Source organism: Episyrphus balteatus, chromosome 2 (genome assembly GCF_945859705.1).
Source record: "Episyrphus balteatus chromosome 2, idEpiBalt1.1, whole genome shotgun sequence".
NCBI classification, from domain to species: domain Eukaryota; kingdom Metazoa; phylum Arthropoda; class Insecta; order Diptera; family Syrphidae; genus Episyrphus; species Episyrphus balteatus.
This window is the reverse complement of record NC_079135.1, coordinates 33,605,490-33,826,910: the sequence shown is the minus strand read 5'-3', so window position 1 is coordinate 33,826,910 and position 221,421 is coordinate 33,605,490. Positions and strand designations below refer to the sequence as shown.

The 221,421-nt window shown below is 30.1% G+C and overlaps 4 protein-coding genes across 10 annotated transcripts; 2 read left to right on the top strand and 2 right to left on the bottom strand.

The window, feature by feature from the left end:
• Nucleotides 1-2,621: 2,621 nt before the first annotated feature.
• Nucleotides 2,622-3,896, top strand: LOC129911479 (mitochondrial 2-oxoglutarate/malate carrier protein-like). The gene has a single exon (XM_055989293.1). It carries the CDS (start codon nucleotides 2,673-2,675, stop codon nucleotides 3,615-3,617), a length of 945 nt encoding a protein of 314 aa, XP_055845268.1. The 5' UTR covers nucleotides 2,622-2,672; the 3' UTR covers nucleotides 3,618-3,896.
• A 4,830-nt stretch (nucleotides 3,897-8,726) lies between these two features.
• LOC129911606 (lariat debranching enzyme) lies at nucleotides 8,727-10,637 on the top strand. The gene is made up of 3 exons (XM_055989456.1): nucleotides 8,727-8,837; nucleotides 8,908-9,126; nucleotides 9,192-10,637. Exons 2-3 carry the CDS (start codon nucleotides 8,930-8,932, stop codon nucleotides 10,519-10,521), a joined length of 1,527 nt encoding a protein of 508 aa, XP_055845431.1. The 5' UTR covers nucleotides 8,727-8,837; nucleotides 8,908-8,929; the 3' UTR covers nucleotides 10,522-10,637.
• A 1,839-nt stretch (nucleotides 10,638-12,476) lies between these two features.
• On the bottom strand, nucleotides 12,477-13,619 carry LOC129909970 (2-aminoethanethiol dioxygenase). The gene has a single exon (XM_055987159.1). It carries the CDS (start codon nucleotides 13,464-13,466, stop codon nucleotides 12,717-12,719), a length of 750 nt encoding a protein of 249 aa, XP_055843134.1. The 5' UTR covers nucleotides 13,467-13,619; the 3' UTR covers nucleotides 12,477-12,716.
• A 28,332-nt stretch (nucleotides 13,620-41,951) lies between these two features.
• Nucleotides 41,952-216,065, bottom strand: LOC129909194 (protein sidekick-like). Of its 7 annotated transcripts, none has more exons than XM_055986221.1 (9): nucleotides 214,375-216,065; nucleotides 175,167-175,257; nucleotides 174,758-175,107; nucleotides 106,957-107,156; nucleotides 93,615-93,825; nucleotides 88,657-88,784; nucleotides 88,504-88,593; nucleotides 75,991-76,159; nucleotides 41,952-43,506 (listed from the first exon to the last, which is right to left on the bottom strand). In XM_055986221.1, the coding sequence occupies exons 3-9, from the start codon at nucleotides 174,819-174,821 to the stop codon at nucleotides 43,220-43,222; spliced, it is 1,149 nt and encodes a 382-aa protein (XP_055842196.1). In that variant the 5' UTR covers nucleotides 174,822-175,107; nucleotides 175,167-175,257; nucleotides 214,375-216,065; the 3' UTR covers nucleotides 41,952-43,219. The 7 variants fall into 7 exon arrangements, with proteins under 7 accessions (XP_055842196.1, XP_055842195.1, XP_055842194.1 ...); XM_055986220.1 differs by having other exon boundaries at nucleotides 214,379-216,065; XM_055986219.1 differs by lacking the exon at nucleotides 214,375-216,065 and adding an exon at nucleotides 186,724-186,825.
• Between the last annotated feature and the right edge of the window lie 5,356 nt (nucleotides 216,066-221,421).

Genomic DNA, 221,421 nt, shown 5'->3' with positions numbered 1-221,421 from the left:
TGAAAAAAGAAACATTTTTGCACCTCTTTGACTTTATGAACACGACTAACACAGGCCTAAGTTAGGCAGACGTTTATGAAAACACCCTATTTTTCAGATTTTCGTTTTAAGGGGTTTCTGACACTCAAACACAGGGTGTTTTCATAAAGGTCGGAACTCTGCGTTAGGACAATCGTTTTTGTGTTTTGTTAACCGCTTTACGTTAGGGTGGCAAACAAAAAATACTTTGTTCTACTTTTAATAGTAGAACCGTGGTTCACATTTGAAACAAATATAAATAATATTTAATTGTTGTGTGTTCAAAAAAAAATTATTTTTTTTTTCCTTTTTGAAAAAAAAGGAAAAGTTATAGGTAAGTTTTCAATTCATTCAAAACGATATTTTTGAACCACCCCATTGGCAAATATTTTTTTTCGATAATTTGGTTAAAACAATATCCAAGTTGTTTTTTTTTTTTAATTTCACAAGCAATTGTAGAAGATAATATTTTTTTGACCACCCTAATACGAAAAATTTTAATTCAATTAGTTGAAAATTGAAAAAAGAAACATTTTTCGCACCACCCTTATTAACATTTTTGTTTTCCAAGTTTTGAAAGTTTTTTTTTAAGAATACATTCATATTTATTAATAATAAAAACATCGAACCAAGAGCCAAATTATTTTCTTCGTGGGTTCTGCAGCCATCAAATTTTGGCTGCGCAAACTGCTCGACGATGACGACATAAATGTTGTTTTTTTTTTAACACCAGGTACTGCAGTTGGACTAACGATCCTTTTTAAAACTCTTTTTTGAGACGGATATAGGTACCTACACAGATTTTCACTACAATTTTGACGAACGCAAAACGTCAAGTCAAACTAAAATTTTGTAAAGAAGTGAAGACCTAGAGTCATTTTTTGTTTATTTGTGAAATATAGGCCCTTATTGCGAGTGTAGTTTCGATATCGATAGACGACTTTTGTCGATCATCGAAAATGGCTTTTGGTATTGTAAATCTCTATCGATTGTCGAAAATCGATCATCGAAAATGAATTTTGGTGTATGAAATTCAGTTGTGAACGAAATTTTTCTTTTTATCGTTGGATCTTTTTCGTTTAAAATTTTGCTATAGACTCAAATCAAGTTCATAGTTCACAATAGCAAATATTTATGTTGAAAGAGATACACAATACCAAAATAGATATTTATCGATTCGATCGACTTTTATCGCATCGAAATTTGAAAGACACTCGCAATAAGAGCCATAAATCATTTTGAGTGAACAAAACAAAAAAACAAATTTTACGTTGTTTTGTTCCTACTGTGAACCCAAAAAGTATCGACTTTAGTAGCGATTTTAGTAGCAACTGCAAATGGTTAAAAGGAATTCGACATAAGTTAGTACAATCGCGAATTTTACTTTATGAACGCAGGCCTAAGTTAGCCAGACGTTTATGAAAACACCCATAATTATACACATTTTTAACCTTAAAGTATTCGGCCTTTGGTAAATTCCATTGGCATAGAATATAGAATCATAGAATCCGTTCGTAATGGAAAATTTTATACGAATTGACATTACGATCGGAATTTCCGATTAATTCAAATTTTACCCTTTATATAACCTTATTTAACTACTGTTTTCCTTTTTTTCTGCCAGAAAATGACGCTATTGTACTAAATAAAACTAATTAATAATTAATGTTGCAGAAAGTAACTTATGTTTAAGCCGTGTCTTTTCTCATACTCAGCAGTTATTCATTTTTAATGGCTGTGTTTCGTTGGGCTCAGCAAAGTACTTTTTAGTACTTCTGAATCCATTCAAAGACATTTTTTCTATAGAAAAAATGGAGTTGAATACAACCAGAAGTACTTAGCAGTAGATACTTTAGGCCAAAGGAACACAGCTAATTTAAGACGCAAAACAAAAATAAATACATAATAGCCCTGTTCCATCGGGATGTGGCAAAGTACTACTAGTAGTTTACTAGCGATTTTCAATGGAACGCACTTTCAACGAATTCAATACAAATCGTATCTACTCGGGAAGAAGAGCATGAGTAGATGACCAAAACATCTACTAGTAGTAAACTACCACCTCCAATGGAATAGGGCTAATTATGAGTATTTAATTTTTTTGTTTTGCGTCATGCAGCACACTATAAATTCTTTTTACGAACGCACTATGCGAAAGCTTTAAATTTCTCAAACCCGAAACGCACCACTCTACAAAAAAGCTTCCCTTGCCTAAACTTTCTCCGTCTTATTTTTTTGACATAACTGAAACCTGTTGGCAATCAAATCAAGAAAAGCAGCGCAGCAACATCATCACCACACTCTGCACTCTAGCCTACACACAATCCAGTCGTTTACTAGAGACTACTATCTATCTAGAATGACCAAGTCAAATTAAAGATCAAATACTCTAGAGAAATAAATTAACAAGTAGTCAAATCATAATTTGTAACATAAATTCAAATACAAATAACAACAACATATCGTGGGTTTATTAACAACTGACAACTATCTAATTGTGTTGAATTGATTTCATATTTATCCAGTGAGTATTAATAATCAGGGTCGCCCCAAATACATCTCGTAATTCTGTGTGAAAGTCATTCAAGTCAATCGAATAATAGTCTATATAATCTTGTCTAGTTGCAATCGTCTCGAGAGAACAAAAAACAAAAATGTCAAACAAAGTTGAGACTGTCGCTGCCAAACAAATCCCCAGTGGAATGAAATTCGTTCTAGGTGGATTAGCTGGAATGGGGGCAACTTGCATAGTTCAACCTCTTGACCTTGTCAAGACGAGAATGCAAATCTCGGGTGTTGGTGGCGCTGCCAAAGAATACAAAAATTCATTTCATTGTCTGACAACGGTCATTAGCAAGGAAGGTCCTTTGGCCATTTACAGAGGCATTGGAGCTGCTCTCTTGAGACAAGCTACCTACACAACCGGCCGACTCGGTGTGTACACCTATTTGAATGATTTACACAAGCAAAAGTTCCCTGGAGAACCTTCTCTCCTATCTCGAATGGCTATGGGAGTGATTGCTGGCGCCTGTGGTGCCTTCATCGGCACACCAGCCGAAGTGGCATTAATCCGTATGACAGCCGATGGTCGATTGCCATTGGAACAACGTCGAAACTATACAAACGTTGCCAATGCTTTGACAAGAATTATCCGTGAAGAAGGAGTGGCAACTCTATGGCGCGGATGTGTGCCAACTATTGGCAGAGCTATGGTCGTTAATATGGCTCAGTTAGCTTCATATTCCCAGGCTAAGAGTATCTTTATTAAGAACTTTGAAATGAAGGAAGGCCTTCAGTTGCATTTCGTGGCAGCAATGCTTTCAGGATTGATTACCACAATAGCATCGATGCCTGTGGACATTGCAAAGACTAGAATTCAAAATATGAAATATATCGATGGAAAACCTGAATACAAAGGAGCAGTTGATGTTTTGGGAAAAATAGCCCGCCAAGAAGGTATTCTTGCCTTGTGGAAGGGTTTCACACCATATTACTGTCGTTTGGGACCACACACAGTTTTGACATTTATATTTTTGGAAAATCTAAATCAAGCTTATTTCAAATATGTTCTTGGAACAAGTGGAGGATCGGGGCTGTAATTGGGATAACGTGCAATTTAAAAAAAACAACCTAGTTAGGTTAGTCGCACAGAAGCGGAGACGACAATAATATTGCATTTAGCTGATTGAGTATAATTCCAAATAAGACGAATAAGAGAGTCATAGAGTAGAATAAAAAATATATAAAAAACACAACCTCGTTTTGTTTCCCGGCCGAATTTTATTGAGATTTTCTAGAAGAAACAAAATCATAAAAAAAGTGTCTTCGTGAATTTTATCGAAATATATATACGAACTTGTTATGTTATTTTAAATAAATTGTTTTTATTTTTAATATTTTTGATTTCCAGAAGACGACGACTAATCTCTGACGTCGGATAGAAACAGTCAAATATGATAAGAACGGGTAGTCTTATCTATCTCATGATTACAAACGTAGTGGAAATTGTAATCACATTGAACTCTTCGGTTTGTATACAAAATTTATTTTAAATTGGCAAAGAAACTTTGTTTACAATAATTATTATGCGTTGCGTCCGTCGCCAAGCGGGCTATATTTAGACCAACGAGAGACAACAAAGAGCAAGCATTATAATATACAAACAGAAAACACTAGTAGCTTTTAATTAATGTTTCAATTAACTTTGCATTGTGGTAGTGGATCACACTGATCAACATTCATTGTTTTTGCATAAAAATGCATGTCTGAAGAGGCAGCCAAGAAGGAATATTATTTTCCTGTAAATTGTATTTGTCACGCTTTTGTGCGTAACCTTGAATTTTCATCGAATTTCTAGTTTTTCTTGGATGCAGATGAGATATTTTTGGGTGACTTCCGAGTTTTTGCATTTTTTTTTTTTTTTTCTATAATTAAAATTATTATGCCATCTATATTTGATTGAAATAAGCCCAAGAGAATTAAGAGAGAGAACAAGAGAATTGATTCTATTTTTGACCGTGTGTCGATTGAATTATTGGATAGGCAAAGGAATCTTGGTGGAAAGTGGGTGTTGGCAGCAGGAAACAGATTGGTAAATTTATCAATTAATTGAAAATATAACAAAGATAAGAGTGAATGCGTGGGATTAATAATTTGATTATTTTTTTCATTCGTAGATAGCCCAGTTATTATATAATTAAGGAAATGTGTACCTTCGCACTTTTGATTTTAATAAAAAAATAATTCATTTGAATAGTAGTAAGTATAGTTAAGATTTTTTGTATTCGTCAAACCGTAGATTGCATGTAACAATAATTTTTAAATAATTATTGAATGAAATACCTATCTTTATCTATCTATGAAACTATTTGAATTTATTACGAATTCCATTCACATCGGAAATTTTCTACGAATCTCGGAAAAAAATCAGTTCGTCCGAAAATTTCCATTACGAACGAATTCTTTGATTGTTTTTTCTAGGCTTTAAGCAAATTTCCGATGCGAATGAAATGGAAAATGAGAATTCTTACAAGTAATTTAAAGAAAAAACAATAATGCTTCCATAAAGATATTAAAACATCTTCTTAAATGACTATAAGCTTTAAAGGTGATTCGCCTTTCCCTTTAAACCTGAATTTAGAATTATGTTTTTATTGTCGTCATAAAAAACAAATGGCTTTTCATATTAACATTTTCAAAAAACATCAAAATAAAGGATTTGTATAATTTATAGTCCTATTCTGTAACTCGAATGACATGAATTTTTTGATAGGCCGGGAAAACGTTATTTCTGTTTGTCGCTGCTTTCTTATTAGAAAATCTATTTGTTGAAACGAATTCTAACGTGGCGTTAATTTTGAATCGTGAATCGGATAGCAGAATAGGGCTGTATATTTTTAAGGAATTAATAACAAAATCCGTTAAAAAAGAAGTAAAACTTATTTCAAGGCTATCGCGCAACAAATCGTTGTTTTGCTGCACAATTTCCTTCAAACTAAAATATTTCCCTAGTTTTCTAAAACCTTGACTTTGGTTGGAGCGATTGAATAATTATTACCTATAGGTAGAGGTACCTTTTTTTTACTTTGTTTTAAAATAAAGCTGTTTTAAAGAAATTTTTTTTTTACAAAATTATTCAAAATTACTCAAAATGTTTATTAGTCGAGTCAAATTAGACATAAAATTTGTAAAATCTCGGAATCCAGGGAAAGTCGATGCATCTGAAAAATGAGTATAGGACTGCATTATAAAAGGGTCAAATAAGAAAGTTAAAACAAAAAATTTCACCGCTCTCGATTACAACAGTTTTTATGGACCGTTTACTGTCATTCCGTATGCAAGCGTCAATCGGAATTGCTGTCTCATTTTAGATTTTGCTCAAACTTTGTAGGGATGTTCTCTAGGACTGTAAGGAAGCAAATCCATGATGATTTAATTTTAAGTTGCGTGGTTTCCCCGCTACCCGCATTCGAACTTTTTCAGAAGGTCATTTTTATGTTATTATAACTTTGCGTCTACTAAAGATATCTTTTTGTTTGAAACGCCATTTTAAAGCTTAAGAATAGTAATTTTTGAATATATATTAAAAAATTACGTAATAATTATCCCTGAATTAAAAATAATTTTTGAAAAACTGGTAATTTTGCTGATTTCTCATGGTTTTTGACTGGCTCCAGAACCTTGGCTATTATATGAAGGAAGCTTATACTTACCAAATATTAAATATAGATATTTTTCAACAAAATAAATTTAAAATGAACTCGATGGCTGTACTCCTTATGCAAAAATTTTAAGTTCAAAGTATTGAGTATTTTAAAAAAGCTAATTTTTATACTGTCATTTTCCACGATTTGACTAAACGAAGAAATGTGAAACTTACAGTGTGTTAAGTTAAGAGTACGAACTAAATATACTATTAATTGCATGCTTCTATCTTATGTCAAACATAGTGCAATCATAGCCTTAAGTAGGGGTTATTTTGGCTTTTTAGCATTTTTGCGAATTTTCAAACAAGCGGTACACTAAGAAGATATGAAAATAACACAATTTTATTTAGAGGACTTAAAGTTAAAAGTTTCAACTTAACACACTGTTAGTTTCATGTTTCTATCTTTAGTCAAATCGTAAAAAATCATAGTATAAAAAAATATTTTTTCAAAAAACTCAAAACTTTGAACTTAAAATTTTTGCATAAGGAGTACAGCCATCATCATTCATTTTAGATGTAATTTGTTGAAAAATATCTTTATTTAATATTTGGTAAGTATAAGCTTCCTACATATAATTGCCAAGGTTCTGGAGCCAGTCAAAAACCATGAGAAATCAGCAAAATTACCAGTTTTTCAAAAATTATTTTTAATTCAGGGATAATTATTACGTAATTTTTTAATATATATTCAAAAATTACTATTCTTAAGCTTTAAAATGGCGTTTCAAACAAAAAGATATCTTTAGTAGACGCAAAGTTATAATAACATAAAAATGACCTTCTGAAAAAGTTCGAATGCGGGTAGCGGGGAAACCACGCAACTTAAAATTAAATCATCATGGATTTGCTTCCTTACAGTCCTAGAGAACATCCCTACAAAGTTTGAGCAAAATCTAAAATGAGACAGCAATTCCGATTGACGCTTGCATACGGAATGACAGTAAACGGTCCATAAAAACTGTTGTAATCGAGAGCGGTGAAATTTTTGTTTTTAACTTTCTTATTTGACCCTTTTATAATGCAGTCCTATACTCATTTTTCAGATGCATCGACTTTCCCTGGATTCCGAGGTATAAAGCTAATTTGACTCCACTATATGTAATTAATTTGTTTTCAAAATTAAAAGTGCTGTTAATAGTTTTTAAGTCGTTTTTTTTTTTCAGAAAATGAGAAAAAACCAAAACTACGTTTGTACAAACGTGGTTCAGCCTCGGATCAGGAATTTAACTCGCTGATTTCGGCGGATTAGCAGTGGATCAACTTTGGTTCAAGGATGGATTTATCTATTTCAACCTATATGGACTTAGAACCAGTGCTAAAAATCAATTTTACCACTGAATTCAGAAGATAAAAGTTGCTGATCCACGGATCAAATATTTGTACAATTGGCCCTAAGAAAATCCTTTATTTTTTGTTTAATTTCATTACCGTATCAAAAATTTTCATCAAACAAATTTCTGGTTCAAAATGTTTTGTAGGTAGGGTAGTGTTTTCATTTCAAAAAAAGTTGTGATGCAAAAGCAGTGAAGCGTTTTTTTTTCGAGAATCAAGTTTCTTAGTGGAAAAACTGTTTTTAAATAATAAAAAAAAAAAATCCTCCAATATGTTCAGATTTTTATTTAGGCACTAGATGGCGCGCCCCAAAGGGCTTAAGTTTTTTTATCATTTAAAATAGGTACCAATGCGTTGACTTATGATGCCATTTTTTTTAGATATAGACTTAATCAATATTTTTTGATGAGGTTCTTGTCTACATTAAAGAAAGTTTTCAAAAAGATATAAACTATTTTTCTAGGACCAGGGGTAAAGTTTTTTAGGTTTATTAAAGCAAGCATGTTTTATTAAAACAAGCATTATGAAATAGCATTAAAAAATAAAATACAAAAAAAAAAAAAAAAACATGCATGTCCTGACTAAACTCCTGGTCCTAGAAAAATGGTTTATACCTTTTTGAAAACGTTGTTTAATGTAGACAATAACCTCACCAAAAAATATTGATTATTGATTGAAGTCTATATCTAAAAAAATGGCCTCATAAGCCAACACATACCTATTTCAAATAATAAAAATCTTTAACGCTCTTGGGGTGCCATCTAGTGTCTGAAAAAATAGAGGATTTTTTTTTATTATTTAGAAACAGTTTTTTCACTTAAGAACTTGATTCTCGAAAAAACCTTAATAACGAACGCCCTAGTGTACACCATGTAAACACGATTAAAGTTACACTTCTCATTAAAAAAAAATCACTTAGGTTCATTTCATAACAAAACTATTTTACAATAATTATGAGCAATAGATGAAGCTATTTGCTAATCCCTTTGAATTTCTTTTCCAAAAATAAATTTTTCATAAAGAAGTATGATTTAAAAAATCATAAAAGTACTTTTGTCTGCTTCCAAAATAATTTGTCTACAAATTAATTTGTAATTAAGTGAACTGCATTACCTACTTAAAAAAAAGAAATTTGGCATCACTTATTTTCAATCAATAAAAAATTTGCATAATTCTCCATTCTCCCTTATTCGTTGTCTGTCAAACGAAAATTTGTTTTTTATACCCTTGCCATCCACGCTCTTCAACTCATTTCACAAACTCCCATCAAATAAAAAACGTATTTCTTTTGTTTTTAGTTAAAATTTAAATAAATATTTATAGTCAATTTATTAAATATAATATTGCAGAAAACAATAATAAGAAAAAAAAATGAAAATCGCTGTCGAAGGTTGTGCCCATGGCGAGTTAGAAAAAATCTACGAAACTATAGAAAACATACAAAAGGCGGAAAAAATTAAAATCGATTTGTTGTTGTGTTGTGGTGATTTTCAATCCACTAGAAATCTAGAGGATCTACAAACTATGGCAGTTCCAAAAAAATACATGGACATTTGTACTTTTTATAAGTAAGTTCAAATAAATACAAATTTCATTGAGAAATTCCTTAAAATTTCCATTTTTTCTTTACTAGGTATTATAGTGGCGAAAAAATCGCGCCAATTTTAACTATATTCATCGGTGGCAATCACGAAGCCTCTAATTATCTCCAAGAACTACCCTACGGTGGTTGGGTGGCTCCAAATATCTACTATTTGGGTTATGCTGGAGTTGTCAAAGTCAATGGCATCCGAATTGCTGGTCTTTCGGGAATTTACAAAAGCCACGACTTCTTTCGGGGACGTCATGAGTTCTCACCGTACACGGAAGGAACGAAAAAGAGTGTCTACCATGTGCGACAGTTGGATGTCTTTAGACTGAAACAGTTGTCAGGGAAAATAGACATTTGCATGTCCCACGATTGGCCAAAAGGTATTTACAACTTTGGTAATAAAGCCCAATTAGTTAGGTTCAAACCGCATTTCAAGGATGAAATCGATCAAGAACGTTTAGGAAGTCGTCCATGTGAAGATCTCCTGAATAAACTGCAGCCATCTCTTTGGTTTTCTGCTCATTTGCATTGCAAATTTGCTGCACTGGTTTCACACGAGGACACTGGTCGTGTGACAAAGTTCTTGGCATTGGACAAATGTCTACCGAAGCGACGGTTTCTTCAAGTCTTGGATATCGACTCTGTCGAGCACATCGATGATGAGGAACTTAAATTGGAATACGATCTTGAATGGTTGACTATTCTCTTTCTTACCAACCATCTAATCTCTGTGAAGAGTTCACAGCATTTTATGCCAGGTCCAAATGGCTCTGAGCGTTATAACTTCACACCCACCGACGATGAAAAGGATCATGTCCACAAAAAGTTTGGCTATGATTTAAAGATTCCTCGAAATTTCTGCCGTACAGTAGAAGCATATAATCCCAATGATATCAACACAAATCCCCAGCAACCGAAATCTCAAATCAATCCACAGAGTTTACAGTTTTGTGATAATTTGGGAATCGATGATCCCTTATCCATGGCTATGATTGTTGGCGGTCATGAATTGAGTCATTCGAGTACACTCGATGGAAGTGATTTAAATGATTCGGGTTTATTCGATCAGTCAAATGCTGAATTGAATTCTTCATGTGACACAATTAGTCCGTTGAAGCGAAAAAGTGGTTTGTGTTTGCCAAAACCGATTGGTATAACAAGTCCGAGTAGTCAAGATGAGATTTCAATTGAAGCCAGTGAACGAGATAGTGAAGAAATGATGCCAGATTTGAGTCCACCACTTGAGATGAAGGAAGAAACCACTCTGCCGACGATAGAAGAGATTCCGAATTTAAATGCAAAACCACCAATGAAAAAATTCAAACGAAGAAATGAGGAAATTTACAAGACAGAAGAGGATGAAGAATTGTGAAGAAGGAGTATGTTGTTTTGTGTACATAAAAGCGACATGAATGTACGAAGTTTAATTTGTAATACAAGTTGGAAGTATTTTATTAGACTTTCAATTAAATTGAGTTTTTTTTTACGAAAAAAAAAATGTTGTTTTTTTTATTGAACCTTCTTTTAAGAATTGTTTAGTTTTTTATCACTTCGCTGGTCCCCAATATTTCTACCTTCTCGTGTTTCTTCTATAAATTCAAATACTAAGTTAAACAAAAATTATATTGCTCGTAGAAAGTGTAAAATTAAGCATAATGTGACTGCTCTAAGTCATAGGCTTTGCTTTCATGCCAGAGTGTGCGTTTTCAAAAATGTCTTCTAAAGATTTTTGACTCAATGTTCCTGTAGCTTACGTATGTATGTATTTCTCGGCATCTTACTAGTTTTATTAAAGGAAAACTGTAGTTTGAGACATTTCATTTATTATTAGTTTTATTTCTTCCAATTTTAATTATGCTTAAGCTTTTGATGCCAGTCTAAGATTTGCGGGGTTACAGTTGATTCTAGTATTTAGCCTGATCCTGATGGCTTTTTCTTCTGAAATTGCTGTTGAAGCTTGTAAATCCCAGAGCAAGTTAAAAACTCCAGCAAAAACTATTAAATAGCACCTGAAACTCTGATAAATTGGAAATGAAACTGAAAATTTGTAGTCAAAACTGGTAAATCTCAGCAGAAAATTGTAAAAAGCAGCCAACGCCAATAAATTATTTAGCAGTACAGGTACCTTTTTACATCGTAGTCAAGCCGGTAAATTGTAGTGAAATTTCTTAAACTGAGACTGGTAAATGGTAGGCTAAAATTTCCTATTTCTTATGAGGAACGATCATTTCCATTAAGGCAGTAGCTATAAACTATAAAAAGACAACATTTATTCAAAGGACCAACGAATAAAGTGTCTTTGTTATCTAAGCTGTAATGAAAGTCACAAATTACTTCCTATTCCATTTTTATGTTCTTCAATAGTATCAAATTATCTAAATTTAATAGTGTTCGTCAGCTGTCAATCTTTTTCCACACTTCTTGGAATCACTCGTAGGTTTCGAGTCGTAGTATTTACATAATCCGATCTGATTTGTATGAAATCTTCCATTACGAACGGATTTTGTGGCTTTTTTTTATATACGAATAGAATTCGTGATAAGGCCGACTTTCAAGGGCTTTTGTAGGAATACCAACGCTCTACCACCTTCTTATTCTTCAGTTAATTGGAAAATGATGCGTGTTTGGCAATTTTTTACATCAGACAGGACATTAGCCCTCGCCTGCGTATATCTGTGTGAGCACTCCATTTAAAAACCGAAGACAAAAGCTCCATCCACCTTCTAATCAGGTTTTCATTATATAATTTTTTTTTGTCTTTTTTTGAAAGAGCTGCCATACAAGCTTTGAGTTATTCTCTTGTGACCATCATCCATCACTACTTCTGTTTCTTCGAAAAATAAAACACTCTTACAGTACTGGATATGAAAAGTTTACAGAGAACATTAATGGCATTTGATAAAATGGGTACTTAAGCTGATAATTGCTTACAGTTCTTGAGAATGGTTCTCCCGAATTGTTGCCCGTTGAGGTAGTCTTTAGGTATTAAGACACGTTTTGCAATGAAACATGTTACCTATAATTTCAAGACGATTAGCCTTGCATAACCATATGAAGCTTTATCTATTGTTGTTGCAAGTGCCATCGCCATTATTTCCTATGAGATGCCTGAGCCTTTTGATATTATTGCCAACTTTGAATGGGATAAAAACCTAGCAGTAGAAAATATTAAAAGATTTGTATAGACTTTTCCATAGTTTCGAATAAAGCTTCAAAATCGCTCTGAAAACTGCCTCTGGCTGGGAGCTGTCTCAGATTCAATTATTTGTTGGCCAATCCTCGGGATTTAAACGTAGCATAATAATTCAAACAAAAGAATAAATCATATTTACAGACGAAAATAACTTTATTCAAACTTAATACGAGTTTATTGCTACAATTATAGGAATCTTCTTCTCTAAGGTTTCTTCGCTTTTGTTAAAATAAATATTTTTAAATTATTTTTTAAAAAATACTCTCATCTAATCTTATTATTTATCAATTTTTCATCTTTTTTTTTCTCATTTTATATATAACACATCAAAAACATATACATTAAATAGCTTTTAAACTAGAATTGAATTCAATTTATAAAGGACTACTGCTACAATTACCAGTATGACCATACATTTCTAAATATGTATTTTGGCTAAGAGCAACAGCTTCCGGAGCCTCGGCTGTATCACAATAATAATCCAATGGTTCTGGAATCATTCTCAACAGAACCAATCGATGGTCGTCTATGCTAACACGATGATAGAAATGACATTTTCTTCGGCCATAAATTGGAATATCTGCACCATAGGGAGGACTTAAGATATCAAAGAATGCTGCTACACCACCGACAGCAGTGATTTCATGGAAATTTCTTTCGCTCGGCGTTAGTATAGCACATTCAGACTCTGGGTTAACTTGTCTGGGTTCATCTTCAGTGACTTCGATTTCTGTGGCAAGTTTGTCATACAAAAGGTTACTTCTCTTCCCACTGTCTGAATTGTTTTTCTTTGCCGAATAACTTTTAATCAATAAATTACCATAAATGCCTTTCAAGATGCCATTCATCATTGGATGATCATGAAGTGGCATTGTGTAGTTGGCCTTTAAAATGAAGACACTCATTGAGACTTCGGCACTTTCGAAGACATGAATATAAGTACATGGGGCCTTGTCAGCACTATTGGCTTGGATAAATACTTCGGGATTTATGTTGATATCGCGATAAGTTAATTGTTCTGTGAGCTGATAAAGAATTTTAAGATTAGTACTTAACGAGGCAGTGTTTGATTTGTCAAAGGTTTTAAATGCTTGTCGCAGTATTTTGGTAAAGAGCGATGTCATTTTTCATGTGTAATTTATTTTTGTTTGTGCTAAACAATTGAGACGAAATGAATTATTACAAAATAGAGATTTGTTTACAATTTTGTTTTTCTTTTTCGGTTGTGGGATTTTTATTACCGAATCAGAGAAATACTTCTTCTTTGGACTTTGTAGTTTGCTGTGATTTGTGATTTTTGACAGGAGTTAAGAAATGTCAAAAATAGTATAGGGTAGGTTATGATTAGTTAGACAGTAAAAAAACTCGTCGGTAATGTAGTTTAGAAACCAAATATAGCCTAAACTTTATCGGCCAAGAAAGTGAAAAAAGTACAGTACCCAGTACACATGAATAAACACATGATACTCAAGGAGATACTAATGTGTAGTACAGTACCGCACTTGTAGTGATATATCTCGACTGAAAAGTATTTTAAGTCGACTTAAGATGTTTCGCGTTTTTTTGTTGAACCTCAGTGCCATCCTAAAGGCCTACAGTTCAGTCTTATCGGCATCTTTCTATCTCACTCCTTTGCTTTTTTATGCACAAGAACAATTGCATCTTTGGTCAAAAGACACATATTCAAAACCTTAAGTAGATTTAAGATTATATTGGGTTAAGGCTTTTTTTTATTGATGTGAAATCTTATGTCGTTTTCTTTCACTCTATTAAGGAGTACTCTAAATTTTTACTCCTTTTTCTGGAGTAAAAGAACATAATGAGAGTAATTTTTTTTTATGTAATTGTGTGTGTGACAAGGCGAAAATGGATAATTCCCTTGAAAAAAATAGTGATAACAGGCCTAAGGAAAACATTTTATGAATTGAAAAGAAAAATTAATATTAATAACATTATGAAGCATAATACACGAAGACGGAAGGCGCAGAAATCATCTCCCAATTTCCTTTTGATTTTCGTTTCGGTGCGTCACGCGCTTCTACACGTATTATTTTTTTGAAGACGCCAATTTGACAGTTACTTTCTTTGGTTTTATTTTGTTCTTGTTTTCGTATGACGACTTCTACATTAAGATGTAGACGCACGAGATGCACATAAAAACAAGAGAGAGAAAGATCGATTTCTCCTTTGCTCTTCTGTGCGTCTTGTGCGTCTACGTCTTCGTGTAGAAGCAGACTATACATTTTAATTCCAAAAAAAAAACCAAAATATACAAAAAAAAACAACTCCCGTGCGGGGTCTATGTGCAACGAAAACTTTTGAATAAATTAAAAACGTTACTATACACGCAAAGAATACACAACCGACAAAGCAGATTCCGCAACCGACGAAATAAAATAAAGCAGAACAGCAAAAAAAAGAACAAGATCAAAGAGAAACGTCAAAAAGAATAAAAAAATTTTTTACCCGAGACTCACGGTAGAAAATCTTCCTTCCCTTTTTTTCAAACTTTATTTCTCCTTTGCTCTTATGTGCGTCTCGCGCTTTGCGTCTTCGTGTATAAGCGGAATTAGTTTTACTTTCGGTATATTTTTCATTATGCTTCTGATCCGTTTTTTCTGACTAATTGACACACACCCTTAGTTTGATTTTATAATTGTAAAATAAAAATATCCCATCAACGCAGAAAAAAAATGGGATTTTTTTGTTATATGGCACAGGATTTTTTTTTATTGATGAAGAACACTGGCGGAAATTTTTTTTTATTGAGTTTTCAATTTCATTTTGAAAAAAGTGAAGAATTAACGCAAAAATGGAAGAAATATATCTGGTGGAATATAATACAGTAGAAAATATATTCATAATGGTTGTTTTCTGTTAATAACAACTTTTCGCATTTTTCAATTTTCAAACAAAATTTTAAAATGTCAAACTTCAAATTCATAAGTGTGTGTGCAAATCGGTGTAAATCTGACTAAAAATGTGGAGTAAATCCGGGGTACTCCGTAGTACTAAAATTACTCCGGAGTAATTTTTTTTTTACACTTTTGTGGCGTCAAAGAACACAAAACCTTCAAAAGTGCAAAAATAAGTACTAAAAGGGTACTCTCATTGGAGTGAAAGAAAACGACATTAAATTATCTTATGTTAATGCGTGCAAGCAGAAACAAAAAGTCATATCCTTAAATTGACATAAGATAAAATGTGTTTTTAAAAATTCCGAAAGAGTGTGAAAAGGCAAATCATCTTATTTCAACTTAAGATTTTGGAAATTAATATAAAAAACAAATTATAGAAAAGCCAGTCATATTTTTCCTTATAACTGGTTGAACAGAATGAAAATTCGCTTGTAGCAAAGAAAAACGTCGTGGTACAAGATGTCAAATAAATTCGCTCAAAATGTAGAAAAGATGAACAGAATTATGTGGCGTACAAAAATGTCAATTGCCTTGAAAAAAAATAATTTTAACTGAGTAACCACATTAGAAACGTCAAAAGTCATTCCGCTTGTAGCTTGAAGTAAAAGTCGACTCGACTTGTACCACAGCGAATTTCCTTGCCACAGCCACAGCTACGTATTCTGGCACCAATATACTAATTTCATACTTTTTAACTTTGACAGCGACACAAGACACAAGCCACAGACACACATTCTGGTCTACCAGTAATGGGAAAAATATTAAAAATATCTTTTTAAAACAAATTTAAAGGCTTGGCCACACCGGTACATGCGGTAGCGGTCCGGGTAATTGAATGAAAAAAAATTCCACATCTGAACGTTGATGTGTCAGTTTGGAATTTTTTTCATACAAGTACCCGTACCGCTACCGCATTGTACCCTTCGGTGTGGCCAAGCCTTAATAAACAAGATCATAAAATTTTACATAGGCCCATTTGCTGAAACGGAACTTAAATCTTTATGTGAAGCATAAACCCTTAAACTCTACATAGTCGTTTGCACGAACTTCAAATTGTGTCAAAAATTTCTCTAAGTTTAACATAACTTAGGGGCAAGAAATAGTAGAAAATAAGGGTTTTATGTTCTATATACGAAATTTTAATTGAGCAAAAAGGCATAAAATCCCTTAAAAAATGATGTTGTCTATAAAATTAACATCTGTTATTAATTTAAGAATGGTAAACTCACTTTTAAACATTTTAACCATGGTAAAATTGGCTGCATAAATGTTTATAGAAGTGTTTATCAATTATCTGTCTCTTATTGTGACACACAAACACATTTACAAAAAAAAATCCTTCACATGAATAATTTTTGTTTAAAAACCAGACACTCATTTTTTGCAACTTTCACTATTATTTAACTATTTTCTTCAATAAAAACCACAAAATACCAAAATTGTTTAAAAATTTCAGCTTAATTGCTCAAAAAAAAAATTAAAATTTACTGACGTTTGTATCGATTTGAAGTTTAAAGGCTTGGCCACACCGGAGGGTATGCGGTAGAGGTACGGGTAGCGGTAACGATATTTGTACTAAAAAAATTCCACACCTGAACGTTGATGTGTCAGTTTGGAATTTTTTTCATACAAGTACCCGTACCGCTACCGCATTGTACCCTTCGGTGTGGCCAAGCCTTAATAAACAAGATCATAAAATTTTACATAGGCCCATTTGCTGAAACGGAACTTAAATCTTTATGTGAAGCATAAACCCTTAAACTCTACATAGTCGTTTGCACGAACTTCAAATTGTGTCAAAAATTTCTCTAAGTTTAACATAACTTAGGGGCAAGAAATAGTAGAAAATAAGGGTTTTATGTTCTATATACGAAATTTTAATTGAGCAAAAAGGCATAAAATCCCTTAAAAAATGATGTTGTCTATAAAATTAACATCTGTTATTAATTTAAGAATGGTAAACTCACTTTTAAACATTTTAACCATGGTAAAATTGGCTGCATAAATGTTTATAGAAGTGTTTATCAATTATCTGTCTCTTATTGTGACACACAAACACATTTACAAAAAAAAATCCTTCACATGAATAATTTTTGTTTAAAAACCAGACACTCATTTTTTGCAACTTTCACTATTATTTAACTATTTTCTTCAATAAAAACCACAAAATACCAAAATTGTTTAAAAATTTCAGCTTAATTGCTCAAAAAAAAAATTAAAATTTACTGACGTTTGTATCGATTTGAAGTTTAAAGGCTTGGCCACACCGGAGGGTATGCGGTAGAGGTACGGGTAGCGGTAACGATATTTGTACTAAAAAAATTCCACACCTGAACGTTGATGTGTCAGTTTGGAATTTTTTTCATACAAGTACCCTCACCGCTACCCGTACCGCTACCGCATACCCTCCTGTGTGGCCAAGCCTTAAATTTGAAGTTCTCAGCGATTTCTCGCATGAAAGTAAAACATTGCTAGGTTGAACATATATATTTCTTAGAAACTTAGAATAAACTAAGAAAAACATAAAGGCTATGTTCGTCCTAGCTATGATTCAAATTTATGATCAGTATGAGCAAATGGGCCTAAATGTTTTATACAAATAAATCTAAACTTTGAAGAATTTTTGGGAGGCAGCTTTGAAGTTTGTTTTTGCTCTCCTGAAAAATCATCAAAATTGACATAAGATACTTTACATTGCTTTTTTTAAAAAGTGGTCGAAATGTTGTTAAAATTTTGAATTTAACTGTGGATCAATTTTGGTTCAAGCATGACTTAAGCTATTTTAACATAAATGGACCTTGAACCAGTGCCAAACTGCACCTTTAACATCGATTTCAGAAGATAAAAGTTGTTGAACCACTGATTAAATGTTTATACAATTGGCCCTAAGGACCAACCAATTTTACACTACTTCAATCTTTTAACTCGATGATCACAGCAGTGTTTCTAGAATATTTTAGTGGCAAGGAGCCGATTTTGAAAAATCTTGCTTTCAAAAATGGTCCAAACAAATAATTTCATACCCATTGACTGGAGTTAAATTAAATTTGTAATATACATAAAAATGAAAAATATATGCAAATTGCTTGTCTCTGTTCCTTCCTGTCCACATCTCTGGAAGATTTTTTTTTTTTTTTTTTTTCAAAATAAAAAGATAAGTCAGAAATCAAAATTTAAAGGAGCGTGTGAAAAGTTCAAGGTAACTACTAGATCTAGATCACAGAGGTTTATAGTGCTCCTTTTGAATTCGGGTCGTTCTTTAGAAACTATCAAATTACCTACTTATATTTCTTTCATTTGTAGAATCGAAACTTATTTTTTTTTTCAGTTCAGTCTTTGATGTGCCTAGCTTAGATTAGAACAAGCTGTTCACGGTGGTCTTGAAAACGCGGCAGGTTTTATAAAAATGGATCCCAAAAGTAATGATGCAGATTTGTTCGAAATGATCTCAGGATTCCAAATTTGTAAGTTTCAAAATCGTACCTGATCCCTTTTTTGAGTTACAGGCATTATACATATATATACATTTGACTTGCAATGGAAAAAAAATATTAAACAAAAAACAAAAGCACATTATAATGTCCTATACCTTTTTGGAAAGCTAAAATATACTCCTTGAATTTGATGTTTATTTGAAGTTGATTGAGTAAATAGTTTTTGAGAAATTTATGTCGTTTTCGATTGGCCGTCCGGAAGCGTTCGGAAGCATTCAGAAGCCTTCTGAAAGCTTTTTATTCACAAAAACATGACAGCTAGAACGCTTCTCAGAAGAAAAATTCTCTTCTCGATTTCAAATCAGAATCGACTCAAAATTACTTATACATAGAAAATAAATGTCAAACAAAATTTTCTCGTACAAAATTAAAACTATTTTTTTTGATTATTCACTAACACCGATAAAAACTTTCAGAATTGAGTGTAAGCAATTCAAACTGTTTTATTGGATTTCAGAATGAGTGAATCCTTGAGTGAAACCAATCGAAAACGACATTAATTTCAAAGTCAAAATTAAAAAAAAAATAATAATTTTTGTATTTATGTTAATTTTTTTTACCTTTGAATTACAAGGTACAAGTTTTTTTTTTTCAAAATTGAATGTTCTATTTAGTTCTTAGTCAAATCCTTAAAAATAGATGCAAAAAACTATTCTAGTTTTTCAAAAATGGAAAGAAAAGGTAGGCACTTTTATTTTTGGTTCATTTGTTCCTAAAGCCTGGTACGCAGCTCGCGCTAAATTTTAGCTCCAATACAAATTATCGAAAAAATTTATCCTAGCTAAAACGTATCCCATACAAATTATCGATAACTTGTATGGGAATTTTATCTCGGCTAAAATTTAGCGCGAACAGCGTACCAGGCTTAAGGAAAAATATGTATAATGGTTATTTAAACAACAGATTTGTTCTAATCACACTAAGGGCCGGTTTGTTGACGGTTTGTTGTAGGTAACATGTTACCTACAATCAAAGACTCACCATAGGTGCATATGTTTGTGGTTAGTAAACAAAATACATAATACAACCTCTCCCACAGGCACAAACAAAATATTACATTTAAGGTACATAGCTAGTTGCTTGTATACAAAAATAAAATATTTTTTGATGTTCTTCTTACCGTTACTTATTTTTAGAATCAATTTTAAACGTGTTGCACCTGCCATAATTCGAAGTTGCTCCCGCGATACCTTCGAATTTACATAAATGCCTATTTGCATGTTTTTGTTTTCTTATTTATTTTATATGTTTAAATTATACACTGGTCAACAAGGTTTTTGCCACAAGAACCAAAATATACTTTTCTATATGTTTTTGATGTGCTGAACTCGAATCTGAAGTCAGATTTATTGGCCTCCGTTTTTGAAATATTACCGTTAGAAAATGCAGAAAAACGTCATTTTGTCTGTTTTCGAGGTTATGTTTTTATGTGGGGTAATTCACTGTGAAAAAAATTATAACGGTGTCTATAAAAACTGGTTTTATTCTTCCAAAAAATGTTTAAATCTTTCCGATATCTCTTTTACTGGCCGAGATATTAAAAATTTAAGTACCGGTCTTTGACTCAGAAACCGCACTGGCCAATCAAATTAAACTTTTTTTGTCACAAGAACCAAAATATACTTTTCTTAAGGTTTTTGGGTCGCTAAACTCGAATCCGGAGTCAAATAAATTCTATTGGCCTCCGTTTTTGAAATATTACCGTTATAAAATGCAAAAAAGGTTTTTTTTTTTATAATGGTTATATTTCAAGAATGGAAGCCAATCAAATTTTTCTGGTTGTGGATTCGAGTTAAGCGACTTAAAAACCTCTAGAAAAGTATATTTTGGTTCTTGTGGCAAAAATTTTATGACCAGGGACTTAAACTTTAGCTTAAATTTAGTTTCTCTTTGACTTACAAACTGAAACTAAAGATATCCCGAGCAATAAAAGAGATATCGGGAAAATTAAAACAGTTTTTGAAAGAAGAATATCTTTTCTTATAATCACCGGTACAAATTTGTTTATAATGAATTACCCCACATAAAAACAGAAGCTCGAAAACAGCCAAAATTACGTTTTTTAGCATTTTATAACGGTAATATGTATCTCAAAAACGGTGGCCAATCACTTCAGATTCGAGTTCAGCACATCAAAAACCTCTAGAAAAGTATATCTTGGTTCTTGTGGCAAAAAAAAGTTCATTTTTGTTGACCAGTGTTATTGATTCAACGTCATTTCGATATTTATGAGGCATTCAAAATTATAATGATTCAAGCCCACTTCTCTATAGGTTGGATGATTTAAGGTCTTAACAATTAAGGGTTTTGTTTTATATAAAAAAAAAATGAAAGAAAGAAATCCTGGAGATATAGAGCTATTGATTTGTGAATATGAACATTTATGTATTTCAAAAGTTAATTCTTCTCAAAGTTCAAAATAATGCACAAATTTTAAATAAATTTGACCCATTATTATTCTGAACGACTCATATGTTGGTAAGTAAAAAGTGTTTGAAAATTAACAGACTTTTTTTTTTATTGTTGAGCTAAATCTAAAATAAACAGGATTGAATGTGTATTTTTTTATATTTTTCTATAATGGAATTACCCTTTACTTGTATTACGTCATAAAAAGTTGTTTGCGTTTTCGCCAGGAAATTTGGAATATTTTTGAGTGTTTATTAGGTATGCATTACTGCACCTTAATCGATTTTAGAAGTCATATTGCCGTTTGCATGGAAAAATGTAAGCTTACAAGACTAATGTCGTTTTCGATTGGAATCACTCAAGGATTCACTCATTCTGAAATCCAATAAAACAGTTTGAATTGCTTCCACTCAATTCTATTTTTTTTGTGTTTGTGTTTGTTTTTCTGTGAAATTTAAAATGTCAAATATGGCATAAGACTTGAAAAATAATTAATATTTGAAGAAAATAGTACCTAATATTCAACAAATTAATCGGGAATTCGTTTTGCAAAATATTTTAAAAGCTTAATTTATCTGTTTGAAAATAAATAAACAAATTAATTTCAGAAAACGAAAAAAATTTAAATGAAAAATAATAATAAAAAATGATTGAGTGTATCTTTGACATGTGAGTATTCATGTATTAGTGCTTCTTGATTTGATTCTGATTTGAAATCAAGAAAAGAATTTCTCTTCTGAGAAGCGTTCTGGCTGTCATTTTCATGCCAATAAAACGGTTTCAGAAGTCTTCTGAATGATTCCGGACGCTTCCGGAGAGCCAATCGAAAACGACATAAAAGTCTTAATATAGAATAATGAAAAAAAAAAAAAAAAAAAATACAAAAACTCGAATTTCTTGAAGAATACTTTTCGATAGGTAGCTTAAGATACACATGAGTTGTCAAAAAGTATCTTTCAAATACATTTAATAACCTCATTTGATTCAGATTTAAATCACAATATTGTTTTCGCGTTATGAATAAATTTAATGAAAATATGTAATACATTCTACCTAATTGATTTTTTTGATTAATCACCAGATTATTACTACCACTTGATTCAAATAAGCTTGTTTTTAACTTTGAAGCCATATTATATCATGCCAATTTATTTATTGAACCTTTAAAACACCCAAAATAATTATTTAAATATATATATGTAATATATGTAATTTAAAAATCCTTTAAGCCAATGATCTGATGAGTATTGTCATAAAGTTATCTCTTAAAGGCTTGGTGTTTAAAGTCGTTAAATTGGAAGAGTATTTCAATAAGCTTTATTGATTAAAATACCTATATATAATATTACTACAACGCATTTACGTAAAGTAACCTTACTTTATAACTATACGAAGAGGAATATACGTTATTGCGATTATGCATATGTTACCAATATGTTCCAAAGTTACATTTACATCCATTATATGATAAATTGCTGTTTCTCTCTGGAACGTGTAATGCATGTATATCATCTAGTAGGTATAGATAGAGGAACTGGCTGAGGCAATTTGCTGATGGTGGGCTTTGGATCGGAATGCAGGCATGAATTTTCGTCCACCTAGGTATGTAGCCTTCGCCATTGCCATCGTCATTCATCTGCATGTTCTGTAACAATTTTTTTTTTGTTGTGTTTTTAATATAAAATCGAAGGAAGAGAGCATGACGTGGCATTATTCTGGGGTATCCTGGCATCCTGGCATACACTACACATATACGTATACACCATCTGTGGCGAATTCATGTAAACAATCAATTTGAAATTTACATTATGATCAATATAATATGCTGCTTCAATAGATAAATGTAATTTTTAACACTTCTTGTCGAATATGGGTGTATTGAGTTCCGTATCCGACAACTGAATGACGTGTTAAGGTAGATTACACTTTACACTTAGAGAAATTGATTGTTTTGTTACTTCGAATTGAATAAAATTAATAATAAAATCTGATTTTTAAGCATGTGTGACAACGGAGGCTTGAATAAAAAATTGTATTAATACTTTTGTATCTATTCAAGAGCTTTTTGCTGCTCAATAGCGATTTTTCTATTACAAATTTTACTACAAACTGTTTAGATTGCTTTTCCGGGATCTTTTATAGAAAAAATAACCCGGCAGAAATTGTGTGTACCTGCTCTTTTCTGTCATATTTTTTCCCTCCGTGGCTTTAAAAACAAACAGAACTAAAAATTTAAATAAATTAATAGTCCTCATAACTTATTTTTAAAGAATAAATAAAAGATTTGCATTGGGCGCCATTATATTCAATAATAAACAATACAACAAACTGTCAACAAAACAAATTTAGTTAAGTGTACAGTCTTTTATTTACTTAAAACAAATAAATAAATCTTCCTGAGCTAATATACACATTCCGTCAACAGATTGAGATAGCATTTGCCTTAAAGTTGCACTTGAATTTTTAAATCTTAATCTTAGAAGGATCTTTCGAAAACGGTGTTCATCTGTTCATTTTAGGAATATTTTTCAAAAGGACCTAGAAAACTTTCTTTTCGATGTAAAACGACAAAATCAAGTGACATAGAGTGTAACAAGGTAACGGAAGCGGAATGCTTCACGGGTAGTAGTAAAATTAATTACATAAAATAATTTCAGATTTTACTTTTAAATAAAATTAATAAAAATAAGTAAACAATAAACAATAATACATAAATACATACTCGTTTATTTATGTGTATATATAAAGGACACAACGCTCTTTTGTATGTGGTGCTTATTATATAGCTACATTTTTGTATATGTATTTATGAAAGTCTATTTCCGACCGGAAATACCGATACATATTTCATATTTAAGCCGTGTGTAAATTCTGTAAACAATGTAAGCACGAACGACCATTATAGCTAAAGCAAACTATACCTTTAACGGTAATGAGTAGAATTAAGTTGATCGGCTTCTGTGCTGTACTCTGGTTCTGTTCTGATGAACAAGTTAACAAAAGGATAATCAGCTTGAGTAATTATAGAGAAATGTTAAGCTTGATTGATTAACATTATTAATTTAGAGGTTTATTTTCGGTTGTTTGTGTGATTTATGCATCACAAATATAATGTGGCATCTTGCTAATGGTGTAAATGTTTTATTGCAACACATGATGCATTTGTCTTAGTATTTTGTTGTATATGGATTATTATAAGACATGAATTCAAACGTATCTAACAGTATTTTAGGTATATTGTTTTAACTTGTAAGACCAGTCCACCTGGATAATTTTAATTAGAATATATTTCAAAGAAATGTAGCCATTCGCATTGGTTTAAAATACAAAAAAATACAATAAATATAAAAAGGTTCTGAAAAGCTAGTATTTCTGAACGAAAAAAAAAAAATATAGGTATCTTAAGTTATATCTAGAGGTTAAAACATTTAGATGAGAATAACACTGTGTTGCAAAATAAAAATCATGTCAATTACTTTGGAAATGACCTAGCAGAGGTTGTAGGTATTACTGAGTACATCATATTTCGGCACTCGAAATTTTTCGTAGACCCTCAAAATTTCAAGTTATCGTCAAAAAACCGTTTTTCAATGTTTTCAGATTTCAACGATTTTTTACTCAGCCATTTTTCGGTCGATTTCAGAATTTTTCAAAAAAGCTTACTCATTAAAAATAATTAGAATTTGTGGAAGTTATGGTTTTTTTACTCGAGAAAGAAATTTCATTTTTTTGGGACAATGAAAGAAATGAAAAATTAATTCCTCTGTCCATAATAATGTTAGAAAATTTTTTATTGTCTTAATTTTTAGAAAAAATGTTATTCTTTGTAACTACGTTTAAAAATTTGATATCGATTTTGGTTGCTCAGATATATATTTTAAATACTGTTCATTTTTTTTTTGAAAATTGGGGTTTTTTACAATAAATTGAAATTTCTTTCTCGAGTAAAAAAAACATAACTTGCACAAATTCTAACTATTTTTAATGAGTAAGCTTTTTTGATTCAGCATAAATAGAACAATAAAACTGTTTATAAAAAAAATTTCCAAAACACAAAATGAAGCTTAAAACTGTCTCTGAACTCTAAAAAACTGTGAAAAAATGTTGTACTTTTAGATTCAGCCCATAAAATCTACACCCAATTAGGTGCTTGAGCATAATAAAACAATATTTTCAAAAAGAACAAGAAGTCTGTTCACTGACGCTGTGCTGGACTGTTCTAGGCAGAAAAGTACAGCTTTTTGCTGTTCATTGAGATTTTTTCTGTGCTGAACTGTTCTAGTTTGCTGTTCATTGACAAAACTAGAACAGTTTAGAACAGGATTTTCTGTTCTTGCTTTTGAGTCAGATCAGGTTAGAACAGATTCGTGAGAAGTGTCAAAAGCAAAGCTGTCATTTTTTGTTTTTGTTTTGATTTAATTTTGCGATATATTGCGAATATTTCTCGAGTGCTCGTGGTTTTTATAGCTAAAAACAATTATATTTTTCGCAGTAAAAATACAAAAAAATAGAAAAATAAACGAGAAACGATAAACAAAAAATTCGTATAATTCGTTTTTTTTTTTCATTTTGACAACTGACCTTTAAATGACTGTTCTAACTTGTTCTGACGTTTCTCACGAAACTGTGCTGTCCTGTCCTGTTCTGATCTAGAAAAATCCTCGTTGAACATACTTAAGTACTCCTCTATTTAGAACTGTAAAAAAATCTGAGTAAAAAATCGTTGAAATCTGAAAATATTGAAAAACAGTTTTTTAGACAATAACTTGAAAATTGAGGGTCTACGAAAAATTTAAAGTGCCGAAATATGATGAACTCAGTAATACCTATAAACTCTGCTAGCTCATTTCCAAAGTAATTGACATGATTTTTATTTTGTAACACAGTGTAATTGGAAGTAGGCTAAAATTGATTTGGCGCGTTTTGACCCTCCAATGCCCCTTCCCAGGGTCCGGACAGCTAAAATATTGTGTATATAAGTATATAGCCTACTTCCAATTATCGTATCGAAATGAAACTTTGCACTTATATGTATCGTAGATCACTACACAATATTTTAGCTATCCGGACCCTGGGGAGGGGCATTGGAGGGTCAAAACACTCCAAATCAATCAAGTGAAGAAAATCGAATCTCTTAAGAATAGGTTGAATAAATGCTATTTCCCATCCACGCAGAAAATAATAAAAGCTAACGCATTGGTTTTACAAATTGGGTGCACCTGGAATGCACACCAGGCTAGAAAATTAAGTTTATGCCAATATCTTTCAAGACTCTTGCCAAGTAAGACTGTACAAGTCTTCTCCCTTACAGTCTTTGTCAATGAATAATTTGGCTATGTTTAATTAGATTTTCGTGAAACTTCCAGGACATTAACTTTAAAATGAGCCTTAAAGACTCACCCAGCTTCAAGAAAATAAATTGCCTCTTATCCGTTATTTTGGAAAGGACGCACTGCAAGGGTTCTTGTACTCAAATCTAAAATAATTTAAAAAAATCGCAGCAGACATCGCGTACTGCTTTAAATGCTAACTCTAAACTATGACCTGCTTCCACTGCTTAAAAAATGCACAGGTGAAAAAAACTTAACCAAAATAAATTAGTGCCAAATAATATTCAAAACTTAAAAGACGTTATCTTATGATATTGTGATTATTATTTAAAAAAATTATTATTCTGGTTCTGTGGAAAGTTTGATGAATAAACTTTCCAGAATTCAAACAATATAAAAGTGATAAATTTACCATTTCATTTTATCATAGAACCAGAAAAGGTAAGTTCTCAGGATCAATTTTCTTTTCAAACATTATTAAAGAATTGTATGATAAAACAATATATCCGGTCATGCCCTGGGAAACATTGTAACCCTTTTCGAAGGTTATGTAATGAATTTGCAGAATTTATCATATATGTGTTGATTTCGCAGTACCTACATCCCTTTGATTTATAAAGGTTTTTATAAATGTCCTAGGGTCATGCAGGAGGATACAAATTTTAGCTTTTTCAATTAAAAAGAGTAAATAAAATTAAATAAAAGATAAAGAATTTTCTTATACTCATATATTATATGTTGTTTATTTAACAAACGTTTTCGGGAATTCTTCCCATCTTCAGGTTCAAGCAAATAATAAATATTTTAAATATTTTAAATTTAAATTTACATAAAAAATCAATTTCTCAAATCTCTTAAATTTAAAAAATTAAAGTAATTTTTAAAAAATATCAAATAAGAATGTATGAATTTTAATTTGGTTTTAATATAAAATAAGATAAATGAATAAATGCGTTTTAGAATTTTGTCTCAAATATGTCTTTAGTTGTAAAGGGTTTCAAAAATGCATGTAAGGAAGATCGTTCAAATAATTTGTTTTTATTCATATTATTTGTACGATGAATACATATATATTTCTTCGTATGCATTTAATAATTTTGGGTTATTTATTTGTTTTAATAACCGAAAACCTGCTAGGTTATGATTATTGCTAATCATGTGATCAGCTGGTGTTGATTGGTCAACTATTTTAGAGTGGATAGATTTGTAATGTTCTGACCATCTTATTTTAGCCGTTCTTCTCGTTTGACCAATGTAAACTTCATTACAATCTTGACAAATAACGGAATAAATTCCAGATTTGTCAAGAGTGTCAGTCTTGTCTTTTACAGTGCCAATCAAAGTTTTTACTTTATTACCAGTACTGTTCGGTGATAATTTAATTGAATAATTATTAAGCACTTTTATCAAAGAATATGTCAACCCTTCTACAAACGTACCACCCATGTAAGTGATAGCTTTTTCTTTTTTAGATACTAAAGTTGTTAAGTCTCTCAACTCCTTTTTTCTCATATGTTTTTTCAATAAAGAATTGACAATTTGTATGCTATAACCATTTATTGTAGCTATTCTATGAATAGCTAAAATAAGATGGTCAGAACATTACAAATCTATCCACTCTAAAATAGTTGACCAATCAACACCAGCTGATCACATGATTAGCAATAATCATAACCTAGCAGGTTTTCGGTTATTAAAACAAATAAATAACCCAAAATTATTAAATGCATACGAAGAAATATATATTCATCGTACAAATAATATGAATAAAAACAAATTATTTGAACGATCTTCCTTACATGCATTTTTGAAACCCTTTACAACTAAAGACATATTTGAGACAAAATTCTAAAACGCATTTATTCATTTATCTTATTTTATATTAAAACCAAATTAAAATTCATACATTCTTATTTGATATTTTTTAAAAATTACTTTAATTTTTTAAATTTAAGAGATTTGAGAAATTGATTTTTTATGTAAATTTAAATTTAAAATATTTAAAATATTTATTATTTGCTTGAACCTGAAGATGGGAAGAATTCCCGAAAACGTTTGTTAAATAAACAACATATAATATATGAGTATAAGAAAATTCTTTATCTTTTATTTAATTTAAAGACTCATATAGTTTCCAAAAAAAGTAATTTTTTACTTATTCAAATTTAAAAAGAGTAAAATGAAATTCAGATATATTTTCATTAAGGGTCATGAAGATTTTACAGGACATTATTGTTAACGTTACAATAGATCACATTTGTTGATTTTCAGCGGAATTTCAATAACAGGTTATTATAGGTAGGATCAATTTGATAAGTGAGTTCTGGGAAATTCATAGCCTAATAAATCGTGTAGATTTCTTAAGTTTCAAGTATTGATATGAAATATTTAGCAGTTTTAATTGAATAGTAATTTCATGTTTCTTATTTCTGATAAAAACTTAAGCACAAGCATTTCGTTTGAAAAATAACAGCATGATAATTGGTTGACTTAAAAGGATTTTTTTCTGGGTTGGATGTGAACTATTCATGTTTGACTTTTTTAAAAGTTGTAAGTATGTAACTATTGGATATACATCTGCAACTACTTTTATAATGTTGACATTTGAGGTTAATAAAATTGATAAAATTTGATCTAAGTAATGGCCGACAAACCTGCTATCAAATTGCGCATTTCATATATGTATGTACATTGCACAATGTTACTGTAATACTTATTCCTACTTCAATTTGTGTCTAAACTAAAATGTACTTACCAAATTCAAAATGTTATTAGCATGATAGACAAAAAAATAATTTGTGGTTATATTATTTTACTTTCTTAATTTTTATTCAGTTTTTCTTTTCTTTCTTAAATGCATTAAACATCGGTAATCTAATATTTTTGTATTTTTGTTTACTTAATATACAATTATTTTTTTTTTTTATTTTAATTTAACTTTTAATTTTTAATTATAATTTATATATTTTTACAATTCGACTTTGTCGTTAATAATAATAATTTATTTCACATTAAAAACTAATAAATACAAAAAGTCTCTTTTTTATAAATCCTATTTTATTTTTTTAATTAATAACAAACTTTATAATTAATTATATTTTATTTTTTTTAAAATTTATTTAACTACATATATGAATTTTTGTGTTAAATTGTGTTTATATGTACTATATACTTATTTATTAATAATATTTCGATTAATTCCTTTTGTTTGTGAGTGTGTGTGTGTGTATTGTGTGTATAGGTTTTTTATAACAAACAACAATTTATTATGCACATTTTGGAAAATTTACTTATTTTAATTACTTTGGTAGGTATATATTATTATTTTTTTTTTATTATTTCCATCAAAACTCAAACATGAATTTTAACTTAATATATAAATTATAATTATATTATTTACTATTTTCATTTAATTTGGTGTGTTTTCTGTTTTTTTTTTTTTTTTTTTTGTAATTACTTAATTCAATTATTCTGATTGCTTTTAAAAATTCCAGTGTCTCCTAAACGTATACTTTTAATGATTTTATTTTTATATGTCTGTCACCAGAGAGGACATGTTTGCAATTAACAAATTTCACATTCAATGTGGTTTAGCCACGGGATTTAATGTGATCAAAAGTTAATATAGTAAGATATGGTTTTAAAAAATATATTACTTTATAATATTTTGTTTTTTTTTTTTTTTTGGTCGGACAAAAATAAAATTGCAAAAACTTTATAGAATATGAATTTTCCATTTATATTTTGATCATCCTTACAATAAAATTTATCTCGTGGCTTGGCTATAAATTATTTTGGTCTTTATATGGTTTCAAGTGAAAAAAAAAACAGTTGTAGGTATGAGTTAATAATAAATTTTAACTTGCTGACCTACTGCGATCATTTTGATGTTATTTTAAAGCCATAAAAGAGTTTTTGAAGTTAGATTCCACATAAAAAGAAATAATTAGAATATAGCAGTTGGAGTGGGTGAACACATTCATAACAATTTATAATCTGGAACAGAAAAATAATTTAAACAATTGAAAAGTTTTAAACCAAAAATATTCTATATCCTCAAGGTTAACCTTTTTTAATATACAGGGTGTCCGGAAGCAAAGTAAGGAAAATTTAAGGGATGATTCTTTAGGTATATGTATATTTTAATAATAAAAACATAACATAAAAACATAACATCACCTCTTAAATTTTCCCTATTTTACTACGGGACACCCTGTATATCTACAGCGTATAGGCAATTTGTTGAAAAAAGTATGTACTGAAATATTGAAAAAAAAACAAAGGCATTTTGGGTGTGGTTTGATTTGATGATAAGAGAGGAAGAAGATTAAGTTTGTTTGTTTGTTTTTTTTTTTTTAATTTTATTTCCCAGTATTCAACCAATTTTGTTTGTTTACACATTTTTTAAGCTTCCACAGGGCCGTCTTTAACTATCCTGGGGCCCTTGGGCAAACAAGAATTTGGGGCCCTTTTGGAAAGTAAAATAAATACAATGGTTGGCTTAAATAATTGTACTTTTTAGACTGCCAATAATTATACCCTGTATCCGTTATAAGTTTAAGTTTGAAGTATTGGAAAAAAAGAGCTCAAACGGATTGATAGATTTGCTAAAAACTCGGAACAGACGATTTGTACGTAATTTCCAAGAGCGGTTTTTTTATTTTTTTGTCTTTTCATTTTCACGTCTCCTTTTCAACGGATATCTCCAATATAAAGTTTTTGAGATATTGCAATTTTCTTAAAAACGGATAACGATTTTGATAAGAAAAAAAAACATGTAGGGGAAAGGTGCGAACAGTGAGACACCCTTTTTTTAAATTGGTATATCTTAGAATGTTTTCAAGATAGCTTAACCAAACTTTGAGTCAGTTAAAGACATATTTTATCTTAATGTTGCAAAAAAAGTTGTAGTTAAAGAATGAATGAAAGCATCACATTGGACTTAAACGTAGAAAAAGTCAAAACATCTCACTGTTTAAAAGGGGTGCGATCAGTGAGACAGTCTTATATGAAACAAATTAACGAAACCGTCAAATAATTAGGTAATTGACTTGTATATAATTAATTAATTTATGTTACTTTAACCCATTTTTTTCAAAAAAAAAAAAAATACAAAAAGCCACGCTACGAAATCATATTGAAATCATGTTAAAATAATTTTTTTAAATCTACATATGTCTCACTGTTTGCTTTTCAAAAATCTATGTCTCACTGTTTGCTTTTTAATAATGTCTCACTGTTTACTTTTTGTCATTTTTTCGGAAAAATATAAAATTACAAAAAAACGAGAAGGAATTCTAAGTACATGATATTTTTTTATGAAAGAACATACCTATAAATATAATACACACATATGTAAAAAAAAGTTCTGCCCATTAACCTGGTTTTTTTATGTTATACACTCTTTTCATAACACTCCAAAAACTACTTCTACCTGATTTTGTGTGATATTTTTCGGTGTAGGAAAATGGACAACTTTAATTTAATCGGAACAAAATTAAAACACGCAGAATTAGTCCAGTAATTTTAGGTTTTATCTGCGGAAAAATTCCTACTGGGCTGAATTTTGGTATACAGCTTAATGACGGCTTTGTTATGAAGATGTGAAAAATCGACATTGATATCGTGTCCGCGTTAAGAGTTATAGGGGTCAAAATGTCACAAAAACTGGTTTTTCACGATTTTCAGCAAAACGGTAAGTCTTATCAAAAAATTTTCAATGCAAGAATTGTAGACCAGATTATTATATATAAAAAGTGTCATGACACTTTTTTTCCTAAGACCCACCGTTTCTTAGGTATAACGATTCAAAAAGTTGAAGTTTAGTTGTAATCGTCATAATCCTATTCCTGAAAAAAAAACTCCTAACTGAAAAGTTCCTGAAATTTCATTATTTTTTTAGCTTGAATTTCGTTCCTCAACTGTTAAGAATATGGGGCCCTTCTCCCGAAACCATTTCCCTGGGAATTTTTGTTTAGAATATGTCTGAAAATATACAGGGTGTGCAATAGAGAATGGACAACCCTAAAACGGCTTATAGCTACACTTATGATTGTTCTAAAAACAGATAGAAAAAAGTTCTATCGCAACCAGTTCATAAAATATGGACTTTTTTTCGTTCAGTGTATTTTAAATTTGATCATATTATGTTTTCGTTCACTACAACCACGAATGAATGAATTTTATTAATTTCTTTTTTTTATAATTTTCTACAATAATTGGATGAGTACATAAACACTTTAAAAATTTTACAGCTATTGCACATTTTCGTAAAAAAAAATTTGAAATCTGTTTTTTGATGCAAAATGTAAAAAAAGTATTTTATGAAAAATTTTAAACACCTGTGGTATAAAATAAATCTATAGAAACCTAGGTGGCCATCTTTCTTAAAAATATTCTCCTTATACCAGAATATTTTTAAGAAAGATGGCCACCTAGGTTTCTATAGATTTATTTTATACCACAGGTGTTTAAAATTTTTCATAAAATACTTTTTTTACATTTTGCATCAAAAAACAGATTTCAAAATTTTTTTAATGTGCAATAGCTGTAAAATTTTTAAAGTGTTTATGTACTCATCCAATTATTGTAGAAAATTATAAAAAAAAAGAAATAAATAAAATTCATTCATTCGTGGTTGTAGTGAACGAAAACATAATATGATAAAATATAAAATACACTGAACGAAAAAAAGTCCATATTTTATGAACTGGTTGCGATAGAACTTTTTTCTATCTGTTTTTAGAACAATCATAAGTGTAGCTATAAGCCGTTTTAGGGTTGTCCATTCTCTATTGCACACCCTGTATATTTTCAGACATATTCTAAACAAAAATTCCCAGGGAAATGGTTTCGGGAGAAGGGCCCCAATCGGAAAAATAGCGAAAATTTCCATTTTTTTTGGTTTCCCCATATTCTTAACAGTTGAGGAACGAAATTCAAGCTAAAAAAATAATGAAATTTCAGGAACTTTTCAGTTAGGAGTTTTTTTTCAGGAATAGGATTATGACGATTACAACTAAACTTCAACTTTTTGAATCGTTATACCTAAGAAACGGTGGGTCTTAGGAAAAAAAGTGTCATGACACTTTTTATATATAATAATCTGGTCTACAATTCTTGCATTGAAAATTTTTTGATAAGACTTACCGTTTTGCTGAAAATCGTGAAAAACCAGTTTTTGTGACCTTTTGACCCCTATAACTCTTAACGCGGACACGATATCAATGTCGATTTTTCACATCTTCATAACAAAGCCGTCATTAAGCTGTATACCAAAATTCAGTCTAGTAGGAATTTTTCCGCAGATTGGGCTTAAAATGACTAAAATGACTGGGCTAAATGTGAAATAAACGTTTTGACCCAAACAAGCGTTACTGTACTTGTTTTCAGAAAAGAGAAAAATGGAATGTCTCACTGTTTGCACTGTCTCACTGTTCCCCAAATACTGCAAATAAGGCTGCATTTTTGAAAGAAGAAAAATATTTTTTTGGACCGTTATTAACGGAACCTACTTGCCATAGAAACGATTTCTTAATGTAAACGACACAACCGATTTTAATGAAAATTTTGACATAAAAAAGGTTTATACTGATTTTAAAATTAAGAAAACTTTTAAAAAAAATAATTTTTGGATTTAAAAAAAAAATTATTTTTTTTTTTGAAAAACAATTCTTTTTAAAGTTATTTAATGAATTTTATGTGCCAGACTTTAAATACGAGAGCAATTCGCAATAAAAATTAAAAAATGGTGCCAACCATTGTACCATGGCGTTTTCCATTTAACCAAAACATTGATGTACCCTCGACGAGCCGGCAAAAGTTTTTTCTTAAAAATTTTCCAACGGAAAAAGTATTGATGTTTTTTGCCGACGAATTGATTCTTTTTTCGTCTTTTAATGCAAATCTACACATATTTTTACACTGATTTTAACACGCACTACAAATTTGACAGTTTTACAAACTTCAAACGAAATTATTATTTAAGGAAAAAGATAATGGAAGAGAATTCTTTGTTTTTATTAATAAATAATAAATAATCTTACCTACAGTGGAAAAAAATAGATATTTTTCTTGTTTTTTGAAAATATTATTGTCTTATTTTTTTTTGAAAATTGAATTTGGGTTTGGTCGTTAGGATTTAAAATTTTGTCCGCAGACAACGCCACATAATTTGTTTTCTTTTGAAAACAATTATTTTCCGTATAGGTGTAGAAAAAACTTAATTTGATTGTTTGGTTGCCATAAAAAAACTAAAATTTTTTGGTATATGGTCTGCCCGACAAAAATGCTTTGAGAATAAAAGCGTGAGAGAAATTTGCGAACCTTCGGGGCCCCCCTGAGAATGGGGGCCCTGGGCACGGGCCCCGTGTGCCCTTATGGTAAAGACGGCATTGAGCTTCCACATAAGTCAAAGATAAAGAAGAACTTCCAACGCAAGTACAGAAAATAATTTGTATATTTAATCGCTTTTTGATATATAAACTATGGAGGTTTTATGTAGGAAACTAGAAGATTTAAATAAAAAATGTAAATCAATTCACACATCATTCACATCTTTTGTCCCACCCGTGACAGTATAATGTATATGATTTTCTTTTTAAAAAGTAATCAAGTAAATTTTTCTTTGTTCAGTTTAATTATTTTATATATTTACATATACAATTATGAGTAGAAATTAAGAGGGATTCAATTGACTCATTGTAAAAGTGTCCCACCCGTGACAATTGAATGCTTACATTCATAAATTTGATCATTAAAATTTTTCAAGTAAGGTAGTCTATTTAAGTTATATAAAACATTAATGATATAAAGTAGTTGCGGTTCTCTCACTTCAACGAATTTTAACACTAATATGCATTTGATCTGAGAACTAAGGCAAGTTTCACAGGTCAGCACCTATGTATATACGTTTTGCATACTTTTATGTAGGAAATACCAGTAAAGTTACCAATATTGGCTACTAAAGTTTCACTAACTCGACATCAGAAATAGTAATAATTCTGAAATATTTTACGCTATATAGATACCATAAGCCCATGTAATTGGTCTATCTAGTGGGATTGAATTTTTCTCTTTTTTAATTAAATACTGAACTGAGAACAACTTTGTAAATATTACAGATTATTATCAGTTTCATTGCAAATGCACACATCGCTTTCTCCACAACAAATAAATTAATCAGCTTTGTTGTGAATATATTCACAATCACCTTAACTCAATCAAATAATATTTATACAAAAAAAAAACAACAACAACAAAAAACATAATAATTCCACTTAAATTTGTTTGCATAACTTGATATCCTTGTGTACATATTGTCCAATCAATTTACATATGCAATCAGTACATACTTCAAATTCCATTAAATAATACAACATATCAACGATATAAACTAAATTAGGTATTTATAATATTTGTGGCGCCTTTGCCAATAGAAATTCTATTACTGTAAATCACGCAACAGCCACAAAACAATTACATGACATTTTGGTGGACATCATTCAGGACACATGCTATGTTAATTACAATATTCATCATCGTATGTTATTATTGAAATATTTTCGGATATAAGAGGATATCTTTTTTTTAATGTTGTTGTTGTTGTTGTTTGAGAAGAGTGGCACAAATTGCAAAACATGTTGTGAAAATTGTGAAGGATATCAATCATAACAAAAAAAAAAAAAAAAAACAACCAAATGGAATGGAATAATTTCAAACTAAATTGAATTTGCTGATAATACTTTGTTAGGGAATTTGTGTGTGAACATGGACAAGGGACACCAACCACATTATCCCCGAAACGGAGTTCCATTTCCTATATAATTGTATTCGTTGTATAATCCTTGATCAGGACATCATGGTAAAAAAAAGGAACTGCATTACATATCGAATAGAATGAATCAATTCCATTGATTAGAGAGAGCTACTCTGTACGTGACCAGAATAGTTAGGTGTGTTTTTAAAGTACATATACTATTTTCAAAGGATTTGGTTGGGATTACATTTTTTTGCTTCTTTATGGATCTCAATATACACTGTAAGAAATATGTGTTTTGTTGATCAACGAGTATGAGTGATATAGATATACTTCAAGGAGTAGTCTACCAATTAATCAACTAAAACTAGGTCAACAGCTATTTCAAATAAAATGGTTCTTTATTAATTTTAAGTTAATTAAACAATCAGTTAAGGGCAAACATTTTGCTTGGAAATGGTTTCTATCTATGAAACTGAGCTCTTAGATCTCCAAGTAACATGAAAAGTAAATCAAAATCGTTTTGGAGATATTAGAAAAACATAGTCATTTTTTAAGTTAAGGACCAGTGCTGCCGATCAAATCAGCTACATATAAAATTTCGTAACGAAAAAAAAAATTATATAAACTACATCAAATACATTTCATAAAGCTTTTTTTAAATAAATTAATTATAAAAAAAATCCATATCTAAGGATTTAAACAATATTTTTTTAGAATATTCTTTTGATATTAATACACTAATTTGGACTTTGGTATCCAGTTTTCAACATCTGTTCTATTTAATTGAGGGCTGACATCATGGAATTGCAAGTGTTTACATTCAAAGCTGAAGCACTGCCATGGCCCATGACCTTGAGGCATGATAAAAATGTTTGTTGGAAAACTTATACATATAAGTTTTCAAACAAGTTCTTCCAAACTATTTATACATACATACTCCGATAGCATTCCAAAATTCTTCTACATCCTAATCTAACCTCAAGTAGTTTATATTCCTCAATAGCTTAAACTTTTCACTGTGAACTGTGAAACTGGTCTTAAGTCTTAGATGAATTTCATGTTTCTGTTAAAAATCTCTGAAGCGCTCTAAATTGTGTTCGACTTAAAAAGAAAAATGTCAGTGTTTTATACTAAATTTTATAAATGGGACATTCAAACGTCACGGGTGGGACACTTCTACAATAAATTTACTGACTCCTTTCAAATCCTACTTTTTACTGTACAAATTTGTTAACTAATTTAATTGAACAGAGTAAAATGCACCAACTTGATTATATCTAAATTTCGTGGGTGGGAAAATGAAGTGATTTTATAAATTTGGGAATTTATTTCAAACTTTTATTTGAATCTTCTAGTGTCTATAGTGATATAAAGCCTTTGTAGCCTCTATAACTGAAATCGAATTCATATACAGGGTGTCCCAAAAGTAATGGATCAAACGAAATATGCTGATAGGGGATCTTAAAGGCTCTCAGAATTTGGTAACTTGTTCATCCTAAATCCTGCGCCCATTATTGATTTTTGTTTTTTTTTTTTTTTTTTAATTCTTTTACTAAAACATTGCCAAATAATTAGGAACAATTAATTAATCAAAATATTTTTTATTTCATATGCCATTTCAATATCAATTTCCAACTTTTATTTGAGAGCAACACCGCAAAAAAAAATTATACGGTGTGAGAATGGTTTATTATTTTAAAAAGTTGCCCTGTTATTGTAGTTTTCAAAAAAGTATAAAAATTTCCAAAGTTGCTGTTAGATCGCAAAATATTACAATTTGAATTCAACAAAACAGGGTTTTTCAGATATGATTAGGCTTCCAATTAAGCATCTAAAAATGCTTATTAACCCTTTCGAACCCAAGCTATGAAAATCAATATTAAAAAATGTTTTTTTCGGTATTATCGGGTCAAAAACATGACAACTAAGAAATATGAATAGCAAAAAGTTATTTTCCAAAATAATAAATAGCAAAACTAATGTGTTTTTCCCATGTTACATTGTAAGCAACATGCACTGCCTATGACCACCAAAAAAAGTCGGAGAACTGAGATAATCACTTTTTATGAAACTATAATGTATGCTACTTCTTCTAAGCAAAAAAACAAAACACTTTCTGCATTAACATTTTTTATATCTTTTTTTCAAACTTATGACCATATATAAAAAAAAATTTTTTGCAAAAAAAAAAAAAATGTGAATTTTAGTCCCTTTCTCGATAAAAAAAAATTAAAGGTATGATATTTGACTAACTTTTTGTAATAATCCAGTAACTAGGCATTATTATCTTTCAATAAAGCCATCGTAACCTAAAAAATTGTTTAATTTAATATTTTTTACGAATTTTTAAAAAAATGTTACATGAGAGTAACGCTGGGTCCGAAAGGGTTAATTCAAGTTAACAAAACATGATAATAGTTGAAAAAGTTTTGAATTAGGAACCAAAAACACAAAAAATTATTATGAAAAATTTATGTTTAATTGGTTTTAATGTGATATTTAAGATGTTTTTTTCAGTGTATATATGGTTTTATAATTTATTAAAATAAGTATTTATATTCTTGTTAATTAAGTTTAAAACGTTGTTGTTTTGAAATTCATTAAAACTGAATTACGTAATCAAATTGATAGTAACGAAAATAGAATATAGAGAAAAGAATGGTGGGTGTTTGTTGATGAATATGTAATTAAATGAATATACGTAAAAAGTAATGTAATCAAGGATAGCTTAGTACACAAAAACTCGAATGCATTACATAAACTTGCATTGTAAGTTTCATATTTGTATAAAATTGACGTAACTTTTAATAGAAAACACAAAATTTCCTCTTCGACTAAAAATTGACACAAAATTGAAGGATTAAAAAATATTCCAATATTTTAAAATGAAAGAATTAGGTGTAATGTTTTTATTTCAGTTTCATACGAATTCACTTTTTTTTTTTGTAAACAAAAATAATCTTTTTTATCAAAAAACAAAACCGAATTCCATGGATCAAAACTGGGTTTTATGGTTTTGAAATTGGACCACATTACAGCCACCATCTTTCCAATACAAAAAGAATTATCAAAATTGGTTCACTCAGTCCAAAGTTATGAGGTAACAAACAATAAAAAAAAAAAAAAAAAAAAAAATACAGGCGAATTGAATACCTCCTCCTTTTTGGAAGTCGGTAAAAATAGCTTATAAATATATTAGATTTAGTTTCAATACCCAATTAAGATGCGTTACGAACGTTACCACACTTGCATAAATTACTGACTGGCTTGCTTAAGTCCACATAAAGATCACTTTTGAGGAAACAAACTAGGTCGTTACCATACAAAGTCATCATTTTGTTGTTTCATTGTGTACCTTAGGTCGTATGTCAATAATTGCGTTAAAATTTGGAGAACAATTTTCACATTGGTTGATATTTGTTCCGTAACTAAATATTTCTATGAGCTTAGATTTTTTCATTAAACTACCGCAAAACCACCGCAAAATAGCCGCAACAATCGACAATACCTACCTATAGGTATTCAATTTTGACTAAATTATCAAGTGTTGCGGTGGTGTTGCAGCGGTGCTTGTAATATTTCTCAAAATTGTTTTACTACAATGCGGTTCGGTTGTGGCGGTATTCCGGCGCATTTTTTTTATATTTGCTAAATATCAAGATATAATTATGTAAGTAATTTTTTATTTCACAGGGTGTTTTACATTTTTGTTTTGGTGATTGAAGTTAAAAAAATGTGTTTTTTTTTCGATTTTTGTACCTTTGTTAGAGCAAAACTTTAGTTATTCCGCGTTATTCCGCTTAGAGACAATATTCAATGCAAAGCTTGATTTATTATCTATCAAGAATCACTAAAATTTGACACCCCAATTTTGTTATGATATATATTTTTTTTTTTTTTCTAAATGACCATCAAAAAAAAATATGATGGCATACCGTAAAAATCGAATAACTTTTTGGTATTTTGTTAGAAGAAGAATGTTATAGAATTAGAAACTTTTTTTATTTCACAGGGTGTTCAAAAAATTTGTGAATTTGATTTTAAAATAGTTCCAATAAAAATACAGGGTGTTCAAATTCAAAGTTAACAGTAAGAAAAAAAAAAAGAAAAAAGTTAAAAATTAAAAACGAAAACTATCAATTAATAAAAAAAAAGTATTACATCTGATAAAGGGTGTTCCAATTATAATAATAAAAATAAATTAATTAAAAAAAAACAATTGTTTATTTTTCGAGCAATAGTGCCTTTAACGCGTATTTTTCACAAAATTTGATATTTGATACTTTGAAAATCGGTATTAAAATTAATTTTACTTTTTATAAGTGCTGTGTTTTGTTATTGTGTGTATATGACTGTGGAGTATTAATTTTCGTCTTTTTATAATGTGGTATGTTATTTGAATAATTAGCAAACTATCCTTTTAAATTACAAAATATTTCGGTATTATATAATTTAAAGAATGTCTTTCCAAATAACAAAGAAGGAAATATTTGATGTTTGGGTCTCAAAAATAAAAATTAAGCGCTTTGAGGCAGTTATTTCATTTGTTTTAAGTGTTTTTGGTAACATAACGTTTTCTGAAGAAGCAGTTAAATCATTAAAGGCGTCTGTGAGGACAACTTGTTTTAAGTTAGATCAGTTATGGTCAAAAAACAGGAACCGTGAAAGCTTTGAATGCAAAAATGCTTCCTGGCTCAGTGGCTATTTAGTAATACCACAGCAAATATTTTACGACCTAGAAAATCATTTAATGAGTGCTGTGAAAAAATGAAGGAGAAGAAAGTACAAGGCCTCTTAGACTCATTTAGCTTTGAAGAAATTTCAACTGCATATGAAATTAGTTTGCGAAAAAGTGGAAAAAGGAATTAGTAAGGGTGAAATTGTTTACATTAAAAACAAAACATATACCTAGTAAAAACAATTAAATAAATTCAAATTGGCTGTTTATTTTACAAAAATAACACGATTGGTAAAAACAAATTGTCTATTCCAGTTAAACTGATTTTTTTTCGACAGGAACTTTAAGGTTCTTTTAATTTTTGGTATCCTTGATGATGTATGGCAGAAAAATTTCGTGACAGAACACTTACCAATTTAAAAAAAAACATTGATTGTGCATAAATAAAGCTACATAATTTAAAACATCCTTTGAAATAGTATCTTGTACGTTTTAGTAGCCTTTTAGAGAATAGTTTCTTTAGTTCATAAACAACGTCATTGACATATCGGTTTGCAAAAAACCTAGTCAATTCTGACAATAATTAACTTTTTTCTTTATTTTATTCATATTTGTCATAAAATTAAACAATAAATCATTCCTCAAAAGTTTTTTTTTTGTAAATTATGATTTTCAAAAAAAAGTACTTTTTGGTGAAAATAACCTGTCACTTCAAAGCTCATTTTACAAAAACTTAAATAAAATATCACCAAAATGTGAATTACACATATTCAATGAACTAATCACAAAAAAAACCACAACAAAATTTAAAATGCAAGCGTTATTAATTTTATTCCGCTAAATTCGCGAATTCCCACACTGTGCGGCGGCGGCGGTTTAAATTGTGTTTTATAACTACTAACACTTTTATTGCGGCGCGGCGGGGGCGGTGCAAAACCCGTGCCGTGGTGTTGTGGTGAAATGCATTTTTCACGGCTTGCGCATGTTTTTCTTCGACTGGTATACGCTCTGTCTTCTAGTGTGGGCGAGTTTCAATGCTTTGCTTGGCTTGCGATGTGATTGTTGCCCTTTCGAAGCTTTTTTACTTCAATATTGATTTCCAGCCCAATGATTTCTTCTTCTCTTTTTACCCTCGATTTGATTGAAATCTATGATCCTTACTCCAGGCGAAATTTTTGTAATCTAGATGTTTTTAATTAGATATCAGAGTGACTGCCAGGAGGACGGATTGACTAAAAAATTACACTTGTATTAGTAGTACGAGTATTTTGAACTCTCATTTCCAATTCATAAAAGTACCTTCAAAAACACATTCGTGCAAGGTTGTTGGGGACTCATAACTTCTAGCAGGGTGGAAGCAGAACTTTTACCGGGTGCACACACATGCCTTATTTTTTTTTTACTTTAAAATAGAACAACTAGGTACAATTCCTTGTATGAACCTGTGTGCCATCACAAACTGAAATTAAATTATTACTCCTACAGCTATAGTGTGGTGCCAGTTTGTTGGAACTTAATTTAACGAACTTTTCTTATTAATACCCTTAAGCCAAATAAAGAACAGATAGAATACGAACCACACAAAAGAGTCCTTATTACAAATATATAATCAAATATATTTATTTGTGTACTCCTAAACCACATTTATTGCAAACCTCACTTTTAACTTTCGAATTAATGTATTTACAAAATTAAATAACAGTTTTATCGTATTAAATTAAAACTTAAAATAAAAATTGAATTTACACACACATACAAATACATTGCCTCCTCTCCTGGTGTTATTAAATTAATTTCAATTACCTACTGTCCCTTTGCTAGCAACTCGTTTGCTGCTTTCCCTTACAACATGCACTGGAAACTTTATTTGCATTTTTATTAAATTTAATTCTATATTTATTTTATATCAATAAAAAATATTTTTTTTTTTGTTTGTTTTCAAATAAATAAATCTACACATACATATATTATACGTAACGTACACATAAGTACATTCTGCTAGCTCTTAATTGATTAATTCTATAATAGTAATATTATTACTGTACACTTGAAAAATACTTTTTTTTTGTCGGTTGTTGTTTTAAGGACATAATTTTTATATCTACTATAATTTGTGTAGGTGTGTTTGTTTGTGTCTGTGTGTGTTTGTTTGATTTAAGAGAGTGTTTGTTTAATGCATAGTATAAATTGGATTTGGATGACTGTTACCATTTTCACCAACACCATCATTTATTACCACTCGTTGTTGTTGTTGTTGTCAATAATGGTGTTTCTTCATTGTCCATATATCATCTGACATCGATTTTAGCTGAAGTGGTACTATCCTGGTTGTAGTAGACTTTTCTACTGCCGCCATTGCAACTGGAACTATTGCTGTTATTGCTTCTACTGATACTATGGCTGCGATTGCATCGATTCAAGTGCGATGTTGATGACAGGTAATTTAATTTTAGGATCTGTTTGTTGCAATAGAAAAGGATGCATAGCAGGAGGCAGATATGCAGCCAACTGTATTGACAGCCTGATGTGCCTGTTTGCATAGCCTCGGGATGTTCACCTGAAATAATGGCCCGGACTGATTTCATTAGTTTTGTTATGGAATAAATAAATGATAATAATAATAAAATAATTTGATTTTGAAATTGGGTAAAAAGTTATTAGGTACCTATATTTTATTTTGTTTTTATTATATCAAGCAGACCATAAGTAACGTTGTTTTGACAGTCAATTTAATTTATTAGTACAGGTAAAATAGTACAAAAAATCAATAAAGAAAAAAGAATTGTTATTTTTATCAATATTTGGCCAAATGTTTTCTTTTGGAATAAGAATCCAGGTCCTTATTTTTGGTCAAACGTTTTTTTTTCTGAGGGGTTGAATTATGTGTGGGAAAGGCTTCATAACAGTTTACAAAAAAAAGTACCCAAATAGGTATGAAATAAGTCCCTAGTTTCAAGTTTGGTAAAATTTGGGATAGAAAGCAAGCATAATCAGGCTTTATAAGATAATTTTGGGTGAAAGGGTGTAGGAGAGAGTAAAGTCTTTAATAAGTCCGAGAAAGTTTTGAAAAACTAAAATTTCTAGAAAAGAAAAAAAAAAGAAACTTTTTTGAACATTTTGAACATTACTTTATGGGATTTTAGTGGAATCTTGAATACCAAAAATAAAATTATTTAAGTGAGATACCAAAAGAAAGGTCTCGTTGAACAGTATCCATAACTCTAAACATTTCTTGGACGTCTGGTTGCTGAGCTATTTGCATCCAAACTTTTTTTTTTCTTAAATTGCGAGGTAGATATCCGCGGACCAAAGTCTCGAAACAAGTTTTGGCATACAGATATGAGTTCACAGTGAACAGGCCTATCAAATTAGCTAAAATAATTGCAAATTTATTTTTTTCAGATTTTCGAAAACAATCCAAGGGGTACCCCTTGCCGAAAAAAAACACATTTTCAAAAATTTCTTCCAAATTTATCAAACAAGATATCAAACAAAGGTTCTTTTTTAGCTCTTTTGATAACTGCAAACCAGAAGTTTCTGGGAGGTCTGGTTACTGAGTTAATGCATCCAAACTTTTGAATAAATGGCGATAAATTTCATAAATTTTATTACAGAAGACTTTATTTACTTATTTCAATTCTTTTTATAACCAGAATATACAGCTGTTATGAAAAAAAGTTAAATAAATATATAAATCTTCACATTGTTTTCACTAAATATGCCAAAGGAGAGATAGAAGAAACTATAGGAAGCTGATTTTTTCAGAAAGCTTATGGATACAGTTCCGATAAAAGCGATTTTTACTCGTGCGAATGAGGTGGTATAGGTGAACATCTATTCTGCCCATAATTTCGTAAAGGCCCTATCTACAAAATTTTCGATTTTGATTTTTTTTGCATATTTGGAGTTAGGGCATTGTCTCTGATTTATCCTCATTTATTTTTTTAGCCTAGGTCTGCAAATACGTCAGAAAATTGAAAATGAACTTTTGATTTTTTTCATTTTTATATGAAATTTCCGATATTACATTTACTATTTCCCCCTATAACTCAGAACTAAGAAAAGTGTAGTTAGGGCCTTTACGAGATTATGGGCAGTATTAATCGCTAGATGAATTTGATTTGTAAATATAAAATATAAAAAAAAAAAAATAGAATAAGCGATCTTTACCTCGATGGGAGCTTTGTGAGCTGCAGCTTTGTCCAGTGGCGTACGTTGAGTCGCCGGGGCCTCGGGGTAAGACTAAATTTTGGGGCCCCTTAGTTACAAAAAAAAATTACGTATACGCCATACGTTTTTTTTTTTTGAATGGCTTATTTATTTTTAGGTTTATTTTAATGTTTTAATATGTTCGTAATGTACTTTGCTATACTTACTTAAAATGTCTCTCATAAAAGTAGTAAACACTTGTACTAGGCCCTACTAACAATGTTGCTTCTATAATGCTTTACAGAAGCAACCATTGCATCTATAGAGCTTTATAGAACCAAAATTGTTTGTCGGGGGGGCCCCCAAAATTAAATATTTAGAGACCCCTAAAATAAAATTTTTTTAGCTAAGAATTGATAGTTCTTGGGGCCTCTGTTCTGAAGTAATAAATACATATTTTATTTTCCATCATCGCACATATTTTTTTTTATTTTGGGGCCTCTGAAAAATTATTTTTAGAGCCTCAAAATTAAGTGCTTAGAGGCCCCTAAAATATAATATAATTTTTTTGGAGCCAAGAATTAATAGGTATTGGGGCCTTTGTTCTGAAGTAATATTCGGAATGCCACCAATAACGTAATGTTTTTATTTTGGGCCCTGATGTATTTATGTTGGGGCCCCTGAATTTATATTTAATTTCCCATTTGATTGTTTTGAACCACTTTTGAGGATCCTCAAATAATATTTTTGTATTATTTGTGGTGGCAAAGATTTTTCAAGTAATATTTTTTGGGGCCCTAAGATAAAATTATAATTTTTCTTTTAAATAAGCAGTTTATTTTTTTGGGGCCCCTGGGGTAAACTTAAATCAATATACATATACATATATTGTGGCTACCAATGCATTATACATTACACTGAATGACATAATTTGTCTCCCTGGTTACTTCGTAACTCAATTTATGCTAACAGTTTCCTTCTCCGCATTGTCTCCAGTGGGGGCTCTGGGGTCGGTCGGGGCCCCCGGGGCAACGCCCCGCTTGCCCCAAGGGAGTGTTAGCCCCTGGCTTTGTCAGTAAAAAATTCTTTTAAATTTATAACTTGATACCAAATATATAGTTACTAACTATTTGACATTTCATGTCAAACTATTCGATTTTCATATTCATAGCTCTAACTACAAATTGGAAATAATCAATTTTCTTACAAGATAAAAATATTTAGAAAAAAAACTTTTATTGCATAATTATTACCCATCCGTTTTTAAATCCTAAAAATAAATTTGACATTTTAAGCTACCTATTCCGTGCTACAATAAAATTATAATGTAGCATTATGCAAGTACTTATATATTATACGCCCACTTCTGTGATTAAATTTCCTGTAGCCATTTTTAGAACTTAGTACCTATATATTTTAACCATTAAAGTGCACGAAAGAGTCCTTTCGTGTTTTTAAGCAATTTTCCATCATACATAGAGGTTCTTATATTTTCCACATCCTTGAAAATTCAATTACTTCCAAACATGGTCAATGTTTCAATTTATCCAATGCACTGGTCAAGCAGCGATGTCATAAAATAACAATTACCGGCCACCTCATTCATCTTCAAGTCCCAAAGTATGTGTACTCTTGCATCTGGCCATTCTCACAACCTATTTTATTACAGCTATAACAGAACTTACACAATAGACACACATGTACAAACACATGCATACTCAACTCATATGCTGTTGTATAGTGCAATGGTCCACATGTGAATTATATATAAACTCAATGCACTGTAGCATGTATGAGAGTAATACCTCATTACATTACATTGCATCCAACAGACTTTAGGGTGACCAACTGTTATCGGTTTTCCCTTTTTTTTTTAGTTTTATTTATTTCTATTTGTCAAAGTAATTTCTTGTTCACCTGTAATTTTGTAAATGTGCTTGAGGTTGGGACTATACGAACTATAGTTTGCAATCGTTTTGAAACTAATATGCAATCTTCACTTGTGCGCAACTAGTTTCAAATTAATTTGCAACTCTTTTATGAAATTTCCTTTAAAATCTGAACTGGTTGAAAAATAACCAAGCAACCATGAGCACAATAAAACGAAGAACCAAAAAGATTTACCTCTGGCAACTTGTTGCCTAATGGAAACCCTAAAAACGTTTTTGTACCATTGAAATAAATTCATTAGAAAAAAAAGTATTTCCTGTATCCATTATATGGTCACCGTGTAATTACACTTTTGCAAAAGTATATCCGATAAATTTTCGCAAAACACGAAAAAAGAACACCTCAGCGCCACAAAACCGCAGCTTTTTTTTTGTCGATTACCTTACCACCAACAACGCCCGCTGAACAAAAGGAAGACTTTGAAAGTGGTAAATTCCATCCAGTACGTTACACCATCATCGCTTGCCACATTCAATGTAACTTTATAAAATTCCCTAAAGAAAACTACAAACACACATACACACATTCAGCCAGATAGGTACACACAATGAAAGTGTCCTCCAGAGGCAGAGTGTTATCCTTCTAAGGTTACACCACTATCTGGTGCAGGTTTTTCGAGTTTATAGTGTTTCCCCCACATTAAATCTTTTTTGATTAATATTCTCATTATAAATTTTACAAAACACACCCACTAGTGGAGAGAGTTGAAAAGGTTTCTTTTTCTTTATGGTGGAATTTCTTAGCACATAAAGATAAGCTTATTTCGATGGCATCCACAGGAATGTGCTTGTGCTCCTTTTTTTTTCTTTTTATTTTCTTATGGGACATTTAGGTATCGATGAGTTTTGTGCAGTAGAGTATAGTGGGTTTTCAGGTTGCAAAGAAAAGGATCATTGTTGCCAAGCAGTTTGATTCTATGCAATTTTGAAATTTACAAGAAACCTTTTAAACTTTTTTTTTTAAACGAAAAGCTGTGACCTCAATATGCATTTTTTTTTTAACTTGAGAAGCACTATAGTAAAAGTTAAGAGCTCGTAAGAAAAACCGAACTCGATAACAATCAGACATGACATCGAACAAGTTTAACAGCATAATCAAATAGAAAAAAATAACAATTTTTTTCACTAGCTTGGAAAAATATCAAAGCAGCATTGCCAGATCCAAGAGAGATTTAGTTTAAAAACGCCAGTGACTAACATTCGTTTTAGAATAAAACAATTATTTAGAATTCCGTTTATTTGAATAAATTAATATACAATTAAGCCGCTTAATTTAAAGAAGGTGACTTATCAGCTTTTGAAATGGGAGCGGGTCATAATTCTGCTTGTCAAAATTCTGTACGACAAAATTCTGTGGGGTCAAAATACTGTAATACCATAATTCTGTACGTCATTATACTGTAAATACAAAATTCTGTACGTCAAAATACTGTATAAACAAAATACTGACATGCTAAATTCTGTTTTGTAAAATTCTGTACGGCAAAATACTGTAAAAATGCTGTAAAAAAATATCATTTTGATAATGTAAAAAAGTGCGCGCGCAGTTATATATCAAAATTCTGTAAAAATGCTGTAAAAAAATATCATTTTGATAATGTAAAAAAGTGCGCGCGCAGTTTTTTACATTATCAAAACGATATTTTTTTACAGCATTTTTACAGAATTTTGATATACAGTACTTTGATGTACAGAATTTTGAAATACAGTATTTTGACCAACCAGAATTTTGCTATACAGAATTTTGACTTTCAGAATTTTGTTCCTACAGCATTTTGCACATACAGAATTTTGACATACAGTATTTTGGCATACAGTATTTTGAATACAGAATTTTGCAACATACAGAATTTCGACCCCAACCCGTCTTCAACCACAAACACTCACTGGACCTCTCGAGTAGACCTAATGCTATTTCCTTTTTAACTTGCTTATCCCGTAGTAGGAAATCTTCGGCCGTTCATACTTCTAGAGTTTGAACACTTTATTTTACTAGTCTCTGTGTTCGTAATCCTTATTAGTGCGACCCTAATAGAGGTACTGCCTGGTTGGAAGATGATCATAAAAAGTCAATAGGATAAATTGATATAAAAAATATATTAATTGCGTAAGATTTACCTTAGAACACAAATATTGCGCATACACCACCATGACTCACTTTTAATTTAAAATATGTAGTAATGTAGTCAACAATTCTCAATCGGTATATAGTCCTGAATTCAGTATTTCAAAAGGGTTGGGGTCGAAATTCTGTATGTTGCAAAATTCTGTATTCAAAATACTGTATGCCAAAATACTGTATGTCAAAATTCTGCATGTGCAAAATGCTGTAGGAACAAAATTCTGAAAGTAAAAATTCTGTATAGCAAAATTCTGGTTGGTCAAAATACTGTATTTCAAAATTCTGTACGTCAAAATACTGTATATCAAAATTCTGTAAAAATGCTGTAAAAAAATATCATTTTGATAATGTAAAAAACTGCGCGCGCACTTTTTTACATTATCAAAATGATATTTTTTTACAGCATTTTTACAGAATTTTGATATACAGTATTTTGCCGTACAGAATTTTACAAAACAGAATTTTGCATGTCAGTATTTTGTTCATACAGTATTTTGACGTACAGAATTTTGTATTTACAGTATAATGACGTACAGAATTATGGTATTACAGTATTTTGACCCCACAGAATTTTGTCGTACAGAATTTTGACAAGCAGAATTATGACCCGCTCCCGTTGAAGACTTAAGAGGTTACATCGGAAAGTGTACCAAGAATTATGAGGACAAGTCACAGTTGTGATAATGAGGAAAAAACTTCTTTCAAAATGCTTGGTCAAAATGCTTTTTGACGATATAGGTTAGCGGACAGCAAATGAAGTAAGAAAGAATCATAGAAGAAGTATGCCCAGCACTAACCAGAGAGGACAAAAAGCACAAATAACGAGTTGGAAGTAGTGCAATGAAAAGCGCGATGAACACATGAACAAAGGTGTAGTGATATTCAAAACTGCGACTCAAAGAAAAAATGATTAAAAAATTCTCTTACACACATTTATTTACAATGCTCAAGCCCAACTAGTTTTGGGTTTATTTCGGGTAAATCAATTTTAGATGCACAAATTCAATCCCAGACTTTCTGTCTTAAGGTACAATATTTAGAAATTTTTTAAAATTACATATCTGTACAGAATATCAATAAAATCCATAGATGGCCATCGCGATTTTTGTTTTTAATACGTGCATTTGCCAACATTTGCCCTAAAGCTAGTTAAAATTGATGATAATAGACACCTATCTTAATTATAACCAGTATTGGTGTAAGTATGGGTCACTGTGGTGTATACGTAACTTTTTTTTCATAGGAATTAAACAATCATGATACTTCTATAATTTGCTAAGCTAGCAACAAATGCTATCAAAATGGATCTTCCAACAAGGCAATGACTCAAAACATTCAAGTCGGCTGCCCTTACAATGGCTTTGGGTCAATGTATTGAGGTTATGTTAAAATTTGATAAATGTGAATAAAAAAAAAATTAAATCATAAAATTCGTTCTTCAAAGAACAAAAACAACTTCTTTGGTTAATTTGACATTAAATAAAAGTACACAAAAAAATTTTTGGAAAAAAGAACACAAATTTAAAATTGCTGGAGTTCTTGTTGACGCAAAAAAAAAAATATAAAAATTGGATCCCAGGAATCACTTTTTTAAATACAAAAGACAAGAAATTTCATAGAAAATAAATATTTTATTTTTGTAAAAAAGGAGGAGTTAAACTGTTTTTAGATTTAAGTATCAAAATTTTATGTTTGTTGTTAAAATCTAAAAACCCTTTTTTTCCAAAATGAAGTTAGGAAAGTAAACCGATATTAATTTTTTGGCATAATTTCCATTTTATGACTTTTTTTCCATAGCTCTCTGACATAATTTCCAACACTTATGTTTTATTTTCCAAAATTTTTTCTGGTGATTTTCAATTTCTATGCGAAAAAATGGCATCATCATCTTCTGGTGTAATTTCCGTGAGCCGAAGAAAATATTTGTCAACAACTGAAACCAAATTTTCAAAAACAAAACAATGTTTTCAGAAAATCCCTTCCAAACGAAATAGAATTTTATATAAACCATGTGTACCAAATTTGAAGAAAGTACGACCACTCATTTAGGTAGAGGAAAAATGTATAGTTGAGCTCACAGACGTACAGATCGATGGATGATATGGTGAACATCACTTTTTTCGAGCGCGGAATATGCACGTTAAACTTTATAAAAGTTAAGTGTAATACGGACCATTTTTATTTTCAGAAAAGCTTCAAAGAAACGCGAATATTAAACACATTTACGCGACCTGGTAACATAATGCAAATGCGCAACTTTTATTAAAAACCACCGATTTATTGTAGTTTAACTTAACTTCAAATTTCTTACAAGAAATTATAAATTCATTTGTTGCTGCGATATCTGACCTAATTGTGGTTCATGTTCATGAACTTTGATGAATGTCATAGTCATACCCTTCCTTCATGTTATACTAGTACAGAAACTGAACTTCTTTGAGTGTTTTTTTCACAAGTGACATATTCCATAGAAACAATGTTGAAATAGAATTTCCAAAATATGCCTCGAGTCTTGACCTACTTGGAATTCCAAGTTTAAACAAAAATGTAACCTCAGACGTTTAATCTCTGTTATCGTATGTATGTATCCCAGCCACAAATAGTAACTGTGAAGTTTAAAGTAAAGAAATTACCCTTAAGTTGGCAACATTTTGTGCAGAAAACCCTGCAGCTTCTTGCAGGATGATGGAGACGGTGTTAACTTGGAAAGGATCTACTTGAATGCAACTCTGATTTTGTTTTAGAAAACGTGGCCAGTCAACACACAAAGAAGATAGTTTATTATTTGCCCTTAAGCCTTGTTGTTTTTTTTTTTTTGTTCTTTTTTCGTCTAAGTGTTGATGTATTTTTTGACAAACTTTTAGGGTAAAAGAAGGTTTACTTACCTTGTTTTTACTTCTATAAGTATATACCATATATTTTATTTGTATTTTGGCACCCAAACAAAGACATACCTAACTGTGCTTATATATGTACGACTTTGAACATAAAAATTATAAATTTTGTCTATCTGTCTTTGCCTTGTCATTGAACACCTTATTCGAAAATTGATGTTAGGCCATTTGGGCATTAATAGCTTAGATTTCTGTTCGTATTGCAGCACTTTAATGTGTGTACACAATAAAACTGGGAGAGAAAGAGGATATTTATCGGTATCCATTTAAATCGTTTTCCCCTTTATCCTGTTCGTGCTACAGCTCCATTATAGTTGTTGTCATCGTTGTGTTGTCGTCGTCAGTTATCCTCGTTTTGCTTGTGTATATAATTTGATAAGAACTCTCTTGTTTCCGAGTGATCAAAGGCGGATGGCAGATAGATGGAAAGATAAGAGTGGGTTGTTCATTTGTTTTTTTTTTTTTTATTTATTTATTTAAAGAGTCCTGTAGAAGTCCATTGAGCCAGTTAAGACATTTATGCTGTAGAGAGCTAGGAGAGATGAAGTCCTGATAGAAACTTTGTCTTGACATACATATGTATATCTGAATTAAACATATTGATATATGTAGGTGAATGTGAGATATAAGGATCCGAAACACACGTGTTATCCTGGCACAAATTGTTCTTCTCTCACATCGATTTATTTAATTGTGTGCCTAATGAAACTGAAAGACTGCAATACTTCCTATTTTGTGCTGGTCTATCTTCTTTGTTGGTAAGAAAATATGATAGAGTAAAAGAGAAAGAAAGTGGGGGGTTGCCAGTAGCAGTAAAAGGCACAAAACATTGGCTGGAAATTGTGTTGTGGGTTTGGTGATCTGATTTTACGTCAACACCTTTGTCAGTGATTTATTTAAGTTTTCCCCATTTTGTGTGTGTCTTTTGTTGCTGGTTTGCGATAAGGAGAGGATTTTAATGAGTTTTCCTCTGTGTGTTTCATTGGACTTTAGTGATTGCGGTGATGAATAATGTACGATCGAATTAAGCAAAAGGGTTTTGTAGCTTTAATTTATTTGACTTATGTTGAAGGTGTATAATATGTAAAATTATGTTAATAGAAAACTTATTTGAGTAGTATTACCACACCTTTTTAAATAAAGGAAAACAAATACACTTTGGTTGCTTGCTTGTTTGTATAGTTTTGCACAGAATTTCGATGGACAGATGAGATGGGCAAATATAAGACTTCCTGTTCATAATTTACTATTTGAATTGAAAAAGGTAGAACGTTTTGAAAGGTACAAATAATTTTTGTTGGAATACAAATGTATTCGCAATATCAGGCTTCAAAAATAGTTAAAATAAGGTGTGAATAGATTTGATTTATAGATCAACAACGACATTTGTATGTTTGCGTCTCGACGGGCTGTGGAAGACCTTGTCTTTAGAAAAGTAAAAAAAATCGTTTAGCTAGATAGATTTTCTGAGACTTGAATGAACTGACTTGCTGGTTTGTAAATTGAAAAAAAAAAAAAAAAAAAAATATATACATATAAGAAATAAGCATGCTTCCGACTTCATTTTTGACCTGAAATTTCTTAAAGAATGGCAACTTTTGGACAAGGCGATTTAAGTTCTTCCTTCTTTTTAACATAACATAGTCGAATTTATTTAGGATTGGACAGAATCAAAATTATAAGATATCTTGTGAACAGTTTAATACAATTATATGCATTTTTGAGAGAAAACGATGAAATAATATTTGTTATTTTGCGAAAGTATAAAAAAGTACGTATACACCACAGTGTACTTTAAAATAATGTTCTAAACTTGACTATGAATTTTTAAGATGTTCATAACTTGAAGAAATAGCTTACATACATTTAAAATAATTCATAATGTAACCAAAAACATTTGTGTTTAAACTATATTTGTTGATAAGATGAATGTAAAAGCAACTGGTGCTTTGGTTAAATAACTAATAAATCAAGGCTTAACCTTTATTTGAGGCCCTAAAGTTATAAAAATGCTCGTCTCACAATCAAATACCCTCCTTGAAGGAGTGCAGTGCTTATTTTTTAAGCAGTATGAGCTGTTCAAAAAACTATAATTATATAAACCTAAAATTTTATTTATTTTTCGACAATACATGAAAAAAAAAACTTACTTAAATTTAGTGCAATTACGAAAAATTTTAAAATTCGGCTTGATTTGCAAATAAATAAAATCTAAAAGGCACAAAAAAAGTGGAAATTGGTTATCTTTAAAAAAAATGCTAATACCTTTATACTTTAGAAACAGATTTATAAGAAAAGTATAATTTTTTCGTAGTGAACAATCAAACTATAAGTGCAAAATTATAGACATTGAGAATTCAAAAAGATTTTGAATTTTTCTTTGAGTAAGAATTTTTTTTGTTAAAAATTGCCAAAAAAACAATTTTTTGAAAATAATATGACTCTGTATGAAAACTTCTGATATGATCCAGAAAAGTAGATTTAGTGTTTATTTATTAAGAATTCAGGTGGTGGTCTTTCTGTTCAGTTAGACATTTATTTTACTCAACATACATAATAAACATTTTTTATTTTATCTATACGAAAAGTATGACGGCAAATTGTGTCCAAAAAGTTTTCAAAATATTTGTAAACTAGTATTATCAATAAAAAGAAAACAACCAATGGACTTAATTTTCATTACTTAACGTATTTTTTTATACAAAAAGTACGTATACACCACAGTGTACCTTAATATAATCAATTTGGCTGAAAAATGCACGGTTATGTGAGAGGTTAATGCGTATGATCGTGAAGCTTACAAAAAATTAATGTTATCAATATACAATTTCTCCAAATGAAATCGTTGAACTTTTAAATAAAACTATTAAACACTTTGGATAAGTTATCAGAAGAAAAATAAAACGAAAATTGAGAGTTAAATATATATTTTTTTTAAATAATTTTTTCCAAAACAATTTTTGAAAAAAATCAGAAATAACCGAATTTTTAAGTCTCTGATGATTAATTAATTAGTTATTTTATAAAATAAATTCCTTTGATTTGGACTAATGTTTTCCAAGATATTGTTTTTCAATTTTTGTCACTTTCGACGAAATCCATTGATTTTTCCAATACTATATATTAAGTACAAGTTATCCGGTAAGTGGTTAGTTTTGCATTTTCAAGGGGTTATTTCTTTCAAATTTTTGTTTTGATATTAATTCTAATTAAAATGCAATCGAGAGAGAGAGCTACATCCACCATTTTAAATAAAAGTTGCAAAAAAGTGCATTTCATAAATAAATCGTACCAGTACCTACATTAAAAAATAATGTTTGGGAGTAAAATAAAGCTTTTGCGTTGTGTCCAAAAAAATCCGAAAATACCGGATTTGACATACTACGATCTGATTTTTACTGTAAATTGTCTTTATACGAGTATCATAGAATATACACCACGGTAGATAAAAGTGATTTATATTAATAATATCATTTATTTATTAGATACTGGATCTTTCTCTTCATGGTCTTTTATTGTAATTTTTCTTTTAAAAAATTGAATTTATTTGAGTACACTATGGTGTATACGTACTTTTTTATTCATACTTTAAATCAAATTTATTTTCTTGATCTTGTCTCAGCTTTTCCTTCACATTAAATTCAAGCTTACATAATTACAAATTTCAAATAAATTATGGTTCTTCTACATTGATTTTCTCTCCGTTTTTCCAACATTTTTTTTGTATTTGTTTATATTTGAGTGTGTCCATAAATGTCTTTCCATTTAGTGGTCTCGTCCTATTTCCAATTCACTGACTATGTCTCTTAAAATAAATTACTGAATTCATATAATCATACATCATCCTTTCCATCCCATTTATGTCCAAGACAGTTGCTCAGCTGAATGTTGCCCCATTAATCTCGTACTTTTCCTCCGCAAAAAAAAGCAAAACCAAAATACTAAAAACTCCAACAAAATATAAATGGAAAAAAATATTCTTTCCAATTTCCCATAATCACAGAGAGAGCTAGCAGCTAGCAGCCAGCAACAAGGACGACAGTTGAACATTTAAAAACCCAACAAAAAACTGTACTAGAGCAAGCTCCTAGTGAAAACCATCAAAGACCATCACAAAAAAAAAAAAGAAACGTCACAAAACAAAAATTAAATCAGCAGTGAAGGTGAAACTTAAACCAGGAGTAATGACTGCCATAAATAAGTTTCGCTTCTCACAACCACGCTCTTCAGCCTCTCCGATATACTCTCGTTGTACATCTGGAACTGAGATACATTCAACTTAATCTCAAGCCACAACTCATGTAGCCTGCAGCCATTATATTCAATTTTTCTTCCTCCGGTTTTCCTATAATTTAACTCCTATAATTCAGGTATAGTATGTAGCTCTGTTGAACGCAGAGAGAGCAAAAAATCAAAAAGAAACCCCAGCCTCTCCTTCAATTTCCGATTTCCAATTTATTACAATATCAATCACAATTTATAAATTGAGGGATAAATAATTTGCCAGAGGTGGCAGCACCGTCGTCATCGTCGTTGTAGCCGTCGTCGTCGTCCTTGCTGCAGCCACTTCCTTTTCATCGATCCTAAGAAACAGGGTTGGCGTTAATCGATTTCTGTAGTTTTTTTTTTTTTGCTTTGGTTCGTCCTTGTTCGTTGAAAGATTTTGCCTGGCGAAAAACGTGAAGCCAAGTGAAAAATTATCCCATCGTATCCTGTACCGCGCTCTTTACCGTTAAACTTGCAGCGACAAATAATGCAATATGTCTGAGGTGCAAGGATGTGGAATTATTTTGTAATGAGGGTGGCATAAGCAGAATCCTTCCTATTGCCGGTTTCAACATAGTGACAAGCAAGGACCACACAACTACAACTACACCAAGACTACGACAACGGCACCGATGACGACGAAATAGAAGAAGAAATCGCCGGAATACAATTTGGCTGTGGCAAATCTTGTGCCATTGCCCATTATTATTATGTTGTCACTTGCAGATGCATGAACCAAGAGCATTTAGAGGAATAACAAAGAATAAAAATATATATATACTATATACAGATATTTTAATCGAGAAAAGGAGCAAATAACAGAAAAAATAAACTGAAAAAAAAAAAAAAATAGAGAATTAAACAAGAAATAGACCGCACCGACGACGAAATGGAAAAAAAGGACTTTTTTGTGACAGGATTCAAAAGGGGAACCAAATGAATTTGACACTTGAGAGATTTGTGGCGTTTCCGTAGAGAGGACAAAGATTTCTCACTCACACAAAATAGAAAAAAGGTTTATTATATATTTCAATTCAATCAATCTTTGGGAGGAAAGAAAAGAGTTTTCGATTGATAAAAAAAAACTTTGTGACCTTCGGAAAAGTTTGGATTTTTTTTGACGAAAAGTTTTTTTTTCTCTGTTTGCAATCAATTTGGTAACAAATGCAGACTAGAAAATGTTTTTGAAAGGAAAGCAATTTAAATAATTTAGAAAAAGTATATTCAAAAATATTCTCTAAATTTCTCAGAATTTTTTTAAAAAGTTATTTCATAAAAGCTTTTGAAATACTTTTTTTTTCAAAGTAAAATAATTCTACTTGATTTTTTTCAATTACAATCCATTACTGAGGAACTGTCAATAGGATTCAAGCAATTTCATTATCTGTTGCCATTGGACACTCTTTGATAAATTGTATACTCTTCCTAACAAACAATTTTGCTTCTTTAAAGCTTTATAGAATCAACACAAACATCTGTAAATTTTTATAGAAGCCAAATTATATTACTTTTGCTTGTATAAGACCTTACAGAATCTTTATAGAAGCAAAATGGTATTACTTTTGCTTCCATTAAGCTTTACAGAAGCCACAAAAACATCTGTTGATCTTTATAGAAGCAAAATGGTATTACTTTTGCTTCCATTAAGCTTTACAGAAGCCACAAAAACATCAAAATTATTGTGAATTCGATTTTCCATAAATCAGAAGATTTCACTGGATAAAAAAATTAAATGCTTTTAGTCGCTTTTTTTTTTTTGTGAAATTATAATTCACAGTTAGGTTCGACAGAAATATTTATTAAACTGGATGAAAGTTCGATTGATTGATCAATATGCAACTACCAAGAAGGATAAAAACGTGAACATTTTGCATTTTCGTACCTAGCAACTTATTCTGTCTGACCCCATTCAAAATTGAAAAGCATGGATTTGGCTTTTTACACATTTATATGGACCTTGAACCAGTGCAAAACCTCAGCGTTACCATCGATATCGGAAGATAAAAGTTGCTGAACCACGAATTAAATACACATTTGTACAACTGGCCCTGAGTTTTTATTAAGTGAAAAGTATATGATCATCCTGTGATGTAGTCACTTCTTCCACCTCCACTTCCAGGAAATGGAGGCTAAGTAACAGTTTACAACTTTAAAGATGAAATAATTTCAATATGGACAGAGTTTTTAATTCTTCCCTATAAAAATAATTACGACGTCAATTACTGTTTATTGATTTAATCTTAAATAAGCATTTCAATGAAATGAAAATTTTCTTGAAATAATAAAGGAATACAACTCACAACTTATACGCCCAACAGGTAATCATGTAATGAGGTGTTTCGTATGCGAATTCTTTACACACACACACACAAACATTACTTACTGAATCAATTAAATTCTGTATACGGCCGGTGTATAATTAATTTTCAGATCGGAATTCCTTTTCTGGATTTCATTTCATTCATTCATTCATTCAATTTATATATATTTTTCGTTTATATAAAGAAGAGAAATTAATTAAAAATACAATATTTCAGATTCAATAACTTTTCGATTGAATTTTAATACCTACATTAGTTTTTTTTTAAAATAACTTTTAATTCAAATGAAATCAGTTTCTATTTTAAGTTTGAATTATTTTGTCGTATGGCTTCATAGTTCATACATATTATATTTCATTCATAACTAACTAAGTAAGAAAATAATATGATTCAATAAACCTAAACGAACTTTAACCTTGTTTTGTTTTTCAACTGAAGAAGTGGACAAAATGCTGTAATAATTTATTATAATGATTCCTGCAAAATCAGATGAAAATTCATGGAAATTATGTGGTACAGTAGGTTAGATCCTAGGGACTATTTTAGAGATGATGTAAATTAAAAAGTTGTTTCGTGGCAAATTTAAAGTAAAGCAATATACCCACAAATATAAATAGAATATTTTTTTAATCATATTTATTCTAAATTCTGAATTTCTGAATCAGTTTTTTCCAAATATAGTTTTGTAATACAGTTTGGATTTTTTCAATCAATATTTAATATTTTGGAACGGTCCCTTATTTCGCATTCCGAAATTCTTAACGAAAAAAAAAAACTTAAAACGTTTTCTTGGGTTACCACCTCCAATATAATCCACCTTGGGTGTATCTGTATAAAGTTTAACCAAAATAATTAGAGCCGTTTTCGAGAAAATAACCCGAAAATGATATAGGTATGGGAGCATTGGAGGTACCTTTTAAGGGGTTAAGAGGGGCAATCAGATATACAAAACTAATTCATTCATTCTAAACAATAATAATTGTTGATACAAAAATTTACTATAGAGGAAAAGATAATATCTATAAGTATATTATCTAAATTATTAAAAAAAAAATTGGTCAAAAATATTATCAGTTAAATCCCGAAGAGGAAAAGATAATATACGTATATTATCTTTTCCTCTTTGGGATTCAACTGATTATATTTTTGACCAATTTTTTTTTTTAAATAAATTCATATTTTACCACGAAAAAGTTTGAAAAAAAGCCATTTAAAATTTTTTAATAACGTTTTTTTTTCTTCAAAATATTGAGTAAAGGACCATTCTTTCAAAATCTCTTTATTGAGTTTAGTGGATTTAAATTGTACAGATAGAAATGAGATTCTGGTTTTTTAAAAACGTGTATGCAAATATTGTAGGTGTTGCCGTTGTTTTCAAAATATTTTTTTTTGTGTTTGAAGTCAATTTGTGAGATATTGCATTTATCGCCTAAACGATGGAAGATTGTCCTACACTCTCATATAGTTGTTTTCTTTTAATTGCCTAGACAATCTTTTGGCATTAATAAATGTATGAAATTTAAGCAAAATTATTAGAAACTTTTTTTTGTTCACAAAAATCTTTATTTAAATTTAATAGCGTTTTTGGGTTCGTCTGTCGGGTGTTTGGGCGCGGTTAAAACGTCTGTCATGGGTGTTTTTGCAATCAGGGAGGCAAAGAAAACAGGACGGGACTAATTTCAAGTGGTTACCCCAAGTCCTTACTTTTTTATTTCGCGAAAAAGATCGCGATTTAGGACTCGTCTGGTGGGGGTTTGGGCGCATGTAAAACGTCTGTCATGGGTATTTTTGCAATCAGGGAGTCAAGGACAACAGGATGAGACTAATTTCAAGTGGTTACCTTAAATCCTTGCTTTTTTATTTCGCGAAAAAGATCGCGATTTCGGACTCGTCTTGTGGGTGTTTGGGCGCAGCTAAAACGTCTGTCATGGGTATTTTTTTAATCAGAGAGTCAAGAGCAACATAATAAGACTAATTTCAAGTGGTTACCCCAAGCCCTTGCGTTCGCGTAAAAGATCGCGTTTTTGGGTTCGTCTGTCGGGTGTTTTGGGCGCGGTTAAAACGTCTGTCATGGGTGTTTTTGTAATCAGGAAGATGAGAGCGTCAGGATCCAATTATTCCCAGTTGGTTAACCTCACTAAATCACTTTTCAGAAAAAATGTACTTTTGATGCACTTTTTCTCAGCAAAGGCGCAGACACATGCTGGCAGACGTTCGTTTTCGTCATCACCATGACTGGGACTTATTCTAATATTAATATGAATCGGTTAACTCTCACGCAAAAAATCTGCTCCCAGCTCTCGGTCTATTTGTCTTATGCAAAATAATGCGGATGATGATTCAGTGATAATAATTGAATTCAATTTATTAAAGTATGTAATTTTTCATCATTAAGTTATCACATAAAATTATCGTCCGTTAACCGAATTTTACGACAAAAAATATATCGGTCTCAAATAACTCAGTTACAAGACCTCATAGGACCTTTTGTAGTAGGGGAGCCCCGGAAGGGATTTCGCGCGTTACTCGAGCGCGTCAGAAAATCATATGGGGAGAAAGCTTGTACTCAGTAATGTACTCCTACCAAATATAAAAGCTTGATACAGTGGTCTGCGTTGTGGGCAGCCCGTCAGATTAGTAAAAAAAAATCGATCCTCGGAAATACTCGAGCGCGTCAGATTAAGAAACGGTAGGTTAAGTACATCTAGAAAAGTGTATATTTCAATAATCTGACAATTTGAGCGTGGCATAAGAAAATGGGAGAGGCACAAAGTTGTAAAAAAAAAACGTCACCTCGAAATACTCGAGCGCGATTAACTTTTTTTTTATTCTGAAGGGAATTTTATCAGGAACACGAAAAACATATAATCTGACGGTTTTCATGGGGCAATATAGCCAAAATTATCGATAAAGCATGAACGTACAGTAAAAAAAAAATACAATTTTTTGGTTCGTGTTGCTGAGTTTTTAACGTTTTTGTCGAAATATCTTAATTTTTTTTGTCTTATTTACTTACACTTATTATGTGGATACGGATTGACTTAAAAAAATCTAAAGAATTCATTAAATTGGATAAAAAATAACGTGTCAAAGCCCCAAAAGACGTTTTATATTTTTAATAATATAATATCATACGAAAGAAAGATTATCAAGTAAGTATCATAACCATTTTTGCTTACAGAAACACGAGATGACGACAAAGTTGAACAAGTGGAAACCAACCTGGAAGACGAATCCAGTTATTATGAATATTAAATTATTATTGATTGACCTTTGTATATAATATGTATATAATGTAAATTTTGTATTACATCCAGAAGAAACGAAAAATATTGTTTTATTCAAAAACTGTCTAATTTTTTTTTAAATTGTCAGATTAGCAATACACCTTAACATAATTGTCAGATTATCATTTAGGGTGACTCCAACATCGAGCTGAACCTACAGTAGAAAAATCTGACACGCTCGAGTAACTTAAGTTAACAATATTTTTTTACATTTTCAAAAATGATTTATAAGTGTAGGCCACGTCCAAATCGTCAGTTATTCAAATTGAACACTATTAGGAGTTCACTGAACGTACCCTCTCAAAATCTGACACGCTCGAATAACTTTTTTTTTTTAATTTTTTCTACTGCTTTTTGTAGCCACCCACCACTGTCTTATCGTCAGATTAATATTTATCGGTTATCACAAAGTCAATGCGAGTATACCCTATTAATATCTGACGCGCTCGAGTATTTCAATGTGGCAGTTTTTTTTTACATTTTCTTAACGTGTTTATAAGCTCTTATCCCCACTTAAATGAAAAACTTCCATATACTTTTTTTCGTTTTAGAACCTAATCTTCGCAATCCAATAGGTCCCCATGGCGCTCGAGTAACTGCAAATTTAGCATCTCGGGCTCCCCTACTATTGGTTTTCATTCATTTATACAGATATAGAAGAAGCCTTTCTTTTGGTGTGTCTCGATGGATTTCAATGTCTTTCCCTTGGCAAGTAGCGGTAGCGGTACTTTATTCAAAATTCGAAGTCGTCCCAACAAAAATATTTTGGTGTAGAATCCAAGCTAAAACTTCATACAATAAAATGTTAACAAAGAAAAAAAAAAAAATAATAAAATTGTACTTGCCGTTCTACAGCGTCTTGAACATCAGCTTAAATTTAGCAAAAACTATTAAAATCCAGTTGAATTTTTCGGGTGAATCTGTTGCGTATTTCGTTATCTGAAGAGGTTGGCTGACAATTAAATTTTTGTATTATTTTATGGTATTCTATCAAAGTGCAAGGATAAAAAAATCGGTTTGTTTTAAGACCCTAGGGCCTAGGCCCATTATTCCATTTGTGTTTTTTTCACTTTGAGAAGCGTTATAAAAATGTATCCATCGTCCATCGTGTTTTTGAGCATAAGATCTCCGTTGGTATATTCTTTGGCTACTGCCAATTCTAGGAACAAGTGTATCTCTTTTTAGTGGTTTTTACTCGAATTTTTGCAAATTATTTCATGATTGAGAGTTATAAGTCACTTGAACTTCGATCAATCGAACAATCAAGGAACTTTACAATGATTACAAATATTTTGGAGGCTTAGGGCCAGTTGTACAAATATTTAATCCGTGGATCAGCAACTTTTATCTTGTGAAATCTGTAGTAAAGATGAGTTTTAACACTGGTTCAAGGTCCATATATGTAAAAATAGCCACATTCATGCTTGAACCGAAGTTGACCCGCAGCTAATCCGCCGAAATCGGCGGGTTAAATTCCTGAACCAAGGCTGACCCACGTTTGTACAACTGGCACTTATTGATTCAAATTTTTGGGCGATTTTGACAAACACTTAACCAGTCATTCCAGGATCCTCGTATTTCACTTTTCAAAATGTCTTTTAGAACTGATTTTTTTTTTTATAAACGTCAATTTTGTCATTTTCACATCCAACCAATTACTTATAAGAAGTTTGTCATCAAAATTCACATAATAAGAGCAATCTCTCACAACAAAATAAGAGACTCACGTGTTTACTTAGAATAAATAAACGTTTCCCCAACTGCATCTAATAATTCAAATCGTTTTTTTCCGCAATCCTGAATTCTCAAAACTATTTCTTCAAGTACTTTCACACAAACTAGTGACTAAAGTACCTCCATATAAGAGGACTTAACAGTAATACAGTAATAGCAAGTAGCTGGAAAATGTCTTAACAAAACTTCTAGTAGGTAGATACTATTGTGCGTATATACCACCTGAATGAGAATATTTTTCAATCTATTTTTAGTCATCCGTTTTTCCAACTTATATGAAGTAAGTATCTATCCAAGGTGTGTGCTGTTATAGTTATGGAGAAAATGTGGGACACTGTCAAGAAGTGTGCATCTTCTGGCATTTCTAGTGTATAGTTTATGGTAAGAGACACAACAGTAGGTGGTATGGTAGTGGTGATGGTGATAAGTTTAAAAGCTTACTCAACTTGTAAAAGCAGCAATTTGTCGTATAAGACAATGGATGGGTTTTCCATCTGGTGATGGAGGAATTAAATCCGCAAACAAAGGAAGCGAATAATTGGTTTCCCATGCAATCTGGCAACAATGCATTTATACTATGGAAGCTATATTCCTTTACCATAATAGAATGTGTGTTTATTTGTGTGTGTGTGTTTGTGTGAGTGATAGCAAATGTATTGCTTGGAATTTTGTGATGTAGGTAGGACTCGTGCGTTGGTTCTCCTGTCCTGAATGTGTTGTATCGTTTCTACGAGTAAATCTTTTGTTCTATACGCTCCGTTGATGTTTTATAGCTAACGGGACTATTTTGGGCATCGATAAATAGTTTTCCAGATGCAGATTTACGCAATCGGATACAAAACACACTGGGCTTCTAGGTGGTGGACGTTTTGAAAATTTGAGTTTCTGTTCCGTTCTGTTTATGAAGAAAGTGTTGTTTTAACACAAAAGATCTTTTGTTTTCGAGTCCACTAGCTACACTTGCAAAATTGTTAATATTTTGAAATTATTGAAATTGCACGTAAAACAATTACAATACTAGATGAAGGGGATGTGAGGAGAAGAAGAAAATACTCAACAAAATTAATCTAAATCAAATTGAAATTGTTGACTTTATAATTGAAAAACAATGTGTTGTTAGGGTTCAATGTTTAAAAATTATGCAAATAATAAAGTTTAATTTCCATTTTTATCCGGGAAATAACATAAAGTTATATATCAGTTCATTGTACTGAAATTTCCATGGAATGCAAATCTTGCTCTTTGTACTGATAATAATAAAATTAAAATTAATGTGTAGATCGATTTTACGGTTAAATTTATATGCCAAACAAAATCCGTCTCAATAAATATAAAAAACATTAATTTTAACAGCATGTCATGTGCTGATTCAATAATGCATAACTTATTTATCAAACCCAAATTATATTAAACTGAGTACTTGTACTTGTACCGTACACAATGGTTGCAAAAAATTTACATTATGAACTTTTAAGGTCAAGTAAGTTGTGAATATGTGCGAATTTACAGACTCAATTCAAGCTAATTTAATGGATAGGTACACACTGAGGCTAAAAGCTGTGTAGTCAATACAATATTTTATACTTGGGAAAGTTTTTTAATGTAATATGTACTGCGTGAGTTAAAATGTAATTGTTGAACTTTAATTAATGTACCGAATGACGCTGTATTTATATACAGAACATAGAACAGAGACAGTAATTAATTAATCACAGCTAGTTACTTCATAAATACGAGCAATGTGTTTAATGAAGATAGAATGTACTGAATATAACATCTTCGGTATGAGCTATTTTTGTTACAAACTTATTGATTCTTACTACAAGATTTAATCCGTTTGTACTAAGTACATAAATGTCTGTAATCGTTTTTTACTCTGTACATAAATCTGAGTTAAAAATGTAAAATTCGTAGAAAAAAAAATCAATATTCAGAATTCAGTACATAAGTAGGGGAAGTAGGGGCAAGACCGTCTATGGGGACAAGACCGTTTTTGTATTATGTTGTATAAAAAAAGTAAAATTGGAAACACTTGCAATGGCTTTTTGGTATGATCGAACACATCTGTAAGTTTTAGCAAGTTCAGTTGAGACGCCAAAAAGTTACGGTACATTTTGTGATTTTTCATCAAATTGTTATCGTTCATGTGAAAAAATTTAAATTTTTAACTTTTCCTTTTTTTATAATAGAAAGCAATATTCAAAAGTATTTTCTGCGAAAGAAGGAGTCATATAGATTAATTAAAAAAAAAAAAAAAATCCAGAACATCAGATATGATATGACTGGGACAACCCAACACACAATATCCCTTCTATAAAGCTTTACAGGAGCTATGTACATTACCACCTGTTAAGCTTTATAGAAGCAAATTTGCTACTCGGGAAGACCGCCCATCAGCGAAATTGGAAGCTCTGGTTGCTTAAAAAAAATGAAAAAAGAAGTTCACCGTTAAATCTTCTAAAAAGTTAACCGACAAGCGCCAAATAATACCGTTAGTGATGATTTTGAGGATGAGAACTTTGCAGACTGTATTTTTATTTTTATATCCAAATGAAAAATAATGCTGGATTAAGTGCAAAATGTGTATCAAATGGTACCACAAAGCTTGTGCTGGAGTAAGAACCAATGAAAATATAGCATAATTGTGTTATTATTGCAAATAGCCTGCATTTAAAACAAAAGAAACAGTCTTTGAAAAATGGATTGAAAAAAAATTTCTTTAAATAATTCGAATGAGACATCAAAAGAAAGGTACTTTCTATACTCAAAAGTTCCTTTGAGGTCTGGTTGCTGAGTTATTTGAAATCGAACTATTTTTTTCGAATATTCGAAAATAGATAACCTTCAGATTTAATTCTCGAAACAAGTTTTGCTCAAGTCTGTTCTAGGTACAAAACTAAAACTTTATTTTTTACAGATTTTCGAAAAAAAAAAAAAAATGGATTTGAAAATATTTATTCAAAATAATTCAAAGGAGACATCAAAGGAAAGGCATTTTTACGCTCTAAAACTTCGTTTGAAGTCTAGTTGCTAAGTTATTTGCAGTCGAATAATTTTTTTTCGAATATTCGAAGGAAGATATTTTTGGACTTTAGTGTCAAAACAAGTTTTTGTTTAAAGACACGAGTTCATAGTGAACAAGTCTGTTCTAGGTACAAAAATTAAAACTTTTTTTTTTAGATTTTCAAAAAAAATTACAAGGGGTAGGTACAGGTACCCCTTGTAAAAAAAAAATCATTTGAAAAAAATTTCCTCCAAATAATTCGAATGATACATCAAAAGAAAGGTATTTTTGAATTTAATTGATGAATGAAAACCAAAAGATTCTTTGAGATTTGTTTGCTGAGTTATTTGCAATCGAAATATTTTTTTTTTTTCGAATATTCGAAAGGAAGTCTCGAAATAAGTTTTAGTTGAAGGACATGGACAGTGAAAAAGTCTACCTGTTAAAGAAATGGTAATTGATCAATAAAGAAGTTCAAACAATACAAGTTGTTGGTCAAAACCACATTCTTTTCATTTGACACAATTAACAAGGTCTTATAAATAGAGACAATACCTTGAAAATTTATTAGACTGACGTTTATGTTGTTACATTTCTTTTTGCTATGTATGTTCCTGATTTTACCTATTTATACGAAGAATTCTACATTGCAGGACAATAATATAGATGCACAGACTAATTTAATTTCTTTATGTTGAAAGAGTTGAACAAAGGAACTCACTATGTTCCTTTGTTCAACTCTTTCACTCATGCACACACGGAGTTTAATTTTTCCATTATGAATAGAATCGCTAGGCGCAAACATGCGATTTTAGTCGCGCGATTATTCAGTCGCAAAAATGGATCACAAGGATTTCAATGCCTGTGAACACACATGCTTGCCGCGATTAAAAATTTGAAAATTGTGTCTACAGTCATTGAAATTCTTGTCATCTAATTTGCGACTGAATAATCGCGCGATCAAAATCGCATGTGTGCGCCTAGCCTTAATCAGTAATAATGGTCGAGTGGCTTAGTTGCAAAAACTTTTTTAACAAAAAACATAAAAAGAATCTTTTCATTTGTCCTTGGACCTAAAAGAAACATAAACATACTCGTATGCCCAACAAGTAATTAAAAAAAAAGTCAAACTTGGATCTTTTTAAATGACTGTGACTGTGTATCTTAGAAAAAAATCATCTTAACATAGTGAGAACACAGTCTCTATAAAAGTAGAAAAAACGGAATTGTGATAAGTTGAGCGTATTATTCGACTATGTAGTGTACTAGGGTACACAGCAGCATCCAGAAACAACCAAGCATAAAGTAAGTACGCGCAATGTTCTAGAAAATACACCTATTGTGTACATATATATTTTTTTGTGTGCCTTTTTTTTCTATTTTTATACACTTAACTTGAGCTCAGGAACAGAAAAGCCCTTTATATGTTTTCTCAACTTTGAATGACAGTGGAGTAGGATGTAGCTAAACTACTCTTAAGTTTTGTTATGTTGTGTGTTAGAAGATATACCTATCATGAGTGAAGTAATGATACGATTAACTGTCTCTTGGTAGATATAGAATAAAGCTCTTAGAGTGAAACTAACATGGTATCAAAAAAAAATAGGCAAAAAAAAAATTTATTATTCCTAGGGAATGGAAAGCCTAGTAATATTTTCGACATAAAATGAAATCCCTTCCCATTTTACCATCGTATATGTGAATGGATGATAAACATCATGGCGCGACGACGAAAATATTAAAACGTTCGCAAATGAGAAAATTCTAATTACACACAAGCAGGCTTACAACTACAGAGCTCGCATCATACAACATCAGTCGAAGTGGAGAAGGCATTATTCTGAAACATCCTTTTTAGCCTGAAAGGATTCCACCGCAATTGAATTAATATTCGCCTTAAACGCCCCACGCCGCCGCCGCTCCGCCGCCACCACCGCACCGCCTACGTCTCCATTAACACCACCAACAAACCAACCAACGCCAACGCAATCATCGAACCGAATTGCGATTCGTGATGTACCAAAGATGAGAGAGTTTGCTTGATGACAGCAGCACTAACGCGAATTCGCGAATGTTGTGAATGGGAAAAAGCCACTCTTACCAAAATCCAAAAATAATAATTAAGTATCTTCTGGGTAACGAGCTGGCTACAGCAGAAGGCTTAAGAGAAAAATGCAATTCCTATTAACTTTTTTTGTTGATGGAAAAAATGTTAAGGGCGTGATTAATGAACAGTGGGGTCCGGGTTAAGTTATCAATGGTATTTATTTGCCCTTAAAGTCGAAGGTCATCAGAAGTTTTCTACGAACGACAAAAACGAGGGGATCAGTCAAATCCCTCTATAGGCTATTGATTATGTAGTTTAGAAAGGAACTAAGACGTTCACGGGTTTTTATTGCAGGAATCGTTCAATGGGTTATAAAAGAAGATAAAACCGCGGAGTGCTATTAAATGAGAGGGTGGAAACTGAAGATAGGGGTGCAAAAGCCCCCTTTTTGGTTTTTTCAATATACCTCGTAAACCAAGCAAAATATTGATATATTTCACATAAAACTTTTTGTAGAGAATTAAATTTCCTATTGGAATAATGTTTTTTAAAAATTGAAAAAAAAAAATTTCCATACCAAAATAGTCGAAACAATCATAAAAAAAATATCAAAAAAATCGATTTTTTGAGTTTTTTTGCTTTTTTAGTTGTACATTTTTTTTGGGTTGAGATAGACATAAACATTGCTCCAAAGAAAAAAAGAAGATTAAATTTCCTTCAAACTGCTGTGCTCACTAAATTTTTTCATTGAAAATTAACCGAAGTATGGCCATTTTAATCTATCTTTTTTTTCGCATTTTTAGTTTTACTCAAGTAAAACAGAAACATTTGAGGGGAAAGTACGATAACTTAAGCACCAAGAACTGATAATAAGATTTTGTAGAGGGGTAAAATACAATCATTGTTTACTATGGGAGAGGGGGTCAATGTCCCCCCGTTTTGGCGGGAGGGGCAATTTTCTAAAAAAAATACTTAAAATAAAAAAAAATTATTAAAAAACAACGGCAACACTTACAGTTTTGATTGATACTTTTTTCAAAAGCTAGAACTATAAACTTAATATTAATTTTAAAATGAAGTTATTTTAATCAATTGTTTTTGAAATATCCGATTTCAAAGCCAAAACTTGTGAAAAAAAAGTTTAAAAAGCACATTGAGTACAATTTTCACAGAGACTGCGGACTTCAATACAAAATTGCTCGACAAAGTAAACTGCCTTAATTGATTTGTTATCAAATCATGAAAATCATAATGTTCCTATGCCTTCTACTTTTTGAGAAAATTGAAAAATAGACAAAATACTTTCTTTATCGGAATCACTCGTTTATTTCAAAAAGAATTGATTAAAATAACTTCATTTTAAAATAAATATTAAGTTTATAATTCTAGCATTTGAAAAAAAGTATTAATCAAAACTGTAAGTGTTGCCGTTGTTTTTTAATAATTTTTTTTTATTTTAAGTATTTTTTTTAGAAAATTGCCCCTCCCGCCAAAACGGGGGGACATTGACCCCCTCTCCCATAGTAAACAATGATTGTATTTTACCCCTCTACAAAATCTTATTATCAGTTCTTGGTGCTTAAGTTATCGTACTTTCCCCTCAAATGTTTCTGTTTTACTTGAGTAAAACTAAAAATGCGAAAAAAAGATAGATTAAAATGGCCATACTTCGGTTAATTTTCAATGAAAAAATTTAGTGAGCACAGCAGTTTGAAGGAAATTTAATCTTCTTTTTTTCTTTGGAGCAATGTTTATGTCTATCTCAACCCAAAAAAAATGTACAACTAAAAAAGCAAAAAAACTCAAAAAATCGATTTTTTTGATATTTTTTTTATGATTGTTTCGACTATTTTGGTATGGAAATTTTTTTTTTCAATTTTTAAAAAACATTATTCCAATAGGAAATTTAATTCTCTACAAAAAGTTTTATGTGAAATATATCAATATTTTGCTTGGTTTACGAGGTATATTGAAAAAACCAAAAAGGGGGCTTTTGCACCCCTATCTTCAGTTTCCACCCTCTCATTTAATAGCACTCCGCGGTTTTATCTTCTTTTATAACCCATTGAACGATTCCTGCAATAAAAACCCGTGAACGTCTTAGTTCCTTATTACCCTGTTTTTTTCGACATAATCAATAGCCTACTATTTGAATGTTGACAAACAAGATTCTTTTTAATTTAAATTATATTAGTTATAACATTTTGTATAAGGCAAAGGCAGTGTTTCGAAGCGTTTTCGACTCCAACCCAGAATGATGCAGTAGAGAAAGAGCTCGCTTAAGCTGGAACACTCAGGTGAAAAAAAAAACTTAAACAACTTGGTTTGCGAACTTGGAAGCAGCTGAGTTGGATATATCTTGCGCAGTAGCTTGTTGGTTGAGGTCGTAATTCAATGGATTGCAGCGAAGCCTTAAGGCACTGGTAACTCTAAGTAAGAAAGTCCAAGGGCGTCTTAGTCTCCAATCTTTTTCTTATCCCTTTTTGAAGAACCCACAACAAGTTTTGGATATGTAAGATCCAAAAGTTGACGACCCATGGAACCTGGACCTTAAACATACCACGTATAGCCGAAAAATTAGTGGATACCCGGGTATCCAGGCCTGGATAAGTATAAAGCTGACATCATTCTGAAGAGACCTAAAATTTTCCGATAAAGCTAAGCAGAGTTACACTTTTCAAGACAATGATACTCCTTCGAAGCTTTGTCAATTTATCAGAAAAAAAAATTAAAACAATTTATTTTAGGTGGTATGGAGGTTGGCAACGGAATCAGGCAATCAACTTTGCAGTGCAGCGCAGTGCAGCGGGGTGTGATGTCATCATCTCGAGCACTCGATTCCCCCACCTTAATATACAGAAAGCGACAAAGTGCTCTCCAGATCATCAAAATATCACCCGAATTGATCACTTCGCGATTTACACCAGGAATTCCTCCAACATCCAACACAAACTTAAAATGGGCCTTGTAGGAAGATTTGACGTTAAAAACTTCAGGCGCAGGATACCGCTAGAATTTTTGCTGACCGCTTCCCTATTAATATTTTAGAGGACCCACCACCAGACTATTAAGAGATACGGCAAGGTTAACATTAGAAAATTCAATCAGAGTGTAAAGAAATCTTTACAAGAATATGATTCAAAATAGAAAGCTCCCGTGATTAAAACGGGAATTAAGTAGGAGACAAACAGACTGTCCTGAAAATTTGTAAATACCATTTTTCCAAACTGCTAAACGGCGAAGATGCCAACAGTTCTACTTCAACTTTTAGGACAGAACAATCCATTATTCTTGGACGATGAATATATCCGTCCACCCAACTCAAGAGATGTGAAAACAGCGATCTCAAGACAAAGAATAAAGGGAGCAAAGATTTTAGAAAACCAAATCGATACACTTACACATCATTTCTTTTGTGTCTCAGCTTCCCTGCAAACTCGTTCGCTTGTTTAGGATGTATTTCTCTGTTCCGTTAAAGTCAGAACAACACCGATTTCTTTGATTTCGAGAAAGGTTTACGACAAGTCGATGCACTGTCATGTAACCTCTTGTACATCGTGCTGGAATCAATTGTAAGTGCAATGTTTCCTTATTTTTGATATAAATAAAATACGTCCGTATTCTTTTGAAAATTAAAAGTAATTTTTTATTTTTATTTTTCGTAACTTACATTAAAATATTTTAGATTTCTACTGTTGCTTATTGTTATCAATTGTATTTTTTGTTCAGTTACTACAGTACCCAACTCAAAAGTCATACTCATGTAATGGCACAATTTTTCACTTTAGTTCATTTAACTTTTGGTGTACTTATGTGGATGATATTGACATTATCGAAGAAACGAAGTGAGCTTTCAGTGGTGCGTTTGCTGATATTGAGACGAAGGAAGCTAAAAAGGCTCTGGCTGTGACGAAAACGAAGTACTTACCTATATAACAACAAGGTTTTGGATGAATAAACTATACAAAACTTTTCGAATGGTTTTTGGTGTGCTGAACTCGAATCTTGAGTCAGAAATATTCTATCAGCTCTAGTTTTTTAAATATTGCCATTAGAAAATGCAGAAACACGTTTTTTGGCTGATAGCTCTGGTCAACAAAATTTGACTTTTTTTATTATAAATAAACCAAACTATACTTTTCCAATAGTTTTTGGGGTGCTTAACTCGAATATGAAGCCAGAAATATTCTATCAGTCTTAGTTCTTTAAAAATTGCCGTTAGAATTTGCGAAAAAAAAACGTGTTTTGGCTGTTTTTGAGGTTATGCTTTATTGTGAGGTACTTTATTTTATCATAGATTTTAACGGTTTCTATAAGAACTGTTTTTTTTTCTTTGAAAATCTGTATAAATCTTTTCGATATCTGTTTTATTGTCTGAGATATCTTAAGTTTAAGTACGTGTGTTTTTGCTTATTTTATCAATAACGTTATTTTCAAACTGCAGTAACTTCAAATTAAAATATCTCGGATTATAAAAAAGATATCGCAAAGATAAAAACAGATTTTTAAAGAAGAAAGGCAATTATTATACAAACCTTCACAAAAAGTGTTGCAAAAAATTCCCACACATTGCAACACAACTTCAGAAACAGGTGTTTTTGCATTTTCAAACGGTAATATTTAAAAAACGGGAGCTGATTGAATATTTCTGAATTCGGATTCGAGTTCAGCACACCAAAAACCTTTGGAAAAGTATTGTTTGGTTAATTCATCATACAAAAAGGTTAATTTTGTTGTGCAGTGTTATCAAAGTTATTAAAAATATTGATTTTTGCTACAAAAATTACTAATTTTGTCCACTGTGCTGTGAATGTAATATAAAATTGTTTTGATTAATTTTCCATTATTCGTCCCTGATCCAGAATGGAGTTCCGAGAATTGAAAATTTTCATGTTAAAAGCAAAACAAGAACCAATTTGAACACATTTGACATACGCTACGCATACTGACAAAATAAGAGAAATGATATTGTACTTTGACTTCGATAACAAGTTAATTAGACAATTTGCTGAATTGGCTTTTCAAACAGATCTAATGCAAAAGGCTGATGCTTTGCATGCTACTATTGCGAATCTGATTCGCATTATTTGATGTCCGAGTAATCACGCTCCAAAAGAATAAACAAAAACTAAACTACGTCTTCTGGCAAAATTGACAAAAAAAAAAACAACAGTTTATTCGTTTATGTTTTCCTGTTCGACACCACTGACAGAAACACAACTGTGCTGTTAGTCCAGTCAAGTTATACTTTTGCTGAGAAATAATTCGCAACTGCAATTTGTACTCAAAATATGAAAGTACACTAGTACAGAAACTAAACCCCCCATTTTCCGAACAAATGTCTGGACGACTTTGGCCGCCATTTTGTTTTGAACAGTTTTGCGACTATCGCTTGTAGTTCGGCTAGTTTTGGTCTTAGAGAAAAATGTTATGAGACAAAGTTGTAGCAAATTTTATTTCCCACAAAAAATGTTGAGTAAGTTTTTATTCTAAAACCTACCATTTAGGAGTTATAATGAATTTCGTAAAATGCTATGCTCACTTATTTTTTATATTTACCATAACTTTTTTTTCAAACTTTTATTAAAAAATTGTTGTTATAAAAGTTAAAGAGCTACTAATTATCTATGTTTGTCTCATACTAAGTTTTTTTGTCCGAGTTGCCGTTTCCTCACTAAAACAAAAATTCAATAAAAAAATTAGCAAAAACAGGGTGAGGGGAGAGTACGATAATTGTGGTGCCGAGATTTTATAACAGTTTTTTGAAGAAGGGTTCAATACAAGTATTTTTTACTATCGGAAGGGGGGTCTATCTCCCCCCGTTTATGCGGGAGGGGCAGTTTTCTAAAAAAAAAACAGCCTAAAATAAAAAAAAATATTAAAAAACAACGGCAACACTTACAGTTATGAATGATACATTTTTCAAAAGCCACTATTATATGCATTATTGTAGTTTTTAAATGGAGCTATTAAAATTTATAGTTTTTGAAATAATCGATCTCAAAGTTAAATTTAGGAAAAAAAATTTTTTTTTAATCGATTATTTCAAAAACTATAAATTTTAATAGCTCCATTTAAAAACTACAATAATGCATATAATTGTGGCTTTTGAAAAATGTATCATTCATAACTGTAAGTGTTGCCGTTGTTTTTTAATATTTTTTTTTATTTTAGGCTGTTTTTTTTTAGAAAACTGCTCCTCCCGCATAAACGGGGGGAGATAGACCCCCCTTCCCATAGTAAAAAATACTTGTATTGAACCCTTCTTCAAAAAACTGTTATAAAATCTCGGCACCACAATTATCGTACTCTCCCCTCACCCTGTTTTTGCTAATTTTTTTATTGAATTTTTGTTTTAGTGAGGAAACGGCAACTCGGACAAAAAAACTTAGTATGAGACAAACATAGATAATTAGTAGCTCTTCAACTCTTATAACGACAATTTTTTAATAAAAGTTTGAAAAAAAAAGTTATGGTGAATATAAAAAATAAGTGAGCATAGCATTTTACGAAATTCATTATAACTCCTAAATGGTAGGTTTTAGAATAAAAACTTACTTAACATTTTTTGTGGGAAATAAAATTTGCTACAACTTTGTCTCATAACATTTTTCTCTAAGACCAAAACTAGCCGAACTACAAGCGATAGTCGCAAAACTGTTCAAAACAAAATGGCGGCCAAAGTCGTCCAGACATTTGTTCGGAAAATGGGGGGTTTAGTTCCTGTACTAGTGTACTTTCATATTTTTAGTCCGAATTGCAGTTGCGAATTATTTCTCAGACCTCCATACAACCAAATCTAAAATGACTGGACTATGTGTGCTACATTGCATTTTATTACCAAACAACTTTGTCCCCCTTTTTCATTCGTTCGCGTAATTTTGAGTGGGCTTCACTTTATTTTCGCACTTATTATCCCTTAAGCCAACATCCTCTACTATACCCGTTTTCACTTTCCCCTAAACTCCATGCTTTTTGCACATACATACATATAATAGCGACCATCATACACCATTCCTCTACAACTTCACCGGTATACTTTCGGCAATTATGTTTTTATACCAAAGTGGAACTGGATTATATGTTTCACAAGGTACAAGCATGTACCCACTGTGTGATGCACAGGAACAGGCACAAAATAACTAGGATAGAGGCTCATTATATCATTAGTAAAAGCGTTCTCGAGAATTTCACACTCAAACTAACACACACATATACATTCAAATATTTATCCACTCTATACTATAGTATATATCTACTTTTATGCTACATGTTTATACACTTACCATTTAGTACATGCACCCGAACACTTGCGACATCTGCATTCGATGGCGCACAAGAGTACTTCCCAGAGTCAGGCAGATCTGCATTTTGTATCAGTAGAAAGGATGTTGTGACATCGCCCTTTTCGGTAATTACCGAAACGCCACCTCTCGATGAATCATAATTAATTACCTGGAAAATGTGTAGAAGTAGACAAACATAGATAAATATATACATTAAACACAGCGCCAGATACATATTTAAATTATAAATTGTTGTTGTTTTTGTTCGTTGTTGTTATTTTTGTGTGTCGTCTATTTAACTAATGATTAGATACAAAAAAAAAAAAGGATACATGGCGAGGATGCTTAGTTGTTGGCAGATGAGGATGAAATATTTTTGCTCGGCTGCGTGAGATGTTTTTAGAAGTTGTAGGTACATTGATTTTCAAAAAATAAAATATAATGCAAATGGGTCTTTTTTCAAAGCTGCTGGTGGAAAACCATAATGATGGTGGAAGCATTTTAGAAGAGGGCATAACACACAATGTGTGGAAGGCGTTGCCGTTGTAGAAGTATTAAAATTTTTTTCTATGAGAAGTACCAATTACATATTTACAACTCAGTATTTTAATTTTTAAAGGAGGATTTTCCTACTAAAATACCGATTTTTCGAAAATTTAAAACTAAAGAAAAAAATAAACTAAAAATTCCAAATTTTTTAACCCCGTCTTTTGCGTTTGTCACAGAAAAATACCATTCCTGTAAAATGGCAACACTAAAGAGGACTTTGTGGTTGTAAAAAGCGGTTTTCAAAGTAATCTCGTTATCGATGTTTTAATGTCTGGTGTAATAAAATTAAAGAGCCTTTCCAGAGAACCAGGGAATTGAAACAAAGCAGATGAGTATTAAGGTTAGAAACTTTTTTTTTTTTTTGTGGCTGGGACCACTTTTTTTGTTTTCCTTTTTAGCTTTTGTATTTTATTGTTGTGAGCTGTAAAATAACGGTTTTCTGGTCGCCAACATCGCAAAGTGGAGAGGATTAAAATATATTGCAAAACAAGGCAGTATAAGGCCATTCTAGATATAGCTATAGTATACGAAGCGATGCGGTATGGCGTATCCATGAAAGAACTAGGTAAAATTAAATTTCATTGTTTGAGATTATTTTATTTGTTAGGCAATATAAATTGAAGATCAAAGTGGAGATGGGTTTTTGTTGATGCTATATACCTAGATATTTTTTTTTATTTATTTGTTTAAAGTTAAAAGAGAAAGTGAGCACTTAACTCAAACTGTAAAATAGAATCCAATTTATAGGCACATATAAAAAAAGTAACTAAGTTTGGACCATGAACAGTTTTTTTTTTATCAAAAAAAAAAAGGTATCACTTCCTGACTTTCTTTTATTATACTGAAAAAATAAAAGAGTGTTGATAGAAGAAAGTAGTAAAATCTTACAAGGACTTTTTTTTAATTTCATCCCTGTTTTTGAAGTATGTATGTACCTGTCTGTACCTACTCATTTTTTAGGCGAATGTTCAGAATTTTTTTCAAGTAATGGAAGTTTTTTTTTTATTGTGTGCAGAGTTTTGTTAAACAGAATTCTGAAACAGTGATAACAGGAACGCATTTTTAGAGCAAAGCTGCAAATAGGGATAACTGATCCCAGAGCCAAACAAAAATAAAATGCAAGACTGGGTCGCACCAACTTGCTCTTAGAGTTAAAGTTGCTTAAATTTTTAAGACTTTATATAGAAATTTGGAAAAAAAAAATAAAATTCGTTTTTTAAAAAAATAAAATAAAATCTAAAATTGAATTGCCCTCCAAAACAAGTATGCAGTTTTGATTGATATATTAACATGCATTTTTAGAAAAAAAAATTTTCAAAATCGTTAGAGCCGTTTTTAAAAAAAATAATTTTTTATAAATAATTTTTTGGAAAAAAAGTTTTAAAATAAAATTGGTATGCCATTTTGTAGAAATCACTAATCAACATCTAAAAACAAAATTTCAAAAAAATTCAATGTCCCGTTTTCGAAAATTTGATTTTTCAAAAAAAAAATTTTCAAATTTTTTTTAAAAAATTATTTTTTTGGAAATTTTATTTTTGGTTTATACTTAAATTATATAAATGCTTCTTCACAAAAAGTTTCGTTGAAATCGAATAATCAGTTTCGGAGATAATCGGATTTGAAAAAAACCGTTCTATGGCAGGTACCGTTAATAATGATTTTCAAAAAACATTGGAAGATAAACTTTAGCTTAAAACTAAAACTAACATTTGAATTTTTTAAACAAAATCGTTGGAGCCGTTTTCGAGATATTTCAATTTTTCTTAAATCGGTATATGACATGTACCGTTATTTTTGGTCCAAAAAAATTAATTCCAAAAACCCCTCTGGAGAGTCGCCAAATAACGCTACATACCAAGTTTGACATTAATCGGTCCATCCGTTTAGGCTGTAGCTCCTTATACAGACAGACAGACAGACAGACGGACTTCCGGGACCCACTTTTTTGGCATTGTCTACCATCGTAATGTCATGGAAAAATGTTATCTCAACTTTTTTTTTTTTGTACGAATGCATAACTTGATATATAGTACCTATATCGCAAGTAAAAATGTTTGGATGCAAATACCTCAGCAACCAGACATCCAAAAAAATTTGGTTTTTGGCTATGATTAGATCTTGAAGAGTCCTTTCTTTTGATGTCTCACTCAATGAATTTCGAGTAAATTTTTGAAAATGTATTTTTTTCTGGCAAGGGGTACCCCTTGGTATTTTTTCGAAAATTCAAAAAAAAAAAAAAAAAAAATATTGTAATTTTTTTACCTGAATGCATAGGCTTGTTGATTATGAACTCATACCCCTAATTCTTAATATGTTTCGAGACTTTGGTCAAAAGATATCGACTTTGGAATGTAAGCAAAAGAAAGAAAAAAAGTTTGATTGAAAATATCTCAGGAACCAAACCTTCAAGAATCTTTTAGTTTTCAGTAATGAATAGAGCTTAAAGAAACCGTTCTTTTAGTGTCCCAATTTTTACCCCTGCAGCTCAACGTACGCTTCTAAATAGAGAACTTGTGGCGGTTTGCCTTTTCTTTTTTACCCGACACTTAAAGATGGCCGACAAATTTTCAATCCGTTATTCTAAGTCACGATTATTGTTTATAGCAAACCATTGTTTTACAAGCTTTTAAGAATTTTCTGGATCTTAGCTCACTGAAGGACCGAAATCAAAGGCATTTCATTTTCCCCATATTGACCCTAAAAGTTCTCTATATTGGAAATTATCTATGATTCTATTGATTAAGTGTAATTGGCAACGAACTGCAGTTGAAATAAAGTCTCAAAGCATTAATTTTATATTAACGTGCTTCACGGTAGGGAGCATATCTTTATATTATACAAATCCTTTTTGAGCGTCTGGGCTATTACTTCACAACCGGAATATTACAAATTTAATTTGCTTACCTTAAAATTGAGAATGGGGATTCTTGATTTTGAAAAACTAGTTTTTAAACTCAAATTTTCCTAAAAAAAATATTATTAAATTATGCTTGAATATGGGACGGTCACCCTATAACGTTTTATTCATATCAACTATATTTTTCCAACAACAAAATTTTGACTTGGTACTCGAGAAGAGATTCTTGTATAGAGTATTCTAAGAACACTCTATAAAGAATCCCTCCCTAGAATTTATAAAAGTCAACAAGGACTTATTGAAAGAAAAAAGCGACAGACTCTAATTTAATGGTATTTTATTATTAGTTTGTAAAAAGAATACAAAAATGATAAAAAAAAAGTGATGCTATTTGCCTTTAATAGAGATAACCAAAGATTTACAATACGAAGAAATATTGATTTAATTTTGCATCACCGTAAAATAAGCTTCTTAACTAACAGTTCAAAATTGAAAGCAATTCAGAAAACAAATTATTTATTTTTCGATTATGAAGAATCACTTCTACGTTTCAATAAATCAAAAAAGGATAACTTTTAACTAATTTGCTTGCCAACGGAAACGATTCCTAGTAAATTAATTTTTTTAATAACTTTTTTTCTTTTATATTTAAATATTTTGTATTAAACCTACTATAAAAACCATGTAATATATGTAACTTCAAACTACTTTTAAACTAGAACTCTTTAATTTTATTTTGTTTTATTTATTACATTCATGTCGTCCTGACTACTGTCACCATTTTTTATTTTCAGTATTTGAAAAAATCAGGTTTCAGGAAAAATGATGAAAATTATTCGAAGGAGTTTTTTTATTGCTTTTCATACGACTTACAGTGATTATGCAAGTACATGCACCCAAAAAAAGGCACGTAATTTTTTACTTCCAGTATAATTCTCTTAAGGTTAAATTTAATTTTTAAGTAATTTTTCAATACAAATTAAATTCCTTAAATATAAGGCTTATCCACGTTAAATACATCCATCAACCTTAATACGACAACCAGCCGACACGACGACAACAACGCTATGACGACCGACCGACGACGTGACGTATCTACAATAAAACAATAGGCATTCTCTGTTTTCATTGAATTCATTTATAAACTCCCACTGAACTTAAATTGTACAGAAGAATGAAATATTGAGGCTATTATACTCACGTAACTTTTTCATTTAAGGACAAAATTCAACAGAATTTAATTTAAGAACCCTCGATTTTTTTAATTTAATATTTCAATTGAAAATAAAAAAAACAAACAGGTATTCAGAGGAAAATAAATGCACATCCTTTTTTTGTCTCGTACTCAGATTAATTTGTTTTAATAACAAGATTTCATTAGCTGCAGAGTTCTTGGTGACATTTAAAAAAATTCGTTCCACAGCATGTTGCGTGTATTCGCTCGTATTGTATTTTGTTTTAATTTCCCTAGAATATTGTAACATTTTATTAAAAAGTTTAGCTGAGTACTTTTTTCACTTAGTCGTGCATTTTATTTTATTTAGAAAAAACATAAAGACAATTAAAAGAAATTTCATTTGAATCCGTTCCACCGTTTAATAAAAATTCAAAAAAAAAAGTTTTTCTATTGCAATGTTTTTTGTTACTAAAACATTAATGCTCACAACTAACTCTACATTTATTTATAGAAATATTAGAACCGAATTTTGAGAAAATTTTTTTTTCAAATTTGAATATGGCTGGGTACCATTGTAAAATTTGGTAAGTAAAGTACACAAGTAAAAATACGTACGTTTTTAAAAATAAATTGTAACAAAAAGAAAAACAAAATACGTTTACAATTAATCAGAGAAATGTAATTCTCGTTCTTTTGTTTTTTTGTCTGTAACAAATGACAAACACACTCCATGCCACTGTAGTTGGCCAAATGGTTTTTTGTTATTTGAGATGATTGAATAAGTTTCGTAGAATTAATATGCAGGACATTAAAAAAAAACTTTTTTTTAAACTTATTGTATTTAACCATCTATTTGTTTTTATTAATTTTTTTGAAAAAAATAACTTTTGGATTTTTAAAAAAATTTTGAACTTTTTTTTTTTGAAAAATCAAAGATTCGAAAACGGGACATTGATTTTTTTTGAAATTTCGGTTTTAGATGTGATATAGTGTTATTAAGTGATTTCTAAAAAATGGCATACCTACCAATTTTATTTTAAATTTTTTTTCTAAAAAATTATTTATAAAAAATTAGTTTTTACTTGCTCTATAGGGGAAGTATTGGTTTCGTGTAGAAAAAAAAATTGAGGTTTTAATCAAAACCAACATTACGATGATGGAGAAGATAAAAAAAGTGGTTTTCGTCATGCCGTCGTCCGTCGGTCTGTGCGTGTGTGCGTGTGTGCGTCCATCTGTACATCGAGCTAGGGCCTAAACGGATCGATGGATTTGCTTGAAACTTGTAGTCCAAGATCCCAGGGCCGCCAGACATTACTTATTTTCTCAAGCAAAAAATGTATGGAATTACGTAGTGCTAGGACATACTATTAGTGAATGGATACTGGCTATCTTGTGCCGACGGCCATTTTACCACTAACAGGTGCTAAAGGTACGAAAAATACGTAGTTAGATTTCTTATTTTCTCAAGGCTGATTTTTATATATGATACTCAGGGAACTAATACATTAATTTTTGTAAGCTGCCAGACCCGTCGGATGGGCCTAACACCTTGCCAGACACGCATAATAGGAATCAGGAAAGTTAGATTTTATTATATGGGGGTCTGGGAAAAAATTTATAAAATATTTTGACTTCAGGACTCGAAAGAGTATCAAGACACGCGTCGAAAACCACATTTTGCACAATCGCATCCAGAGTCATTTGGCCGCCATTTTGTTTTTTTAATAAAAATTGCAATTTTTCACATAACTCACGTATTTTTGAATCTACAGAAAAAAAATGTATTGCAAACTTGAAGATAATTTAATTTACTACAATATATGTTAAATTACTTTTTTCGATTATACCTTCGGTTTAAGAGTTAGGGTGGTTTTTTTTTGAAACCATATTTTCGTCATATCTCATTTATTTGAGCTTTTTTGAAAATTAACTGGAAGTAAAAGTTGTAGATCATTTTATTACCTTCAATTATTACATTAACGGTTTTTCGATTTGACAGTCCGTTTTTGATCTGCAGGAAAAAAACTTCAAAAAGGTTCCAATTTTTTAATATAGGAAAAATGTTCTAGTACAGGGTAATTTGCATTATATATAACAACAACCTAGGCGTGTAGGTTGCACTCAGACAAGAAAAAATCGTATAACTAACACTGCCAGACCCATTCCGACAGCCATTTTTTTTGCCAGACACCTTAAAGCTTTGAAAAAAATAGTTTAACTTTACTTATTTTCTCAAGCTTCATTTTTATACATGATACTCAGGGAACTAATTCAATAAAATTATTTTGTTAGCTGCCGGACCATCGGATAGGCCTGACACCTTACCAGACACGCACAAATGCTCGCTAGATTTGTTATTAATAAAATCTAATGGGTCTTCCGTAGTATTGAAGTAAAATGTTTACGCTTAATAATACCAATAATTACTACATTATTAAAAATATATACCTACCTTTAAACTCATAACGAATTAGTTCCATGGGTATCATGTATAAAAATGAAGCTTGAGAAAATAAGTAAAGTAAAAAATTTTTTTTTTTAAAGCTTTAAGGTGTCTGGCAAAAAAAATGGCTGTCGGAATGGGTCTGGCAGTGTTAGTTATACGATTTTTTCTTGTCTGAGTGCAACCTACACGCCTAGGTTGTTGTTATATCTAATGCAAATTACCCTGTACTAGAACATTTTTCCTATATTAAAAAATTGGAACCTTTTTGAAGTTTTTTTCCTGCAGATCAAAAACGGACTGTCAAATCGAAAAACCGTTAATGTAATAATTGAAGGTAATAAAAAGATCTACAACTTTTACTTCCAGTTAATTTTCAAAAAAGCTCAAATAAATGAGATATGACGAAAATATGGTTTCAAAAAAAAAACCACCCTAACTCTTAAACCGAAGGTATAATCGAAAAAAGTAATTTAACATATATTGTAGTAAATTAAATTATCTTCAAGTTTGCAATACATTTTTTTTCTGTAGATTCAAAAATACGTGAGTTATGTGAAAAATTGCAATTTTTATTAAAAAAACAAAATGGCGGCCAAATGACTCTGGATGCGATTGTGCAAAATGTGGTTTTCGACGCGTGTCTTGATACTCTTTCGAGTCCTGAAGTCAAAATATTTTATAAATTTTTTCCCAGACCCCCATATAATAAAATCTAACTTTCCTGATTCCTATTATGCGTGTCTGGCAAGGTGTTAGGCCCATCCGACGGGTCTGGCAGCTTACAAAAATTAATGTATTAGTTCCCTGAGTATCATATATAAAAATCAGCCTTGAGAAAATAAAAAATCTAACTACGTATTTTTCGTACCTTTAGCACCTGTTAGTGGTAAAATGGCCGTCGGCACAAGATAGCCAGTATCCATTCACTAATAGTATGTCCTAGCACTACGTAATTCCATACATTTTTTTCTTGAGAAAATAAGTAATGTCTGGCGGCCCTGGGATCTTGCTCTATTGGTACAGATGATTTTTACGTAATTCCATAGACCCGATTTTTTTATTGAAGTGAAAACTTCTTTAGTATCGTAGTGATTTGAAACAAGATGAAACGAAAACGCGACACGACTTCAACTTGTTATAACTTTTTTGTTTTAATAGATAGATTAATGAAATTTGTACTGTAGATAGGTAATTAAATAAATTATAATTGTACAAAATTTCAGTTAATTTCATATTCAAAATTTTGAGATAACGGTAAAAAAATGTTCTTTTCCAACACACGTTATATCTTTTGATCTAGTGCACATACAAATTTGATTTAACTTTAATACGCATGCTGATAACATAACCTTTTATTTGATATATCACACATAACGGTACGTGCTCTACAAGTTACACAATCTTAAATTGAAAAAATTGAAAAATACCTCAAAACACCTGTGGAGATCTGTTGGCGATGACCAGCTACCAGTGTAGGAAGTACCGTAATCTCAGTCTGGAAATTCGACATGGTTGACTTTAAAAAATTCTAACTTCTCTTGTAGACATCTTTGAAATAAGGTTTATACATTATTATACAAAGTGAAACAATAAGCTTTCACATGGTATAAAATTTTTTATAGGTTGTCAAACAAAAAAATTGATTTAATAGCATGAGAACATAAAAATAAATGTTTTTTTTGCTTTTTGGATGAAATTTCATCGAGTTTAAAAAATTCTAGCTCTTTTTGTAGATGTCTCATACACCTGATCAATATATATATTTTGAGCTAAGACAATAAGCTTTCAGATGGTGTAAAAATTTGTGTAGGTTGTTAGGAAATAAAATGGATTTAATAGTGTGAGAAGATAAAAATACGTGTTTTTTCGCTTTTTTTGATGGAAATTGATCGAGTTCAAAAAATTTTAGCTCTTTATGTAGATGTCTCATACACCTGATCGATATATATATTTTGAGCTAAGACAATAAGCTTTTAGATGATATAAAATTTATCTAGGTTGTCATATAAAAAACATGGATTTGAAGGTGATAGAATAAAAATAGGTAGATTTTTTCTATTTTTTTTTTTTTGCAAGAAAAATGATTTTTTAAGGTTTCACTTCTACCACGTGTGAATTGCACACATGATTTTTTTATTTTTTTAATGTCTCCATTTTAACGCATACCTCCCATATAACGTTTTCGAGGTTTTGCAATTTTCTCGAAAACGGCTCTAACGATTTTGATTAAATTTGGTATACGTAATAGACTTATTGATTCTCAAAAAATGCCGAGAACGGAAATATGGCGTAGCCGTTTTTAAAAATTGACATATTTTTTAAGTTCATATATTTCATCAAAGCATAAGTCAATTTTATTAAAAATTTACAGACATCATTTTGAAGTATAAAATTTAAAAAAAAAAATATTTTTAAAAACATTTTTGAAAAAAAAAAAAATGTTAAAAACTTTCGTTTTTTTTTTTGATTTTTTTTTCTCTACACTAAACAAAGTCTTAAATTTCCAATAGATATTTTAAATATAGATACTGCGAACAACAAGAGCAAGTACGTGCGACCCAGTCGTGCATTTTATTTTTTTTAAACGGCTAAAGATTTTGAATTTTTTTTTTTCAAAAATGCCGCCGTGTACAAAGGGGTTAAGCGGCGAAACAATTCTTATGGTAAACCTTGACGAAAAAAACGCATTTAAAAAAAATGTTCTCCAAATTCATCGAGTAAAACATGAAGATAGGCGTCTATAAGTTCTATTCATAACTGAAAACTCAAAGTTTCTTGGAGGTCTAGTTGCTGTTTTATTTGTGTCTCAACATTTCTTTTTCTTCCTTCCTCTTATTACCGAAGCCGATATCTTTGAACCTAGTCTCGAACCAGATTTTGAACTATAGATATGAGTTCATAAAAAGAATAATAATCTATTGACTATATGGATTTCAGGCAACATCATTCAGATTAAGTACACAATTTGGTTAAGTTCCCTTTCCATTAACCTGACTTGCAGTCTTCCTTTATTGTGATGACGTAACCCAACGCACGTCACGTTTTACAAATAAGAATAATTCTTTTCCTTAGCGAAGGTATCTTTTTTAAAGTTCCTAGCTATCTCAAAGTTATAGATGTAAAGTGCTGATAGTGTCCTATTTCACCTAGGTTGAAGGACCATAAATGTTGGCTTTCATTTCGCCAGAAGTACCTACTTAAAAAAAATGAGTGACAAAAATCAACTGACCTGGAGTGTAAACATCACCATGTTGTTTAATTAAATTAAAAAAATTGCCGTACGTAGACTTCAATATTTTTCTGTCTGTGCCATATGACCGAATGTTTCATGTCAGAGAAAAATAATAACTTCTACCAATTTAAGTAATTATCCTACCCCACTCAACCCACTCCTGATGCCCTATCCAGCCAACCCGACCGCCAATTTCCGCCACAAAACTTCGTCAGTGCAAATTTGTTTTCCTTAATTATGGATGAGCAGGTGAATGCCAAACGGTTTGGCCATCAAAGTTTCATCGCTCGCAACTTTGGCAGCAACGGATGTTGTATAAATGTGGACGTGGCAGCCATCCTGAAATTGATACACACAACACATACCCTACCCAGCCAAGCTCAGAATTTCAGCTGCCTAACATATTTTTTCATGTAATTTGGGTAATTGATGGCAATTACTGTGCACACCCCAACACTTTTCTCTGACCACAGGCTTTTGTAAAGAAACACAAAAAAATCACATTTTTTACTTTTATATATTTTCATACATTATTCAAAAAAAGGCAAAACACACAAAAAATGAATTAAAAAGGTGAAAGTTTTTTTTTTCAAAAAAAAAAAAAAAACTTTCACACAATTTGTCGAAGGGCGATAGAAATAAGCTCGCTGGCATATTAAACCAAAAAACTTGAAATTTAAATATGTACATATATATATGTATTTTGTTTGATAAATGAGACCATTTCCAGATTAATCCCTTGTATCTTTAGAAAAAGAACAAAAAAAAAAAGTCTAAAGAAGAATTAATTCAAAAAATTAACTTTAGGAAATTTTGTGAATATTTTGCCTTAGGTATGTTGATGGAGAAGAATTTAGTTTCTTTTTATGAGTTTTCTAGCTGAAGGCATATCAGCAGCAGTAACAGCGGAAGGGAAATCTCAAGGAAGTAGAAAAGCAATTAACGAGATAAATGACTGAATAAAGTGTGAAGAAGTTTTGAAATATTTTAATGGCAAAACATTTTTTTGCATTTTTTTTTCAATTTTTGAATTTGAAAAGATTTAAAACCAAGGTTTTTAAAAGAAACTTTTTGAACATGAATTTTGATTAACTGCGAAGTAATATGCATAATGACTCTTAAGGGAGAAAATTGTTTACTTTTGTTGTATTTTTAAGTGGGAAATCTTTATGAAAGTTATGGGAATTATGCTAGAAGTGAAGTGATTTGTTCCCTTGCTCTATGTAATAATTTTTATTCGTTTAGCGTCAAAAAACAATTTTGAGATCGTTGTATGTTTTATGTTTTATGTTTTATGTTTTATGTTTTATGTTTTATGTTTTATGTTTTATGTTTTATGTTTTATGTTTTATGTTTTATGTTTTATGTTTTATGTTTTATGTTTTATGTTTTATGTTTTATGTTTTATGTTTTATGTTTTATGTTTTATGTTTCGTTTTTTTTTTTTTTACTTAAACCACTTTACCAAGAAATTTTAGCCCAAATAATTTGTGTTCAAACGGACATGTAAATTCGATTAAAAAAGTTTGTACAAAATACAAAAAAAATGGTTTGTGTGACGATATGTCTGGGAAATTTTAAAATAGAACATACTCACTGAGTAAGCAAAATGTTAAATCAAATTTACAATAATAGCCTCAGTTAATTTCGTTTCATTTAAAACCACTTTTGGGTGCAATTTGCTCTTACAACTTGAAAATTCGTTGGAAATTTAAATTTATTTTCAATTTTAACGTGAAAGGAAAAATTGAATTTTTTTATTCCAAACATTCTCCTTGGGAAAATTTACACCGAAATAAACAATAAAGTACAACGGAATGACGTAGTTCAGAATTTGGTATTTAACATTTGAGAGCAATACCCACAATAAAACAAGAAAAAAACAAAAAAACACACTTAAAAGGTCACCAAGAACAGTAACACCGATAATAAAGAAAAACCTTCATTCTTATCTCTGATGCCCGCTCACAAAGTCCAAACTTAATATCATTTAATATCCTTTTTCATTTCCTACTGAAAGTCACACCAAACAACAGCAGGAAATACAAAACCGAGAGAAAAGTCTAAAAAAACATTTCATGTTAAACAAAAGCAGCAAAAAATATTTATATTCAAAAAAATTCACACAGCAGGACTCATTTTTCATGACCCTAACCTCCAACGGGCTCATTAAAAAATTAAAAACACCTCACGCACATCCAAGTTTATATTTTTTTGTTTTTTATTTTTTTTTTTTTTTTAATTCTCACCTTTACGCCTACTGTATCCCCTCTTTTTTGGTCATGTCCTTTATTTTCAGCAGTTTTCTGAACAAAGTCAACCATTTTTTGCCTCGAGTCCTATGTTGGTTGTTGTTGTTTTAAGTCAACTACAAAATAAAAAGGATAAACAGGAAAACTTACCTCTTCGTGGTGGTACCAGAAAATGTACGCAGGTGGTTCCGGGCTATATTTAACTGTACACGTTAAATTTATTGTACTGCCTTTGTCTACATGAAGGTCGGGTCCTCCAAGTATTGTGGCTGTTGGCACTGAAAATGAAGAAGAAAAAGAAGGAAGAAACAATTTCACACATTGCATTGAAAAAATGTTTTCGTATGGTAAAACACAAAATTCCGTAAGGCAACACTTTATTTGGGACAAAAAAGAAGGCCCCCGAAAAAAAAACATTATCCTTGACACAGGATCGTGTGGACAAAAATGTATATAAAAAAAAAAACTATCTTAACAAGTTTTATGTAGGTACGTGTCTAGTGTGTACATGAAAAGAGGGTTAAGACTATAGCGATGGGCTTTAGATGAATTTATTAGGCTTGCAGCAGTCAATGTCAATTTTGAAGGATGCAGAATTAATTCATTAAGTTTGAACACGCTTGATGGAAAGACAGCCCGATGGAAACTGTCATATCCTTGGGGCGCAATTAATTATATAGAATTGCTGAATTGACACATTGATTAAAAATACATTTCCCTAATTGATAATACCACATAAGACGTTGAATTGTAAGAAATATTTTCGGTTTAAAAGACCAAAATAACACGATCTTAAAAGTTGGACAACATTTTTAAATTGGATTAAATTCAGAAAAATTCCGTAGCGAAAATTATTTAGTTTTAGTTTTTTTAGGTTCGTTTAAATTTCACTGTGGAAATTCATTTATTATTTTAAATTTAATCCTCAAGTTTAAAATTTATTAAGTACCTACTTAAGCAAAACAAAGCTCTCTTGGTCTTAGTGATTTCTTGGAAATCAGTTTGTTATGAAAAGTCTTTGCTGCATTCTCATTTTAATGGGATTTTTTCTAGATAACAAATATCCTTAAAAAAAAAATATGTTAGTTTTTTTTTTATATTCAAATTTCTTTTTGAAATATTGATTCTACTATCCTCGAGAATATTTTTTTTACTCTAAACTCTAATTGCTATTTCTGAGAATAATTTAATTTAATTATGTTAGTATAATTCAAACTGAAATACATGATTCTATTCTGAGAAATAATGGTTTTCACTTTGTTTCTTAGAAATTAGCAAACCAAAGCAAATTTCTAAGGTATTCCCTATTACCATAAAACGTTTTTTGTTATTTGATTTAATTTTTTTCCGAAGAAGGTGATAATTTTGGTGGACCAGACAAAAAGTGAAAGCAAACGTAATATGCACATACTTGCTGTTGTAGTTTAAAAAACTTTCAATCGAGGTTTTTATTTAAAATTTAAGATTTGATTAAAAAAAAAGAAGTTTCAATATTTTTTAAAATCCATAAATTATTTTTTTTTTTCAAAATTTTATTTTTTGATTTATATGTATTTAAATTAAGTATAATAGTTCTTTTGTATAAATAATTTCGTTAAATTTGAATAAGTTGTTTGGGAGAAATACATAAATTACAAACTTATGGCAGGTACCGTTATTAACGATTTTCGAAAAAAATCACTAAGAAATAGACATTCTTTAAAAATTTACACTTACATTTTTTCTAACAAAATTGAAGGAGTCATATTAAAGAAAAAAAAAAAAACAATTACAAAAAAACAAATAAAAACAATATTGCCGTTTTCCAAGTTTTCAAAAAATTTAATTTTTCAAAAAAAAAAAAAAAAAAAAAAATTAATGATATTTTAATAAGTCTAAAAATAGGGTTCTTCAAATTTGTAGGTCAGGTTAAAATAGTAGGTACTGTTACTAAAATGCTTATGTATAAAAATTTTTGTCGAAATCAGTTAAGCTATTTATGATAAAGTCAGAAATCAAGAAAACCGTTGTATGGCAGGTACCGTTTATAATGGTTGAAGAAAGGTTGTTTATTTTGAAAGTTCATAAGTTGGACCTTATTTGCCAAAACAAGCAAAATTGTTAGAGCTGTCATCGAGAAAAATAACCGGATCCATATTGGTATACGGCAGGTAACGGTTATTTAAAACAAATACTAAATATTTAAAAAAAAAATTTTTTGTACAAAAGTTAAAAAATATTTTTTTTTGAAAAATAAACGGGCTGATAAGTTTTTCTGAAGTTTTGTTTTTGTCGAGGAAAAATTTATCCTATCAATTTTTTTTTGAAAAATGTTTGAAAATTTAGCTAAAAAAATTTGTTTGTAACTTTGTTCATGAGTGATTTTCAAGGATTCCCTGTCGATATAAAAAAAATTAATACAAAATTTAAACTCTATCAAGTACATTGAGCATCAATATACATAAATTATTTTATACATAAATAACATAATATTTTCTGGATAAGTTTTTCAGGAAACGTGTTTAGTATCGATGTATTTTTATATGTAAAAAGTTAGTTTCTAAAAAAAAATAGTGCTCCTTCTCCGTTAGTTTTTAAAGTTAAGAAATGACTTTCTGCAGGATTAAAGATTACTTTATTCCAATAACTTCTGCATTAATAGCTCAAAATTCGTGATTTTTGAGTTACCTATGACAATATTAAAGTAAATAAGTGATATTTGCTTGCATTTGATGTTTGAAAGATCGAATGTAATTTTAAACTATGTATGAGTACATGTTTTTAAATTCCAATTTTTATAGGCTGTTTTGGCCCCATTAACTCCACACAGTTGTTCACTATGGTGTATACGTAACTTTTGTATATTAAAAAAAAACTTAAATTGGCCACTTAAAAGAAATTTTGCTATTGTTTCGTTTTGTTTATTTTTGAAAATGAGCATAATATGCTTATTTTAGCTCATTAGCAAGCTGTCAAGTTCGTTAATATATTATTAACGACCTTGTCAGCTTGCTAAAGTTTTTAAAGATTAGGTTTTTTATAGTTGCTTTTAAAAAAAAAATCTTGCAAATGGATTATTTTTAATTGAAGAATATTTAACTTCATTGGAATTTAAAAAAAAAATATATATTTATGTATCTTGATAGTGATAGTAGATATGTACTGTACCTACATTATTTGCTTTCAAAATTATTGCAAAAATAATGTTTAAATTCATATTAGTAAAATATTCGGAAGCTTAATTCCCTAACTTGAATCATCCCCGAACTCTATCCTTAAACCTCCCAAATAGCTTATTATCCATCCCTATTCTGTAATAAAATTGAACTCACAACAGAATACAAATGTTTGTACGCTAGTGTGTGTTTGTGTATACACCGAAAAAACAATTTGATAATAACAGCTATCAAATTAGCATTTTTGAGTGACAAAAGTCGTCCAACAATTAAAATATCAATTTTGATATTTTATCATATCATTTTTACATTTTTTAATATTAGGTGGATAGTGAAAATTTCACTTTGACAATTAAAATATCATTTTAACATTTTTTTAAGTTTAAGTGAAAAGTGAAAATTTCACTTTGACAGTTAAAATATCAATGTTGACTAGATTTTACGTTTTAGTTTATTATAATGAAACCTATTTCTTTCTTTTTCTTTTTTATTATTTTAAGTATTTTCTTTCTTTTTTCAAAATATTACTGAAAGTGAATATTCTTTACAAAAGATGGGTAATATTATTTTTTCTATTATAGGTGATATAGCTAATTATATGTGAAGTAAAATCTTATTGCCGATCAAATTTTCTCAGTAAATCATAAATTGTACTTCGAAAAAACACAAAGCGCCTTTAAATAAGTAAACATTAAGAATTTTTTATTTAATATTTTTCAAAAATTTGGAATGAGAAATTGATATGAAATAAAATGCACGACTGGGTCGCACGAACTTGCTCTTGGAGTTAAAGTTGCTTACATTTTTAAGACTTTTTATATAGAAATTTGGAAAAAAAAAATAAAATTCGTTAAAAAAAAAAAAAAATAAAATCTGAAATTAAATTGCCCTCCAAAACAAGTAAGCAGTTTTGATTGATATATTAACGTGCATTTTTAGAAAAAAAATTTTCAAAATCGTTAGAGCCGTTTTTTAAAAAAACAATTTTGTATAAATAATTTTTTGGAAAAAAAGTTTTAAAATAAAATTGTAATGCCATTTTGTAGAAATCACTAATCAACGTCTAAAAACAAAATTTCAAAAAAATTCGATGTCCCGTTTTCGAAAATTTGATTTTTCAAACAAAATTTTCAAAATTTTTTTAAAAATCCGAAAATTATTTTTTGGAAATTTAATTTTTGGTTTATATTTAAATTATATAAATGCTACTTTACAAAAAGTTTCGTTGAAATCGAATAAGAGGTTTCGGAGATATTCGAATTTGAAAAAAACGGTTCTATGGCAGGTACCGTTAATAATTATTTTCAAAAAAAAAATTTTTCATTGAAATATAGACCTCAGCTTAAAACTAACATTTGAATTTTTTAAACAAAATCGTTGGAGCCGTTTTCGAGATATTTCAATTTTACTAAAATCGGTATATGACAAGTACCGTTATTTTTGGTCCAAAAAAATTAATTCAAAAAACCCCTCTGGAGAGTCGCCAAATAACGGTACATACCAAGTATGGCATCAATCGGTTTATCCGTTTAGGCTGTAGCTCCTTATACAGACAGACTGACAGACAGACAGACAGACAGACAGACAGACAGACAGACAGACAGACAGACAGACAGACAGACAGACAGACAGACAGACAGACAGACAGACAGACGGACTTCCGGGACCCACTTTTTTTGGCATTGTCTACCATCGTAATGTCATGGAAAAATGTTATCTCAACTTTTTTTTTTGTACGAATGCATAACTTGATATATAGTACCTATATCGCAAGTAAAAATGATAATAAAATATCAAAAAAAAATTCCAAAATGTGACTTTTAAATATCATCTTGATAATAAAAATATTGTTTTAATATTTAAAATATCATAAAACATATTTTATAGATATAAAATGTTAAATTGATATTTGTTTTTTTTTTTTTCGGTGTAGTTTGTAGATAGGACACTCACCGACAACATTTAGGCGAACAAAATAGCTCCGCACAGGTTGGGTGGAAATTTGGCACTCGTACATTCCGCCGTCACGTTTTTGGGCCCATTTAATTTGTAATGTCCAGTCTTCTGTCTCCTTGTGATAAGTGGCTTGAAATCGCTGGTCTGATGTGTATGTGTATGCTCCAACTGTAAGGATGTGTATATCCCTATGTCGTATCCAGGATACCTGTGAAAAATAAATGCAAAAAAAAAAAAAAAAAAAAAAAATTAGAGATAGAAAACGTTACGATAAAACAATATTAAAGGGACGAGTACAGTTAATGGCTTAGAAAAAGTTACTTTCTAGAGAGAAAAAAGGACTATACTCTTTTGGGTAGATGATGTGAATGAAAATGAGAGGATGAGACAAGGCGTAGGTATAGCTGAAACGGAAATAGGTATATGTGTCTAATTAATATTATACCTACTGCACCTTATACCTTATACCTGCTGCTGTAGAGAGCAGTTGGGGCTTCTCATTTTGAATTCAGTGTAAGTAGACACAGTCGTGTTGTAACTCTACGTAGGTATGAGATGATTCTAGATAATTTTCTGCGGGAGCTTTTGAAGTTTTAGTTTTTGTTCCAATTAGAGACATTTTGTATCAACTATGCCTTCTCTACACACACCCTCTGTCTCCCTGACCATAAAGAAAATTCACACAATTCGCAATGAGCAAAAAGCATCCAGAGTCACATAATACACCCGGCAGGCAAAAGTAGGTAGATACGTCGTAGTTCTAAACAGCAAAAGGCAGAGAGGATCGACTTCGACCTCGACATGTTATAGAAGTCAACGTTTTTGTTTCACAAGAGTTCACACACTAACACACAAACACACACACACACACATACATACAAATACTCTGTGACGTCATCAGGGTGGTAAATGTGTGGTTACAGTGTTCAAATTGAAACACGAGAATTGATTTTGGGGTTCTTTTGGTTTGGGTCTCGGTTTGGCTGTAATCAAGGAATGTGTTATATCTACATATATGTATATATACACAGAGAGACATACACTTTTATGCCTCTGCCTGCAGCTGAAGCTTTTCCAAATACACTCGTATATATTTGATTTATTTGCTTTGCAGTTAGAAGCACAACGAAAAAACCAAAGTTCATTTGACAGCCAGTGTATTAGCTTGGAGCAAACGATAGAGTAATTGTCAATACAAAGCTCTTGGCACCGAATGAAGCTAAAAAATTGGTTGATGTTGCAAACAGGTTTAGATAGGGTATTATGGGGTAATACGGGTCAGTTTTAATTCAAACAAAAATCGTACAGTTTAGCATATAATTTGAATGATATTTGCAGTTTTATGTCTGTTTGTTGCAGCATAAAGTCTACAATATTTATTTGATTTTAATGTATTTTGGTAGGAATATGAAATTCTGACCAAACGAAAACATATATTTTTCCAAAATTTAGGCTTCAAAATGAAAAAAAACCCTATTTTGTGATTTCTTTGCCTTTAAAGTCGCCAAACAGACACCAATAAAAATAAATGTTACAAAAAAGTAAAACAACTATATCCGCTTTTATCTAGTTTCACTCTAACTTTGAAGATTTTAAGTGGAATTGTTTGTTCAAATGGGATTCTTTCTTTTTCCTTGTGTTTTTAATCATCATAATTTTGAATTGGTTATGTTCCAAGAATTTTACTTTTACTTACGAGCAATATATAAGTAAATTCCATTGAAATCACTTTGTCTTAATGAACATACAGTAGGGTGGTCCTTATTTTTAAAAGTTGAGCAATTTTACTGAGCACCCTATTTTTTCGTTCCTTTACATCTTAAAACACTATCCTGTTTTTTTTTTTTTAGGACAATGTTAACACGTGCCGCTCTGACCTTAAAGTTAACGCTCTTGGGAGAGTACTTTCACAGTATGAAATTTTTGATGAATTTAATGAAAATGTTTTTTTGTTGTCCCTAAGCAAATGTAGGTGTCATTTAAAGTGCAGTTGATTGCTTCTGGCTATAAAATATTGCAAAAGCTTTTGTTTAGTTGTAATTTGTAATAATATAATTAAGTTAAATGAAGATGCCTCGTGAAAATTTATTTTTAGTCGGTTTTAATGAAAAAAATATTCTTGTCTCGAAACTGTCGTCAAAACGAGATGCATTAAGCTTTTTTTTTTAGCAAGGAATTGAAGATCAAAGTAAAAATAAATACATATCGCTCGTTTACTTGAATACTGTCATAACTCAAAAATCACGAGTTTTGAGTTATTAATGCAGAAGTTATTTTTGAAAAAAGTAATCTTTAATCCTGCAAAAAGTCATTTCTTTGAAAATTGACGGTGAAACAGCACTAGTTTTATTTAAGAAACTTACTTTTTACATACAAAAATAGATTGATACTCGTTTTCTGAAAAACCAGTTTTTTTGAGTTATGAAAGTGTTCAAGTAATTGAGCAATATTTAAATGAAAAAATTTGTTTTCGTAGTAGAAGAAGAGGTTGAAGTTGAAAATCAAAGTTCTGAATCTCCAGTGCCAGAACCTTTTGGCTCGAAAAGAGCAGGAGTAGATATTTTTAATCCTAGGCTACACCGAAAAAATAATTTGATAATAACAGCTATCAAATTAACATTTTTCAGTGACAAAAGTCGTCCAACAATTAAAATATCAATTTTGATATTTTATCATATCATTTTGACATTTTTTAATTTCAAGTGGGATAGTGAAAATTTCACTTTGACAATTAAAATATCATTTTGACATTTTTTTAAGTTTAAGTGGATAGTGAAAATTTCACTTTGACAATTAAAATATCAATGTTGACTAGATTTTACGTTTTAGTTTATTATAATGAAACCTATTTCTTTCCTTTTCATTTTTATTATTTTTATTATTTTAAGAATTTTCTTTCCTTTTTCAAAACATTACTGAAAGGGAATATTCTTTATTATTTTTTCTATTATAGCATAGGTGATATAATTGTTTTGTTATTTTCTCCCAAACTATGTGAAGTAAAATCTTAGTGCCGATCAAATTTTCTCAGTAAATCATACATTTTACTTCGAAAAAACACAAAGCGCCTTTAAATTAGTACACATTAAGAATTTTTTATTTAATATTTTTCAATAATTTGGAATGAGAAATTGATATGAAAAAATGATAATAAAATATCAAAAAAAATTTCCAGAATGTGACATTTAAATATCATCCTGATAATAAAAATGTTGTTTTGACATTTTAAATATCATAAAACACATTTTATAGAGCATTTTTGGCTGATATTTAAAAAATGTTAATTTGATATTTAAAAAATGTTAAATTGATATTGGTTTTTTTTTTCGGTGTATTTTCTCGACCTGACATTGCTTTGTTTAAAAGATTTAAAAAACAGTGAAAAACAATTGATAAGATTGATTTTTTTACAATAAATGAGGCCAACAATTACTTAAAACTTATATTTTACTACACAAATAATTGAAAAAACACAAATTAAATTTTTTTTATTATTATTTTTTTTTTTTTTCAAAAATCTTGTCCTTTGCTCCCATATAAATTTGTTCTTCAAATAATTTTTATATTGTCATTATTCTGGTAGTAAATAACGTTTGAGTTAAAAGCAAAAATATAAACATTATTTTTGGAAGAAAAATGAATTTAAATAGGGCAAAATGCTTAAAATTATTGAAAGAACTTCGGAAAAAAATGTGTTTGAAGTCGTTCCGATAAATCGAAAAACTGATGATTCCTATCGGTTTCTCAGGTCCGAAATAGGGGGAAACAGTCAATGGTGCAGACGTCTTAAATATTTTTTTGAAAAAAACTTGCAAAGTGTAATTTGTATTCAACATTTTCGGACTGTGAGAAATTATCGCCAAAAATACCCAGGATGTAGTCTTGAAAGTCGCGAAACTCGTTACGAAGGTTAATTTAATGTCATTAATTTATGGAAATATAATCCAAAAATTTATTTATTTAAAATAATATTTGTTTTTCTAACACTATTTATGAAAATATGACTTCAATAATGAAAAATTAGACATTGCTTGGATTCTTATTTACTAACCCTTATAGAAGAGAATTCTTAAAGCTTCAAAACTCAAAGCGGCACGTGTTAATATTGTCCGATTTTCTTGAAATTTTTTTTGTACACATTTTAATTGCATAGGAACAATAAAATCGGGTGCTCAGTAAAAAAAAAAATAATAAATTTTTTCTCCCGTACAAATAAGGACCACCCTAACATACAGTGCAAATTTTGTGGGTATGAGGATTCAAAAAAGTCATATTCCAGAGACACAATTAATTACATTTCATGACAATACGAGAAAACTCATAAGATTATTTTACTTCTAGGAAAATTTTTGATGTGAATTTTCAGAATTGAAATTTAAGTTGAAATTTCCAAGAAAGCTGTATTTGAATACAATACAATGTTCAGTGAATTCAATCACGTGAGATTAGGTGGCTTTGATGAAATAATCACTGTAAATTGGAGTGATTGACATAATGATAGCTTTTAATCTCCTTCTGATCTTATAATGATTGAGTTTATTGAAAAGAATTCCAAGAAATTTTCTTGTGTCCGAATTTTGTCCCGCAGTGTACATATATAATGAAATCACAGACTGCACGAGTAGATCCAATTAGTTGAAGGAATTTGCGAATTTTGTTCATTGAAAAAATAGACATTTTTGAATGTGTTAATTTTCTCAAAAATAGCTTCTATAAGTTGGAAAAAAAACTTATTTTTTTTTACAAAATGTCTAAGTTGTTTATAAAATAATTATAGTCAACGATTTCGTAGTTAAAATTATTTTTTTGTTATTTATGTATTCATGATTTTTTTCCTTAACATGCTTAACCACTCCACGAAATATTTATTTTGCAGAACCGTTTAAAGAATTTTAAAGTAAAAAGTAAACATTTTTATTTATTTTTATTTTATTTAAACAAATCACAATACCTAGAAATCACTGTACCGTTCTTAATGAGACCTATTAAACAAAAAAATACCCGACTAGCTTGATGTTAGAATTTTTGGTTATTTTTTAGATTGGAAATTGAAATTTTCCAAATTTTCTGGCCCAAAATTAACGGTACCTAACGTTATGACCAAAATGATTTTGATTAAAAAAAACACATTTTATGGGGAAAATAACGTCGTACTTTTGAAATAAAAAAAAATATTATTTGGACCGTATGAGCTTTATTGAAACTTTGTAATCAGGTGTGGATGAATGTTTTTTTTTGGCATACCAATTTTTTTTTAATTAAAAAAAAGACACTTAAATATTTTTTGTCATTCAAGAAATTAAATGGTCATTTAAAGAAATATATTATATTATATTAGATTATATTATTTTTTAATTGTACTATATTTTTTCTGTTCTTCAAAAAATTCTTTTATAATTTTTTAAAAAGCTTTAATATTCCAAGTAACTTTTAACTATTATTTTTAACAAATTCGATGAAGTTGTTTTTGAGAAAATTATAATTTTCTTAAACAAGTATGTGCCAGGTACCGTTATTTCTCGTCCTAAAAAGTAAATTCCAAAAACCCTTCTGTACAATCTTCAAAAACTTCTCAATACCTAGTTTAAAGAAAGTATAAGCCAATCGGTTAAGGCTGTAGCTCGCAGACAGACAGATTGTGGATTATTCTTGAAGTATAAAAAATGTACCCTTAAGAAGGTGTCAAGAAGTTATAAGCTGGTTATAAAGTAGAAAAATATAATGACTTAAGATCTTATAAATATACCTACTTAAGATGGAATAAAGATTAAATAAAGAAGTCAAAAACAACATACCAACTAATTTAAGACAAAGTAAATTATGAACTAAGAAGTTTACTTGCCATTATTGGTATTTACGTTAAAATATTTACCTTAGCTATGGCACATTTTAAAAATCAGAACAACTATTGAAAACGAAATTAAAACCCTTCCTTATCCTTGAATTCAGAATTATTCTTCTCCAGAAAACAACAAAGGAATCAAATATTCAAAAATGGCAAGTAGACACAAAAAAAAAAAAAAAATCCCTTTCACTTTTATTTTATCACACTTAAACGAAATAAAACTTTGTAAGGAAACCAATAAAGCCACTTCTATGGAAACACGCAATAACCACAGCAGGTACTGAAAATATTTTTTGTAGGTATTTCTTGGAACAGAAATGCGTTATGAAATTCTTGAAATTAGTATACAATTCTAGACAAAGTCTAACCGAGAGGTGAACAAGAACATGCATTGTCAATGACAATATGCATTACAAAGAAAGCATTTGGCACTGACATGAAAATTGGAATTTTTTTTTTATATCTTTTCAAGTTCATTGAATTTTGAATATGACTTCATGGTGAGACTCTGTAATTTGCACTTGGTGAATTAGATTTCACATGATAAATTGAACTAGATTTCACATGATAAATTGAACGTTTTGCATACAGGAACTTTTTTTCTTTTTGAGCCTTTTTAAGGTAGAAGCTTAATTCCAATTCCAAATAAAATAATCGGTAAAAATGGAATTTTCGTAACTGATTTTTACCAAATTCATTATACATAATTAAGTTAAAGCAAAAAAAAAAAACAAAAAATAAAGAAGTATTTTAATATTTAATTATTTTTTACAATATGAATATTTTTTTCTGCATAACAGTCACCCTGTTGTAGCTTATACAAAAAAAAAAAAGTATAAACATAAATCGATGCTAGAGTCAAAAAAGAAAACTTCTGATTTTGTGAAAGGAATAAATATAAAAGTTTGGCAAATAGACTTTCTTGCCCATGTCAGTGGCAGAATATATTTAAAATATTAACAACATGATAAATTACCAACATTAGCCGCCACATATTCTAGAACTCAAATGCAGAGAATATTAATTAGGAGCTTTTCCTTCTCAATTTTGTGTATGATTAATCTATTTTTATTTTTTTTGTTTAGTATTTAATGAGTATTTAATTTGTTCGAAAAATATATTTTCAATTTGAATATGAAGGGAAGTTGATAATTTAAAATAGAAAAAAATAATGCATGAATAAATTTCCTTAATGTCACACAAAAGTTATAATAAGGTTGATAAATGCACCTTGAAGTGATTTTTAATTATTAAAAATTAAACAAAGGAAAACAAAATAAATGTATAATGTTTTTTTCTGAAATTTTGTTAGTTATGATTTAAGAAAATCAATTCTAATACAATAAATAAGAACAAATTTCATGTGATTAACCCTTTTCTTGAACTTGTTTTCTTTTACTTCGATTTTTACTTGCGATATATAGGTACTATAGATTCGAGATAACAATTTTACATGACATTACGATGATAGAGAATGCCAAAAAAGTTGGTCCGGCAATTCTGTCTGTCTGTCTGTCTGTCTGTCTGTGTGTCTGTCTCTATCTGGAGCTGCAGCCTAAACGCGTGAAGTGATTTTCTTCAAACTTGGTAGTTAGCAGTTTTTGGTGATTCCCTAGAGGGGAAATTGAAATTTTTTTTTTTATGACCAAAACTAACGGTACCTGCCATATAACGGAAATAGAAAAGTTAATTTTTTTCAAAAACGGCTCTAACGATTTTGATTAAAATTTTTGTGTGTAGTACTACACATAAGAGCCAACTTTTTAAATAAAAAAAATATTTTTTGTACCGTTATTAACGGTACCTGTCATAGAACGGTTTTTTTCGTTTCTGAATATCTCGTACAACATTTACCCGATTTAAATGAAAATTTTTATACAAAAGTGTGTAAGTAAAGATAATATTAAAATTTTAGAAAATTTTCAAAAAACGCATTTTTGGTTTTTTAAAAAATATTTCAAAATTTTTTTTTGAAAAATCAATTTTTTGAAAACGGATCAATGAAAAATTTTGAAATTTAGTTTTTATGTGTAAATTAATTATTTCTTCAAAATGGCATACCAACTTGTTTTTTGAAAAATGTTAAAACATTTTTATATATAAAAAATTATTTTTTTAAAAAACGGCTCCTACAATTTTCGAAAATTTTTTTCTAAAAATACCTTTTTATACAAGAAATAAAATGGCATATTTGTTTTTTTTTTTTAAGATAATGTATGACGGAGTTTAATTAATTATAAAAACCGATTTCATTTTTTTATACTACTTATGAAATTTCTTCAAAATATCAAATTTTAAATTTCTTGAATAAAAAGCTTTAACATTATAGTTACTTTAAGCATAAGAGCAAGTACGTGCGACCCCAGTCGTGCAATTTATTTGATTTAACAATGTCAAAATAAGTCACAGAAAATTAAAATCAAAACTTTTTAATTCTGAAACAGTCAAAATCAAGAAAATTTTAATTCCCGAGAGTTTAAAGAAGTCACATCGTTCCAAACCATTCAACCACAAACAACCCCAACTGAAAATTTCACATTTAAAATAAATAAAAAACAAAAATCTTCATAAATAATGTTGTTGGGACAATATACCTCAGGGATTACTACTATCCTAACAAATATTTCCCACCTTCAACTATATATATGTATTTGGGTATTTATTCGATGTTAAAATTGTTAAAATTAATTGTTTTGGCTTTTATTAATGCCGAAATGACACAAAACATTTTGATGACAATTAATCGATGTGATCTGCCCCAGGAGCGTCATCATCCATTGAACGATGTTATTTTAATAGACCCGGATGATTGGGTCACATATTCCACATTCCAGAATTAACAAGAATTTCAGAATGTTGATACAATGAAAATATTTATTTTTCTCACTTTTTGATAGTTATTTTTGGAGAAATATTTTTCCCAGGTTTCATTCATTACGGGGAAGAGTTGTGATGTTTTATGAGAAAAAAAAAAAAACGATTTGTTTGTACCATTTGTTAATTAAAGGGATTTGTATTCAACATGCTGAATACCCCACCGTAAAGAACTGTGAAATTATATTTGATATACACAAAAAAGCGTTCCCGGAACACTTCCAAAAACTCAAATACTGATTTTTTGGTACTAGTAGGTATTTCTCTTCTTAACACCACTTAAACATATTATTCTTTATAAATTTGTTTTAGGATAGATTTAGATTAAAATTTTATTTGTTGGTGATAATATGATCAACAATCGAGGCTGCTACAATATAATCTCAATAAAATTACTGTGAGATAAAATAAAAATAGCAATTTATGGTCAAAATTACACTTCCGCGAACGCTTTAGGACTCCCAACAAATAATGTAGTTTTACCGACATATTTCTACCTATATTTAACCCGACTTCCAAAAAGAAAGATGTTCTCAGTTTGTCTGTATTTTTTTTTTGTGAGCTTAAGACCAAGTTCACGTGTTCCAGTCATCCATTTTATTCACAACTTTGAAGGGATTATTACTGCTGGGGTTAATAAATATAAAGGGGAACATTGCTTTTACCGAAAAATGGACTTGTATATACTAAAAATATTATGATTTATAATCAGAACTACATAGAATGTTCTAAAACTTTTTTTTTTTTTTTTTAATTGTTTAATACATACATTTTAGATTTAGTAGTTTACTTTTAAAATTTATTTGCAAAAGGGTTCTAAAATTATGATTTTTTAACTAGAATATTTAGCATGTTCGATATTTCATTACATTTACTGAACAAATGAACCCAATTTATTGAGCTTTTAACAACAAACAAATTTAAAAAAAAATTAGTCTTCGAAAACAAAGTCTTATTCAAAGTTGGTGGTCTTTGGTGGTTGCCTAATAAAGAAATTTTTATATTATAAAATAAAACCTTAAAAAAACGGCTCAAACTGGGTTTAACATTTTTTTCCTAAGAAAAATCCTTTCTATGCAACGAACCAAATCGTCGCTTTCAAGGCAAAGTGGCATAAGTCGAAAATTGTCATTTTTGAGTTTAGAGCACAAAACTAATTAAAAAAAACGCAATTTTTCTGTGTAATCAGCGCACAGTGGTTCCCTGATGGAAAAAAACCCAAAAAAGTGAAACAATTTTCTCAATTTTTTTGACAATATACATATTTAAATACAGAATGCAATCAATTTTAATTTTTTGCATAGCCTGGGTCCCGAGTATACTTAGCTCAAACTAGATTCTTTAAAATTTTCGAAATTTCGTCCTTTTTTTTGCAACTTTTGACGTATTTTTTTTTTTTAAATAGAGCTTTAAAAAAAAAATATGTAGTGTTGTTAATGGTATATTTATCATTAAGTTTGTTGAATTTGCTTTTGAATCAGAAAAACCAGAATATTATATGAAGACACCTCTAGAGCGAGTAGTTTTTACTCTTTGTCGGCCTATTAAAAAAAAGCTCCACGATGCTCCACTTTCATTTTAGTATTAATTTAAAGCTTATGATAAGTACAATTTATGGTGTTAAAACAAATGACCCATTTTGACCCATTCTCCCGTAAGAGCTTCTTGAGTGTAGCAATGCGTGTCACTCAAACAGCACTTGAAATCGGCTTCTGGTATTACCGTTTCTAATTTAACGGATTTTTTGATAAAACAAAGTCTTTTACATTATAAGAGGTCTATTTAGTCATCACTGATAAGCCAAAAAATAAAGAAAAATCAACAACTTAAAAAAAAAGGAAAAATATCCAAAAACGATATGAATTTTTTTTTTCCAAATTTAACTTTTTTTTGAAAAATTTTAATTTTCTTTGGTTTATCTGAAATTTAAACGGTATTTAATAATAAAATGTTCAAATAAACTCAAAAGAATTTGATTTTGCTTATAATCACCCATAGTTATAAAACAGCGGCACATTTTCTAAAAAAAAACCGTGAAAAGGCCTATTTTAATTGCTTTTCTAAAATGATCTCAAATGCAAGAAAACATTTTTCTAACAAATTAAACTTAATTTATTTGTAGAGAATTAAATGAAATTTTTAAATGTATCCTTAAATTCTCTTTAAAAAGATCCGTTGTTGAGATATTGATAGTCAAAGTCAAAAGTATGGTTTTTGGTTTGATGACTGATATTGCAATCTAAAAAAATCGTAGTAGTTTGCAACAAAAAGAATCTTAAAGCCAAATATTTCTAAAAATAAAAATCATTTTTTCGCAAAAAATTTTCGAACTTTTTTTAGAGAAAAGTAAAAACAAAAAAAATTGGAAAATTTTGGTATTTGAATAATTCCAAAGATTTAGCTATTTTACCATTAGAAATAAAATATTTAGTTTAAAAATAGAGGAATGTATGCTTTTTGTTTTGTCATGATACGATTATTTTTATACTATCTATCGAAAATCACTAAAAAAATCACAATTTGTTTTGTTCCCTTAATTTTTTGGGCTTGTGTAGTAAGTATAAATTTAAGGTGTTATAATACTTATGAAACTTTTTAATTATTTGCTTTTTCAAAGCCTTCTTTGTATTCAGTTTTAATTAAGCCTCAAAGTATAAGAGAAATTAACATCACTAAAAACAAGAAAAGGAAACAAAAAGAGTGAATATATTAATCACTGCAACTTTTGAAAAAAAATAGTAATTTTAAAGTACGACACACAATTTGTCACGATGAGAACTCATTTTATTTAATGTAAATACGAATTTTCAATCAAATCGGTCCACCCGTTCAGTTTTTATAGGTTTTTTCCACTTCCCCCATATAAGGGAACCACTCTGCAGCGCTTTTCTACTTCTTCTAGTTCCCACGTTATGAAAAAGTACCCCTGTAAATTTTCACAAATATCCCTGTCATTTTGTATGCATTAATGGCATTTCTTTAGTTATGCCGTTATCGTAGATAGGATTAGTTTTGTGTTTTCGAAGAAAACGGCACAACTAAGAAAATGCCCCATTAAAAAAAGAGCAACCCAGTAAGATTTTTACATCATTTCGGCTTTTTTGTCGTTTTATACTGTTCGTTAGTCCGGTTCTGCAACTGAGTTAAAAAGATGAATTTAAATAAGTTTTTGTTTATGTTTTTCGTAAATATGTTTAATAAATAAAATTGACTTAAAATAATATAATATTTTTAGTTTTGTCTTTTAATAACTTTTTCCATAGAGGCAGAAAAAACCAATTTCGAAAATAGTTCTATTTTTTTCCAAAAACGTCATTTTTTTTTTAAATATTGCGTTTTCTATAAAACTTAGTATAGCAAAAGCAAAAAAAAAATGCAATTTTTCAGTTTTGTTTTGAGTTTTGTTTTTTATTGACAACCAAAACCATTTTTTAATGATTCAAAAAACTTTAAATGTCTCACTTGAAAATTAGAAAATTCCGACTTATGCCTTGAAAGCGACAAAATGTTTTAAAAATGTTAGTATGATTCCATAGTTGCAGTTAGGCTGTTATATTCAGTTGTTAATTCTACTATTGTAATTTTTGAACAGTAACAATATTCCTTAAAAGTAATCTAATGTTGACCAAAAATACTAAATTAAAAACAAGTAATAATAAAATTTTAAATTTTACTTAATTGTCAGTTCCTCAACTGAAAGTTCTTTTTAACAAGACGATTTTCTTCTAAAATTGTTTAATTTTTTTATTTTAACTAAACATTAATTTTATTTCGTATCTTTTCCTTGTAAAATGATTTACTTTTCACCCAACCTTGCTAAATTTAAACAGCCTCCATGTAATAATTAAATTATTTTCAACCCTGAATGCGGTGTTTATTAAGAAATTTTACCCATAAATTAATAAGGTATGGTTCAAAGGAAAAACTTTGTATATGTAATTACTCATGGTGTTAAGGAACAATTTTTTTTTTGGGAGGGCTTAGTCCTTATCAAAAAGATAAAAATAGACAATTTAACTTTTCTAATTGCCTCTTATTTTTTTGTGTTAGCACTTTCTCAATGAAATTTAATAGATAAAAGAAGACCTTAGGGCTCATATTGTATTTTTTTAGAACTAGAAAGTAAATTTGTATTAATTAAAAAAAATAAGTGTTTTGTTTTTATTTGGTCAAACCTTAAAAAAAAATGTTTTCATTAAAAAGGTATTTAAGTTATGACTCGCTTTGTAGTTAACATTTTTCGCTGGAACTCTTTACTCTTTTATTAAAATATCATATTTGTATATTTATTAATACCTTGTCTTTTGCAGACATGATTTTCGATTTCAATGAAACTGATTGGCATACAAAAAAAAAAAAAATATTTCCGGTAAAAATAAATTTTACGTAGTGTTAAGAAAGGGCTACTTTTATTAACAACGACGTGGTTTTTATTTTTTTTTTGTATTTATTTTTTGTAGAGATGTTTAATTAAAATTGTTACATTGCCATAATGACCACATGAACAAATTTGAATTCTAAGAAAAAAATTCCCTGCAGAGAACATGTTGAGGGAAATTCATCGTATATAAAAATTTAATGGATAAAAACTTAATAAATATCAAATTCTTTCAGACTTACTGTTTTGTTGCCGAGATTCCGAACTCGACAGCTTAAATATGCAGATTTTCCAACCAAAGCGGTAACGTTTTTTAATGTTGCTGCATCAAAATATGGTTCGACCCATTTTGGATTTGTATAGCTGACTGGTTGAGGTGTTGTTAGTTCAGCTAATGAATTGTAGCCATCAATTGGACCTTGGACACCACCATTTGTCATATCTAAAAAGAAAAAAAGAAAAATTAAGTTAAATTGAAGCTATAGAAAAATATGAATATAATTTGTTAAAATAAATATAAAAAATGTCAACTTAAATGCAATTAAAATTTTTATAATTTCAGCTTTTTCTATAGGCTTGTTGGATTCCAAGATTTTTCTGATCAAGAATTCAAATTGATCATGGAAATTTCTACTAAAGTAGGTACAAGTAGCAATTTAATTTTTTTCCTTTTTTGGAATGGTTTCGAGATGAATATCTGCCTACGAATGTACACAAATATGTTTGGATGCAAATGACCCAGCAACTAGACCTCCAAGAAACTTTTGGTTTATAGTTATGAAAAGAGCTTAAAAATACCTTTTTTTTGATATATCATTTGATGAATTTGGGGAAAATTGTTTAAAATTAATTTTTTTTAAATTTTTTCAAAAATCTGAAAAAAAATTACCTAAATAGGTCTGTTCATTTGGAACTCATATCTCTAATCCAAGACTTGTTTCGAGACTTCATCTGCAGATTTCTGACTTCAAATGTCAAAAAAAAAAAAATGTTTGGATGCAAATAAATCAGCAACCAAGTTTCTAAGAAACTTTTGCTTTTCGGTTATGAATAGAGCTTAAAAAGATGTTTCTTTTGATATACGCTTCTGCTTAGTTGATACTGAAAAAGTAAATACAAATATTCAAGTGCAAACAAAAATTACAACAACAAATAATCGTTTTGTCCTAGATGTTGGCTTAAGTACGAGCAAGTTGTCGAAAAACCGTTCCTCAAATTTCAATTTTAAGTTAAAAAATGCAAAATATTGAAAAAATCACCTTTTTGAAAATTTTTTTTGTGGTTTTTTTCAAAACAAAATTTTTATTGCGAACCCTAACTTTGAAGTGCAAACGTTTTTTTTTTCTAATATTCATGTTTTGTTTAAAAAAGTTAATTCATAAAATGAGCTACTTATAAAAATATAAAAAAATACTAAGTTAAAAAAAAAAACAAAAATTCAAACATTTTATTTTGGTTTTGAAAGCTCAAAGTTGAACTAACTTTTTAAGGGGTTATATCTAGTTGTAAGTGCAAAAAAAACCTTCTTTTTTATGGATTTTTTGTGAAGAGGCATTTAATTATATAAATATAAAGAATACATATCCATATAACAAATTTAATGCATTAAAAGAATTCGCTGTGTATTTAAAAAAATATTGGGTTCCGTTATTTTTGTAGTAGATCTTCTAGACGACCTCCAAAAAAAAGGTGTCTGGCGGTGAGCAAGATATCTCTAATCCAAGTCACTTAAAATTAAAAAAACCAAAAGATTCGTTTTCAGGATAGATGAATGCAGGTAATGAACGAAGGAATAGTCAAAATGGCGACTTTCCAAAGAAAAAAGTCGTTGTTTTTCACGAAAATTTACACTTTAAAGTGGCTTAAAAAATCGAATTATCGCCAAAAACCTTTTTCCTTCGTTCATTACCTGACAAAAGTATCTAAGAAAATTCTGTAAAAATTTCAAGTCGATTACTCCAGCCGTTTCTGAGAAATTTTGCTTACCGCCAGACACCTTTTTTTTGGAGGTCGTCTAGAAGATCTACTACAAAAATAACGGAACCCAATATTTTTTTAAACACACAGCGAATTCTTTTAATACATTAAATTTGCTATATTGATAATGTTTTCTTTATGTTTATATAATTAAATGCCTCTTCACAATAAATCCACAAAAAAAGAAGTTTTTTTTGCAATTACAACTAGATATAACCCATTAAAAGCGTTCGAATTACAAACCTGGGTTTTCAAAATTTCTCTCTTTTTTCTCTCCGCTTCTTAAGAATGTTCAATTCTTGTTTTCATTATTTAAAAAATCTTATCAAAAACTTGTCTTCAACTTAATCGCGGTTGAAATGTTTAAATAACTTCCAAGAATTAAGCAAAATTAATTACTATTTCAAAAATTAATTAATTTTTTACCAGTGAATCTCTCTCCCTCAAAGAAAATCACAAGCAATGCAATTAATAGAAAAGAAATATCCACGTGTAAGGATAAAGTAGCTAAACTATTTGTAGAAAAATATTACCACTAACTTTTTGAAGAAGAGAAAAGAAGAATATTTTAAAAAGGTTTTAACAGAAATTGTTATTTCTTTGAAGGACTGGAACTTTACTCTATTTCATAGTTGCATAATGGACTTCCTGAATTCTTACAAAAACTCATAATCCTTGATAGAAATTCATTTGAAAATGAGAAATTTCACAATAAAATCCCTTCTGATTGAAGCTTGAAAATAATAAGAATTAATTCAACATCGTCTTCTGCTTTATAAAATACCCAAGAATTAATCTTTACACAATAACTCATCTTAGGATTGATTCTTATACAATGTCCCTCCATCTATCTTATCCTTAATACGACTCAGGTGTGTCCGTATAAATTTTGAATAAACATATTTCTTCATTAAAATCTTTCAAAGCATTATACAAAAAGGCTGTGTAATTATGACTTATTTCCATATAAATGTGAGCTCAGGACTCTAATTATTATCTCTCTCCCAGACCTTATGTTAAAATCTTTCCCTGAATTCAAGCTTGTTGTATTATATAGCCTTAATGGCCTTTTCACAAAATATAATATATTAAGGTACCCAAATTTCTGCCGAATCCCAAAATACCAATGTTAATGACTTTTGGTTTTTCACCTTAAAAAACACGTCCATCATCACACACAAGAGTCTCTCCAACAGAAAGTGTCTTCGTTAAATTGAAATTGACTTTTACACAAAAGTCAATACTTTATACCAACCAGCACTTCAATTCAAGATCCCAGATTATGGCAAAAGGTAATATAGAAAATCGAAAAATGAAAAATTGGAAAGCAATTTGATGAAAATTCCATTTCTTGGGATTAAATTTATAAAATCTAATACGCATATGAAAGGCTATATACCCTCAAAACTCATTCGCAAGAAGGTAAATCTATCCACTGATGATGATTATGATTAAAATGATGGAATGGTAGCCGGTCCAAGTGCATTCCACTGTGAAATCTTATTAAAATTTCAACAAGGAGACCTACATGTACCTTCTATGTCCATTGAGACCAAGTCTTAGGCTAAACAGGACGACGACGACGACACCAATAACACCATAACGAATGTGAGACGCTGAGGTGGGAAAATGTGGATTCATTCGCTGAGTGTAAAATTGAAAATTGAAAGATTACACTGAATCCCTTGGGTTTGTCTCATCTTCCATTATATACCAAAATTCATATAGTTCTGTTGCCGACGGCGGCGGCGGTGGTGACGACGACGACGGCTTTGGTGGAACCAAAGTACCTACCATAGCTTTGGTCCTGAGCTTCTTCTATACCATCATCATCATCATCGCATATATGAATGAATATGAGGAGGGTTGACACCATCATAATGAATGCTGTATTCCATTTCGTCTTTCTTCGCTAAGTTGAGCGAATACGTATTTCATCCATTTCTGACTGGAAGATGAAGTATGCACACAAACACCTTAGCAAGAAAATGAAAAGACCCATAACCAAAAACAAAACAACAACAAAAAAAAAGCAGAAAATTCAGAGAAACAATTTTAATGAATATTCAGCACCTAGGGATTTGACGACGACGACGACACACACAGCTGCACAGCACAGCACTCACAGAGTTATAGCTTAAAACTATACCCCAAGTGGAAGGGCCAAAGACGAAGTCGGGGGTGAAAATTTCATCTAGCATATTCTCTACTATATACACCTTAGCCGCACTCAACCGGATGCTCTGTTCGCGAGATATATCCACATATCCGACAAAATTCATTTTTTTAGTAGAAAATATGAAATAGGGGAGAGTTGGGTATGTTAAGGGTTTGATTTTGTTGAGAGTTTCAAGAAATTGAAAAAAAAAACTAAGCCTACTGAAGTAAAAATTCAATAATTCACCGCAAAAATCACTTAAATTTTAAATGGGGATAATTTCTTGTTTTATACTTTTAAGAGCTTGATTTTGGAGTAGTTATGTTAGTTTTAGACTTTTTAGTTACAAAGTAAACGTAGGTATTTATATTTGTTTTGTGTTAAATTTGTATTCTTAATTTTTTGTTTATGTCATATTTGCACATTGTTTGCATCCACTGTGGCGTATACGTGTTCTTTTTATGAATAAATTTATTGGATTTTTTTTTTTTAAACTGCATGTGACAGTTGATCAGGCTAGAAAGAGTTTATACAAATATTCAAGATGAAAGGGTGTTTTTTGAACAGAAATGAAAAATTTTATTTAATTATACTTAGATTTTATTGTGGAGTAATAGAATTATGTTGTGTATAATTTAGGGGAAGTTCCTAGAGCTGAGAATTAAACAATTCCTTTTTATTTTGAAAGTGCAGATTTTTTTGATTCAGGATGTAAAACACACTTATATCATGTACTTTACATTATACTTCTATCGCTCCGAAATTAATTTTAAGTTATAAAGTCGAACTTTTCTGCACCAAAGAACAAAAGAATTTAGAACCAAACCACTTGATTTATCCAAGTGGTTTGGTTCTCAATTCTCCCACTACCAAAATGTTCACACAAATTTCAAAGAACAAACATTCTTATCAAATTGAACAAAATTTAATAATCTCTTTGCTTTAACGAGTTAGAGAGAAATTCGACTTAAGACTCCTCAAAATCGAATTTCTCTGACTAACGTTGTGAAGAATCCCAAAAGTTATTTTTTTTTTAAATTTGTATCTTTAATAAAAATAGTTCAAAGGAGATGGCACATTTTTCTATGGAGCTTGGGCCCAGTGTGTTCACTAACGAAATTGGTATCAAATGAAAGGTGACGGTAAGCACATTACGTGGGTAAAATATTTTCAAATTCGTTAGTGGGGTTTTGGAGATATTTGAGTTTGAAGTTTCGGATTTCACAATCAAGATTTCAGCTAATTTTTCGAACAATTAATCGTAGAATGCGTAATAATGGGTGTACAGAAATAATATTGGTATAAATTAAAAGGTATTTCTCTTGTCTATAAATCTGTATCAAAAGTTTTTTTCTTTGTTAAAAAAAAATAATACATATTAGGTATTTACTTCTCAAAAGGTGATTTTTTTAAGCGAGGCATTTGGCACATCGAAATATCAAAATATTCAGTGGTGACATGCACTTTTTTTTGTAATTTTTCGATAGCTTAATGTGTTACCTTTAATTCTATATATAAAATAGTTCTATAAAACATACAAAAACCTTATAATAAGCAAAATACACAAAAACGCGCTGAAATATGCCTATTAAAAATAATAAGAATAGAAACTATAGTTCAGTCAATGGGGAAAAATCTGGAAAAAGCTATGACTTGAGCTAAGTTTGAATGCAGTATTGAAGAGGGGTTTATCCCAAGTACAAATCTCAGATTGCGTATTGTTTGGTCTTGTGGGGCGACCGCCATTTTGAAAAACGCATTTGTCTCAATATCTCGAGAACGACTGGTCGGACAGAATACTAGAGACGACTTTTTAGATTGGAAATTAGTTAATCTTTCTTTTTCTAGTACATCATTTTTCTCTAGGAGTTATAATTTCAGAGTTACACTACCGAAAATTGTGTGTTTTTTGATATTTTAAATATTTTAAACAACCCTTAGAGTTAAGTGCGGAATTACTGAGAATGAGATACTTTGCGGTTCTGTTACTCTGAAAGTATAACTCCTAGAGAAAAATGATGTACTAGAAAAAGAAAGATTAACTAGTTTTCAATCTAAAAAGTCCTTTCTACGCATTCTACGATTAATTGATCGCAAAAATAGCTGAAAACTTGATTTTGAAATCCGAAACTTCAAACTCAAATATCTCCAAAACCCCACTAACGAATTTGAAAATATTTTACCCACGTAATGTGCTTACCGTCACCTTTCATTTGATACCCATTTCGTAAGTGAACACACTGGGCCCAAAAATGTGCCATTGTGGAAATTTTTGTTTTTTTATGGTTTTTCATGTTTTAATTTAGATTGAATTTTGTTAAAAGCAAAAGATTTTTTTTTCGATCAAGGATTTCGTTTTTTTTTTTAAAATGACCAATAAAATAGTTGATGAAAATAGATTTTTATTAAGAAAATTTTGATAGGCAATTTTTAATTTAAACTCTAACTTCAAGATTCCTTAAAAAACATTTCACTTTAACTGTTATTTTAAATACTACTAAAAACGGAAACTACTAGAAAAAATCATGTGTGTAATTCAAACGTGGTAGGTCATTTGAACGCGACACAACTCGAAGTGTCTTGCACTCCAATTATAAAAAATTATCACGCAAAAGCACATAACCTCAAAAACTGTTAAAAAAGGGTATTTTTGATTTTCTAACGGTAATATCTCAAAAACTTGATGTGATGGAGTTTTTTTTACTTCTGATTCGCATACGAAAAACCATTAGAAAAGTATACCTTGAATTTCTATAAAAAAAATTTTTGATTAGTGAAATCGAATAGGGCAGAAAAAATGAACGGACTTAGATTCGAATTTCTCAAGATCTAAAAATGACACCAATTTGATTGAAACGCAGTTAAAAAGAGTCATATTATTTCTAAGAATGGAGTCATTACTTGAGTTTCTACCATTATTATTAACAGAGTTATTAACAAAAACGTGAGTGAAAGTACGTAAAAGTACGTTTTTTCATAACTAATTAAGCTCGCGAAAAACGAATAGCTCGATAGAAGATTTTAAAAAAAGCTTTTTTCTTACTATTTAGACCCCATGGAACATTTCTGCATCAAAAAATTTAGAGTGCAAGACACTTCGAGTAGTGTCACGTTCAAACGACCCGTGCAATTAGTTTTCATCAAAAAAACCAAAAAAATCAATCATTTTTTCTTCTAACACCATTTAATCTATTTTTCTAATTAACAATTTATAACAAATTTTATATCATCTGAAAGCTTATTATTTCACCTTTTATATGAAACTTCAATCATATTTCTACGATGCCTACAAAAAAAAGTAAGAATTTTTAAAGCCAACCATGTCGTAGTTTCAAACTGAGATTACGGTTCTTCCTACACCGGTGGCTGGTCATCGGCAACAGATCTCTACAAGTGTTTTGAGGTATTTTTCAAGTTTTTCAATTTAAGATTGTGTATCTTGTAGAGCAATTTTCGAAATCCTTATCGTTTGTATTTTGTTGTAAAAATAGTTAAATATAGCCCATTCTCCCCTACAACAGTTGCCAATGTGTGTACTCATATGCAACATAAGGTTTTCATCATTTTTTTCTTTAATTTTTCTTATATACAATCCAAAGACTCAGAATGCAGCGTTAGTTACTATAAAGTCTCACACTCACAGAAGCAAGTAAAATAGAGAAGGGATATCATTTGGCTGTCGGTTTAATCAACTTCCACCTCAGTCCGTTTGTAGGTAACATAACACATACCTACTCTACAACAACACGACGAAGTCATATATGCCCCTGATTCCTTTTGCAATTTAAAGACCAACCACGGCCACGAAGGAAGCCACCATGTACATTGCACAGTCAGTGAATCACCTTAAAACCGCATGATATCCCATTTTCACAGTTTTATAAAATGAAGACCAAGAGGATGCTTGGGCTTATACGACCTACCTCGACGGTACCTGTACGGATAAGGTTTTTTTTCTTTAATTTTTCTTCATAAAGAATTTTTGTGCAAACCAAAACTTGTACAATTTTTACGTAACCCTTCTTTTTTTTTACTACGTTTTGGGGTTTTTTTGGGCCTCAGTTGAACTTAGGTACATATGCTCTCATGGTTTAAGACAAAGTGAGAACCAAGTAAAAAGGATACATATTTCTAGAAGTGTTTAAACAATGGTGAATAACTAGGGTAGTAGTGGTAAAGCTATGAGGAAAAGGTTACTATAACTAACACACACACATTGTTACAATAGCAAAGTCATGTGGTTTCAATTAAAGTGATGCGCTTGGAATGTCTTTACATTTTGATGGAAGTGAGCAGCAAAATGGACATAATGACATGTGTCAGAGCTCAGGAACGACTACCAACCGACTACGGACTAGTCATTTTGGTTATTCCTTGCACACATTCAATGAAAAAAAACCAAAAAAAAAAAGAAGATGAGCAAAAAGTCGGGATTAAGATCACGTTAAAACAACCCACTCACGTCGAACAGAATTATTCAGTTAAACGTGTCAATTTAGATGATGATGAGTGCGAGGAGCATAAATTAAGTAATTTTTTTCCGATGCATTAGTTTGGAAATTTGTTACTACATCCAACAACGCAAGAAATCGTTTATTTTTGTTAATTAACTTGGCAGAGATACGAGTATTTCAACAAGTTAATTTGAAAAGGATATTGAGTCATAAATAGGTTTTTATTTCCTAGAAAAATAGACTAAACTTGATAACTGATGGATAAAGGTGAATTTTGATGAATTTTGTATTAATGAGTCAGTTTTTCTATTCATTGATATTCATGAGTTTAAGGAAAAAATTCAATTAAATTTTTTTTTAGTTGAGCAAATGTGTTTTAGTAGGTAGGATATTTTATTTTATAACACACTACTACACTACACGCTACACCTACACACTAAACAGTGAATGATTTTATAAAAATTATTTTTTGATTCCAATATTTGTAGAATAATGTACCTAGTAGCGTTAAATTCTAGGATGCGAACAAAAACAGGAAAATTAAATTAGCATTAAGGCTTAATCTGCCAAAATAAGCCTGATTTAAGATCTACGATCTTCTAGAAAAAAACCGCTATTGAATTTTTGAAGATCGAAAGCATAGTCTCCAAAATACCACGTTTTCGATAAAGGATTCAGATTGATCGACTTTGAAACGAGGCAAAATATTTTGGTAGCTAGTAACGCAATTCCTGTATCTCAACATTCATAAAAGGATTTACAAATCTGGGAACCAATCAACTTTCAACCATATTACGGTTTTTTAGAGCCGAACCATCGCTGATAAATTGCGGCTTTATGTTTATAAACTACTTGTTCGTCGAAGTACTGCAAAATCACAGTGGGAAAAAACGAGCCACGCAATAATTTAGAAATTAACTTTCCATTTTTATTCGAGTTGATACTCATCAGCATCATCGCCAAAACAAAGAAATGCTGTGAGAAAGTTTGACCTCAGACGAATACAATCGTAGAAGATCACCAAATCTTTTTCCAATCGCGACTTGAATAACCTCTTAGGTCAGTCAGTACTGAAAATATTGACCAGATATATCAATGAGCTCTACAGACAAAAAGTAACATAAAAAGAAGAAAAATTAGAGATCGAGGAAATAGATGCATGTTTTTGCAAGAATGAGCTTCGGAAGTCTTACCAGAAGTTAAAAAGGACATTCCTAGGACACAAACCACGAACCGAAACCAAGGGAAACATACAAAGGAACATTGAAGTGGAGTAGCAAATAATGTTAAAAATTTAGATCACTTCTGCAAAAAAAACCCAAATCACCTTAAGGTACCTACTAACCCCAATTTTTCTTTTTCGCATACGATAGAGAATTGGCTGAATATTAAAACCATGTTTTTCGCGCTCGTCTAATTCAACTTTTGGCCGCCATCTTGGATTTTAGTTTTTATTAAATATCTCGACATCCTTTCGTCCAAAAAAGTTGGAAATACAATTAACGTAGACAGTTAAATTTCCCGTCTTTTATGTTAAGAACATTTTTTCGATATTCTGAATATTAAAAAAATAAACAAATTTTGTTTTCATAGTAAGCATTTGTCAAAATTTTGAAAAAAACGTCCGAGACAAGGTTGTCTGTCAAAGTCGATAACCAATAACTTTGATGTCGGTAACCGATAATTTTGATTTCATAAAAGGGAACTCTAATGTCCGTCCAAGTGCTTGTTATAAATGCCGATGATATCGAAGTAATGGAATATCAACTAAATATCAAGGGGCGTTAGTGAGCATGGAATCGAAAACAGCTGAAATGGATTTTACCGAGATAGACGGCTAGAAAAACTTGTTGGTTGAGCCCATAAAGGATTGTTGCTTTGCTAATTTGTTTGTAAATTGCTAAGCAAGTTCTATTGTTCACACAATATAAAAAAAAAAAAAAAACAAATTAAATATCCTCCAACGAAGGCACAAAATCTCAGTAACTTTTGTAAAAGATTGCCAATTAAAGACATTCCACCATCACCTGTAAATCAAATTCTTTTATTTATTTTTTTTTCTACTTAAATACTTGTTGGAAAACTTTTTAACTGATAGACCATAGGAATAAATTCAAAATATATATATATACCTATATTCAACAACAATAAATTACACGCCTCCTTCAATTTTCAAAATCTTATTAAACTCGAAAGATTTCATTTCCTTTTCTACCCATGAAAATGTTATACCAAATTATATACTTGTTGGAGCACAAGCAAGCAGGCAGTCAGCTATAGATATTTGCGTCCTAAATCTAAAACCTGCGTTTCCGCGGGAGGATATACTCGTGTACACTTCAATCAAAGCACAACATCACGCAATCACTTTTTATACGTGAGGTGAATATAATATATTTTTTAACATCCGATTAGTAGGTAGGTATACCTAGAGAGAAGTTAGAGAAAGGAGTGTGGAGTGGGGTATAGTGGGCGGAATTAAATGTTCCCACCTTTCAAGCATAAGGATACGAGGACTTTTTTATATAGGTATTTTTTTTTTTTTTTTTTTTTTTTTCATTTTGCATTGAAGCATTATAAAGTGATTACATTGATATTCATTTTCAATCAAAACAGAATCACGCTGAATGGCGTGTCAAACTTAACTGTTAGAAAGTGACGAATGGTAAAAAAGTGCTGAAAAGAAAAAAATAAATAAATAAATAAAAAGAAAACAACCAACTGTTTTTTTTTTTTGACGTGACGTGACGTGCCCTGGAAATGTAGATTGTTGGGTTATATAAATGATTCTTCACGAACGTGAGAGAAATAATTACTTTTTAGTATGAGTTCAAGGGCAAGACGTTAAAAGAGCATCTATTGTAAAAGTTGACGATGTTCGCTTCGTTATTTTGGATGATAGATGTAGGTTTAGACTTTAGAGGTACTTCAAGGATATAAGTTGTGTACCTTCTCGTTAAAATAGCGAAATCAAGATTTTGATCAAACTTGACATTTTATATACAATGATGAAAAGGAAAGAACAACACGAGTCACACAATTACGAGTACTTTATCTATTGTTTGTTTCTATTATTGTATTAACGTTCCTTTGTTTGAATGTGTGGCAACAAATATAGGTACCTACCTCTTCGATACATATTATTTGACAACGTATTTGCCAAAATTTGAGTATGCAGTTTTTTAGCCTTATACATTCTTAAAATGAATTAAAAAATTTCACAAGAACTGCATTTAATCGAAAGCCGTTAAGGTTTGGAAAGAACAAGTTACCAAATTCGGTACGCCCCAAAACAAACAAATTTGGATACCTATTTGCTATTTTGTTTGAGCCCAAATCGTGTTTTCGTTTTCCAAAAATGTGTAACATTTTTTCTAGGTTTTCCACTCGGAAAATCTGTACAAAAATACAATTGATCATTTTCACTTTTCTACTTTTTCACTTTTTTATAAAGGCTTAAAGCATTCAAAAAACGTATTTATGCTGGTTATTTTACTATTAGCTAATAGCTTATTGGGCCCTTAAGAGTTAGTCAATGTGAAGGCCCACTTAGCTAGAAATTCACTTTTATCAAAAGTTTTTTTGTTACGTATAACTTCAAAAATTATTAAAAAAAAGGGAGTTATTTTTCTCACTCTCAGACATTTACTGAGTAGTTTTATACCATAACAAAACTGTTTTACAATTATTAGCACTAGATGGTGTTGTTGATCAATTTGACATTTCTTTTTTAAAAGTAAATTTTTATACTCCACTACCGCAAAAGAAGACTCCATTACCTCAAAACCGACTTTCCAAATAATGATACTTTGATATTATATAAATCGGGTCAAAATTCTGGCTTCAAAATTCTGCTTTTTTAACGAAAATTCAGTTTTTCAAAATTCTGCTTTTTTCTATTCTGCTTTTCAAAATTCTGCTTTTTCAAATTCTGCCAACATTATACTTGAACCAAAAAATTCTGCCAATTCTGTTTTTTTTTTTACTATAAAAAAAAAAACACCTCATTAATGTAATTCAACTGGTACTTTCATTCAAAAATGCATAGACTGACTTTCTTTCAAATAAATTCTATAACTTATTTTAACCGATGTTGTTTGATACAAGATATTCCTTTTCTTATTCAAATTTTTGAATATTCATCTTTATTTGATAAATTAAAAAATTTTGAATTATTTTCGAAAATGTTTAGTATTAAAAACCTTTTCTTAATATTTTCAAATTTATTCATTTATAAAACAAAAATTAATATGCATTCAAAGAATGACTTGACTAAGGTAAGTAATCAAATAAACAGATCATTTTTCAAGAAGATGATTTTACAGAATTCTGCAAAAAATTAAAAAAAGGGATTTGAAAATATTAAAAAGCGCGTGCTTTTTAACATTTTCCAAAAGCTTTTTTAATTTTTTGCAGAATTTTGAAAAACAGAATTATGAAAAGTAGAATTTTGAAAAACAGAATTTTGAAAAGCAGAATTTTGAAAGCAGAATTTTGACAAAAGAATTTTGACCCCGGCAGAATTTTGACCCCAACCCGTCTCTATACTATTATTCTATGATGTTTTTCTACCTAAAATTTAACTAGTAATTCTAGAACAAGCAAAAGATCGAATGTATTCTCGATAATTTGCATTATTTCAAAAAAGTATACAATTCTCGTGAATTTGTTCTTCAAAAACTAAAACTAAATTTTCAGAATAAGAACCAGGTTTAGTCTTAAATTCTACAAATAATAACATTCTTCATTTTCTCAAGTATATTATAACATTGAGCAATAATTTTTCAATCTGTTTCCACGAATAATCTAGAACCAATTACATATTAACTTCTCCAAATAACTAGTTTGTTATAAGCCAATAATTGGAAGCGGAAACTCAAAGTGACAAGATGAAACAAAACCATACAAACAAATATCTGGAATAACCAAATCCATGAATCAAAACCATATTTACCAAACTTTATCAACTTTGCAGATTTATAACCAAGGGAATTTTCTAGGAATTTTGTGAAAAGTATGAAAACCTGATGCCAGTTAAGATTTTCCACGAAATGATGAGTGAGTAGAGTACAAAATAACTTTATGGAGAGACCAAGTTGCAGTACAGAATGTATTTGCTTTGGAAGTTTTTATATTTTGTATTCAATGAATTTAGTATTTCTTGGAAAAGGAAACAGCAATTGGATGGAAACCATTCACAAAAGAATGAATAGTTAAAAAAAAAAATAAATAAAAAATGCATGTTTCCCTACATTTGTTTTTGAATGGATGTAACTTTTTTCTTATCATTTTTGTGTGTTGATTCAATAAGTTGAATTTAAAAAAAAATTAATTTCCCTTTTCTGTAAGAACTGTAGCTCTTTTTCTAAGGTTTATAATTCTGATAATTAAAAAAAACAAAAGACTTTATGGGGGGACTGTATTAAAATTTTCTAATCAAACAAAATTTCAATTATTTTTACTTGCGATATAGGTACTATATATCAAGTTATGCATTCGTACAAAAAAAAAAAGTTGAGATAACATTTTTCCATGACATTACGATGGTAGACAATGCCAAAAAAGTGGGTCCCGGAAGTCCGTCTGTCTGTCTGTCTGTCTGTCTGTCTGTCTGTCAGTCTGTCTGTCTGTATAAGGAGCTACAGCCTAAACGGATGGATCGATTAATGTCGAACTTGGTATGTAGCATTATTTGGCGACTTTTCAGAGGGGTTTTTGGAATTAATTTTTTTGGACCAAAAATAACGGTACTTGTCATATACCGATTTTAGTAAAATTAAAATATCTCGAAAACGGCTCCAACGATTTTGTTTAAAAAATTCAAATGTTAGTTTTAAGCTAAGGTCTATCTTTCAATGAAAAATTTTTTTTTTTTAAATCATTATTAACGGTACCTGCCATAGAATCGTTTTTTCAAATCCGATTATCTCTTAAACTGCTTCTTCGATTTCAACGAAACTTTTTGTGAAAAAGCATTAATACAATTTAAATATAAACCAAAAATAAAATTTCCAAAAAAATAATTTTTGGATTTAAAAAAAAAATTTGAAAACTTTTTTTTGAAAAATCAAATTTTCGAAAACGAGTCATGAAATTTTTTTGAAATTTTGTTTTTAGATGTTGATTAGTGATTTCTACAAAATGGCATACCAATTTTATTTTAAAACTTTTTTTCCAAAAAATTATTTATAAAAAATTAGTTTTTTAAAAAACGGCTCTAACGATTTTGAAATTTTTTTTTCTAAAAATGCATGTTAATATCTCAATCAAAACTGCATACTTGTTTTGGAGGGCAATTTAATTTCAGATTTTATTTTAATTTAAAAAAAAAAACGAATTTTATTTTTTTTTTTCCAAATTTCTATATAAAAAGTCTTAAAAATTTAAGCAACTTTAACTCTAAGAGCAAGTTCGTGCGACCCAGTCGTGCATTTTATTTTTTTATCAAACTATTTCATTTGCAAACAGATATTGGATACAATTTATTCAAATTCGTATTTCAACTTGAAAAATATCTGGTTTCAATGATATTGTTGTTCAATTTAGTTTGAACAAAAATATTTCTTCAATTTTTTGTTTAAGAACTTCATTTGCTTCAATTTTTATTCAAATGAGTCGTAACTTTATAACATCACAAAATGTTAGTCAGGTTCTTTTATTAGTTTAAATTTGTTTTGTGAAATGCCTTTAACAAAATTTGAAATTGAATGCAATTCAGTTAAGATAAATTCAAAATAGTTACCTCTCCCTTAGGAAACCAAACTTAAGCCTCTATAACGAAAACCTACGCCTATTTACTCTCCCACTTTTTGGTGTGTGTTGTGTATGAATTTTAAATAAAAAGTCTTCAATTCTTACAACCCAACGCAAAGATATAAACGATGGACGTAACGTATGGATGGATGAATGCACAATTAGGCTGATGTAGATTTGTGCTCCATAACGTCCATTCTAGGATGACCATATATATTTTTGAGGGTAAAAGAAAATGGAATGTTGAAAATATTTTCAAAAAGGAGAAATTTACTTTTGTTGATGTATGTATATCTTTTTTTTTACTCACTTTAAGGAATCAGGCCCAAAACTAGAAATATTTTAAATCTAAAGCAGAATATTGTTGCCTAGACACTTAAATTCTTTGAAATAATTTTCAAAAGGGTTAAAAGAGATAAAATGTCTACTGTTGCTTAGAAAATATTGCATTTAAATTTTGTTGTTTACATATTTCATCGATTTTGATAAGAAAAGTTATTTTTTCTAAAAGAGCTGGACCCTGCAATTTGGTCTCTTCATCTACATATATCTAGAGTTATTCTGTCAACGCATGAGAGGAAAAAAAATACTTAAATCTTTCTAAAATTCATTGAAAAATATTTAAATCTTATAAAAAATTTATTGAAAAAAAAAAGTATTAAATTTATTGAAAATCAAACGAATTAGGTACCTAAATATATGTATACATATGTCGTAAAAAATATGCACGCCAATAAAAAGAAAATATTGACTGACACAAAAAAATGATTAATGACGCTTCTTAGAATATTAAAGCTTTTTATAAACTTTGTAAAAAAATAATTTTAAATTAAATTTTATTTTATAAAAATGTAAAAAAAAAAGTATTAAAAGTTTGATTTCTTATTCAACCAGGAATTTTTCAAAGATTTTTTTTGTTGTAGTTGTAGCTGTTTTTTTTAATTAATACTAGGTATTATATACAAATTTTGGATAGTTAAAAAAAATTTCGTATGCCATTGTGAAGAAATCATTTCTTCACATATTCAAACAAAATTTGAAGTAAATTCATTGTTCCGATTTGGAAGAATTTTTTTTTCAAAAAAAATATATTTTGAAAATCCAACATTGACTTTTCTGTTTTTTTTTTTTTTTTATTTTTAAAATAAGGCTTCTAAAACGTTTTTGCACAAAAATGTTTGTTGTTATCGGTTGAGTGATTTCCGAGAAATCAAGAAAACGGTTCTATAGCAGGTATACCGTATTAATATTAATTAATTTTTTTTATATCAAAAGTAGGTTTTTAATCAAAATCTTAAGAGCTATTTTTGAAAAAAAAACAGCCTCTTTAATTTCGGTCATATGTAGCGTTAATTTTGGTATTAAGAATAAAATTTCAATTTCCCCTCTAGGTAATCTTATAAAAATCATAACTAACAAATTTGTATAAAAACGCTCCTACATATATCACTGTGCAAGTTTTTTTCAAAAAAATTATTGAGACAAGTGCGCTGTTGACTGTTCCCCCCTTTTTCGGACCTGATACATCGATTGGCATCATTAGTTTAGCAAGTTTTTGTTGAAAAAATTCAAAAAATTGGATTTCTTGCATTGTTATCGTTTTATTCTGTTTTAGTGGAGTAACTAATTACAGATCCAATTTTGATAATTTCTATTCTTAAACGTCGGTAATGAAAAATACTTTAAAATCCATGTGTTAAAAATTTCCGGTGTTGCCGTTTTGTTTTTTAAACTAAAAATTCATTTTTTTTTCAAAACTGTTTTTTTTTTTTTAATTTCATAAATAAAATGATGTAAAAGGATTATTTACAGGAAAAAAATATTTTGCAGTGAAGTATGTATAAGATTAAATCGTTTAGGCGGTAGGAGCAATTTTCTCACAAATCGGCTTCAAATGTAAAAAAAAAAATTGTATTAAAACACAACGGCAACACATTTTTTACTAAGATATAAATTTTCACAAAGCCAGTAGTTTTTGCTGGTAGTAAATAACGTTTGAACAGAGAAAATAGCAATAAATAAATAATAAATAAAATTATTGAAAAAAAACTTCCGAAAATTTTTTTTTTCGAAGTCGTACCGATAAATCGAAAAACTAATGACGCAAATCGATTTCTCAGGTCCGAAATAGGGGGAAACAGTCAACAGCGCACTTGTCAAAGACTTCTACTTGCACAGTGTATTTAAGGCTCTACATTAAAATAGATACAGACATACAAACTGACTGACAGAATGCGAGGCACACTGACAGACACAATTGCAGGACACACTTTTTTCACATTCTCTATCATCGTTATGTCATATCCAATAAATTGTTGTCTCGAGATAGATTTTTTTAAGAATCCTAAACTTGCCCTTATTACCTACATATTATGCATATATGGCAAGTAAAAATGGCAAAAAAAAGAAGACATTAATATGAGCTGAATACACATATTATCAGTAAAAATACATCATCACAAATATGGAATATATTTACAATTCAACAAATACTAAAAAATACATAGCTCATGAAATTTGAAAACAACTAGAAATCCCTACCAAACAACCATTACCTGAACCAACAATACTTTAAAAGAACTTATTCCACACAGACAATAAAATTAAATCCTTATTTGGTGAAGATAATACACTACAGTCACCACAAATTAAAGTATGATGAAATAACAACATACATCTAACAAACTCAACAAATAGAAAATATGAGAATAGTTTTTTTTTTTTAATGAAAAATGGTTTGAACTGGAACAGAAGTTAAGTGGCTTCCCTCAATAGAATTAAAATTTGTAATCCCAAACTTTTCACTCATACTTACATTCATAAAATTACAGATGTAATATGAAGGTACCCATAAAATTGCTAATATATCTCTCTATCTTCTTTTAGTAGATAAATTTCAACTTGAAAGTTATTCTATTGTTTAAAAAGTTAAATGCCACTAACGGGCACCTAAAAGTTGACAAAATCTAACAAAATTCTAAAAAAAAAATATTACCAAATTTTAAAGAATCCATTAAATGGTCGCCCACAATTTTCCAGCATTTTGAAAGACGATCCTACTCTTCAAAGTGTATTGATAATTTATTTTGATGATTGGCATACTTCGTTGCATCTAATTTCAGTTAATATCTCAATTTTTAGTACTAGAAGGGAATTAATCAAGATACAGCTTGTTAAATAAAATATTATTGAAATGGGTCACTATGGTGTATGCGTAACATTTTTTTACTACACAATTAATTGACTTTTCAAAGGATAGATGGTCACCATATCCAAAACCAAACTTACTGATGAGGTCTATACCTACATTCATATATGGTAGGTAAGGAGAAAAAGCTAAAACGGCATCTATAAAACGACATAAATCCAAAGGAAAATTGGAACGATTTCAGGAATGCCTTTTGTATATTTTATATTCGAATATACTTCTTGGTCCTCAGATTTGAATATTCTCTACCACAACACACTACTACTACTGTTCAGCAATGCGAACGCGTCTTTCATCTGAATTTCAATTCACTTTTTGCATTTTGGTCATGCTTTGCCTTTATAGACCTGTATTTTTCAATTTTCCTTTTCGTTTTTTTTGTTTTTGTTTTGTTCCATTTGCTTTGTTTTTGGGTCCCGTTAGTTAAGGAAATCTTGCTGACATATCTTATGACCAGTGAGTACTCATTGTTCCGTGCTACGAAGATATTCCAAAGGATTGCTTTAACAAAAGGACAAACCCGAACTAAGCCAAACCAAACCAAATAAAAATGAGAGAAAAATATGCAAATAACTGTCTCCTATAGCTCTCGCTACATTCATTCAGACCACTTTTTTTTTTTTTTTTTCAAAATGAAGGTTAATCCTATATACACCTACCTGGATATGGTGGTGTTGGTCGGTCGTCGTCGTCAAATACCAATCTTAAAATCCAAACTATATATTTTGAGCCCATTGTTTCAAAGAATTCTGGGAGACTGACTTTTGGAAAATGCTTTAGGAATTTATATTGTGCTATTTAGTGAGGAAATTAAATTAAAATGAACCACAAATTTAGTCCAGTGGTTTTGAACATTCTTTTTGAGGGGGCGGAAGTATTTCACGAAATTGGAATGTAAATACCTATAATTTGGGTTGCCAGGCTGAAGAATTATTTGAAAATTGTTTTTGCAGAGATAATGATAGAGTTTGAACTTTATTGAATATACATATGTATAAGGAGGCGGCATGATATCAGAAAATATTTGAAAACTATTTTAAGATAAAAGTAATGAGGTCTTGTGTAGTCTGAAAACGACTTACATTCAAAATTTTTATTAAATATAGAATTTTCAATGATGACTAATTAATTAATTAAAAAAAATTATTTGGGTTATTGAAAATTATTCTAATGATTTTTTAAAAGTGCTCAGTTCCTTCAAGGGAATAAATATTTTTGTTAAAGTCTTAAGCCCGTATTTCTTTTTTCTCTTATTTTTTTAACTTTAAAAATTTTCCAAATACAAAATCATTTGAAGAGTGAGTGCGTAAACAATGCAAACAGAAAGCCATAAATGTCAACAAAAAAGGATTTAAAATATACTAAAGAATAAAATTAGTTTAGTTTGTTCAGCTTCTTCTGAAAATACTTTTTCATGTGTTTTGTCATTTAAAAAAATAATTTCAAAAATATCTTTCTGAAAGTCTTCAAGTTTTGTAATATGTATTCAAAAAAATTTTAATAAAAATAGTCCTTTTTACAAACTCCATAAAACAATTATTTTTGAACTACTTAGGTTTTAAGATTTTTCTTTAAATTTTCATAAGAATTTTTTTTTATGTGATTGTAAACTTAGTTAGCTAAGATAATAAACGTATAAACTTGCTGAGCGCTAATATCAGAACCTCGGAAATTTTGTTGGTCCGAAAGTTTTTGATCATTGTTGTTTCCTACATTTTGAATATTTATATTTCGCTTATTTACAAAGAAATATCAAAACTTATAATTATCTGAAAGAAAAGCTACATTTTTAAATTATAATTATAACCTCAAGCTTTAAAAGTTTTAGTTTTAGGAATAATTTAAGACAGAAGCAGTTTCCACTTGATGACCAATAAAAAATTATTAATTAACCTGAAAAGTTGAAAAGAAAACAATAGTCTTAACTCACCCACTTAAAGTTTTTGAACCTAGAGCTTATCTCTGTTTGAAATTCAAAACCTTTTCTTTCAAGAATAAAGATAGTTTTTTTTAGAAACATGATATTTTAAAGGTTAAACTATTCAAAATTAGTGGGCGAAAAACAAGTTTTTTAAAACTTTTATCTAATGGGTTGTTTTTTGTTTTCGAAACTAACTTAAGTTCCCGTTTGTGGTTTGATACCTTTTACGTGTACATAACGCACTTCATACAAAATATGTACATTGCCTTACCCATTAAGGAAGTTAAAATTGAATAACATCTTTGCCACAAATACATACAAAACCACTCAACTTTTAATGTTTTTCACCAAAAAATACATTAACTTCAACATTATTTTTTCCAAAAAACGTCTAAATACAAACAAAAAACCTTGAAAATACAAAAAAATAAAAAAAGAAATCAAATCCTTGGAAACAATCTTTCAAATCACTGCCAGCTAGCCATTTCCAAAAGTACCCCATAAACAAAAGGAACCCGTGTGAAGTTCCATAATACCTTCAAACTGAAAGATGAAAGTCGTTAAGAAGAAAGTTTCAAAATAATGAAAATTAATGTTTAATAACGGCAATCAACTACCTTTCACCCAATAAAGCCTTCTTGTGCCACGCCCCCACCGCCACTGGCTGTCAAATCATTGTTGTTTTGTTGAGCAAAAACTTTTCTCATCGGAATTTTTAAAAAAAGATTTTGTAAGATATTTCTTCTTAGGACTGGAATATGAACCACAAAAATAGCAACAACCAAGGATAGCAACGACAACAACGAACGACACGACGAAGGACAGGATAAGCGCGGTGAATTTTCCTTTTAGTGTTTTTGTGCTGAATCGCCTTTCTTAATCGAAGTTTGTTTCAAAAATTTTAAGGACGAAACTATAATTCTCATTGAGAGTGTCTTAGAGGTAATAACACACAAAAGGCAATTTCAAAACAGGACGAGGCTTTGTTACATTGTTTATTACAGAGATGAAGAAGGAGAGAAGACGCAAGGATACCAAAACAATAATAAGACGTTCGTCGAATTAAAATTAGGATGAGTTTTTGAAAACTTTGATATGTGGGATAAGAATCGGAATCCCTTGTCACAATCTGATTTCCCAAAAATGTTTGCATATACATAATCATAATTCATGGCACTACAAGGAATAATTTCAAAACAAAAACTCCAATATAGAGAGGTCCTGGTCCTGGATATTTGGCTCCTGGTTCTATTTGCTTTTTTCTTTTTTTGATTTAAGTTGGTTTGGGTCGGTTTTTAAGGATTAATATCTGGATAGAAGCTACTTTCTGTCGAGATTGTGTCTATTTTGTTCCTGATTATATATTTACACTAAGTTTGAGTTAGGGGTTGCGGTCGTATATTGTACGTGTTTGATGGTGTGGGTGTTCAATCTTCCTATTCGAGGACTTATTTTGATAGAAAAGTTTTTGAGAAAAGAAACTTTTTTTTGTTTTGCTATGCATGATGGAAGAGATTTGAATATGACTATGGATGATGCGATATACATTTATATATTTTAAGGTTATTTTTGGAGGTGAACCCACATGGCGACCTTGTATTTTATGTTATCGGGTTGTTTTGCTTAGATTTTTCAGACTTGAATTTTCTATAAAAAATTGAGATGTAGGTAGAGAATGAGAGAAAGAAAGATGTAAATTAAACAAAGCCTTGGTGAGTTATTGTGTTTTGTGTGCCAAATAATAAAAAAAGAGAAATGATAAGAATATAGACAAGGCGATTTATGAGATGAAAAATGTCTTGGAACGCATCAACTATGATAACTTGAGCTTTAGTATTTGTTTTTGTATATTTTAATAGGGTGAAGGCGCCAAGCAGATTGTCTAAAAATGTAGATTTCTTTGAAGCGGAAACATGGTGGAGCAGAGTTGGTAGACGTTCGTTTTTTTAAGAAACTTCATTGTTGAATTAAATTTTAATATTTTGTGAACATTTTGTCTTAAATAAAGCAAAACAAAAATTTAGTGTATATCATTTTGTAGTCCATTACTGTAAGAGCGAGTCACTGTGGTGTATGAGTAACTTTTTTTTTTTTCAAAACTCAGACGGTTTTTTTATAGGCTTATTGCAACTATTTTTAAAGGAGTGACGTATGTATGTAGTTTAAATTTAACCTACAAAAGATTTAATATTGAAACAAAAAAATAAAAGGATTTACTAATGCAATATATTTCTGAAAAATTAAATTGATATTCTTTTTAACTTTCTTTATGAGCAATCAAGAGATTTCATTTAGTGACACTAAAATAACCCCAAAATCTTTTTCATAACTAAAAAATCATGTAAAGAAAAACAAAAAGAGTGGTTAAACAGAGTCCAAGTTATGCATAGGATAGAGAGATGGCTGCAGAAGCTTGTTGGTTGAGGTCCAAAACCAAAATTGATTGCAATCGCCTTTTGGCGCTGGTCACCCTAAGTAAGTAAGTAAATTGAGAACAAAGAGCAAAAAAATAGAAAACATGCTGAGGACCAAGTAAAATTAAAAAAAAAAAACTATAAAATACAAAATAAAGATACATAATATTATAAACTACTCATTATAATTTCATATTGTGCTACAAAATCTCTTTTTCCTATGACACCTATGACAATTAAATGGAAATTTTTGATATAAAAATAATCATTGAGTATTTTCTTTGCATTTTAGTGTTGCCAGTAAACGCCTTGGTGCAATGGTAACCGCCACGGACCATAGCGCCAGAGGTGGCTGGGCCACGGACCATAGCGCCAGAGTTCTGTGTTCGATTCCCAGCCTCAACCATCTGCCTCTTGCGAGGAACTGACAGAGCCTCCAAGAGTATATCATTGTTATGAAAAAGTGCATTTCTGCTGATGCATTCCAAATCAAATGTACATTCTTGCAAATCAGTTACACGCATAAAAGAATGGTTAAAAGTAGTTGGTCACTAGTCCATAGACCATGCCAAAAGTGCCAGAACAACTAATCAAAAAATTTCAGCTACTTTAGGTTGAGTTGTACGGATAGTTTATCAGTGAGTGTGTCAGTGGATCAGTGAGTCAGTTACGGTTTTTTTTTATTTTTGAAGTCGTAGGTACATATATCTCAAAAATTACTCCTCCTAACTAGCTGAAACTAAGGAAAACTTCCGGTTATCGTATAAATTTGTAATTTGGCGCAGTGATGGGTCTTGTGGTGCATACAAAGTAAAAACTAAAACAAAATTGAGACTTTCCATTCAGGAGTGTGGTAACCGCCCATTTTTGCTGAATTTTCATCACTTCTGATTATGGTATCATCTTGGTAAAATTGCTGAGCTGGTAGTTTATATAAAAGAAAATATTGAACATGGGCGTGGTAACGGCCCATTTTCACTGAATTATCATCAAATATTACTGAGCACTTCTTACTATTGTAAAAGCTTTTGCAAAAGAAATATTAAAAATAAAGATTCTCTTTTGATATAAGAAATAAATAAAACAGCAATAGGTACCTTACAAAAATTAGCGAAATCACAGAAAAACATAGCTAAGTTGAAATTATGCTGGCACAAAAAGTATTGAGATTTAAAAGTGTTACCAAGTTCTCAAGTTTGTTTTTGTTGGCATATTTACATTTTTGTTTCTTATCTTAAAAGTAACATAATTGCTGAATTTCCATAGAATACCACTAATATTATTATTATCGGACATATCGCGGATTTTTCCCTATTTCCCAAAAAAACACCCTTTAACCTAAAATATTTGTATAGACTTTTTGGGTTCTTGGTTTCTGTTATTAATGAAACATTTTTACCAAATTTAATTAATGTAACAATTTTTTCCTAGTTTTTGTGGTACTAATTCCGAATTTTATCATTTCTTAAAAAAAAAAACACCCTTTCACTCAAGATAATTTTGTACACTTTTTAGATTCTTAATTCTTATATACCAACCAAAACATTTGCACAAAGTTTAAAATTTAATAATAAAAAGCTGTTACGAAACCTTCCTCACACACAACTTAACCCATCAAAAAAACACCCTTTCACCAAAAATAATTTTAAAAACTTTATCATTCCTTTGTCCCTGCTTTATCTAAAACCTTCATCCCGAATTTTATCAGTGTAGCATGTTCTTCCCTTGGGTTTCGGTTATATTTTACCTGTTGAAGTAAAAAAACAAGCACCCTTGTTTTCAATCGGCTATAACTTTTTAGAGCAATCGTATTGACTTTATTTTTATGTCATTAGAATCAGCATCAAAAAATACCTTGAAAACATGTGTCATATGATGATATACGACAAATAATTTTTTTCAGTATATTTTTCACCTTCACCCCCTCCCTCTTGTCCGCGAAAAAACACCACTTAAAGAGTCTGATTTAAGACTTAATAGAGAATTTATTAAGAAGTTTCATACCAAAATTATACTATGTATTTTGTTGTATTTGTGTGGATTGAGCTATGCCTTAAAGATATCTTTTTGATATCAAAACTCTTTAAACTGTTAGAACTGCCACTAAAGTAAAGCTCACCGATTTGTTCTATCGGGACTAATAGATTTCATCTTTAGAAAAGCATATTGTGCCCTTTTTAAACTATTTTAATCCTTACACTTTGAGATATATGATTAAGATTTAATTTTTCAATTAATTTCTACGAGACATCTTTTTGATGAACGACTGAAAATGACAACTTTTTACATTCCGATATAGACCGAGAGCCGGGAGCAAATTTCTTGCGTGAGAGGTAACCGATTCATATGAATGTCAGAGGTAGCGTGGGTCATGGTGATGACGAATACCTTAGTCTGCCTGCATTTATTTGGGCCGTTGTCGAGAAAAAGCGCATCAAAAGTACCATTTTTCTGAAAATCGATTTAGTGAGGGTAACCACTTAAAATTTATTGATAACCAACGCCACATACTCACTGATAACAAATATAATAATGGCAGACATTTTAAGTGCGGCCAAAGCCCCGGCAGACTGTCCCGAAAATGCGTTTTTTTTTGCGTTTTTAGACTTTGGGGTAACCACCTAAAATGCGCCTGATAACAAAAATACCCATGGCAGACATTTTGAGTGTGGCCAAACCCTCGGCAGACGGTTTTGAAAATGCAGTTTTTCTGAAAATTGATTTATTTTACTTTTTCACATAACTCGCGTATTATTGGATCTAGCAGAAAAAATTGTATAGCTATCTTAAAGATAATTGAATTTCCTACAGAATATGTTAAATAAGTTTTTTCGATTAAACCTTCGGTTTAAGAGTTAGCGTGGTTTTTTTGAAGCAAGTCAAAGGGTGATTTTCTTATTTTCGTCATATCTCTTTTATTTGAGCTTTTTTAAAAATTAATTTGATTCATTTATTACATTAACGGTTTTTCGATTTGACAGACCGTTTTCGATCTGTAGGAAAAAAACTTCAAAAAGTTTGCAATTTTTTATATTGGAAAAAGGTTCTACATAGTACAGGGTAATTTGCGATAGATATAACAAAAAACCTAGGCGTGTAGGTTGCACTCAGGCAAGAAAAAAATTGTATAGTTTTAGGCGGGGAGGGGCAAAAAGATTGCAATATTTTATATAGGAAATATCTATATAAAAAATTGCAAACTTTTTGAAGTTTTTTTCCTACAGATCGAAAACGGTCTGTCAAATCGAAAAACCGTTAATGTAATAAATGAATCAAATTAATTTTTAAAAAAGCTCAAATAAAAGAGATATGACGAAAATAAGAAAATCACCCTTTGACTTGCTTCAAAAAAACCACGCTAACTCTTAAACCGAAGGTTTAATCGAAAAAACTTATTTAACGTATTCTGTAGAAAATTCAATTATCTTTAAGATTGCTATACAATTTTTTCTGCTAGGTCCAATAATACGCGAGTTATGTGAAAAAGTAAAATAAATCAATTTTCAGAAAAACTGCATTTTCAAAACCGTCTGCCGAGGGTTTGGCCACACTCAAAATGTCTGCCATGGGTATTTTTGTTATCAGGGAGTCCACCGCTACAGGATGCGACTAATTTCAAGTGGTTACCCTAAATAAATCAATTTTCAGAAAAACTGCATTTTCAAAACCGTCTGCCGAGGGTTTGGCCACACTCAAAATGTCTGCCATGGGTATTTTTGTTATCAGGGAGTCCACCGCTACAGGATGCGATTAATTTTAGGTGGTTACCCCAAAGTCTAAAAACGCCAAAAAAAACGCATTTTCGGGACAGTCTGCCGGGGCTTTGGCCGCACTTAAAATGTCTGCCATTGGTATATTTGTTATCAGTGAGTATGTGGCGTTGGTTATCAATTAATTTTAAGTGGTTACCCTCACTAAATCGATTTTCAGAAAAATGGTACTTTTGATGCGCTTTTTCTCGACAACGGCCCAAATAAATGCAGGCAGACTAAGGTATTCGTCATCACCATGACCCACGCTACCTCTGACATTCATATGAATCGGTTACCTCTCACGCAAGAAATCTGCTCCTGGCTCTTAGACTAATAAGAGGGCAACAAACTCTCTGAAAGATAAGCCCCCAACACATCTGTTAAAAAATATTCAACAAAGACAGCCTTTATCTTTAATTCCACACGCACACACTTCAATATTCACCTGAGAGAAAGAAATATACCTTTTGACAGCATTCGAATGAACGAACCCTGTAATCGTATCACAGATTGTGTTTTTACTTTTTGAAAAATCATTCAAGTCTAAAACTTGAAAACACCATTTCTATTTCTATACTAAAGACTTGAGACTATATGGTACGTAAAAGGTATACCTATTCTTGATTCCGTGACATATACACGATTTGTCGTTTATTTATTATCCTGGAAGTAGCAATTATAAATGGCACAAACGGGATTTCCATAAAAGTCCAATAAATCTGTTAAGTGAATTAGGTACCACTTTTGTTTAGATACAAAAACACCTTCACTATAATTTGACTTCAAACTCTTCATGTTTGTGTATAGAGTGCTTTCCAGAGAGAGTATATACTATATAGGTAAAAGTCTAAGTTGTTGCCAGAGAGTGCCAGTGCAAAGGGTGTAAGGTGTATAATTTAATTGTAAGTCACTTGTCCAAGATATCTGTCGAATGTTGTTCCTTAGTTCGGTGTATAGTTATTTGTTTGGAAAGGACCAACAAAATACTAACAAACACCAGAACCGAAACCGTTCGTTGCTTTAAAATTTCCTTGACCAAGAGTCCGTCCACCTGAGTCCTGGCTCGGTTGGCTGTGTAAATTCATGCCAATTACAATTTATTTTGCTGGTCATATATCTTGTCCCGTGTACCTGACGTTCCACCATCCTCAGGACTATGGTTTCTATATAAATATACACAACTTGAAAAACCTACATTATAGCTACGCCAGAAGAGAAGGACGACCAAGGAGGAAGAAAAAATATGAAACGTTTGAGGACAGCAAAAAAAAAAAAAAATCGAATTTTCCTTTTATATTTCTCCAAACCCGGTCATGACTTATTTATGGCAAAGTGGCCAAGTAGGACGAAGTGATTTTGTATTTCCTTCTCTAACCAGTCAGCTGGCCGGTAGGACTGGGCCTTATTTGCCTCCTTCTCTGATATACTCGTTTTGATCTCGATTTCTTTTTTTCTTTTAGAATAACTGGATATTAAAGCTTTGATATATGTATGTTTTTCTGTTTGTACCTTTCACACACAAGGTCCTTGAGTTCATGCTTAAGTCTTGGTCTAAAGAGTTCCGACGATGTTCAGAGGCTGGAGGATGGTGCATTGCACATCGCACAGGATTTTGTAAAAACAGAAAAAAATTAACGGTTGAAGGATTACACTGGGGAATGATGATATTGTTGTTCTTCAATCTTTATATTGAGAGGAGTTTGTTCTTTGTTGAAGTGAAGAGGGTAGAAATGGTTGAAATATTGGCATTCTTGGTGTAACAACAAATCCCCCTTCGCCCTCGGTTTTGATTCAAAACTCACCTGGGACTAATGAGTCCGTGGTCATTGAGTGTTTTTTAGCCAAGCAAAATGCATCAATCAACCTTGTTTGTCTTACACTTCAATAAGTCTACGGCATACATAGGTGATTGTGGTGGTGACTGGTGGTGGTGGTGGTGATGGCGGCATCAGGCTTCAACTTGAGTGCTATACTGCTCTGCTGCTGGTTGTGTATAGTCATTAATCACTTTTATGGTTTATGGAGATGTTAAAAGTGAAAAAAATATTCACTCCACAGGCTGGGGCTGTTTTCAAAGGTCTCTGGGGCGCATTCAACAGAGTATTTCAGTGGAACTTTTGATGTACACACATATAGTGAAGTTGAATTAAAGGTAAAAAAATAACAGAAATCAAGAGGAGAAAATTCTAAACAATTTTGTGTTTTCTTTTTTTTTTTTTCTAGAAATTTAAGCCAATTACGGTTATGATCTTTTATTTAGAGTTTTTTTTTTTAGAAAAATATTTCATATGTATACGTATACCTACATACGTAATTCAATTTTTTTGATTTTTAAACCATCTTTAGATTTTTATGTGTGTGTTGTTTTTTACGGTACTTATTATAGGTGGCATATTCAATTCACAATGTGTCAGGATTTGATGAGCTTCTAGAAATTGTGGCTGTTTCAAAATAATGAGCTTAATTTATTTTAAGTTGATTTGCTTCAATTTTCATTTAACTTTTTTATGTTTATTCAATTCGATGCTGACACTTATTTAAAAAAAAATTTATTGGTTCCTTTAAAATTTACTCTTAGTTTGATATAAATTAGAGTTTCAAATTTAAATTTGTTTCGTAAGGTTTTATTCTTATTTCCTGTTTTAAGTAGAGTTTTGAGGACAACAGAGATTTTTTAAAATTGAAACAAACAATTTATTTGTTGAACATTTGTAAACCTTGAAAAATTTCGGTGGTCGTCGCTGATTCTGCTAGGGTAACAAGTTAGGATTCGTAAAAATAATTTTACTTGAGAATTCAACGAAAATTTTTGTACAAAAAATGTTTATTATTTATTAGTTTAAATGTTTAAATTAAGAATAATTAAAAAAAAAAAAAAAAACAGTTTCTGAAAATGGACCACAGAATTTTTTCTAAGCTTTGTTTTTATGCGACAGTTTATATTTCCTTTTAAATGACATCTTTTAATGAAATTTTTTTTTTTTTCGAAAATCATTATTAACGGTGCCTGCCATAGAACCTTTTTTTTTAAATCTGATTTTTTCTTAAACTAATAATTCGATTTAAACAATTTTTTATGCTTAAGTACATGTACTATATTAAAAAAAAATAATTATTGGATTTTATAAAAAATTTCAAATTTTCGAGATTTGTTTTGATTTTTTTTTTTGAAATTTTAGTCATACTAATTTTATCGTAATGGTCGTACTAATTCCCAACAATTAATTTATTTATAAAAAAAAGTTTTTTCAAAAACGGCTCTAAGATTTTGAAATTTTTTTTCTAAAAATGCATCTCAATTAAACAAATGAAGTTGAATACTTGTTTTATAGTTTAATTTGATTTCAAATTTTGTTTTATTTCTTTGAAAACGATTTGTATGTGTTTTTTTTTTTATTTTTTGTTTTTTGTTTTTATAAACCAACAATAATTACATTTTAAAAATTTCTTTATAAAAAGTCAAAAAAAAAATCTAGCATTTTATTTTTTTTGCTTTTGTGCAATTAAACAAATCGATGAAGCGTTTGCTGAAATTGAGGGAAAGCGACAGCACACAACTTGTTTTTATAATTTTAAAGAATAAATTAATTTTTTGTTTAAAAATATCTTACAACTTTTTTTAACACTAAAATTAATCGGTTTTGATTAGTTGAAGATTTTATTGGTTTTAAATTTGAACACTGAAATACCTAAGTCCTAAGGAGTCAGGCATTTGTAATGTTAACTTTAGATACAAATTTGAATTCATATTTTATCTTAAAAGAGATCGATTATAAAATATCGTCACTTTAAAAAGGAAAACGTCGAAAATAAAGATCTTTGACATACAACACTGAATTTGGTTTAAAAAGGGTTTTAAAAAAGTTATGGAAGTTCTATAAAAATATTATTTTTATTAGCTTCAATATGGAATTAATCATTTTTGTTGGTACAGTTTTTGAAAAAAAAAAAAATAAAAGTAATAATAGCCGTGTTTTATTGGTACTCAGTATTTTACTGAGTAAACAGTTTATGCTGTAAGCAACAACAATTGATTGCTTTTATTTATTTATTAATAATCCTTATTGTTGAAAGATCAAAAATGTATAAGTTTAGAAAAAAATTATCTCTTTAAACCAACAAATAAAAAACTTTTGTTTATCCTTAGCAAACTTTTGTTGTTGTTTCCCGTGTAAAATTTTACTGAGCTAAGTACTGAGTTACCAATAAAACACGGCTAATAACAAAATAAATAAGAACACGCTCTCATTTTGTATCGATGAATTTTAAGTTTGTATATGTTATGTAATATTGTTTTTTTGACGTTCCTTAATATGAAAGAAATATAAAATTAAGAATATTTGTTGAGCTAGTCAATGCCAAGAGCATTGCGAGTTTTCAACCGACTTGGTTTTCTTGAAATTATTTTAGAAAGAGGACAATGGCTTGATGATATTGAAGAATTTTAAAAATTTCGTTTTTTTTTGATACATATATACACGTTGAAATTGGTTTTAAACATCGATCCTTTGAGTAAGTTTTATGAAAATCAGTGTAAAAAAATTCCAACCCCACACAGAATGTCGAAGTACAGAAAAAAAAATATAAATTCCGTCACTTCCCACTTAGATGAAAAGTTAACTTTAAAGTAATTTTCTAAAGAACATCCTTTTTTTTTAACTAAAATTAACACACCTTTCTAAATTGATAATCAGTTCGCTCACTTCCATAAAGAAATTGCATAAATTGTTTCCAATTTTCCCATGCCCTCGAGTCTGATGAGTTTTTTTTTTTATATAATCTAAAACGGATGTTCGTAATATCTGTGGCCCTAAACACCTGTCAAAAAAAAAAAAACGACCGAAAAACATAAAAACAATAACAACTTACAAAGTAATGAGCAATCAATTTACATCTTGTCCATGAAAGTGCTTCATTATTTTTCCAATTTTGAGGTCGAGTTGTGTTGTACGCTTAGAAGAAGAAAAAGCTATTAAGTACTTTTTTTTTTGTTCTCTGTTTTTGCTTGTTTGTTCGTTTTGTCTAGCGCGGAAATGTTCATTATCATAGCTCAAAGCATGAAAGCTGAGTAATGTGCAATTTGCTTTCCATCCATATATACCCAAAAGCTTGCACCTTCACCGATGTACTTATCTGGTTTATTGATCCTTTTCAACTAACTCTCTGTTATATGGTGTGAATATACTCGTATATATTTTTTTTTCTTTTACTTTTTCTTTGTTTCGTTATAAGGACTTTATTGTTTCGTCCTTAATGAGTTTTGCTAGGGCATCAGAAATAGAAAAAAAAAAAAAAAACTGAACCAACAACGAAACGATAAAAGCAATCTCACTGACATAATGAAGAGCGAAACACCCCTCACGGTCCCGGCGGCAGCCAGCAGCAGCGGTGGTGGAAAATCTTAGCCAAGTTTTTTTCTATTTTGTCTATGAGTTGAGTATATAATATCTAAGCTATTCAAAGCGTCGAGGTTATTAGACGCAATTTAACTCGTGAGAGCAAACTGATGGCAATGAAGGATGAAAAATTCTTAAGAATTAGAAAGCAAAACAAAAAAAAACTTGTAGAGTAATGAAATGAAAATCTATCTACACTGAAAAAAAAAAAGACTTTATGATTTTTTTCTTTTCAGCTTAAACAAGTGAGTTTATCTAATTTGAATTGAAAAACTGAACCGAAATTGTACATTTTTGTATTAGTTTAAAAGTTTTCCGACCGTTGTAAAATTCAAAATTTTTAGACGACAGTTTTTAAAGAGAATTATGACCGAAAGTTCGTAATTAAACGGTAATTAACAAAAAAAAAAAAACTAATTACATAAGTTGTGTAACGACATTTTCTCAGAATAAGCTGTAGGTAGTCGTACTTTTTTTTGAAAATCAGTTCAGTTTTACGTTGTGTCGGTGGTAGAAGTACATCCAAAGTTGCAGACGACACTTTATTAAGGGCATTCATTCCTGACTCTTTGGGGCGAAATTCAGTTATAATTTAACGTTATAAAATTTAATAAAAAGCAAACGGTTTCCAGATTTTCTCGTTTGTTCGCCGTTTCGTTTCCGAATATCGGTTCATTTTTAAAGTTAAGGTTCATTTTTTTGTCTGCAAAGTTCAGATTCAGACTTAATTTTGTACTCTTTTTTTAGGTTCCCGTATCAGGTTAAGTTTAAAAAAAAAAAAAAAAAAAACAAAAAACTAACAAAATGCTTGTTATTTTTCATTTGAAATCAGATATCTTAGCAAAAACTTATAACCACTTTACATTAGAAGCTAAAACTGGTTGTCAATTTTAAAATGGGACTTCTATGTGGCAACCCATTTTTAACAAAAAAATTGTCCCATGACTAAATTTAGGTATCATATCTTTGGTGCGGTCAAATACGAACATGTTTAAAATCTTAACACGGACAAAAAATAATTAAATAATTTAAGCAATGTTATCCTATAAACTAGGTAACCCTATTCAAATAAAACAAACAAAAATCACAAAAAAAAAACATTGCATTGGTATGATTTTTTTATGTAATAAAATGTTGAAATATCCACTTCACTTAAGGTGAAGTTCTGTTCTACTTAAAAAAGTACTCGGCAACCCTGCTTGAATGCTGAACAACGAAATTTATTATTTATAGTTTATAGAGCTGAAGGCTAAATAAAAAAATGTAGATGGAACTTTCTTCTATCTAAAAATATGTCGAGTTTCATCGCAAAAACACAAAAAAGTACTCGGCAACCCTTAAAAAAAACTAAAAACTTTTATTTTTCAGCCGTAATGTATGAAAATTGATAGAGTTGTAGTTTATAATAAGTACCAGATTTAATTTGAGAGTGTGTTTTCTGAAAAACTTTCGGGTTACATCACTTAAATACGAACAAGTACTCGGCAACCCAAATCAAATGCTAAAAAAACACCAAAAAAACACTCATATTTCAGCCAAAAATTAATTATATTTGATAGAGTTAGCGTCTTAAATATATGTACGTCAGGTTTTTGGTGATAGAAACAAATACTCGGCAACCCTGACTAAATTAAAAAAAAAAAAAACAACACCAAAAACACTTAATTTAAACCAAAAATGTATCATTATTAATAGAGTTAAAGATAGCTGAAAAATAAGTATTTTACTCATCTCCCAATGTTATATGTAAATTTTTCTCTAAGTGTAATAATCTCACATCTTTAATGCTCATCATTCCCTTTGCTATTGGTGTCTTTTAAAATATAATTAAAAGTTTTCCTGTGCTGTGCCTGGCTTCTGTTGGTATAAAAGAGGAATTAAATGCTCACGCGATACAAAATATAATTTCCTGGCGGCACAACGACAAATTAAAACACACACATTCATACAAAAAAAACTTTATATGTTGATGGTCTCTTTGTAATGATACCTACCCCTTACCTACACATGATAAAGTATTTCATTTTGCATAAAAAAGGAATTAAAAAAGTTTATTATAAATTCTTGTAATTTTATTTTTGTTTCTTTTATTTTTTTGTTTTTGTTTTTTTTGTAAAAAAAAAGGACGATGGACATGGAATTAGTTTCTCGAAAGGATACAAATATTCAGAGTTTTTGTGATTTATGCTGACAATTGTAATCTTTTGCGTTTCAGTGTTTTTATTTGTTTTTTTTTTTTTTCTGTTTGTTTCCATTTGTATGTGAGAATGTGAGTGTCGAGAATGATGAATGATTTGTGTTGTGAGTTGAGAGCTGTGCGCGACTCTAGTACGCGATTTCCTATACCTACTGAATAATACCCCCATCCACCCAGTTTCAGAGAATGAGTAATGCAGGATTAGGGATAATAAATTACTCTTAATTCAACTCTCACTCATATATACAATGCAAGGAATTTGATGTGAGTTTCATTTTGATTTTAGTCAGGAACAGGAGGATTCACAGGATAAGTGTGTTTGGTTTTGAGGAATGATGCTGGTGGAAAGGAGTAAAATAAACTACCTAACAGGAAATTTTAGCAAAACAAACTATGTAATATTTTGTGATTTGGATATAAAATGAGGAATAAAAATAGAGCTGTTAAATAAATGATGATGGTTCATATTTTTTGTGTGTCTAGATTCGCATCGTTAAACCTCATAACAACTTATCATCCAAATCATTCATACTTGTTTTTATATTTAATTTATTCATGTGATGAGTATAGGTATTTTGTATGAGTAATGGATTTATTTTTGTGTCGGAAAATACCTGTTTTTTTATGTAAAATCCTTCAATTTACAAAAAATTTTTTTTTTTTTCAAAATTTGAATGGTATTATTTAGACTACTTTACTATGTGATACATATATGTATTTCAATCAATCTTTTACTCTCACAGTTGACCATACAATTTTTTGACACTTTTTTGCATTATTGTTAAAATTTCGTTCGATATGTGAAATGCAGGTTCTATACATTAACTTCATCCGTTTTCCGTTTTAAAAATTTTATCAATTTCTTTTTTGTACTGAATTCATTCATTTGCAAACCAAATTCACCCTTTTGCAAATCAAATTCACCTTCTTTTTTTTACTAAAAATGCTCATTGTTTTGATTTCTTGCCATGAAATCCACATGTATTTAAAAAATTAGGTGAATTGCGATTCGCAAAAGGTTAAATTAAGTATGTAAAAAGTCTTTAACAAGTTGGTTATCTTTTGCTTTTACTAAATTTTTCAATCCCTTCAATCCGCAACAACTTTGCCTTTTTTGCCATTTTTATAAAACCTATACCTACGTACAATGAGTTTTTTTTTTTTAGAATTTAACAAAATAATATTTCGCTTTTTACTCACTTTAGCTTTAAAAAGTGTGAATCTCATAGAAACTTTCAAAAGCTTATAGTTACAATATCTCAATGTAAGAAGACAACATCACGTCAAGCACTTTTATACCATCTATCTCGTTGTGACAAAGTGTCAAAAGAATACAAGCTTAGCAACTAATTAAATTTGAAAAAAATATACTCTTCAAACTGTCATTTTTTAAGAGCAAAACTTCATTTCCATCATTATTCGGCTGAAGACACAATGTCATTAAAAATATCTACCCTTTTTTTTTTTTAATTTTTATGAAGCACTATTTTAAAACTTTTTTCCACTACTTCCTTCCACACTACTCCTCAAAAACTCAAGATAAATAGTCTGCAAAGTTTCAATAAGTTTGGCAGAGAGCGCGCAAAAGACAAACTATACATAAAAAGGATACAAAAAAAAAAAAAAAAAAACAACTTCATACAAACTTCTATAGAGTGCATATTAAATTGTTTCTATTTAATCATTTAATATGTGTGCAGCGCGAAGCCTTAAAAAATATCCAGATTTTTTTTTTGAAAATGCCAAAATCTAACAACACTGAATAACAATAACAAAAAATCATTCAAGAGAGCGCATTCACTTCACATATACAAGGCACGTTCCATGACGTGGATCAACTAAATTGCTAAATCATTGCTCTCACATGCCATTCATTTGCATGGTCTCAATGTAGTCGTTGAAGAATTTAGCATTTGTTTTTTTTTTTTTTTTTTTTGTTATCTATTCTGTTCTTCTCGATATAGAGCTCAGTCATTCAAGTTGTTCCACCACCATCACTTTAACTGCCACAAATATTCTGTTTTTCACCTCCCCATCACTCTTTTTTTTCTATGCACATTTTGGTTCTAATAGAGTTGGAAGATATAAAGCAGCTAACAATAGCGCATTTGTCGCATACATGATGGGAGATAGTGAAAATATTTTGACGGATTGGGGCCCTTAACTTTTGGAAACACCAATTTGCGTATTTGTGCCCAAAAATCATAATAGAAAGTGAAAGAAATTAAATCACGGGGCACGTTAGTGCACAGCCAAGTTCTCTAGCAACTTTGGCACTACACCCTTATTTACAGGAAACAACTCAGGCCATTTTCGACCCCCCCCCCCTCTAACTTCCACACCAAAAATGGCAGAAATTTCAAACTCGCTACATTTTTCGAACTGGTCAAAACCAAACTCCTCACAAAATTTTAGCTTCTTACGATGAGTAGTTTCTGAAATATAGGGCTTCAACAATTCAGGGGGCGTGGTAGCCGCTCATTTTCACCGAATTTTCATCAATTACACCGGCCGGCACACAAAAAAAAAAAAGTGTCATGAACCAGAAACCAGACCTATCTTTCTATATGTTTTTGGGCACGCTGAATCCGAATTTGAAGTCCGTTTGGCCCCATCACCCTCCAGTTTTGAGCTGTGAGTGCATTTTGTTTGAATTTTTATGACTTTTTTGGAGTTTTTTGCATTTTTCTCAAAACTGAAGGGTGACCGGGCAAAACGGACTTGAAAATCGGATTCAGCGGTCCCAAAAACATATAGAAAGATAGGTCTGCTTCCTGGTACATGAAACTTTTTTTTTTGTGTGCCGGGTATGACAGCGACATGTCGCGACAGTGCTAGCACACAAAAAAAAAAGTTGTATGAACCAGAAACCAGACCTATCTTTCTATATGTTTTTGGGACCGCTGAATCCGAATTTCAAGTCCGTTTTGCCCGGTCACCCTTTAGTTTTGAGAAAAGTGTAAAAAAGACCCGAAAAACTACCTTTTTTTGAGTTTTTTGCATATTACTCAAAACTGGAGGGTGACAGGGCCAAACGGACTTGAAATTCGGATTCAGCGGGTCCAAAAACATATAGAAAGATATAGCCCAGTAATTTTAGTCATTTTTAAGCCAAATCTGCGGAATAATTCCTACTGGGCTGAATTTTGGTATACAGCTTAATGACGGCTTTGTTATGAAAATGTGAAAAATCGACATTGATATCGTGTCCGCGTTAAGAGTTATAGGGGTCAAAAGGTCACAAAAACTGGTTTTTCACGATTTTCAGCAAAACGGTAAGTCTTATCAAAAAATTTTCAATGCAAGAATTGTAGACCAGATTATTATATATAAAAAGTGTCATGACACTTTTTTTCCTAAGACCCACCGTTTCTTAGGTATAACGATTCAAAAAATTGAAGTTTAGTTGTAATCGTCATAATCCTATTCCTGAAAAAAAAACTCCTAACTGAAAAGTTCCTGAAATTTCATTATTTTTTTAGCTTGAATTTCGTTCCTCAACTGTTAAGAATATGGGGAAACCAAAAAAAAATGGAAATTTTCGCCATTTTTCCGATTGGGGCCCTTCTCCCGAAACCATTTCCCTGGAAATTTTTGTTTAGAATATGTCTGAAAATATACAGGGTGTGCAATAGAGAATGGACAACCCTAAAACGGCTTATAGCTACACTTATGATTATTCTAAAAACAGATAGAAAAAAGTTCTATCGCAACCAGTTCATAAAATATGGACTTTTTTTCGTTCAGTGTATTTTAAATTTTATCATCTTATGTTTTCGTTCACTACAACCACGAATGAATGAATTTTATTTATTTCTTTTTTTTTTTATAATTTTCTACAATAATTGGATGAGTACATAAACACTTTAAAAATTTCATAGCTATTGCACATTTTCGTAAAAAAATTTTGAAATCTGTTTTTTGATGCAAAATGTAAAAAAAGTATTTTATGAAAAATTTTAAACATCTGTGGTATAAAATAAATCTATAGATACCTAGGTGGCCAACTTTCTTAAAAATATTCTGGTATAAGGAGAATATTTTTAAGGAAGATGGTCACCTAGGTTTCTATATCTATAGATTTATTTTATACCGCAGGTGTTTAAAATTTTTCATAAAATACTTTTTTTACATTTTGCATCAAAAAACAGATTTCAAAAATTTTTTTACGAAAATGTGCAATAGCTATGAAATTTTTAAAGTGTTTATGTACTCATCCAATTATTGTAGAAAATTATAAAAAAAAGAAATAAATAAAATTCATTCATTCGTGGTTGTAGTGAACGAAAACATAAGATGATAAAATTTAAAATACACTGAACGAAAAAAAGTCCATATTTTATGAACTGGTTGCGATAGAACTTTTTTCTATCTGTTTTTAGAACAATCATAAGTGTAGCTATAAGCCGTTTTATGGTTGTCCATTCTCTATTGCACACCCTGTATATTTTCGGACATATTCTAAACAAAAATTCCCAGGGAAATGGTTTCGGGAGAAGGGCCCCAATCGGAAAAATGGCGAAAATTTCCATTTTTTTTTTGGTTTCCCCATATTCTTAACAGTTGAGGAACGAAATTCAAGCTAAAAAAATAATGAAATTTCAGGAACTTTTCAGTTAGGAGTTTTTTTTTCAGGAATAGGATTATGACGATTACAACTAAACTTCAACTTTTTGAATCGTTATACCTAAGAAACGGTGGGTCTTAGGAAAAAAAGTGTCATGACACTTTTTATATATAATAATCTGGTCTACAATTCTTGCATTGAAAATTTTTTGATAAGACTTACCGTTTTGCTGAAAATCGTGAAAAACCAGTTTTTGTGACCTTTTGACCCCTATAACTCTTAACGCGGACACGATATCAATGTCGATTTTTCACATCTTCATAACAAAGCCGTCATTAAGCTGTATACCAAAATTCAGCCCAGTAGGAATTTTTCCGCAGATAAAACCTAAAATTACTGGACTAATAGGTCTGGTTTCTGGTTCATGACACTTTTTTTTTTTGTGTGCCGGTGTTATTATAGAGAACTTCTGATTATCTTGGAATCTTGAAACTTGATAGAATGGTAGAGCTGGTAGTTTATATAAAGGCAAACATTTAAAATTTGAGAATTTTTTTCACTGAATTTTCATCAAATATACTCTCCGTAGATAAATTAGCAATACAGAATCATTCCAAGAAAATGTTTTAGAACTATTTTTTGAAACAACTAAACAACAACATTTGGCAAACCAATTATTAGAAGTGAAATTATGATAACATCGAAGAAGTTACGAGCCACACAGGCGACAAAAACTTAAATTGCGGCTTTGTTCTTGAAGATCTTAGCAATAATAATTCGTTTTACCAAAAACGGATTAGATTTTTTTTTCGAGATATTCCCGTAAACATCAAAATGAAAAATAAATTATTAAAAAACAACGGCAACACTAACTCTTATAGTTGTCACTGATACCTTTTTCAAAACCCGGAATTGTACACTTCTGATGTTCTGATTTTTAAATAAAATTATTTTAATCTATTGTTTTTAGACCAGTGCCGATGCCTTCAAAAACATTAAAAAGTACAAAAAAATCATAGTAGGATGAAACCCATTGGAAAAGGAGGTGAATATGATAAAAATGAAAGGAAAAATAAATTACAGGCGAACGAAGTTTGGGAAGTGGGTGGGTTTTTAATGGTAAAAAATGGTATATCTCGATTTCCGGCAAAACTACAAATCCTATAGAAAAATGTTGTATGGCAAAGTTGTAGGTAATAAAAAGATCTACAACTTTTGTGTCAACAATAATTTTTTCACATAACCTCAAAATTTATGTGAAAAATTCAAAAAACCGAGTTTTTGGTTTTTTATTTTTATCTTTTTCAAAAACAAAAATTTTTCTACGAAATTTGGTGAAAACTTTTCTTATTATGTCCCAAATACGGGATCGGGTCAAAATTCTGGCTTCAAAATTCTGCTTTTCAAAATTCTGCTTTTTCAGCGAAAATTCTGTTTTTCAAAATTCTGCTGTTTTTCTATTCTGTTTTTCAAAATTCTGCTTTTTAAAATTCTGCTTTTCAAAATTCTGCCAGCATTATATTTGAACAAAAAAATTCTGCTAATTCTGTTTTTTTTTTTATAGCATATGCGCTGGCTAAAGAAAAATACACCTCATTAATGTAATTCAACATTGGTACTTTCCTAAATTTTTTTGTTTAAGTGTCGCAAATATTTTTTAAAATGCATATACTGACTTTCTTTCAAATAAATTATGTATACTAATTGGAACCGATGTTGTATATTCCTTTTCTTATTCAAATTTTTGAATATTCATCTTTATTTGATAAATTAATAAATTTTTAGTTATTTTCGGAAATGTTTAATATTAAAAACCTTTTCTTAATATTTTCAAATTTATTCATTAATAAAACAAAAATTAATTCGCATTTAAAAAATGACAAATTATATAGGTAAGTAATCAAATAAGCAGATAATTTTTCAAAAAGATGATTTTACAGAATTCTGCAAAAAATTAAAAAAGGGTTTGGAAAATGTTAAAAAGCGCGCGCTTTTTAACATTTTCCAAACCCTTTTTTAATTTTTTGCAGAATTTTGAAAAGCAGAATTATGAAAAGCAGAATTTTGAAAAACAGAATTTTGAAAAACAGAATTTTGAAAAGCAGAATTTTGAAAGCAGAATTTTGTAGAGCAGAATTTTGAAAGCAGAATTTTGACAAAAGAATTTTGACCCCGGCAGAATTTTGACCCCAACCCCCCAAATACACTGTAATTTATTTGATTTAAAATATTAATTTGTTTACCTTATTTTGACTTAATACCAAAAAAACACCCTAATTTTCAATCGAAAATTCACGTGCCAAAATATTAGCTATTTTCAAAAAGTCGGTGGGCATTTCGTTCGTTAAAATGTCTATTTTCTGATGTTGTAAAAAAAAATTTACATTAGTATACTATAGAACATGTTCTCGTAAAATTCAAAAAATGAAAAAAGCTTGAATTCGAAAAAAATTTTTTATCATTGTTTTAGCCCAGGGAAATTAGTATTAAATCGCATTTTTCGCGGGACAAAATTTTTTTCATGGAATGTGTTCGGGTGGTTGCCCTTATCATAAAAGTCAATTTGTTGGCATAATTGGAGGTTGGGAACAGCCGCCATCTTGGAAAAGAGATTGGTATCGTTTTTATTGAATAGCTCCATTGTTATTCATTTTAACAAAAAAAAACATAGGTAAGACTTATTAACAATAAAATTATCTAAGAAATGATATACAAAACAATTCCGTGAGTTGATTAAATAAAATTTTATAGTTGGTCAAAGTGCGGGTTTGTATCGCAAGGTTGGGGCAAAATGACATTTTTTCATAAATCTGACGAACTTTTGATTTGTTTGGATAATTCTTCAAAAATGAATTATAGTATTTATAATTATCTATAAAATGACCCCACAATCGTTATTGTAACCATCATATTGTAGAAGTTATCCAACTCCGAAAGTCTCCATGTACTAGTAAAAAGTGAAAAAAAAGCTAGTTTTTTTCTAGTAGGCCGAGCAAATTTTGGGAGTAGAGTTATACCCAAAATATAAGTACGCAGCTTTGCAGCCATACGCGTCTTAATATCGATTTCAAATGTCTGACAACTCTAATTTTGTGCTTTATACAGTTTTCGGTGGGTTAAATAACGTAAGTTTTCCACTTAATGTGAATGGGCTAAATTTATACTATTTGAAATTATAAATATACAAGCTGATGCTATATTATTTTTCCTAAATCTGAACACCTCAATCTCGGCTATGGGGTTAATAGAACTCACGATATAAGCTTTTTTAACTAACCATATCAGGCTTTTCAATTCAAATAAACAAACAAAAATCTAAACAAAAAAAGCTTCTAAAATATAATCGTATAAACGGCTTATATATAGTTCTATTGGTCACATCCTCAAGATTGGGGTGTTCAGATTTAGGAAAAATAATAGAGCATCAGCTTGTATATTTATAATTTCAAATAGTATAAATTTAGCCCATTCACATTAACTGGAAAACCTACGTTATTTAACCCCCCAAAAACCGTATAAAGCACAAAATTAGAGTTGTCAGATCTTTGAAATCGACATTAACACGCGTATGGCTGCAAAACTGCGTACATATATTTTGGTTATACCTCTACTCCCAAAATTTTCTCGGCCTACTAGCAAAAAAACAGCTTTTTTCTTACTTTTGACTAGTACATGGAGAGTTTCGGAGTTAGATTACTTCTACAATACGATGGTGACAATAACGATTGTGGGCTCATTTTATAGGTAATTATAAGTACTACAATTCATTCCTGAAGAATTATCCAAACAAATCGAAAGTTCGTCAGATATATGAAAAGATGTCATTTTGTCCCAACCTTGCGATACAAACCCGCACTTTGACCAACTATAAAATTTTATTTAATCAACTCACGGAATTGTTTCGTATATCATTTCTTAGATAATTTTATTGTTAATAATACTTACCTTTGTCATTTTTTGTTAAAATGAATAACAATGGAGCTATTCAATAAAAACGATACCAATCTCTTTTCCAAGATGGCGTTTGTTCCCAACCTCCAATTATGCCAACAAATTGACTTTTATGATAAGGACAACCACCCGAACACATTTCATGAAAAAAATTTTGTCCCGCGAAAAATGCGATTTCATGCCCATATTTTGACTAATTTCCCTGAGCTATTTACAATTTTGGCCTATTTATTCAAATTTACACTTTAATTACTCAAAAAACGTAAGATTTCATGTAACATTGAAAGTTGTTAGCAATGGGTTTATAGCGGACAATAATACTAAAAACACACTATATCGGAAGGATTTTGAAATTTCTTCGAATTGAACTCTTTGTGTTTATTTGTTACCATTTAATTCGGCTACTAACGACCTTGATGTTAACCTTAGTCGTGAATAATAACATGCTTCGCTTGCTACCTAGTTACTATGACTGCGAGAAGTTTTCATCCGTTGACACTCAAAACCTTATTTCTCACTTCCGGAGGCTTTGCTGAGTGTAGTTGTTTTTTCCATATTCAGTCTCCATTGACATGCATATGCATATGTTTAAGTCACCAAGAATAATATTGGAAGCATACTTCGGGCACTTTCATTCTAAAGGTGGTAGAAAGTTCCTTCATTTCATCGGAAAGAATATTAAATACCAGGTGAGCTTACATTGGTCTCCGTTCACACTCCACTACTTCCGTTTCCACATTTCTAAGAAATCCTCACTTCTTAGTCCTGAAACCAATTTCTTATTCCGCTTTACTTGAGTCAATGTTTCTGCGAAAAATTCCTCCATACCAATCCGCCTCTGTTAAAAAAAATAGCGACGACTACGTACTGTCATGAATAATTGCCGCAATAAACCAAATCTTCGAAGCGAACAAAAAAAAAAAAAAAAAAAAATCAACCATTCGAAGGATAACAAAGAAAATCCTGGGAAATCTCTTTATTAGACGAATCATTCAGATTCAGAATGAAGAAGACCTTCGCTCGTCGCGTCCTCATCACGCTTGGTTAGAATTGTTGTGAAATTTTTTATTCATTTTTTTTTCTCTCTTCTTCATGTTTTCAGAAAAAAGGCAGCATTTTTTCACGCTAAACTCATCGTTTGTCCTTCGCGCAGATTTTCTGCGGATTTCTATTGAAAAACAAATTTAAGGAAGTATCGGCTTCAATTTAGCAGCAATGCTTCGGTGTTGGCCCCAATCTCTAGTGACATTCAACGATGGTGATGGTGCCGCGGCAGAAGCGTCGTGTCGTCCTCTATGGAACACACTATATTTATGTTGGTATTCTAGCAAATCCTTTTGGACACAAACTATATAAATGTATATACAGCAGCACAAAATGGCATTCATTCTAGTCACGTTTTAGATTGAAGGAATACATCACAATTGGAATTGATATCACCTCGTGTTCGTCTTTCGAATGGTTTTTTTTTTTTCCCTCAAGAGACGTGAATCTCTACTATTCTCCTATCTCCTACTTTGTCTCTCTCTCTGGAGGATCTTCATTTTTTTTATCGGGTATTCTGCGACTATCAAGGATACAACTACATTTGTTCGTAATAATTTAGCATTCACTTTCCGACAGAAAAGACTCTCTGCCAACTGCATTGTATAGAATCTGATTCTGAATTTGAATCAGATTTAGAAAAATAAAATGCACGACTGGGGCCGCACGTACTTGCTCTTGTAGTTCAAAGTATCTATATCTTAGATAACTATTGGAAATTAAAGATTTTCGTTAAATTTTGAAAAAAAAAAATAAAAGTAAAAAAAATCCATTTAAATTTTTTTTTTCAAAACTTTTTAGATTTTTTTTTACATTTTACACTTCTAAATGACAAGAAATATCTGTCTGCAAATTTTAAATAAAATTGGCTTAGCCTTTGATGAAATATACGACATTATCTAAAAAATACATCAATTTGGCAGAAAACGGCAACGCCATACCGTTCTAGGAAATTTTTGTGAAAAACTAAAAACGCAGTTTTGTTAGACTCATTAAGACTATAACGAATACCAAATTTAATCGAAATCGTTAAAGTCGTTTTCGAGAAAATTGCAATAACTCATTAACGATACACGGGAAGAGCCGACATTAGCGATTAAAAAAAAAGAAATTGTCATATTTCCACTATCCGTATTTTTTGAGAAAAAATAAAAACGCAGTTATATTAGATATACGTAAAGCATTACTTGTGTCAAATTTAATCAAAATCGTTAGAGCCGTTTTCGAGAAAATTGCAATACCTCGAAAAGTTTGTATGGGAGGTATACGTTCTAAGCGAGATATTAAAAAACAAAAAAAAACCAACCTTGGAAATTACGAAATAATCATCTGTACCAAATTTCAAGAAAATTCGTCCACCTGTTTAGGCTGCAGCTTCTTGTACACCTTTTTTTTGACGACGCACAGACGCACAGACGCACCGACGCACCGACGCACAGACCGACGGACGTCATGACGAAACCCACTTTTTCAGACTTCTCCATTATCGTAATGTTAGTTTTGATTAAAACCTCGAATTATTTTTTTGACACGAAACCAATACTTGCCCTATAGAGCAAGTAAAAAGGAGTAAAAACGCGCAACGTAACGGTTCACCCCCTCATGGATATTCAACGTACCGTAAACGTATGAGGGAATACCCTCATATTATCAACTTGATAGTGGCGCCCGACACGGTAAATGGATGAACTTTGGCAGAACTTGTATTTTCTGACACATAAAATAGCTTCGGTATCGAATAAGAGACGTTCGTTATAAATAAACAGAAAACAAAAAAAAAAAAAAGAGTAAAACGGAACTCCCGCGTGGTATCGCGATTGTGAGAAATAAATTACCCTCTGTGATATTTGAATTTGTCGGATACGATTATCCAAGGTTTTTTTTTTTTATTTTTCTTTCATGTTGTCTCTAGTTTTTTTTTGTCTCTCTCTCAAACTGTCAGCCTATGTATGTGGCTTAAAGGATATCTAAAGGGGGAGTTAGGCCCACTCAACCCGGTTATTTTATCTAATTCTGCCACCCCGCAGATGTGTCAATTTATTTGTCAATTTAGACAATCATACTCCTCTATAAGTCTTGTTTGCAAAAAAAAAAAAAGACTTTTCTAGGAGAGGAAAAAAGGAGAATTTATTATAATATTGTGGAAATTGCAATGCATATATCATTGAAAGGACTCTTTTTCTCCTTGAAAAGAGGAGTGAGAGATAAAAAAAAGATAGCAAACAACATTATATGAAAAACCCCATACATAATACATTGAAATGTTTAGAAGAGGTAAGACATGTGTGTGTATGTGTTGTACCTCTATACTAACACCCATGTAGAAGCAACCAAGGTTTGACTTTAGGAATTTTGACAGTTCATGGTTTATGATGGTAAATTTAATAGAGCGAATTATATTTTATTGAGACATTGCGGTATGTGTGTTACATGGAATATTTTAAAGATGAAGATCCCTTTTTCTTGTTGTTGTTTGGATATATGCAAACATAGATAGATGATACTTTTTTCTAAGAATTTGTTATATCTCTATGGAATGTCTATGTCAACATTTTTATAAGCATTGAAACGAATTCGAACAACGTGTATAACACCCATATAGAGAGAAGACGTTTTTGTGGTACTATGGTACTCTGGTGGTGAACTTGAGAACATTTATATGTATATATATGTGAAGAGTGCTTATTTCGAACAAAATAATAGACCCTCAAGACAGGTTATACTCAATAGAGTAGGAGTGTTTATATATTAAGAATAGCAAAGAAGAATAAAGAAGGTCCTTAATGGCATAAAGTGAAGAAAGGATTGAGAAATATATCTATATTTATAGAAGAATGGTAAACATTTATTAAGTGACAGTTAAGTTTTAAAATGGGGGGGTTTTTGGGGGAGATTATGATCTTTTAATGACATAGTCATAACAAATTTTGTCAACATTTAATGGTATAATTAGTCTAATTTGAATTGATTTGAATAAAGATGAGATAATGTTGACTACAAATTTATGTATTCTAAGTTTTCAAGGTCTGAAGTGGTTTTTGGTTTTGATTTTATTTCTATTTATAGATTATCTCACTTCTGAATTTGGTATTTGATTTACATAACCTTTTGCCCAAAACAATTTAGAATAATAAATAATTATAGATAAATCTTAGGTTAACATTTGTGGTAAAAGTCAAAGATGCTATAAAATTAACAATGGGATGTGATATTTCAATGCAGGTACGAAAATTACGAAAATATTGGTATATCCTAATAAATCTCTTAATATGTATTAAACTGATTAAAATTCTGTCTGCGCTTAAAGTTTCCCATACTAGTCAACAGATTAAGCTTATAATGGCAACAAATTGTTTTATACTGTGTACACTGATTCCCCAAAACTTTTGTAGCAATTTTCTGGTTTTCACAACGGCTTTTATGTTTTTGGGTACCTTTTCATTTTTGTCAAACTGCAACTTGTAGTGATAACGTCTTCTAAATTAATGGTAATATTTTAAAAACGCAGGCTAGTAGAACCTAGAGCAGTGTTTTTTTTTACAAAGCGTTTGAGTAGATTTACAATTTTTGAAAAATTTCAAAAAAAAAATTTTAAATTTTTAAAAATATTTCACTATTTTATTTGTTTTTAATATCAATTTTTTTTATTCTTTTCATTCTGAAATCCAATAAAAAAAAAAAACAAAAAAAAAAAAGGTTTGAATCGCTTCCACTCAATTCTGATATTTTATATCTGTATCTGTGAGTAATCAAATAAATTTTTTTTTGTTTAACGTTTTTGGAAAATTTGTTTGACGTTTAATTATTTAAATATTAGTGATTTTGTCATTTTGAGTGAATTTTGTGTTGAAATCAAGAAGAGATTGGGCACGTTCAGGAAATATTAGGGACTAGATATTTAGGCTACGTCATTTTCTGAACGAAAATAAAGGTAAATTGACTAAATAAATATCTGTCATTTTCGAGCGAATAAAACTTTTTCAGAAGGCTCCTGGATGATTCCAGACGCTTCCGGACTGCTAATCGAAAACGACATTAATTTCTCTGAAATTTTATTTATGTGTCGAATAATAAAATTTTTGAAGAATAATTTTTTTTTTATAGTACCTATTTTGAAAATCTTTATGTATAAAAAAAATTATTTAAGAAACGGCTCTAAAGATTCTAAAAAATTACTGAAAGAGCAGTCATGCTTTTTTTTACTGACTGGACACTTTTTGTTGAAAACGGTTGAGTTGTGTGTGATTCCTTTTTAAATAAGTATCAAGAAGCTTCACTGCAGGGATGTAGATATTTAACATTGGGGTAGACGAGGCAGTGTCCCGGGACCCTCAACGGATTCAACGGATGCCAGGGTTCCACGAGAAATTACGAATAGTAAAGAAACTAGTTTATATAAATCAAATACATTCAGGGTTTGCTCAGGAAAAGTCCACATGATTACTTTTTGGTTGGTGCTTTTGTTCATGCTTTTATAATTCTTACTTAATGTTTTCCATCGACCCAAAAAAATCTGACAAATTCACCACCATTATTTATGTTTATGTTAATAAGTTATCAGAAATGTTTGCGTGTGGACATAGTGACCTAAAGCAGATTCAAAAAGGGCAAATTCAATGGCCAGATCTTATATTCTGTTCGCATTATCAGAACCCAAGTCAAGCAATAAAAAACCTATTCACTCTCATTGAGTTTAATTAAAGAAAATCACAATTTTATAGGAAGGATCTTGAAATTGTCTGAATTAAAATATGAAGGACTTAATCTTAGTGGAAGAGTATGTATAGGTATCAGCACGCGCGTTGTCTACAATTGAATGTCCTCTGGCTATTCATAGCGGGACGTTTGTCATTATCCATAATAAGAGTTGCTATAAATTATTTTTCATATTGTTTGGTATCATATTCAAACGTATACTTATTTCATCGGAATCAACTCTACGTGAAAGACCGTGAAAGACACTGAACCATTCCCAACAGAGTTAGGAAGGCCAAACAACTTTTTTGATATACTTTTTCAAGTCACAGATATCAAGAAATCAACAAACAAAGGCAATCAAAATTGATTGTGGTGGAATTTGAAGGACTCTTGTATTACATACATCAAACTTTTTGACCTAGTTTCCCTTTTTAAGGGAATTAGCTATAAAGTTATTTTATTTTTTTTTTATTAAAACACAAATCCAAGGTACTTTACTTTCACTTTCACATAGTCATTGTCGTCAATTTCACCAACAATTTATCAAAATGAAACACAATTATTCCGGCTCAAACTTAAGTATCCCTTTGAAACTTTAAACAAAAAAAAAACGGCAAACAAACAAAAAAATAAACTTTGCCTTTTGACAAAACAAAATAAAATGAAACAATTCCACATGACCTTATTTTCGTTTTTTTCTGAAGCCAAACACAACTCTAATCTCAAACATTTTCCAAAACAAAACAACAAAAAGGTATAAAAAATGCTCTCTCCTCTAAAAAAAAAATCGTATCTTTAAGGCCTTTTTTTATGCTTTCAATTGCATGAACGACAAACCACACAAAATTACATCCATTTTTTTTCTATTCCTGCTATGCTGAGACGAAAGAGTAAATTCAGGAATACAAAACAAAAAAAAAAAAAAAACTTTATAACAAGGAATAGCTTCCATTACACTCAATTGACAAATCTTGAGGGATATTCAAACATCCTCCGAATTATATTTTTCTTTCTCTGTGCTCTGCTAGCTTTGCTATATTTTTTTGTGTCCTGTGGTTTTTTTATGCTATGATTCTGTCGTCTCGGTCGTCTTCCTTCATACTTAATCCTGTTGGCCAATGCAATTGAGCTTATTCATGGGCAAAATTCCATTATTTTCTCAAGTACAGGACCAAATAAGGATAAATTGTGTTCGGAGGAATGAAATAAAAAAAAGTAGGAAAAAAAAAACAGTAAAGAATAAAAAAAAAAGGAAAAAAACCACAGGATTTCCTTTTGGATCCCGATGGCGGTTATGTCAATTGTTGGATTAGTTTATTTCAGTCTATTTCGCTATTGCCATAACGTGATCATCGTTTCAATTCATACACTGAGCAAAAATGGGACTAGAATTATTCAAATGACGTTGGTGCAGTTTGACAAAGGAGATTCAGCTTATGTTTTAAAGAAGAACATCTTAAGAAGTGCACTAAGTTGGTTTTGGACAATTTAATGATTACATTTGATAGAAATACCTTTTTCGAGTGAAATTATGAGGACAGATATAGACTTATTCTACACTACAAATATTGGTATAAACTTAGTGGTTCTTCCATCATATATCCCAAGGATAATGCAATCTCTGCAAAATGAAAACCTTCTGCCTCCTTTAGCAAACAATTTTGGAAGGACACACGACGCTGTAGTTTAGTTGAACATTGGTCTGTTATTTTTGTCATGTCAACAGTTTTAATATCAAAACGAAGTTTAAACTTGGCTTTCTTCAGTTTTTAACAGTCTACCTCTTTCCACTGTATCTTAGTTGTCTTAGAGTTGTTAAAATAAAAAAAAAAACAAAATGCATTTGAAATGAAAAAAAAAAATGTTATTGCAACTGAAAAATATTTGCATTAAAAATAAAATTCAATGCAAAATGTGTGCATAAAATAACTTTGTTTTAATATTCGTCGAATTTCTTACAATTTTGACTTCTATTTGTACTAACATTATTATAGTTGAAATATGGTATGGTGAAATAGCCAACATTTTAATAAATTCAACGAATATTGAAAAAAAAAAAAAATATTTAATGCACACATTGATTTTTTTTATGCAGACAATTTTTTATTTGCAATACCTATACATTTTTCCAATACAAAATATTTTTATTTGCAATAAAAATTTTATTTTTAATGCAAATATTTTTCAGTTGCAATATAATTTTTTTTAATGCAAAATTGTTTCATTTGCAATACATTTTTTTTTTTAGTTTATAATGGAAAATAAATGCATTAAAAAAAATGAATTTTTACAAATGTGCACTGACTTAATATGTTTTGTAAGGCGTTCGTTGATGTTGCCTCCGGAGATATTCCGTTCTGTTCACAAGCAGTAGGTACTAGGGTTCGAACCTCAAATTCACGAAAGTTTGGAGAAAATTTGAATAAAAATTGGAGTAGATTTAAAACAAATAGAAATTCTTACTTCTTAGGAAAACTTTTTTAAAAAATAAAATCTTAAATTTAAGTCAATGAAATTCATAGGAAAAAATTATTATAAAATCGTATTGTTGGAGTGCAATTTTTTCCCTCTAAAGTGGAGGAAATTTTCTCCGATCGGAGCAAGCTTTGAGCCCTGAGCATTAAAAGAACTACGGTTTACTCAAAAGCATCGAGTGGTAAAGCAAAAAGAATGAAAATATTTTCTCAAAGCACCCAGACAGACCGTTTCTTATACAAAAATGAGATAAAGTTTCTCTGAGAAGGATACAAAACAGAGAGAAGTCACGGAACTCGGACCAATATAAGCCATGTAATGAAAATTAAGTAGAACAAGAAATTTCAAGTTTATTTTTAACCCTCTGTCGGCACACAGGTGCGAATTTGGTAGGACAAAAATAAAATGTGGTCAAAAAAATTGTCGTTATAAGGGTGAAAATACAATTTGTTGGAATTGTGAATACAATATTCGAATTCCTCGGAAAATTCTACATCAATTTCATATGTGATTCTTTATAAAATAGTGAGACCGAAAAAAGTTCTAGCGACATGAAAAAGTATAAGCAAAATTCGCAAAAAAAGAGCTGTGCCTACAGAGGGTTAACTGAACGACAAATTGCAGTCAGCGTTTTCTATCACTTTCGAGTTCTTCAAAGTTATCATACCACGTAATTTTTGCGTTTATTAAATTCAAAACATTTTGAGTTGTTTTTAAACCAAAATAAACTACTTCTTTACACTTACATAATTCAGTACAGTTTGAACTAGGTGCTTAATTCCAATGAAGATAAAAGTTCTATTAGATGGATAATACTGAATATAAACAGTCATTTAAAGACCACCTAAAATCAAGCGGATTCCACATTAAATTAAGCGGATTTCTGCATGGATTTTTTCCAAGATGAGTTCCGTCTAAATTAAGCGGACAAATCTTCTTAATTTATTGAATGCGCAAATTAAAAAGAAATCCACTTAATTTAAGCGGAAAATCATCTTATTTTTATGTGGGAATATTTAAATTAAAAAAAAAAAAAAAACTGTCAGCTACTGGCTATCGAATTTACAACTGCTGGTCACGAGGCAAGTGTTTTTTACTATCAGCTTATCTCACCGTTGGAAATAAGTATATGATAGACTGTAGCTAAAACTGAAGTCTGAATATAATTTTAATTTTTTTTTTTTTGTCGGTTTTTTTTTTAATAGTGGAGTAACTAAAGCTCAAAATTTGGCAATATTAGGGAACCCGGCCGAACAGCTTAGATTTTGATGATCTTTTTTTTCAAACGTCGGTAATTAAAAATACTTTAAAGTCTATAGATTAAAAATTGCCGGTGTTGCCGTTTTGATTTTTTTAATTTAATTGAAGATTTTTGTGAACAAAAACCAATTTTTTTTAAAAATTTTTCTTAAATTTCATAAATTAATTGATGCCAAAAGATTGTCTAGGAAGTTCAAGGAAAAAAAATATGTGGGAGTGTGGGACAATCTTCCATAGTTCAAGCGATAGATGCAATTTTCTTATTAATTGACTTCAAACACAAAAAAAAAATATTTGGACACAACGGCAACACCTACAATATTCAAATATACATTTTTTAAAAGCTAGAAGCTTAGTCATATTATGTAAAATTAAAATTAAGTTAATTGAATGAACTGCTTTTGAAAGAATGTTAATTGAACTCAGATTTTTGAAAAAAAAAATTATTGAAAAAATTTTAACATGTCGTTTTTTAAACTTGGTCGTAATATAAAATGTATTTATTTTCAAATTTTTTTGGTCGCACTTATTATGATTTCAAATTATAAAAGGAAATGTCAATATGTATTACGGTTTTTGAAAAAAAAAACAAAAAGTATTTCATTTTCGAAGAACTTTTTTTAATAAAAGTTTTGAAAAAAATGTAACTTATTTTTTTTTTAAAGTTCAACATCTAAACATAAAATTATTTTTTATTCATTTAATAACCCTTACTGTTGAAAGTTAAATAGCAAAAATTTAAAGTTTCTATTTACCACAGTCTTTGAGTAAAATTAATTATTTCAATGCAAAAATTCAGTTTTAATAAAAAAAAACCATTGAAATTGAAGAAATTTTTCATTTTTTTTTCAAAAGTGTGATATATTTTACCTTTTTTACTTCAAAATTCAACTGATAATATTTATGGCCAAAAATTTTTTTTAAATAAATTCATATTTTATTAGAAAAAGTTTGGAAAAAAGTCATTTTAAATTTTTCTAATAACATTTTTTTTTTTAATTCTGAGTTTGAGGACCATTTTTTCAAAAAGTCTTGATTAAATTTAGTGGATTTAAATTTAAGAGATAAGAATGAGCTACTGGCTTTTTAAAAATGTATTTTAAAATATTGTAGGTGTTGCCGTTGTTTTCAAAATATTTTTTTTGTGTTTGAGGTCAGAATGTTAGAAAATTGCATTTATCGCTTAAACGATGGAAGATTTTCCCTTACTGCCTTTTATATATTTTCCTTAAATTACTAGAGAATCTTTTGCTATCATTTGTTTTATGAAATTTAAGCAAAAAAAATGGTTTTGTTAAAAAAAAAATTAATTTTAATTTAAAAAAACAATACGGCAACACCGGCAATTTTTAATCTATAGACTTTAAAGTATTTTTAATTACCTACGTTTGAAAAAAAAATCGTCAAAATCAGAGCTGTTCGGCCGGGTTCCCTAATAATTTGCTTTAGTTACTCTACTATAAGATGAAAATTCACATAAAAATGAAATGAAGTTCACCTTAAAATTTTATCAAATTTTACTTTTTGCCGAAATTTACAACCACTTGGTTCAAATTCGACTTTCTTACAAAATTTCTCTCAGTCTAATTTTGATATTAACCCATCATCGTAAGAGTATCCATACTTTTGCCTTTTTGTGGTGCGCCTAGGCGAACCTGCCTTGGTACTGTTTTTTGTTTGGTCAGTAGATTTAGTGGATGGTCAGTAAATTTTTCGATGAATAAATAAATCCTTCCTTTTGAACGAAAAATCTTTCATTCTCTCATCGGGATCTCATAGGTCTAGTCTAGAACCTCTCTCTCTCTTTCTATCTCTTTCTCACTGTTTCATTCTATGCAAAGAATGAAATTCAGGATATTTTTCGTCCCACAAAACGTGCATTCGGCCGAAACTAAAATTAGGTTAAGCATTTTATTTTCGTCCATCGTTTTATGTTTGCTCGAGCTGAGCGAGCTGGTGTAGCTCTTCGGGTTGGCTCTTTGAAAATTTATTTTAAAAATTTTGTGTAAACTCACTTTGAGGTTTTTATTTCTTTTAGCAATTTAATTTTTTTTTTTTGTGGTGATGCAAGAAGAAAACGGAGGAAGCTGAGGGTTATGTTCATAAATCCCTTAGTTTATTGTTAAATGAAATTATATATTTTGTGTTCTATTGCCATTGTATAGTAAAATATATAACCCAATTTCACGAAAGCTAAACGCAGCTATATTGTATTCTAGAGATGGATGAAGATATTGTGTAGCAATTGTATACAAAGGCTATATACGCGCAAAGGACAAGAGGAGATGCCATTAGGCTTTTTCAAATAAATTTCTTATCTCGAAACATCACTTTTCCCTTCATACTAAGAATAGTAGGTAGTTGTTGTCCTTGTTGTTGGCTTCTCTTGTTTCATTTCTTACCTTAAAGTAAAAAGTCCCTCAAGGCACACGCCCATGGTTATACTAATACACAGCTAACATCATCATATATACCTTTTTCATTTATCTATTGTTTCTTATTCCTGGTTTCCTTTTAAATTTGAAGAAGGATGTTTTCAATCTTCATTATCCATAACTATGTATCTACCCCATCATGGCCAAGTTAGTGTATTGTATATGATGTTCGTCTGAGGTAAATTTCGTCCTTAACATTTATTACTCACTGCTATACGCTCGTTGGCTTGAATAATAGAAATTATTTTTCTTGGACTTTTACTCTGTAATTTTGGGGGAAAGTTACTTTTGTGTTTGATTATTATGGCAATGACACCGCGCCGCACTGCCTCTCTTTTACCACAATCCATCTCGTCTTAAGGGTTTCGGTATAATTTAGAGAACAAGCAACTTTCTAAGGATAATTGAAAGCCAACATTGAAAATATTTTAGCAGCAAACTAGACTTCATACTAATTAACATAGGTATAAGCTATATTTAGATTCATAAGCAATAGCTAATAAATTAAATTTAAATTTTATTCATTGTTGGGAAGTTTGTAGCTCAGTTGAGTAGAAGAAAAGTATACTGCGACTCACTTGTTTATGCTTTACAAGGGTAAAATGTGTCTGTTTTGATGGTACTTTTGAATATACATTGACTTTAACCAGTCCCTAAAATTTAAAAGAATGGGCATGAAATATCTTTGAAAGGAAAACTTGAGCTAAACTTCTCAAAGACTTTTGACAAAATCAAGAATTGAAAAAAAACACAGATCTGACTACTGCCTTGTAGTAGAGTAACTCAAGCAAATTATTAGGGAACCCGGCCGAACAGCTCTGATTTTGACGATTTTTTTTTTCAAACGTAGGTAATTAAAAATACTTTAAAGTCTATATTTTAAAAATTGCCGGTGTTGCCGTATTGTTTTTTAAAATTCAAATTAAATTTTTTTTAACAAAACCATTTTTTTTGCTTAAATTTCATAAAACAAATGATAGCAAAAGATTCTCTAGGTAATTTAAGGAAAATATAAAAAGGCAGTAAGGGAAAATCTTCCATCGTTTAAGCGATAAATGCAATTTTCTAACATTCTGATCTCAAACACAAAAAAAAATATTTTGAAAATAACGGCAACACCTACAATATTTTAAAATACATTTTTAAAAAGCCAGAAGCTCATTCTTATCTCTTAAATTTAAATCCACTAAATTTAATCAAGACTTTTTGAAAAAATGGTCCTCAAACTCAGAATTCAAAAAAAAAAAAAAAATGTTATTAGAAAAATTTAAAATGACTTTTTTCCAAACTTTTTCTAATAAAATATGAATTTATTTAAAAAAAATCTTTGGCCATAAATATTATCAGTTGAATTTCGAATTAAAAAAGGTAAAATATATCACACTTTTGAAAAAAAAATGAAAAATTTCTTCAATTTCAATGGTTTTTTTTTATTAAAACTGAATTTTTGCATTGAAATAATTAATTTTCTCAAAGACTGTGGTAAATAGAAACTTTAAATTTTTGCTATTTAACTTTCAACAGTAAGGGTTATTAAATGAATAAAAAATAATTTTATGTTTAGATGTTGAACTTAAAAAAAAAAATCAAAACTTTTATTAAAAAAAGTTCTTTGAAAATGAAATACTTTTTGTTTTTTTTTCAAAAACCATAATACATATTGATATTTCCTTTTATAATTTGAAATCATAATAACTGCGACCAAAAAAATTTGAAAATAAATACATTTTATATTACGACCAAGTTTAAAAAACGACATGTTAAAATTTTTTCAATAATTTTTTTTTTTCAAAAATCTGAGTTCAATTAACATTCTTTCAAAAGCCGTTCATTCAATGAACTTAATTTTAATATTACATATAAGACTAAGCTTCTAGCTTTTAAAAAATGTATATTTGAATATTGTAGGTGTTGCCGTTGTGTTCAAATATCGCTTGAACTATGGAAGATTGTCCCTCACTCCTATATATTTTTTTTCCTTGAATTTCCTAGACAATCTTTAAGCATCAATTAATTTAAGAAAAATTTTTGAAAAAAATTTGTTTTTGTTCACAAAAATCTTCAATTAAATTTAAAAAATCAAAACGGCAACACCGGCAATTTTTAATCTATAGACTTTAAAGGGTGCCGTGAAATAACGCCGAGCGAAATAACGCCGAATTCCAAAATTCGGCGTTATTTCACTTTCAAAAGCGAAATAAGGCCGAATTTCAACATTCGGCCTTATTTCACAATGACAAAGTGAAATAACGCCGATTCGGCATTATTTCACTTTTTCAGTGAGGCAAATCCTGCTAAGTGGAGCTTATGAAAAATTGCAATGTAACCACCTGTAGTCACTTTGGTATTGAAATGCCATATTCTTGGCAAAGGGACATAGCCCATGGACATTACAGCCACTTTATATTTGTGGACTTAAGTCCCACTTGAGTTAGACATAAGTTCCAAATTGATTGTCAAACTCAGGTTGGACATAAGACCCACAAATAAAAGATGGACGTTATGTCTCACTAACGAAGAATTCACAAGTTATAAAATTATTTCCCAACTGGATTTGGGATAGTTACAAAGTTCGATTTTGCACTTATGTCCCACCCTATTGGCACATACGCCTATCCAATAGTGTATCCAAAGCAGGACAGCATGTCCCCAGCCTCCAAACATACATCACTGTTTATACGCCTAAGTCCTGGGTATTATTATTGTTTTTATGTGTATACCAACAACAAATATATGTTTGTGTTATAACTTAGCAAACGCGAAGCGGAAAAAAATTTGCTTACATGAGAATCTATTTAATTTTCGGAACCCAAACGCGAAGCGGAAAAAATTTTGCCCACGGGAGAATCAATTTTGAGGTGTGAAAATAAAAATTCGCGCGAATTTTTATTTTCACACCTCAAAATTGATTCTCCCGTGGGCAAAATTTTTTCCGCTTCGCGTTTGGGTTCCGAAAATTAAATAGATTCTCATGTAAGCAAATTTTTTTCCGCTTTGCCTTCCACCAATTAAAACAGGTGGGATTTATTCGTTTCTTATCTTTGTATTGTGGTGACCGCCCTATTTGCGATATAATTTTCAAAATGACCCGCGCTTATCATGCGAGGTTGGTTGTATTCAAAGTTTCTTTTTCATTTAAAGAATCTGAAACAAAACGCGAATAAAATAGAACAAAAGTTATTCTACATTATTATTTTATATTTCGAAAAGTGTGGGGCTTATGTCCCAGTTAAATAAAAAATATGTTGGGCTGATGTCTCACTCAAGTGGGATATAATTCTTAAATTAAATGTCGTCCCACTCAAGTGGAACATAACTCCCAAAAATAAAGAGTGGGCGTTATGTCCTTGGGTCTTATGTCCCTGCGCCACATTTTTATCACCTCTTGAAACTTATCTAGGTTAATGAATAATTAAGAGGCATATAAGAGCCAAAACTTTTTTTGAACCTATACCTCGATGGGATGGACATAAGTCCCAAATTAGTATGGGAGCCATTGTGCCCAAATAAATTTGGGCCTTATATGCCTTTGAAAATAAAAAAAAGGGTAACATACCGGTTAACTTGCGTCTGCTCTTATGCTCACTTTTCTAACATTCGGCCTTATTTCTCAGTTGGAACTCGGCGTTATTTCACTTTGACAAAGTGCAATAAGGCCGAATGTTGAAATTCGGCGTTATTTCGCTTTTGTAAAGTGAAATAACGCCGAATTTTGGAATTCGGCGTTATTTCGCTCGGCGTTATTTCACGGCACCCTTTAAAGTATTTTTAATTACCGACGCTTGAAAAAAAAGATCATCAAAATCTAAGCTGTTCGGCCGGGTTCCCTAATATTGCCAATTTTTGAGCTTTAGTTACTCCACTATTGACTTAAATTCAAACTTAAAAATTATTTAAAATGTAAAAGAAAAAACGTCTGGCGTATACGTACTTTTTTTCTCTAAAAAAGAAAAAAAAACATAATTACATCTGTTTAGCATTGTTTTTTTTTTCAACAGTTACCTTTTGATTACCTAATACCTAAAAAGCAAAATAATTTTCATTTCGAGGTTATTTCTTTAGCGGCGTTGAAAATTTTAAATAAATAATATAAAATACTACACATATTTTGTTTGTAATTTTTTTTAGGTGGATAATTGTTAAACAAAATTCAATAAAAATATTGTAAACAAATCTTTTGTACTTCGAGAAAAATAAATTTAAACGTATAAAACGACAAAAATTTCAAATAAAAATTAAAAAAAAAAAAAAATTTTTTGATTTATACACACATTTTTTTAATGCATTATTGAAAAGAATTAAAAAACAATAAAACTCCATTTAAAATTGTGTGAAAGGTGGTGTACTTCAAGAAGACTAAAATAAAATGTAAAAGCAAAAACTACGAAAACAGCTAAAACCGAAACAAAATATAAAAACATTTATTAACGGGAAATTTTAAATGTGATTTTTTAAAAGAACTATTTTCCAACCAGAATCAACAAACAATTTTAAAACAGATGATTTAACTTCAGTGAAAAAAAAAATTATGTAAAAGTTAAAAATTTCCCATACAAATTTGTATGGGGAAAGTATGACCCTAGCGGCACGAATTTATGACCTCCAAAAAATTTTCTAAATTCCCCTTGTTTATGTAGGTTCCCTAATGTGTATATACCTACTTTGTCTAAATATTTGAGGAACAACTACTTGCTGAATTTAAAATAATTTAGTTCATTGAAAAGTTATTTATGTCTATTTCCTACGAAAAGAAGATCCTCACAAATTTTAATGAAAAATCTATTCTTAAAAATAAGATTCATAATGGATTTTAAATCACACCTCGAAAGCCAGTGCTACGCTTGAAAGCAATTTTTATTAAACGTGCACGTGCATCCTTTATTATTAAACATTTTTTTTTTTTTATTTTTTAGAATAATGAAATTTTTAAAAGTCAACACACGAACGGACACAAGAGCAATAGTTTAATTCGAAGAAGTATGGCATCCGAGGAAGCTATTTCAATTTTTTTGTAACAATATTTAAATGAAATTCGGACAGGAGCAGGAAGAATATAAAATATTGTTTATCGAATGTACAATATTTTCCCGAAGGGAGAGATGTACCAATTTTATATTATTTTTTTGTCTTTTTTCTCTTATTTTTATTAAACATCGAGACAATATTACTACATATTATGTATGTGTGTATGTATTTTGTATATGTAAAGCTATTGATACATTGATTGTCATACAAAATAAAGACATTATTCAAACAAATGTAGGTAAAATAACAAAAAAAAAAAAAAAAAAAAGAAACAGATAGAATAGAATTGACATTTTTATCTATAAAATTGTTTTAGCTATCGATAGCGTTTTGGGACAGGGACGATATTTTATTATCAACAGGACATAGCAATACTGCATCGATTTTTTTTTTGTCATTTTTAAATTAAACATATTGACTTGATGAAAAAAAAAAATATGCGATATGAACAGCCATTAGGTGATTTGCTTTTGTAAATTAAACAATAAAAATGTCAATGTTTGTCATTTTTGTGTCATTTAAAAATCAAGCCTTACAACAGTGTTTTGTATTTTTCGTCCTTTCTAATAAATTTTATTTAAAAAAATCATTTAAAATTTTAGCGGACTTTATTTAAAAGAAAATGATAAAGTGGTGACAAATAAATACAAAAATGTATTATTATTTTGAAGACCTCTTTATTTTATTTTTGTATTTAATAATAAAAGTCAAATAAATATTCGACCTTAACGAGTTTCAGTTTGGATTAGAAAAGCCCATTATACCAATTTCTGACGATTACCTGAAGCTTAAATAATGATAAAAAAAAAAAAAAGAAATAAAAATAAAAATAAGATGGGCCAAAATCTTTCCAATTGACTGCAAAGCCCCCAACTTTCAAGTTGACAAATAACAATATGGTATCAAATACATTGGCTCGACCCCCTTCTTCCTTCACATACACAATCAACAATCAATGTCTTTATCATGCCAATTTGAGTGCCAGCACTTAAATACAAACAAAAATAATATTAAAAGGTTTTACTGTGTCGCATGAATATGCTCTAATGGTAAGTTTTATTTTTTTTTTTCTTAAAAGCTTCATCTTTTTAAGAAAGCCAATAAAGTCAAACCGTTTTCTTTTGTCTTGCTCATAAACGACCGTATAAAAAATTTGTTTAAAAATAAAAACAGAACCTCGAAAACAGACAAAATTACGTTTTTTTTTGGCATTTTCTAATGGTAATATTTCAAAAAAAAACGGAGGCCAATTAAAATTTTCAGACTTCAGATTTATTTTCAGCACATCAAAAACCTATAGAAAAGTATATTTTGGTTCTTGTGGCAGAAAAAAAGTTGATTTCTATGTTGACCAGTGTTATTTCAGAGAAAAATCTAAAAGCACTTTCAAACCGTGTTCTAAAGGGTTTTCAGTTGAGATTGCTTGTAGTGGGTGGCGTCTAAGTCGCGTCTATTTCGTGTTTAAGTAGCGCCTTGGTCGCGTATAGTCGCGTCTAGGTTTCGTATATGTTGCGTCTACTGTGCAGCATGAAGTTAAAGGATGCTATTAAATTATGTTCTCGTTCTTAGTAATACCTACTTTCTTTCAAAAAACCACTTTAATATCAGTTTGTTGGTCCGAAACTTGATATTATTTTTTTCATTAACCCAATACTTGTCTCTTACAAAACAAAACTTAAAATTACTCAAACAGCATAAAGTATAAAAGAATGCTTTTTGCAAAAGAAAGTCTTGCGATCCGAATTGAAATTACTTCAAATACTTCCCCCACGCCATCTACTATAAATAGCCAATGAGATGGAATTACATCAATTTTCCTCTTTCTTTTTTCTGCACAAAGAAAAACAAAAAATTGAAGAAGGAGGATAAATAAAGTAGGTACCAAACTCGTATTGCTGCTGAGAGGCTGGTACCCATAAAGGACTTTGCAAAAAAAAAAAAGTAAAATATACGAGGCACCCACCTCTTACCACTTAGTTGTAAAATAAAGAAACAAATTTAGAACTCCCCATGATTCTATATCAGAACTTCCCCCACCACTTCAATAAAAATAAACAAAAAAAACGGAAAACATTGCGGAAACTTACTGAAGCGATACTTCTGTGATATTGCGTACTTCAACTTAATATCGTGAATACAATAAAAAGGATCCTTGTTCAACATTATACAGCAACATACGCCATAGTAATAGCCATTCGCCATGGCAAAGGTCAAATCGAATCGAATCCAATAGAATGGAATCGAAACCGACATTCATTTAAGTCACGTATACAACAAATAACTTCCACCAAAAAAAAGAAGGTAAATATCGAAACGTAAGCATTTCGGCCAATATAACCGGATATCGGAGTAGGTATGTACTCGTACCCTTACCCATCATCCATCCTTGATCGAAAATAATAACAACAACAAAACATGAAGAAAACTATCAACGAAAAACTAAGGAAGGACTTTGTCAAGGACTTTGTTCTTACTTTGTTCTTACTTTGTTCCATCGACATCGCCGCCGCCGCTTACAACACCATCCCTTATGAAATCCGCTTTTCTCGATGCTGCATATATGTGAATAAGAATCACCCTGCTGGCCGATAGTCGAACGTTGTACCCGTACACATACCCGCACTTGACTCCATCGTCATCGTGCTTGATGTTATTCGTGCTACTCGGATACGGGTTTCGATTACAAGCAATCAAAGTTTTCCAAAACTCTCAATTAGTATCCGCAATAGAGTTCCTAAGTAGGTTCTCGTTTGGTTTTTGCGGTCCTGGTGGTCCTTTATTGCCTGACCGTCAGAACCGACAAAACCCGACCACCCATCAGGAAGGAAGTATGTGTGTGTTATCCTTCCCTAAAATAAAAAGGAGAGGCGATATGGTCTTGAGTTTCAAGTAGAGTAATATCAAGGAACAATGCAATGCAATATTCTGGAAAACTTATTTTATTCTTCTTATTGTTTTTGTTCGGTCAAACAAAAACAAAAACTGTCGGAAATATTTCTCGGCAATTCCTTGTTAAAATTCCAGAAATGTTTTATAGAAGATTGAAGAGCCTCCAGGGGTGTAGTGTGAGCGTGAGTGCTGCTCTATGAATATGGGTCTGGTTAAGCTAAGTGGAAGCAAATAACCGAAAAAAAGTATTTTACTGAGTTTTTGGCCATGAATGTGTGTGACATGTTTAATTGTGGAAATAAAGTTTTGTGTGGTTTCCGGAAAGAGAGAGACAGAGAGAGAGCAGTAGCTGATGACTGTGAGAGATGATGAGGAAAAGTTCAGTGGGTGGTGGTATTTATTTGCAGCTGCTATTAGGTGGTTATATAAAAAGATTGCCTAACTCAGAGGAAGCAACTTCTTATCATTTTAATTTCGAACGAATGAAGAGTACCAACTTTGAATGTTGTATTGGTTAGTCTTCAACTGATTTATCACATCGGAAACATTTGAAAGCTGTGAGTAGAAAAAAAAAAATAAAAATATAAAACAGCATGAGGAAGAACCTAATTAAATATATTGTGACACGAACTTAATGGATTAAGATGTACTATGAACAAAAAACCGACATAAACTCGAAACTTCCGGAATTATATTGTTTAAAATTTTCTTCTTTGTTTGTTTTTAATATACACCACTCAATTTGGTATTATTAAGGACTTATTTTTCGTACAGCAAGTTGGGAGTTTTTTTTTTTTTTTTTGAAGAAATATACTGTTGTTTTTTAAATTCTTGGATTTTTAATTGGGTCACAACACTGTGACTGATTCGGAGGAAAAGTCAACATTTCTTCTGAGAAATCATCAGTCATCAATAGCAGCTCTTTGTGCAAAATATCATTATTATGCAAATTTTGTTTCTTCAGCTGAACTTATCAGGAGTTCTGACAAGAATCTGTCTTTATGACAACACAATCATTCTCCGGAGGAATATTGTTAAATGGTGTGCAAATGATTTTTTGTTTTTATGTATGTATATCAAAGTCGAAGAAATAATTGATTTTGTATTGTTTCTTCTTTTGCGGCGGCCGGCGGTGAGTCATGAAAATTTACAAGAATATCAAAGGGATTATGACGCGATCGCCATCTCCGAGACTGACAACTGGGCAGCAGGGCTGTCGTTTCAGCTTAAGATTTGGAAGTACTTTAGTATTTAAACATAAAGTACGCCACAGTAAGGCAAAAAATAAAAAAATAAAACACAAAACACGTGGCAAGTTGCATGTTTCATGTCAGGGAAGTCAGATTGTTGTGGGTTATCAAAAAATTTCCTAAGATCACCATAAGCAGAAATTGTTAAAAAATTACGCTGTTTGATTTTTTTAATAAAAATATAAAACAAAAATAATAAAAAATTAAAAATATCAAATGAAATTCACTTGCATAATTATACTGAGTGAGAAGTATAACTTAATTCGCGTGTTTTTTTTTTGTATTAAAAAAAAACAAGGAAATTTTTTCTCATTCTTTTTTATTATTAAAGAAATTTTCTTTCTTCCCTCATCATAAATATAAAAATGATGATATAATTGTCTCTATTATTTGTTTCAAAAATTGTAAAATCATATCGTCAATCAAATTTTGTTAGTAGGTAATCGAATTATTTATTTTCAAAACATGATTGGTCCATTTTTGCCAAATCCATTTTGCCAAATTCGTTTTTGTAACGTCTCCATGTATATCCGGTTTACATATATTTTTTACTATCAAACACCTGGACTTATCATCTTTTGAAAATTAACAGCAGCTTCTTTATGTGTAGAGTATTGTCACAAAATCTTAAGTTTAAGGCGCCATCCAAGTGAAATAAGTAGGTACTCTGAACACTGTATTTTAATCTTAATACAGGGGCGTACACTCCTTTGGGGCAAGAGGGGCGGTGCCCCGGGGCTCCCGACCGACCCCAGGGCCCCCACTGGAAACAATGCAGAGAAGGAAACTGTTAGTATAAATTGAGTTACGAAGTTACCAGGGAGACAAATTATGTCATTCAGTGTAATGTATAATGCATTGGTAGCCACACAATATATGTATATTGATTTTAAAAAAAGGTTACCCCAGGGGCCCCAAAAAAAATAAACTGCTTTTTTAAAAGAAAAATTATAATTTTATCATAGGGCCCCAAAAAATATTACTTGAAAAATATTTGCCACCACAAATAATACATTAGGAGCCCCAAAAAAGCAAAAAAATATTATTTGAGGATCCTCAAAAGTGGTTAAAAACAATCAAATGGAAAATTAAATATAAATTCAGGGGCCCCAACATAAATACATCAGGGCCCAAAATAAAAACATTACGTTATTGGTGGTATTCCAAATATTACTTCAGAACAGAGGCCCCAATACCTATTAATTCTTGGCTCCAAAAAAATTGTATTATATTTTAGGGGCCTCTAAGCACTTAATTTTGGGGCTCTAAAAATAATTTTTCAGAGGCCCCAAAATAAAAAAAATTATTCCTGATGATGGAAAGTAAAATATGTATTTATTACTTCAGAACACAGGCCCCAAGAACTATCAATTCTTAGCTAAAAAATTTTATTTTAGGGGTCTCTAAATATTTAATTTTGGGGGCTCCTAGTACAAGTGTTTACTACTTTTATGAGAGACATTTTAAGTAAGTATAGCAAAGTGCATTACGAACATATTAAAACATTAAAATAAACCTAAAAATAAATAAGTCATACAAAAAAAAACGTATGGCGTATACGTAATTTTTTTTTGTAACTAAGGTTCCCCCAAATATCAAAGGGGCCCCAAAGTTTAGTCTTACCCCCAGGCCCCGGCGACTCAACGTACGCCAGTGATCTTAAATATAATGGTTTAATAGACTGAGGCTTAAAAAAATGTAGATATTCCTAATATAATACAATTTTCATCTAATATTAAAGCTCTTTTCCAACTTTCAGTTTTTCATTTTGCAAAGTTGTCGACATAAATGTAGGTACATCATTAACGATTGAACAGATGCGTAGAAGGTTACATGAGCTCAAGTACCTACCATCAAACAAGAAGTTTAAAATCAAAAGAAAATTTAAAAAATATTAGAAAAAACATAAAAAATAGCGGGCTGCTTAGGATTCAAACAACAGACCTCTGGTGTTAAACACAAATCGTTCAACGGTTTTAAACCCTGGGCTGCTGACTCTTGACCTCATATGACTTTGATTTACAGATATGAGTTCACAGTGAACAGGCCTATGCATATAGGAAATAAATTGCACGACTGGGGTCGCACGTACTTGCTCTTATGCTTAAAGTAACTATAATGTTAAAGCTTTTTATTCAAGAAATTTAAAATTCGATATTTTGAAGAAATTTCATAAGTAGTATAAAAAAATTAAATCTGTTTTTATAATTAATAAAACTCCGTTTTAAAATATCTTAAAAAAAAAAACAAATATTCCATTTTATTTCTCGTATAAAAAGGTATTTTTAGAAAAAAAATTTTGAAAATTGTAGGAGCCGTTTTTTAAAAAAATAATTTTTTATATATAAAATTTTTTTAACATTTTTCAAAAAAAAAGTTGGTATGCCATTTTGAAGAAATAATTAATTTACACATAAAAACTAAATTTCAAAATTTTTCATTGATCCGTTTTCAAAAAATTGATTTTTCAAAAAAAAATTTTGAAATATTTTTTAAAAAACCAAAAATGCGTTTTTTGAAAATTTTCTAAAATTTTAATATTATCTTTACTTACACACTTTTGTATAAAAATTTTCATTTAAATCGGGTTAATTTTGTACGAGGTATTCAGAAACGAAAAAAACCGTTCTATGACAGGTACCGTTAATAACGGTACAAAAAATATTTTTTTTATTTAAAAAGTTGGCCCTTATGTGTAGTATTACACATAAAAATTTTAATCAAAATCGTTAGAGCCGTTTTTGAAAAAAATTAACTTTTCTATTTCCGTTATATAGCAGGTACCGTTAGTTTTGGTCATAAAAAAAAAATTTCAATTTCCCCTCTAGGGAATCACCAAAAACTGCTAACTACCAAGTTTGAAGAAAATCACTTCACTCGTTTAGGCTGCAGCTCCAGATAGAGACAGACGGACAGACAGACAGACAGACAGACAGACAGACAGACAGACAGAATTGCCGGACCCACTTTTTTGGCATTCTCCATCATCGTAATGTCATGTAAAATTGTTATCTCGAGTTCGATTTTTTTTACGAATCCTAAACTTGCCCTATAGTACCTATATCGCAAGTAAAAAAAATTACAAATTTTGTTTTTTCAGACTTTCGAAAAAAAATGCATTTTAAAAAGTTTACTCCAAATTCATCGAGTGATAGATCAACAGAAAGGTCTTTTCAAGCTCTATTCATATCTGAAAACCAAACGTTTCTAGGAGGTTTGGTTGCTCAGTTATTTGCATCCAAACATTCTTTTCTTGTTCCGAGGCCGATTTATGTAGAAACATATATTATGCGGACCAAAGTCTCAACAACAAGTTTTGTTTAAAGATATGAGTTCACAGTGAACAGGTAATAATATCACAAATTTATTTTTTTTTAGATTTTCGAACAAAATTCAAGGGGTAGATTAGATACCTATTGCCGGAAAAAAATGCATTGAGTGAGATTTTTAAAGAAATGTCTTTTTAAGCTTTATTCATAAATAAAGTCCAAGAGTGTCTTTGAGATCTGTGTTATATTTTATTTATATAAACAGGCTTTATTACTACATTATTTCTCATGGAACCCTGGCATCCGTTGGGGGATTTCGATTTTAAAGACAGGGATTTAACTATTTTAAAGACAAAATCTTCAATATCCAAGAATTTCCGAATGAAATTACAGTAAAAATCATGACTAGGAAATAATGGTTGCAATGAACCAAATTTTCTAAATCAAATAAATAAAATTAGTACAAGCTCACTAGAAGTAATAAGTAAAATAAAATGAATGATTTCAGTCAGAATGGTAGGTAGAGTAAAAAAGGTTGATGGATAATACAAATTGTGGCACTTTCCCTTATAGAAAATATTAAATTTTTTAAAACAAACGTAATTATAATATTAATTTAAGCTTCATAATAATAAAAGGCGAACAAAAAGATCATAAAATTAAAATGAATTTCGTAGGAAAAATATTTTCTGAAAAACAAAATTGATCCCCATTAAAATACATTTCTCTGAGGCGAATAATTTGTTTTTCTCTGGAATGTCCTTGCACAGAACATCCACAACCAATACATCTACACTTAATTTATATATACAAACATAAAGTATAAGTACAATGTTTTATATCTTCCTTTAAATTTTTTTATATATTTTTTTGTTAAAAATAAAAGAAAGAAAAAACAAAACAAAAAATAAAAATAAAATGATTGGACCAATTAAATTTAATTCACTTACCGTTTAAAGATATCACAAAAATGAGAAAACTCTCAAGAAATATCCTGGTTATATCCTTCACCATAACTACACTCAAATTTAACTGCAAATTGGAATTTCACGTAACTTTTACATTTTTTCTACATTCTTCGTCGTCAAGTTGAATAATTTGCGGAGATCGCCGAAGAAGAAGTCCTTGCTTTTGCTTGATGGTGATGCTCTGCTGTAAGTTGTTCTTTTTTTTTTTTTTTATTTTATTTTAATTCGCTTTTTGCCGTTGCTATATTGCTGTTATTCTGTTATTGTTGTTGTAATTGAGATGGTGCGATTAGTTATCTTAATTTTTGTTGTGTTGTATTTCTTGCGGTTATCTGCCGTTGAAAGTATTATATAGTATTATAATATAGTTCATTCAGCAGAGAGTTAAAACTTATCTGAGAGAGTATTTTGTGTGCTGCTTCTTTTGTGTCTGTGTGGTTGTTTTCGGAGAAGTTTCTCTACGGTTCAATGGAATATTTTGTCTGCAATGAGATAAAGGATAAAACTATTTTAATAAAAGATTCACGAGAATGCGATAAGGAACAGAACAAGAGTTAAAAGGGGATTTTCAGTTTTTGTGTGTTTTTGTGAAAATTCTTTGAGGAAAATCCTTCAATCAGACAAAACCAGGAATTAATTAGACAAGAGAAGAAGATGGACTGGGGTTTGAGTTTGGGAAATGTGATTTGATTAAATTTAAATTTTGATGAAATAATTTTATTGTCATAGGTAGTTCAAACAAAAATAAAGGAACCTTAAAGGGTTACCGAAATAAGTATAAAATATTGAAGGGTGAACATTTGCTTGAATATGCATCCTTAACTAGTAAGTATTTTAAGTTTTCTTCTTTTAGGAAGAGACGGAAATACAGGGTGTCCCAAAAGTAATGGATCAAACGAAATATGCTTATAGGCCAACTTAAGGGCTCTCAGAATTTGGTAACTTGTTCATCCCAAATAATAACGGTTTTCAATTTAATGCAATTTTTGTGAAATTTCGAAAAATCCCGACTTTGCAACAGTATTTTGCTTCCTCCGCTCATAATTGGTTTTTGTTTTTTACAACTCTTTCACTAAAACATTGCCTAATAATAAGAATTAATTAATTAATCAAAATATTTTTTATTTCATACGCCATTTCGCTGCAAATTAATTAACGGTTCCATGTTTTATAAAAACTCAATTTCTTACTTTTATTTCAGAGCAACATCCCGAAAAAAAAATGGAAGGTGTGTCACTGGTTTATTATTTTAAAAACTTGCCCTGTTATTGCAGTTTTCAAAAATGTATAAAAGTTTCCAAAATTGAAATTAGAACGAAAGATATTACAATTTGAGTGCTAAAAAACAGGGGTTTTCAGAGCAAAAAACAAACAAAAATCGAGGCTTTTATTCAAAAAGAAATAAACAAACAACAGTCGACAAAATTTGTTTATTTTTCTTTGTTATTTTTCTCTGGAAAGCCCTGTTTTTTTGCTTTTAAATTGTAATATCTTTCGTTCTAATTTCAACTTTGGAAATTTTTATACATTTTTGAAAACTGGATTTGATCCATTACTTTTGGGACACCCTGTATAAATATAAAAGAATCTAAAAAATTAGGAAATTTTTTTTAGTATAGTGCAGTAATAGTTTTGACTCGGAGGAAATATTAAAAAAAAAAAAAAAAAATTTCGTAGGTGGGAATTGTTGACAGACGTATTTTTATTCATAGCCTAAAAGTTTCGACAAATCTCATTTGCGATATTTCTACTATGTTTAAAAAAAAAGCATTGCTGCGTTCTCATAAATTTGCCCATATCTGGGAAGCTGTTAACAAATTAATATTTCTTAAAGAAATGTGTGGACCTTACCCACATTCTTATACATGTCCCTTAAGTTAGCAGAGCAAGGTGCTAGTTAAGTACCCGAAAACTAAATTATTTAGGTGGTAATTAAGAGCTCTACGAATCCAAAAAAAAAATTCAAACAATTTTTTTTTAAATAACTTTTTTTCTCTGATTTTTGAAAAAAAAATATTTTTTTTTTTTTGAAATTATATTGAATAATTAAGTGCTTGACTAATTTAACTTAAATACTCCATTTGCTGAAAAATTTTATGAAATTTTCCATTAAACAAAATATTTTCATTTTCCATACAAATCCATGTTCTGCCATCCTAAATTTTGTTTTGTTTAATAAAAATAAATTTTTTCGACCAAATTGGCCTTCAATAAATAATAAAGGCTTCTACTAATTTGAATTAAGTGTTCCATTTTCCGCAGAATTTTCCGAAATTTCATTTCATTTTCTGCTGCTGTCTTAAATTTCGTTTTTATCAAAAAATTCAACTTTTTTTTTGATAAAATTAGAGTTGAACAATTAAGTGCATGCCCAATTTGAGTTAAGTTCCCCATTTTCCGAGGAATTTTTCCGGATTTTTCATTAAAAAAAATATTCTCATTTTCCATACAAATTCGTGCTCTTCTAACTTTAATTTCGGTTTTTTTTTTTTTAATTCCAGTTTTTACGAGAAAATTCAACTTAAATAATAATTAAATGATCGACTTATTTGAACTAAGTGCTCCGTTTTATTTTCCAAACAAATTCGTGTTCTGCTGGCTTGAATTTTTATTTTCTCAAATAATTCATTTTTTTTCGAAAAATTCGAGTTGAATAATTAAGTGCACGAATAATTTGCGTTAAGTTCCCCATTTTCCGAGGAATTTTTCGGGATTCTTCAAAAACAAATATTCTCATTTTCGTGCTCTGTTAACTTTAATTTGGTTTTTTTTTTCAAAAAATTCCACTTTTTTATTATTGAAATTAGGAAGTTCTGGCTCATTTTTTTGTAAAATTTTGACACGCTATGGCTGTAAGTAATTAATTTGAGGAGTGCATTTCAATTTCGTAGAAGCAGTTTTTCATTACGAAATATACAGGGTGTCCCGGGATGAGAAAAGAAGATTTTGAGGGATGATTCTTGGGTATATTCTAAGAAAAAAATTGTTCTACAGTAACTCTCTATCTGAAAATTGATACCCTTTAGCGATGATTTAAGAAAACGCTTACTTTGGTATGTCTTTACTCATGTTAATGTTAATACTTATGATAAAAACTTTATTAATATCTTGATTTTTAGAAGAAATGCTATTAAGTACCTCATATATTAATTTTTAAATGGAATTATTTTTTTCTTTCCCATGATAATTTTTGACTTTGGGGCCAATTTTCTTCTATAAATGTGCTATAAACATAGTGTTTTATAAATTTATTCTTTTGAAGAACACAATAATGAACAAAAATGTTGGTCACAAGTTTGCCAGAAAACTTATAGATTTTATGATATTTGGGAAAACCTGCACCAGGTAAAATCTCTAAAAAATGTGTTTTTTTTTGCTTTAGTCAAAAATGGGTACGAATTAAAAATGTATTTTTGTAGTTTAAGTTTATTTAAGTTTAAGACCTAGTAACAACAATTATTTAAAAAGTTCTTCTTAATTTTAGCTCTATGGAATCTTCAGCAATTTGACTTACGTAAAACTTGTTAGCTCCATGATTTTTTCTCCACCCAAGTGACACAGAAAGTCGCAAGTTCATTCATAAACATACATAATGAATAATGATATTATATTTGTATCATCTTGTAATAACTCTTAGGCATAATTTCAGAACTCTATGTTTTTCTATTCCATAAATGACTAAATTCGGTCTTAGCATAAAATAATAACCTCGTTTATCAATCATTTAACCACATAAAATTGGTTTAGAAAAAATAAATTTAAATGGATTGCTAAGAACTAACGATAGAAAAATATAACCTTTCATGGAATATGTTACATGCCAATTCCTTAATTAGACTCATTCTTCTTTCTTAGAAAACAACATGATTGACAGCATGAATTTACATCTTTACTCAAAAAAAATCGATTTTTTTGTCTTTTTCTTTATCTGAAATTTCCAAACGATATTTCATTTCCAAAAAAAAGAAAAAAACCTTTTTTAATAATTTTCCTTTTCAGTAGGTACCTATATTTATATATCAGATTTCACTTAAAATCCCAAGGGCTAAGGACTCGAACAAAAAGATCACTTGAACGTATAGTTTTTCATGGAAAACCTTCCAAGATGATAAATAAAAGCGCTTTTTGACCTTTTTTTTTTTGCATAAAAATAGATAAAATCTTAAGCAAAATATAAAAATTATATTTCTTACCCCCCAAAAAAAGCTTTGGATATAAGTTATATTCGATTTACATATTAAAATTCTTGTTTGAATTTCACAATTTTGGGTCTACACCATAACAAAGTTATGTTTATTTGAGTCCTATAAGTTTTGAAGCATATAAAGGTTGATTCCGTATTTTTTTTTCTTTTAGATTTGCGATTGATTCACTTACATGGAAGCACAAAAAAAAAAAAAATATTCATGAATAATAAGAATCCCTATTTTTTATTATTTAAGATCCATAAATATATTTTTTATTACATAACACACCAAAGCTATTTTTTCATACATAAGCGCCAGATTTACGATGATTGTATAATATTCAATGATTAATTCGGAATTGAAATAAAAAATAAAAAAAAAAAAACAGGATACATCGTCATGAACTTATTTTAGATTTATAATGCATTTATTCCTTATCTATCTCTTATCTCGAGATGGATACACTATACTATACTTATCTTCATACGGTGGACTCTCTCTCCCTCAACTTGAAATAGTTTATTTCTCATGGATACACTTGAAAATATTTATATTTTTTTCGAACCAAAAAATAAACTTAAAAATAAGAAAGGATAAAGAAAAATAAAACTCCCCAGAAAGTAGGTATACACTTGAAGAAAAGTAAAGTAGGTATCCTGGAGTAAAAATCAACAAAAGAAAGGAATAAAAAAGAGCTAAAAGCAAAATATTGTTTTTACCTTTTTTTTTTTTCAAATTCAGATTTTTTGGAGAACTTAAGTACCATTTATCTTCATTCTTTTATTTTATTCGTTATCTCTCGCACAGGAAAGGAAAAGGGATATTATTTGTTCTGGATTTACAAAAAGAACTAAAACCCTTTTTTCCATTTAATGGGTATTTGTGCGGGCCTATATCAACTTTTGTTTAGACGACAACGATGACGACGACAACGATGACGATGACGAACGGAAAAGGATTGAGGAAAAAATAATACTTTGTCTTTTAAATCTTTGTTTACTTATTGAGAACGTTAAGGACTTAAGTTGGCTATGGAGCACTATACAGTAGGGGTTTGGACACTTTTTAATTGAAAAAATATCAAAAATCTTGAATTTATAGTTGAACTCATGTTGTTGACATAATTTAGAGCAATCGCACTGAAGTGACAATATTTAACAGGCTCTAGTTTTTTTTTTTTTTTAATATTATGATATTCATCCCGAAAGTAAAATAATAAAAAAAAATTAGAGATAAACAAAACAACATAAACGAAGTAAAACAGACGACTGGATCGCTGACTTTTTTATTTATAGTTAAAGTTGTTAAGAATTGTTGACTTATGTCTCGAATTATAGAACACTCAAATGATTTTTGTGTTTGAATTTGACTTCAATGAATAAAATATAAAAAAAAAACTGGTATTCCACAAGTCAATGTACCTGTAAGTTGGATTTTATCCGATTTCAATTGATAAAAAAATTTAAAAAAAAGATATAATTTATTTCTGCTTTTGACAAAAATATGTTTTCTTTCGACTAGCGGATTGATTTTCCGCTTTCCTATGTATGTAATATAAGTCATATGAAAAACAGATACAAATCATTTCGTAATCCATGAGTAGGATTCATTATAATGAATCTTAATAATTACACTGGTTAACAAGGGTTCTGTTGCGAAACAAAAATATAATTTGAAGGTTTTCGGTGTGCTGAATTCGAATCCGAAGTCAGAAAAAATTGATCAGCTCCCGTTTTTGAAATATTACCGTTAGAAAATGCAAAAAAACGTTTTTTTGACTACTTCGGACCTTATTCTTTAATACAAGGAAAATTGTTAGAAGATATTTAGTAACGGTTTCTATAAAAACTATTTTCCGTCTTTCAAGAACTTTTCAAATTTTCCGATATCTTTGTTATTGCCCGAGATATCTTAAAATGAAGTAAGTGGCTTTGGCTTCATATATCATAAAGGAGATAATGACGTTATAAAATTTGAATCGGTGATTGTTAAAACAACATAAGTGACAAATTTTTTGAAACCACTTTTATAACTGTTTTGCATTGCTTATGGGTAGAGCTAGCGTTGAGAGCAAAACCAATATGATTTGATATTTGGATCATATAAAATTTCGAGGTTAAAGTACGCATTTAGTGCTAAAACAACATATCTCTTCTGCCAATTTTGAAATTGAGTATTAAAACACCTTAAGTACTTCATATTAGTTTGTTTTTTTACATTCAACGCTGGAAAAACGAAGTAAGTAAACTGATGTTTCTTACAGTTTTTCGACGATTTAGTGTCAGTCAGTTGTTCGCGGTCATTCGAATGGTATTGCATCTTTCAAAATGTTCTTGTTAATAAATTAAATTGGTACCACATGAAAAAAACTATATCTTAGGAAAAAGTTTTACTATGAATTTTTCTCTGAATTTGGATTAAGAATGTAAGATATTGCAATATTAGTATTGGTAATGTATCTTGCAATGTGTGAAGGACATATTGAATTTAATTTTTATTTTGAATATAAAATATGATGCTCTGTTATTTTCCCTGAGCCATTAACTTCGACATTTTGCTCTAGAGTTTGCAAGCTATTAATACCAGCAAAGAATTGAAAATGCAAACTAAAAAAAAATCGTAAATCTTGTCTTAAAGGCTTCTAGCTTGGGTTCTATTGGTTTGATATTCAAAATCAAGGTCTTTAAACTCAGGGAAAATTACAAACCATCATATTTGTTACTTCAAATCAACATTAAAATTCAATGAAACAATCAATAAAAGGTGTTAAATGCAAAAATGCATTTTATACTATTTTGAAGTACCTATACGTCACAAGGATAAAACTTTTGCACAATATTAGTAAGACTTAACTACGTCAAAAAATAACAAATTCATTGCTGGCCGTGGAACTTTCACTTTCGCCTATTTGTTTCCAAGTAATTAAGTGGTTTTGACTCCCAACAAAACGTTGGGTGTTAAAACAACGTATAAAAAATATTTATTTTTTGTTAAATCTTCTTTGATAAAGATATTTTTTTAAAACTTTTAGTTAGTTTCAACTCCCAACAAGGCCTCTAAACCGAATTTAAAGCTAAAATTGTCAATGCGGCCGCGTCGTCAAAAATACAGAGTTTTTTGTCTCTCCTGAAAAAAAATAAAAATGTTACTTATGTTGTTTTAACAATCACCGATTCATTTATGAAATATGCAAACAACTAAGGATATCTCGAGAATTAAAAAAAAAGATATCGGAAAGATTTAAACAGATTTAAAAAGGTGGAAAATAGTTATTATAAAAACCGTTACTAAATATGCTCAAACAATTTAACTTATATAAAAGAATAACGCCCGAAGTATTGCATTTTCTAACGGTAATATTTCAAAAACAGGAGCTGATTAATTTTTTCTGACTACGGATTCGAGTTCAGCGCACCGAAAACCTTCAGAAAAGTATTTTTTTGTTCCGGCAACAAAATAAAAGTTTAATTTTGTTAACCAGTGTTATTAATGTTCGTAAGAGTTTTTTTTTTTTTTTTTTAGGTACACCGGGGTGTATACGTACTTTTTTTTTAAATTTAAATCTACTTTTCTTTAATTTAAAAAAGAAAGCAGACTTCGATTTGTAAAATATTTTAATTAAAAATTGTGAAATGTAATTGAAAAAAAAAACAAACATTCTTCGTGCATTTCATTAAACACAAAATCGTATTTTTGAGTTTAATCAAATGCATTATTGGGTCACAAAATATTTGTCCTTAGAAATAAGATAAGAACCGTGTTTAAATTTTTTAGAACTTAAGAACAAAATTGTTTAATACAAATTCGAATATGTAAAAATGAAAAAATAATATTCAACGAAAAAAAAAAAAACAACTTTATAAAAAAATTGATTTCTTTTCCTAACATTTTTTTACTTTTCGATACAAAATTTGGGAACAGAGGTTGTTCCAAAATTCTGTATCTCAATACAAAAACTTGTATGAATATAATTCTGTATTCCAGTATTCCGTTTTTTTTTTTTTTTTATAATTTTGGAATCCGAATTTTTGGCAATACAGAATTTCGATATCAAGCCAAAAAACAAAATTTCGAAATCTTAGAAGTTGTTTTTGTTTTTAATCAATTTTTCTGAAAATTCTGAAAATAGTAATTTGCTAGTATGTTTCATAAATCACCCGAAACTAAAGCTCCGCTGATTAAAAAATTGATTTAAAAAAAAAAAAAAAAACAATTTAAATTTTAACAGTTTATTTTTTTAATTTTCATTTTGACTGAAGCATTTTACTTTTTCCATTAAAAAGTGATTTTTTTTTTCTAAACATTAGATTGCGAATGTTTTTCATCAAAATTGTTAAACCCATTTTTGAGAAAATTAAACCTTTTCAAAATTGGGTATATGACAGCTACCATTAAATGTTAAACACTAAGTTTTAATTTTAAAATGCTACCCGTTTAAGCTCTTTGTCTAGGCCTACAGTATCTAGGCCAATCTTAAATATTTCAATGAATGTTTCAAATAGATTTTTCAGTTCAGTTAAAATACTTTTTTTTTTAAAGATAAACCAATAAGTGACCACCTAAACCCTAAAATTGTGACTACCAAAACAACTTTTGCGTTAAAAAACAGTAATTTCACGCATTTAGTTTAGTATTTACATGAAGTACATAAATAAATTATTAGATATAAGTTTGCTCATTGACACATATAAAAACAAAATAAGTGCTCAATTCAGTACACAGAAGTATAAAATGACCTTCACCGTAATTGCAAAAGCATTACACTGCAAATATTGGATGCCTCCGCGACCACTTCATCAATCACAAAAAGTATGAGTTCACAGCTCACACTCCTCAAAAGCTTGCAATAAATAGTGTCAATGAAAATTTTTCTCTTAGCCACTATCAAAAGTGTCCTTCAGTATACCTTAAGTCTTCTCAAGAAAAAAAAAAAATCTTATTTCCTACTCCCACTCCAGCCATCCTAGGTCCTAATAAAAAAAACACACAATCTAGCCATTCTATAATTCAAAATTTTTCTTTAACAAAAGCTTCCCAAGGGCCAATTTGTCATCAGGAACGAAGTCATTTTAAAGCTTCTTATACGGTATTATCCCATCTTTTGTCCTTTAAATGACAGCTTCTGTCACTGTCTTACTATCCACCGTAAAATATAATTGCCAACATCACGATGCGGTGTATCCCTCTTAAGGCTCTTTTTTCTCAATTTGTGTCAACATTTTCCTGGATTATCAACCTACGCTACGCAAAGAATAAAAAAAAAAGGTAGAAAAATTCCCCTACTGTCCCAGTCACCTGTCTGCAGCAACAACAACAACAACTGTGAACGAATTTTATTGAAATTTTTATTCAAGTTTCCATTAAATTTTCATTAAGTATATGTCCTTTATTTTTTATTGTGCTAAGTAATATGAGAATTTGTATCCTGTGCATATACTTGACAGGAAAAACAGAAAAAAAAAAACCAAATTGAAGACAAACATTTCCCACCAGACCACTTGAGTTTAAAAATAAAATTACTTTGCAATTATTCTTTGGTCAGCCAAATTATTTTTGGTTAAAGTTGGACTAGAGCTTAAAAGGTCAAACGCTTAAAGTGACACTCATCACTTGAAATTGGTTGCGGTTTGGGAGAGATGAAGATGAGTGAGTTTAAAAAAAAAACGAACACACATTTACTTTTAACTTATGACGTTTGTTCTTCCCGACAGGCAACATCTGGATTTGGCAGGATGATGAGGTTGAATTTTTTTGTTTTTTATTCACGCAGCCACGATTTTTTATTTTGGTAACTTTTCAACTTTGTTTGGTATGAAAGAGTGTATCATCTCTCAACTCATCTCGACCTTGTGTGCTTTTATCAGTTTGAGGATTTTTCATTCATTGTTTCCCTAAGGGCGTATATAAGAAAAAAAAAACATTTTTCTTATACAAGAAAAAAGAGCACTCTCGCGTTTAGTTACTTATTTTTCTTTTCTTTTTAAGTTATTCTTTCTTTTACATAAAATTTTACAATGCACGTGAGCATTCGTTGCATATTTATATGATCAAAACTCAGCCCAAGTCTACAAAAAAAACAAAAAAAAAAACAAACCAAGGCTGTTTGGATTGGTATGTAAAGGATGTTAAGACAAAAACAACACAAAAAAGAAATACATGACGAAACTTTTTAATTATGGAATGACCCAAGGGCCTTAAATTAAACTCATTTCATTTTGAAAACATACAATATGCTGCATACATCTAGGATAGAATGAAATAAATTATGTGGTAATTTAATTTCATCTATTTGTCCGCTTTTGGTTTTATTGTTTTGTTAAAAAAAAAAAAAAAAAAAAATATTGAGTGACAAAAAAGCGTTTCGGAACAACTGTCACTTTGTTATATTAAGGCTATGTGGCAGGCAACTTTTCTAGTACCTATACCAAAAATGTCAACTTATATCCAATATTGGAAAGATATAAAAGACTACAAATGTAAAAAAAACTGCCCTGCCAACTTAAGATTGGACTGTTGACTTGTTCTGGCTCTTTGCGACCTTAGAAAGAAAAAATTCGGTTTAAGTCGCCTAAAACTTTAATTGTACCTACTGATTTTTGTTTAATGTTGTGTTGATAAATACAGAGTTAAACCATATTTCTAGCTTCTAAAGACCAATATGACATTTTCAGAGCAACTGCAACTCACCAACGTTAAATAAATTGTAATAGCACTTAACAATTTTTCCAAAAATTTATAATTTTTCTAGAAAGTTTATAGTTTTTCCAAAAATTTACAATTTTTCCAAACATTTACAATTTTTCCAAAAATTTACAATTTCTCCAAAAATTTACAATTTTTCCAAAAATTTACAATTTGAAGTTTTAAGTGTTTTCGAATAGAATATTATGGTAAAATATTAAGAATTCGAGAAAAGAAAAGAAGTTTGGTATCAGGAAAATAAGAAGTTCGGCATTAAAAAAAAAAAAAAAAAAACACCTGGAAATTGAAACTCTCAACACTTGTTGTTTTGCAGATATTTTTTATATTGTGTTGGAATGTTCAAAAAACAAAGTCCTTTTTACTTGCGATACATACTACATATTTAATGTCTTTAAAGTAATGGTCCAAAGAAAATATACCCAACTAAAGCCTCTCAGAATTTTAAAAAAGTATAGGAAGGTTGATTTTAAGAAGAGTTTTCGAAATTGAACTAGGAACGAAAGATATTGCAATTTGAATTAAATTTTATTTTTTTTTTTCAAAAACAACTCCTAAAATTTTGATACAAAAATTAAATGGTAGGTCCTCTCATAGAAACTATTTTTTAATGCATTTTTATTGAATTAATATTTACCTTGCTGAAGACTAAAATATGGATTTTTTTTTATTTTTGTTTTGATAAATACAATTTTTATTAATCAAATTTTCAAAAACGTAACGTAGATTTTTTTTTTTTTAACTAATAAGTCTCGCAATCAAGAAAAATTTTCAAAAACATCTTTTTTTTGAATTATTTTTTTTTAGGAAACGCATCAATGGATTTTTCTTGAAATTTCGTTAATTTGTCAGAACGACAAATAATCATCAAATAACATTTTATTTTGCCAAGGTATAGAATTTAACTTTGGTATTTGTAATCAGTAATTATCGCAATTGGTGTTAGGTATGTTTGATAGAAGTTTCTTTCTTATTTTTTTGCATTGTAGATTAAATACTAAAAACCTCCAAATTTGTTCGACTCCCAAAAAAAAAAAAAATAATAGGTAATAATAAACTTACCTTATTTTTCTTTATCGTCATGAGAGTTAATATTGGTGTTGATTTATAAAAGTTATTCCTTGTTTTTTTTTTTCGTTCTAAAAGAAGCCTTTTTAAAATAATTAATTTTTCTGGGGCCCATTTAAATTTTCGTATTTTTTTTTTTTGATTCATCAATTTGATCTATAGAAGAATTTTTCCTTTTTTTTTCAATTTAACGCTGATATAAAAAAATAAATTTGAGTTATTGAACTTGTTCTGCTATTTTCTAATGTCGTTTTCGATTATCTCTCCCGAAGCGTCCGGAATCATTCAGAAGCCTTCTGAAAGTGTTTTATTCGTCCAAATATGACAGGCAGAACGCTTCTCAGAATTAAAATTCTCTTCTTGATTTCAAAACAGAATTCACTCAAAATCACTAATATTTAAATACATAATTAAATGTCAAACAAAATTTCCTAGTAGAAAAGCAAAAAATTTGTATTTGATTATTCACCAATACAGATATAAAATTTCAGAATTGAGTGAAAAAGATTGAAACTGTTTTATTGGATTTCAGAACGAGTGAATCCTTGAGTGAAACCAATCGAAAACGACATAAAACAAAAAATGATTTCTATAACTTATGTCGTTTTCGATTGGTTTCACTCAAGGATTCACTCATTCTGAAATCCAATAAAACAGTTTGAATCGTTTCCACTCAATTCTGAAAGTTTGTATCGGTGTTAGTGAATAATCAAATAAAAAAATTTAATTTTGTACGAGAAAATTTTGTTTGACATTTATTTTCTATGTATAAGTAATTTTGAGTCGATTCTGATTTGAAATCAAGAAGAGAATTTTACTTCTGAGAAGCGTTTAAGCTGTCATGTTTTTGTGAATAAAACGCTTTCAGAAGGCTTCTGAATGCTTCCGGACGCTTCCGGACGGCCAATCGAAAACGACATTACATACTTCTCAAAGGAACTAATTTCGACAAAAAAAAAAAAAAAAAACAAAGTATCAAGAAGCGAATATCTAGTACATATGCTTTCAAAAATCGAAATCCTTGTTATCAAAGCAAAAAACACTACTTCTCTCTCAGGTTTATATGAAATTGAAATTCTTTCTTTATTGAAGTTTTTGTGGAAGAGGAATGTTTGATTCCTAAATCAAAGCGGAAATACTGAACTATTTGGTTTTGACAAAAAACATGGCTGCTGTTCTTTGTTATCGGATGGCAGCTTGGAGAAAACGTTTACTCTCCAACTTAACCTCTTAATTGAGTTGCTATTTTTATAAGCTATCCTGTCTCATTTGATTGATCAATAGGTACTTGTAGATCAGCGAATCATTGCTTAATTTCCCTTATAGGTTTTTTTCAGCAAATCCTTCAGTTTGTTCTTTGATTTTTTGAACTTAACTCTGGATTATTACAAACATTATAGAAGTGATATTAAGAAACAAAACTTTCAATATTCTCATAATAGGTATTGCCCATAATTTTCTAACACATTTTTATAACCCAACGTCTGCTGTTGCTACAAAAAGAGCAATCCCAAAAAATTGTATTTTCCTCTTTTAATGTCTATTTTACTATCACAAAGTCATCATCTACCAGAATAGCAACTTTGTTTCTTGTTGCTAAAATGAATATTTTTTCGTTCGCCATTAACACAGAAATTATACCCAACAAACGTGCCAGGGTCATGCATTTGCATTTAGGGTTCCTACCTTCTAGAATTGTGTTCCTTTTTCGGTTTCTAGAAACTTGTGCCAAGGATCCTTTGTGTAATGAACTTCAATTTAATGGAATCACTGTCAACCATGACACTGAGAAAGCAATAACCATTCCTAATCTGAAGAAATTGTCTGTCATCTGGCTCAACTAGATGAGAGAAAAAAAAAAAACGAACATTAACGCTTCATATCATTATAATCCTTGCTCATTCGTCCCTAAACCCAATAAAGTCCAGTTTCCTCCCAAATATAAAAAAAAAACAACAACAACAAAACAAAAATCCAGCACGAAAGCCATTCCCAGAATATGCTACAAGACATTTAGGAATTTCTAAACACGTGTATGTAGCTAGCCAAAAATATAGGCACATCCAAAAGAGAAAGAGAGTGCCTAAAGCATAAAATATTTGCTCGTTCACATAAAAAAAAAAAAATTCTTAAATTCACAAACCGAAAAAAAGGATATATAAGGACTTGGGATTTTTTGTTTTGTTTTCATATAGAAACCTACCTTCCTACCAGCTACACAACAGCAGAATATGAATTTTTGTCAGCAATACAGAAAAACAACAGCTCTAGGACAATATATCACAACAAGGGACAATAAAAGTGCTTCCAGGCATGTTCGCTCTCTTCTTGTGGACACCTCACCTCTTACTCTTTTAACTAATAAACACAAAATAAATTTTCATATTTATGTCGGTAGCTTTGACAAGGTTAAGTATGACAACGACAACCAGTAACGCACGACGATTTCGACGACGGACGAGACGAGACGGGATGAGATGTCTTTTCATCCTTAAATCAGGATATTATTTTGAATCTCTTTGTGTGTGGGTTAGAAAATATGTGTGTATTGAGAAAGAAAAGCAAATAATTCCAGCTGCGTACACTCCCACATACTCATATTTATGTTCAAATCGTGTTTCTACACCTTAAGGCTATCTCCACATCTTCTGATGATAGACTCTTTGTAGTACTCGACTCGCACAGAAATGAAATATACTCTCTTGTAGGTATTCTTGGAATAAAAATATAAGTTTCATTCATTTCATAGAGTTTAGTCTCAGCAATCATGCAAATATTTTATCAAAAGCAAAGAAACACACAATTCTGCCAATTCAATTGTACCAAAGAAGAAGTACCAAACCAAACCAAAAGCTGTGGTTATTGTTGAGTTTCTGCAGGGGGGAAAAAGTTCTGTGTGTGTATACAGAGAATTGAGCTAAATTCATCATCAGAAGAGGCAACAATTTAGCTTCGAGACAATATTTTGAGATAAATTTGCACAAACGACAAGCAAGTAAAATAAATCTTCTCCATGTTACACAAAAGCATAAGATTATATTTAGGGAACTAACATGGTCGGATCTGGTTTTTATACGTGGAAGTGGAGTGTCCGATATTATGACTGGTTTGAAACAGTTATTGGAATTTTATTTTCACTAAATCTTCCTTAGGGAAGATTCCTGATTACTTAGAAGCTATGAAATGTAAACACATTGGAACCCTACATTTTTGTTCATGTAAAGGGTCCTGGGGTAAGATTCACTTAATGTGATTTTTTTCTTGGAAGATGATTGTTACAATGTATCTTTCAAAGAGTAGGTACTTCTACCATTTGCATTAATGTTCTTAAAAACACAGCGATACTATTTTGATTAAATTATAGGGGGAAACATCCGACTTTTCAGTTGTACTCGGGAAAAGTATTCTTCATTTGTGAGAAGTTATTATATACTTTATTATAAATAGGTTAAGAGCTATGATTGTATTAAAAACATTTTATTTTTTTCTTGGGAACAAAATACGCATATTTTCTCATTGACTATGTGAATCACGCTTGGGCTTCAGTTCGTAACAATGATATCTTCTTACAATATTTCTTGAAAATTAAAAAAAAAAATTGGGTTTACCACGATATCTAGAAAACAATATAATCCAGAAAGCAAAAATTTCGAAAACAAAAATCTTGAATGAAAAAAATTTCGAAAACAAAAATCTAGAAAACATAATCTAGAAACACAAAAATCTAGAAAAAAAGAATCTGGAATGCAAAAATCTAGAATTAAAATATTGATTTTTGAGACAATTATCATAATGATAACGAGATTTAGGTCCATTTTCTTCACTCGGAGTTGAACATAACTTGAGAAGTTTTAATATAAAAATTCTCAAGTTTTGTTCAACTCCGAGTGAAGAAAATGGACCTTAGTCTTTCGAGAATTTTGTTCGTTCGAGATTTTTGTACATTCGAGATTTTTACATTCTCGATTAAAATTTTTATTAACAAGATTTTTGGTACTCCAGATTTTTTTCGTTCGAGATAACGTCACGATCCCCAAAAAATTTCCTCCAAATTTATAGAGTGAGACATCAAAAGAATGGTATCCTTAAGCTCTTGCTCTATTCATAGCTGAAAACCGAAAGTTTCTAAAAGACCATCTTAAAGCTGTTAGATAAATTCAGGTGTTAGACCTAGAACGGGGTAAAACCTAATCAGCAGGCACTGGCTGATTGGATATACCGTACAATGCCTATTGTTTTAAGGCTATATAAGTATATGTACATTTACTTGCAACAAGACTTGCTCACTAGGTCCAATGATGGACGGACTCACGCTTTGCTTTGCGTGATGTGAGAACTGAGAACTAAGTTTATTTGATGGATGTCAGCGTGACAGGTCGTTTAGCGGATGACAGTTGTATTAAACATTTGGCATCACTTCTGCTAATAAACACATTCAAGTATCTGACCAGGGAAGGTTCAGACCAATATAGTCTGTCATGACCAGAATGACCAGTGATCACAGTTTTTGTCTTCTTTTTGCACCACATTTAATCATTCCACAAGTAAAATGTATGATATAAAAACGGTGCAAATCAAGACTTATTGGGCTTTGTTTTAAAGATCGCCATTTCTACCTAGTAAATACATTTAGTAGAGTAGGACGGGGTGAGTGTACGCACTTTCGACTTTGAAGCACGATTCCAAGCGAAATATAGAAGATATATTATAGAGCGTTTTCAAATTGCAAAGCTGCATTTTTTGGCTACTCATTACATAAAAAGAACTGTATTTTTTTTTTTTTCATTTTAATTACATTATTAATGGAAAAACAAAGCAAGTCAAATTGCGAACACTTGCCCCTACATAGGTGTAAGTGTACGCATGGGTTGGGGTAAGTGTACGAAGGCAATTTTACACTTATTTTACAAGGTTATATTATTAGTAATTTAAAAAAATAAATAGTTTATTTCATATAAAACCGCAAAATCGAATTTCAAATAACATTTGGTAAGTTAGACGAAATATTTATATTAAATTTTGATGTTTAACCAATATAGGCTCTTATGTTGTGCCCCATGTTTTAATGAATAAGTAACACTCAACTTTGTATTAGTTTTTTTAATAAAAACATACACAAACTTCAAAATTGATTATTATATCATATTCAAAGAACCAAAATACAATAAAAACTCAGAAAAAATAACCTTAAAATTTAAACTATAGTTATCACATTTATTAGTTGACAAGAAAAACATAAAACAAGAAAAATTAATTTAAAACATACTTTACTGTTCAATATAAGTTCAAGTGACCTCAACTCCAAAAATTAATAAAGCGTTTCGTTATCATACTTTACTGTACTTTAAATGTTTTGAGGGGAGTATTTCACGCTCAATTAATTTAATTTAAAAAAAAAATTATGATCCTCTAAGTGGGTCACGGAAATAGAAATAATTTTCATGGGAAAACTTAAATGTTTTTAATATTATTTTTTAATTAAATTTTAATTAATAACCATTCTCGTTTGTATTTATTTCTATTTATTAAATAATAAGATATAGAAATTTAATTTTTATCAACTATCAATTGATAGTTGTTAATCGGAATTAGGGTGAATATGTTAAAAATAAAAAATAAAAAAACAATAGGTACTATATAAAATGTAAATAATTCAAAAGTTGAAATAAATAATAAATTCATTAATGTGAAAAACAAAATCTTTAAAAAAGATAAAGGTTATGATATTCTTTTAAAAAATTTACATAATATGAAAAAAAAGTAAAAACTTACTTTACATTATATTTTATAGCGTCTTCATTTAGCTTGCTACAATTTTATACATTTGAAATTTAAAGTTTGACAGATACTGTTACCCAGATATCAACCACATCGACAATGGCATAGGTTAGTATAAAAGAAATAGATGTATTTATAGAATTTTTATGAAAACGTGCAGAATAATTTAGACCACATAGGTACCTAATGGAAATATAGAATTTAGATACAAAAATTAAAATTTAAATAATATTAATCCAATATTGAAATATTTTTGAGGGGAGTAAAATTGAAGAGTGGGGAGTATGGGAGTACGGTGTATGCATGGGGAGTACAAATACTCCCTTAGTAGCGATTTCGGCAGCCCTGCTCAACACACTTGTTCAAAACTGCCCCTACTATGTTCACGACATAAAATGGTGAATAAATATTTAACATTAATATATTCATTCAAAAACTCACCGTGATTTAGTTTAAAATTTATTAAACATTAACAAAAATTGTATTGCGTTTTGAAATCACGCACCAATTTTTTTTTTTTAAACTCTTACAACTAAAAAACTGAAATAATACAAAACCACTATAAAAATCACCTTCCACCTATAAATCTGAAAGCCATCTGAGATAACCAAGGAAAGTCATTGACATTTATGGATATGGTGTTGACGGGTTCAAATATCGAATAACTTCTTAAAAAGGTTGATAAGCTAAAATTTTATATGCAGTGTTCAAATGTGCCCCTTGTTCTAAAGTGCCCCACTCTCCTCTACATTTTTGGATTAAAAAAAAAAAATAAAAAATTGGTCAAGAACACATTTACTTAAAATAGGCATACCGATTTCTTATAAAAAAAAGGTTTAAAAACTTATATATTTTATTGTTTCTTTTTCAAAAACGGTTCAGCAATTTAATTTTATTTTTTTAATAATTCTTTCTTATTTTTCCCGAATGGCAATCTTCTTTTGGTGGTCAAAATCTTCAAAGAATATATTTTTAGTGAATAGATTCCTTTAAAAAATTATAGCTACTTTTACCACAAGACCAAGCAGGTACATCATTCGGGTAGTTCGTTTTCAACATAATGCAATTAAATATGTAACAATATAACATTCTTCATTTTGTATTTATACAAGACTGTCTCCAAAGTAAATATAATGGAACCGCTTAAATCCTTCTCTTCAGCTACCGAAATTTTGAAATAAAATTTCTGAAAAACTTAAAAATAATGATTTTTTTCTTTACCATATTTCAATTAATTTTTCATTAAAAGAAAATTTTCCACAGTTTCTTCAAAACTGCGAATTTGTATCCCAAAAAATTGATTGCAAATCCTTGTTTAGTTGTTGGTGGAATTTGTGCATTTGTAGACGATAAAAAAATTGATTAAAATTCAATTTTTGTTTGTTTTTTTTTTCTCTCACGAAAGTCGACCGACGATACAATATATACAGTGTTGTGCTATTTAGCTTTCAGGCATACCTCTACCTTGGGTCTGCTGGTGACGATGTTAGTTTGAATATTGAGGACAATATTTGCATTTCAATACAAACAAACAAAAACGAAAAAAAAAAACATTCTTGCATTCCTTTGAGAATCATATTCTGTGAGGATTTGAATATTTTCATATTTTTCTGTTGAGATAGAAAAAAAAATTCAAATTGACGGTGACAGATAGAGAGAGGAGTTCTTGAAAGCGGATTAACGCGATGGCATTTTGAAGCAGATTCTTTTTAAAATTTAGAAAAAAAAGGGTTCAAATACACGTAAATAACACAAAAAAAAAAAACGAAAAAAGCAATCATCTAAAACATTCAATCTGATGTTGAGAGAGGGACACTGAAACGAAAACAAAACTTTATTGAGTCGAAAAAAAAAAATTGACGAGTTAAGTGGATGACAGAAAAGTGCGTCATTAATCGGGGTTTAGATTTTGAAGGACAGTTATTTATTATTTATTTTCGTGGGAGATATTATTTTAATCTGTTAAGTCTCTTCAAAACTTGACCGAAATGCAACAATTCACTATGCGATTCCTGATTAGATGTTTAAAATTGGAAGCGATACTAAAACTATGAACAGAACTACAGAGATTTAACCGATGAGACATGTCCGATTAGACATGTCCAACGAGACATGCCCCATGAAAAGTAATCCGAAAATTCTCCAAAATATAGTCTTTATATTTTTTTGGGATCATAAAGATTGATTGGGAAACTTTTTTTTGCGTTTATATTATCAACATTTCGCAGCTGTTTCTTTCCACCACCAGGTTTTCATTCTTTGCATCATTCTCGACGAAAAATAGAACGCCACCCACCTACAACCGCAGGACTGTGACACGGCTTTTTGAGATCTGAATCACCACCGCAACAACAGCCACACCATGTTCAAAAATTGATATTCCGTCGCACCAACGCCGCACAATGATCAAACATTTCTATTCCGCCGCAGCAACGACCATGATCTAAAATTTCTATACGGCCGCACCACCGCAGCACCACCGCAGCACCACCTCCGCACCATAATCTAAAGATTCCATTCCGGCGCACTATGGTCAAAATTTTTTTTTGCACAGCCGCAAATGAAACAGCGATTGTGCGGCTGTGGTGCGGCGGCGGCCAAGAAATGATTTTTTTTTTCATTAAAAATTCAATTTCTATTTTTACTCGGTTTGCTTCAAATATGACATTGAATATTGATAAATACCTACTAAAATTTTTTTTAACTCGATTCTCCTCGACTCTCCTCATTTAAGAGGCATTTCTTATATTTTTTTATGATTGCGGTTTAATGCGGTCGTGTCGAAAATCCTTTTATCAAATAGGCTTTTTGAGTTGCGTTTTTTTATTGCTTAATTAAAGGCATTAAAACATCAAACATCACTTCCAGCTGAGTCCTATAAAACTCCTATAAAAACGAAATTAATAATTTTACAGTGTTAGGTAATCTTAACCTAAAAAAAACCCTACTTGGTAGTATTAGAAGCCTCAAAGGAAAGTAATGCTTTCTTTTTATATTTTTGTTGAACTCAACCTCTACAATAAAATACCATATTCTTAATACATAGCCTTTTAAGTACAATAAAATGGAAAAAAGTCCTTACAGCAACATATGTCTTTCTAGCCTACTACACCTACCTACACCTTCCAATATAATATATGGGCACCCACTTAATTCCAAAAACCCTAAACTTCAACATGAAACCTACAATATACTCGTATATACTTGCCGAAAATAGCAATAAATTATTTATGGTAATTAAATTTCAAATGGGAATAAGCTGATCAATTCAGCCAAATCCATGGAGGCACTCGACCTCAAAGCTGTATAGGCCAATCAATTTCCTCTTATCCAACCAAAATATAACAATAAAGGTATATACTATATATCTGTGCTCTGTGATGTTGGTATGGAGGTTAAGATTTAAATAGTCCATTTGGGAGTACTTTTAAAAGTTTAATTACATTGTATATGTTGTCGTGTTCGGTGTAGAATAAAACCCCCGCGGAAATTAATTTATACTCAACACATGTCTGCCACTTTGTCTTAATATTTTTTCCATTTTTCGGGTAAATTCTTTTTTTTTTTTTTGTTGGGAAAAAAATAGAGAAGAAATTTTTTATGTACGCGCATGTCCCCCAACCACTTACATATCAGCATATTTTAATTTCCTAAAGTTTTCCAAAAAAAAGTAGTCATTTTTATTGCCCACCCTAACGCATTTTTTTTTTGTTTCATAAACTTGGTGGGAGGAAATCATTTTTATAGGAAAAGTTTTTAGGCATAATTCAATAGAGAGTGTGACTGACTGACTGACTGTCGGTCGTTTACTGTGTCACCCAGTTTTATTGATTCACTTTGGAAAGAATTTTTTATTTCGTTTTACTTTGGGGAACTGAAGTTTATGGAACTACAACGACGGATGGGTCTTGCATAGTTAAGATAAGAAAGTAATAAACAGATAGATCTAGAGTGCCTTTGGAACACATTGAATCAAAAAGTAGGAGAAAGTTTGAATTATCATTTCGGATTTATTATGCAAAAAAAAGTATACATAAACGTATCCTTTTTATCAGAAATTTATTTTTTACTGTCAAAATTTTTATAGACTTTTCTATAGGTTTAACAGTTTTTATTTTTTAAGGTGAGTTTATCTTTTTTTGCCAATATACCTACAATTTCATTTTTTATAAAAAAGTTTCTGCCTTTTAAAACATAAAAATCATGAATGTTAAGTCCATAATGGTCGTTAAAATAATCGAAAAGGTCAATCATCTTCTGGCAATACAAAGTGTCTTGAATTTTTAGCCTTATTACGTCGTAAAATTTTGTTTACTTAATTTTTATAGATTGTTTTTTTTTTCAATCTTCAGTTATAACCGTCAACCGATCAAACGTTCACAAGATATTCTTTTTCTTTGCTCTCAAATAGCCTAACTGAAAGTTTGGCGTATGTTTGATAAGGATATATGTCTTGCATCTCTAAAAAATAGCAAAAGTCTGCATACAGGGTGTCCCAAAAGTTAGCGTCGAAATGAAAACGGTAGATAGGGTAGGTGGTGACAGTTATCAGAAAAATAATAAAACAAATCGCAGCCATATATTTTGTGAGTTATGGGCATTTGAAAAAAAGTCGAAAAAATGGTCACCCTGTGACGGTTTTTCATGTGCCGTGACTACAAATCTTAAGTTTTCTCATTTTTTTCTTTTGTTACGGAACCTTGAATAACCCTGCTAACAAATGCATTAAAAAATTTTAACTCAGCTGCATCAGTTTTAAAGCAAAAATTACTTTTTTGCCCAACTAAGTACTAAAAAATTTTACAGTGCTCTAATTCAATGAACCGTAGTGTAAAAAAATACACTACGATGCTTCGGCTAGTTACCTTAAAAGTTGGTGTGTTCAATTCTCTTTTCAAAAAGGTATAACATTGTTGAGAATATTCCATAAATAACCGAGATAAAATTTTTTTTCTTAAGAAATCCGACTTTTTTATTAGGTAATTTGTCCATATTTTTTAAGTTTTTGTATTCTGAAAGGTTCTAAAAGGGTACAAAACAGAAAGAAAAATACAGAAGAAAAAAGCGTGCGTTAATTTTGAGCAGAAGAAGTGTATAAATGTATACATTGTATTTATAATCCTTAAGCTATTTCTGAGAACTAACATGGTTTCCAAAATTAATATGAAAATCCTAAATGCCAAATAAAATCTAATTATTGTTATATTTTCTGCAAAAAGTCGAAATTAGAAACCATAAAATTTAATGATTGCACATTGAACTCAACTCAGTTCAATGAATCTAATTGCAATTCAGTGACAATGTTTCGCACTTTACTTCAAAGGATGCGCAATTCGCAATTTTCCAAAAATTAATTTAGACAAAAAAAAAAAAAAAAAAAAAACAATTCTTTGGCATTCATCAACGAGCGCGTTAATCGGGCACTTTCTTTCATTGGAAAAAGCTTAAATTCATCACTAGCACCGCGACCACAAAATGCGATTACGTTCACTTATTGAACACAAAAATCCTTTTAACTGCCATCCAAGCGACCAGCTTATGTGACAGCATTTGGTATCAGCGCAATATAAGGGACATTCATTAGTTATTATTTCACCTGTTTCAATTGTTAGGGATTTTACAATATCCAGCAACTATCGATGCTGAATCCTTTCGCATCAGTAAAACTTTTCTATAGGGAGAGCCTCTGTTCGATTAGCCTATCCTATAACCTTATATATGTAACCATAAAACCCGCCCGTCACCAAAACCCATTTTTAGGAAATATACTGAAATACTAGATTATGTACCTACATAAATCCCTGGGTATTTGTGCTGCCCCATTTGACTGGTCATATTATACCTACGAGTAGTATGTTGCCATGGTTCAGTTGATGATTCTCTGTTTTAACGCATTATTTCCAGGGACGAACTAGTTCATTTGTTTTATCCTGTTTATTTCTACTTCCAGGTAATCTTTTGCACTTCTCTACTAATCTTCCAACATAAAATTATTTCTCCTGGAAAAACTGATGCCTTTCATAATGAATTAAATTCTTGATAACAAACTTTAAGTCATATCATGTGTCATACGAAAACGTGGAGCAAAACCAAACTGTTTGACTTGGAAAATGAAAGTAAAATAAAAAAAAAAAATGCGAGATAAAGAATTGAGAAAAAAGAGATTTAAAATATTTAAAAAAAAAATGCAAGGATTTTTCAGTAAAACAATTTTGTAGTTGCTTTTAGTTTGAAAGTCACGTTTTACTCTTTGACTGAATTTTTTTTGTTCTTAAGTAAAATAATTATCATCAAACACATCAAGGTAATTTTCCAAATACAACACAAGGAATACAAAGTTTTCGGGATACTCTTTTTAGTTTGAAGGTAAGTTCTTATTACAGAATTTATTACCTCTTCGAAAAAACACCACCGAAAATTATATTATGAAGTCTCTTTATTCTTGATTTTTATCCCAAAATTGGGACCCAAATGCAACGCTATGCCCATTAATTTTTATTCCACATACAAAAAAAAAAAAACACCCTTTTAACCATGATGTTCTTATAGACACTTTAGATTCTTGTTTCCAATCTCAAAAGTAACATAATTGATGAATTTCAGTAAGTTACTATTAGGTATTATTACTTACTTAGTTTTTGCAATAGACCCAAATTCTGTCCTACACCCAAAAAAAAAAACACCCTTTCACATGGTTTCATGTTCAAATTAAAAACCTTTTCCATTCGTCATTGGTAACATGGCATATTCAATATTTTCTATAAAATCTGTAAGGGTCCTAGCATTGATTTCAATCGACTTTATTTTCCAAAAAAAAAAACACCCTTTCACCTAAAAAGTTCTTATACCTAGACTGTTTAGATTTTGGTGGCTGTAGTAAATGTAACATTTTTACCAATTTTCACTGAAAAACAGTTTTTGTCATTAATTTTTGTTGTAGGTACTATTTCAGAATTTCAGCATTTCTTAAAAAAAATCCAAAAAATTCATCACCAAGTTTATAAAATAAACGTTACGCATCCACATCAGCCTGATTGTGCATTCATCAATCCATACATTCATCATTTAATTGATGACTTTTATTTAAAATGTATACAATACACAACACAAACCAAAAGAGAGAGAGAGAGAGAGTTAATATGCATACGGGTTATAGTATAGAATTTTATTTGATAAGGGAGGGAGTTACAATTTTGAATTCATCTTAACTGAATTGCATTCAATTTCTAACTTTGTTAGGTAAAGACATTTCACAAATACAAATAAAAAAAACGCACTAATATCCAGGCTTGTAAAAGAATGCAATCTTTTGTGAATGCAGTCATTGCCATTCAGTTACACAATTCCAACAAAAGATTGCATTCATTGACTTACAGTTGAGACTTAGACTTCAAATTTTGCAATCACCAATCATTTTCCATGAAATGATTGCAATCTTTTTTTTTCCCCAATCAATTGACTGCATTCAAATGATTGCAGTCTTTTGGGACTGCATGCAGTCTTTGCATTCTTTTTGCAATCTTTCCATTCCTTGGCAGTCTTTGCATTCCTTGGCAGTCTTTTGCATTCATTTGCATTCCTTGGCAGTCTTTTGCATTCATTTGCAGTCTTTTGCATTCATTTGCATTCTTTTGAATTCTTTTGCATTCTTTTGCATTCTTTTTGCATTCTTTTGAATTCTTTTGCATTCTTTTGCATTCTTTTGAATTCTTTTGCATTCTTTTGCATTCTTTTGAATTCTTTTGCATTCTTTTGCATTCTTTTTGCATTCTTTTGCCACACCCATACCAAACGTATGGATTTCACAAAAATTTTAACATTTTTTTAGTTCAAGGACGTATTTGATAGTTTTAAGAATTAAGTTCAACTATAGTATCATTGTCTGTGCAGGAGTAATAGTACAGTCAAATAAAGTGAAAAAGGGGTAAGCCTCGGAATGAATTCTAATAATAATATTTTTTTTGCTTAATATCTTCGTTTTGGCATTCTATAACTTACCTCAAAAATCTCATGTTCGGAGGTCGTGATTTTTAAGGCCAAACCACAATGGTATTATATAAACATATGATACATGATTTCAGAGATATGTTTTTGTTATGATTGTTAATGATTAATGGATATAAAAGCCTTCATGCAAAATTTGGTTACTCTACCATAATTTTAAAATGTTTTTTGGTAGTAAGTTTGCAAGTGTTTTGATAATTTAGGTTGAAAGATGAAAAAGAGTTAAAACTTTTTTTAGAGACGTCAGATTTCCTGGATTTTAGTTTTTTTTTCATCATTGAATAATACCATTGTCTATTATTGCTTATTTCCAAAATCTTAATTTTGTGGTTTGGCCTTAAAAATCACGACCTCCGAACATGAGATTTTTGAAGTTATAGAATGCCAAAACGAAGATATTAAGCAAAAAAAATATTATTATTAGAATTCATTTCGAGGCTTACCCCTTTTTCCCTTTATTTGACTGTACTATTACTCCTGCACAGACAATGATACTATAGTTGAACTTAATTCTTAAAACTATCAAATTCATCCTTGAACTAAAAAAATGTTAAAATTTTTGTGAAATCCATACGTTTGGTGTGGGTGTGGCAAAAGAATGCAAAAAGAATGCAAAAGAATGCAAAAGAATGCAAAAGAATTCAAAAGAATGCAAATGAATGCAAAAGAATTCAAAAGAATGCAAAAGAATGCAAAAGAATGCAAATGAATGCAAAAGACTGCAAATGAATGCAAAAGACTGCCAAGGAATGCAAATGAATGCAAAAGACTGCCAAGGAATGCAAAGACTGCCAAGGAATGGAAAGATTGCAAAAAGAATGCAAAGACTGCATGCAGTCCCAAAAGACTGCAATCATTTGAATGCAGTCAATTGATTGGGGAAAAAAAAAGATTGCAATCATTTCATGGAAAATGATTGGTGATTGCAATATTTGAAGTCTAAGTCTCAAATGTAAGTCAATGAATGCAATCTTTTGATTGAAGTCATTAAAGATTGCATTCAAAAAAGATTGCAATCTTTTACAACTCTGATATAAACCTTACACACATGTGATGTTATAAAGTTAGATTTATTTGAATTAAAAATTGAAGCTGATGAGTTCCTTAAACTAAAAATTGAAGATACATTTTTGTACAATTAAATTGTATCCAATATCTGTTTGAAAATTGAGTTTGATAGAAGTAAAATAATTGAAATATTACAGACCTCTCATACAACCTTCTGTTTGAAATAACACTTTGGAATTAGAAATCAAAACTTAGACAATGAGAGCGGCTTGTACAAGAAAGATAAGTTAATCCTTAACTAGGTATGCAAATATACAACTCGAATCAACACACAAAAATGATAAAAACAAATTATTTATAATTGTTATGTACCTACAACTCTCCACAAGAAATATAATAAGAAACATAAAGAATTTTATATTTTTGCAAAAACCAAATAGCAATTATAGAGTTTCTTTTATAAATATATAGTTTTCATCCAATTAGTTTTTGTTTTCCAGGAAATATGTACTAAATTCATACAGTACAAAATATTGTAGTTGATTCGTAGATATGGTTATTTCAGGCTTCTATTTTTTTTTTCTGACTAAATTTTTATTAAGACACCTTAAATGCACAGCACATCTACGTGTTACAGCACAGAAGAAAATAACTATACCTACCTTCCTATACCTACCATTAGAAGGCCTAAATTGATATAAGTATTCTCAAAATAGTGGCTGGAGTATCAAGAGATCAGAGGCAGAAATTAAACGAGTAGCTAGTTAAAAACTTTTGATGAATTAGAATGATATTTTTCGCACTTAGAAGATAAGAGCAGGTTCTAGAAATTCATATCAGAGGCACCGTGTCTATACTGGGTGTCCCACTGTCACTGTAGGTATTAGTCAAAAAACTTATGAGGTAATTTTCTCTTTTTCGCGTTATTCTCGATTTATAACTGCTTTTATGTTTTTCGGTGTAATTTTTTTTAAATAAAAATTTTAATTTAACTCTTAAACAAGAATTAATAACGACTACTTATTTTTGTTTATTCCCTGAATAAACTATTTTTATCATTTTTTAATGCTTTTATTTTTCGTTCTTACTTTGACATCATTTTATTCAACAAAATAAGTTATTGGGTAACTTTATTTCTTCTGATTGTGAAAGATAAATTTTCCTCAATAAGGTCACTAAATATTTTCTATATACCTACAAATTGGAATAGGTATTTAAATTTTTAAACCAAAAACAAAAATAACAGTTAAGATATTTATTTAATAAGAATGGACAAAAACATTTCGACTGTTTTTTTGTTAATTTTAAAAATCTCAAAAATGTTAACCCTTTCGGACCCAGCGTTACTCTCATGTAACATTGTTTTAAAAATTCGTAAAAAAATATTAAATTAAACAATTTTTTAGGTTACGATGGCTTAATTGAAAGATAATAATGCCTAGTTACTGGATTATTACAAAAAGTTAGTCAAATATCATACCTTTAATTTTTTTTATCGAGAAAGGGACTGAAATTCAGTTTTTTTTTTTGCAAAAAATTTTTTTTTATATATGGTAATAATTTTGAAAAAAGATATAAAAAATGTTAACGCAGAAAGTGTTTTGTTTTTTTGCTTAGAAGAAGTAGCATACATTATAGTTTCATAAAAAGTTATTTTCTCAGTTCTCCGACTTTTTTTGGTGGTCATAGGCAGTGCATGTTACTAACATGTAACATGAGAAAAACACATTAGTTTTGCTATTTATTATTTTGGAAAATAACTTTTTGCGGTTCATATTTCTTAGTTGTGATCTTTTTGACCCGATAATAACGAAAAAAACATTTTTTAATATTGATTTTCATAGCTTGGGTTAGAAAGGGTTATTAAAGATATTTTATAACTGATAAAACTGCGCGTACTTGCTTTTATGGTACAAGTAGCTCTAATGCAAAATAAAAAATAAATAATATAGGTATGTATATATAAAATATTATAGTAATTTAATTAGTAGGTAATTTAATTTTTTTTACCATTTTTCAAAAAAAAATGTTGGAATAGGAATTTTGAAAAAAAAAGAATCGGTGCGATTTGCTCTCTTTTAAATATATTTCTTCAAAAAATCTGTTTTAAACTCTTCAAACTCTTACATTTTCAACAACTTTTTGGTAATAATGGTAATTTTTTCAAACAAATTTTTTTGAAAACAAAAAAATTAATATTTTTCAAAGTTCAAGCTTTCCTGAAACATAACATTGACATTTATTTTTTAATATTTTTGAGGTTAAGCAAAAAAACTATTCAAATAAAAGTTATAGTTTATAAATTTCAACAACTTTTACATTTTATAGATAAGAGGGATAGTTTTGCATAAAAATCGTTAAAAAGCCCATTTTTTACCTTCATTTCCCTCCCACAGGCATCTGTTGCGATCCAATCGAATTTTCCCTTTGTTAACTACATAACTTTCTAAATTTCACTGTTTTAAGCTGTTTTGACACTAGCCTATTATAGATTTTTTGAAAATCCTTTATATTTTGATTGTACGATTTTTCAAAAAAAAAAAAAACTTTTAAAAAAATGATAATTTCATAATTGAGTGCAAAATTACCTATTTTTTGACTCCCATATTGCTATATTTTTAGTACTTTAAAATTTGACAATTATTTTTATCTATATTGCCAAAAAAACATTTTTGCTCCAAAAGTTTGAATATCTAATTTGGGTATATTATTAATAAAGAGGGTCTCATCTACACTTTGAGTCAGAAATAATTTTTGTGGAAGTTAGTTCGACCTATAACGTTTCCATATCGTCTCATAAAACTTTGTGATTTAATGCAATCCGATTGAACAAAATCCAAGTTTAAGCAAGTGCACAGTATTAAAAAATTTTACCAACAAAAACCCATAAAGTAAATAGTTCCTTTTTCCTTTTCCTATTTTATCCATTATTCGTGTAGCCTATTATTCAGCAATTGAACGATTGGGCCTTTATAAATTTACCCATTTCTTCTCTTCATGTTAACCCAGCACTGACTATTCCTAAAGATCGTTTATCATTCATTCCATGCAATGGCACCAGGATTGTATCTAATGTTTCCTGAAATTTACTAGGTACACCAAACTCCGTAACTCTATTTCGTGTTTTTTTGTAATAATGCCCATCACCGTGTCACTGTCAGGTGGTGGTGATAAAATGGCCGTTCTGTTAAATTTGCTTCCGGTTTGTGAATTCACTCTGTGTAGGTATGTGTTTTGTGCACACCAGGGGCGAGCAAGGTTGTGAATAAAAGAAGAAGGACGAAATCCAGGAGGAATAATAAAAAAAAAATCCCAACTTAAAAAAAAAGTTTTTTTTTTATGTTTTTTTTTTTTTTGGAACTAAATCCTTTGGGTGTTCCCGGGGTTGGTAGTGGTTTGTTGTTAGTTCCGCTTCAAATTAAACTGCCCGGAGTTTATTATTGAAATAACGAAACCAGAAGTTAACCATTATGATATTATTGTGAATGAAAAATATGAGAGAAACATAAAAATAAGTTAAAAAAAACATTACTAAAGTTAGAGTAGGGTAAGCTAACTGCTAACACAACATAAAACATATTTTTAAGCAGAAAAAAAAAATATGAACAAAATTCTGACTGAAATGGAGGTGGGTAGTGTGGTGGTAGCCTTTTTATTATGCCAAAGTTATACACGCGGTAATTTTTCTCTTGCGTTTGTGTGTGATGCTGATGAATCTGAAAAAGTTTTTGTAGATTTTTTTTTCATTTTTTTTTTGTTTTGTTCTGAATATGTTTTCATTTTGTTGTTTTTTTTTTTCAAGAATTTATAATTTTTCGTACCAAAATGAAAAAATATATATTTTTTTTTCTCGTCGATTGTTTCGATTTTTATGTGTTTTCAACTGTGAGCTATAAAAATGGGAAATTTTTTGTTTTGTTTCTTTTTGGTACTTCATTAAAGGTGTGTGGCAAAATATAAAATAAAAATATAAAAAAAAATTTAAAACAACGATGACAGACAAAGTTTTTCAGTAGGATTAAAAGATACAATTTTTTGGGAAACTCGCTTGTATAAGCGCCAGATATGCTTGTCGAATATTATAAAAGTGTATTGGTATTGGGAGAAAAGCTTTATAATAATGAAAATTATGCCTACCATTTTGTATTTTTTTTTTCTCTTGTTTTTTAGTTTATTTTTATTTTGTTCGATAAATTATGAAAATTTTATTTTCTTTGTATATTTGGATTAATATTGTATCAATTATTGAAGAGTGGAGGATTTTCGTTATTAATTTATTGCAAAAATTAAAACTGAAAAGGAGTTAATAAATCCTGTTGTGAGATTTTGTTTCACAAGTTTGACTGATTTTTTTTTATTTTTTTGTTTTTATTAAGAGAATCGATAAACTTAAATATAAAATACAACAAAAAATTGAATGAGGTAAAAAATATCACCAGTGTCTTCTCTTAATGAAAACATGGTAAAAATAAATTGGTGTAATTAATATGCAACTCAAGTTTGGAAGCAAAGAACGAATGAATTTAATTTATTGGTGACTTAATATTGTCATAAGAAGAATTAACCATGCCCTCAAAGTAATTTGGATTTTTACCGAACACGTTATTTCGTATTTAAAATTATTGTTTTTTTTTTATTTTTTTGTTAAGGGCGGAGTACGATTATCTGAGTATACATAACTCCCACGGATGTTACGATAGAATTTTGTGATAACTCCAAAAAGGCAAAAAATCTATGTTATTAGTACCAATTTATAATGTAGTAGAATGAATTTTATTCTAAAAAGTTGTAAAAAAAAATATTTCTTTAAACAATGATGCATAAATTGGCCTAATAGTTTGTTAGATTTCATATCTATATTAGTTTAATACTCATTCAACAACATTTCAACCAATTCTGACAGCTATAACAATTCCAGCAGGTAAATATAAAATTTAACATTTAAGCTATTTGTATTTATTTAAAAGGAAAAAAACGTAAAAATAAATTTTGTAAAAACTTCTTTAGTTTTTCTAAAAAATTCAGTTTATTTGAAATGATTGCCTCAAATTCTCAGAATGGCATCAGCTTGTTTGCATAATTCTACAAAAATCTTAATTGACATTTATCCGTAGGTACCTATTAAAAAAAAAAAAACGATTGCTATATTAAATCTAGTTTTCGAGGAAGTAAAAATGTACTCTTATTGTTTTTTTTTTACCAAAATAAATCGTTCTTTAATTGGTTTGAAATGATGCAAATTAAAAACTTTTTAAATGTTTTTTTTTTCAGTACAAGTATGACGTAGTATACCTATTTGTGCAGGAATTAAGAAACCAATTTTTGGTAAGTATTTTGTGTATCAAAAACATTATTTTAATACAAGAAAAAAAAAATTTATTTTTATAATTTTTCAAAGTGTTCATATCGATAGGAAATTTCTGAATAAAAATTGCCAAATTTGGATTGCTTCTTACGTTATAGACAAAAACTCGGAAATAACAGAAAAAGTCGCATAATTGTTTATCTTTAGAGAAACGGTCATATCATCATTATTATTTATTAGGGTGGGTCAAAAAAATCGAAATTCTTTTTTTTGATTTGGTACTCCGAAAAATCGGTTGCTAGACCCCTCTAGAATATACACACCAAATATGAGCTCTTTATATTAATAGGAAGGTCCTCCGCTTTGCAATTTTCCATTTTTAACAAATAATTTTTGAAGTTATACTTCTTATGGGAGGGTGGGTATGAAAATTTACTTTTTGACAAGAATGTCAAAGGGATTATGACGCGATCACCCTGGGTAGCAGGGCTGTCGTTTCACCTTTAGAGTAGGCAGTACTTTAGTATTTAAAAATGCAGTACGCCGCAGTACGGCAAACATAAAACACACAACACGTTGCAAGTTACATGTTTCATGTGGCAAGTTGCATGTGGCAAGTCGTATGTGGCAAGTTGCATGTGGCAAGTTGCATGTGGCAAGTTGTATGTGGCAAGTTGCGTGTGGCAAGTTGCATGTTTCAAGTTGCGTTTGGCAAGTTGCATGTGGAAAGTTACATGTGGCAAGTTGCATGTGGCAAGTTGCATGTGGTAATTTCCATGTGGCAAGTTGCCAGGGTTGCAAAAAGCTCACATTTCAGCTCAGCTCACAGCTCAGCTCAAATTTGAGCTAGGTACCATAGCTTAGCTCATTTGAGCTGAGCTGAAAGTGAGCTGAGCCGAAAGTGAGCTCCCCAACTTCCAACGCCTATATCTCGGAATTTTGAAGAAAATGAAAAAAAAATTTTTTGATGCCAAAAGGTAGCGGGGACTCTAACCTACATTTGGGTACAACTCTCATTCCTGTAGGTCCACGCGTTCTCAAACCTGGAGAACTTAAAAGTAAAAAAAAAATATGCGCGATTCTGAAAAAAAGGCATGATGTAGTGGTTTAACATGGAAGGCGATTTTTTAAAAATCTGATAATGTGCAAAGCGTAGGCCCATGACACAAGCTATCATTTGGCATCACTCCCAAAAATTGCTCTAAAGCGGTTTTGCTTCCAGGAGCGTTTAAAGATTCGGGGATTTTTCGAAAAAAAAAATTTACCCCAACTTTCAAAACCGATTTTCTCGGAATTTTGAAAAAAGTCGAAAAACCGGATTGTACCGGAATTTTTTTTTATGATAAAAAAAGAAATATTTTACTAAAAAAATAGAAATATATTTACTATCAAAAACACCACGAGAAAAGATCACGAAAAATTATCTGTCTTATTTATAAAAATATCTATGTGTTAAAATAATTCCATCAATAACTAGAACCAAACATCTTAAGCTATGGTGTTATATAAAAGTTCAAAATATCTTCATATTTCATTATACTTTCCAAATAAAAATCAATGTATCCTCTCACCCATCACAGCTCAGCTCAGCTCACTTTACCTTAGCTCACCCAACAGCTCAGCTCAACCATCAGCTCAGCTCACTTTCAGCTTAGCTCAAATGAGCTAAGCTATGGTACATAGCTCAAAAGTGAGCTAGCTCAAAATTTGAGCTGAGCTGCGAGCTGAGCTCAGCTCACTTTTGAGCTTTGTAGCAACCCTGCAAGTTGCATATTGCTACTACTAGTGCTGAAGCACACACAATCCTCATAAAATTACCATATAGCATATTTTATGCGCAATTTGTTTACTTTCGTTAAGCATATACCGTACGTTCTGAACCGCACAACATGAGTAAATTTCACAGAATAAATTGAAAACTACATGGACGCAAGGAGGAAAAAACGAAGTGTGGATTAATTAATTTAATAATAGAAATTAAAAATATCAAATGAAATTCATTTATATATACTGAATGAGAAGTATAACTTCAGTCGCGTGTACATGTGTACACACACTCTTTTTTTTACTAATTGACTTTTCATATTCTTGTAGGAAATTGAACGCTCCACAAAAAAGGCCTTATACACTTTTTTCGTTTATCTAACCGTTGAATAGATATTTGAGGTCCAAAAATCGAGAAAATCTTTAAAAATTCGTTTTTTGTTCTTAATTTTGTAACAAATTGAAAAATTATAATAATCAAACGCGCAAGACATATTCTTATTGAAAATTGATTGCTGCACAAAAAAGGTGTTGTTAACTTTTTTCATTCATCTAACCAATTTAAAGATATTCGAGGTCAAAGTTAAACAAAAGTATAAAAATATTTTATATTTTTAAAAAATTTCCAATTCACTGAAACTTCATTATTTTCAAATTAACAAATTGACAAATAGTCAAATTGATTGCTTTAACCGTTTAGAAGATATTCGTATCCAAACCAATGCTCACTGATTTCAATAGTTTTCTTATGACCCGTATGCATTGCGATTTGGATACGAATATCTTCTAAACGGTTAAAGCAATGAATTTGATGCCAAGGAATTTTTTGTAGAACGTTTAAGCCCCTACAAGAATATATCTTGCTAAATTGAAAATACTGAATTTTCAGTGAACTGGAAAAATGTTTTTATAATTTTTTTTAACTTTGACCTCTAATATCTTTAGAATGGTTATATTAATGAAAAAAGTTAATAAGACCTTTTTTGTGGAGCAATCAATTTCCAACAAGAATATGTCTTGCGCGTTTAATTATTATAATTTTTCAATTTGTTACAAAATTAAGAACAAAAAACGAATTTTTAAAGATTTTCTCGATTTTTGGACCTCAAATATCTATTAAACGGTTAGATAAACGAAAAAAGTGTATAAGGCCTTTTTTGTAGAGCGTTTAATTTCCTACAAGAATATGAAAAGAAATTTGCTAAAAAGTCAATTAACAAAAAAATTATTTTTTTTTAGTAGAAGCTTGATGTAAAAATGGAAAATTGCAAAGCGGAGGACCTTCCCATTAATGTAAAGAGCTCATATTTGGTGTGTATATTCTAGAGGTGTTAAGCAATCGATTTTTCGGAGTACCAAATCAAAAAAAAAGAATTTCGATTTTTTTGACCCACCCTATTATTTATACAATAGATTTTTAAGAACAATATCTTATTTTCTCTCCCAGCACTCAGAATATGCATACATTTTTCAAAAAAAAAAAAAAAAAAAATTGGTTTCTATAAAAATATTATCCAACACATAAAAGCAAAATTTCGATAAAATTCATCAACCATCATCTGAAAAATGATATTAACATAATTTTTGTTTTTTAAGAAAAAAAATTTAAAAAAAGTTCTTTCCAATAAATTTAATTCAATACTTGGTATTGTCTCCTCTAGCGCATATGACAACCTGGAGTCGTCTGTTCATTCCACTGATTAACTTTTGAAGGTTTTGTTGTAACACTTTTTTCACTGCAGTTTTCAGTTGATGAAGACTGTTTGGAGGTGGATTTCGGTCGCGAATGCATATTTTTAATATTTCCTAGACATGTTCTATTGAATTCAAATCCAGATTTCTGTGTATTCAATCCCTAGCCGGCATATTGAAATCTTGAAGATATTCTTAAACCACTCTAGGATGCATTATCGTGCATCAGACTAAACTGTGGACCAAATCTAAGGGTGATTGGAACCGGATGCTGTTTGAAAACATCAGTCAAGTAACTTTGAGTACTTAACGTAGATCTAGGAAGGCTCACTTACTCCGTAGGTGTTGTAAAGCAGATTTTACTGCATGAAAATGTATGACTCTTCTCTAAAAGGTTCACGGGTTAGCAGACAGACTTCAGCAAATCTCTCCCAAATCTTCCCCATAAACATTTTATTCCATACCTTGAATATAAGATCACTAATGTCTCATTTGAGAAAATTACCATAATACTGTGGCATAAAGTAATAGTATGACTTTACTGTAAAATAAATAGGATGTGCGTTAAATTTGAGCCGGAGTGTATAAGGATTCTGTATAAAAGTTTTGATTAATGTCGTTTACGAGAAATTCAGAAATAAAAAAAAACGATTTTTTTTTTTTTAATTTTAAATGTAAGCGTTTATGTAGATTACGCACACACACACATACATTGTTTATCAAAAGCCGTTTTGAAAAAAGTATCTTTAATATGTACCGTTTTGGTCCGTAAAAAATATGTTTCAATTTGACCTCGAAGGAATTACCCCAAACCTGTTACTTTCAAAGTTTGAAAAAATCGCTCTACACTGAGGGAAAAAATAAATTGAAGTTGAAACGTTTTTGTTTCAAAGTTGAACTACTTTGATTTATGTGACTTTAAGATACGAAACCATCAAAAATTAACCTTTTTTCCAGGTTGATTTTAAAATATTCATCTTCAACGCAAAATCATTCCGAATAATAGTTAAATCAATGTGGTTTTCATTGATTTTACGTTGTTTTATGGTGGCTTTTCCCTCGGTGTAGTAGTTTAGCCTGTAGACGGTCAGAAAGACAGAATTTCTTTTTTTGAATGTCATGTCTAATTGTTATCTCATCTTCGTACCTATATTGCAAGAAAAACATAATTTTATTAAACAAAATATTGGTATATTATGTTGATACATAAAGACACTTAAAACACTTAAATATAATCATTGGTTTGGTTTCAAAACTTAAATTTAAAATTTTTGAAAAATCTAAAATGTACAGTTTTTTTTTGTTAATTGTATTTGGAATCGGTTAAGGGCCAATTTTCAAATAAACATCAGTTGGAGCTTATTCCTAGGAATATCTATTTGGTTTATATTGACTTTATTTTTGTATAATAAAGTCTAAATGATGTATGAAAAATCAGGGGGGTCATTCCGTAATTTTGAAAACGATAACACTGGTTTACAAGGGTTTTGTTGCCGAAACAAAGATATGCTTTTCTGAGGGTTTTCGGTGTGCTGAACTCGAATCCAAAGTCAGAAATATCTAATCAGCTACCGTTTTTGAGATATTACCGTTAGAAAATGGAAAAAAAAAGATTTTTTGAGTTCTTCGGACCTTATTCTTTTGATATAAGGAAAATTGTTTGAGCATATTTAGTAACGGTTTCTATAAGAACTATTTTCCATCTTTCGATACCTGTTTAAATCTTTTCAATATCTTTTGTATTGCCCGAGATATTTTAAAATGAAGTAGGTAAGTGGGTTTGGTTCATATATCATAATGGAGATAATGACGTTATAAAATTTATAAAAATACCAAACAACTGATTATATCTCGGGCAGTAAAAGAGATATCGAAAAGATTTAAACAGATTTAAAAAGGTGGAAAATAGTTCTAATAGAAACCGTTACTAAATAAGTTCAAACAATTTGCCTTATATAAAAGAATAAGGTCCGAAGTACTGCACTTTCTAACGGTAAAATTTCAAAAACGGGAGCTGATTAATTTTTTTGACTTCGGATTCGAGTTCAGCATACCGAAAACCTTCAGAAAAGCATATTTTTATTTCGCCAACAAAAAAAAAAGTTTAATTTTGTTAACCAGTGTAATCGAATCGATGATAATCGTTTTACAGTTTGAAAATCTTTAAAACTATTTTAAATCAATTCTGATTCAATATTTCCTTAATAGTTTATTTAAATAAAAGTTTTCGTATCCTTAGAAGTCGTGTTAGTCTAGGTGATTTAGTAGTTGCCTCTTAGGACTGTGTCCGATCGGGACCGAAGAGATAGGGTAAAGCAGGGGAACCAGTTTTGGTGGCTTAGTAATATGTAATTTGATATGTTAAAGTGGTCTTTGTTTTTTATGCCTTGGTCAGCTCACATAGTTTTAGGTGTTTAGTTTTAAGTAGGGACAGTCGGGGTGGCACAAAAAAAATGCATAAAAAAAATTACAAAAAAATACAAAAAAAAAATACAAAAAAAAAAAAAACAAAAAAAAAAAAATACAAAAAAAAATACAAAAAAAAATACAAAAAAAAAAAATACAAAAAAAAAATTGCTTGCTGTGGCTGTTCTAGTTTTTAAGTAGTTTTAAGTAGTTTTAAAAATAAGTAAAAAAAATAATGATCAGAATCCAAGTTTTTTTTAAAATTATTTCTTGGAAAAAATAAAACCATGAAATAAATATTTGAATTAAATTAGTTTTAAGGCCGAAATGCATCAGTATTAAGAAAATAGAAGAATGACTTAGAGTGCCCGTATAGGGCCATTAAGTAAGTTGTAAGTATTTGATAAGTAGGCTAGTTTTTATAAATTTTTGTCTAGCTTTAAGATAGTTTTTAGATGATGAAAAATAAAAATGAATTAAAAAAAAAAAAACAAAAAAAAAAAAAAGTAGTTGCCTCTTACTCGGGTGTCTGAGGTTCGATTTCAGAAATTGAAATTGTTTTTTTTTTTTTTATTTTCTCAATAATCGTCAATAAATAAACGATAGCTAAATAGATCTCGTTTTTGGAGAATTTATTCGTTTTTTGATGCAATATTTGATTTTTTAAAAGTGTTTATTAATTTATTCCAATCACCGATTAATTTGCAAGCTCCACAAACAAAAAAAATATTAATGATTAATTTCTACGAATAACCATAATGTTAGAGTTCTAACAAATATTTTTTATGAAATTGATAGTAAAATATTATATTTTCATAAGATTCTAAGAAACTTTTTATACGACTTTACAAGCGAAATAGTAGTGCATTTCAATTTGTATTTATTATTGACTTCTCGAAAAAAATTCAGTAGTAGGTACAAGCCGTGAATAAAATCCAGTGGTTCTGGTTTTGGCAAAGTAGTTTATAGCTGGCTAATGAACATCCTTGTTTTTCGAACTCAAATGCATTAACAAAAGAAATTTAATTTAAAAAGTTTTTTTTTAACCGTAATTATTAATGTTTTTTAAACTGTATATTTTAAACTACTTTGTGCATCCTTTGATGTTAGTAAAATTAAATTAATTCGGTCTCAATATATATCTCTCGTTTATTCTATTAACCTCAAAATGTCAAGTATTCAAATCCACAAATAATATCAACGTAAAAATGATAAAATAGAACAGAAATGTAAGCTTTTGTTAATTTTTGTTCTTAAAGACTAGTTTTTAATTAAAACTATTTATCGAGATCTTAAAAAGCTAAAGAAATTTCCAATAGAAAGGTTTTTAAGATATCATCAATTTGATCAAAATCGAATTATTTTATTTGTCTGAAATAATTCTGCAGTTCAACTAGTTGGATTTTTGCAATTTTTAAAGCATTTAATAAATATTTTGAGATCTGAATATTTTGAAGCTAATTCCAAATTAAACATAAATTAAAGTTCAATCCGTCATGGTATTTATAATACTTCAACGCTTCTTAGAACTCTTATTTACCTACCAAAAAACACAAACTTTTTAAATCTGGGTTTTAAACCTTCACTAATTAATTACTTTTACTGGGAATGTAGGTACATGGGAGTTTATAAATTAAAAATTTCCAATTTCTATGTAAAAAAAAAACAAATAAATTTTTTAAACTTACGTACAAAAATTTCCATTCGCTTTGTGTTTATCCTTTTTTAAGTATCCTTAATTGTTGAGTAATATAAAACTCATTTATTAAAGTTTCAATATTCACTTACAGAGAAACAGAAAAAAAAAAAATCAAAAACAAAAACGCACAACAATAAAAATGTGTTTACAAAACAGCAAAGCGAGGACGATGCCGAGGACGACTGACGACGTTGTTAATCATCATTTTTCCACTTTGACTGTCAATTGTTTGTTTGACATTTCTCACATGCATTTTCACTAATATTTTTTTTTCCAACTTGCTTGTTTACAATTCAACTGTAACACAAAACAAAAAACAAAAAAAAAACAGTGCTTTTATTTGCTCACTTACTCTCAACTACACACTAACTACTTATTCGTCACGTGAAATGGGTTTTGTGGGTGAAATTTTAGCACAAATAGACAAAAGGATTCAACAAACAGCATTAAGCACAAAACAACCAAAGGATGCTCTCAAACAACCTTGTTTACAATTTTTCAATTTTTTTTTTTTTTTTTTTTTGTTTGTTTTGTTTGTATTTTTTTTGTAATTCTTAACACTTTTTTTTTGTGTATAAGCTCATAAAACACGGCTTTCTCGTTAATTGAAAAAACTTAACCCAAGAGCTTTATGTTTACATAGACTCATTGGCATCATCAGGGTGACCGAACATAGAATGAGAGAAGATTGTGTGATGATGATGACTCTGTCCCAATACCAAGTACTCTAAGGGAGTTTTTCTTTTTTGTTTTTCGTTTATTTATTCTCTCGTGTGAAAAAAACAGGATCTCTTCCGGTTGGTTGTATATTTATTCCAGGACAAGATTAGAGATGCACATGCACAATTATAATTATTATTCTATGTTAAGAAGCACTTATCGCATCCATTATACTACGTAATCACTGTGTCATTGTTCCTATACGAACATATAACCCGTGCAGACTTAACGTTAAGAGGAAGTTTGACTTAATGAACTTCTATTTGCTTTGTTATTGAAAAGGATAACAGACAAAAACAACAACAAAAAAATAATACACGGAATGAGGAAGACACAACTACTGTGCTTTATCCTTCTATCCGGAAGGACTCACGATGGCACGAAGGAGTTTTTTTTTGTTTGTATTTTGTTTTCCGTGAACTGCTATTACAGTTACGCAACGTAACAGAACTCTGGGTTAGTGGAACGAACAACACGACGACTAAAACCAACAAGAGGAAGAATTAAAGAAAATGAGGAAAAACAGGAAACTTATCACTTATAATTTGGTTGCTATTTTTTTTTTCGCAGTCACGTTTCTGATTGAAATTTTGCAAGGACATACCAAAGTTTTGTATTTTCTCCTTTTTTTTTTTTGTTAAATTTTTTTATTTACAAAGCTTTTCCTTTGACGTTGATTAAAATCCCGAACCGTTTTTTTTTTTTTTCTTTTCTGTGAAATTTATTTTATTGATCAAAAGAAAACGAATATAATTGACATCCGCGAAACTAACTCACTTATCGAAGCAGGTGAAAAACAAGGTCCTTGCTTTAGCCGAACGAACATCCAACGTAATGAGATGAACGAGAAAAAAAACCAATGAAATACAGTCCGAGCGATAGGTATAGCATGCGACGACGACGATACACGAGAATACGGATATTCACGTTCAAGGCGTTTTGAAGCTGATTCAATAATAATTACTTGTGTATTGCTAAAGGGAATTTTCCTGTGAAATTCCTGTTGTTGTTGTTGTAATTGTACCTACCTTAAACGTCTTCTATCTCTCTTGTTCTATTTCTTTTTTACACTTTCATATGGAATACCCCTCGATTTTTGATATATTCGTTCTCTTTCTAAAGCTTTTTGTGTGTTGTTACAGTTCAGCATTTCAGCAAGGATGTGAAACTTTGAGAAGATTTTTGACATTTCTCATTGAAAAATATCCTTTTAAAGGGATATTCTTATCGGCGCATGGAGAATTCTGACAAACTGGAATACCCCAAAAGGGAGCAAAGTTTTGATATGAAAAAGTAAAAGCTCATTTGTAAAAGCTCTTTATTGTCCTTGAATTACTCATGTTGAAAAGGGAATTTCTGTTGCTGAACTCGCGTTGTCACTGAGACAGCAAACAAAAAAAAAAAAGAGGAAGAATATATTGAAATTATGTTTAACGGTTATGCATTTTTTATGACTAAGATACAAGCTGCAAGTAATGATGGGCTACTGACCCGGCCTAATATTACTAGGAACTTATACCTACAAAAAAAAGCAAACTATTGAACTATACCTACATACTAGATTTTCATGAACAGGAAGGACAACGGAATTATATATTATTCTATGTATGACTGCTGGAGGCGTTTATAATGAGTCAGGTTAGAGAGCGAGGTGCTTTGAGGAATGTACCAACTCTACTACACATTATATTTGTGAAGTTATATATATATATATTTTTTTTTTGACTATAGGTGGTGGGATTCTCATTCCGTTATTACTGTATTTGTTTTTGGCTGGAAAAAGAGGATATGGTCGTTGGTATTGTTGTTATTGTGAGTGAGTGTTGATAAATAGAGGTCAATTTTTTTTTTCTTTGAATAATGTTTACTTATTGGGAGTTATGATATGTGTATGCTTGATATGGGCGTTGGTTGGTTCATTGAAGGCAATTGAATAAATTTAAAAGAAATTTATTTCGAGTGAAATTGTGGGTTGTTAACTTTAATGATTGTGTCCAGTTGATTAATTACATGGGAGTTAAACAGTAAATGATGGAGAATTGAAAAATTGAAGGTTAACATACGAGTCGTGTAGGGTTTAATAAGGAAATATGGAAAATCAGATTTCTAAGAATGAAAATAGAGCTCAAATTCTTAGAAATAATGAACGTGTTTTTAATATTTGTTTATGTAAAATAGAGGGTCCATTATTTTTTGTTAAATCACGTGTAATCAAAAGTCTCAAAATAAGTTCAAAAAATATTTTATAGGACAGGTACCTAACTTAATATTTGCAAATACATTTGTATCTTTAAGAATATGAGGACTAAAAACAACTGTTTTCAGTTTTTTAATCAATAAAAATTCCAATCAATAAAGGTAGTTAATCTTATGATATTTTGCTAATTTTTTTATTTTGCAGTTTTAGCTTAAACTTGAAAATATTTCACCCTTCATTAGCACACAATTAGTTTTACCAATATCTCAACAATAGGTTGCAAGTAACTAAAAATGTTCAATAAAAAAAATTACGTATACACCACAGTGACCTATTGCGATTGTGGTTGACATATTTTAGTTTTTCAAATTGAGATACAAAATGAAATCTAATATTATAAAAATCAAACAACTTATATTATTAAAAAAGAATTTATGTATTTTAAGATGATTGAATGAATTGTTGAAAAAATAAAACTGTGTACAGTAAAGTGCCGTTTTAAAAATGTTGGTCAAACATTTCATTATTTTTTTTAGGGCACAGTTGTTGGGGTTCATGAGAGCTACGGGATTTTTCAGTATCAGTAGGTAGCAATATATCATGCAAATAGCGCATAATACTTTTTATGAATTAGAGGTGCATTTGACTCGAGATGTCAGTCCAAAACGAACCGAAGAAAGTTATTGAAAAAAAATTTGTTTGGAATGCATAGCTAAAATGTGATTTTGTACCTCTCAATTTGGCTTCATATTCCTTTTCTCGACACTGTAATGATCTCGATGTCGAGGGGACCATAAAAAATGCTTTTTAAAAAAACAACAAAAAAAAACCTTTTTGATTTGTTTTAATCATAAAACTGAGTACTTGTGCCATTTAGTTTGTTTCGTAACAAAGACTTTTTGGAATTTTTTTTTTTTGAAAATTGTAGGTAGGAACCGTTTTTTTTTCAAAAAAATTTCCAGACAAATTTTTCAAAAAATTTTCCAAACAAATTTTGGTACGTTTTCTGAAGAAATTAAAAATTAAAAAAATATTATCAACCCGTTTTTCAAAAAGTTGATTTTTCAAAAAAAAAAAAAAAAAATTTTTTGTTTTAAAAATAACAAAATTTTAGCATTGAACTCAATGATGCATATATGGTCCATAAATGGCGAGATTATTTATTATTGAAGGCTACTCAAAAGTTATAAAAATTGATCAAATACATTTTTGAAGCGACCCTTACCCACCTATAATTAGTTTGAAGCAAATAGTTTGAGTTGTTTAGACTGTAGCCTGAGATAGGCATTCGGACACACAGGATCCACTTTTAACCCCTTGTAACCCAACATCGTAAATTTTAAAATTAATAATGTAAATCGAAAGGGCTTTAGCTATAATAAAACACGTATTTTTTAAAAATTCAATAAATTCATTATTTGCTTAGTTATTTCGAAATTTACGCAGTAAAAAAAAAAGTTTAAATAATTTATTTTTGTATATAAATGCAAAAATTCAAACAAAAAGCTATCTAATATTTATTTTTAGGCGCATTCTTAAAATCCAAAAATAAAACCCCGTTAGTTTATGCACGAAAAATATTTTTTCTGAATTTCGTAGTTCTTACATAAATTTGCTTGTTTTCCAAAAAAGGCCGAACTTTCAACATTAACTGCCAATTAAAAACTATTGGTGCTATTTATTAGAAATATGGCGCATTATTTCGATAAATAATCCAGTTAAATAAGGGTTTAACCTCGGAATGAATGTTAGTAGAAATTTTTTTTGCTCAATATCTTCCTTTTGCCATTCTATAACATATCTCAAAAGTCTAGAAAAATCTCATGTCCGCTTGTCGCGATTTCAAGGTCATATCGCGAAATGGAGATTTTCAAAATTAGCAAAAAAAGGCTATGGTATTATATACACATATGATACATGATTTCAAGGTATTTTTTAATGCTGATTCCGAAAAATCTAAAATCAAGACAATCTGACGTCTCTGGAAAAAGTTATACATGTTTTTCATCTGCAAACTCATATTATTATAACAGTTGCAAACTTACTGCCGAAAAACCCTTAAAAGTTATGGTAGATGAACCAAATTTTGCATGAAGATTTTAGAATCCATCAATATTAAAAATCAAAACAATCCATTACAAAAAATATATATACCTACGAAATAATGGTATTTTTTGATGGAGGGGCAAATTTTAGGATATGCACTAAAGAAGATTCTTGTTCATCTTAGGAATAAGTGCAAATAGGCTAATTTTTTCATTTTAATCTTTGTTTGGATATTCTTTAACTACTCTCAAAAATAAAAAAAAATCTCATGTCTGCAAGTCCTAATTTTCTTGGTTTGAAAATAAGGTGCAGATTTTAAAAAATTAATAAGAAAAGTTTAAATTTTTATATGTATACCAACATAAGCGACATGATTTAAAGGTATTTTTTAACACTAATTCCAACAAAACTCACAAACAAGTCAACCTGACCATCCCTGAAAAGTAATGCACCTTATTCATGTTGATCTGACACAAATATCTGAAGTGTAGTTTTTCAATTTTTTAAAATCTGCATCTTATCTTCAAACCAAAAAAATTAGGACTTGCGGACATGAGATTTTTTTAGATTTTTGAGGGTAGTTAAAGAATATCCAAACAAAGATTAAAATAAAAAAATTAGCCTATTTGCACTTATTCCTAAGATGAACAAGAATCTTCTTTAGTGCATATCCTAAAATTTGCCCCTATATCAAAAAATACCATTATTTCGTAGGTATATATATTTTTTGTAAGGGATTGTTTTGATTTTTAATAATGATGGATTTTAAAAACTTCATGCAAAATTTGGTTCATCTACCATAACTTTTAAGGGTTTTTCGGCAGTAAGTTTGCAACTCTTATAATAATATGAGTTGACAGATGAAAAACAGGTATAACTTTTTTTCAGAGACGTCAGATTGCCTTGATTTTAGATTTTTCGGAATCAGCATTAAAAAATACCTTGAAATCATGTATCATATGTGTATATAATACCATAGCCTTTTTTTGCTAATTTTGAAAATCTCCATTTCGCGATATGACCTTGAAATCGCGACAAGCGGACATGAGATTTTTCTAGACTTTTGAGATATGTTATAGAATGGCAAAAGGAAGATATTAAGCAAAAAAAATTTCTACTAACATTCATTCCGAGATTTACCCCTTTTTCCTCCTTATTTTACTGTATTAAAAGCAATTCTTAAAGATTATGTAAAAAGCTTTAAAAGAATAAAAATATGTTTTTTACAGCTTTTGGGCGATCTTTTTCGGTTTGTTACAGAAATGTCACATGGGGCTACAAGGGGTTAAGTAAAGAAGCTATTAAGTACATACCAGTTTAAGACTAAATAAAGAATGAAATAAAAACTGTTATACAAAAATTATATTATGTTGGATTTTGTGTAACTTGTATTTGTTGACGTTTTCTGGCTGCGTTTGAATTGTTCTATATTTTTGAATAAGTTTTTCTTTAAAAAAAAATTAGAATCCTCAAATAATACCAAATTGATAAAGGTCGAAAATAAATCCACTAGTGAAAACAAAAAAAAAAAACATATCAAAATATCTTGTCTTCCTGTCTTTATATAACAAAAATGTAAATGACTACAGAATTTATTTGATCAACATTTTAATAAAAGCAATCATGCCAAGGACGACCAACAAACAATATGGCTAGGGCGGAAAATAGGTTCGAGTGAGAGGATGGCCAGCAAAATATGCCACACATCGTTAACATAAAAAAAAAAAAACAAAAAAAATATCTTGACATGCAATAGCCAGGCCTAGACCCACGCTGCTGTCTCCTATACAATATCCCATAGTTACAGTTACAGATATAGATATTATGCATGTCTGCGAACACAGATTTCACTTGTGTCATCGAAATGATATTCCCCAAGAAACAATGGACCTTTGCTTAGACTCGCCCTTTCTTCTACTTCGTTATACTATACCAACTCGTATGCTTATGGCATTTGGCAACTGGCAAGTTATAATAAGGTTGAACAAAAAATAGAAGAGGGTAATAATTCAGAAAATGATTCATTTTTGTTTCCATACGAAATGCGATGATAGATGATTCGTCCTTCGTTGT

Bases quoted from the DNA above. Each gene is read 5' to 3' on its own strand.
- LOC129911479 (XM_055989293.1), top strand. From the start codon at position 2,673: ATGTCAAACAAAGTTGAGACTGTCGCTGCCAAACAAATCCCCAGTGGA.
- LOC129911606 (XM_055989456.1), top strand. From the start codon at position 8,930: ATGAAAATCGCTGTCGAAGGTTGTGCCCATGGCGAGTTAGAAAAAATC. The intron at 9,127-9,191 runs GTAAGTTCAAAT...TTTCTTTACTAG, and splicing joins GACATTTGTACTTTTTATAA to GTATTATAGTGGCGAAAAAA.
- LOC129909970 (XM_055987159.1), bottom strand. From the start codon at position 13,466: ATGACATCGCTCTTTACCAAAATACTGCGACAAGCATTTAAAACCTTT.
- LOC129909194 (XM_055986221.1), bottom strand. From the start codon at position 174,821: ATGGTGAAGGATATAACCAGGATATTTCTTGAGAGTTTTCTCATTTTT. The intron at 107,157-174,757 runs GTAAGTGAATTA...TTTTCTTTTTAG, and splicing joins TTTTGTGATATCTTTAAACG to ATATGACAAATGGTGGTGTC. The intron at 93,826-106,956 runs GTAAGTCTGAAA...TATTTTTCACAG, and splicing joins GGAATCTCGGCAACAAAACA to GTATCCTGGATACGACATAG.